The 232,082-nt window shown below is 35.1% G+C and overlaps 2 long non-coding RNA genes and 1 pseudogene across 3 annotated transcripts in view; 1 reads left to right on the forward strand and 2 right to left on the reverse strand.

The window, feature by feature from the left end:
- LOC141511159 (uncharacterized) overlaps positions 1–3,886 on the forward strand; it is a 14,132-nt gene extending 10,246 nt beyond the window's left edge. Inside the window, exons 2-3 of the long non-coding RNA XR_012475271.1 lie at positions 3,070–3,167; positions 3,775–3,886. This is a non-coding gene — a long non-coding RNA (uncharacterized LOC141511159). The remainder of the gene's footprint in view (positions 1–3,069; positions 3,168–3,774) is intronic.
- A 28,862-nt stretch (positions 3,887–32,748) lies between these two features.
- LOC141511160 (uncharacterized) lies at positions 32,749–149,278 on the reverse strand. 2 transcript variants are annotated; one of them, XR_012475273.1, is made up of 4 exons: positions 149,141–149,278; positions 105,869–105,976; positions 55,266–55,358; positions 32,749–32,881 (listed from the first exon to the last, which is right to left on the reverse strand). It is a non-coding gene; the product is annotated as an uncharacterized LOC141511160 (long non-coding RNA). The 2 variants fall into 2 exon arrangements; XR_012475272.1 differs by lacking the exons at positions 32,749–32,881; positions 55,266–55,358; positions 105,869–105,976 and adding exons at positions 127,448–128,767; positions 132,718–132,798.
- LOC141510845 (ubiquitin-related modifier 1 pseudogene) lies at positions 117,068–121,304 on the reverse strand (annotated as a pseudogene).
- Positions 149,279–232,082: the final 82,804 nt, after the last annotated feature.

A 232,082-nucleotide genomic window follows, 5' to 3' on the forward strand; every position in this document is an offset into this window, starting at 1 on the left:
TACTAAGTTACCTTCTGATTCCTTCCCTCATTTCAAGGTACAATTTTGAATGAAGCTTTATCAGAGTCCATCTTGGAGATGTCCTTTGCCTGATCTCTGACTTTAAAATGACCTAGGCCTTGTGACTAATTTGGATTTTAAATGTTGGGTGATTACATGTGAACATCTTAAAACAAAAGTCCTATTTTCTTTTCCAGATTTGATGAATGGAATATTTTAGATTTTGTAAGCCATAATCTTCTTTCCAATGTTTTTCAAATAAACAAAAATGTGAGAGGAAGGACTCCAAATTTAATTTTTTCAGACATCCATATTATTTTTCTTTTTTTTTTTTAGTCATAAAGTTGGAAAAGTTAAGTGACTTGGAAATTTACAAAATAGTCATAGGTCTATGTCCTACTTGGTTCCTTTCCCAGGAGAATATACTGAAAAAACTTCTTCTATCATTTATTTTCTTGCTTTTCTAGCAGTTAAGAGGGTTCTTTGGATTTGATCACTGAACAAAGGAGGTTAAAAATGTTTTTATTAATGCCTCTCATTTTTTATACCACAGTAATTTCTTAATAAACTTCTTCCTTAGTACTCTCACTTATAACAAAGAAAAAGTTTAATAAAACTGAACAAATTATTTATTTGATGCTTACTATGTGCTAAACAATATTATTCATTTATGATATATGATTTGAAAACTGAGGCAGTTTCAGTTTTTTGAGAATGCTCTCAAAAATCTCACATTTTAATTGGGAGAGATCACACATCAGCAAGATTCAGCCCAGAGCAGATGGATAGACCTGGAGGTCCTAAGGAGGGAGATGGGGAGGATAGTTAAACCCCAGTGATCCTTAAGGTTTATTGGCAGGTCAGATAGTAATGCCTGGGAGTCTGGAAGTGCTAGAGGCACAGTAGATGCTAAGGATGAGGGTTCCTCTATTTTACTTTAAATATTGTAATTGGTGATACCTGGTCATTCAGATATACTGACTAGTACTGTGGGTGTGGGAGGCAAAGAAAGGAGGGTAGAGGAGTCTGGCCCAACATTTTTTTTTGGATTTTTCAAGGTAATGGGGTTAAGTGGCTTGCCCAAGGCCACAGGGCTAGGTATTTATTAAGTGTCTGAGGCTGGATTTGAACTCAGGTACTCCTGACTCCAAGGCAAGTGCTCTATCCACTGTGCCACCTAGCCGTTCCCAGCCCACCATTTTTAATTAGGGAGAAGTATATTTATGGATTGGAGCTGGGATTATGAATTCCCTTCATTGGGCAAAGAAAGTATAATCGATCAATGTCTCAAGCAGGAGGGGGAAAGCTGGAGGGGATGCTGGATAGGGGTAGCTGGGTGGGTGGAAGGGGCTTCTGGCATGGCCTATTCCTGTTATTCCTTAAGAAGGAAACTGGGTCTGATACAACGACTGGACGGTGGGGAAGGGGTTGTGGGGGTACCCTAGTAGTGTTGGCTCTTGTTGGGTCCTTTGAATGGAATCTGAACCAGGTAAGCCCCCTGACAGTGATTTTCTTTGAAATTATGTGTAACTTTTTATTACTGTAGTCTACTGCCTTTTTATATGGAGAAGAAGAGCATATGTCTCATCACTGGTCCATGTAAATCATTATTAGTCATTCTGTTTCATCTGAATTCTGATATCTTTTGGGACTAATTGTTCAGAATATATTTTAAATGTGACAGGACTTCAGAAAAAAGGTAGGTATTATTGTTTGTTAAATTGTATTTGGGGAATGTTTCATGCAAGAGTTGGTTCTTGAATTGGGTTTAAAGAATGGATATAACCTAATTAAGCAATGAAAGAAGAGGCAAGGACTTAAAGGTTTGGGTAGGTGAATTACTGGGGAACAGCATAAGCTTTCATTGATGATCTCACCAATTCCATGGACTTTAATTACTATTTGCCAATAGTAATTTGTTAACTACTATTTGTCAATGACTAGCCTTAGTCTATTTTCAGAGTTTTAATCCCATATCACCAACCCATACACTGGACATTTCAAACTGGGAGTCCAATAGAAATTAAAAATTTTGAATTTATAAAATAAGAAGTCATTGTTCCCTTTGACTTTCTTTATTCATGCCTTAGTTCATGCATCTTCTAAACTTTCATATTTCTATTCAGGACACCACCTTCCTGTTAGTCCCTAGGTGACTACCTCTTTCCCACCTACTAGTGAACTGCTTTTCCAAACTGAATTGTATTTATTTTGTCTGTATTTTGTATATATTTTAATGTATATGTATATATATATGTATATATATATAAATGTGTATATATACACATATGTTACTTCTTTCTAAATGTAAATCTTTGAAGATAGGGACTATTTTTTCCTTTCTTTTTTCTTTTGGTATCCCAAGTAGCTCAGTGCTTAATATATATAGTAGGAGATTTGTTGATCAGTTCCAAAGTCGGGAATGTATAATAGACTGAAATACCATGAAAGGAAATTAATTATACTATGTGGTTTATGCATTTCCTTTTCTCCTTTAATAGCAAGTCTAAGGTTCTTTAAATTATCTTATGGACTTTTCATGTATTATCTGTTACTCCCTATATGCCCATTATTCTCTCCTACTCTGTAATATATAATATTCACCCCTCACCCCTTTGTCTTCCTAGCCATCATAAACTAAACTCATTCCAATTCTTCGTTCATATTGGTCCCTTAATCTACAGTGATATCATCTTCACACTAGCTATCCAACTGTTATTCCTCTTTTAAGGCTTAGATTTAAATTTATCTCCATTAAAATCTTCCTATTTCCTCGGACACCTAATGATAATTTTTTCTTTTGAACTCTCTGACAATTTAACCTATATTATGTATGGCATATAAGATTTCAATTATTTCATTTTTTGTTAGGTTTCCTAACTTGACTTTATATATATTTGAGAAGCACAATGGCGCATTGTCCTTTTTCTATATCTTCCCTTATGCTTCAAGTAATGGTGAACAGAGAGTAGACATCAATTTTTGTTGATTTATGCTTGTAGGTTTTTAGTTTGGACTGCTCTGACCTTTCCTGACAAATTATTGCATTTGTTGTTTTTTTTTAACCAGACCATGAATTCGTCCATGTAGGGAGCTCATGATCAATTTGATCACACCACCAACATGTGTCAGAAAGAAGACTGGACCCAGGTTTTCCTGCCTCTCTGGTTAGTATTTTTTTTATCCACTATACCATGCTTCTTTATTTTGATATCTAAACATTTGGAAGAGAGACTGATCTATAACCATGTCACGACCACCATGCTTCTTCAGAGGTCAAGATGACTCACAGAAAAACTAAGGCAGAGTTGAATTTTTATAAAAACAGAAAGCAGGGGAAAGATATATTACCTAAAAACTCCTTAGCAAGATACATAGCAATCAAATCCACTTTTGGAATTTCTTCTTATAGTTTCCCTATTGAACACATTTAGAATTTTAAATACATTCTATATTTGTTTAATACTTCATTTTTCCCCCGAAAATTGTCTCTAATACATTTTCAGTAGTGGGTTCCTTGAATCATATTTTAAATTGATATTATTTCAATTTAGTTTTTTATGTTTCTTTATATGCTAAGCACTGAATCAGGACACATTAAATCCATTTTCTTCATGGCCCTTATTAAAAAATCAAATTACCACCATCAGAAAATTATCATCATTATTTAATGAATGTGTCTATTTAATGAATGTGTCTAATTCCTACAGCTGCCCACTTCTGAGTTTTCAGGACTAATCTTATCTTATGCATCAACTTTCATCTTCCCTCCAGCCCCATACACTTGAGTCCATTGGAGTAAGAGGAATTACTGAAGGATCTATCATGGATGGCACCCACAGAATTTTGCCCCTGTGAATATTGATGCCATATACTTTCCTGCCAACTGGAAAGCCCTTAATTGTAAGCCAGGGTAGGATAATCAGTATCACTTTGCAGATATGAGTTCTCTCAAGAGCTGCAAGATTAAAAGAAGGTAACTGAACAAAAACAATTTTGCCATTTTATATGATTTGCTAGATTCATCTTAAGATGCTATTGAAATGAGTGGTGCAAAATTATATGTAATTTAATTTTTAGTGTTAGTTTAGCAACAGACTTAATGGATCTATTTTCTTTCATGCAATATTTTACCTGCCCTTTTTTGTTTGCTGGTGAAAGTTTCCCCTGATCTAAGTACTGAACTGCATGAGGGAAATGCTCTTCTTCTATCCATAAGATCCTAAATTATTATATATGTATATAATTATGTATGTATATTATCACATATGTCTATATATATTAATTATATGGATATTATATATGGATATATTATATTTATATATCTGTAGGTCGGTAGGTAGGTAGGTAGGTAGATAGATAGATAGATAGATGGAGAGATAGAGAGATAGAGTCAGAGCTAGAACCAGAGTCAGAGAGGGAGAAAGATTTACTTGATGACCCCAGAATCTGTGAGGTCAAAGATTGACCAGTCGGAATGTGTTTGTTTTGAGAAAGTCACCACTCCTTAGAGGATCTTGGACAGTGCCTTTTTTGGGCCTGATCAAATCTTTTTCAATTGTGGCTGGTCTGTTAAATTTGGTGTCTTGGGACTGGGGCAACATGAAGCTGAACGGTAATGGAGACAGATGTCTACTGATCCCAGGAATGGATGACAGGAGGATGACTTCTGAAGAGATAGTGAAATACTTGAATCACTTAGACTTTCTAACAAGTGCAAGGGGTTTTATGTCTTTCCAGGAACTTCTGTTTAGAGGAAAAGAAAAAAAGTCCAGAATTTTATTTTATTTTATTTTTTTAAAGATTTTATTTGAGTTTTGAGTTTTACATTTTTTCTCCCAATCTTACTCCCCCCCCCCCCCCCAAGGAAAGCAATCTGTCAGTCTTTAATTTGTTTTCATGTTGTACATTGATCCAAATTGAGTGTGATGAGAGAAAAATCACACATCCTTAAGGAAGAAACAAAAAGTATAAGAGATAACAACATCAGACAATAAGATATCTGTTTTTTTTCTAAATTAAAGGGAATAGTCCTTGAAATTTGTTCAAACTCCACGGCTCTTTATCTGGATACAGATGGTATTCTCCATTGCAGAAAGCCCAAAATTGTCCCTAGTTGTTGCACTGATGGAATGAGCGAGTCTATCAAGATTGATCATCACCCCCATGTTGCTGTTAGGGTGTACAGTGTTATTCTGGTTCTGCTCATCTCACTCAGCATCAGTCAGAATTTTCTTTTTTCTTTTTATAAATTTTTTTAGGGTTTTTTTTTGCAAGGCAAATGGGGTTAAGTGGCTTGCCCAAGGCCACACAACTAGGCAATTATTAAGTGTCTGAGACCAGATTTGAACCCAAGGTACTCCTGACTCCAAAGGCCGGTGCTTTATCCACTATGCCACTATGCCACCCTACACCACCTAGCCACCCTATGCCACCTAGCCACCCTCATGCCACCTAGCCACCCTAGAATTTTATTTTTTCAAAAAAATTTTTGATTCATACCTACACGTTTAATCAATCACACTGTTCAGTTAACATAACCCAGGGTTTGAGGTAGAAGATGCAGAAATGAGAAGCAACATAGTTTATTGGTCAGGTCCTCCTCCTCATCCAAAATCCATTTGAGGAAAGAAAAGAAGGCAAGGCAAGATCAAAGTGTCATAGAATCATGGACTAAAGGCAGGAAGGAACCTTGAGATAGACTTTGCCAGAGTCATTAGTTTGTATCTCTTTAGAATTAGAGAGCAGAAATTGAGCTATGAAAAAGAAAACAAGTTTTTTTTTTTTATAAAGGAATTGAGTTAAACTATGACCCCAATCCTCACTCCTCCACAATGTATAAGGAAGTACAAAGTAGAGAATAATGTTCCTCATGTATATTTGTATATTATCGTTATGTATTTGAAATAAGAATTTGAAATAAATATTCGTTTTAAAAGCAAATCCTTTTAAAAGCTAAATGGAATTGCGGTACAGGGGCTCCCACTCCCTACAACTGGGAGAACACCATTAAGGTTGGCTGGAGCCATTGTCAGATAGCCTAGATACACTCCAAGACTCCTTCAGGGTGCAGGACCATCGTTGGAGAAGAATGAAATGTAACATTCCTAGTCTTTCAGGCAGTGAGGAATAGGTAGCAATTTATAGTTGTACAGTGGGTAGTGCAATCATTATTAGCACCATTTTGTTATGGAAGACATTGAGTCTCAGATAGCTGAAATCTTACTCAAGATCATTTGATTAGTAAATATCAGAGTCAGGATTTGAACCCAAATCTTTTGATTCTAATGTTGGGACTCTTTCCTAATTTATCCTGTTGTCTCTCCACCAAAATTCAGAAATCTTTGCAATTGTCTATCAACACACATACTTGCACCTAGTGTACATCCTTGGGCACTTGAAGGAGAGAAAGTTAGATATAATTGTAAATTGAACAATATGTCTGTTCACATAGTATTAGAATGAACAAAAGCATAGATAGGGCCCTAAACTGAGAACAATATGTTTAGTTCTGGACATCACATTTTCAGAGTGACTAGATTATGTCTGGAAGACAGATATTAAGGATCTAGAAATCAAATCATATGAGGAACATTTTCTAAGAATGAGGAATTTTTAACTAGCAGAAAAACAGATTTGGATATGGGGTGAGGATTTTATGGCTGGTCAAAACATTTGAAAAGGAGCAAATGGAATGAAATCAAATCAATTTTTTAGTACAAATTCAATCAGAGAGTAGATGTAGATACCTTTAAATCCAAGGCTCCATGAAAGGTAGAAACTGAGGGGTACAACTGCAAGGAGACAAGGGCATTCTTGGAACATAGACCTTTATGGAATGAGATCCCAGGACCCCCTTTCCTGACCTGAGACTGAGGCAACAGACTGATTTTATAACCTCCAATTTTCTTTATTAAGGCTACCCTAGGGTGGTTTTCCCTTCTTAATAGCCATTTAGGTAGCTTACATAGAAGACTAGATGAAGGTGGGAGATGATGTGTGAAGTGGGAAAGAATGTTGTTAGGGAAGAAGCAGAGGAAGGCAAGGTAGGGAGGAGCTCATCAGAGATGTGGAAGCTTCCTATTTTGTTTCATAATTTCTTGCTAATTAGATCCCAGTTGTTTATATCTGCTAAAGGAAATACTATTTTAAAGTACTTTCTGCAACCCTTACATTTCATTATCCTAGGGAAAAAACCATAATCACACCTGAAAACACTTAGAAAAAGTAGTGATCATTACAGATTGATCAAGAACAGATTATGCCAGACTGAATCACTCAAGCTCAATTTCATTTTCATTTTTGTTAAGGTTGTGATCTATGTTTTCCTACAAAGTTTTGGTAAAAGTGTGATTGAGAACAGGACCAATGACAGAATCCTGAGGTATACTCATTAATGATACTTCTTTATTAATTAATGTTCTTTTGCATAGTAGTGAATTTAATTTTGAATCCATTCAACTATGCTCTCATCTGGCCTATGACTCTCCACATTTTACAAAAGAGTGGCATGAAAGACTGTCAAATGCAAAAATCAATGTATATGTTTGCAAGATTTCTAAGCTTATAAAAATCCATGATTTCATCACTAATACAGATCCTAGCTCTTTTGTGACAGTGATTTCCTGAGTTGTGACCCCCCAAAAAGCCCCAACTCCATCACATGGTGTCAAACTTCTGGATATGAGGCTATTAAATAGACTGTCCTTGGGCAACTAAATGCCTATTATTGTGTCTTTGCCCCATGCTTCATGCTAAGTAGTACCTCACAGAGAATGATTGTATTCTGTTGGCATAGTTTTCATACCCTTCCCAAGGCAACCGATTTTGTTTTTTTAACCTCTAATTTTCTTTATTAAGCCTACCCTAAGGTGGTTTTCCCTACTTGAGAGGCAATTAGGTAGCTTACATGGAAGACTAGATGAAGGTGAGAGATGATGTGTGATGGGTCAAACTAGTTTGTCAGTCTTGGTGTAAATATATCTACTTGGAAAGCTATTCTTTTCATTTCTTCTTAAGTGATTTCACTTTTCTTGCATAGTAAATTGGGGATCAAATTGTCAAAATCCAAATCTGTTAATCTGCATATCCTTGATGATGAAAATAGATTATTTCAGGAATGCAAAAAATGCAAAAAAGTCCTATTTTGCATCTGTTTATTGTTGTTGTCCTGCCTTATCAGAGTCATTTACTTTCTTTTTTGTTACTACTTTTCTTCTAGGAAATATGCAGTCAAATAAAATAATACCTCCATGTTTATTTCATCATCTCTCAGTCAGAAGGTGAACAGAAGGCTGCATCATGGTTTCTCTGCGATCATCACTGACTATCGTGTTGGTCAGAAATCTTAAGTCTTTACAAATAACCTCCTACCCATGCGTTATCTATGAATAGGACTGATGATCTGTCAAAGTAGTGAGCATTTCATCTTCCAAGTGTCTAGTCAGATAGCTAATAAAATTTTATTAAATGTTCACTGTGACCTAGGCACTGAGGTAGGAAAGGCTTTCAAAGAGCTCATGCTGTAATGGAGAAGACAACTTGAGACAACATCTCTAGGGGGAAGGGAGAGAATAAAATGAGGAAAAAAAGAAATTTACATGGTAGCTTTGTTGTGTCTTTAAAAGGAAATAGCAAGTTGTACATAATGAATTTGTGGATTCATGTACAATCATCTTTATATTAAATGATCTTATGGAAATTGTGTTTTATTCAATAAATACATAAATAAATATGAATTAAAAATGGAGATAACTTGAAAGCAGCTATCCAGAATAAATGGTAAGTAGTTTCAGAAAGAGGGACAAAAAGGTTGAGGTGAGGAGGGGAGAATGTTTCCTGGTGGGGGAGACAGCTAGAGCAAAGGGACAGAGTTTGAGATGAAACATCCCATATGAGGAATAGCCAGTGGGCTAGATCATAGAGCATGAGGAGGAAAGTAAAAGTAAAAGAACATTAGAAAGATCAGAAGAGACCAGTTTGTGAAGGGCTTTATAAGCCAGAGCATTTTATATGTGCCCCAGTCAGGAGATGGACCATCTGTTGGAGATGTTCATAAAGAGGATGGAGAGTGGGATTAATGGTCTCTAAAAGTCCTTCCAGCTCTGAAGACTTGGTGATTCCAGGCAGCTGGAGTAGAAGATTGTTTAGAGTCCTTGCCAGCTCAAAAATTCTGTGATTCAATAATTATAATGCAATAACTATGTCTGCCCTAAATGATCAGCCTTTCCTCATTTGAGAAACACCATCTTAATTACTTGAGTCTAGTAGATTGGAGTGAAATCAAAGACTGCTTTTGAGTTCATTCATATTCTAATGTTCAAATTAGAAGGTTCTTGGGGAACATCTCTAGCCATGTCGAGGGGGAGTGATCTATTCTAGGGAATCGCTATGTTATGCCTGTCAATTGCTTGGATCATTTATTTTCTTTACTGATTCCTGTTTGTACAACTTGGAAAATAGAAAAGACTATGACATGTAATAATGTTCATGACAATCCAGAATCAAAGATTTTATTTTTTTTCATATGTCATAGCTACAGCTAACATATTCTACAGAGCCTTGTCTTGTGAGCCTCTAAGGCAGACTATTTCTTTTTTCTTTTAATAAATTTATTTATTCATTTTTCCAAATACATTTAAAGATAATATTCAACAATCATTTTTTGTTAGATTTTGAGTTCCACATTTTCCACCCTCCCTTTCCTCGCCCTCCCTCTTCCTGATAGAGAGCAATCTTGAATAGATTATGTATGCATAACTATGTTAAACATATTTCATATTATTTATGTTGTGAAAGAAGAATCAGAACAAAGGAAAAAATGAGAGGGAATAAAACCATAAAACAAAAAACAAATTTTAAAAATTGAAAATTGTAAGCTTTGGTCTGCATTCATACTCCATAGTTTCTTCTTTGGATGTGGATGGTAGTTTTCATCACAAGTCCTTTAGAACTGCCTTTGATTATTTTACCTAGAAGAGCAAGTTCATCATAGTTAGTCATCATACAATATTGCTATTTTCTCATTTTTTTTGTTTTAGGTAATTATTAAGTGCCTGAGGTCAAATTTGAACTCAGGTCCTCCTGACTCTATGGCCAGCACTCTATTCACTGTGCCACCTAGCCACCCCACAATATTGCTATTAATGTGTACAATGTTCTTCTGGTTCTGCTCACGTCACTTGTTATTAGTTCATGCAAGTCTTTCTAGGCTTTTCTATGGTACAGCTGCTCATGGATTTTTGTTTTTATGTTTTTGCAAGACAATTAAGTCTCTTGCCCAAGTCTCACACAGCTAGGTAATTATTAAATGTATAAGGTCAGATTTGAACTCAAGTTTTGATTCCAGGGTTGATGCTCTATTCATTGTGCCACCTAGATGCCCCAGGCTCATGATTTTTTGCAGATCAGTAATACTCTATTACATTCATATACCACAGTTTGTTCAGCCATTCCTCAATTGATATGCATCCCCTCAATTTCCAATCTTTGCCACTACAAAAAGAGCTGCCATAAACATTTTTGTTCATATGAGCTTTTTATCCTTTTTATGATCTTTTTTGGGATACAGACTTAGTAATGGTATTGCTGGATCAAAGGGTATACACAGTTTTGTTGCCATTTGGATCAGTTCACAACCCCATCAATAATATATTAGTGTCCCAGGTTTCCCATATCCTCTCCAACACTGATCCCTTTCCTTTTTTAAAATCATATTGGTCAGTCTGATAGGTATGAGGTGGTAACTCAGTAGTTTTTATTTCTCTAATCAATATTGATTTAGAAACATTTTATATGACTATAGATAGCTTTATTTTCTTCATCTGAAAACTGCCTGCTGATAATCTTTGACCAGTTATCAATTGGGGAATGACTTGTATTTTTATAAATTTAACTCAGTTTTCTATATATTTTAGAAATGAATCAGTAAGGCCTTTTCTTATAAAATGAAGAAAGCAATTTGTAATCTTGTAATCCCCCATCTCCACAAAAAATACAAAATTATACCTTTGAAGAAGTCATATTTATAATATAATAGTTAAAGTTTCAAGTTCTATTTTTTTCCTCCTTTTTTACCATTGGGAAGATGTTGGGATTAAAGTTTAAATATTAACTTTAAATGTCAACTTTGCTAGTTATTACCTGTGCAAACTGGGAAAACATCTTCATTTCCATTTCTGAACACGACAAGGGCCTAGATGACCTCTAAGATATCTTTCAGTCCCCATTCTATGTTCTTCCAATTTCCTCTTCCAGCGTAGAGAGTAAACTATGATTTGGCAAATACACACACAAATACACAAGATTTTAAGCTGGACCCCAAACCAATCCAGTGTTTACAATCTCCTAGATTGCCTAGCTCTTACTTTGTTGTTCTTCAGTTATTTTTCAATTGTGCTCAACTCTTTGTTAGTAGATTGTCTTGACAAAGACACTGGAGTGGTTTGCCATTTCCTTCTCCAGTTCATTTCACAGATGAGGAAACTGAGGCAGACAGGGTGAACTGATTTGCCCAGGATCACACTGCTATTAATCCGAGTCAGATTTGAATTCCTAATTACAGGCCCTGCCCTCTATCTTCTTTACCACCTACCTGCCCTAACTCTTGCTAAGCAAGAATACTTATTTAAAACAAGGAGCTACAAGAGCTTCCTTTCTGCAGGGTCAAGCATTTGCCAGGTGAATACTGCCCAAATCCTGACCAAGCCTGAAGTCTCCAACTGTTCCACGTTCTTCCCTTTCCCCTCAGCATTTTTTGTTCCTTGTGGAACACAAGTGGAAAAGTGTCCCTGACAGATAACAACCCTGATTAAGCCTTTTACTAGAACACCTGACAAGTAGCAAAATGGAATATTTTATTTTACTACCTCTCTCTGACCTTGTCCAAAGAAGAAAAAATGTCCAGGAACTGTCTAGATAATTGGTTTTCAAGCTGGCTGAATCCATTCCTTTTCTTGAGGTCAAGTGTTTGTTATTTATACTTTGTTTTCAAAGAGGACCAATACTATCAGCCTCACTTTATATTTTAGAGTCATTGGAGTCCAGTAGCAGGACAACTGTAAATATGACTGGCTATGGCCCAGGTTAGAGTGGATGATTTTGGTGTATTCCTTGTCTGACCAAACTCTATAAAATCTGCTTTAGTTGCCTTCAAGGCTGTTGTAATAAATTGTTCCTATCTACTCTCTCCACTGGGGGAAATCATAGGGGGAAAACTTCATCTTTCCTTAACTCAATGAGTTTAGATTATCTTCAACTTGGTTTAGCCATCTGACAAAATGGGGTATGGCTGCTGTTCCTGCTACAGCTTCTTGGAACCACAGGTGAGAGCTGAGTGATAGGTGGGTGAGTAGTCCTGAGAAGGGCTCAGCAAGCCCTTACACCAGAGATGCTAATTCTTTATGGTAGGACCCACTCATAGGAGGTAGAACATGGAGATACTTCAGATAATCTATTGACTGATCTTAAAAGTCAAGACGAGAGATTTTACTGTCTAGGTGAGAGTGCAGGGAGAAGAGTAAAGGGTGCAATTTAAGCTGAAAGCTGGGAACTCACTAAAGTAAAACATTATTCCCCTAACCTCAGTAACCATTTGATTTTGACATTACTTTTGTCGACTTATTATTGAATCCCCTCATCTGCTCTTGTCTTTGCAAGTCCAGGGAAAGAGGAAAGAGAAGAGAACGAGAGAGAGAGAGAGAGAGAGAGAGAGAGAGAGAGAGAGAGAGAGAGAGAGAGAGAGAGAGAGAGAGATTGACTTATCACCAAATCTGATTTATTATTTTCTCTTCTCACTTCTCAAATTACCCATATTTATGACCTGACATCCCTATCCTTACCTGTATACCTTAATTTCTTTCCTCTAATATGAAATGACAAAGATTAGACAGTTTAAAGTGGAAAGTTTCAAGAGATACTGTGCTTGAGGGAAGTTAGTTTTGTAGTGTCTATTCTTATCAATGAATAAGGCTTTTACTCCTATAAATCAAAAAGTATAGAAATTTCTATATTTGGTATTTGTTAATTTTCAAGTTCAGTTGATGTGGGACTTGAAATTTCAATATGAAATGCCAATATTTATGGTCCAGAGGACTTTTTTTCATTTCTCCCTCCCCCCTTTTAAGCAATGTATTATGTTAATGTCTACAAGATCTCAGTTCAACCGAGATATAAGTCTCAATCTCAACTAAGGGGAAAAACTCCTTGAAGTTTTAAAGAGGCAAGATGGTAAAGTCAACACCTAGTATGGGCTGGGCTCTATGCTAAGCTTTGGAATCAGGGACATGAGGAGAATTTCTTTCCTCTATTTGTTTGCTACTTCCCAAGTCTGCCTTTTTTTTTTGGTATGTTTGGAGTTGGTACCTTGAAAGCCTGGTACTATGCCATCTTCTTGAAGAAGAAAAAGCCAATTTCTCATATCAACTCTGCTCCTTATGTATAACGTTGTGCTCAACACACTTTTTGCCAAACTGGAATCATGATACACATCACATGAAGCAACACAGTCTTGTCTTGAAATCTGGCTTACATATAAAACAAATTTCATAGTTCTCAATCACAGCATCTCAGAGTTGGAAAGATCTAAGAAGTATCTAGTCTCTCTTTATACCTAAACAACTTCATCTCTACAATTTAAAAAAATTATTTTCAATTTCAAATTCTATCTATCCATCCCTAACCAATTGAGAAGGCAAGGAATATTATACCCATCATTCATTCATATATATGAAGTCATCCAAAACATATTCCTCCTTAACAATGTTACCAAAACCCCAAATCTAAACAAAACAAAGGAAGAAAAATAAAAAAGAAGGTAGGCTTCAAGTCTTTTTGGAGGTGGACAGTATTTTTTTTTATCATGGCTCTACAATATTTGAAGTATTCTAGGGAATAATAGTGCTTTGGAACTCTGCCATCAGGTCAACTCATTCTACTTTTGAATAGCTCTAATTGTTGGTATCAAGCTCTAATCCTTGATATCAAGACCGAATTTGCCTTGGCAGAACTTTTTCCCATGGTCATCCTATTGCTCCACTCTTGAGTTACCCTCTCTCTCCTCTCTCAAAATCTTATCTATTCTTTAAGGCTCAATTCTCGCTCTTTGTTAATTACGACACAGCTCTCTCAGTCATTAAGGTTCTAAATGGTAGCTATGCTAAAATAAAAATCAGAAGGAGATGAACAAATAATAACAACTTAAATTTATGATGTATTTTACACTTTCAAAATAATTTATATACATTTTTTTATTTGATCCTCATGACAAATCTGTCAGATAGGTCCTGTTTTTATCCCATTTTATAGATGAGCAAACTGAGGCAAACAGATGTTAAGTGTCTTACCTAGAACCACATATTCTTTCTTTGGAATGTCTTATATCCATCCTTATTTCCCACATGTTGGCCAGTGCTTTATCATTTCACAGGTGGACTATTGTAGTAGACTATTGACTAGTTTCCATGATTCCAATTTCTTCCTAATTCTAAGCTCCTTAGCTTGATATCCATTTTGTAGTCTTTACAAATTTTGTTCAGGTTTACTCATTATTTTTCAAACACATCTGCCTTTGTTCACACCATTCCTCTTGTGAAGAACTCCCCCCTCTTTTCTCCCTCTTTTAAAATTTTATGTATCTTACAAGGTTCAGTTTAAGTTCCATTTTTATGAAGTCTTCCTAGCCCACTCTCTATCATAGAGTGAGCTTTACTCTTTCCTCTCAGCTCGTGTATTTATAATCTATACCATTCATTTGACAAATAAACACATAATGCCACATATTTTTGTCATATGTTCAATTCAATGAACACTTATTTAGGTAGTAGATATCATCATTAATATAGGTGTTGTGGGAGCTACAAAGATACTACTGGTATTGAATGAAAAAATAATTTGAAAAGACTTTATTGCTCATGTTCTGTAGCACCACGGTTTAAAGTGAGGGGCTCCACCATTGAAAACAATCTTAGAATCATTGTGATTTCATTGTGTGAAATCATCAGTGATTTCCAAAAAAAGGAGAGAGTAACTTTATTCTAGAAAGTAGTTGATTAATCAGAAATGGGAAGATGGATCACACTCCACTCCCTGCTCTCCCCCTCCCCCCCAAAGCTAATGATAGACTTGTTTCTATTACAACTATGTGATCCCTTTTAAAAAACTCTAGCTTAACCAAATGGTGTTTGGGGGTGTGAAGGGTGGACCTTTCAAAGCAGGAAGGATATTCTCTAACCAAGTCTAGGTATTGTTCATAGCAATTCTCTAGGCCCATTGTCATCCTCGTAGCTTCTCCACATCTTGTATTCATTACATATTCTGTCAAAATCAATATCCTTCAAATTTCTCTATTTCACTCAACTTTTCAACTTTGAAATTATTGTCTCTGCACTTTCCCTTACCCTACACATCAAATAAGTTGCTGAGTATGGTCTTCTACCTGGACAAGATTTCTTCCACTTCCTCCTTTTCTCTACATACAAATTACCCTCTTAAGAGCCTCACAAACTCTCATCTAGACACCAGGGAGTCAAACCTGTTATGAGCAGATCATCCTGATTTGTGGCAGGCAACACTCTTGAGTGGGGTCTAAACCAGAAGTTTATTGGGCAATGTAATTGGATAAATTAAATAAACTAGATAAAGGTGCAATACAACATAGATAATTCTAATACATGATTTTCTAAATCAATATGCATTCACCAGAAATCTTTATTTACATTTAATTGTCTCATTTCTATTTGAATTTTTCACCACTTGTCTAGGCTATTAACAATAGCCTTTCATTTGGTCTACCTCAGGCTTCTCCTCCAATTCATTCTCTACACAGCTGACAAAGTAATTTTCCTGAAATCCAGGATTGACAATATCATACTCCTACTCAATAAATTCAGTGGCTCCCTGTTTCAGTGTTTCATCTTTATCTCATTCTTTTTAAATTATATTTTTATATGTTTCATAATGTATATAATCAATAATGTAGTCCTAGAAGTACACAATAAATAAACAAACATTCATGTATTAGGGGTATCAGGACAAAATTTTTTTTCTCATAGAAGCATGTTATACAAAAAGTATGAAGATTGCTGGTTGAGATTCCAAGGCAAGTAGAGTTATTTTTTTCTAAATGTTCCCATCACCTGCACCATCGTTACCCCTTCAGTTTCACAGCAAAATCTTCCTTTAAGTGGGGAGACTTAAATTAGCTCTCAAGAGAGAAACTGAAAAGCTTGTTTTTATTTTCAATGCCTGTTAGAGAAGAAATTCTGGAGTGTTATGATGCCAGGAGAAATCAACTTTCAGATGAAGTAAATCTAAATAAATCAGAGCCATGGTGATGCTTATGGAAATGCTTTGAAGCTTTTGGATTTTTTATATGGGGCAGGAGAAGACAAAAACTATGACTGTGGTGCTTGTATGATCTTACCTGTCTCTAGGTGGAAGGACAGAGAGCTGGCATGGTTCTTGTCCTTTGTTAATGGAAAAAGACCAAATGATATCTCTATATTTGAGGGAGATCTCAGTGTGTCTGATTGTGGCTGATCAGATCAATATAAGCTTGGAATGCTCTCCCACAGGTCGGGCAGAATAGTGCATGTGAACACCTAGGGTGCTTACTATAAATTTCTCTATGCCATGTTTCCTCTGAGCTGCTTCAATTCTGCCTTGCTCACAGAGTGCAACACCCTCTCTGATGAGGGCATGCCAGGCTGGGCATTCCAGTGCCAGGGTCTCCCATGTGGTATAATCAATTCTAAAGTTATTAAGAGAGATTTTCAAAGTATCCCAGTATCACTTTTTCTGATTCCCCTTATGAGTACTTGCCCTATATAAATTCTCCATAAAATAGTCTTTTTTTGGCAGGCATACTTCTGGCATTCTAATAGTAAGATGAAATACTGGACCAAGAATCAGGAAGACCTGAGTTCAAATCCAGTCCCAGATACTTACTAGTTGTATGATCCTGGGCTCATGTAACTATCCTTTCTCATTATTGTACCTCAGATCCTACAATGAGTTTTAGCTTTTCACATGTTCCTCCACCACTGTTTTTTTCCCTTTGAGCAACAATCCAAAAGTGGAGATAGTTGATTCCACAGTTCTTTGTCTGGATATTGATGGCATTTTCTATCACATATTTTTCTATCACGTATTTTTTAGAATTGACTTTTATTGTTGTATTTCTGAGAGGAGCTAGGTCTTTCAGAGTTGATCATTGTATAATAATGTTGTCAAGGTATATAATGCTCTTCTGGTTCTGCTCATTTCACTTAGCATCAGTTCATGTAAATTTTTCCAGGGTTTTTTTTTTTTTTGAAATTTGACTGTCCATCCTTTCTTATAAAGCAAGTATATTTCATTCTGAGAGTACACATGAGGAATGTTATTTTGCAACAAAAGATGGTTCACATGTGAGGAATTCTGAGAAGCATGGAAAGATTTGTAAGAACTCATGTAAAATAAAAAGACTAAAACCCGAAACACAATGTATATTGACTACAATATAAATGAAAAAATCATTAAAAAAGTTGAATTCTAATTAACTAGAAAATTATGTTCCTAGAAAAAAATGAAACATGATTGACTGCCTGGAAGTGACTACAGGAGCAGAAGGGAAGTGTCTACAAGAATAGAATGTTGTATACATTGTATATGTTGCCTGATGGCATCAGCAAGTGCTACCCCACCCCTTGTTTTCGTTATAACGAAGTGTGAAATTAGAGGAGTATGGGGTATATCTGTCCCCCAAATGACTTGACTATAAAGACAAAAAAATAATAAAACATATTTAGAGAAACAAAAATGGAACAATGGTAAAGTTACTGTGTTTACTATTCCTCAAATAGGTAGATATATGGAAAATAATGAAATAAACTGGATTGTATGTGTAGACATAATGAGAAACTTTTCCGGTGACTCTAATAGGGTTAAGTGGATTGCCCAATGCCACATGGCTAGGTAATTATTAAGTGTCTGAGGCCAGATTTGAACTCAGGTACTCCTGATGCCAGGGCTGGTGCTCTATCCACTGTACCACCTAGCCGCCCCCGAGATTCTTTTTTTAAAAAATTTTGTTCATTTAAGGCAATGGGGTTAAATGATATGCCCAAGGCCACACAGCTAGGCAATTATTAAGTATCTGAGGTCACATTTGAACTCAGGTCCTCCTGACTCCAGGGCCCATGCTCTATCTACTGCGCCACCTAGGTGCCTCCCATCCACTGAGATTCTTAATCAGGGAGTCTGATGTTTATTTTCCCTTTGGACCAAGAAATAGTTCATACTTCAAAACAGGTATATGAAAAAGAATTCCTCTGTGTTATATTAATGTTCAATGGGATAAAATTATCCAAACTATTACAAACTTCTTAAATATATTTCAATTCTTTGTTCATGGATATTTTTGATAAAGATTCTACTTCTGAATGAAAGGGTTGAAATATGCCTACTTTTTTTTGGGGGGGGTGGGTGTTCAACCTGTAACTTCATTGGTGTAGGGAATTTCTGGTGAGGAAACCTACTTTATTATTGCAACTTCTCTACAATTTATAGAAAGTTTCCTAGAGTCATTGAGAAGTTAAATGACTTATCTAAAAAAATGTAGTTAACTGATAGCCTGATTCAGATCATGGCAACTAACTTTTTTTGGTATATATACAAAAAGGAGTGGTGTATAATAGAGTAATCATTGGTTTGGGAATCAGAAGACCTAGGTTTGAGTCCAAACTCCAATACTTATTTAACTAAAGGATGTTTGAGACAAGTCTTTAAATTCCTTGAACCATCATTTTCTCCTTTGTAAAATGGGGATGATAATACTTGAACTACCTACCTGCCAAAATTTTCATGATGAAAGTGTTTTATAAACTTCTTCATGTGTTAGAAATGATATTTTTTGTTGTGAATCCTGAAAGTTGGGGGTGATGTTTCTTTAATGGTGATGATAAGTATTCCAGTATATCTCAAAAAGCTTGAAGGACAACTCTGTGTAGTTAGGTTGGTTTCCTTCCTGTGTTTGACTCATAGGCTTCTTTTTGATTCTTATCATTTCACCAGGTTGGCATCTCCATTCTGTCTCCTCTACCTTTGTGGAGACTATCCATGCCCAAGGGTTCAGCTGGCATCCTACCTCCTTTGTGAAATGTTCCCTCATGACTCCAGATCTTCATAATCATTGTCTTTATCACTGTCATTGAGGTCATCTTCCTATCATTATCATTATCATCATCGGCCCATCTGTGATTTGCAAAGTGCTTTAAATAATTTGATCTTCACAACAACACTATATAGTAAGTATTGTGGGTGCCCACCTATTTAACCAATGAAGAAACAGCCTCACAGAACTGGAGTAACTTGATCATGGTTACACAAACAGTAAATATCAAAAACAGGGATTTGAATCCTAGTCTTTTTTGGCTCCAAGTTCAACCCTTTTCACAACACTTCACTGCATCCCTTCTCTAAATTTTTTTGAATTTATTGTCTCTGATGCATTAAATAATACTTTGTTAAGTCACTACTTATATATGCATATATATATATGTATGTGTATACACACACACATATATAGACTGACAAACCTTCTAATAACTTGAGATGTTAAAAGAGAAATAGCAGGCCTCGTTAGGCAGTGAGTTCCTTGGCCTGGGACATCTCCTAGTGGAAACAAAAGACCATTTGCCTGATGCCACAGAAAGACCACATGATTTATAACTAGAAAATCTTACAAAAATACTGGCTCTGCCTTCCTGGGCAAGTTGCTTCATCTGTAAAAGGAGGTGGAGAAAGAAATGACAAGCCATTCTAGTATTTTTCACTAAGAAAACCCCAAAGGGGATCTCAAAAAGTTGGATATGACTGAAAAATGATTGAACTGACTGAAAATGAAATTACTTTAAATGGAAGAAAATGTAGATTTATGCCGTGAAACAATTATTCTCTATACTACCTCAGTGGAGCTGAGAATTTTAATAGTCTATCTAGAGTTTGAATCTAAGAAGGAGGTTAACATTTCTGGGCCACAGTGCATGCTCATATACTCCCCCTCCCTTTACCTCTCTATTCTTTGGGTAATCTCTTCTCCAAGGGGATTCCTACTCATACCACCTTGTTGTACTTACTTCTTCACTCAATGATCCCACAACACTTTGTGGGGATGTATATGACTAGGAATCTTCACTCACCTTCTCTCTAGTGTATGTGATGAAGGAATTTGAGGGCAAGTCAATGAATGTCTCAGTGAGATCCCTATCCCAAGGAACTCTGGATGAAGGATTATAGGCAGCCAGTTTGGGGAAACATGTGCCTCAACTATCTCTCCTCATCAATATGTCAGTAATTTATGTCAGTAATTATAATATATATGTGCACATATATAAATATAAATACACACACACACACACACACACACACACACACATACAGGATTATGTAATGCTAGTGTGGATTTGTGGAGGGAGTAGTTGCTATTGCATTTGCTGGGGATACCAAGGCTAGTATCAAGAGTTAGATTACTGATTGTACTCCTCTTTTTTAAAGTCAAATTTTACTCTTCCTTAGTATGAGTCCTTCTTCTAGCTACATAGAAGACAACTTTTCTTTATGATAAATCATGAGTTGTTTTGGCAAAAGGAGATAATAATCCATCATCCATATACATGTGGTATATATGTGATAAAAAATTTCTGATGAACATATTTATGTATACTCTTGTCTATGAATCATTCCAGATATATGCTAATGTGGCAGGAGGAAATCAAAATCAGGCCTTGACCCTATGAAGTTTAATATTTTTTGTATATTGGACTTAGAAGAAAGCATGGATGGTATATTCATCTCATTCACTGATAACAACATGCAGGAAGAGAGGGATAACACACTAGATAGCAAAATCAGCATCTGAAAGGATCTTGTCACACTGAGGCACAGGGGTGGTGATGAGTCTAATAAGATAAAATTCTTTAGAGATAAATGTAAAGTCTTACATTTGAGTACAAAAAATCAAAATCCCAAATACAGGATAGGAGAAGCATAGATAGTTTATAGTTTTTTTTTCTAAAATGATGTAGGGTTTTTATTGAATTGCAAGTTCAAAATGAATTAGCCACCTGCTATGGCATCTAAAAAAAACTAATGTTGTCTTGAGCTATGTTAGAAGGAAACATAACTTCCAGGAATAGGGAGATGATAATTTCATTGAACTCTTCCCTTTCAGATCTCAACCGGGGTGAAATCTGTTCAGTTCTAAACATTATAGATTAAGAAGGGAATTGATAAACTAGAGAATATCCATTAAAGGGTAACCAGGATGGTGAAGGATTATAGGTTTGGCTCTTGAAAAGATCTTTAACATCTTCTAGGTCATGGGTGTCCTAAAGCAGAACACTCTATTTGGACTCAAAATACCTGGGTTGTATTTATTCCCATTTAGCCATTTATTGACTGTGCTATCTTGGTCAAATCATTTAACTGTATGGGCCTTTATATCTTCACCTGTAAAATGGGAGATAGTCTGGTTGACCTCTCAGGTCCTGCTCTAAATCTTTGATTAATTGAATCTTCTCATTTTACAGAAAAGACAACTGGGCCCAAAGATGTTAAGTGACCGGTATAAGGTCATATGGCTAGTAAATAGTTGAACCAGAATTTCAAACTAGGTTTAAAATTTTTTTTACTTATTTAAGGCAATAGGGTTAAGTGATTTGCCCAAGGTCATGCAGCTAGACAATTATTAAGTGTCTGAGGCCAAATTTGAACTCAGGTTCTTCTGACTTCAGGGCCAGTGCTCTATCTACTGCACCACCTAGCTACCCCCTGAACCCAGGTTTCTTATCTCCAAATCCAGTGTTCTTTTTTTCTACATCATGTTTCCTCTATTTAGGTTATCATTAGCAAAGGGAGGCAAGCGTAGGCAATAAGATCATAGTACATTTTAGTCCTTTTCATAATGATCAGTGCCTCAAATGAGAGGAAACCTATCATAGTAGAGAAAGAATGGACCTCAAAGCCAGGAAGGCTGGGTTCAGGTTCTGTCTCTAGCACATGCTGGTTGTGTGACCCTGGGGGAAACAATTGTTCTTTCAATATTCGAAACACTAGAACTCTAACACTAATGCTAATCTGCTTTGGTAGAGGGGAATTTCCCAAATTTAAGGCCTAAACCACCAAAATAACAGGTTTAAAACCTATCCTAAAGAATTTAACATTCAACATGGGATTTATTTTAGAGTATCATTTGATATCACATATAATACTTAAGAAAGTTATAATTTCAAATTCAGTAAAATATTATAGAATAGAGAAGCAACTTTGTATCATATGATAAGAGTAGTCAAAATAGTTTATCAGCATAGACAGTATTGATAATTATTGGAGTAATGAAAGGAGCTTTTGAGTCAATTCAAATATGGTCATTTATTACCTTTGAGACTATGGGTAAATCACTTAATCTCTTTAGGCTTCAGTTTACCCATTTGTAAAATAAAGAGTTTGCACTAGGAGAGGCAGCTGATGGAGTACTAGATTTGGAGCTAAGCTGAATATCCTTCAGATAATTAGTTAACTCAGAGATCTTGGGAAAACAATTTAACCTTTCTGGGTCTTCAGTTTCCAAAGATATAAAACGAAATGTTGGACTTGATGATCTCTAATGTTTCTTCCATTTCTAAATTTATGATCCTATAACTGGATGCTCTCTTAGGGATCTTAGAGCTCTAAATCTACTTTGATTACAACTTTGTTTTTGAATCCTTGAAAATAATCCTCTGAAAATAATACTCATCTTATGTGTGTACCTCTTTCCATTACACCATATCTAATAATGAAATTAAATAATAAATCCTGTGCTCAATGCCATTTATCATTATGTATCATGGTGGTGAAAGATCTCAAGTTGGTTTTTTTGCAGTGCCCTTTGTTTTCATGGCTCACCTATCCATATTTAAGTTGCAAATATCCCTCTCCACCTCTGAACTTTCCCCTTTGGTTAGTTCCCACACAACTCTGTCATTTTGCGTGTTTTGACAGCATTATACATTGTTGAGTAGTTGGTTAATTTAATCAAATCAGTTGTATATGTAGTCAAAGCCAAGAAGAGAACTTGAACTCTGAATGTCTTGTGGCCAACTCAATGAACTCAAACATAATATGTCAAAGATATTACACTCCCAACTCTGAGCCTCTCCAAAATGCACATTATCTATGGAATGTCTTTGTCCCAGTTCACCCAGTCCTCTCATTAATCAAACAACTTTGTATAGCTTCTTTCTTTCCCAGAATTTCTGGCTAAATGGAAGAGAGATTTGTAATTTCCAAAACTTCTTTTTTAGTTATCATAGAATGTGCTAAGCAAATTTCTTAATGAATTTTGAAGATGCAAAGCTCTTGGGTAATATAGAACACAGATGATCATCACAGAAGGGATGTAAATGGAGGCAGTAGGATCACATCAGTAAGTTATAATATTGTAAATTTTATTTGTCCTTAATTAGTAATTACTAACTCTTTTTATGTACCACATAGGATTTATTTTAAAAAATCCACCAGTATTGGTTAACCATAAACTTCATATGAAACTGCTTGCTCATAATGTATATAATTTGTTTCTTAGCTTATTAAAATTTTTTTCTTTTCTATTTGTCCCTAATATTGTCTCTGTATTTTTTAAATTGTCCCAAGACAGGATCTCTGTGACTCTTATCCTAGAGATATAAATTTGTGCAAATAGGTAATTTAAATGCTTTTTGATGAAAGTGGTGTCATCTAGGGTATATTTGCTTTGTCCTTTCCAGAAATAAAACAATGGTTCTTTTCAATGTTGGAAAATTAAAAATATTTAGAAACATGAGAGGAAGTGGACAGAGTGAGTAGAATATTAGAATTGGAAACCGAAAGCATTGAGTAAATGATGTGTAAATTATTGTGTGATTATAGACTAGTCTCTTTAGATAAATGAGCCTTAGTTTTTTCACCTGTAAAAAGCATTGGACTTGAAATCAGTAAAATAAGGTTAATATTTCAGCTCCATCACTTAATTAACTACTTGTGTGATCTTGGATAAATCAGTTCCCATCTCTGATCTCAGTTTCCACACCTGCAAAATGAAAGGGTTAGTTTAGGTAATTTTTAGGAAACTTAAGGTCCCCTTTATTCTACAATCCTATCATTACCTACCTACTTAAGATTGTGATGACCATCAAATTTTATTATTATTGAAAAGTCCCTTTTCATTTTTAAGCATGTTGGGTATTAATGTTATTGTTTGAGTAGGTAGACAGAATTCTCACTCTGAGAATTCCTATATAGATGAAGTCATTGATCCTTTTTGTATATAAAATATTTTAAAATGTCTCACTTAGATAATTTGTTTTGAATTGCAATTATCTCAGAGAGGTGTGGAATACAGAATTCAAGGTAATTTTTATAAAAGATCCTAAAAATGGATTTTTGACTTTTTTTTTTCAAAAACTGAGACATGATGTACTCTCAGTAATTTCTATTTTTAAAGTTTACTGTTCATGTTGAAAGTGTAGCTCTTAATTGTGTGATCTGAATTAGTTATCTTTTTGAGGTCAATATGTGAAACTAGATACCTGGCCAATGAAGACAATTCAGAACTGCAGCACACGGCCCTACAAGATATTTGTTGACTTTAAAGCGCTTTCCCAGGCTATGAGTATAGTCTATTGCAAAAAATACTAGACTTGAAGTGAGGTGATTTGGATTTGAGTAATAAAATCTAGGAATTAGAGCTGTCAGAAAGTGGAATGCATTGCTTCAGAAAGTAGTGGGTTCTCCTTCCCTGGAGTTCTTTGAACAGAGGCTGAATGGCCAGAGATATTTTAAAAGGGATATTAAGTATAGTTTTGATGACTCTTTCTGTCACTGACCCCAAGTAAGATGTTTCTCTGTGTCACTTACTTCACAGGGTTGCTATGAGAAAAGTGCTTTGTAAAATACTATATAAATATGAACTATTATTTTAAGACTTCTTGAGATCAAAGACTAGATTTTCCTGGCTAAGAATCAGATTGAAAAAATTTCTAGCATAAAAAATCAAAACACCAATGGTTTCATCAAGACCTTGCCTTAAATCTTACAGTTCTTAGGATCAACTGTCCCTTGAACCTGAGCTCTTTGTAAACCTAGTTTTGTTTTTTCTTCATTAAAGTATCAGTACTTCCCAAGGAGTTTCAGATGAACATAGTTTTTGTGGATATATATAAGATGACCAAATCTCTCAGCTGGAAGTTATTTTACAGGATACTAAACTCAACCCATACTACAATAAACATTCCTTCCACAATATACCTGAAAGAATGCTATATTTTGGAATCAGAGGACCTGTGTTCAAATTCTAGGTCTTTCACATACTATCTTTGAAACCTCTGGAAGGAAATCTCTCTAGGCCTCAGTTTCCTCATTTACAAATTGAGTAGGTTGTATTAGATGACTATGATACTAAGAGGTTGATTATTATTATTTTTGGCCAAGCATAGGAATTTATAATTATTCTTATTCAAATTTTATTTTGCTGATTAGCCTGGGGCTCTAGCCTGATGATCCTTCTGGATCCCATCTCTGGTATTCACTATGTTTTAGATACCACTCTTGACTTATTATTTTTGAATTTGAGAAAAAATGTTTAGGATTTCATCTAAGTTATACGCAATTTTAAAATAGCATGGCATTAAGAAGAGATTTCTGGAAGAGGGGAAGAGCAGTCAAAAGTCTCATAGGACCCCAAAAAAGAGTGCATTCCAAGTTGATCTGAAGCATGATTAACTTCAACCATTAAACCAGTTCTGAACTCACCTAATTGTATTACTGTTTTCATCCCTTTTTTCCTCTTTCTTACAGGAATGACAATGTCTTGATTAAAAACTGGGCAGCTAGGTGACCCCAGTGGATAGACCATTGACCTTGGAGTCAGGAGAATGGGAGTTTGAATCAGACATTTGATACTAAGTAGTAGTCAGACCTTGGACAAGTCACTTAACCCTGATTGCCTTGCATCTGGGACCATCTCCAGTCATCCTGATTTATTCAAAACTGGCCACTGGACCCAGATGACTCTGGAGGAGAAAATGAGGGCTGGTGGCTTAGCATAGAACTCTCTCACTCAGATCCAATTCACATGCTTGCCATGGCATTACCTCCCTGATGTCATGGTCTTCTTTGAGAATGAAGGAAAAACATCATCATCATTAAAAGCTAGGTTAACTATGCCTGCAACATTCAGGTAACCTACTGATCTATCAAAAAGGGAAATAAGACTAGTTTGCAATGACTTGTTTTTATTGGGGTTAAATGACTTGCTCAGGATCACACAACTAGTATCTGAGACTGGATTTGAATTCAGGCCATCCTAACTACAGCACCGGGGCCCTATCTAATGATCTATTTTTGATGGAAAGATGCTGGTTTTGGGATCACTATTTTTCCTGATGTGCAACATCTAGGCCTTTAATAATATATTCTAGAATTTTGTCTGGATTTGAAGTCAAATTTAAAAATGTGCCTCGCCATTATATGATGAATTTAAGCAAGAATTTGATTATTTTCTCCTTTGATTTTACAAATATACAAAGTTCTTCACAGATTGACTTGAATAAGTGTAGAGTTAAATACATCATTTGAAAGATTTAAGATGCTTATGTAATTTATCATTGGTTTTCTTGTTCTTCCTTCCTGAGCATTTATATTTACCAATAAAGTTTAATGAAATGGTCTTAGCCCCAGTCTAACAGTTTAGCTATCTCTGTTTTCCTGTGTTACCTCCCTCAAGATTCAGCTCTATCAGTGCCATTGGCAAGAATTTTTGTCTTCCTATCCTCACAGAATCAATTTCCCTGCTTATCTGAATGTGGTAATACTTATTTTCTTCTCACTTAGCTCCCTTTGCTAAGATAATAATATACTGGATAGTTTAATGATCTCTGCTTTCAAAAATTTGGCATTTCTCCATAACTTCCCAAGTTCTTTTTTGGGTGAATCAACATGCATGCTCTCCTGACTCTACCATGAAAAAATGTAATTGGGGACAACTCATTATACCTCCTTGGGTTTAATTTTTATTATCTGTATGTGGGTCAGTAGGCAGAGTACTGACCCTGGAATGAGGAAGACATAAAATAAAATCTAATCTTAGACACTTATGAGTTATGTGATCTTGTGCAAATCACTTAACCACTGCATGTCTCAGTTTCCTCATCTAATAAAATGGAGATCATAATAACACTTTTCTCCCAGCATTTTTGTGGGGATAAAAATGAGACATTTGTAAAAGAGCTTACCAAGTACTATATAAATATTAGCTACCATGTAATATTAGCTATTGCTTCAGCTGTGGCAGTTGCTCCTGCCTCTACTAACTACTAACTACTACTACTACTACTACTACTATTACTACTATTACTACTTCCTTACTACAAATACCACTACTATTAATACTACTTTTACTACTTCTACTACTGCTATTACTATTCTAAAATGAAGGGATAAGACTTAACTTAATAACTTGTGTGCTTTCCTCTAACTCTTAATCTATCCATGACCCATGTCTCCAATAGTGCAACACTCAATTCAGAGAATATGCAAGATTCATTGAAAAAGAGCTCTTAGCCAGGGTGCATAGAAACTGTAGCCCAATTCTTATATCTTCCCAGAGATATTCAAAATATTTGTAATGAAAAAATTCTTCTTCTTCAAGCATTCTAAGGAAAGCTACAGCTCTATTATTTTTTTTGGGAGAAATGAAGAAAAACCTTAAGTTTCTCTGGGAACCATGAATGGATAATCCAAATATGAGTTCCCTCTTATTTTCACAGTCATGGTGGGTTTCTGAAGAAAATTATTATCCTTGACATTTGATCAGATTTACTTAGTAAGAGTGTATATAATACATACTGGATCATTCTCCAAGTATTATTTTCAACTGCAGTACTGAATTATAGATGAGTTCCTAGTGGATATAAATATTTCCCTCTGCTTGGTGTTTTGCCCACAGGTGGTATAATACCATAAATATCAATGAAAACTCGTAACAGGCTCAATATACTCAAGGTATATGAAAAAGCACATGAGCTCTCTTTTTTTGTTGCTAACATAATTTTATTTCTTATCTGTATTTAAAAGTGAGACAGGTAAGCAAGATGACAGCCACTCTGTAATGAAGTATTTTCTCGAAGCCCAATTTCATAGTTGCAGTGTTTGGTTTAAAATGAGTCTCTATTTATGGAGTCTGTCTGGTACATTGTAATTTGTGCAGCATGCTGAGCCCATCTAATTTAAGTACTAATCCCCATTTCATGATCTTTAGGGGAGTTTCCAGCACAGTGTGTGGGAAATGAGGTGCTCAACTCATGTTCTTGAGTTCCTACTATACTTCTATAAAGCTAGACAAAGATAAACACAAAACAGCCGAGCAGTTAGGGAAAAATCATAATCTTGGATGTCTAAGGAAATGTCATGGAAAGTTTTCATCTATGGATTTCAAATATTTCTTCAGCAATATAGACTTGAAAGGCATCAACATTCTTCTGGTACCTTAGGAGAATAGCTATGAGATATGGCTGCCATTTCTTAATCTTTTGTATATTGTAGTTTATTTTCTAAAATATTTTCATAATATGATCACAGAATAATTTCACTTCAAACCTGTGAAGTTGTAGGTCAGGTTACAAAATTATAAAATGTTAGAGGAAAGAGAGATTTTTAAATAATAATAGTTGTCTTTCATGTCCAAAGAGGACTATGCCATCATATACATGATGGCATGACTTGCACATTATATTTATTATAGTGAGGGGAGTGTTGTGCAAAGACATTCTTCTCACTGACTTTTCTGAAACTGTTTCATCCTTTGGTCTGATTGATAGGAAACAAGACTTCTGGTGATGTCTGGATGTTGTGGGAGTCCTTAGTTTTATGGATGTGGTTTCCTGCCCCTATTTGCAAGGCACCATGATGCTCCAAGAACACTGGGAATAACACCAATATGGTGAGTTTTGGCAACAACTATATGACAAAACATAGTTAATCGTTCTTGATAGTTTAGCTAACTTGCCTTTGATGGTCTAATTATCAGCAAAATGATTGACACTAGTCTTTTGCCAGTAAAGTAAAACCAATCTGTCACATGTTGGACTACTCAATATGTTGGTACAATTGGTGAAAAGCTTACAGCAATTTGCAAAGTCATGTTGTCATTTAAGGGTCTATGCTGCTCTACACTGTTCTCCTCTGCAAGTACACCCACCTGGGCTGGAGGTCATTGGATGCTGCCAGAATTGGGATCTTAAAAGTCATCTAATATTACTACATTTTGCTGATGGGTAACTCAGGCTAAGAAATATTAAATGATTAATTCTAAGTCACATTACAGTGAGTAGCAGAATCAAGATTTGAACCCAAGTCCAACATCACCCCAGTGCAAAAATTCCTCTACAGTATCTTTGACAATTGTTTTATCTAGCTTCTGTTTGAACAGTAGCTTGTTACCTTTCAAGGTATCTTTGAATAGTTATAATTATTATATTCAGTCAAAATCCAATCTACCATTGATGTAATTCTACTGGAATTACAGCATCCAAATTCTTTATTATTATTATTATTATTATTATTGATTTTTGCATGACAATGGGTTTAAGTGACTTGCCCAAAGTCACACAGCTAGGCAATTATTAAGTATCTGAGGCCAAGTTTGAACTCAGATTCTCCTGACTTCAGGGCTGGTGCTCTATCCACTGCGTCATCCAGCTGTCCTGGAATTACATCTGGAACCAAACAGAATATGGTTAACATTTCTTTTACACCATGGCCCTTAAATGCAGGGTGTTCCAAAAGCCTTGGTATAGTTTTAAGCATTGTCATATTATGATCATTTCTATTTTAAGTCTTCTTTTCACTGGGTTAACCTTTCATGTTTCCTTCAAACATTTTCATATGCTATTTCTAGTTACATCTGTATCTTGGTCTCTCTTCTAGATATGCTTCAGTTTTTTAGTACCCCTCTTAAAATGTGGCACCTCACCACAATACTTAGTGTGATTTGAATCTGCAAAGAATATAACAGGATTGTCAGTTCTCTTGCTTTACTATGTCTTTTGGCTAGACTTATAAGAAGTACAATAGCTAGAAGATGGAAATCGTTTCATCCAAAGGACTGGATCTAGTTTAGGCAAGGCATGCGTATTTCGAGATTGAATATGAGACTGAACTTGATTCAGTTGAAAAAAAATCAAACACCTGTGATATATAAATCTGTTGAGACAGTGGTGTAGTGGATAGATGATTGGCTTTTGAGGCAGAAAGACTGAGGTTCAAATCTTATCTCTTGCACAAATTATCTGTGACTGAACAAGTCAATTAAATTCTCAGTGCCTCAGTGCCTCAAACTCTCTTCAACTATTAATACCAGAGAAGGGACTGGCCTATTTTGGTAAAAGGAAATTGTTCATTTGAATGTACCCTCTAACAATGAAATAAAATCTAGTTCCTATACCCCTAAATACAGATCATTGCCCTATATGCTCAAGATTAAAAAAATAAATGAAGTAAGACATAGTCTCTGACCTTAAGGAGCTTACCATCCAGTAGAGAGGATAAGATGTGCATAAATTAATAAGATTCAAAGTTTGGAGTGACAAAGGTAAAAGAAAAATCTAGAGGAAGTATAAGAAAAGTTGATGAAGATTTTGTCTTAAATAATCCACCTTTAAAAGGCTATTATCAAACTGTGTGAATGCATTTCCTAAAATACCTCCTTGATGAAAGGGGCACCATTGATTAGTGGATAGTTTTCTGGATCTAAAATTAGGAAGAATTGAACTTAATTCTGTCTCTAATGCTTACCATGTGATGATGGGCCAAATGACTATCTAGGCATTCTATGAAATGAATTTTTGGGGTGCTTTGTATACTTGATAAAACCATTTTTGCCCACTTTATCTGCCTCTCTAAAGAATCCTTCTGAATTGTGCCTTTGTTTTGTCATAAGTTTCATTTATAGTGAGAATGTTAAAATTGATAAGATTTGATTTTACATGTATAATTAATATACAATTGCTTGCCTTCTCAATGGATAGAGGAGAGACTAGAGGGAGGGAGAGAATTTGGAACTTAAAATTTAAAAAGTATTAAAATAAACATGATACATTTCTTTTAAAAAAGAGATTACTATGATTCAGGTTCTTGAGTTGTCTGACTACTTGCTGGCAATTGGACAAGGAGGTTATGTTTAGAGTTAAGTTAGTATTTAATAGTCTAAAAATATTGTAAATTTTAGAGCTTTTTGCAATTTCTTATCACTCTCCCACAATCATTGAAGAAAAATCAATTGGCCTCATGCTGTTGAAGATAATTTTGTATTTAACCCTGTGTCATTATTTGCCATGATCCATTTTCATTCCTTAGTGGTCGATCTATTAGTGATGAGTTTCTCAATATGGAAATCAACTGATTTTCGGAAAATCCTATCAGTGAGACCACATTTGAAGCTTTCTAGTCCTGTTAAACTTTCCAGTGCTTGCACTCAGATAGCATAGCTTTCCAGAATCTAGGACCACCTCCAATACCACAGTGAGACATTGAAATAAGTTTCTGGATATCATCGATCTCATCATCTTAACAAAACAAAGAATGAGTTTCACATGACTTATATTTCATGAAACAGTATTAGCTCCTACTGGTCACTTCTTTTCTAAATACTCACAAACCATCTGTTTAATAAATGTTTGATGTTGTTTCCAGAATATTCTACTTCACTTCTGTTTGAAATAAATCAAGATGACATTTGTCCAACTTTAGTTTTCTGTCAACTCTCCCTTTCTTTATTCCTCTTTAAAATGTACTAAATGGCACTACAATCATATAAGGTAATTTCACTTCCTTGAAGTATAATTCACTTGAGTATGGAAATATGAGCTCATCTAAAACTGTTAAGACATAGCACCATATAAATTATGCTTCTTCTAACCATTCCTATTTGAAGATAAGATAAAGGGAAGATAGATAAAGGGAAGCAAAGTAGGAGTTAACTAATGCTATTTTCTCTTTATCATCTGTTTATATTTCACTGTATTTTTCAGACAATAGACCTATCTGTTCCTTTTTCTTTCTTTTTTTTCTTTTCTGTTCTAGAGTTAGCTTAAAAGGTTCAAAGAAGGTTTCTTAGCAATTTTTTTTGGCTACCTCCTAGGTCAATCTAAGACATTTGTGCTATTCTTTATTTTTCTTTTATCACATGTCCCTTCTATCTTTTGCTTGTGCCCCTTTAAAAATCTGAGTGCAGAGAATTTCTTTTGTAGACTTATTCTTTCTTTAGAGCCTGCTCTTTTTTACCCTCCCTCACTGTAATAGTTTGTCACGATAGTATCAAAATTACATTTTTTCTGTGAAGTTTTTAAAGTCTGTTTTTCTAAAACCTATAATACACATTTGACCCTACTGAGCATACACTTTCTTGGCTGTACATATATATATATATATATATATATATATATATATATATATATATATATATATATATATGTAATACAGGGTAATTCTTTAAGGAATTTAAATTTAAGGAATTTTAAAATGATATATAGTCACTTTCTTACAAGGTCCTTTTTATTTTCATTTCATGACCTGATTCTTTCTTTTTTGGTTATGTAATTCCTTTCTTCTCAACAGTTTGAGAAATTAAATTTCCAGTAAGGCTGGTCAATGATTTATTTTAGATTCATATTTTATTAGAATAATAGTTCTGGCAGATAAATAGTTGGGAGTTTCTCATTACTACTTCCTCTTGCTTCTGTGTCAGTTTTCTAAGATATATCGAACTTCTGGTGAAGGGCATGAAGTAAATGGTCAGCAGCCATGGATGAAGTTTGTTTCTTGGATGTCCCTTTGAGAATTAAGAATGGGTTAGAAATATCAAAAGTATATCAGAAAGGGCAAGTGGAGAATCAGAGAGGATGCCAGAAATGCCAAAGGGAAGGGAACAGGAGGAAGAAAGAATGAAACACAGTCTAAGTTGCCCAGGGTTACATTCTAATGGATAAGATCATCTTGAACTGAACAGATAAATGTGGAAAAGAGGAACCGAAAAGTCAAGGAACAAAATCATGGAGAATTCAGATGAAAAAAATGAATCTAAGTAATTGCAGTATTTTCATAGTTATTGAGTGATGAAGATTGCTGATAATGAGCTTCTTTTGATGAATTTTTAGGTCTTAGTTTTCATATCTAATCTAACATCTTAAAGGGATGATCAAAATACAGGGAACAGCATCTATACCCTCTATCTGGTTGGAAAGTTCTTAGGATACTTCCATAGCAATATAATTTTCCATTTCTCTCTTTTAAAATCCTCCTCTAAATATCCATCATAAGCCTACTAATTCATGTACTTCCATAAATGTACATAACTTCTTGACCTCAGCACAATTTTATACACTTTCCATTAGGTCTATTCCTTTTTTGACAAAGTATGCCAGAACCACAGAATCATAGTACTTGAGTGTGAAAAAGGATCTTAGAACAAACTAGTCCAATTCATAAAAGGAATCTCTGCTATTACATACTGGACAAGTGCTCGTCCAGTCCCTGTTTGAAGGAAAAGGGAAGAAGAAGCTCTAGAAGCAGCCTATTATTGCATTTTAGAGTAATCTTAACTGTTAGGAAGTTTTTTTGACCTCAAACCTAAGTTGGTCCTTTTGCTATTTCCACCTATCATGCCTGGTTTTGCCCTTCTGGGTTTAAAAAGAAGTCTAACCCTCCCCCCCCAACACACACACACACACACACACACACACACACACACAAACACACAATGATTCTTCAGATGTTTGGATAGAGCTATCATGTTTCCCCTGATTTCTCTTTTCACCAGGCAAAACATGTCCAATTCCTTGAACTGATGCTTATGGCATGAGCTCAAGACCCTTCATCATCCTGATTATCCTCCCAAGGAAAGTCTCAGGCTTATATTTTAAACCATAGTTTCTAAAAATTTCAGATGAGATCTGATGATGGCCAAGACATTAAGAAATAGAGAGGGATTATTATCTCCCTAATTTTGGAAGATTGTCCCTGTTAATTTAGCTCAAGATCACATTGACTCTTTTGACTGCTATACTATACTATTGACATACTGAGTTTGCAGTCTAGTAAAACCATAAGCTTGAAAAAAAAGCTTTTGAGCATAATTCTGTCTGATCATGTCTCAAACATAGTATATTTATTGATTTTTTAATACCTAAGGGCCAAACTTTACATTTACCTTTTTTGAATTTCATTATTACATTCAGTCCAGTGCATCATTTTGTTGAGATCCTTTTGAATCCTGACTCTTTGATAATCTTGTGGTAGCTTTCCCTCCTAGATAGGTGATACTTGCACATTTGATGGACAACACCATCTTAGCACCAATCTAAGCATAGAATTCTGTACTACTGAATGGAAGTCCTGACATGTTGACATTGGTCCATTAACAACTACTCTCTAATTCTACCCAAACATCCCTCTCTGAATCCAACTGACTGTATTATTTTCTAATCCATATCTCTCTATTTTCTCTATAAGAATAGAAGATCCTTCAACAGAGAGCTTTCTTAAAATCTTAGTAACCTATATGCACAGTATTCCCTTTACTAGTTGGATTACTGTACTTAAAAAGGAAATAAGATTAGTCTGGAATGGCATGCTTTTACCCTTCCATTTATATATTCTAGTACTATAGCACCAGGTCTTTCTGACTACCATGAGATTATGTTTATCTTTGTGATAAAATACTTTGTTAATTACTCATATTCTGTGCATTGGTATATAAATATCTAAAGTCATAGGTATTAATACTTATTAACATCTACATAGTTCCTTACAGTTTATAATTGATTTTCTAATAATATTGATGTGATATAGACAAAATATAAATATTATTCCTATTTTATAGATGAGGAAACTGAGATTACATTGGTTTAAAGTAACTTGCTGTGATTAGAACACAGATTTTCTGATTTTAAGACTGTTAACATTCATGATCATCTTTGTACTTATTTTTTTTTTTTTTTAGTTTTTTTGCAAGGCAATGGGGTTAAGTGACTTGCCCAAGGCCACACAGCCAGGCAATTATTAAATGTCTGAGGTTGGATTTGAACTCAGGTACTCCTGACTCCAGGGCCGGTGTTCTATCCACTGCGCCACCTAGCTGCCCTGTGCTTATTTTCCTCCTGAAAAATACCAAGTACTGCCAGTGAAATGCTCAGCATTATATTGTAACCACTAGATACTGGCTTCAAACTCAGGTCCCTTTCAACTGAAGGTCCAGCACTCATTTCAACATACTATCTCTCAAAATATATGAGATTCTGCAATGAAGATCCAACAACACTTTTGTGAACAAAGTTAAAGATGAGATGAGAAAACAAACTGAGTGAGGTTAAATGAATAGGAGATTGAAATATCACATGGGCATTTAAATCCTTCTTTCATGAAACATTAAAGTTGTTAGAGAGATACAGGGAGAAAAGGGTCTTTCTACCATCTTTAAATTTCACTGCTAATTAACTTAGAGCATTATGGGTCCACTGATATAAGCATTGATATAACCCTAATTTTCCTTTGATTATACATATAAGAAAGAGTTATAATGAGAACAATGGCATCCTGAGAACAAAATATAAATTCTTCTATCAGCATCAATTATTTTGTATTTTTTTCTTATTTGCTATAAGAAAATAAAGTCAGAATGTGGGAATATATGGCAATCCTTTGAGATAAATAGCATCAAGAAATGAATCCTGTGATTGTTTTTATTCTTAATGATTATGTGCATGAGAGCCAGGAGACATTATACATAGTAAAAGCAATATTGTAAAATAATCAATTGAATGATTTAGTTATTTTCAGCCACAACATTATCTAAGACAATTCTGAAGGATTTAAGTTTAAAAAAATGCACCTCCAGAGAAAGAATTGATGGAATCTGGATGCAGATCAAGGAACACTTTTGAAAAACTTTCCTTTTCTCTTTTTTGTCTATATTTCTTTTACAACATGACTAATATGGGGATTTATTTTGCACGACTGCACATGTATAACCTATATCAAATTTCCTGCCTTCTCAGTAGTGGGGGGGAAGGTTGAAGGGAGAGAGTTTGGAATTCAAAATTTAAAAAACAAGAGTGTTATAAGTTGTTCTTATGTGTAATTAGAGAAAATATTAAAAAAAGAAAGTGAAATTAAATTTAAAGAAAAGGAAAATGAGAAAATGATATTCATGTTTATTTAGCTTATAATTTTCATTGTTACAATAAACAATCCCTATACAACATATAGTAATAAAAAACAAAATCATTGATTTAGAATTGAAAAGATCTTTAGAATTTAACTCCAACCTCTCATTTTATAGATGAGGAAACTGAGGCTTAGAGAGGCTAAGTCCTTAATTTTGGTATGAAAGACAGCTATACATCTACTAAAATCATTATTTTAATGCTTATATTTTTAGTTTAATTAATATGAACTTTACTTATGACTAAAGAGCTAGTTCCCTTCTGTGAATAAAGCATCTTTAAATTGAAAGACCATTGATTTTTTGGAATTAGAATACTTGGACTTCCTTTGACTACCTGAGTTTAGGCAAAATATTTCATTCTCAGGGCCTCAGTTTCTTCATCTGCAAAATGAGGAAGTTGTACTAAATGACCTCTGACAACCCATTCTGCTCTAACTTCTAGATTCTACAATATTTGTTGTTGTCATGGACCTCTTGGGCAGCCTAGTGAAGCCCACATGTTTCTTCTCAACAATGTTTTTATGTGGTTTTTTTTTTTGGCAAATAAATGGGTTTAAGTGGCTTGCTGAAGGCCACACATCTAGGCAATTATTAAGCATCTGAGGCTGGATTTGAACTCAGGTACTCCTGACTCCAGGGCCGGTGCTCTATCCACTGTGCCACCTCAACAATATTTTTAATGGAATAAAATATAATTCATAAAATTACAAAGGAAACCAATTACATTTAAATGTATTTATCAAAATATTTAAAAACCTCACAAGTCCATAGGACTCCAGATTAAGGCCTCCTCTCTAAGAAAAAGGAGATCTGGCTTCTAGAGGCTGTAGTTATACTCATTGGTGAGATTTGATCATGGCTATGGAAGGGGAAAGGTCAGCTGAATCACACAATCACTACTGGAGAGAAACTCATTTTGGTTTAAAATTCTAAGATTGTGTATCTATGGTTGGCTAATTCTTTGGGGATGAAGGATAACTCATTTGCAGAGGTATTCATAGGTTGACCAATAGATGGCAGTAGGTCTCAGTGCAAAGTTATTCTTAAAGACACTTGGACGTCACTTTCTTGTTCTATTCTACCTGACCTGGTTAAATTAACCAACTCTGATGCTTCTGGGGATATTCAGTCTAATTTTGCTTTTGTATTTCGTGTTGATTAGCAAGGACTTAAAAAACAAAAAACTTCTTTGTGTCCCAAAGAGGTACACGTGCAAATAACCACTTTAGAAATAATTATCCGACAAATAAGTCCCATGCCCTGTCATCTGGCAGTATGTTACAATACATTCCATCCTATTCTTGCAACTTGGACATATGACAGATAATTCCTTTGTCAGCTGTGGATAAGTTCCTTTGGAATTATCATGTGGGCTGAAGGACATTTCAAATGTCAGTCAATAAGCATTTATTAGATACCTTCTCCACCCCAGATACTGGAGATATAAAGAAATAAAGGTAACTTCTTCACCCTGAAGTTTTTAAAATCAAGTCCCTCATTTGATGAGTTCACCATCTTTGGGAGAGACCAACATACAAACAACCATGTGAAAATATGGTATTGACAAGATAAATTGGAGAGGAAGAGAAATTACATAAAGGGAGGCTCTAGAAGTCTTCTCATTGAAGATTGAATTTTAGGTAGAAGGAAGGAAGCTGGCAGAACAAAGATGAGGAAGGATAGAATTCTAGCCAGGAGGGATAGTCTGAATCAGGGGACAGGACATCATGTTTGAGGAACAATAAAGAGGCATTCTGGGTCACAGAATGCATGGGAAGGGTAAAGGATTTTATATGTTTCTGGAGGTGATAAATAATGCTAAATAAATAAATAAAATAAAAATAAATAAAAATTCCAGTACTATCACTTGAATTTATTGAATAGAAGGATGGTGAAACATATTCATACCTGTGCTTTAGAATGATTACTTTTATAGCTTAAATGGAGAATAACCTGGAATAGGGATAGATTTTTAACATAGAGAATAGCTAGACATATATTACAATAGTCAAGGTGTGAGTAATGAGGGTCTGAGATGTGAACAAATATTAATGATAATATTAATTGAATAAACTTAAAATTGCAATTTACATACATTTATTATCTTTTTTGTCTAAGCAAATTCTCCCTCTTCTGGGAGACATAGTGTAATTATGATAACTATCATTTTATAGACAATTTGAGACTCAGAAATATTAATAAATGATTTTCTCAAGGTCATATTAGTATATAAATGTGAGAATCAGTATTCCAATCCAACGACCTATGATTCCAAATACAAGGTTTTTTCTATTGTATCATGGTTCCTATCACAAAATGAAAGAAAGAATATATTAAATGTTTGTTGAATTGAATGGACTAGATGAGAGGCTACAATGAAATCTCAAATCTCTGAGAAGAGCTGAGTAATGTATTACCAATCTCTATTATATACTTAGGGTTGAACAAGAATATTATCCTCAAGAAGTTTAGAATTTAGTTGAGAAGATAGATATGTACATAAAATATAGATAACTTGCATGGTAGTGTAGAAGACTGAGAACTGTACTTGAGGTTAGGAAGACCTGACTTCAAACTGGTCTGATACTTTATAGCTATGTGACTCTGTCTACCTCAGTTTCCTTATTAAATGAGAATAATAATAGAACTTACCTTCTATGGTTATTGAGAAGATCAAATGAAATAATATAGCAAGTGGTAAACCTTAAAGTGCTGTATTCATGCTATTTATAATTAATAATTGGATTCTTGCTATAGTCATTGTTATTGTTCACTCATTTCAAAGATACTGAAGTGGTTTGCCACTTCCTTCTCTAGTTCATTTTATAGATGAGGAAATTGAGGCAAACATGGTTAAATGACTTCCTGGGTAACATAGCTGGTAAGTATCTGAGGTCAGATTTAAATTCAGGAAGACAAGTCTTTCCAACTCCATGGCCTAGATTCTTTCCACTGTGCCACCTAAATGATGTATTGATAATTTCTTTTATCTATCTTTCCTAGGGAAATAATGCATTTGTTTTGTGGAGTTTAACCTAGAAATGCAATGCCTAGAAACTCCTAAGAGTATTGATCCCAACAGATTTTGGGTGTAAACCTAATAGGATGGTGAAAGAGATAGGAAGTATTTTCCTCAAGTTTTGTCAGCATTTAAATGGAGTAGTAAAGTAATCTAAAAAGCCCCTTTCAACTTTGAAATCTTAATCTTAATCCAGTTCCTTCATTCATAGTAGGAGACATTTTATATGAGTATCAAGTGCAACAAACTTGCATAGTTTATGAATAAGAAGAAATTTCTTAGAATCAGAAGTCATATTTTGGGGTACTATTGAGGCTCAGGAATCATGTGTCCCACAGATTATAAGCTCCTTGACAATAGGTGTGGCCTGCTACAACTCAGGTATGTGTTTGAACATTTACTTGAGAGCCAGGTTGAAGAGGTATACCATGAACATTTTTTTTTTTCAGGTTTTTGCAAGGCAAATGGGGTTAAGTGGCTTGCCCAAGGCCACACAGCTAGGTAATTAAGTGTCTGAGACCAGATTTGAACCCAGGTACTCCTGACTCCAAGGCCGGTGCTTTATCCACTACGCTACCTAGCCGCCCCACCCATGAACATTTTGATGTCATGAAAGTACCAACACTTAAAGTCATGAAAACAATCTCTTGACTTTATTGTTGAATACCCAGACTTTTACAACAAAACTTATCTCAGCCATGACAAGTCAGATGGAACCCAGCTGTGTAGCTTCCCTGATTAAATTTACAATATTTATCCTTCGAAGTCTGTAGACTTCTTATCAGAAAGCTTCCCACACACCTCTAGCACCACAGATGTTTTAGGTCAGGGTTTACTGGTGAACCAACAAATCCATTTAATGATCAAGAATACATGCATATCTCAGGTGACAAAGGTCACCAAAGATGACTGAGGGTGGCTCTTAACAAATAGGGACTATTTTATTTTGAATTTGTATTCCCCAGTCCCTAGCACAGAGTCTGACAGTTGGGGCTTAATTAATACTTGTTGATTGACTGATTTTATACAGAACATCTATGCATTTTTTTTCCTTTTTGAGAGATAGCCTGGCAAAATGACTGGAACTGAAGTTGGGAAAACCTGGGCTCAAAACCTTCTTGTGACACTGAAAAGATTCATGATTATACTTGGGTCTTTTTATCTCTCGAAGTATTAGTTATCTTCTCTATAATGTGTAATAACATGTAGAAAATAACTTATCTTACAAAATTGTTATATAATTATTCCTCCCACATTAGGACTTTCCCATCACAGTTTTCATACATAGTGGGTTGGCATGAGAAATTACTGTAAATGGGAATTTGGGGGGGGGAGATTTACAGAAGCCCTATATGACACACAAAGACTAGCAGATGACACAGAGCCTATGAACAAATACTATTCCCAATTTTAAAATAAGGTCATGGAAACATCCCAAAAAAGAAAAAGAAAAAAAAATCAGACTTCTCTGATATGAAGGGAGGATCAAAAATTTTATGTGGATTTTCCAGATTGTGGGAATACCCCTAATCTTTTCATTGTGGAAGTGATAACTGATTATTTCAAAAGAGAAACAAGTCTATACATGCAAAATATTATTCATAAAGCTTTCCTTGAGTCTATCATTTCTGTTGACTTTCAGCAACATTTATTGATGTATTTTGACATCATAGACTAGATTTCATTATTCTCTAATTTCAGTTTGCACACAATGTCTTACTTTATTGGTGCAATGTCATCTTTGTATTTTGTTATCCCTAGCATAGGGCAAGATTCCTAGATGGTGCTCGGTATAGAATTTCTAATTGAATTAAATGAATTATTATAAACACTTCCTATGAGGTATGTTAAAGAGAATGGGAAAAGTGGCTTAATTCCAAGTAGAGGCATGGATTTGATCAAAGACAGAGCCATACCTATCATAGTTAACAAGTGTATTTTTAAGCTGCTGCCATGTTTCAGGTATTGAATATTGGTATATTTGACTCTCTACTTAGCTACAACATGTATATTTATCTCTACCTCCTCTATTTCTGCCTCTCTCTAAATATATACATATATATTTAAATGTATACAAAATAATTACAAAATTTTTAGGAGAGCATTAACATCTCTGTTGTACCCTATTTGAATGCTCTTTCATCATATACATATATATATATATACACAATCAACATATATGACACATGGTTCCATTAATATATGCATACATAACCACCCAAAATACACATGTTAATTTTTAACATAACTCATTCTCAAAGTCTTAATGTAGTTATATATATATATATATATATATATATATATATATATATAATCTATATATATATCTATATACCAAGGAGCCTATGAGTTCCTTGAGAATAGGGCCTGTTTTTTTAAAATCTGTAGAATTTAGCATACTTCTTGGTCCTTTGAAGATGATTAATAAATGCAAGTTAACTGACTGTATTTTTCCCGTACATAAAGTCTTATCAAGAGAGAGCAAGAAGCAATGGTAAAGCTATTGAACAGAGCTGTGATAATTTTACTACCTAGCCACAAGTTACTTCTAATGAAGAGAAAACTACCTATTACATTGAAGAGAATATAGATCTGGCCGTGTTGGCAACTTATATTTACATAGGCAAGGCAGTATGCAGACATTTTTTTTTAACTAACTGGAATTCACAAATACTTCTGGGAGATGTCAAAATAAATAATGTAAATTTAAGTAATAGGGAAGTGGTAGAAGGAGGAGGAGGAGGAGGAGGAGGAAGAAGAATTTCTACCTGGGACCTACCAAATTGTTCAGTCCTCCAATATGTCCTTTTGTGTGGTTATTGTCATGTATCTAGGTATTCTTTGCTAACCAAATTAGGTTTTATCCAAGGTAAGGAATGATGAGCAGTTTAACTTTGTCAGCAGTGACAGTATGTCTTAAGGATTGGGCAAATGAAGAGGCTGGAATATGATGAGGATATTTAAAACCTCTGATTTTCCTTCCAGATCATTCAAATGACCTTAGATAGAACTTCTAGCCCCTCTGTACCAATTTGAAACATATAACCTCTGGGGAATGGTGGGAGGTGAGGAATGAGAAATTCTGAGATCTTTGAATGAGAAACATTGTATCTATTACAACAGCTTTTATGTCACCTTGAAAGGCCTTGAAAATATGCCAAATGTAGAGACATCTCCACTCCAAATATTCACAAGAACTATTTGTATCCAATCTGTGGCAAAAATTTCTTCATATTTTAGATTTATGTATTTTATTTTTTCTAGTTACAAGGAAATAGTGTTTTCAACATTGAATTTTGTAAGAAACTGAGTTCCAAATTTTCCTTCCTCCTCCCCCTTTTCTCCCCACTTCCCAAGACAGCAAGTACAATGATGTTAAACATGTTTCCTTATTAGTCATGTTGTGAAAGAATAATGAGAATAAAATAGAAAAATGATGAGAAAGAATAAACAAAAACAAATTTGTGATAATTTTGTGATAATATTATGCTTTGTTCCGCATTCAAACTCCATAGTTCTTTCTCTGGATGTGGATGGCATTTTCTATAACAAGTCTTTTGATATTGTCTTTGATCCCTGTACTGTTGGGGAAAACTAAGTCTGTCATAGATGATCATCATACAATATTACTGTTAATGTGTACAGTGTTCTGCTGGTTCTGCTCACTTAACCCAGCATTAGTTCATATAAGTGTTTTCAGGTTTTTTATGAAACAATTTCTTACAGAACAATAGTATTTCATCACATTCATAATACACAACTTGTTCAACTATTCCCCAATTGATGGGCATCCCTCAATTTCCAATTCTTTTCCTGCATTCATTTTGACCTGATCAACCACATCAGATACACTGCCTTTGACTCCAACATAGGGATATTATTTTGGTTCACTTTGGAAACAAAGATCAACAATAAACCAACCTATCAGTCTTTTCACCTTGATAGCAGAGTATGTTAGGGAAACATCCAAAGTCCTTGTGCCTTTTCCAAATACTGTGTATAAGAGAAAATAAATCAATCTGGTCCAAGAAAAATATTTCCCGGTAAAAGAAATAAAGGAAAAGAAAACCCAAAATATTTTTGAAATCAAAGTAAAGCTATACTAACATTTAATACTCATACACTGACTTGGGTGCAGATAAGTCAGTGATTACTAGATTGATAGATAAAATATACTTGGTATCTGCTGCTTTAATATTTCATTAAAAGGTACAACTCCAAAACACTAATCATCTCCCCTAAAAGTAATTTAATTTGAAAAAATATCATTGCTATCTAAAATAGCATAAAGTTTTCTCATTTTTATTAATATTACACATGGTCTCCATGACAAACCTCCACAAATCAAGGAAAAGAAATCTCTCTCCCACCCCAGGCTTATCATTTCATTTTTATCTAAAGATATATCAAGTAACTTCCTGATATAGCCAATGTCAGTCATATTTCATTCTGAGCTAAGCTCCAAGGACCTGAAGTTAAGGGTCATTGTTTTTGTATGAACTTCCAACTCTAGTTGTCCCTTTTATTATACCAAAGCTGATTGTTAGCTTCAGTGAGTGAGTTTCCATCTCTGATCTCTTTGCAAGCCTGATCTGTATATATGAAGGGTCTGGGAAATTTTGGGGAATGTAATGTTGCTAAGTCACATAGTACTGTGGTTCTCGGTGTCCTCATCTTTAAGGTGATGGGGTTGTCCTTGATGGTCTATGAGGTTCCTTCCAGGTCAAAATCTCTGGTGTTAAGTACTACATATGTGCTATGAGTTCAGAGACTCTCATTGCCCTTCTCCCCTAATATCCCTTTAACTATCTAAATGACATTTGAAATTTCTCTGGCTTAAGACTATTAAAATGTTACAGTCTTTGGGAGAGTGTTATATTAAATCTTATAAAGTTTTACACTTTAGCATGGATGTCACTGAATATTTGAGACATCCTGGTGGGGCTTTGTTTTGTGTCCATCATTCTCCTGTCTGAAGTGTCAGGTCTGCTTTTTTGTAAGTGATCTTTATTCATTATCAATCAGTAGGTATTTTGAGGTTATGCTATAGAATTTGAGAGTTGGAATGTACCCTAGAGGCCAACTACCTATAACCATAAGTAAATAATTATTTGCTCCTTAAAACACACCTAATAAATAATTTTCTGGATTGTATCTCCTCCTGGATCACTGCCTTGGTAGAGGGCAGTGTATAGCTCACTGAAACTATGAGCTATGCCATTTAGAGTAACTCAAGATGAACAGGTTATAGTAAAGAGTTCTGACAAAAGGTGATCCACCAGAGAAGGAAATGGAAAACAACTCCAGGTTCCTTGCCAAGAAAACATCATGACCAGATTTTGAGAGACAGTGGAGGGCAGAAGGTCCTGGAAAACCATGATCCATGGGGTCACCAGGAGTCAAACATAACTGAATGACAATATAGAAGTTGATTCATAATTTTTAAAACTGACCAATTTGACTGCAAAATTCTATTGCCTTTAGAACTGTTCTGTATCTTTTTTTTCAGTGAACTTAAATGAAGGTATCAGTGGTGGCATGTGTAATGTTCACAACATGAGTCACAAAATGACACAATTGGGATCCCCAAAAGAATGTGACATGACAGTCAAAAGAGCCAGTGCCATTTTAGGCTATATTAATAGAAGCAAGATATCCAAAACAAAGGAGGGAGTAGATCCTTCTACACTGTTCTTGCTGTTCTTTTTATACCATACATAGACTACTGTGTTTACTTCAGGGGGATGCATTTAGGAAGGATATTGACAAGTTACATCGAATTTAGAGGAAGGCAATCCAGAGAATAAGAGGATTTGAAAAATATTGCCATATGAGGATTAAATGAAAGATCTAGGGCTGCAGAGGCTGGAATAAGCTACCTTTAAGAATTTGAAAGATTTGTCCTATTGATCTCAGAAAGAAAAATTAAGAGTAGTGGGTAAAAGTTTCAGAGAAATAGATTATGCTTTGATCTAAGGAAAAACCTTATAAGCTTATTGATCCATCACGTCCAATTCTTCATTATCCCATTTGGGATTTCCTTGGAAAAGATACTAGAGTGGTTTGTCCTTTCCTTCTCCAGTTCATATTACAGATGAGGAAACTGAGGGAAACAGAGCTAAGTGACTTGCTTAGGATCACAGAGCAAGTAACTGTCTGAGATTGAACTTGAACTAATGAAGATGAATCTTCCTGATTCTGAGCTAAGTGCTCTATCCATTTTATCACCTAGTTAAAATAACAGCAATATCAACAACAGTAATAATAGCTAGCATTTCTATAGTACCTACTGTGACCAGTCACAGTGCTATGGTGCTAAGTGTTCTATAGATATTATCAATTTTGCCCTCACAACAACCCTGAGAGGCAGGTGCTATTATGATTCCCAATCACAGCTAAAAGAAACCTGAGGCAATCAAAATTTAAATGACAGAGTGACTAAGCTATTATGCAACCAAAGCAGATTTTATGGTAAAATTTAAATCTTTAAATGTATATATCATTAAAAAAGAGAAAAAGTAGATCAATAAATTGGGCGTGCAATTTAAAAAATGCTAGGAAAAGAATAAATATTATATCTCTAATTAGATGCCAAAATAGAAATACTGAAAAGCAAAGGAGAGATGAACAAAAGTGAAAGTTAAAAAATCATTGAACTAATAAAACTCAAAGCTGCCTTTATAAAAAAATAGATAAACCTTTGGTTAATTTGATTTTTTAAAAAGAGAACCAAATTATCACTATAAAAATTAAAAAAGCAACTGTATCACCAATGGAGATGAAATTAAAATAATCATTGGGAGTTATCATGCTAAATTATATACCTGTAAAGAAATTCAAGTGAAATTTATGAATATTTACAAAAATGGAAGCTTCTTAGATAAACAAACGAGGAAAAATATACTTAAATAAGCTTCACAACAACAACTCACATCATGTACCAAGATAAGGGCAAAATGGATAACTGATTTGGACCTAAAGTAGTAAATTAGAGAAGTCTGGAAAACTGTCTTTGTCAGATCTCTGGATAAAGGAAGAGCTTATAATGAAAAAGGAGATAGAAAAGATTACAGGGAATAAAATAGATAATTTTGATTACATGAAATTAAAAATTTTACATAAGGAAAACATAAAAGAATCAAAATTAGAAGGGAAATGAGAAACCAGGGGCAAAATTTTTACAGTAAGTTTAGTTTCTCTAATAAAATTTTCAAACATCATTGATAGCAACACAACCATCATATCTACATGTTTTACCAGCACCCAAGGATGGAGTTTGACCATGCCTTGTGACTCAAATTTATTGAGGACAGTTCTCATTATCTTCATTCTTGCCTAGTTTTCATTTTATTTTCAGTTTATCATTTTAAGAGTGGTATGCTTTATTGGATAGAGACCTGGTCAAATAGCCAAAATGTAAAGCATTCTATCCTGCCTTTGACACATATTGGACATTTCCTCCCCAGGCAAGTCACTTCATCTCTGTCTTCCAGACTAAAACTTAAGTTGCAAAAAGGTGAAATTTTACACCAATCTCTTTTGATAGTTTTCCTCAACTTAATTTTTCTTTCTTATAATAAATTTTTACATTATAGGATTTCATTTTTTATAAGCCCCCAATTTTACTTGAGTTGACTTCTACAGAGCTCTAGACCATGGGATCCTGTTTATCCTTTCTCTGAACTCTTTGAAAGTATACTTTTCAAAAATTTAGAGTGCACATCAGCCTGCCTCATAGTTGGCAGTTAAATGGGTGTTGACTGAATGATTGATTTGGCAAATAGTTTCTTTTCTTTCATCAGAGTCTGAACCAGAGTGATAATTCTTCCCATAGCTTTTTGAAGAATGAAATTATCATCAAGGTAAGTTATATGCTTGATGTAACTTGGATCAGTCTCCTAGTTCAATTCAAATTCAGGACAAGAATGAAATGATAAACTTGTAGAACTGACAGTTAAAAGAGAGTTCATCAAGCCATACTCAAGAAAGACATAGAAATGCATCAGAATGATGTGATTGCTTCTTCTCCATATAGAAATGCAGATGATCAGCAAAGTATGTTGAGTCTGTTGGTGTAATGATTCACATAGTGGTAGGACATGAGTCAAATATGGGGGACACTAACTGTCCTTTTAATGTTCCAGGCAATTATGAATTCAAGTCAATGACTTGAGCCTTAATCTATTGGACTAAACAAGTCTAGAGGATATCATTCTTGTCATTTTTGGATAAACTAGCCTACATGCCCGAATTTTAGGAGAAGCTGACTTAGCCTGTGTGACAGGGTTTTAGTAGATATTGCTTCTATCAAATAAGAATTTATCAGTTGGCATCTTTCCTTTTCCTTATTTCCTTTTCTCTCTCTTTCTTCTTATTTCTTTTTTAGCACAGAGAGATGCTTGGCATGTATCTATCTGGATAACTAGTCACTAGTCACTACACTACCATGTCAGGTTTATGATATGTTTTTAGGATTCATTATCCATCTCCTCTTATTGTCAGGTTGGTTTTCATGCTCCCATTAAAAGTTTCTCCCTTGATTAGTCTCTAGCCATATGCTCTTCAATGCTTTCTCTTTTCCAAAGTTTATGACTACTTGGAGAAGAAAGTCATCTTTCATTTTATTTTATTTTATTTTCACCTGGTTACATGTAAAAACAAGTTTCAACATTCATTTTTAAAACTTGAAGTTTTAATTTCTCTCCCTTCTTCCTGCCCTCCCCCTCATTGAGAAAGAAAGTTATGGGGCAGCTAAAGCACAGCGGATAGAGCACTGGTCCTGGATTCAGGAGTACCTGAGTTCAAATCCAGCCTCAAACACTTAATCCCATTGTTTTGCAAAAAAAAAAAAACAAAAACCCACCCAAACAAAACCAAAAACAAGAAAAGGAGAAAGCAAGTTATTTCATTTAGGATAAAAATGTGTAGTCATTCAAAACATTTTCATAATAGTCATGCTGTAAAAGTAAACATAGTCCTCCCAACAAAAAAAGAGAAACTTCCAGAAAAATAAAGTTAAAAAAAGTTTGCTTCAATCTATATTAAAACACTATCAACTTTGTCTTTGGGGATGGGTAGTATTCTTTATCATGAGCCTTTCAGAATTGTCTTGGGTACCACAGTATTGCTGAGAAAAGGTGACTCATTCACATCTATCATCCTACAATATTGTTGTTACTTTGTATAGAATTAATTTTCTATTGCATCTGTTCATTTAAGTCTTTCCAGGTTTTACTGAGAGCAACCTGCTCATCATTTCCTTTAGCAGAATAGCAGTATATCATAATTAAATAACATAATTTGTTCTGTCATTTCCCAACTGATGGGCATCCCCTCAATTTCCAATTCCTTGTCACCATAAAAGAATCGCTATTAATATTCTTATGCATACAGGTCCTTTCCCTTGTTGTTTTTCATTTCTTCTGGAATATAGACCTAGAAGTGGCATTGATAGGCCAAAAGTTAGGCATGGTTTTAAATCCCTTTGGCCATCATTCGCAATTGCTCTGAATTGATGAATCATTTCACCACTCCTCCAACAGTACCTTAATGGCTCATTTTTCCTACATTCCCTCCAAACTTTGTCATTTTCTTTCTCTGTACTATTAGTTAATTCAATTGGTTATAGGGCAGTACCTCAGAATTGTTCTAATTTGCATTTCTCCAATCAATAGTGATTCAGGGTATTTAAAAAATATGGCCATAATTCGCATCAATAACCTTATCAGACAAGTCTTCATATTTTTGATCATTTATCAATTGAGGTATGGCTCTTATTTTTCATAAATTTGACTCACTTCTCTATTTGAGAAATGAGATCTTTATCAGAGAAACTTCGGGAATATTTCCCCCTTGCAGTTACTATTGCTAACTCCACCCCATTTATTCTATTCTCTCTCCTTCCACCCTGACCCTCCTCAATCTTCCCTCCCTTCTATCACTTCCCCCTCCCCACTTCTCCCATCCCCTCCTCTTCCTCTGGGGAAAGATAGATTTCTATACCCAATTGAATGTGTATGTTGTTCCCTTTCTGAGCCAATTGTGATTTTCCTCAGTGAGCTTTTGTATTTCCTTTTCCATTCGTTCAATTCTGCTTTTTAAAGTATTCTTCCCCTTACTGGATTTTGGACTTCTTTTTTTTCTATTTGACCCAACTGTAAAATGTTAATTTCTTCAGTAATTTTTGTGTTTCCACTAAGCTGCTCTCATGGTTTTTATGATTTTCCTACATCACTCTCATTTCTCTCCCCAATTTTTCCTCTACCTCCTTTACTTGATTTTCAAAATTCCTTTTGAGCTCTTCAATAACCTGAGACCAATTCATATTTTTCTTGGAGGCTTCGGATGTAGAAGCTTTGATTTTGCTTCTTCTTCTTCTGAATATGTGTTTTGATTGTCCTTATCACCACAGTAACTTTCTGTAGTCAGATATTTTTCTTTGCTTATTTTACTAGCCTGATGATTTTAATTCTTTGTTAAAGTGGGGCTCTCCTTCCAACATGGAGGGCACACTGTCCCAAACTTCTGGGGTTTTGTGCAGCTGATTTCAGAGATACTTTTAGGGACCTGAACATTTTCATTTCTTCCAAGGTGTTATGACCTAAGGAGATGTGTTTACTACTACTCTCTTAATCTGTGCTCTGGTCTGTGGATGAACACATTCTTTCTGTGAGGATGGCAGCAAGATCTGTTGTATTAATGTTCCTCTTTGTGGGACTGTGACCTGGGACTGTTACCTAGGTCAGAGAATGGGCAAAATAATAGAGTCCTGCCTCAGTGATAGTAAAGAGACTCCTCTAATCTCCTTCTGACCCTTTACTCTCTGTGGACTGAGAGCAGCTGCCTCTTCTGATTTAGTGACTCCATGGACTATTCCTTGTCAGCTGGGGTCTGTTCTACACTGCTGAGGTCTGAGGATTCTACTTTTACCCTGGTACAGCAGACTTTTCCTTCTGACCTTTCAAGTTATCCTTGGCAATCTCTAGGTTGAGATGCCTGAAAACCACCACCACTGCCATTGACTTGACCCAGTCACCCTGCTGCCTGTTTCTGGATTACTAGGGCCAGTTTACTCTGATGTGATCTGCATTGCTCTGTGCTTCTCTCTCACTCTGGTACAACGGACTCTTCCAGTCAATCTTCCAGGTTGTCTTGGAGTGGAAAATGGTTCCACTTAGTCTTTTTGTGGGTTCTACTACTCTCAAAGTTAGCTTCTTTATTTAAAGGTATTTGGAGAGGTCTGGGGGAGAGGTCGAGTGAGTCCCTGCCTTTACTTTACCATCTTGGCTCTGCCTCTGAGAAGCAGGTCATCTTAATATACATTACTATGTTTCTGTTACTCCCTCTAATTTATTTCTTTTGCATGAGTTATATACCCTCTCATTAGTTAAAAGAAACTATTTGTTTGAAAGAGTCATTGAGAGTCAGTGAACCTGACAATTTGATCTTAGATGTCTATGATTAAAAACTCTTGAAGAGGACCAGAATTGTCAATGACATAAAAAAAGAAACACTTTCAGACATGTAGATGTTAATGCACCAAATGATTCTAAAATATACAATGATGATAAATCATAGAAGGAATCATTCATTTCCAGGAAGAAGATCTCTCTCTCTCTCTCTCTCTCTCTCTCTCTCTCTCTCTCTCTTTTATTTATTACTTTTTAATCTATCATTTATCTATGACTATTTGATCTCTCAGTGTTAGCTATATCTATCATATTTATTTCTTCCTATTCTATCACTTATCCTTTATTATCTTTTTATATCTATTTATCTCTCCACTATCATGTATCCATTTGTGTTTATCATTCATCTGACATCTATCCTTGATCTATTTCAATCTGTTTGACTGTAGCTTCTGTTTTCTATCAAATATTTCAATTTCTCTATCATCTATACCTATTAGATATCTATTTCTATTATCTGTCATCTCTCTGCTTATCTCTTTCTACCATCAGTCATTTATCTTCTATTTCTATCTGTGTCTATCACATATCCCTATTTCTATTTATCTGTCTATCTAAAATCTTTCATCTATGTCATCTATTATATTTCTCTGTATCTGTCATGTATCTTTTCTATTTTTATCTATCAATACCTGTCATTTATCATTCATCTATCCAATTATTTGTCTATCTTTAAATTTACTTATTAATAGAATTCCTTTCTATCTCGAGGCATAAGAAAAAAGGTTTTATATTAAAACAGAATAGAATTGCTCAGATATTTCTTAATAGAAATAAAAGGCATTGTAGAAGAATTAATTTAGGGCATAGGAATAACATAAGACAGCTGAAATTTTAGAAAGGATGAACAGCAGTAGCATTTGAACTCAATAAAAACTGCAATCTGCTTAGATTCCCAGATGGAGAAGTCTATAGCCACTTTGTCTGTCTGCAACTTTTTCTGTCTGCAATTACTCCTAACAAAGTTCCCAGAGACATACTAAGAAAGCCCCATAATAGCATCTCAGAGAGAAAATTCTCAAATCATTTCTCCTCTTTGTTCTTCATCTTCCCCTCATCAGAAACCTGATCAAATTTAGTTACCATTCAGGGAATTTCCCAAGTGCAAACCAGGCTGAATAGTCTTTTTTTTTTTTATTCTCATGTGGTGAAAGAATTTATGTATGTGATTTACTAAGAAAGAGGGGGCATTTTCAAAATCTTGGTAGAGCTTCAGAAAAATAGATATTGTGGTGAGCTACTATTACATTTTAAAGGAATATCATCATTACTGCATTGCTTTTCAAATTTAGTTAAAAGAGAAGTCTTCTGGTATTGGGTCCAAAAGGTAGACATAATGCCAGTTAAAAAGAATTGTCTGCATATAGCAAGTATTTGACTCAGATTGCATTTAACTGCAATAACAAATAGGGAGAGAAGACTATCCCTGAGGGATAAGGAATGCTTTGTAAATTCCCCAAATGGGAATGTTTGGAATAGTTGTATTCTCTTTCAAGAATTCCATCATATTGAAATATGAGATCATATCATTATAATTGGACATGCTTGTCAAAATAGAGCAAGTGTGATGCAGTGGATAGAGTGCTGACTCAAGATCCAGGAATGCCTGGGTTCTAATTCCACCTCTGACATATACTGGCTATGTGATCCTGAACAAGTCACTTTTTTGAGACTATCTATAGGCAACTATTTTGGACTATAAAATGTAGAGAAAGTGCTTGACCTACATTGGAAGAGGGGGTTTTCTCCTGTGAGGGTTCCTCATCCCAATGAAAATTTAGGTCTTGTTGAGATCCCTAGTTGTTTCTTTTTAATATAAACTTGATGTGTAATAAAAGTCAGTTAGTCTAATAGTCATCATTTATTAAGCTCTTGACAAATGTCAGACGCTATAATAATTGCTGAAAATACAAAGAAAAGTAAAAGATATTCCTTGTCCTTGAAAAACTCACAATCTAATGGGGGAGACAACATGTAAATAACTATGTATAAGCAAGCTATATAACAAAAATAATTAAGGAAAGCCCTAGAATTAAGAGGTAAGGAGGAAAATAGATTTTCTTTTGGTAGAGTGTATGACCTATGGAAAGTGCAATTCTTCTGGTACCTAGCATCATGAATCTAGATATTGAAGACTCAAATTTGAAAGTCATATGATCATAAATTTAAGCTGGAAGGAACCTTAGAGACTATTGGATCTAATCCCATTATTTTACAGATAAAAGTTAGTGATTTGCTCAGTAGAAAGAGTCAGGATAATAGCATAGGACCCAAGATTCCATTTTTAGTGTTTTGTTATATTCCACATTGTCTCAAGAAAATAATTCTGTAAAATAGAACTAAAGATATTTGTTAAAAGGTTATTTGACTCAAATTCCAAAGATTCCAAATGAGTTGTTGAGGATGAGCAGTGAAATGAAAACATAAGTAAGAAATGTCAGTTATTCTTTTCCAACCATTCCATTCTCACTCCAGAGTGTCATCGGAAATGGTTTAGGTATAGTTTTTACTTTTTATTGTAAAAGTTGGCATTGTAAGGATGGAGAATGACATCCTTGGACACACTTTGACTTGTCTATCTTTGGTTGCCATCTTGTCTTTTTCAACACAAGTTGAGAACAAGAATTCCCTCAATAAGATAGCTGATAAGTGAGCCTCAGGCCCCTATTTTGTAAGAATGGAGATAACAAATGTGGCACTTAACCTCACAGGTTTTGTGAGAATCAATTTAGATTTTATTTGCGAAGTGTTTTTATAAGTCTTAGAACTTTATACCTATCATTTATTATTAAACCAGGTTTTCAAATTGTCTTCCTAAGTTCAGCTTCTACAACTTAACAAAGCAGAGGCTCAATTCCTTAAAAAACAAACAAACCCTCAAATATGCAAACTAAACTTGTGATTTTATTTACATAGAGCAGAGGGGTCACACACTTGGTGCATTAATTCTTACTAGGATCTGAACCAGATAAAAATGTAATTGTGAAATATTTAACAAAATAGATAAAATAGAATATAGATAATGCTAATATGTGGTTTTCTAAGTCAAGATGGGGTCTCCAATGATCATCTCATATCTACTTGAGTTTGGAATTACCGAAATGGAGAATTCCTAGGAAGTGAAATTTCCTCTAATAAATATAGATTTTAAGTGGTTTACTATTTATTGTCTTAGTTGCCTGAAAGTTAGTTAATTAAGTTAATTAATATTTGACTCTGAGTCCATTTCTGTTCACTACACTGTATTGCCTTTCAACTAATCTAAAAATATTAAGCCTCTTGGCAGATCACCAAGACATCATAGTCTAAAATGGCAAAAGCTGAAGGTTTGAGTAATAATTAGCAGTTATTCCCTTTCAGCAGACTCAAGGGAAACAATGATGAACTTGGCATCAGTCACAGAACCTGAATTCAAACCTAGCTTCCCAATTTAACTATAAGGATGTCTTTGGGCAAATCACTTAACCTTTTGAATCACAATTTGCTCATTTGTAAAAGGAAGGGGTTGGATTTTTATGACCTCTTGTGCCCCTTCCAACTCAAATCTGGAATCTTATCATCCCTGAACTCAGTTCATATAATTTAAGAATAGGAAGTCAGGATATACAATTAAGTCCAACACTTTTATTATATGGATAAGGAAACTAAGACTCAGTGAGGTCATTAAGGCAAAAGGTCACAACAGAAATAGAAGAGGTAGGATTTGAGGTTAGGGTCAATGATCCAATCTGATTGTATTATATTGTGTTATATTGCCTTTGTTTTCATGACTGGATTTCCCTTCTGCTGATAACATCAGGGGAAAATCATGATCAGTTTTGATTTTTGGGATGTTATAGACAGAATTCCTGTTTAGGAAGAGCTGGACCAGATGGTCTCCAAGGACTTTTCCAGACCCTTGATTTTGGAAGTCTAGGATTTTCCAGAGAGGTATGAGTCCATTGTCATTATCTTCTCCCCACCTTCCCTCACTTCCTAGTTGTTCACTACAAGAATCTGAAGTTTTGACAGCTCACTATGCTGCAGCATTCAGAATCACCGAATTTCACTTGTCAGGGGAATTGCCAAAATTAGAATCAGATCTAAGAGAAAGAAAAATATAGCTGTAACCTTGACCTCTGTTCCCTATCCAGATCTCTCCTTGGCATTCTCAGTTTGACTAACTTTGCCATAGAAACTAGTAACATCTTGCCAAGATGCTATACCTGTTTAGACTTCTACAACTGGAAGCTGCAAATGCAAACAAAAAAACCGTACAAACCAACTTCTTTTTCTTCTCTCACTTTCTCATACTTGGTATTGCTTATGCAAATAGGAGAGAATAATCCTCATTTGGTCTGATTTGGAATTCTAGCAAATACAGTACATCTGTTAAGTGCATGTGAGGAAAGAAAAAAAAATCTCAGTCAACTAAGCATATGGGTAAGCAGCAGACTTTTAACTTTATGGCATTGCTTTAACTATCTGCTTGACAGATATAGTAATCATTACAGATTGGAAATACCTTTGGTAGACAGCAATTTCCTGTGATGGGTAGCCATGTGATCCTGAATGATATATTGAGTTGACAGCTTGCAGGAAGGTCCAGGAAAAAAAGCTGTGAGAGGGGAAAAGCTTATTTTAGCCAACAGGCTTGGAAATTTCACAGACGTTATAAGATTCTTTTAGTGCTACGCATGATTTCTCCTCATCAGCTGCTAATTAAGGGCATTTATTTATTTATCTACTTATTTATTTGATACTGGAAATGTGAGACTCAATTTAGTGTGAATTATAATTTATCACAGTTTAAAAATCTTTTGAGTAATTCAAAATCATGGTTTGTAATAAATGACTTATGAGGAGTTTATAAGTATTCTTATTAAATCAGCATTTTTTATGTATTATTCTTTGGCATTACGTACCTCTGGAGACTATTAAAGTTTATTACTCAGTGTTCACTTTAATAAAAACCTTCTGACATTCCCTAGGGTCTGGGATGAGCCATCCATGTGTTTCTGTCTAATATTGAATGGAGCTATTGCTTATAAGGGATGACTTTATCAATACATTAAAGAAAAAGCTAGTGAATTGTCCACTTCTCATTTTTTTATGTAGTGCCTGATACTAGAACTTCCCAATAATTTTTCACCTTGTGACTCATTTCCATACTTCTAAGTGGGTTGCAGCACAAATTACTTGTAGTAAAATGGAAAACAGCAGCCATGGGAGTGACCTAGGGAATGTTTCCATTAGATGCCACATCTCACCTATACCTGAGGCAAGCTCTGTATGCAGTTCCATTTATGGAAATTTAGAAGAGGAACTTTTTCCCATACAAAAAAGAACTAGTCCTGATACCACATTCATTCCAACATTAATCTGGAGGCTTCTCACTCTATATATTACAGACCACAGGTGGAGACTTGACCAACAGCATTTTCAGTAACTGGATTTGGAGTCAGAAAACTTAGGCTGTGCTACTTTTGGGGAAGCCACATTATATTTTTCCTTTTCTATAACATGAGAGGTTTAGAATAGGAACTTTCTAAGGTGTCTTCTAGTTCTAAAATTCTATGAAATAGACAGCTCGGTCTTACCTACCAAAGAGAACACCTTGATGCTGGGAAAATTACATTTCCATAATAATTGAGTAATGTTAATACAACAACAATAACAACAAAAACTTATTAGAATCCTTCAATAGCATATCTTTGTGTATGTGAACACATATATATTCACACATGTATATGCATCTATGTTTTTATATATTACACAGAAATATCTATCTATATCCAGATATAGATATATATGTTTTACGAATTTCTCTTTGATGATTTTGGAAGCCTGAGCTCATATTTCTTAGCTAGTTGGACAGTATCTTTTTTCCCCCCTTAATGTTCTACCTAAATAAGCATTAACAAAAATTTATAGAGTGTCTGCTCTATGCCTGGAGCTGATAGAGATACACAGTTTCAGTAAGATAAGAGTCCTAGTCCTCCTGGAGTTTCTAGTTCAGGGTTTTTTACAAGTAAGCTGACTTTTTATATTACTTCCCTTCTTTGAAAGTGACAGTGGAATGAATACTGGGCTGAGAGTCAGGTAGTTTGGATTTAGATTTGGGTTTAGATTGCAGCTTGCTGAGTTGACTTCTCTATTCAAAATTAATTCCCATCCATTGACAAATGCCAACTTTTTTTTTATAAGGTAAAAAGAGTTGTCCTTTTCTCCTCTTCTCCTTTCAGGCTTTTTCTCACTATCCATTCTTTGCATCATTCCTGGCTGCCACATTTCTATTAAGAGTCATTCTTCTTTCAGATTTCACTCCAATTAAAAAAATTATCCATAATGCCTATCTCCTATATTATGCAGTATAAGATATGTTAAAGAAATATGTTAGTTTATCACTTTCCAATACAAACATGTTACAGTTATCACTTTATGAAGTGTTTGCTTGCAGTTAATCCATATAAACAATCCCATATTTTAGGTAAAGTTACTAAAAGGTTAAATGAGAGAGATAAAATGACTTGCCTGACAGTTATTAGCTGAAAAATGGCAAAGACAAGACAAATTTTTGCCTATGAGCTCAGGGCCCTTTTCACTCCAATCTCTCAGATAGCCTTGAGCAAATCTCTATGTCATAAATAATTGAGAGAGAGAGAGAGAGAGAGAGAGAGAGAGAGAGAGAGAGAGAGAGAGAGAGAGAGAGAGAGAGAGAGAGAGAGAAAGGGAGGAGAGATTTTAATTTGTCTTCCATAAATACATAAAGACACCAAGAAAACTATAGTAAGAGAAGCATTTTCTGTAAAAGGATGAGTATTTTAAAAGCTTAAAGACCATTAATGGTGATGGCAAAACCTATGAGGATAATCGATCATGCTTTGAGAATAAGAGACAGGAACTGTGGTCCGAAAAATAGACCAGAACTTCAATTAATGACTATTTGAGGTGAAGAGAAACACCACATTTTCCCATCACTGTGAATCATAAAAGTAGTGCTCCTTTCTGTATACGTAATTACACTTTTCAGAAGGGACTTTATAATTTCCTAGATCACATAGTCAGAATGCTGGCAAAAAAAAAAAGTTGAATCTAAACGCTGCATTACAGGCATTTCTATTCCCCATACTTTTCCATTTCCTTAAAATAGACTAAGAACTCCTGCCAAATAATCTATCTTATTTTAATTTTGCAAAAATGTTACTGTTACCTTTTTTAATGGTAGGAAGAATAACATAATGCTGAATTTAATATGTTAGAATCTTATGGTGTAGTGGGAAAGTCACTAGACTCAGATTCAAAAGACCTGAGTTTAGATCCTGATTCTCTAATGTTCTTCCTGTGTGACTTAAAAAATATGTTGAATGTTAATAAGTTTATACTCATAATAAATATTAAGGAAAAGGGAAAAAGGGGAACTTTTGATTATTTTAAGTTAAAAAGGAAGATCAAAAAATGGAAAGGACTACTCAGAGTAAATAAGACAATGAGAGCTGGTAAAGGAAAGAAGACAGAACAACTCAACTTATTTTCTCTTTTTCATATTGAAGAGAATCTTTATCCAGTCAAAAAATAAGAAGTTAGCCACTAGTCTGAGATAAATAAGGACCATAGATTATATGGTCATTGATTTAGAGGTAGAAGAGATGATGGAAGTATATATTCTAAGTCACTTACTTTATAGATAAAGAAATTGAGGCACAGAAACTTTAAAAGACTTGTCCAGGGTCATACTGCTAGTGAATGTCTGAGATGGGATGTGAACTCAGTTCTTCCTGACTCTAGGCTCCTATCCACCTAAGTTGCTAAAAATGATTAATAATTGATATTTAGAGGAAGCTAGGTGGTGCAATGGATAGGCCTGGGGCCTCTGGAGTCAGGAAGACCTGAGTTCAAATCTAGGGTCAGATACTTAGAAACCTGGGTTAAGATGCTTTTTGCCTTATAGAGTTTCCAGGATTGTGAATGAAATAAAATGAAAGACAATTTGTTAAATACGTAACACAGGATGTGGCATATACTTAATAGATTCTTGTTTTCCCCTACACTTCCCTCATCCCTTGCCTCTTTCCTTCATCCCAATACCAGGAATAACAAAAAGTACCCACCTCCTAAGATTATTGTGAAAATAAAATGAGATATTTACAGTGCATATGGCAAGCCTAAAAACACTACAGAAATAGATCCACATCTCACACCCTATAACAAGATAAGGTTAAAATGATTTGATTATGGGTAGCATGGTAGCTTGGTAGATAGACTGCCAGATCTGGAGTCATGAAGACTCATCTTCCTGGGTTCAAATTACCATATTCATTTCTGGGTGCCATATTTTAGGAAGTACATTGATAAATTGAAGAGAATCCAGAGGAAGACAACTAGAATTACTGAATCAAAGAAGTTTAGTTTGGAAAATAAAATATTAGGGATGGTGTTGGTAGTGATAAGTATTTGACAGGGATGTTATAGGTATGAATTAGGTTAAATAGTCTCTGAGGTCCCTTTCAACTATAATATTCTATGATGAAATTTTTACTCTCTGTCCCTCAGTTTCATTATTTCAAAAAATGAGAAAAAAGTTATTCTTATTACTTAACCTAAGAAAACATTTTGTATACTTTAAAGTCTTATAAACATACAAATGATTATAATTATTTAGGGGTAGAATAAGTAACAATTTCACAAAACAGAATCTGGTATAAAAAAGATTTGTTAGGGATTCTGTTAAAGGAAATTGATTACTACAATATATTTGTCAAATGTTTTAGGAGAAAAAGAAGCTCATTTATTCACCATTGGTGGAGTTGTGAATTGGCATTGCCATTCTGGAAAGTAGTTTGAGACTATGAGCAAAAAGAGTTATTAAATTGTTCATTTCCTTTGTTCTAACAATAGGCCTACACTCCAAAGAGATCAAAGAAAGAGAAAAAGAACTCATTTGTAAAAAAAAAAGCAACTAAAAACTTATAGTAGCTTTTTTGGTAGTAGAAAAGAACTGGAAACTAAAGGAATGCTCATCAGTTGGGGAATGGCTGAACAAATTATGGTATGTAACTGAAATGAAATACTACTGGCCTATCTGAAATAATTGAAAACTTATATGAACTGATGCAGAGTGAAGAGAGCAGAACCAGGAGAATAATTTATTTAATAGCAACATTGTAAAAATAATCAAATTTGAAATCTATAAGAATTCTGATCAATTAGATGACTATGATTCCAAAGGAAACACTGATGAAGAATGCTACATACTTCCTGACAGTGAGATGGACTCAGTATGAAGATAGAGAATGTGCTTTTTGGACATGACCATTTTGAGATTATATTTGTTTGTTATGCATATTTGTTATAAAGATTTTCTTTTTTTCCTTTTTTAATGGTGGGGGTGGGGCAAGGGAAGAAAATAGATTTTCATTCATTTAAAAAACCACAAAATTTAATTTAAAAAATGCCTACATACTAGAAGGACTTTTTTCATTGTAATACCTCATCAATTCTGTTTACATTTGTATGATGAGATTCTAGAAGTATATAGTATATATAGATTTTAGTAGTATATATATATATAGTATAATATATAGATTCTAGTAGTATATATATATATATATACATACCTGTATGAATACATACATAGACATGTATGTATATAGTGAAAAAACAGAACTTATCAGCTGCCCTCAGGTATCTATCAAAGTTAGAGCTTTAATGAACATATGGTGATTGGGATTTCACCCTAGGATGATGACATAAGGGTGTGTTTTATTTTTCATCTTAGCCTTTTATCTAGCTGTCCTCTATGATCCATGCATGCTTATGATACAGTGATCCTTGGCCATTATCTTCATACTCATTCATCTTGATTTTGCTTTCCTTCTGACTCTTCATCGCTATAACTTGTAAAATAAAGGTTAGAAACTTTTGAGAACAGGCTGCTCTTCTTCTGGTAAGATTTTTTTTCCCATTGTTGTACTCTCTGTTGCTTCAGCAGTTTTGCCTTTCCCAAGTGAATTTGGCCCTGGTTCTGGGATTATTGCTGAAGCCTCTGATTTTGAAAATATCCATTTATATTTCAATTAAATGCATTACAGTTGGTTATCTTCTTACCTGGTATGGCTAAGGCCATAGAATGACATATTTTATAAATTTATAGGATCATAGATGTAGAGTTAGAAAGGAGATTGCTGATGATGTTTGTCCTTTGTTCTTTTTTTTTTTTTAGGTTTTTGCAAGGCAAACAGTGTTAAGTGGCTTGCCCAAGGCCACACAGCTAGGTAATTATTAAGTGTCTGAGGTTGGATTTGAACCCAGGTACTCCTGACTCCAGGGCCGGTGCTTTATCCACTGCGCCACCTAGCCGCCCCTTGTCCTTTGTTCTTAAAGAGGACCATGACAAAAGGGAGGTGATGCCATGACAAGCACATGAATTGGAATGGAGTGAGGAGGGGATGGGCTAAGTCACCAGCCTCAATTTCTTCTCTGGTGCTATCCAGTGGCCTGATATGAATCGGAATGACTGGAGATGTCCCCAGATGTGAGGCAATCAGGATTAAGAGACTTGTCCAAGGTTACACAGCTAGTAAATCATCCATATCAAGGATATGAGGTCACATTTGAACTCAGTTCTTTTTGACTCCAAGGTGTTCCATTGTACTACCTAGCTGCCCCACTAAAAGAAAAGGGTTAGAAATATGAAAACTGAGGTTAAATGACTTTTCCTGGGTCACACAGCTATTACAAATTAGGCTAGAAAACATTTTGGAAATTGCTATACTTTCAGTTATTGCATCCTATCATAAAAATCCATCCCTTTAATACCAATTATACCATTATTTTCCCAGATATTTCCTACCTCCTCTATCACTACTATATTAAAAATGATTAACAGCCTTGTAACTTTAAGCATTAATGTTACTGCTTAGGGATAGTTAAAAAATGGAACAATGTCTTTTAGGATAAAATTCTCGTGAAACAAAATGATCTTGGTTATTCCCTAGAAAGTAGCTCTCTAATGGAATAGATTCATAACCTAACTGAAATATAGCTAAGCTTTTGGGCACTAAGCATTTCATCCTTAACTTTGAAGAAGCTATAACCTTCTGTAACTGGAAAAGAAAAATATTCATGGAAATCCCCAAAATGTACCATATTGGAGAACAGCAGAGTATGATTGCGCACTTTTTTTCTTGAGTTTTTGCTTTTATGCATAAGTATGGTAAGATGTTTAGATTCACCATTCAGTATAAGAAAGAGGATTAAAAAGTGTGTCAAATCTGGTGATCCCCGCCCCCCTCATTCTAATTCTTTTTAATCCATGTGCTGCATTTGACTCTGTTGTCCAGTCCTTGGTCCTTGGATACTCACTCTCTCCTCTGGGTTTTCTTTTTCACTCTTCTCTCCTGGTTCACCTGTAACCTTTTCCTCAGTCTTTTTTTCTGATTTATCATCCATATAATGCCCCCTTATCATTGAGTATTCCCCAAGGTTCTATTCTGGACCCTCTTCTGTTCTTCCTCTATAGTGTATTTTCATAACCTCACCAGTGTCCATGAGTTTAATTATTATTTCTCTGCAGATGACTCACACATTTCAATTTCCAGTCCCACTCTCTCCCCTGAGCTTAAGTCTTTTTGTATCTCTAATAATCTATTGAATTTTTCAAGCTAGATGTCTCTGAGACATCTAAAACTCAACATGTCAAAAACTGAATTCATTTTCTTTCCCCAAATATTCTCTTTTCTTAAGCTTCCTTATTTCTGTTTGAAGCCATCATAGTCACAGATTTGTAACCTTAGCATTCTTTTTAACTCTTCTTTCTCCCTCACCCGCTATCTAATTGCCAAATCTTAGGATTTTTCACTACATTTTCATTACGTTGAGCCTGAGTCTCTCTTCTCACTCAGTGAGATTCTAGTTCAGTTCAGGTCTCATCATCTCTCTGACCTAGATTATTTCAGCAATGTCCTATTTGTTCTCCATTCCATGCTGTACACCACTGCCTTGAGTTCAAATCAAATGATGGTCCAATTGAATCGATTCCAATGGTTTCCCATCACTTTTAGAATAAAATAGAAATTCTTCTGTTTAATTTTTAAAGTTCTATATTATCTAGTCCCAACCTACCTTTCCATCTTCTTTGTATGTTAGTTCCCTTCCCAAATATTTGTACAGTATCTGATACATGTAAATTCTCATTGCCTTTTCACACTTTGAGATAAGCCAAGTTCTCCTTTCTTTTCCTTACCCTTAACATTTTGTCTTCTATCTTCTTGCCTATCTGACTGTCCCACATGCCTGAATTTGTTCTTAAATTTGTCTCACAAAGTCATTCTTTTCTTTTAAAGAAACAGTTTGCTCACCATTTTCTGTATAGTTTTTCATGTTACTCTGCAAATTAACAATCTCCCTTTAATTTAACAATTTTCAGTTCAGCATATACATATATATATGCATGCATGTAAACAAACATATAAATACTCATATCTCTGTACACTCACACACATATACATACACTCATACATGTGTGAATATACACACAAATGTATGCACATATGTATCTTTATGCTGTATATATTTTTCTATGGATTATATTATCGTTCCTTATTAGAATGGGAAAACTTATATGTTGTCTTTCCAATTAAAATATAAACTCAATGAGGGTAAAGGATCCTTTCATTCTTGGTACTTATAGTTGCAATGTCTTACATAATCCTGACACATAATTACTTAATAAATACTTGGTGATTTCTCTAATTCTCTGTCACTTCTGTCGTTCTCCATCACTGCTGTGAAATGCAAATGGTCTAGGCTAGGAGATAATTCATTTGAAGAAATTAGGGGCTATCTTAGTGAGCAATTATAGAGTAATTTAATTATAGAGCAGTTTATCCTCACAATGACCCTGAGAAGTGCATTATTACTCCATTTTTAGATAAGGAAACTGAGGCAGGCTGAGGTTAGTCGACTTACCCAGAATCACACAGTTAATAAGAATCTGAGACTAGATTTTATCATAGATCTTCTTGATTCTAGACCTAATTCTATTCTCTGAGTCATCAACTGGCTCTGGTTATGTCGAGTTTCACTCCTTGGTAAGGATAGTCTTTATGTCATGAAGATCTTTTTCCTTTATCTAGAAGATAAAAATATAATAGAAGTTGAATAATTTTGATTTGTCTCTGTTGACTGCTAACATATTTTCTATCCCTTACAGTGGACTAAGTGCAGGCATTCTTTTTTTTTTTTTTAGGTTTTTTGCAAGGCAAATGGGGTTAAGTGGCTTGCCCAAGGCCACACAGCTAGGTCATTATCAAGTGTCTGAGACCAGATTTGAACCCAGGGACTCCTGACTCCAGGGCCGGTGCTTTATCCACTGCACCACCTAGCCACCCCAGTGCAAGCATTCTTAACCATTTTTTTTGTATCACAGGCACCTCTGGCAGTTTAGTAAAGCCCAAGGATTCCCTGCAATGATGCTTATACATAATTGAAGGAACTATCAAATATAAATAAGAAGTTAGTGAAAGTAAATATAATTATTTTAAAAACCAAGTTCTCAAAACTCCTAAAAATCTATGAACTACAAGTTAGGAATGCCTGATCTAGATATACTGGTAATTTTTCCAAATTCTAAATTGTAAAATTTTCTAAATTCTAAAAAAATATCTAACATTTTCACCCTTGAATTGCTGAATATCAAGTTTCAGAATGGCCCTTAACATGTTACCTAATCAACCTCATCTCTACTTTCTCACTTCCCTGACTTTTTAAAATTCCAGCTTAAAAACTGCAATTTCTAAAGGAAACCTTTCATAACCCCTCTTGATTAGTGCCTTCTTTCTATTTCTTATTGCATATTAATCCTGATATAGCTTGTTTTTTTAGTTTTGATAGTTTTTCTTTTTTTAATTTTTAATTTTTTTGGAGCAGCTAGGTGGCGTAGTGGATAAAGCACCAGCCCTGGAGTCAGGACTACCTGGGTTCAAATCTGGTCTCAGACCCTTAATAATGACCTAGCTGTGTGGCCTTGGGCAAGCCACTTAACCCCATTGCCTTACAAAAACCCTTAAAAAATTTTTTTTAATTTTTTTTACATTACTACAATAGTCATGTTGTAAAAGTAAACATACCCCCCTTCCCTACAAAGAAAAAAAAACCTCAAGAAAAATAAAGAGAGGGGCAGCTAGGTGGCATAGTGGATAAAGTACCAGCCTTGGAGTCAGGAGTACCTGGGTTCAAATCCGGTCTCAGACACTTAATAATTACCTAGCTGTGTGGCCTTGGGCAAGCCACTTAACCCCATTTGCCTTGCAAAAACCGAAAAAAATAAAAAAAATAAAGAGAGCAGAAAAAAAATGTGTTTCACTCTATATTCAGATACCATCATCTCTGTCTTTGGGATGGATAGAATTCTTTGTCAAAATTCCATCAGAGAAATTACTACAATATTTTTTCCCCATAGCTGTTATTGCTAGCTTTATTTCCCTCCATCTTATTCTTCCCTTTTCCCATTCTTCCTCACTCTCCTTTCACCTTATCCTCAAAACTGTATTGTATCTGACTTCCCTTACCCATGATCTTCCCTCTCTTATATTCCTTACACCCCTTCCCCTATCCCCTTTCTCCCCTCCCTTTCCTCTCCTATTTTCCTCTAGGGTAAGATAGATTTCTATATTCAATTGAGTGTGTATGTTATTTCTTCTCTGAGTTACTTCCAATGAGAGTAAAGGCTCACTCACTCCCCTTCTCTTCCCCCTTTCTACCCCTTTGAAAAGTTTTTTCTTACATCTATTAAATGAAATAACAGCCCATTCTACCTCTCCTTTCCCTTTCTCCTAGTATTTTCCTTTTCTGCCTACTAACTCCTTCTTTATATTATACCTTCACATTCAGGTCCCTCTTGTGCCTTGTGTGTATATGCTCCTTCTAACTGCCCTAATAAATGAGAAGGTTCATATGAGTTAACAGTCTAATATAGCTTGTTTGCCCATAGTTCTTTGTTATCTCTCCTCAAGAACAGAGACTGTTTTTTACCTTCTTATTTCACCTCCCCTCTATCTTTCCAGGCCTAGAACATAATTTATTATAAGCACTTTTGTGCTTACTAAATATTTGTTGATTAGACTAACTCTTTTATTTAAAAGTTAAGTAAAGAGACCAGAGACTTAAAAATCAAAAGTAGGATTTGATCCTAGATAGATCTTTTTGAATCTCAAACCAATACTCTTTGGCATTATGCCATGTTATCTTAATTAAATTCTGCTCACTGACTATTATTATTATTATTATTATTCTGTGAGGCAATGGGGTTAAGTGACTTGCCTAAGGTCACCCACCTAATAAATATCAAGTGTCTGAGACTGGATTTAAACTCAGGTCCTACTGACTCCAGGACTGGTGTTCTATCTACTATGCCACCTAACTGCCCCAATAATTTATTAAATACCGACTGTGTTACCAGCATTGTATTAGGCACCAAAGATACAATTATGAAAGCAGAACAATCCTTGACCTAAAGAGCTTTTTTTCTGCTGGTAGTGAGGTGGGGCAGAAACTTAGAAACATGAAGAAACTTTGGGTCAGGAAAATCTTTATAATTTCCATTTTTTAAATAAAGAGATTGGGGTAGAGTTATAGGATTTAATTTCTTTCCTTGAGGAAAAAAAGAGACTAAAAAAAGCTAAAAAATTCTACAGCCAATATTACCAATTTCCCTCTTAGTAAGAGATAATTTTAATTTCCCCCAAATGTCAGAAGGCGTGCAGAGAGTTAAATCTGATTTAGAAGTGTAATGGAAGTACTTGATGCTGACATGACAATCCATAATCCTTTAGATATAACCATGACCCTACAGAGAATCTCAACTCATACAGAGTTAGGAAATGTACTCAAGAAGATCAATTTTACTCTTTGGTTTGTGATTTCTACTTGGGAGTTCTTCCAGGAAAATCTAGAATGCTCATAGTCCATGTTTAAATCACCCTGAATGTGGCTACTAGCTACCAAGGTAGCAAATGCCTATCATTTATAAGACATCTTTTATTTCAACTCACAGAAAATTTACAGGATGATAAAGTTATGCAGAAACCCATGAAGAAATACAAAATCATATAAAGCACCCAAATAGCTTATAAGTTCCTGCTACAAGGGAACTGAACTGCTGGGGGGGAGGGGTTGGTAGGTTAACTCTTTGATATTCTGGTTTTTCTCTTCTTCATACTTCCCTTCCAGGTAATGCTAATCTTTTCTTCTTGGCTAAGACTCTGTAAATGGTCAGGGTGGAGGTTGGGGTGAAAGATCTGGATGATGAGCTCAGTCTTAACCTATTTGACTGATGTAATCTCCATGTGGACCTTGAAACATTCATAGACATGTTGTAACTGGTCCTGGTCTGTTAACCATGTGGTGAAGATGAGTCTTTTCGATTAGCTATGGAGCTGAAACTTGGGAAGGGAGGTCATTCAAAGGTATTAATCAGCCAAAGTGAGGATCTTGCTCTTGTTTCTCCCCCCCCCCCCAGGAGAGAGACACTTGCTATAAAACTTTGGATACATAAAGGCCTTGAACCCTTCTTATTAGAACTGGACACATGTGAATGTGGGCTTCTGTTCTTTATCATTTTGTGTTTAAGGAGTTTGGGAGTTTATAGTCTATAGTTTGAGTTTGAGAGAGAGGCAGAAACTTGTGAATGTAGGAAGGTCAGAATGTAACCCATAAGGAGGTAGAATCTATGCTGAGTTTAAATCAACCAATCCAGTAGTTAAGGTTTCAAGGAACAGCAGTACCTGCATTGAGGATTCCTCTAGCAACTGTGCTGCATTTGGAACTGAAGTTACTTGGGACACTCTATGGACACTGAATTAAGTTTGAGCTTACTATCCCCAAGGATGAAAGGGCACAAGGAAAAATTATTTGTGCTTCTGTTCTTGTTATATCTTCAAAGTAAATGGCCCTGTACAAAATTTTGATGTTAGTTGGTTAACTGATGATAGTGGTGGAAATTGGGGATGGGGGCTTGAGCGGGTAATACAGAAAGACTCCTATAATTTTTAGGGGGGAAATCTGACCTTCCTCTTGAAGAACAATGGATTCCTTCAGATTCTGTCCCTCTGTCATTCTAATAGAGGTCATTGTTAAAACTTCATGTAGTAGCTGCACCCTGGACTGAGAGCAAGCTTAAAGAAGGCATTCTCATAAGTGGGATTTAAAATAAGCATTTAAAATAAGCAGTCTACCTACAAAATACCGAGGGTCAGTTAATGATGGAAAAAGTTTTAGAGATGAGTGATGTAAAAAATCAGCTAAGCTGAAAAAAATCAAAGTGATAATAATAATAATTTTAATATAGTGCTTTACAGTTTACAAATGTTACTCAGCTATGAGTAATTGAGTTCACTCAGCTATGCAAGCATTTATGTTTTCCTCTCTCTAGTTACTTGGGCAGAGTTATAAGAGAAACAAAGGCAGTTTATATCCTGTAAGACAAAACTCCTCTTTCTTCAATACTTACTTGTGTGAAAGGGGCAGAGTGAAAATTAAGTGAATACATTTGAATGGTGATAGACATTGAGTTTCAGAGACTATGGTTTCTGGAATCACACTCCAGCCTTGCATACAGTCTGGTTGCAGAGTCAGGTCCTTGCAAAAAAGAAGGATTTGAACCCAGGTTTTCAGACTCCAAATCCAATGCTCTTTCAATTACATTAGACTGTCATTTGTTGGACTAGGTAGAACAAATTTTAAAAAAATTGTTAATAAGGAAAAGATAGGGGATGAGTTTGTATGAGAAGGAACTGCCCTTTGTAAGTTAAAGTCACCGGACTCAATTTATATCTGAGGTTACTGAAAGAATTGGCAGGAATGATCACTACTCTGCTTAATGTGATTTTTAAACTATTGTAGAAATATAAAAAAGAATAGCTTTGGAGGATGGTAACTATTCTGATTTTCAAAAAAAGGGAAAGAGAAGGAAAGCCATATACTATAAGCTAATAAACTTCACTCATGTCTAACACATGTTATTAAGGAGATGGTTATCAAAAAGCCAGAATGGTTTCATCATAAATAGTTTTCACCAGAATTTATCATCATCATTTCCTTTTCTATCAAAAAGTTTATCATAGTTATCAACAAAGCATTTGAAAAATTTCTTTATTCAGTTTGATGTTAACTTAGAAAGAGTTCACTAAGGATTGATGTCCTATGTAGTTTATACTCCTGTTTTTTTCAGTGATTTAGATAAAGGACTAAATAACATACTAATAAAATTTGTAAAAAGTGCAAAAGTTGGAAGCAAAGCTAAATGATAAAATAAGGGAACTCATATCTTGACAAGTTAATTCAAAATGTGAAATTTAAAATCATGAAATTGAAGAGGGAGAAATATAAAGTCATACTTATGCAAGGTCTGCTTAAAATGTAGAAAGACTTTGAGAGAAATTATTTCTCACTTATATTAATAACCAATTATTGAATTAGGACTAAGATTACCCCCTTCTATTTCCTCATTCAGCAAGCAATCCCTGTATGCTATTTAAGAAACCTTCCTTAAAACACTGGACAAGGTAAAAAAGTAAAAATTTCTAGTCCAAGTGAATTGATGGATTCTAGCCCCTTGCACTTTAATCAAACAGGTCTGGATGAAAGTGAACTCCTACTTTTGTTTAGATTACCCTAAATGTAGTGATATGGGATAATCTCTAAGACTGTGTGATCAAGGGTCACACCCCCCAGGCCTCATTAAAATAAGCCCACCTCTCAATATATTTTTAAAATTTCTTAAGTTGATTTCCTCCTTCAAAGAACACCCACTCTTCCAAGGGCATGTAAGTGTTGAGTGGGTTCCATTTGGGATTTTTTGATTCATGAGAGATGACCAAATAACCAATCCTTTTGTTAATTGTTCACTAGCCACAATTAATAAAATGATTTTTAATTAACCAGAAACTTTTCTCTCAACTTTTTATGCATCACAACTTACTAGTCAACTATACAAAGGAAATAAGTAGGGAAAAAAGACAATGGTCTTGTTTTCTGGGCTTAATTTTGTTCTAATATCTTTTATTTACATAAGAGAGCAAAAAGGTTTTGGAGATAAGAAATAAAATAAAACTTTGGGGGAGAGGCTGAAACCTTGAGAACTTGCTGCAGTTTTCTGCCAGGATAGTTTATAAGTGAATGTTGACTGAGTAGAGTTGATCAATTTGAAATTAAGCATAGAGTTACATGGACTTACTCCTTTCTATTAAAGATTTTATTTATTTCGAGTTTTACAATTTCCCCCCCAATCTTACTTCCCCCCCCCCGACCCCGACTTGCTCCTTTCACATAGCAGGTACTTTATAAATGTTTGTGACATTGAACCCCTTGAAAATATTGTCTTGTATTTGTAACATTATGAGCACTTGCCCAATTTCCAAAATGTTTTCTGACTCAGTCTTTTCCTATTACTCCATGGAATCATTGTGATGTTCATCTGTGGCATTGTTTAATATATTTGTGTTGATAGACTCATTTTATGGTTTGCACCCATTCAATTACATATAGCAGTTTGAAAAATAAGAATTTTTCTTCTAATTTGATTTTCCATCATGTGGTGGTTTTTGTGATGTTGTAGATTCCACTGAAGAGGCCTTGTAATATTCTAGAGCTGGCTGTAATTAGTTCTATGTTAAAGTCTTATTCTATTATCTTCAGTAATGTATTAAGCAATGTCTCATCATGATGTGCAGGCAAACTGGGGTTCTTAAAGACTACTCCAGTAAAACTCAAGCTTTTTCATTTTCTACTGAATTGGAAAGGGTTAAAGTTCAGACTCATCAATTGACTCTTTTCTAAGGATGAGCTAAATATGAAGAGGTTCATTGCCAGAATGTTGGCCACTAAATAATTTCTTTTTTTGACCATCGATGAGGTCACATATTGACCTCATTGTGTTGAAATTTTGAGTAAATTTTATTATTTATATTTTGTACAAATTTATTTAGACATTTAAATCTATAAATTTTGATCCTGACATTATTTCCATTTGGCATCTATTTAAAGAATACATTTAATAAATACAAAACCTCTATGAACGTCTATGAATAAGGGTTACTCTGGACTTTTGAAGACTATCCTAGGGAAATGCAAATTCTAGTAAGTTCAATCATGTTGTTAAAGTATTGAGAATGATCCAATGACTATCTGTGTCTGCTTTCTGAAAATCATCAACAGGCTAGCCAGTTGGATGAATTCTTTGACTGTGTCAACTATTATACTGGCCTCCAATCCTGTGTGGCCCCTTTCTATTTCTGCAGGGCTAAAGGGAAAGCCAGAAAAGAGGACAAAGAGCAGTAGAAATAACATAGGTTTAGACCATTTATAAGCATTAACTTAGTTGTGGGTACTCTAAAAGTGAGATCTTTGTCCAGTGACCAATGAGTATAGGAAGTGAATCACATCGATTGTAACATTCTTGTTATAAATGATACCAGAAGACAAAAGGAAGTTGCAACAGATTATAAGGATGATTCATGATTCTCCTTAGAGAGACAAAGAAAGGATTTGGTGGAATGATTTTATCATGAATCCAAAGGCAATAAAAACATCATTTCAAAGGATATTTGGTTAATTCATATTTCTGTGCTCATTACTAGGATTTGTGAAAAGACCACCATGGAAATAATTACAACTTAAATGCCAATCTTAACTGGAGAGAGCTTTGAGGAGGTAGAAAAATTCTACAAAGAAATAGAAAAGATCCTCCAAGTTAACCCAATTTATACTTTAATTCCAAGAGATTTCAGGGCAAAGGTGGATTAAGGATTATGGAGAAAAAAGACATGTTTCAAAACAGCCCAGGAGTGAAAAATGAGGGAATGAAGTAATACACATAAACATAGACTTCCTAAGGAAGTCTAGTCAATATAAATCAGTTTTCATAAGGAAGAAACCAAGAGCTTTAAAAACTTCATTAGCTGGACATCATCGACCTCCTTGATAAAGAAGCATGGCAGAAAGGTAGCACTGGTTTAGAATATAAATTAATTTATATAAAAACTCTTAGAAGGATATAAAGAAAGCTTATGAGGACCATGACCTCAAAAACTATGAATAGTGAGGGAGGAAAACATTTAGAGAAAGTCTGGCAAGATATCCAGCTAAACCAGATCATCTTGAGAGCATTTAAGTATGAAACTAGAAGGAGGACACCAAACAAATGAAAAATGTTTGTTCTCCATTGATGATATTGGAGTCATTAATTTGGACCCAATTCTACAGTTCCACATGTACCACATGAGGAATTAAAAATGTCACTGAAGAAAAATAGAAGGCATCAATAGCTAGACTCAATGGAATCTTAACTAAGGGTGAATGTTCTAGTGGCACCACAATTTTGAAAGTGTTAAGGGATAGGTATTCAGGATATCTGAAAGAGTAAAGGATACTTAAAGCTTTCATTGCCCTTATTATTACCAAAAAAACTAGTCTAGAAAAATAACAGAATCTAATGACATATATATATATGCATATATATGCATATATATGTCTATCTATCTATCTATCTATCTATCTATCTATCTATCTATCTATCTATCTGTCTGTCTATCTATCCTCTCACATATCTGTAATATTTTTTATGAGATGATCGTTTTATTTATCCAGTATTTTCTTGATTAATGTTGTTTCTGAGAGTAGCCTCGGAGAGCTTAAGGAAGTTCCTGGCTTCTCTCTGCTATCTTGACTCCATCTCCTTATCTAGGATTTTCTTAAGGAAGTTTTGAGATGGTAACAAGCAGTCACAAATAATATTTTATTATGCCTTAAATCACACAATTAACCCCAAAAGTTTAAGAGTATGGAATTGCCCTGTACTTATTTTCTGGGTAAACCTCTCCAATATGGGCATATGTCATTTGTGAGACCTTTTTGCATCAACATAACCATAAACTCACTACAACTTCGTATGTTAATTATAATTCAGACATTAGGAGAGTGTTAAAATTGAACCAGATCTCTTAGTAGATAATGGTGGAGTAGATAACACATTGGTAGACCAGGGTAGCTATTTTGCTAGATGATAACTATGTTTTTTGGTAGATCTGGGCACTATAGAATACAACCCCAAGGGACCCTTTTTGCCGTTAGCAATTTGAGGTACATCTTCACATGCTGATTCTTTTGTGTGAATTTTATGCATCTCCCTAGGATCTGTAGTACTAGAACAATTGTTTCTGAGAAGAGTCGCATTTCTCTGGCTGAATGTGTTCCTCTGGGTAAAGTGAGAACCAGGAAACCTGCCAGAGACTTAGCCAAATTTCTTCAAGTAGAGGTAGTGTGGGAGAGGGACATAGATTCTGCTCGGGAGCTGATAATGCACCTCTCTCCCTGCTTCAACTTTTGAAGTTCAGCTTAGGGAAAAGAAAATTCTTTCATATATTCACTTAACATTTAATATGAATTTATTGTCAGCTGACTAGAATGCAAGGTACAGTTCTAGGTGCTGTGGGAAATATAAGGATGAATAATTTATAGTACATCTTCCTCAAGGAGCATAGACTCTGGTGAGATGACACATATATAAGATATGAAAACCTGAAGGATTGTGAACAAAAAACTGTATAAATCTAATGTTCTATCGATGAATGTGGACTATTAATTATCACTACTATTAAAATAAAATAACCTAAGTGGTATAAAGTGGTATGAATGAAGTTTTAAGGTAAATTTGAAGAGGAAATCTTTATTTCTGGTTAGAAGCATTAGGGAAGAGATCATGAAGACAACATGAATTGAACCTTCTTAACTTGGGTAAGATTATAGTAGTAGAAAAAGAAGACAAGGTAGGACAAGGTCCTAGGAAGAAGGAAGGAACAGTGTGAGCAAAGTGTCAGTGGGAGGAAAGATGGGGTATGTTTGGGGATTGCTTAATATAATGATTTGGTTAGTACATGAAAGAGATTGCAATTATACCTTCCATGTTGTGGGGAAATCTCTTCTACGTTCAAATCTGGAATATCTGGGTAAATTTTTTTGGTCCTTGCTTTGCACCCGAGAATTATGGTATCAAGGGATAAAATATATTGATTTCCTGGGCTGTCTGTTGGTCTTTGTGTGTCATCTGGGGCTTCCACAAAACTTTTTCAAAATTCCTTCTTATGCTAACCCACAATATATTGAAATTGGGATGGACTAAGTCACAATGTGGAGGGGGTTAAATGTAGGGTGAAATAAAGCTGGAAAGGAAAATTGAGATATGATCATGTAAAGCTTTAAATGTTAAGATTAAGAAGTTTGGATTTTATCACAGACAGTAAAAGTCAATGGGAAAAATTTGAAATTATGCCTAATTCACAAGGTGCATGAAACTTCACTTGATACTCAAACTAGATTATCAGTAATTCTGAGTTTGAATAGAGATTAATGAATTTTTGAATCTGTTAGGTTGTTGGATCTAATTACTTCTTTGGTTAAGACCTATGTGTAGTTCTATGGTTGTAGATTACTTTGAGATTTTAATCAAATAAATTGCAACAACAACAACAACAATAATAATAATAATAATTACATTCTTTTCCCTTTGTATATTTTCCTTGTTCTGTCTTTTTTTTTTGGCCCTATTACCTCTTCTATTTATACATCATTAGGGAAAAAATATTCTTCTCTATTCTGTCTATGGCCTAGTCTATCTCTTCTGGGGAATTGGATGGAAAAATACACAGAGTTTGACATTCATTTCATATCAACTGCATAAAAATAAGGGCAGTTTTTCCAAACAACCCAAGCTTCCAACTCCCTTTGGAAATTTTATGAATGGGAGAAGTATATAAAAGGTGATCACCCTTGAGATAGCCCTATTATCACTTATTATTACTTCCTTCCTCCCTCATCCCCAAATAAATAATAGAACATTTTAGTTAAGCAATAGTGAACTAGATTCAATCATTAACATTCCACAATCATTTATCAAATATCTATTATATGCAAAGCATGGCTTAGTAGATAGAAGACTCAGCTTGGAGTCAAGAAGATTAGAGTTCAAGTCTTGTCACTAACATAATGGCAGTGAGGAAATAAGTATTCATATATCTGTCTATCTTTAACTTTAAAGTTTACTTAGCATTTTTTAAATGTGTTGCTTTATTTGATTCTCACAACCTTGTGATGAAGGTTTTATTATTATCCCCCTTTTAATGACAAGGAAATTAAAACTTAGAGAAGTTAATTGACTTGTTCATTATCACACAGCTATTAAATGTCTGTAGCAGGACTTGAACTCAGCCCTCAGTCCAGCTTTCTATCAATTACTCCATCTAGCTCTGCCTAGCTTTTGAGTGGTTCAGATTAATAACATAAGAAAAATTATACATATATTACTGTTCTGTTTCTTTATTGTATTTTTCCCCAGTTACATTTAAACAAATTTTAACGTTCATTTTTAAAACTTTGAGTTCTGAGTTCTTTTCCCTCTTCCCAGTCCAAGCCCTCTCATTAAGAAAGCAGGTTATTTGACACAGGTTAAAAATGTGTAGACATGATTATTACCATAATAATCATATTGTGAAAGTAAACATAATCCCCAACAAAAAAAGAGAAACCTCAAGAAAACTAAAGTTAAAAAAACTCCATGCTTCAATGTGTATTCAGACACTTATCAGCTTTTTCTTTGAGGAGGGATAGTATTCTTTATCATGAGTCCTTTAGAGTTGTCTTGGGTCACAGTATTGCTGAGAAAAGGTAAGTCATTCACATATGATCAACCTTCAGTATTGCTGCTACTTTGTAGAGTTCATTTCTCATTGCATCTGTTCATGTCTTTCTAGGTTTTACTCACTTCCACCAACTTCCCCTGTCCACTAAACTGCAATAGCTTTTTCTTGCCTCTTTTATGTGACATCGCTTACCCAATTCTACCTCCCCCTTTCCCTTTCTCCCAGTACATTCCTCTCTCACCCCTTAACTCCATCTTTTTTAATGTATTATTTCATATTCAACTCTACTTGTGCCTTGTTTCTGTATCCTTTAACTACTCTAATAAATAAGTTCATATGACTTATAAGTATCATTTTAGGAATATAAACATTCAACATCATTAAGTCCCTTATGATTTGCCTTTCCTGTTTTGCTTTACATGCTTCCTATATATATCCTCAAAGATAAAGCTGATAGTGTCTGAATACTGAATCTCATATTTGTAGAGTCCCTATTTCATTGAACGTCTATCTTTTCCCTTGTAAGAGTTCAATTTTTCTGGGTAGTTGATTCTTGGTTGTAATCTAAACTCTTTTCCTTTTTGGAATATCATATTCCAAGCACTATGATCCCTTAAGGTAGAAGCTGCTAAATTTTGGGCTATCTTGACTTTCTTCATAATAATTGAAATGTTTCTTTCTGGCTGCTATGAAATTTGGCTATAATTTTTCTGGCAGTTTCCATTTTGGAATCTCTTTCAGGAAGTGGTTGGCAGTTCTTTTAATTTCTATTTTACCTTCTCTTTCTAAAATTCCAGAGTAGTTTCCCTTGATAATTTTTTGAAAGATTGTCATGACCTTCAGGTTGTCCAATAATTTTTAAGTTATCTCTTTTGGATCTGTTTTCCAGGTCAGTTGTTTTTCCAATGAGATATTTCATATTTTCCTTCTAGTTTTTCATTCTTTTGGTTTTATTTTTATTATTTTTTTTGATTTTTCATATAGTCAACAACTTCCCTTTGTTCAGTTCTGTATTTTAAGGAATTATTTTCTTCAGTGAGCTTTTGTATCTCTTCTAGCATTTAGTCAGTTCTACTTTTTTAAAGGCATTCTTCTCATTAGCTTTCTTTGGACCTCTTTTTTTTCATTTGACCCAGGCTGATTTTTAAAATGTTAATTGCTTCAGTATTTTTTTTATGTCTCCTTCACTAGAGCTGCTGATTCAGTTTTCATGATTTTCCTGCATCACTGTAGTTTCTTTTCTCAAATTTTCCCTCTACCTCCCTGACTTGATTTTCAAAATCCTTTTTTGAGCTCTTTCATACCTTGAGACCAATTTATATTTTTCTTGAAAACTTTGATTTTATCTTCTTTTTTTTAGATTTTTGAAGGCAATGGGTTTAAGTAGCTTGCCCAAGGCCACACAGCTAGGTAATTATTAAGTGTCTGAGCCCAGATTTGAACCCAGGTACTCCTGACTCCAGGGCCATGCTTTATCCACTGTGGCAGCTAGCCGCCCCTCTCTGACTTGATTTTTAACTCTTTAAGGTAGGATTCTGCTTCCAGAGTTGAGAGTACATTTTCCCAAGTTTTGGGGGGTTTTTGCATCTTTTTTCAGAGATACTTTTAGGGACCTATAATTTTCAGTTCTTTCAAGATTCTTACTAACCTCCTGGCCTGTTCTCTGGTCTGTGGGTGACCATAAATACTTCTTTCTGTCCTGGAACTGTGAGTAGAATCCCTACCCCACAGTGTGCTTCAGAATGGGGCCCCAGACTGCAACTCAAATCTGAGTAGGGCAAAGGAACAGAGGCCTGCCTCAGGTGTAGCAAAGAGACCCCTGTAATCTCCTTCAGACACCCTTACATCCCTGGGTTGAGAGCTACAGAAGCAGATGCTACTTCTGAGGTGTGCTCCTGGTCTGCTGGAGTTGGGTCTGAGCAGCTGGAGCCTGCTCTGAACTGGGCTCCAATCTCACTCTAGTGTGGCAGACTTTTCCTGCTGACCTTCCAAGTTGTACTTGGCAATATCTGGGCTGAAAGGTCTGGAAACCACCACCACTGCCACTGCTCCAGTTGCCCTGGAGCTGCTTCCCTCTGGAACAGCCAACACTGCCCTGTACTCCTCTCTCACCCTGATGCAACAGACCCTTCCCCCAGATCTTTCAAATTGTTTTGGGATGGACAATTGTTTCAAGTGGACTTTTTGCAGAATCTGTCACTCTAGAATTTGTTTAGAGTTATTATTTAGAGGTATTTGGAGTGGTTTGGGAGAAAGGTTGGGTGAGTCCCTCCCTGCTTTTATTCTGCCATCTTGGCTTTGTAGCCAATACTGGTCTGTTTCAAAGGGAAGACATCCTGTCCTGATAAAATCAGACATACAACTTACCCCCCCTACTCTCTTGCAAACAAGTAACAGGGCTGAAGATGAAAAATAAAATTAAAGGATAGTACCTGCTACCAAGGAGCTTCCTGCCTTTTTTTTTGGTGAGGGGGGAGAAGGAGAAATGAAGTGGATTGGAGATAGAACAATCTAAGAACAAATTTAATAGTTAAGAGACTATTTAATACCTTATTTACTAATGCATAACTGTTATAAATTTATTTTAATCTCTCAGTCTTAGCCTGTGTACCAGCTTCAACAAGAAGCCTCATTACCCTCAAATTATTTTACGTACATATTTATTTAATTGTTTATATATTGGATCTACTTCTTTCACCCCAAATATTTAATGAACTCTTTTGTCTTTTTGTTTCTAGTACTTAGCAAATTGGTTTGCATGTGACATGTGCATAATAAGCACTTATAAGTGCTTGTTTGATTGGATTAAATGGATTTTATTCACCTCCCTCAAAGCACATCTATAGAATAGGGTTAAAAATCACATACTATGAAAGATGGAAGGAATCTCAGTAGTCATTCCTATACCAAGCAGGAATCTCAAGCACTAGCCCCAGCATTCTTAACAAGTGGTCCAGCTCAATCAATTTTTAATCACCATGTCAATAGGAAACTTAAGATTGAAAAACAGAAATTCAACAGTTTAATCAATATCCTATGAATACTCAATAAAGCAGAACATACTCAGAATCTATGATGTGCAGAGGGGAATGACCATTGGACTTGGAATTAGGAGAAACCTGGGTTTGAATCCTCTCCAACTTATTATTTGTGTGACTATGCTCTAGTCCCACATTAAATTTCCTCATCTATATGACAGTACACACACTCTTAAGATTCAATAAAATATATATTGCATTTTGCAATTCTTAATAACATCAGTCAGTATTTTCACCCTTGCTTCAATCCTTTCATTAATGAGTTTTGCCCTACAGGGCAACTTGGTGTTATCTAAAGGTCCTTGCGGGAGGTTTTTCTCATTTGCTTTTTCTCTGGTTACAGTATCCTTCTCTGACATTAAGTAGTGCTTTGAGGCTTGTAAAGTACTTTACAAATATCATCTCATTTTTATCCTTACAAAAATCCTGGGAGATAGGTGCTATTATTATCTGTTTTACAGATGAGGGAACTGAGGCAGACAGAAATTATGTGACTTTCCCCAGGGCTCACACAGCTAGTAAATATCTGAGATAGAATTTGAACTCAAGTCTTTTTTCCCACTAGATCTAGCAGCCTGTTCACTGGATCAGTTAACTTGTCTTCTATCTTCCTTGCTTTTCTTTTCCTTACAACTGATAAAGTGGAGAGAGATGAACCATCTCATTTCTATTTGATTTTCTACATAAATTTTTTTATTTGGTTCGATCAACTGTGAAGTGAAATTTGAATACTGAATTTGCTCTCATAAACAATTAACTTTATGATTAGAGATGTAGAGTTAAACCAGTTCATATTAAAAAATAATTTATTAAAAAATCCAGAACAAAATAGTTTATAAATTGTTTAAACAGAAAACTTAACAAAAGTTAAAAACAGATTACAAAATAGCTTAACTGCAATCCTAAACAGCAGTTCTAAGTGAAAATAATTCTAAAGCAACAAAATAATTCCATACTATTTTGTCTTTGAAATTCTGGGTACCTATGACTTGTGGAAACACTTTATTCCATGAATCAGCACCTTCTTCAACCATGACCATTATCACTAGAATATGGTGAATGAAGAAGGTATATGTAGGGAAGGAAATAAAAAGAAAGGAGAAAATAAACAAATGGGAGAGGAGACAAGAGGAAGGCAGGGAGCAGTGCTGTGGAAAAGACAATAAAGAGAAAAGGAAGAATTAGAAATGAGGAAACAGTTTATGAAAAAAGAGTAGAATTGTGCTAGAACTAGCTTGAACTGACATATACAAACATTTATATTTTAGAAAATAAGTAAAAACTACAAATCAGGTCTTGGTTTATTGTTTTGTTAACTGTCTAATCACAAGAAGTGAAAAATATCAATAATGCAGGTTAAGCTTAAAAATATGTCATGTGTACAGTTTTTCCCCAAAGAGTTGGATGTTCAACATTTACCAACATTTCTCTAAGTACCTCCCACACTTTCTGTGGGTGCTCCTCAGTGATTTTCTTTCCTATGTCTATCTGGTCCTATTTTAGGCCATTCATAGTGTGCTAAGTATATCAAGAAAGCAAGGCATAAGAAGAGTAGGAAAATCAGTTTTGGGAACAGTTTGCTGACTGGGATCCTAAAATAGATATTTGGTTTCTACCAGGAACTGCTTGTCTAATCTGTGGAATAAAAGGTAACTCTAACCCCAAAGGGTTCTTGTTAAACTTTAAAATGGGAAAAAAGAACTTTACTTGGAACTATTTATAATATATTATTCTATCCAACAAAGATGCTGATACTTGAGTCTGTTCATTTTATATTCAAACTGGTGACTAAAGAGATTTTCTCCAAATGGTGGTTGGAGTTTTTCTCACTCAGATTCAACAAGCTGCCCTAAAGTTAATCATATTCACTGTTCAAAGCCCACTGTCTGATTCATTTTAATTTTATTCTCAAAGTACTTTTCCACTAAGGTGTCACTCTCTTATTTGATTGTTTTTCTCTTGATTCAACAACAAGAGTAGACTGTGAAATGCTTATGGAAGATTCAGAAGCGAAGTTCAAAGTTAATTTTATAATGCTCTGGAGAGATGAAGTGATGGTAGTGATTTCCACTGATTACAGAACAAGAGGAAACTCACATTTTCTGATCATAGGGGACCATAAAATTCTCTTGACAGTTTTCCTAAATTCAAGGTTATAAAGAGACCTAGCAGGAAAGGGTAATCCCTTGCGAATTGGAGTCAAGGGCCAATTGCAGAGTTCACTGCATATTGTTTTAATGTCTCATGGATATTTGAGTTCACTGGTTTAGATACAGCCTCTACCAGTGAAACTCTCTGAGCTTTAGTAGATACATTTCAACAGTGGTTGTGATCAAATCCCCTGCCCCCAAACCCATCCTGCCCTCAGCCCAACCCAAAATACCCCTGAAAAACTAACCCCAAACAAACTATCATTTGTTGACCAACTATCTGTGGAGAAAGCCTCTCTGAAAAGTAGTTAGCCTAGCTGTCAGATGGCAGATGAATACTCTACCCTAGGGCCAATTCTCTAATCTTTTCCAGTTTGGTATAACCAGAAGGGGTTTCTTAATGTTGCTTTTGAGAACTCAGGATCATCACTATGGCACAATAAAGAATCACAATAACATTTTAATGTTTTCTATATATATTTGGATATTGTATAGATATATTCATGTTTTCCCCCCAGAGTTGGATGTTCAACATTTACCAACATTCCACTAAGTACCTCCCACATATTTTATATGTGTGAATATATATATATATGTGTGTGTGTGTGTGTGTGTGTGTGTGTGTGTATATAAATGTATGAATAAACCCATAAGAAGCTAACCTTGACAGAGTTAAGCTAGGGTGATAAAACATATATAGAAATATGTCTAATGCACATTAGATTGTGATAAATGCATAAAGAGGATTAGAAATAGCTAGGAGATCAAAGGAGAGAAAGATCATTTCCAGGTGTGTCTGAGAACACTCAGAGAAATTGTGTGAGGCATCCTTTCTAACTTTGGGTAATGGGGAAGTGTGAGAAGCATATCTTTCCTGTCTTCAATCAAGTCACAGATAAAAATAGAGACTACATCCCACTTTTGGAGTGATATAGGTTCATTAATCAATACTTTCAATAGTATTGTTCAATCACTTAGGAATGTACCTAAGCATTCTATAAGTCAGTCTACCTTTCTTCATCTTGTGCAAAAGTAATTCATAAGACTCTAACATGTTTTGTTGGAGTCCATTGTGGTTGTCTAGCTTAGGCCTAGTTACTGTATTGAAAAAATAAGTGAAATTAGCCTGGAATGACTTAATATTCAGTTCAGTTTTATTGATCAAAATCTATTAAATTTTTGGAATCTCTAATTAAGGTTCTTCCTTATATCAAAAAGGTTGTACATTATTACATTAGTGTAACTTCCACCCATTCCATCCTTCAAATCAGTTCTTCCTGGGTTCAAGCAGATCAAATCTAACCCTTCTTTTCTGGGACAGCCTCAAAACAATCCTATCTTTTTGTGTTCTGCTTCCTGCCCCCAAAGTCTTCTCTTCTTTTTTCTGAGTCTCCAGTTCTTCCAACATATTCTCATATGGCATAATTTTCACCATCCTGATTTGCTCTACTCCTAAAATATTATAGGATCCTAGACAGAGCTGAAAGGAACTTTATAGGTAGTCCATCTATAATATTCCTCCACTCTAAGTCTATCGAAAAAGAAATCCCCTTATTTTATAAAGGAGGAAATTCTGACCTGGAGAGCTGAAATCACTTGCCTAAGGTGATAAGGAAGAGGCAGGAAGACTGTAGATTAAAATCCAACTCCTCTGACTTGAAATTTTGAGTCCTTTCCATTGTGATTACTATTTATCAATGAATTTTGTAAAACAAATTACCCAGAACAGATCACAATGCTTGAAATGTAGTCTGACCATGGCTGAGTATGACCAAACATTTCTTTCATTCAGGAGAATATATCTTTTTGAATGTAGCCCACAGTTGCATTAACTTTTTTGACTACTATATCATACATTTTCAACCATCTCTATCCTTAGTTATTTTCAGACAAACTTTTTTTTTTTGGTTGTTTTTTGTTTTAGGTTTTTGCAAGGCAAATGCGGTTAAGTGGCTTGCCCAAGGCCATACAGCTAGGTAATTATTAAGTGTCTGAGACCACATTTGAACCCAGGTACTCCTGACTCCAGGGCTGGTGCTTTATCCACTGTGCCACCTAGCCATCCCAAACTTTTCTTTAGATAACTCTGTCTCATATATCTCAGGTTGATTTTTTGATCCTAACTGCAATACTTTAAATGAATCAATATTAAAATTCATCTGATTAGATCTGACCCAATCTTCATTTTTTAAAAAATTTATTTACTTTAGAATTTCACAGTTTTCCCCTTAATCTCACTTCCCTCCCCGCCCCCACTCCCCAAAGTCGGCTATCTGTTAGTCTTTACATTGTTTCCATGCTATACATTGATCTAAATTGAATGTGTTGAGAGAGAAATCATATCCTTAAGGAAAAAAATAAAATATGAGAGATAACAAAATTACATAATAAGATAACTTTTTTTAAAATTAAAGATAATAGTCTTTGGTCTTTGTTCAAACTCCACAATTCTTTCTCTGGATACAGATTGTATTGTTCATCACAGATAGCCCCAAATTGTCCCTGATTGTTGCACTGATGGAATGGGCAAGTCCATTAAGGTTGATCACCAACCCCATGGTGCTGTTATGGTATACAATGTTCTTCTGGTTCTGCTCCTCTCATTCAGCATCAGTTCATGCAAATTCCTCCAGGCTTCCCCGAATTCCCATCCCTCCTGGTTTCTAATAGAACAATAGTGTTCCATAATGTACATCTACCACAATTTATTCAGTCATTCCCCAATTGATGCACATTCACTTGATTTCTAATTCTTTGTTACCACAAGTGATGTTTTTATCCTCTTTCATGATCTCTTCAGGGTCTATACCCAGTAATAGTATTGCTGGATCAAAGGGCATACACATTTTTGTTGTTCTTTGGGCATAATTCCAAATTGTTCTCCAGAAAGGCTGGATGAGTTCATAGCTCCACCAACAATGCATTGGTGTCCCAGACTTCTCACATTCCTTCCAACATTGATCATTTTCTTTTCTGGTCATATTGACCAGTCTGATAGGTGTGAGGTGGTATCTCAGAGATGCTTTAATTTGCATTTCTCTAATAAATAATGATTTAGAGCAATTTTTCACATGACTATGGATCACTTTGATTTCCTCATCTGTAAATTCTGGCCCAATATTCAAACTTGTCAAGGCATTTTTGGATCCTGATTCTGGTTTTTGGTATTTTACCTGATTTCCCTAGTTTTGTGTCATATACAAATTTCATAGACCCCTTATTTAAGCTATTGATAAAATTTTAAACAGTACCAGTCTAGAAATCTGTAGACAATCATTGCATTCACCCTGGGATCCCCATGCATACTGGTATTTTGCCATCTGGTTTATTAGCTTAGACACTGATATTTTTCATTCCATTGCCTTTGCCTGTAAAAAAAGTTGAGACTGACATCATGAACCAGAAATCATACCACAAGAAGGACAGATTGGTGAATTATCACATGACTTGTACTCCTACCTCCAAAGTGGAATCTTGAAATCTGTGGGAAGCTTCTTCACCCACTTCATTGACTATGCAGAGCAGGGATTCAACCCTGACCAATTCATTTGCTTATAACCATCAAGGGAAAAGATTAATATGAATGACCTTTAAGTCAGCTATGGATAAGAATGGACAAGATACCAGCAGAAGTAGTGGGAATGGATTGAATATATGGTATACTTTGTTGCAGTCATTGTTCAGCAAACAGCATATATAATCATCAGCAAAAACATGGATAAATTCAATTTTTCAGCAAGATCTCTTCAGAAATAAATTCATCTGGGTTGAGATTATATGTCAAGTTATCATAGCACTAATCTTCTATGGATTTGGAAGTATTACAGTCTTGAATTTCACCATCTTTCAGGTTCAGTATTGGTTTGTGCTAGTACCATATGCCATTGTCATCTGGCTATATGATGAGTTCTGAAAATTCTTAATCAGGTACTATCCAGGAAGCTGGTGGGATAAGAACATGTATTACTGAAATTGCTATTAGTTCCTAAGTTTTTTTTTTTTTAAATTCTTACTGGTGATGTTCAGTATAGTCTAGTCAACTCTGCTAGAAATCTCTTCTGCAATAAGGGTATCATCAAAATCCACACACTAGAGGAAATCTGTCTGAATGAAACTCAGATGATCATTAGGAAATAAAGATTTGACTTTCTGTATAGGCTATTTTTGCTCTATACCTTTTCCTCTTTCCCCCTTGTTTGTTTAAAATGTATAAATTTTTAAAGAGGTAGAGAAGAAAAACCATCTGTTTTATTTGTACATAAGTCTTCATGATGTTTAGTATAATTGTAAAGCAAACACCGGGAACTGGGTAGCACAAAGAATGGAGTGCTAGGCATGGAGTTAGGAAGATTTGTCTTCATGAGTTTAAATCCAGTTTCAGACATTTACAATCTATGTGACCCTGGGCAAGTCATTTAACCCTCTTTGTCTCAGTTTTTTGTTCTGTAAAATGATCTGGGAAAGGAAATAGCAAATCACTCTAATATCTTTGCCAAGAAACCACAAATGGGGCATGAAGAATTGGACACAACTGAAATATCAACAAAGCATGAACTTGCACTGGGTTTGAGATTCTTGAGTTTTTTCAACTCAACCTGGGTATATTCATATGTAGCACAAGCCCTAGTGAACTGGCCTAGAGAAATCACATTTTAAAATGTCTTTAAAAATCAAGTTGTTTTTGGACAAAATCCAACCAAAACAAAACAATATAGGTCTAGGATTGGGATACTTTGTTAGAGGCTTCCTTCAAGTTTATCTCACTTTACTATTCTCTAGCCTGAATCACATCTTGTTCATGTGGATAGTATGAAAGACTGCCAAGTGTTTTGCTAAAATCTAGAAAAAGTCTGTCTATAATATTCCTATGTCAAAAATGATCTAAGTCAAAAAAGTAAATTATAATAAGATACCAGTATTAAAGAAATGAAGTTCAACTTGTTCTTGATGGAGCCATGCTAGCCTTTAGCAATTTAGCCTAATATGTATCAGGCACTAATATACATATACACATACATGCATATATACACAGATAAATAGAAGTGAAACAGTAGTTACCCTCAAGGAGCTATTATTCTCCTTGAGAGTGCATGTTCAATCAATGGTAAATATAGGATATATATATATATATATATATATATATATATATATATAAATGCAAAGTGATTTTGACAGTAGAGAAATTGAAGGAATCAGAAAAGACCTCTTGGAGATGCCAACTAGAGATGCACAGAGATAAGTTTGACTTCAAAGATTTCAGCTGGTCAATGAGCATTTATTAAACATCAACTATATGTGAAGTACTGTACACTGGAGTATTACTGAAATTGGTGACTGGGAGGATAAATTTGATTCCATAGAATCAGATTGGTAAAATGGGTATGGTAGAGTATGTTCAAAAGACACTGAAAGTTGAGGAAATTCAAGAAATGGAGGGAGAAAAAGATGGCAGCTGAAAATGGAATCTAGATTTCTTCATCATAACTTAAAATATAGGGATGATATGTTCCTATCAGGGATAGGGTGCATCTAAGAACAACTGGTAAGCATTTTTTTTTGCCTTGAGTCTTGCAAAAACCCCAAAAGGCCTTTAAACTGCAAAGGAAGAAAATCACAAATATGTATCCACCAAGATAGTTAAGACTGTGGTTAACACTGTAAGGAATAGACTAATAAAGAAATGCCAAAAGTTCAATAATGCCCAAATCTAAGAAAGTAACAATTAATAAAATTCATGATTTCAGATGTCTATACTCAAATGCACACAATATGGGAATGAGTAAGATGTGATAAATAACCTAAGGTAAGGAGAAAAATTTGATTAAATAGATTCCATTAAATTTGGTGACTGAAATATTGCCCTAGAAGAGTAAATCTTATTCAGAAGAAACAGGATGGGTAAAATAAAGGCGATATAATAGTACTCTATATTAAGAAGGTACAATGATCATAGTGGGGAAAAGTGTGAGGTGAGCATTTGAGTGAAGATCAAAAGCTCTTCTCTTTAGAATATACTTATAAAGCATCTAGAAAGAAAAAATAAAAGATAAATCTGGCAAGCACATCAGAAGTCCAATCCAGAGATATAATATAGTTGTCATATATGACTTCAGTTATCTAGACATTTTCTGGAACTCTTTTCTTGCAAAAAGCAGATCAGATAAGATATTTTCTTTTCTTTTTTCCCTTTTTTCCTTTTTTTTCTTAAGCAAATACATTTTATTTATTTATTTTTATTCTTAACAAATACATTTTAAACTTCATGATAATTTCCTCCTGCTAAAGGTAGAGGAAATCAAAAATAGAAATTCTATTAAGAATTTTCTATTCTATTGATGCTTACCAGCATTGAGGAATAAAGTAATTTAAAAATAATATAATACTAGAGACCTTAATAGAAATCTTAAAATTCATGAAAGCAGAGAAGAAAGTCATGCTTGATTTGACATGCACTCTAAATTTTGAGGATGCTGATTTAAAGTAGTGTAGAGATAAAAATGGTAACATTTCATGGCCATGTAAGGCCATGAAAGTCATATAAGGAAAGTCATTCCAATAGGGATGCATAATTCTCAATAATGGAATTCTGAAGACTTTAAAGAGAAACAATTTTGATGGTGTGGAAAAGGGTATGTGGATGAGCAATACCAGTGTGGAAGCACAAGTAACTCATTGGCCAATTTAGATTTTAGTGAATTGGGGATTGTGTGTGGGCCCTGCATTTTGAGTCATTTCCTCCCCAAAAAGTTTTGGCTGATATGAAGAGAGCGGAAGGTGTTCTAGCATCAGAACACTAAGTCAGCCAACTTTGGGGAAGGAAGGGGCAAAGGAAAAGACAAAATGGCATTGGCACAGATCTGGCATTTGGCTTTACAGTCCTTTTCATCATGAGACTAGGAGAGTGACTCATAGCAGCATTATAAACCCAGTGGAAAACAGGAGAGAGACTGTAGATCTGGACAATGCCAAAAACTGAACCCCTAGCAATGAGGAAAAGTGACTTGAGGAGGAATTAACAGCCACAGGAGTTACTTTAAATAACTTTTCCTTTTCTTCCTTACTATAAAATTACAAAATGGGGCTTATAATAGCAGTTACCTCTCAGAGCTACTGTGAATTCAAAATAATATGTCTGGTATATAATAGGTGCTTAATAAATGCTCGCTTCCTTTCCTCTTTCCTTCCTTCCTCCCTCTCTTCCTTCCCTCTTCTCTCTTTCCTTCCTTCCTTTGCTCCTTCCTTCCTTTCCTCTCTCCTTTCTTCCCTCCTCCCCCTCTTCCTTCCTCCTCCCTCCCCCCTCCCTCCCTTCCTTCTTCCCTCCCTCTCTATCCTTTTTCTGATTTTTTAATTCTAGGCCTACGGTAAGCATTGATAATCTTCTTCAAAACACTATTGAAAAATATGTGACCAATAGCTTGAGATGACAGTTCTGACTTTTATTAAAGCTTAGATTCTAAGAAAATCCATTAACTTTTTAAAAGACTTATATAGATCTGAAATATTAAGATTATTATGCAGTACATGGGAACTCAAGATATACAATAACATGATTTAGTAAGTATAAAATTTGCATGAAAATCCAAATTGCTTCAATACAAAAAAGGAAATCAAAGTAAATCAAAACTGAATATTTCATTTAATTCACAACAGCAAAAAACAGTTCACTTAAGTTCACAGAAGCACAAGATACTAATGCCAACATAAATATGTGATGAATGTGGCAAATGCAAAAAAATGGCTTAATAGTACTAAGAAATTTTCATGGGAGTGTCTTTTTTTACCCACAAAATTGCAATGTTTATTTTTCATGCATTAGTGCCTTTTGAAAAATACATTGCTAAGAGGATAGTAAGAAGGTCTATGACTTTATAAGGTCACAGAAGGCTGGCACAATCATTTGAATGTGTCATGGCTCAAGATTTATTTTTAGCATTCTTTGTTTTATTTATTAATTCAAAACAATAAATACAGTCAGATTTGAACAAAATCAGCATGCTACTGAGAACTCATGAGTGAGTTAGTTCATTTCTTGTTCTATCTTAGCTGAACTTTGTGAAAATTCTAATTTTCATATCTCCAAAGTTCATGAGTAGAAGTTGAGTACTTTTACAGATTTTTTTTTGACATCCACATTTTAAATGACCAAAAAGTTTGATTATAAGAGACAAAGCAATGGCAAGACTCATACACTTGGAATCTGAGGATCTGGGTTCGAATCCTGTATCTGCCATTGACTACTTGGATGATATTAAGCAAATCATTTAACTTTTTTAGGTCTCAGTTTCTTCAACTGTAAAATAAAGGCATTAGACTAGATGATCTCAAGGGGTCCTTTCAAACACTAAATCTACAGATTTAGGAGAAAAATTCAAATAGGTTTTGTTACTTACTAAAACTGTGCAAAGCACTTTACAAATATTATTTAGTATGATGAAAGAGGAAGTAGAGTCAAAATATCTTATTAATTGCCCATGTATATGGATGACATCAAATTATATAATTCCATTGAAAACCATTAAATAGCTCCTTCAATTGTGGGATCCTGTTCCAAAGAAATCAAAATGTCAATTGACTGATAACTAAAATTCTTAACACACTAAATAAAGATGAAAATTGAAGAATTTGAGCTATGAAAACTTCCTTTCTAGGCAAAACATTTGAAATATAGAGTCATCAAGGCAAGGTTATGACTAAATACATTAAAAGATCTTTTGGAATCCTGAAAGCAGAGTTGAATGGTAGGAACATATTTAAAAAAATAACACCTGTATAGTACCAGTCCTCATGTTCACTTTCAGGATGGTGGATTGTACCAGAAAAGATTTGGAAAGTATCGCAAAATGTGCACCGCCCAAACCTCGCATACAATATTACAAAAACACAGGATTCATCAGCCTCAGAAAGATGAACGCTTTTTACTAAAAAGGAGGAAGGGGATTGTAGGCATTCTTAGAGCACATAATAAACAGACCTGCAGAAATATTTTTGGAACAAACTGACATTGAAATGTTGAATTTGGTGATTATTGTATAAATTTGTTTACCTCTGGATGATGAAATATATAATATCCAAAAGTGAAATAAAAAGTGTTTCATGGGTTACATCCATGTAAACTCAGTCAATTATATGTTGACAATGAAATATTGAAAAATTGACTTAGTCAAGTGGATCTTTTTGTAAAAACAGGTTTGTGATGACAATTTATGATGAGGTTGTTGCCACTAGAAATTATTAAAGGAACCTATGCTTAGTGATCGGCATAGGTTATGTAAGAGGATAGAAGAAACTGGGTAATACTTCACTGCAAAAATTCATACCTGTTGAATATATATCAAGTTTTGACCTTTGGTTACATTTAACTGAAATTTTTTGCCTTTCATAGATAACAAATTCTCATGCTACAAATGCAGATCTTCTCAGAATACTTTGGAGAATGCAACCATAAAATTGTAATGAATTGAATCCTTGTCACAGATCAAATTGTTATAATTACATAATCTTGTTCTATGTAATGTTTTTTCTTTTAAGCTGATAATGCCATACTAAATACTCAGAAATTCTAAGCCAAGTTGAACGAAAAACCTAAGCTACAAAGACCTAGCCAAAGAAATAAAAAAATCATTTGGAAATATAATGAAGTGAATATTGTATATGTTGTCTTGTCTAACACTGGAATTGTATCAAAGATGTTTTCAGTGAACCTTCAAAAATAAACTTTTTTCATTAAGAAAACATTTATTTTTATCCACCTGCATATTAGTCTATTGAACACTAAATAGAAAATATTAATGGCAGGATATTGACTTGCCCAAGATTAGTTTCTGAATCCCATGAAAAAGATAAGAGGCTTAGTAAACTGGAAGTGAAGGTCTCAACTCCATCTTGCAAGGCAAAGTTCAAGTTCAATAACATTGGTCTGGCAGGTAGGACTTGTTGGATTACCCTAATGCAGGGAACAAATTGCAATAACTTGAGATGCCAGACTACACCCCCCTTGTGCTCCAGGAGTAGAGTTCAACCATCAAAATGAACAAAAGACCAAAAAGAGCACTACTCTTGGTAGAAAGCTACTCCTCTAATAGGGATGATTAAAAAAAATTATCTCAGAAAAGGAAAGCAGTGACAAAATGCTTGCTTGTGAAACATAAAAGGGGTTTATGAATTGGTTTCAAATCCAAAAAGATCTCTTGGAAGAGCTCAGAAAGAATTTTAAAAACCAAAGAAGAAAGAAAGAAGAAAAACTGAGAAAAGAAATGCGAGTGATGCAGAAAAATTATGAAAAACTGACTAAAGAAAACAATACCTTTAAAAATAAAATTCATCAAATGGAAAGAGAAATCAACTTTAAAAGTAAAATTGACCAACTAGAAAAGGAAAAACCCCCCACCAAAAAGCAAAATTGAGGGGGTGGCTAGGTGGCACAATGGATAGAGCACTGGCCCTGGAGTCAGGAGTACCTGAGTTCAAATCCAGCCTCAGACACTTAATAATTACCTAGCTGTGTGGCCTTGGGCAAGCCACTTAACCCCATTTGCCTTACAAAAATCCTAAAAAAAAAAAAAAAGCAAAATTGACCAACTGAAAAGGGAAACACAAAAGTTATTTGAAGAAAATAAAACCCTAAAAATTAGAATTGGACAAATGGAAACTAATGAATCAAAAAGAAACCAAAATTCCATCAAATAAAATGAAAAAGTTGAAAAAATAGAAAAATATATAAAGTACCTCTTAGAAAAATGGTCAACCTGGAAAACAGATCAGAAAGAGACAATTTATGAATTATTGAACTACCTGAAAGCCTCAATCAACAAAAAACCTGGAAAATATCTTTCAGTAAACTATCATGAGTAACTGCCCTAATATCCTAGAAAAAAGAGTCAAAATAATCCTTGAAAAAAATTCTCCAATCACCTCCAGAAAGAGATCCCAGAATAAAAACTCCAAGGAAGATATATTATAGCCAAATTTCAAAATTCTCAACTAAAAGAAAAAATATTGGAAGCATCCAAAAAGAAGCAATTAGATACCAAGGATCCCCAGTCATGATTGCTCATCAACTTCAACATTAAAAATCAGAGAGCCTAAAAATATGAGATTGTCAAGGGCGAAGGAGCTTAGATTACAACCAAGAATCAACTACCCTACAAAATTCATCATTTCCTTTTAGGGGGAAAAGATGAACTTTCAACAAAATAGACATTTGGTCTTAGTTGTTAAAAAGACCAAAACTGTATAGGAAATTTGATATTCAAATACAAGATTCAAGAGATGCACAAAAAAGGCTAAATATAAAAAATTAGTTAATGACATTAAACTGTATACATTCCTACATGGGAATGCTTATGACTCTTGAGAATTATATTTCTCCCAGGACAGTTTAAAGGAGTGCTATTAGGGAGTATGGGTATAAATTGATCATGATCTGATGCTTGCTAGCTCATGAGGATTGTATTTCTTTTAGGATGCCTGGAGATACAGAAGGTGTGGGTATAAATTGATTATGATGTGATGATGTTTATGGATCTTGAGAATTGAGCTTCTCTCAGGGCAGTCAAAAGGAACATACTTTGGCAGAGGATGTGGGTACCAGACAGGTGTAAAACAATTAAGACTTTAGAAAAAGGATTATACTGGGAGAAGAAGGTGAAGACTTTAGAGGATAACACCACATGAAGAGGCACAAAGGACTTATTATAATAGAGAGAAAATGAGGGGTGAACACTGAGTAAATCTTACTCTTAATTGATTTGACTTGAAGAGAGAATAACATATATTCCAAATTGGGTTGAGAAATTTATCTTATCCTAAAGGGAAGTAGGAAGGGAAAAATGAAAGGAAAATTAAGGGAAGAAGCAGTCAAAAACAAAACATTGGTAAGGAGGGATAAATGGAGGGAGAAAAGTACAACAGGGGGAAGATAGGTTGGAGAAAAATATAGAATTGGTAGTCATAACTATGAATGTGAATGGGATGAACTCTCCCGTAACATGGAAGCATATAGCAGATTGGATTAAAAACCAGAATCCTATAATATGATGTTTACGATAAACATTTGAAGCAGAGAGATGTTTATTCTTTATTCTCAAAGAAGACAATGACGTCAGGGATGACAAAGACAAGAACATACATTTGAGTGAGGTAGTTCTGCGCTAAATCGCCAGCCTCACTCTCTTTCAGGACCAGGTGAGTTCAGTGGCCAGATATGAATCAGGAGACTGTAGATGACCCCAGATGTGAGGCAATCAAGGTAAGGTGACTTGCCCAAGGTCACATATCTAGTAAGAGTCAAATGTCTGTGGCCAGAATTGAACAGGTCCTCTTGACTACAGAATTGTGCTCTATTCACTTAGCTGCAGGGAATACCAGAACAAAGAATGAAATAATCCCTACACAATCTCTAAATCCTTATAGTTGAGTAAGTAGTGGGGTAGAAACTGATATAAAAATGTTTGTGTTTATGTATGTATATGTATATGCATATATATATATATATATATATATATATATGTAATTTCAGCCTTACCATAAAGGTAATACATCTGTATTTGATAAATATAGATTGTTTAGATTTAAGTGGTAGAGAAAATGTTAAAGCAGATTGAATTTGAAAGTCTGTTCAATTCTTCCCTGCTTCAGGTTTGCTGTTGAACATCAACTTGAATACCATCTAATCTGGGGGTCAGAATATCTTGGATGAAGGGCAGAAAGAAAAGTCTAGTGTGGTCTGTGGTCTCCTCAGCTAAACTAAAAACTTCTTGAGGGCAGAAATTGAATTTTTCCCCTTCTTTGTACCCACAGCTCTTCATTACTATGATAGCTCCTGGTGGGTCTGCTTGCCTCCAGTCACCAAAGATTCTCCTAAACTGAGATCTGATCATGCTACCTCCCTACTCAATTAAACTCCAGTGACTTCCTATTGCCTCTAGAGAAAATACAAAATGCTCTTTTTGGCATTCAAAGTCCTTTATAACTTAGCCCCTCCTACTCATCTCTTCCTCCCCTACACATACTCTTCCATCCAGAGCACTGGTCCCTCTTGCTGGCACTCCTCTCAGCTCTGGTCATTCTCTCTGCCTGTCCCCCATGCCCAGACCATCTTCCTCTTCACTTTGACCTGGCTTCCTTCTATAGAAACTCCCCCCCCTTCTATAGGAAGCCTTCCCCAAGTCCTGGGGATCCCAGAACCTTCTCCTTCCTTCTCTTAATCTATTTATCATTTATAGCTTGCTTTGTTGCTTGTATAATACTTTAAACTCCATGACTTAGTTCATATCTGGCATATAGTACAAGGTTAATAAATGTTTATTGATAATTGAGTATTTGATCATCATTGGACTGAAGACTATGAGCTTGTGAGACTGGAAGAGGGTGGGGAAGGGTTCTCCTTCCACAAATATAAGTAGATTGTCTACTACACCTTAGGGAGCTGTTTGGGGCTCTGGGAGGTCAAGTGTTTTGTCTAAACTAATATAGTCGGGGTGGCTAGGTGGCGCAGTGGATAGAGCACTGGCCCTGGAGTCAGGAGAACCTGGGTTCAAATCCCTCAGACACTTAATAATTACCTAGCTGTGTGGCCTTGGGCAAGCCATTTAACCCCCTTTGCCTTGCAAAAAAAAAAAGCTAAACTCATATAGTCATTCTTTGTGAATGGTGGTACTCAGAATTCTTCTTGATACCCAAGCAGAAAGAGATATATAGGATAAAGGTGAAAGACTGGAGCAGAAAAAGATGAGAGTCACAATATAATAGCAATAATTTTTAGTTATATGCTTAGTATTACTTTTAGTTGTAGGCTGCAAAACTTTCAACATCTAATGAATAACTACTGATTAACTGGTGGCTAGAATTGTGTATCAGAAGTTTATTTCTTCCACAAATGGACAAAACAAATCCCTATACTTCAAATAATCCTCAAAATATCCCTGGGAATTTAACAGATAAAGTGATCTGCAACTAAATCCCCCAAACAGCTTCCCACAATTGACTGGATCCTTAAAAACTTAAGGAGAATGATTTTTTAAAAATAATATTTTATTTGTTTTTCAATTATACACAATAGTTTTTGCTTTTTGTAAGGTTTTGAATTTTACAATTTTCCCCCATCCTCCCTCCCCTATCCCCCCACAGAAGGCAATCTGATAATCTTTACATTGTTTCCATGCTATGCATTGATCAAAATTGAATGTGTCAAGAGAAATCATATCCTTGAGGAGAAAATAAAATATTAGAGATAACAAAATTATGTAGTACATAAGACACTTTTTTTTAAAAAAAAATGAAGGAAATAGACTTTGGTCTTTGTTTAAACTCCACAGTTCTTTCTCTGGATACCGATAGTATTTCTGATGCAGTTACTCTAAAATTGTCCCTAATTATTGCATTGTGGAATGAACAAGTCCATTGATTGATCATCACCCCATATTGCTGTTAGGCTATACAATGTTCTTCTGGTTCTGCTCATCTTGCCCAGCATCAGTTCATGCAAGTCTTCTCTGAAATCCCATCCTTCCTGGTTTCTAATAGAACAATAGTGTTCCATAATGTACTTATACCACAATTTGTTCAGCTATTCCCCATTTGATGGACATTCACTCAATTTCTAATTCTTTGCCATCACAAACAGAGCTGCTATGAATATTTTTGTAGAAGTGATGTTTTTACCCTTTTTCATGATCTCTTCAGGGTATAGACCCAGTAGTGGTATTGCTGGATCAAAGGGTATGTACATTTTTATTGCCCTTTTGGCATAATTCCAAACTGCTCTTCTGAAAGGTTGAATGAGTTCACAGCTCTACCAATAATGCATCAGTGTTCCAGATTTCCCACATTCTTTCCAATATTGAACATTGTCCTTTCTGGTCATATTGGCCAATCTGATGGTAGCTCAGAGCTGCTTTAGTTTGTATTTCTCTAATCAGTATTGATTTAGAGCAAATTTCCATATGACTATGGATAGCTTTCCAATGTTTTAAAGAGATATTATCATACCAAATATTCATAATTTCCAGATTATTTGGCCTAAAAATCTTTTACAATATATAGTTCTAGTATTAAAAATAAAGAAATAAAAAAATTGATGCCTGCGATTAATGGGACAAACAAAATGAAGTTCTGCCACTGGAGTAATCTTTTTTTTTTTTTTTTTTAGGTTTTTTGTTAAGGCAAATGGGGTTAAGCGGCTTGCTCAAGGCCACATAGCTAGGTAATTATTAAGTGTCTGAGACCGGGTTTGAACCAGGTACTCCTGACTCCAAGGCTGGTGCTTTATCCACTAAACCACCTAGCTGCCCTGCCACTGGAGTAATCTTGAAGACAACAGTGAACCTACAAGTGACTTTTAATCAATTACAAATTATAGCTATTTCTATCTACCTTGCAAGAGCTGATAGAATTTAAATATGATATAATTATTGTAGGCCAGTGATTTGATCAATGACCCATTTCTATTTGAACTCATTGAAAAAAGATGAGAAAAATTAAATGATAATTTACTTTTTGAGACTTTTCTGTTTTACAAATCCCTCTCAAATCCATTATTTCTCCTTATTCAACAAACCTATTAATTTCAGGACAGGCATAAGGAACTTTATTTTTCAAATGAAAAAAATAATGATTTAAAGGGTATGAGTGACATTTCTAAAGTCATATCTAACAGAGGGATATTATAGTAGAATTTCTCAACTTTTCTGAGTCTATGTCATTTTTTTAAAAAACAAGAATGAATATTTATGAGCATTATATTGTTTCTTCCAATTAAAATTATTTTAAGAATGATTACTGTTTATAATTAACAAGTAGTTTTCTATCATTTCTACCATCTAGATTAAGAATTTTCCAAAATGGGAAAAAGTTGATTTTTATATATTGAATTCTTTGATATTTACTATAAAAAATAAGCTCTCATTGGAAAGTGGTTGTTTGTTCAAACTTTTGTATTTATCAGTTGATTTTGTTACATTAAATAATAGGAAGGGTACATTTTTCCACTTTCATAGCTAATAAATCATGACAGGACTTTTCCTCAAATTTTCCAAAAGGGAAAAAATAACACTACTTGGGTGGAGATTAAACACAGAATGGAAAGCTTCAACTCAAAAGCAAATTTTTTACAAATTTATGAACATTTATAACCAGGGGGTTATAATTGAAACCATTTTGCTTCCTTATCCATCAAATTAATCGATGGAAGGAAATTATTCAGATATGGGGAAACTCTAAATATTCCATGAGCATACATTCAACAAACATCATGTACCTAACACCCCTGTTACTAGTCTCTGAAGGGGATACAAAATAAACAAATGTGGTTTTGGACTTACAAGGACTTTAGGGCACAGGAGGATAGCATAGATAAATAATAAATAACTGACGTTTAGACAGTAGTTTCAAATGTTTTCCCCTCAGAGCTTCTGATAAAAACAAACATCTGAATTTTAACTCCTGATCTTTCATTGTCCTCGATGATGGAAGAACTATAAACAGAGAAGCCACAGAAAACTGGGCTTCGAAATAACAAAAGAGGAGTGAGATGAATCAGAAAATTTAATGAATGTTAGAGTGGAAAGGTACTTTGAGGTCAACTAGTCCCATCTCATTTTAGAAAAGAGGAAGCTGAGGATCAGGTTAGACTCAAGGTCACATAGCTCTTTATGGACAAAGGGGAAAATAGAACTCAGTTCTTCTGACTTGCAGTGCCACAGTCTTTGCATGATACCATTTGCTTCTATGATCCAAATGATAGAGAGGAATTGTATTATAGTGAACAGGAGTATTAGATTTTTGAAAATATTAGATTTAAGACAGCTGGGGTTCAAAATCCATCTCTGTCATAAATCATTCTTTATTCCTTAATTTCTCATCTGTAAAACAAAGGCATTGTATTAGATGGCCTCAAAAGTCTAAAGTTATGTTTCTATGAGAGTTGATTTTTATATAAATACAAATAGTATGTTGAGAGATTAAGTCCTATATTCTGAAAGGATTAGTATAAAAGAATCTTTTTGTCTTGAAAATTGAGAATCTTAGCTACCTTTCCCCACTATATTTTATTATCCAGTATGTAGGTTTATTAGAAAAACAAACAAGCAAAAAAAATTAAAATCATCTATCTTACTTCAATTTGAATGAGACAGGCCATTCCCAGAAAGCTGTTTTCATTTACAAAGATCAGGACATTACTTTCTTTGCCCAATTCCAAAGCTTGAGATTTATGGAGAAATGAGGCTACATTATCTTGAGTTATACCCAGATTGAGGCCACCACGAGGGTACCATTGTGTTTTTTATAGTTAGGAGAAAAATATGGCAACTGAAGTGAAGGTGATGACAGTGGAAGCTGAATTATTCAGTTTTTGGTCAGTCCAAGAGCCACCCATGCTGATCTGGCTTAGTTAAAAAGCCCTAACAAGTTGCCAGAGGCAGATAGAGGATCAGTGACTTGTCCAGGGTCACAAAATTCGTGTTTAGAGAGAAATTAAACTCAGACCTTACTGATTCAGTTCTATCTCCTTCTCCAAATATGCTCCAATCCCCAAAGCCCCAAGAAGTTATGTGACTTTCTTAAGGTCTCACTATGGGTAGTAACTATCAAAGACAGGATTTGAAACTGGATCCTTTGCAGTGCAGAGCAAGGTAGAGGATGCATGTACAGAGCTGGGACAGGGCAAGACTGGAGAAGTAATGAGAGTGATGCCTACAGTCCAGGTGGCAGTGTGTGGAGATGGATGGGAAGTGCCATGGAAGCCTCATTCTTGGAAAGATGTTGAAAACTCAAGTATCAGAATCTGCTATCCCAGGGGATAGAGTTCAAATTTCAGAATTAGGGAGATGAGAGGGAATGGACAGAAGACAGACAAAATGGTGTGAAGGGAGATTTGTGTTGTTATCTGCTCACAAAAAGAAGTCTACTTAAAACTCGGGCAAAGGGCAAACAGTCCCTCTCTGACTTTTTGTTTTTTGTTTTTTTGCAAGGCAATGAGGGTTAAGTGACTTTGCCCAAGGTCACACAACTAGGTAAATATTAAGTGTCTGAGGTCGGATTTAAACTCAATCCTCCTAACTCTGGGCTGGACTCTATCCATTGTACCACCTAGCCAGCCCCCTACCCCTAACATTTAATTGTCAAGTTTAAATTATATTGCTGTGTGGAGACATAAGCCTCTTCAGGACTCTGATGTACTGTTTTTTTGTTTCCTGGTTGGAATTTCATTATCTACTTGATCACTTGTGCCTGTTTTGAGTACTAAGTCTCTACCTGTGCCTGAAGTTCACAGGGATTCTCCAAGTATATTTGTGGCCACCAAACAATTCAAGGTCAATAAAGCCTTGAATTAGGTTAGGGATTCTAGTTGTTTTGATCGCAAGTCTCTCCAAAGTAGGCAGGAGGTCTCAGAGTAATATAGTTGATATTTAATAAAGATGAGAAAAACTTCTTGTTCTGTCTTTTATCATTATTAATTTCTAAAAGGAAAGGAAAATTAGACTAAATCTGTTAGAATGCTATTCTTAAGGAAAAGGATTTATCATGCTTTTATTATAGCAACAGAGATGTGCCATGAATTAATAGGCTCATGGGGAATACAATCTGACCATTATCAAACTATTTTTACTGTGTCATTTATTTTATGATAAAACAATCTCTAACTCAGTTATATTCATATTGATTTTTAATATTTTATAAAACTCAGTGTGGTTATTATTACTTAGGACTACTTTTGATGCTCATATGCCTTCTTGAATCATCCTAGCAACCAACATTTAGGAATGATGAAAAACTGGGACTCTGAACAATGGAAAAAAAGAATCAATTAAGATGAACAAATTTCCAGACATTCTTACTGGGGAAAAGACTCTAAAATTTAAATGTATAAAAAAGTTCTAAGGTAGAGAGTGGTAAACAAGAAGATAAACTTTGGATTTACACATATTGTAATATATTATCAATCAATAAATATTTATTAAGTACCTACTTTATGCCTTACTTTGCTAAAGGATGGGGATACAAAAAGAGACAAAAGATAGTCTCTGCCCTCAAGAAGCTTACAATCCAATGAGGGGAGATAATATGCAAATAAATATATACAAAATAAGTTATATAAAAAATAAATAGGAAATAACTATCAGAAGGAAGACACTAGAATTAAAAGGGTTTGGAGAAGGATTCCTGTAGAAACTGGGATTTTAGTTGGGACTGAAAGTCAGGGAAGTCAGTATTGGTGTGGAGGAAAGAGAGAGCAATTCTGGCCATCAGGGATAACTAGAGAAAATATCTGAAGCCAAAACATAGTGTTTTCATGGAACAATCAGCAGGCCAGTATCACTGGGAGTGTAAGATTTGAAAGGTAGGAGGGACTAGGTTATAAATATTATGTAACCTATATTTGAATACCATTTGCTTTGCTACTAGAGTCAATCGGAAGCCATTGGAGTTTATTGATCAGGGAGATTATGTAAGTTTTAGAAAAACCCCTTTAGTGGTTAAATGAGGAATGGATTAGAGTGGGAAGAGACTTGAGACTGGCAGTTCCATCAGAAGGCCATTGCAGTAATCCAAGTGGGAAATGATTAGAGTCTATACCAGTAGGGTGGCAGTAACAGAGGAGAGAAGAGGACATATTGATATTGGAGAGATGTTGCCAAGATGTTGCCAAGGGATGTTGGCAATAGTTTGGATACAGGAAGTGAGAAATAGTCAGGAATTCAGAATGACTCCAAAGTTGTGAACTTGAGGGAGTGGGAGGATAGTTTCCTCCTCGATAGTAATAGGAAAGGAGTGGAGGGAGAGGGTTTAAGGGAAAAAATAATGGATTTTAGACACATTGATCTTCTGATGTCTACTGGACATTCAATTGAGATTTCTGAAAGGCACTTAAAGATGTGATATTGGGAGTTATCAGATAGGTTTGGGAAGTTAACTTTGAGAATTATCAGCAAAGAAATAGTAATTAAATCCATGAGAACTGAAAAGATCATCAAATGAAGTAATACAGAGGGGGAAGAAGAGGGCCCAGGACAGAACCCTGAAAGATACCAGAGGGCATGACCTACTTAAAGATCCAGCAAAAGCAAAAGAGATATCGCATTCAGATAGGTGGGAGAAAAATAAGGAATGAATGGTGTCCTGAAAATCCAGAGAGGAGAGTATCAAAAAGGTCATTAAATTTGGCAACTAAGAGATCATTAGTAACTTAGAATGATAAGATGAGAACTTGGATTATAGGGAATTATGGAAAAAGTGAGAGGAGAAGAAGTGGAAACACCTATGGCATACAGCCTTTGTGAGAAGTGTAACTGCAAAGAACAGGAGAGAGATATAAGACAAGTTAGTGGGAATGGGAGGATCAAGTGAGGATTCATTTTTGAGAATAGAGAAGACATGGATATGTTTCTAGTCAGTTATGATGATGATGCTTGTCCTTATGACAAGCATATGAATTGGATTTGAGTGAGGGGATTCTGTGCTAGGTCATCAGCCTCACTTTCTCCTCTAGAACCATTTGGGTTCAGTAGCCAGATATGGATCAGAATGATGGGAGATGGCCCTGGATGTGAGATAATCAGGTTTAAATGATTTGACCTGGGTCACACAGCAAGTGTCTGAGGCTGGATTCGAACTCCTATCTTCCTGACTCCAAGGTCAGTGCTCTATTCATTCATTGCATTACCTAGTTACCAGTAGAGCGGGAGAGATTGAAAATTAGTGAAATAGTGATGATGAAAGAAGACAATCTCTTGGAAAAAAGCATGGGATCACTTGTACAAATAAAGAGGCTAATTTTGGCAATGTGTTAGATGACTCTATTATGTGAAACAGGGACAAAGGAAGAGAAAATGGTAGAAAGGAACTGAGTGATAAATGACCTCTTTTGGGGCAGCTAGGTGGTGTAGTGGATAAAGCACCGGCCCTGGAGTCAGGAGTACCTGGGTTCAAATCCATTCTAAGACCCTTAATAATTACCTAGCTGTGTGGCCTTGGGCAAGCCACTTAACCCCGTTTGCCTTGCAAAAACCTAAAAAAATGACCTCTTTTTTTGGTAAAATATGAGGCAAGATTATTAACTGAGACAATGAAAGAGAGAGAGAGAGATAAAGGAGGTATGAGGAGAAAAGGAAAGATTTGGAAGAGTCACTGTGGAGAATGGGATCAGTTGGTAAAGAAAGTCTAGTAGGATTTCCTAGCAGCAGGGAAGACTCATAAATTTGTAGTGGATGCAATTGGAACACTTGCCTTATTCTATTCCCTTCATTTATCAGTACATATAAATAAATGAAAGTATGAATGATGGCAGTGATTAATGCAATAGTTTGTGACTCAGTCTCAAGTCTTTCCCTATTGCAATCCAGCCATCACTCAGCTGTCAAAGAGATCTTTCTAAAGTATAGGACTGATCTTGTTACCCTCCTACTCAGTAAATTCCTGTGTTTCCTTATCTCAGATAAAATATAAAATCCCATTTGGCCTTCAAAGATTTTCATCATTGCCTCCTATCCCACCTTTCCAGTTTTCTTACATCTTATATACTGCTCTCCCCAGTCCCATCACTTACTCTGTGATACAGTGAGATTTACCTCTTGCTATTTCCTCAGCCAAAATATCCCATCTCCCTGCTTCAGCCATTTTCCCTGACTTTCCCCATTCCTGGAATTCACTTCCTTCTTTCTTCTCTTGCTTCCCTCAAGTCTCAGCTAAAAATCTTATCTTCTACAGATGCCTTTCCTAATCTAGTTTTCCCTCCATTGATTATCTCCAATTTATCTTGTATGACTTGTTTTTAAGTAGTTGTTTGCACATTATCTCCCTCTTTGTGGATATGACTGTCTTTTTGTCTCTTTGTATTCCCAGTATTTAACTCAGTATGTGGCATGTGATAGATATGTTGGCCAAGGCTGACTGATGAAGTGGTTCAACAGTCATATTCAGTTACTATTTTGGATGGATGGCAAATAGATATCATAGCAGAGTTTTGTGATATTATGGAGTTTGGTTATAATAATAATTATTAATATTATTAAAATGCTGTTACACTGGAACAATGTTTTGTTGAAGTTTACCCAAATTTATGTGCTCACTATAGGCTTTACTAATTATTGAAATGGGGTTTCTAATATTTCTTAATGATTAAGAAAATATGTACTTTAAAATAGTACTTTGCTGACATTTTCATTATTTGACATCAAATATAAGCATACTATGAGTACATTAATTGTGGGCAAATTTTTGACATGAGACAAAACAGCAAGGCAGAGAGGAAAATGAACCATGCTGAAGTAGTAAAAATGGTATTTAATATTACTTTCATCCCAATGGATTTCTAAAAACACTTTTTAAAAAATATGCATCAACAGCAGGGCAGCCGAGTATAATATTTGGAATTGTTTTGAGTCTGTATAATAGAGTTGGTATGTCTGAATTCTTTCTTAATATAAAGGGCTTAAAACACAAACCTCTCTGGTTTGTGTTAAGATTAACTTGATAATATTGAAACAACCCAATTTGGACTTTTGGGGTAATATATACTTCATGGCTAATGCTCAAGCACCAGTTAATAATGACAACCTCATGTTTCACATGTCAGAACTCTGGATTTCCTTGTAGTGGTTAATTTAAGATGTACCATTACAAAAGGCAGTTGAACAAGTATTTTTTTCTCATTCAACAATTGGTTTCCATAGTGACCTTATATTTTTGTCCAGTTTTTCAATGCTTTTGAGTCCTGGCTTCTTTCTTCCAATTTTCTTGATGCCTCTTTTCTATTTAACTCTGTTCTTTCCTTTTTTTTCAAATCCATTCCAGGTGACTCAGCTTATTCGTTCCTTTTGCTTCAGCTTACTTCCTTCAAATCTGATTTTTCTAGCTGCTTCATCAGCTTTGTGTTCATTTCTGCCACTGGCTTCTTTATTCTTTGAATTTTCATAGTGTAAGGATGGGGAAGGGTCATTAAGTTATTCAACAAATTCTCCCAGCAATAATATGCCATATGTTGATACTTTTATCAGGTGAGATTACAAGATGATCACCCAGACATGATGCACTCATCAGGCAAAGACTATATCTCAATTGTCTACTGGCTGTGAATAAGGCTTTGATACCTCCAACCTGTTACAGAATCTATTCAGATTAGTTACTTCCTGGGATCTGTATAAAATCAAAAAAAATTTGGTTGTTGCTACTTTGGGAAGCTGTCCTTCGTTTGTCTTTCATTCTTGAGGAAGACCATGGTATCAGGAAAGTGATGTCATGTCATGCATGTGAATTGGATTTGAGGGAGGCAGTGCTGTGGAAAGTCATCAGCCTTCACTTTCTTCTCCAAAACCATCTGGGTCAAGTGGTCTGATATGGATCAGGATGACTGAAGGTGGCCCTGGATGCAAGGCAATCAGGGTGAAATGACTTGCTGAAGGTTACACAGTTAGTAATTACAGATCTTTTCCAAGAGATTTTGTAATGTGCTGAGTAATGCATCTGCAGATAGAAGAATCACTTATATTTCTCTGATAAAAATGCAAGCTGCTTCTTCAGGGCTGAAATTGTTTTTTTTTTTAACATTTATATTCCCCAGCTCCTAGGAGTACTTTGTACATAATAGGTGAAAAATAACTACTTGTTGAATTAATAAAACCCTCTTGTATAATCTTAATCAATCAGTGAGCATTTATTAAATATTCCAAATTCTAGGAATACACCCCCCCCCCCAAATCAAAACACTTCCAGGTCTCAAGGAACTTACATTTTATTGTAGAAGTCAATGTATATACTAGTAAGTGTATATGCATGTATATACATACATACATACATAAAATATAAAGTGTGTGTATATATATATATATTAATATATATATATTAAAATATGTACACACATATATGCAAAGCTTTTTTTCTTTTTATTGTCAAGGTCCTAGCAATAATTGGGGACCAAAAATGGTTTTTTGTAGAAAGTGGCACCTGAATTCAACTTCTAAGTGAATTAAGGATTTCAATCCCTGGAAATATATTTATAAAGGTAGGTTCAGTCAGGTTATGAATGGTGTTTACATGTCAAACAAAGGAATTTGTATTTTGTCGTAGGGATAATAGGATGTAACTGAAGTTTATTGAGTAGGAGAGTAGCCTGAGCTGACCTATGTTTATGGAAGATTATTTTGGCAACTATATAAAGGCTGAATTGGAGAAGGGAGAAAATTAGTGGCTATTGGATTAGATTAAGTAAGAGATGAGTAGGAGTTGAACTGGTGTGGTAGCTAGAGAAGAACACATAGAACATATTTTGTGGAGGTAGAATTGATAAGAATTGGCAGTCACCTGGATATTGGAGGTAGGGAGAAATGAAGATTTGTTTGACATAACTAGTATTTTATGGATATTTTTGACAGCTGTGTTTAAAATGAGAAGAAATAAGAAAATAAAAAAGATGAAAGCCTGTGCTAGAATGGTAACTGTATGAACCGAATGAAAGGGGTAGGAAAATAAGTGATATCAAATTATTGAAAATCAGAACTGAAGTGACCTCAGAGGACTTTTGGTTCAATCTATACTTTTATTAGTAATGCTTTCTATCACATCTCTAAACTGTGGCTATCAAGTCTCCAAAAACAACCAGTGGCAGGGAACTCAATACTACTTAAGGCAACTCACTTAATTCTAATTCTAATTAACTATTTTGTTTTATGTGGAGATGGAGGACTCTGGACCCCTGATCCTGATATCTGAAACATCTTGGTCTGTCCACTATCAATGCCACTAAAATTGAAGATGCTTCTAAATTCTGTTTTTCAATTAGCTAATATTGCACAAACAATCACTCTTAAAGTAAGCACAGTGGGAGAAAAGTTAATGCCATTACCATTCAATGTCTGTTGCTGTAAACTATTCATTATAGCTAAGTTTCAGACTGTAGGTCAGTATAATCCAATAAATCTTTTTTTTTTTAGGTTTTTGCTAGGCAATGGGATTAAGTGGCTTGCCTAAGGCCACACAGCTAGGCAATTATTAAGTGTCTGAGGCTAGATTTGAACTCAGGTACTCCTGACTCCAGGGCCAATGCTCTATCCCCTGCACCACCTAGTTGCCTCCAATCCAATAAATCTTAACAAAAACCAATGAAGTCTAGGTACTTCTAAATCTTAGGAATTTCAACGTCTTGGGAGTGATACCATTTGCAAAATGACTCCTTGTAGATCTATAGTGATTTAGGTATGAACTTTGATTTTCTTTTCTCTCTCCCTTGTGCTGCCAACTCCTGAGAAATATTACCTCACAGATGTATATCTCTCTGTCATGACTCTTTTCCTTCTTCTTCTTCTCCATCCTCCTCCAGGATCTCCTTCAATTTAGGAATACTGAGTTTTGCCAGAAGCATCGCTGAATCCAGAGATGTGAAAAAAGATTTCATTAAACATATTCCCTGGAAGAAGTCGAATATAATGACTAAGTAATGTACTTCTCTTCTTTGCCCTTGTTATTTTGTAGATCATTACTCAAACACTAATATTCCTTACCTGGTGGACCCACACTCTGAAAGCTGTTGTGGTGTGATGTAGTAGATATAGTACTATCTTGAAATTAGAAAAAGTTAGGTTTGAATCCTATTTCACTCACTTTTTGGTTGTATGTCCTTGGACAAATCACTTAAAACTCTCTGAGCCTCAGTTTTTTCATGTGTAAAATAAGGAATTGAACTTTATGACCTTTAAAGTCTCTTTCAGTTATATACAGTCCTTGAATCTTCTGATTTTCCATTGTGCCCAAAACCCTTTGGGAATATTGGTATAAATTTAGGGTGTGCAAACTAATTTTAACAGACTATAGAAGACATAATTAGAAACCAGGCAGAGAATAAAGTTATTTGTGGATGAGCCATATAAAGAACAAAATATTTATTGGATTCAATGCTCCCATGACTGATGAAAGAGAGTATCAGTTTTATTATATAGGCTTCCTTTCCCTGCCCTCCTTTTTTGCTCTCCTTCAGTCAAGACTATATTTGATTGAAGGCATACTGTGTAATGACCATTGAGTGGCTAGGTGGGTAATAGGGGAAGGGAAAAGACAAACCTAAAACATATGTTCTCTTCTTTGGAGTATATTTAGAAAACAGATATCAGATAGTGTTCTTTGTTCATTTAAACTAGCAATATGGAACTTAAAAAGGGGGCGGAGCCAAGATGGCCACAAGAAGGGAGTCTTAGGAGCTCTCTGATAAAACTCATAAACTAAGGACTCTAACTAAAATTTCGAGAGACAGAACCCACAAAGGGACCCAGTGAGGCAGTTCTCCTACTCAAGGTAACCTGGAAAAGAGCAGAAAGGCTCTGCTCCCCGGGGTTGGAGGGGCGGCCCTCCGGAGGGGTAGCCCCCCAGAGCCAAAGAACTTCAGCTTCCTGGAAGCAGCCCCAGGGCACTGGGACTCTCAGCTCACAGCAGCGGGGGAGTCTCCTGAGCTGCACCCTGAGGAGCACCGGGCACAAAGTGGGGGAACAGCGGGAGACCTCTGCCAGAGGGGGCACTGGAGCCCAGCCCTCAGGGCACACAGCTAGCAGCTTGGTCTTTCCCCAGCCCTGATCCAGGAAACAGAAGCAGGAGGAGCCCCCAGGGCATAAGCCCATTGAGCTGAGGGAGGGGAGTGAAGAGAGACTGTGAGCCTGGTCCTCTGCCCCTGGAACAAGACTCTGGGGTTCTGACCACATTCAGATCCTGATCGCAGTCTAGCCCCCCAATAGAACATCAGGGCCCCCCCTCCCACCTCAGCCCTGTGGCAGAGGGAGGTGCTTATGGTCATTCACAGACCAGGAGGGAGGATAGAGCCTCACACACTGAGACCCTTGTGGGAGTGTCCCAAAAGCTCAGGAAGCACCCCAAACCAGGCCCAGGCTGGGAAAATGAGCAAGCAAAGAAACAAAAGGAATACTATTGAGAAATATTTTGCAAATGAGCCCAAGAAGGATCAAAATACTCAGTCTGAAGATGAGGAAGCACAAGCTCCTGCATCTAAAGACTCAAAGGAAAACAGAAATTGGGCTCAGGCTATGACAGAGCTCAAAAAAGACTTTGAAAATCAAATGAGGGAGTTGGAAGAAAAACTGGGAAAAGAAAGGAGAGAGAGATGCAGGAAAAACATGAAAAGGAAGTCAGCAGCTTAGTCAAGGAAATCCAAAAAAATGCTGAAGAAAATAGCATGCTAAAAACCAGCTTAGGTCAAATGGATAAAACAGTTCAAAAAGTTATTGAGGAGAAAAATGCTTTAAAAAGCAAAATTGGCCAGATGGAAAAAGAGATAAGAAAACTCTCTGAGAACAAATCTTTCAGACAAAGAATAGAATTCAGGGAGATTGATGAATTTAACAGAAATCAGGAATCAATACTTCAAAACAAAAAAAATGAAAAATTAGAAGAAAATGTGAAATATCTCATTGAAAAAACAACTGATATGAAAAAGAGACTTAGGAAAGATAATTTAAAAATTATTGGAATACCTGAAAGTCATGATCAGGAAAAGAGCCTTGACATCATTTTCAAAGAATTACTTCAGGAAAATGCCCTGATATTCTAGAAGCAGAGGGCAAAATAGAAATGGAGAGAATCCACCAATCCCCTCCAAGAAAGAGATCCCAAAAAACCAACCCATAGGAATATTATAGCCAAGTTCCAGAACTCCCAAGTCAAAGAGAAAATATTACAAGCAGCCAGAAGGACACAGTTCAAATATCGTGGAGCTGCAGTCAGGATCACACAGGACTTAGCAGCAGCTACATTGGAAGCTCGTAGGGCTTGGAATACAATACACCAGAAGGCAAAAGAGCTTAGAATGCAGCCAAGAATGAACTACCCAGAAAGGCTGAATGTCCTCTTCCAGGGAAAAAGATGGACTTTCAATGAACCAGGGGAATTTCAAATGTTCCTTTTGGAATGGCCAGAGCTGAACAGAAGGTTTGATCTTCAGATACAGGACTCAGGTGAAGCATGGAGATTGGAGGAGAGGGGGGAAATATGAGGGACTTAATGAGGATGAACTGCATGTATTCCTGCATAGAAAAATGACACTGATAATTCTCATATGAACCTTGTCAGTTAATAGAGCAGGTAGAGAGAGCTTTTATAGTTGAAGCACAGGAGAAAGCTAAATTCGAAGATAAAATATGGTGTAAAAATGGAGTCAATAGAAAAAAAGGGAAATGGAATGGGAGAAAGAAAAAGGAGAGGGGGAATAGTCCAAGATATTTCACATAAGATTTTTTTTTTTTATTACAATGAGCTATTGCAATGATAGGGAAGTGGGGAGGCAAGGGGGAATGAGGGAACCTTTGCTCTCATCAGAGATGGCTAGGAGAGGAAACAGCATATATACTCAGTGAGGTATAGACATCTGGAGTAAGAAGGAGCGGGGAGCAGGGGGAAGGGGTGGGGATGTGAATAAAGGAGGAGAGGATGGACCATATAACACATTTTCTTTCTTACTTCTTGCAAGGGACTGGGATTGGAAGGCCTGCCCAGGACCACAGGGCAAGGTGGATTCTGGACCTAAGGGGTAGTATGGGGGCTCAGGGCTTCTTGGCCCCAGGACCAGGGATCTGTCTGCTGTGCCACTCAACGAACCTACAGCAGAGTCAGAGTGAAAGGAGAGAGAAAATAGAGTACATGGTAGTGGAGAAATAAGAAAGGAGGGAGTTGCGATCAGCAATGGCAACAGTGGAAAAATATGGAAGTAACTTTTGTGATGGACTTATCATAAAGAATGAGATCCACCCATGACAGAGTTGTTGTTGTTGGAACAAAGAGTCAAGCACATTTTTTGTTATTATTATTTGGGGGAGGGTGCAGGGCAAGTGGGGCTGAGTGGCCTGCCTGGGGTTACATAGCAGGGTGATCTTTGGGTGTCTGGGGCCGGATTTGGAACCAGGTGCTCCTGGCTCAAGGGCCAATGCTCTGTCTGCCACCCAGCCACCCCTACTATTACTACTATTTTATTTTATTTTGGGTCTTTTTTTTCTTTCTTTTTTTTTTGTTGTTTTTTGCAGGGCAGTGGGGATCGGGTGGCTTGCATGTCACACGGCTGGGTGATTGTTGGGTTTACGAGGCTGGATATGGACTTGGGTGCTCTTGGCTCCAGGGCTGGTGCTTCATCCATTGTGCCACCTGGCCATATATACAATTATTACTATTATTTTTTTATTTTAATTTTTTTCTCTCCCCTTTACTTTTTTTGCCCAAGCAAGTCTATCTATATTCATAGGGGAGGAGGGGCATTTTGTTTACTTGTAAAGAAGAGTATTTTATTAATGTAAAAAAACATTTGTACAAAATGAACATAAAAATAAATTTAAATGTAAAAAAAATAAATGACAAAAAATAAAAAAAATAAACTAGCAATATGAAAGCACTGTGAAATTAGTAAATTTAAAACTTACAAATTGATTTGCAAGACATTAGTAGAAGAAATTGAAAAAATTCTTCTCATACCATTTAAGTCTTGAAGGAGAGAAGATTCTAAGATACAATCATTGCAAATATTCACATCTAGTGAATTGTCATTACTGAACATAGATACTTTAAGAAACAGAACTGATATAAATTAATCTAGCTAAAAATTTCCAAGTCGTTTTAAAAGGGGAAAGTTACTGAAGTTTTATAATGGATAAAAATCTTAGAAGACAAAGGACTATTACCCAATTGATAAATCATGAAATGATATCAATAGACGGTTTTTAGAGGAAGATTCCAAGTTGTAATACTGATATGAAAAAATACCTCTTACCAACAAAATAAAATAAAACTTAAAACATCTCTAAGGTTCCATCTCATACACATCAAATGGCAAAAGCTGACAGAAAAGGAAAATGACAAATACTTGAAATCAGGTACAATAATGCACTATGGGTAAAACTGTGAACTGGTGCAGTCATTCTGGAAAGCAGTTTGGAATTATGCCTCTGAAGCTATTTAAGCATAGGAGAAAGCTAAATTCAAAGATAAAATATGGTGTAAAAAATGGAGTCAATAGAAAAAAGGGAAATGGAACGGGAGAAAGAAAAAGGAGAGAGGGAATAGTCCGAGATATTTCACATAAGATTTTTTTTTATTACAATGAGCTATTGCAATGATATGGAAGTGGGGAGGCAAGGGGGAATGAGGGAACCTTTGCTCTCATCAGAGATGGCTAGGCATTTGTTTTGATTCAATGATATGAATTCCAGGTCTATACCACTAAAGAAATCAAAGATATATAAAAAGGATCACATGGCCAAAAATATTTGTAACAGTTCTTTTTGTGATGACAAAGAATTGGAAGCAAAGGGGTACTCATCAAATGGAAAATGATTGAACAAATTGTGACATATGAGTGAAATGGAAGACTATTATCCTTTAAGAAATTATAAAAGGGGTGGTTTCAAAAAAATCTGGGCAGACTTGCCTGAACTGATATGAAATGAAGTATGAACATCCTGGAGAATAATTTATACAGTAACATCAATATTGTGAAGACAAATTCTTTGAAAGACTTAGGAACTCTGATCAGTATAATGATTATCCAGAATTCCAGATCACTGACATTGAAGCATAATCCTACCTTCAGAAAGAGAGATGAAATACTCAGAATATGGACTGAAATATATAGTTTTTGACATAGCCATTGAAGCTATTATTATTATTATTGTTATTATTATTTGCTTGACTTTACATAGTTGTCATTGGGAGGGGGTTGTGTTTATTGTCCTCAGAATGGCAGGAGCAGTGGGTTGAGGTTGGAGGGAAAGGGGATCTTTGTGAAACTAAATGAAAATATAAATTACAAAAGACAGTGAAAAAATAATATGGATCTATAAAGCCTAAAAGTACTGAAAACTTTGTAAATAGGAAAGTAGATAATTAATAATGCTAAATTAATTTTACTACTTTCATTTTTATATATACGTTTAAACATATACCAGTTTATATATACTAGTTTTATATCTATATAAACCAGTTCTACATATTTTATATATACACACTAGTTTTTTTTAAGTACAATATCTTCCTGTGTGTAGAAGTGGCAGATTCTAACTCAGACACTTAATTAAAAATGAATGATAGTTGAGATGCCATGGTAACTCTCTATAATGTTTTTATGGCTCCAATACTGTCATTTATTATTCAGAGTAAACTCCAACCAAGTTCCACAAATTGAGACATTGTAGCATGAAGACTACAAATCTAGATCTGAGAGAGTTCAATGATGGCAGCTATTTTTCCTAAGAGGAGTTTATTTTGTGTTTTCTTTTTCATTCCCCCATTAGAGATATTCTCTCACTATAGACCCCTCTCATCCTCTAATTCACAAATTCTAAGTGGAGGAAAGGACATATGACAGAAGCTAAAGTAATTCTGTAATAAGTATCATATATTGATTTCCACTGTCCTGGAAATGAGGGGATCTAGAAAAAAGAGAAGGGAATAGCTATGATCTGCTCCACCAAAAACTAGCTATATGACCCTGGGCAAGACATTATGTCTCAGTTTTCATGAACCTTTTCCCATAAAGTGGTGATAATCATACTTATATCCCCTTCCTGACAGAGTTGTAGTGAGATTCATATGAGATAATATCTTAAAAAGTCCTTTGCAAATCTTAAAGCGTTATTTGAATGTTGATTTTTTGACCTGGACCTGTGATTTATCTGCAAAATACTCCTAGTGAGGAACTTTCCACGGTCACTGCAAAGATGCAACTGCTTGGCAACATATGGACGTAGAGAATTGTTAAGGTAAAAGAGGTCAAGTGATTTGCCCAGTGCCACTAAACTAATACAAGATTTGAACCTTCATTTTTCTGACTCTGACTGGTTCTTATCTGCTATGCCATGCTACCTTTTGAAGGCATCTTTTCTTAATGATCTTGATTTTATGCCATACCCATGATATAGGTCATATGTCATAAATAGCAGAGTGTGTATATATATATATATATATATATATATATATATATATGTGTGTGTGTGTGTGTGTGTGTGTGTGTGTATCATACCTTCTTTTTCAGAGAAACTAAAAGAAGGAAGAAAGGAAAGAAGGAAAGGACAGAACAAAGAAAATAGAAAGGGAGAAATCTATCTTTCTTTAAAATATTCTTCTTCATAAAGCAGTTGTACATGGCCCATTTCATGCATAGAAATCTGGCCAATAAATAATATATTAGTTTGCTATTTTTTAAAAAAGTACTTTCTTTTTAAGCCATAGGAAACTTCTCATGTATTTTAAGTGGTTTACAGTCCCACTATTTGGTATTGTGAAGAGATGGGGCACACAGGACATCAAGGTGGTTCGTGGTGAACAAGAAGACTAGGACTCCGCTTGCCTCCAGAGATGCCCTATAAAGAACTGGGTTGTACACAGTTCATTGATCAGGCTAATATCTGGAAAGTAATCCACATGAAAAACCTTAAATAATTTTGTAAGAGTTAAGCATCAATTATTGGTATGTATATATATATATATATATTTTTTTTTTTTTTCTAGAGTACCTGACCACTTAAATGTTAAATAAGAGCTCTCTATCCATTTCTTAGGAAACAAGAGATTTGCTGACATCAACATGGAGACAGATGGTGATGTTCATACCTGGTATTTTTTTAATACAAACATTAGCTTCAGAAGCTCAGTGCTAAAATCACACAAAACTCATATTAAGTGAGATAGAATCCAGGGATGATTGTTTTAACGATTTTCAGGGTTTAAAAAAATCAAATACAATCTCCAAAATGTACCTGCCAATTATTTTCAACAAAGATTGGTAAATTCTGTGATGGGAAAATAAAGTATTTTCTAAGTCAGTTGAGAAGAAGACAAAGCTCTCTGCAGGGAATCCCATGTAAAGTTCTCAAAAAAGACAGCAGAATTGGGAAGCTGTAGGTATTCCTGAGCCATGTAAAATAGAAGCTTTCAGATATAGGATAAGTTTGGTTCTATTATGCACATGGTTCTATTACACCATACATGAATTTGGTGTTATTACATATTCTATGCAAAAGTGGCATCGAATCTTGGTAATTATCTATTCTAAAGCCAAGAACAGATATATTATAACAAAATGAAGGGAAAAAAGATAAAATGAGGAATAAAAAAACTTTGTGATAATTAAAATTTTTTTTGTTTCTCCTTCAACTTCTTCAAACAGTGCTATTATTGCCAACCTATATCACCTTTGCATTTAAAAAAATATGACTAGTAAAGATTTCTAATCCTTTGAAATTATGAGAAGGATAATAATGACCATCCTCCAGCTCATCTTTTGAAAGGAAAAACTAAAGATGTAAAGGAAAGGGAAGGAAGAAGAATGGAGATGAGTATGGACTGGGCAAAGTATCAATATGTAATGAGCTGGAGAGTGCCCTGGTGGCTGGTGGGAAGATATTAATCTTACCTTTCCTGATCTTTCCCCCATCCTCCTACTCTAGGAAGCGTGTACAGCCCCTTCAGGTCAAAGCCATATTTTCTCCCACCACATTCCCCCTCCACTTTGAGAATCACTGGCATAAAAACCTTCACAGAAGGCCATACAAGGACAAGGGCAAATTCCAAAGGAACATTCTTTTAACATCTGTCATTTCTTTTATGCCAGCAAATGAAGTTTCCTTGTATAAAATTAATATATACTTTAAAAAACAGGTTTAGGAAGCTGTACTGTAGCTCCATTTGGATTATAGGAGGTTTCTAGTGTTAAGTTAATGGAAGTGCTACATAGGAAAGTGAAGTGACCTGTGTTTCATCAGAAATCAAAAGAGAATTACAGTTTTTAAAAAAACCCTTCTTAGCCTATTTAGACAAAAGAATTAAATGTGGAGAGATCTTTGTTGCTCTAGAACATCTATAGAAAAAAGAATTTATATTACAGCTTATGAGAATGCTTTTCAACTTGAAAATTTAAAAACTGAGTTTTAAGAAGGCAGGATTAGTGTTTTACTGACACATTGAAAACACATCAGATGATATACTTTGGTGATATACAAGTCATTTTTCCTCCTCCATCCCTCCATCTTACCCCAGTTGAATGTAAGCTTCTTTTAGGTCAGGGATTGTCATTTTGTATTACCAATATCTGGTACTGTACTTTCCATATAGTAATCAGATTCTCTGACTTTTCTCTCCCTTCTTCAATCCATTCACTATAGACCTGCCAAACTGCTATTTCTAAAGCATCGTTTCTGGGTATGATACTCCCCTCTTCAAACCTTCAATGTCTTACTATTGTCATTAGAATAAAATATTTTGTTGGACATTTAATTCTTTTGTTGGACATTTAAAGTATTTCATAACTTACAATATTTTTATCTCTGTATTCCTGCCCCATTGACCAACTCCAATTTATTGCTCTAACACAGTACTTTTCCATAAAAACTACAGATATCTAAGGGAGCACAGTGGATCGAGCACAAGTCTGCTCTGTGATCTTAGGTAAGTCTCAACTTCTCTGAGTCTTGAGTTTCCTCATCTTAAATATATAATTTGTAGATAACAGCACTATCTCTCAGGGTTGTTGTAAGGATGAAATGTCCTTAGTACAGTGTCTGAGGCATAGTAAGAGCTATATAACTAATAGCTATTATAATCAGTATTTTTATTATTGTTAAAGAATCTTTGCAATCGAATCCTATATTATTCCCTTCTCCCATTCTATGGTTCAGAAAGACCTTGTTGTACTTAATGTAACACTAGGTGTCATTGTGGAGCAGCTATGGGACATAGTTTAGCCATTTGGACCTGCATTCACTAAGACCTTCTTCAAGTAGTGATCTATGTTTTAGCAAATCATTTTTCTAGCGGAAATTTAAGTAATTTCTGAGTTCAAGTTTAAGGTGCTGCTTGGGAGATTTATAGAATCATTCATAAGACTAAACTGAATCAATAGCTCTCAAGTGTAGATATTTTGTGAAATACAATGACAATGAAAATAAATTAATTTATCAAAAGAGAATCATATTTACAAAATGCCATCAGCAATGGTGGGTAGCAAGATGGGATGTCAATGGATGCTTTCAGCTCCATCTAAACAGATAGAGAGGAGAGAGAGGAAAAGGGGAGGAGAAAGATGACCTGCTCCTCAGCTAATACAACTTAGCAATGAGGTCTGGGGGGTAATTACAGTATTGACCAAGCTAGTCTACAGTTGTTCCTCTAATAGAGAGTTCTTGACAGACTGCCTGCTCTGGAGGAGGAAGTTAGCCAAGAGCTGGGCAAGTTGGGTTGGTTGTTTTCCTGCTCCTTCAGTCTCTAACCCGCTTTCTCCTTTCTTCCCTACTTCTCTCAGTGTCTTGACTCAAATCCTACAGTTCCCCCTAGGAGTTATATCCTTAGCTAATTTTTTTTTTTTAGGCATGAAAGCCTTTATTTGCCCAATGCCGGCTGTTACAGGCACTGCCATGTTGACTTCCAGATGGGTCTGTATGCTGTGGGGAAAGAATCTGGAAGGTCCCAAATATGTCATAAAGCAGCTTCTTGGGCCTTGGTTTTTGGGTAACTCTTAAGTTCATGATGGTAAAATCCTAGGCATTGGAGAGGAAACTGAGGCACAGTGAAGAGGTCTATAACCCTCCCTAGGGAGACACAAAGCCCAGGTGTCTTCAGACAGTATATGACAGATGACAGTTTTTTTTTTATCTCTGGGGGGTGGGATATCCATCTGGGGGGTAGGCCTAGGTCAAGGGCTAGGGGAGTCAGAGGCACAAGGCTGGAGCAGCTGGGGGCATCCAGGCAGAAGGAGGAGGAAGAGGCAGCACTGAATAGGGGCCCCCAGCTGAGGCTCAGTAATGACATTGGAAGAGGCAGGTGAAGCCTTGGCTTCTGAGATGAAGAAACTGAGGCAAGGAATCTCAGTCTTGGAATTCTAGAATTTGAAAGAGTTCTTAAAGATCATCAAAAGATAATTGCACAGACAAGCAAACTGAAACCTAGGGTGATGAATGACTTGCCCAAGGTGACACAGTTTAGAGTATTGGAAGATAGGGATTCAGAGCTCAAAAAGATGACTGCAGAGTAGTGGGGGCAGAAGTACCACAACCTCCCTTTGAGGCACATCTTATTGGAGGGTGCAATCTATGGCAGGTTTCTTGGCAGAGCTACCCCTACTCCCCATTTTGGGGAAGGAGGTGGTAGTAGCTTCTTCCATTAGTGCACAAGCAGTAAGCAGCACATTTTTAGTACCTGGCCTCATTTCTCTTCCCATAGGGAAAGCTGCTAAGGCTGGAGAGGGAGTGGTAAGGATGTAGCAAGGGGAAGTGTCGAGAGAGCAGGACTATCTGGTTCTTCTGCTCCTGGTTCTTCCCCATGAAGACAAAGTCATGGGAGGCTTGGTGTCCCACATGCTCCGGCTGTGGGGGAAGGGGGAGGGGTAGAATTTCTGTCTCTTTTGTTCCCCCATTTTGGATGTTTTCTGCCCTGAAGGTCCCTGGGAGCCGCAGGAACTAAAGGAAGGGGAGTACAGATGCTCTAACCACCATGTAGTGTGGCGATGAAGAGGATGCTGTCTTGGTCCTGTAATTGGTAGTCCAATTCACCCTGTAGCTACCAATCAGCATCATTGATTAGTACCAGAATCCCAGGCTGTATGCTATCTCCCTGGATGAATAGCTCTGGTCGCTCCTTCAGCAGGTTCTTCTTTATCCAGATGAAAAGGTTTCAGATATCCCAGGGCTCCTCTTGACTGGGTAAAGTGACCTGGTGCTTCTTTACACCATCAAATAAGAGCTCTGCCCCACCTCTGAACTCCACCTGCACTGACACGGGGGCTGCCACCTTGGGAGAGATGCAGGTAGTGGCTGTTCTTCCTTCTTGAAGAAGACCATGACATCAGGAATGCCATGACAAGCACATGAATTGTGTTTGAGTGAAGGGTGCTATGTTAAGTCACTAGTCTCACTGGAGAAAGTAGTCAGATATAGATCAGGATGACTGAAGATAGACCTGGATGTGAGGCAATAAGGGTGACAACTGTCTGAGGTCATATTAGAACTCAGATCTAATTCTAGGGCTGGTGATCTATCCCTGTACCACCTAGCTGCCCGTTAACTAGTGGAAGCTTTTAGGAGAGATTACACTCATAAATGATATTACTTCCTTTCTTCTTTTCTTTGTACCAGCTCTCTCTGTTGTCTAGGATATATTTTTTACTTTTTCTAGGTAATAAGGTTAAGTGACTTGCCCAGAGTCACAAAGCTAGTATATAAGGCTGGATTTAAACTCAGAAAGATGTCCTCCCTGTTCCAAGTTGAATACTCTATCTACTGCACTACCTAATTGCCACAAATCTCTAATAGTTAAAACCATTGACTTTCTAGCCCTAAAGTATGGGGCAGTCTCTGTGTTCAGTAAGTAGCATTGTTTTTTTCTGTCTTTCCAACTATAGTCAGCCTACATATTACTAATGATAAACTGCAGGTCTATCTGTTGAATATGGAAGACAATTACTAGTATGGACAAGTAATAAGGAGATCTATCTCCTATTTATAATCTTTCCCAGTCTCCATCCCCTGGTTGGTAATATCTCCTCTTGAAATGATCTTATATATTCTTTGTATATGTTTTGTACATGCTTAAAATGCATAGTAAATATTTTATAAATGTTTATTGATAGAATGATTGAAATAAGATCAGAGAATAAAAGACAGATGGTGATGGTTATGAGTTCACTGCAATGGTGCCAATGGATTGAAAAATGTTAAAATAAGGACCATAAAAGAGATAGAAGGGACCTTAGAAATAATTTAAGATACCATCACCTATTTTTTTCAAAAGGAGGAAACTAGCTCTAGAGTTAAGTCATTTGCATAAGAAAATTAAGAGTCAGGGCTAGAATTCTGAGACCACAGCCAGAGATCTTTCCATGGCACTGTATTAAAATTAATTCTTCCCTTTATGACTTATGGCTTTCTAACACTGTGGCAAGACAGATGAAGGGTGGATGTGGTAATGATAAAACAACATCAACATAACTATCACAAAATTAAATGTCACTGTAATGCAATTAAATTGAAATTGTTTTGAATAGTTCATATAAAGTATATTTTTTGCATTAAAGGTCAATGTTAAGCTACCCATTGGGGAGTATGATGACTATTAAACATAGGACTATAAAGGTTAGGACAAAATGTATTAAAAACTCATGCATTTTTGAAATAACATTGTAAGATTTATAGATACTGATGCTTTGATTGTTGTTTCACTTTCTCACTCTTTCCTTCAAGAAAACTCTTAAAAATTTTATTGATGGGGGAAAAAAAGCAACCGTTGGAGAAAATGCCACTCTTTGGGAAAGGAACTGAAGAGTAAAGGAAGAGAGGACATGCAGACATAAAATATCACAGAATCAGCTCCACCTGGATTGGAAAAATACTAGTGAAAGATTATCTGAGATAGTTGCAGCAAAGCAGGAGATATATTAAAAATAATGTTCTTGTTTACAGGAAAACCAAACTACTACAATTGTCAAGAAGCTAATAAGAGGTATTCTTTATTCTCAACCCTCAAAAAGGATATTAATTGTCTACTTAAAGTTAGGAAGAGCTGGATTTAAATTCTGTCATTGTGAAATCTGGGCACAGTTAATTAATTTGTCTCTAAGTATCCTAAGCAATTCCTTAGAATTTATCTACTAAATCACAGAAGAGTCCCAATCAAAGCTCTATTTTCATGTAATGGTAGAAAAAATAAAATGGAATTTGAATCATTTAGAATTTTTAATCTTCTAGGATTTTTTTTTAACCATTGGGCCAAAATACCTAGGAATCTATGGAAAGATTTTATAAGATCCAGGAACTTGGGGAAGAAAAATAGTTTTATTCATTTTATTGGTTTCCTTTTTAATTCTTTGGATTTTGTTTTGTGCATTTAAGAACATTAATTTGAGAAGGGGTCTATGGGCTTCATCAAACTTTCAAGGAGGACTATGAAACAAAAATATTAAATATTCCTTAAATTTTAGAGATGAAGAAAGGGTAGCCCAGTGAGCTTACAATAATTTATGTTAAAGTCAAGCAGCAAAGTAATGATGGAATCTGGAGAAAGTCTGTTACCTAGTTCCTATACCTTTAGCACTTCTCTCTCTACTCTTCTATCAATAGCTAATGAATTTTAACTATCTAGGCTACAAGGATACTGTTAGAGATAAATTGCAACAAAAAAGGAATAATGTGGTTCAAAGTAAATCAACTGAAGAAAAATTGTATCTCCCCAATGGATGAAAACAATATTGAATTTTCTCAGTTTGAATTTTATTATTCAGATTTTCATTACTAACAAGTAAAAATCAAATAAGATATTGTTCAAACATAAAAGTGATGGTGTTTTCTAAAAAAATCATTTGTTTTGTACCAGACCCACAGATTTTTTTAAAAAACAGTATCTGCACTGTATTTTAAACTGTATCAAAAGAAGAAATAACCCAACTTTATGGAAACAAGGCAGTGTCTGTTGGATGTCTAATACAGAGTCTTCCTGTGTGCCTGAAGATTCTTTTGGCCATTAATTTCAGATAGATTTTTTTATGACATTATAAAATGTGAACATTCACAGATGAAAAATTCAAGATTCAAATACCACAGCACCATTAAAAAAACCTCAACAATCCTGTTAAGTAATGAAATAAGAATACACTGAATTCAGGCTGCTTTTGGATATATCCCATAGTAATACTTATTTGTGCCTTGAAGGTGAATATGTTCTTTGAGGACTGCCCAATGAGAAAATAGTAGCTATTTTTACATTCCTGAAACTCTAAAAATTACAGAAGTAGATGCCTTGATGTATTTTTAAATTTTTTTTCGAAACCTCTCTTGAACAAGACTTAAGATATCCATTGAAAGAAGGGGGGGGGGAGATCTTGAGCAATACAGTTGCACTTCTTGAATGAACTCCTGTCTTTTCCACAGCCGTTGTCTCTGATTTGGACTTTGCCTTTGCCTTTCTCCCTCTTATCTCTTTCCCTTCCTGCTCTCCCTCTCTTTCTTCTTCTTCTTCTTCCTCTCAAGGGGATTACATATGGAAAACCATGGAGTCAGGAGACAGAGTAATCTGAATAGGGAATAGGGCCATAGGTAGTTTGAATGAAATGGTGAGAGGGGAGTGATATGAAAATACTGGAAATGTGACTGTGAGGCAGACTGGAGGTTTTTATTGTATCCTAGAGATAATAAGGAGCCACATAAGATTTTTTAATGGGGGAATGCAATGATAGGACTTGTATTTAGGGTAGTTGTGTGTTTGTGTCCAGAACTAGGGAGTAACTCTTATTTGCAAGAAGGCTAGGGATATATAAGAAATATGTAAAAGTATATTTGAGGTTTTCTTGGCTAAGATACTAGAGTGGTTTCCCATTTCCTTTACCAGCTCATTTTACAGATGAGCATACTGAGGCAAACAGAGTGAAGTGACTTGCCCAGGCTCACATAGCTAGTAAGTGTGAGGTCAGATTTCAACTCAGGAAGATGAATCTTCCTGATTTCAGGACCACTATTTCTCCACTATTGGTTGCTATATTGATAAGACCTAACAACTAATTGAATGCGGGAGGTAAGAAAGAAGAAAAAATTAAGGATGACTTTAAAATTGTGAACTGGATGCTTATTGCAATTGTGGGTATGGTACTTGGCTTGAATTTGCCATTATGGGTGGGCTGAGTTGTGCATAGATATTCTCTGCCTGCTTTCAGTCTATCATACAGAAGTCTCATGGTTGGATCTATATATGTGTCCCACTTTTGACCATATATGACATCCCTGAGGGAATCTGAGCTAGTAAATGACTCAAGGGACTGCTATGGGAACTGATGAAGAGACTCCTAACTGGAGGAAGCACTGGAACCCAGTGGATATACAAAAGCAGCGACTTACCTCTTTACCTCTCTTTTTTTTACTTTATGACTTTGAAGTATGTGGAAGTATGTTTTTGGGCTGTAGGGGAGGGGGCAGAGCTCTTGTATCCCTCTCTGCCTCTATATAGCCATTAGCACATGGTCTCCTGTCTCTAAATTTATTCTTTCCTGTTCTTAGGTAAGTAAGTACTGAGAAGATCTTCAAAATTTTGAAAGGTTCTGATGAAAATTAATATTATACTATATCATTTAATGATTAGTATTATTCTGTTATTCTTTTCCCTGTTTTGTACAAGAAACCCCCTCTCTTAACCTAATTGAAGACTTCTTCCGGTCTAAACTAAGGCATGGTCAAAGAAAGTGAGCATTTCAAGCCCCTGGGGGCATCTTCTGGTTAACCAATTGAAAGTGGGATCCTACTTTCTATTTAGCCCTTGAAAAGAGAACCAACCTGGATGAGGCTCTTCCCCAGGGATGATTTTACTGTCCTTGCTTCCTTTTTTTTTTTTCAAAGTTAGGGGTGATTGGGTCTCCAAGGGAAGCCTAAATAAGGGAGATCCTGCCTGGGTTGGTTTTGTATTGTAGTCAAGATTACCAGAAGCATTTAACAACCATCAAAGAATTAACATTTCTTAACCTACCTACCAATTGTGGTTTTTAAAAGGTTAATTTAAGAAGTCCAAATGATGTATTGTAAGGTCAACCAGAAGGAAGGCACACCTTGGTTTAGGAGACATGTTGGCCCTTACTCTAGATCTTTGGTTATAGAGAGAGGCTATTGATCCCACTTCTTAATTACTGCTAGTCTAACCAATAAATTGATCAGGTCCCTGGTTTTTTTGAGTTGTTAGCATGACAACAGTGTAATAGTATTTGTATCAGTTACTAAAAATAGTATCTCACCCAGGAGAAAGTTGTGTCTTTGTTGGAATTTTATTTGCCTTAATCCAAATATTTTGGAATGCTTGCAAGGTGGTATAGAGGCAATAATTGATGAGGAAGCATCTTTATCAGGAAGAAACCACTTAAAACAACTGACAGATGAGGAAAGATGGTTAGGAAGGAGCTTCTGCGACCATAACTTCTCCTGGCCAAGAGAAGTGTCAACTATGAACTCAACTATGAACTCAAATGAATAAAGCTCTTCTAATACTAGGAGCATTAAGTTATCAATATCCTATAAGTGTTCTCTACATAGATGCCTTAATCTCTGAATGCTGCTCTCTGTCTTTAAATTGTATCACACTTTTACTGTTAATATCATGTGTATTTTCTAGGTTATCTATTGAATATTGCTAATTGAAAGCACAAATTGGGATGGGTAGGGACCTAAGTGTTAAAGTTAAGTCAATAAGCATTTACTTTGTACATGCACTGGACTCTGTGTGGTCCCACAGGATTATCTCTAGATCCCTGAGAGTTGCAATCACTAGGGAATAAATCTAGGAATCCTTGCAAGTTGGGGGAGTAGATCCAGAGGGAATCAAATATGTATATACATACATAATTTTTGTGGTTGCCTCTAAATATCATATTAAAAACCGTCTACACTGACAAGTCAGACAGTATGCTTTTTGTTTCATTGTATATTTATTTTGTCAAACATTTACAATTACATTTTTGCTTTAAATGTTTTATTTTTTCCAAATTGTATGCAAAGTAAATTTTAAAGTCATTTTTGAAAAATTTGATTTGCAAATTTTCTCCCTTTCTTCTCCTCTCCCCAACTCCTTTCTGAGACAGTAAACAATTAGATATAGATTATATATATTCATATATATGTGATCATACAAAACATATTTCCATATAAATTATGTTATGAAAGAAAACAGAGAGACCAAAAAACCCCCATGAAAAAAGAGTGGAAAGTGTTATTGCTTCGATCTGCGTTCAAACTTCATCAGCTCTATCCAGATGTAGATAGTATTTTTCATCATTGGTCTTTGGAAGTGCTTGGATTTTTGTATGCTGAGAAAAGCTAAATCAGTCACAGTTTTTCATTGTACAGTATTGCTGTTATTGTATATAATTTTCTCCTGGTTTTGTTTTTTTTCAGTTTGCATTGGTTTATCTAAGTCTTCCCAGGTTTTTTTGAAATCATTCTGCTCATTATTTCTTATAGAACAATAATATTGTTAGAATCATATATATTTGAATTTATTTATTTAGCCATTACCCAATTGTTGGGCAACCCCTTATTTCTGATTTTTTTTGGCACCAAAAAACAAGTTGCTATTAATATTTTTGTACAAATAGGTCTTTTTTCTTTATTTTTTCAGTCCTTTTGGCACACAGACCTAGAAGCATTGCTTGATATAGAAAATTTTATTGCTATTTGGGAAGAATTCCAAATTGCTTTCCAGAATGGCTAGGTTAGTTCACAATTCCATCAACATTGCATTACTGCACCAATTGTTCCATATGTCTTCCAACATTTATCATTTTCTTTTTCTATAATATTAATTAATTTGTAGATATGAAATGGTACTTCAGAGTTATTTTAATTTGCATTTTTCTTTTTCATATTACTATATATTGATTTCTTCATCTGAAAACTGCATGTTCATTTATCAATTGGGAAATGACTGGCATTTTTAAAAAAAATGACAAAGTTCTCTATGTATTTAAGAAACATGCTGTAAACATCCTTCCCCAGTTTTTTGTTTTCCTTCTAATCTTGGTTATATTAGTTTGATTTGTATAAACCCTTTCAAATTTAATGTAATTAAAATTATCCATTTTACATCTTATAATACTTTCTATTTCTTTTTTGGTTATATAGTCTTCCCCTTTCCATAATTATTTCCATAAATTATTCCTTCATTTATAATTTGTTCATGGTATAACACTATGTTTAAATCATGCTCCCATTTTGACCTTATCTTGGCATATGGTATAAGGTTTTGGTCTATATCTAATTTCTGTCATATTATTTTTTAGTTTTCCCAGAAGCTGTTATCAAAAAGTGAGTTTTTGTCCTGAAAACTTGGATCATTGTGTTTATCAAAACAAGATAACTATGGCCATTTATTATATCATCTATATACAACATATTCCATTGATCTACTGATCTATTTCTTAGGCAGTATCAGATTGTTTTGATGATTAGTGCTTTATAATACAGTTTGAACTCCAGTATGGCTAGGTCACATTCCTTTCCATTCTTTCATTAATTCCCTTGATATTCTTGACTTTTTGTTCTTCCAGATGATTTTTGATATTATTTTTTCTAATTCCACATAAATAATTTTTGGTGGTTTGATTGGTATAGCACAATGTAATAAGTAACTTAATTTATAGTTGTCATTTTTATTATATTAGCTTGGTCTACCCATGAACAATAATCAATATTTTTACAATTGTATAGATCTGACTGTGTTGAAAAGTTTTTGTAATTGTTTCTGGATCAGGCTTGGCAGGTAGACTCTCTACTATTTTATATTGCCTATAATTATTTTAAATGGAATTTATCTTACTATTTCCTGCTACTGAATTTTGTTGGTAATATATAGAAATGCTGATGATCTATGTAGGCTTATTTTATATTTGCAAATTTGCTAGTTTTTTGGTTGATTCTCTAGGATTCTCCAGTTATACCCTAATATCATCTGCAAAGAGTGATTGTTTTATTTCCTCATTGCCTATTCTAATTCCTTCAATTTCTTTTTCTTATTGCTATAGCTAACATTTCTGTAAAGTACTAAATAGTAGTGGTAATAATGGGTATCTTTGCTTCATCCGTTATCTTATTGGGAAATTTTCTAGCTTTACAACTAGCATTACAGTTAATGTTTGCTGATGGTTTTAGATAGATACTATTATCATTTTAAGGATGGCTCCATTTATTATTATACTTTCTAGTATAATTTTTTATATATTATATATATTCTAATATAAGTTTTTAATATTATGTTTAATATATATTTAATAATATATTATGTTATATATTTATTCTAGTATAAGCTTTTAATAGGAATTGGTGTTGTACTTTTGTCAAAAGCTTTTTATAAAACTATTGAGAAAATAATATGACTTGTTGGTTTTGTTATTGATACAGTCAATTATACTGATAGCTTTTCTATTATTGAGTCAATCTTGCTTTCCTAGTATAAATCCTACTTGGATTTATTTATAAGGTATGATCCTTGTGAAACATCATTGTAATCACATTGCTACTATTTTATTTAAAAATTTTGCATCAAAAATCATTAGGAAAATTATAGTATTCAGATCTTCCTGGTTTAGGTATCCATCCCATAATTGTGTCATAAAAGGAATTTTAGTAGAACTCCTTTGCTTATTTTTTCCAAATAGTTTATACATATATAGTATCAATTAATTGTTCTTTAAATTCATTCCTTGATGACTTGTTCAATTTCTTTTTCTAAAATGGGATCATAAACATTATTTCTTCTGTTATCTAGGTATTATACTTTTGTAAATATTTATCCATTGTGCTTAAATTTTCAGACTTAATGATATAGAATCGGGCAAAATAGCTCCCAATGCTTTTTCTTTTCATTAGTGGTAAATTTACTTTTTTTTTTTTCATTTTTGATGCTAGTAATTTAGCTTCTTTTTTAAATCAAATGATGTGGTTTATCTATTTTATTTTTGTTGTTATTTTAAAAATAAAAACCAGTTCCTAGCTTTATTGATTAGGTCATTGGTTTTCTTATTTTTAAATTTATAAATCTCTTTTATTATCCAGAATTTCCAATATGATGTTTAATTGGAGATTTAAAATTCTTCTTTTTTTACTTGGAGGTCCATTTTATTGATCTATAACTGTAAGCATCTATAGATAATAGTTTCCCTTACTGCTTTTGTTGCATCCCATGAAATTTTGATAGTCTGTCTCATAATATTCTTTGTAATTTAATTATTGCTTGTGTGATCTTTTCTTTGACTCACTCATTCTTTTTAATGTATTTTTATTTTAAACTTAAATAAAAAATAATAAATAAAATCTTATGTTCAGCACAACATAAGAGAAATTTTCTAATTTAAAGCAATACATTTCCATTTCAAGAAATGTTATATACTAAATACTGTACATTATATTCAAAATTGTCCATCTTTTCTTTGTTTCCTTGTAGGCGTTCTTCTGTTCTCTGCTCTGTGTGTGTGTGTGTGTGTGTGTGTGTGTGTGTGTGTGTGTATATATATATATATATACCATAAATATGCATTTAAGTATATACATTTATATATATATACATACTAATACAATACATACCCTATATATACCTATATAAAGACATTTGATATATGTATATATATTATACAAACATACATGCATATATAAACATAGCTTCATAGAGGCATATACAGTCATAGATAGCTATATATTTGGTTTGCTTTAGCTTTCATTTTTATAACCTTTTCTGAAAGCAACAATCCCTCCTCACTCTTCTACTTTACTTCTACTTGCTATCTTGCCCTATTTTTTAACCTATCACTCTTCATTTTATTTCCAAGAATCCCTCCCTAACCCAACCTTCTATACTATAACCCCTCCTCCCCATATCTGCACACCCTTCTATATACCTTATCCTATTCCTTCACCCTCTTAATTCAATACCCTCCCTATGCCCCTCCTTATTTCTTTCTGATTTTAAAAGGTTCAAAAGTTCTCTTTTATCAATTCTTCCTCCATTTTTCTAAGATAGCTCTTCTTTTTTACCTTTCCCTGAACCATTTTACTTTTAAGAATCCCATTCTAGGGGGCGGCTAGGTGGTGCAGTGGATAGAGCACTGGCCCTGGAGTCAGGAGTTCCTGAGTTCAAATTCGGCCTCAGACATTTAATAATTACCTAGCTGTGTGGCCTTGGGCAAGCCACGTAACCCCATTTGCCTTGCAAAAACCTAAAAAAAAAAAAAAAAGAATCCTATTCTCCTGGATTCTACCCCAATCTTTCCTTTGAACTACCCAATTATTAAAAACACTCTTGGACATATAATTTACATTTCCACACAGAGAGAGCAAACAATTTGTCCTTATTGAGTACCTTGTAATTAGTCTTTGATGTTTAGATTATGTCAAATTTTCTATTAAATTCACATATTTTTATACAAAATCCTGTAAATTTGGCAATTCATTGAATATCCTTTTTTTTTTCTCATTCAGAATTATGCTTAACTTTGTTGGATACAAGTCCAGTTCTTTTGTTCTTCAATACGTAGTATTCTAGGATCTGTGGTATTTTAAAGTAGCCATTGCTAGATCTTGTGTAATTCTAATTGAGACTTGGTCATATTGAATTGCCTTTTTCTTGTTGCTCTTATTATCTTCTCCTTAATCTGAAAGTTTTGAAATTTGACTATGTCACTTTTCATCCTAGGATACTTTTCAGGAGGTGATGGGTGAATTTTATTTTCTTTTTTCTACTCTTGTTCTAACACTTCAGGGCAATTTTCTTTAATAATTTCTTGTATTACTGTATTGAGATTCTTTTTTTATTGTAGCTTTCAGGCAGTCTGGTTATTCTTATGCTTTTTCTTCTTGATCTGTTCTGATTGGTTGTTTTTATTATGAGGTGTTTCACATTCTCTTTTATTTTTTCATTCATTTTATTTTATTATTATTCTTTGTTTCCTGTAACTTCACTGGCCTCCCCCGTTCAATTCTAATTTTCAAAATGAATTTCTTCCTTAATATTCTTTTTTTTGTTTTTGTTTTTAGGTTTTTTCAGGGCAATGGGGTTAAGTGGCTTGTCCATTCCTTAATATTCTTAATCTATTTTTCAGTAAGTTTACTTTCTCTTCTATTCTTGTTTTTCTTGGATTATTCTTATTTCTTTTGCCTTCAATATCTCTTATTTGCTTTTTTAAAGTCTTTTTTGAGTTCTTTGAATTCTTTTTGAGCAGGTAGCCATCTGACATGGTTTTGACAAAGACAAGTATCTATGATTAAGTTATTTTTCGTTTGCCTCATTAAAAAAAATTAGCAGCTTATTTAGTAACCTCTAGTCTTGCTGCCACCTTGGAATAGGTTTACCCCAACAGAGGGCTCACACCTTGGAAAGCATCTCAGTTCTATAGGCGTCTAGTGATCTGGAGCTTGAGTTGTGCAGAATAGCATAGACCTGTGAGTGGCGAGCTAACATTGTCCTAATGCTAAAGTTATTGCCAAATGTATCATATTGATGAGTAGCTCAAAGCTGGAAGGTTTGGGAGGAAAGGCTGAACTGACGAGTAGTCCATTGAGAGACAAATTAGGAGAGGTCCAGTTATCATTCTGTTGCCAGATATCACATGCTCTTTTTTGGCCAGATGTCATATTTGTTCACTGCTCATGATGCACCATAGCCTCGCTGATACTGAAGAGAGAGAGAGAGAGAGAGACCAATTCAAGACCAAGAGACTTCTACATAAGTCAGATCATCTTTGATAGTCCCGTTTCCCCTCAATCAGAACATGTTCTAGTAAAGGCAAGTGAGAAGGATGCCTTGAACAGCATATCCTTCACTATAATAAACATAATTGTGCAACTCATGCACCAATCACTTTGTTGGTTGGTGTGATCCTCTTTGATATGGAAGGATGACTAGTAGTAGTAATGGTGGTAGTAGTAGTAGTAAGTAGTGTAGTAGTAGTAGTAGTAGTAATAGTAGTAGTAGTAGTGGTGGTAGTAGTAGCAGTGGAAGTGGTGGTGGTGGTAGTAGTAGTAGTAGTAGTAGCAGAAGAAGAAGAACTAGCAGTAGTAACTGCCATTGCCACCACCATCTCTGGACATAGGAACTTTGTTCTGGACCAACCACTTCACTCCTTAACCCCTCCAAGTCACGATTTGACTTTCTCTGCATACTGTGCTAGAAATGATCTTACTCTCTGAAAATACTCCAGTGGCTATAAACATTCAATTCTTCCCTCTGGCCTGGAACCAAGCTCAAGAACTGAGTTCTCTAAGTGTCCACAGCCAGCAAAGTCCCTGTGCCACATTTTTCTACAGTCACCCAGCCTGTGCTGGTTCCTTCTTGCCCAGGATCCTGTCTTGCAGCACAGCTGAGTCTGGTATCCCTTATCATCAAAGGTTCCCTAACTTCTGCTCAGATGCCTGACTCCCTACTCTGGGAGATGAGAATTCCTGTGCCTGAGAGGCAGCTACCTCTCTAATGGTCTCTTGCTGTTTCAGGGAGTTAACCTGGAGGTGTTTACACTTCACAGGATGGAATCTCTGTTCTGAAATGTTTCTTTGGATCTACTCTAAGACTATTTGTCCGAGGAAGATCACTGTTCTGTCCCAGCTCTTGCTTATTTTTGCCACTACATTTATGCTGAGGTTTTTTTTTTTTTTTGTTTGTTTGTTTGATTTGTTTGTGGAGACAATCTAGAGTTTTTAGTTTTCTGGCCAACTCTTTCATCTTTCCAGAATCCTCTTCCCCCCACTTATTCATTAGGATTACAATGTTTAATTATCAAATAATTTTAAATCTGTGCATCCACACTCCTTTATTCAATGTAATTATTATTATTATTATTATTAATTTTTATCATAGAAGGAAACATTTAGTGTTTCTGCCTTTCTGCATTTGTGAGGTTTTATGCCCTATATATTGACAGTTTTCTGTGTAAATGCCATTTATCACTGAGTATACGATATATTCCCTTTTTTCCCATTCAGTTTTCTCTGGAGGCCTATCATATCTAACTTTCTAAAATTCTATTTATCTCAACTTCTTTGTGTTTTATTTTGTTATCCAGTTCTGAGAAGCTTAAGTTGGAGTCCCCCACCAGTATAGTTTTACTATCAATTTCTTCCTGAAATTCCTTTTATTTCTTCCCTTAAAAATTCAAATGCTATAGCATTTGGTGAATATGTGTTTAATGTTGATATTACTTCACTCTCTATGGTATTTTTAAGTAAGATGTAGTTTCCTTCCTTTTTTTTTTTAAAGTTTTTTTTGCAAGGCGATGGGATTAAGTGGCTTGCCCCAGGCTGCACAGCTAGGTAATAATTAAGTGTCTGAGGCCGAATTTGAACTCAAGTACTCCTGACTTCAGGAACTGTGCTCTATCTACTGTGCCACTTAGCTGCCTCTTTTTAAATTAGGTCTATTTTTGCTTTTGCTTTATCTGAGATTATAATTCTTAGTTTTTTTCCCACTTCAGCAGAAGCAGAATAGAATCTGCTTTGCCCCTTACCTTTACTTTGTGAATCTCTTCACTTCAAATGTGTTTCTTGGAAAGAACATATGGTAAGATTATGCTTTTTAATCCACTCTAGCTGTTTCCATTTTTTTTATGGGTGAATACACCTCATTCACATTCAGAGTTATGATCATTTGCTGTGTATTTCTCTCCATCCTATTTCTCCTTCCCCCATATATTTTTCTCTCTCCTTTCACTCTGTTCCTTCTCAAAACTGGTTTGTTTCTGACCATTGTTTCTTGCAATCCAGCCTTCCTTTTATCACTCCCCCTCCTTTGTCTTTCTTCGCTCCTACTTCTATTAGGGTAAGAAAGATTTCTACACCCAACTTTAGTTTGTTATTCCATCTTTTACCTTCCAGTAAAAAAGCTCTTTTGTAATTCTTTTATATGACATAATCTACCCTATTCTACCTCTCCCTTCTTCCAATACATCCCTCTTTCTCATCCATTCATTTTATTTTTTAAGATGACATTCCATCACAGATCACTCACATCTGTCCTCTCTGCCTGTGTATACTCCTTTTAACTGTCCTAATAATGATAACTTAGGAATTTCAAGTATCATCTTCCTATGTAGGTATATAAACAGTTTAACCTTATTGGGCTCATTAGGTTTTTCTTTCCTGTTTTCTTTACACATTTCTCTTGATTCTTGTAAGTCAAATTTTCTATTCAGTACTGATCTTTTAATTAAGAATGCCTGAAAGTTCTTAATTTCATCAAACAATAATTTTTCCCCTGAAGGATTATGCTCAATTTCACTGACTAGGTGTTTCTTAGTTGTAATGCTAGCTCCTATACTTTCCAGAATAACATATTCTAAATCCTTCTATCTTTTAATATAGAAGTTCTACATCATGTGTAGCTTGATGGTGCCTCCATAATATTCAAATTACTTCTGCCTCCTTCAATATTTTCTCTTTAACCTGGGAGTTGAGTTTGAATATTGAATTCCTGGGACTTATCATTTGGGGATTTCTTTCAGGAGAGATTCAGTGAATTGTTTTAGTTTCTTTTTTATCCTCTAGTTCTAGGTTATCAGGGCAGTTTTCCTTGATAATTCCTTGAAATAAGATGACCAGGCTCTTTTTGATCAAAGTTTTCAAGTAGTTCAATAATTCTTTTTTTTTTTAAGGTTTTTTTTTTTTTGCAAGGCAGTGGAGTAAAGTGGCTTGCCCAAGGCCACATGGCTAGGCAATTATTAAGTGTCTGAGGTCAGATTTGAACTCAGGTACTCCTGACTCCAGGGCTGGTGCTCTATCCATTGCACCACCTAGCTGTCCCTCAATAATTCTTAAGTTCCTATTTTTTTAGTCTTTTGATTTCATTTAATTGATTCTTGATATCTTATGGAATTATTAGCTTCCACTTGCTCAATTGTAATTTTTTTTAAGGCAGTGGGGTTAAGTGGTTGCCCAAGGCCACAATAGCTAGATAATTATTAAGTGTCTGAGGCCAGATTTGAACTCAGGTACTCCTGACTCCAGGGCTGGTGTTCTATCTACTGTGCCCTAGCTGCCCCCTCAATTGTAATTTTTAAGAAATTATTTTCTTCTTGATCATTTGTAACTCCTTTTCCATTTGACCAGTTCTGCTTTTTAAGGAGTTGTTTACTTCAGTAAATTTTTGTACAACTTTTTCCATTTTTTTGTGTTTCCTTTAGTGAGTTGTTGACCCTTTTTTCATGATTCTCTTACATGCCTGTCCTTTCTTTCCCCAATTTTTCCCTTCTCTTTTATTTGACTTTTAAAATCCATTTTGAATCCTTCAAAGAATTCTTTTTTTCCCTCAGGGTTTTTTTTTTTTTTTTGCAAGGCAAATGGGGTTAAGTGGTTTGCCCAAGGCCACACAGCTAGGTAATTATTAAGTGTCTGAGACTGGATTTGAACCCAGGTACTCCTGACTCCAGGGCCGGTGCTTTATCCACTGTGCCACCTAGCTGCCCCAAAGAGTTCTTTTTGAACCTGAGACCAATTTACATATTTTTTTGAGGCTTTGCATGTAGGTATTTTAACATTATTTTCATCTTCTGACTTTATGTTTTGATCTTCTTGGTCATCATAATATCTTTCTATTGTCAGGTTTCCCTCCCTCCCTCCCTACCCTTTCCTACCTACCTTGAGACACTTAATAGGGGTGTGATCCTGGCAAAGTCACTTATCTCCTGTTTGCCTCAGTTTCTTCATCTGCAAAATAAGCTAGAAAAGGAAATGGCAAACCATTCTACTAACTTGCTAATGATGCAGAGATGAATATAGGAAATTTGTAATTAGACAATTTTGTAATTCTTTATAGTGTTAAATTTTGTAAAAAATATAAAATGTTATCTGCTTCTGGGATGTAAATTGACTCCTATTTTTCCATTGTTAAATGTAAAATTTGTACCCGGTTCATCATTCCCAAGGAGGGGGAGGGATTTCCCCTTTGCCCTCAGTAATCAGATAATGGGAAAGACTATAAAACCCTGAACTAAACTCCCATTAAGCTCTCTCTCTCTCTCTCTCTCTCTCTCTCTCTCTCTCTCTCTCTCTCTCCATACTTTGTAAGTCTTCTACATAATAAATCCTGGGCAGTTTAAAATCCCAGGTAGTAAGTGAATTCATTCACTTTTCACTAGCCTTCAATCTCTATTGGGGGGTTCTATTTCTCTCCCACTATACTAAGAAAATCCCAAATGGATTCATATAAATTTAGACATGATTGAATAAAGTACCTGAACAGTAAAATTATAAGGAGCAACTAATATAATAATCATTTGTTAGTAATGATGGGAAGCAGGGTGGAACAGTATAAGGAATTATTAATCTGGATTTAGGTGAGACTTCATTCAAATCTAGCCTCTGATAGTTTATAGCTAAGTGATATATAAGTCACTTAACATCTCTAAACAAACCTCTATTTCCTAACTTTAAAATGGATATAAAAATACCTTCAGTACATATCTTAAAGGATTTCAGAAAATAAAATCATAAAATAGATAAAAAGTGCTTTATGAAATTTTTAATGTCAAAGGGAGTGGGGGGGTGGTGATGGCTCTGACTCCCCAGGAGCAGGCATCTCTGAAGGATGCCTCTCCCAGAGCCAAGAGAAGGCAGACACTTCATTAAGGGCTGCCTGTGTCTCCTCAAAAATAATGTGAAATAAACCTCTTAACAGAAACTTGATCAACAAAACCCAGAAAAAGAAGCTAGGAGAAGAACACCTACTAACAAGGTCTGTCTCAGGGGACTGTGGGTGAACTGGGAGAAGAGACCAGAGGATCAGTGCAGGGACAGCAAGGAGGGGGGAAGCCAAAGGACAGGTGTTAGCCTCAGAGGGGCATTAGTCTCAGAGACTTTGGTGAGAGGTGTTAGCCTCAGAGATTCTAGTGAGAGGCAGGTCGAGAACCAATTTTAGCTGTGTAGTTTTTGGCTGGGGGAGAGGAGGTCTTCAGCTGGGAAATTGTCCAGCTTGGTGTGGGACCTGAACTCCATGCTTTTAGAGCATTCCTCTAGGAACAAAGGGTAGATGCTCTGCCTCCCCCTCCCCCCATCCCCTCAAGCAAAGGTGTGGACTAAGGAGTCCATTCAACTGAAAGCCCATTGTTCAAGGTCAACTCAGACCCTGCTACCCTTCCTCCCCTTCCTCCAGGATTGGGAGAGGGCTTCAATCACTCCAGAGAAAGCAACCACCACTCCCTATTGGCTGCCCCTTGGAATTACTAAGCCAAGTGAACAAAACCTCTAGGATCTTCAAAAGCAAACCTCTGAGAGCCACCCCCCCTCCCCCCCAACACAAGATCCTAGAAAAATGAAGAAAAACCAGCAAAAAGGGGGAATCATGGAAAAATACTTAGAAGGACCAGATTCTAACCCAGAGAGATCAAACACTTCTGAGAAGACGTGCAAGCAGGTCCAAGCTGGTTCCAGCACACCCCTGCTTGTGACTAGCAATTCCAGTTTCACTTAACCTCTTAACACCAATTAATTTTTACAAAAGGATATTTTACCTCAAAGATATGGCAAGAAAAAGATAAACAAAATTTCTCTCCCCAGCATCTCAGCGGCATAAACTTTCCCTACTTCAATGGTATCAAATTCAACTAAGAAAAGTTGACAAAACCATTTGTAAGAATATTTGAATGGATCATACTGATTTACCTTTAAAATATAAAATTATCTATGTTTTGCTATAATTTTATTTGTCTTGTTAAATATTTCCCAATTCCATTTTGTTTTAGGTTTTTGCAAGGCAAACAGGGTTAAGTGGCTTGCCCAAGGCCACACAGCTAAGAAATTATTAAGTGTCTGAGACTGGATTTGAACCCAGGTAGTCCTGACTCCAGGGCCAGTGCTTTATCCACTACACCACCTAGCTGCCCCCCCAACTGCATTTTAATCTGGTTCTAGGGCACCCTGGAGAGTGTTGCTAGTGGGCAGTGTTTGACATCTCTGTCATATATCATCCTAGTTTGTGGGGGCTAAGGAAACAGATTGGCCTCATAAAATACTTCAGTTCCTGCATGATAATGGTCTCTCCAACTTTATGTGTCCAAATTCATCATGACTGCCATGAATCCTGCCACTGGACTGGAGTCCTGAAGATGTTTCTGTGTTCCTCAGAGCATTGATGTTGTTCTGGCTGTAAAATACAACTGAGTTCCAATTCCCAGATTCCTCTAATTGTTCTTCTGACCTTTAAAACTTTCAGGTTTAGAGACTCCACTTATCTGAAGTGGAAAATTATAAATAAAAAAGTCAAGAACTGAATCTGTTTTACAGGGCCATATATCTATAGAGGAGAGACAATGTTAAGGCTTCCTGCTCTGCTATGTGAGCTCTTAATGATTTGGGAAGGATAAATGCCATTAAATGAAACAAAGAGATGATCAAACTTGACACAGAAATTTTTTTGAAATACTAGTTTTGAAGTCAGAAGATCTGGGCTGAATTCTGCTTCAAACTTCTATTAGCTGTGTGACCATGGACAAGTATATTAGCTACCTAAAATGATCCACATGAGGAAAATACTTTGAAAAAATATTAAAAATACATTTGAACTGCTGTGTAAATAGGTAAGTGAATTCATATATGTTCTGGCTACACACTCAATTGAAAAAGACTCTTTGCAATCACATGGTAGTCAGAACCAGTCACAGAGTATCTATATAATCTCCATACTCTATCCCTTATGGATCATCACAATTAAACTAGGAGCATGCTCTCTTGTGTCCTTCATGTTGAAAAGTTGCATCAGCCAAGCAATGGGATCAGCCTATTATAAGCTCTAATCACCTCATAGTATCATATAGTTAGAAGTGATTTTCTTTTCTTTCTTTTTTTAGTTTTTGTGACTTGCCCAAGGCCACACAACTAGGTAATTATTAAGTGTCTGAGACTGGATTTGAACCCAGGTACTCCTGACTCCAGGGCTGATACTCTATCCACTGTACCACCTAGCTGCCCCTCAGAAGTGATTTTCAAGGTGAAAAAAAGCCCAAAGATTGTAATTTATGTCTTGTTATCCTTATAATAGTCCTGTGAAATGCATAAAGTGCCATACCCTTTGTACATATGAGAAACTGAGACTCAGAAGTTAAATATCTAGTAACCAAGACAATTTTAATTCTAATTTTCAAATTCTTGTCAGTTATTTTTCTATACTACATTTTCCTTTCTGTTTCTCAGGTTATACATACAGACCCACAAATACACTCACCATGAATAAGAGACTTTTGTTAGTAATATTCAGTGATTAAAAACTCCAAAACTCTGAACATTTTTCCCAAGTACTATCTGGATATTTTTGCCATTATTTTGCTTGTGTTACAATTGTAACTCACCTTTATATAATGTTCTAAGCTATGATCCACATGCATTGTCTCATTTATCTCTTGCACCAACCCTATCAGAAAGGTGCTAATATTATCTAAATATAAAAGTTTAACTAACATTTATATAGTGTCTACCAAGTTATCAGGGATTGAACTAAGCACTTTGAAATATATCATTTGATCATCACAGCAACTCTGGTATGTAGGGGGCTATTATTATCCCCATTTTGTCCCCAGTTAAGAAAACTAAGGCAAGTACAGGTTAAGTGACTTGTTCAAGATCACAAGCTAGGAGGCATCTGAAGTGGGATTTGAAATTGGGTCATCCTTTCTGCAGGACCAACACTCTATCCATTGAGACTTGTAGCTTTAATTCAGGCTTTCTTCCTTCCTCCCTCCTCCTCCTTCTCTTTTTGATTGAGATTTTCAGGTAATCTCAGAATTCTTATATCAATTGTTTTTGATGTCTCATGAAACTATTAACTTTTTCTTTTTTAGGTTTTTGCAAGGCAAACAGGGCTTTGTCCACTACGCCACCTAGCTGCCCCTAAGCTATTAACTTTCAATTGCAATTTCTAATTTTTTTAGGAATTATTTTCTTCATTGAACTTTTGTTATTCCTTTCCATTTTTCCAATTGAACTTCTTTTTCAGTAGTTCTTTTCTTCTTTGATCTTCTACCTTGATCTACTTTAATTTTTTAGGAGTTCTTTTCAGGGAAGTTTTGAAAAGAATTTTTTTTCCATTTGGGTAATTGTTTTTTTAAAAAAATTTAAATTTTATTTAAGGCAATGGGGTTAAGTGACTTGCCCAAGGTCATACAGCTAGGCAATTATTATTATTAAGTGTGTGAAGGTAGATTTGAACTCAGGTACTCTTGACTCCAGGGCCAATGCTCTATTTACTGCATCACTTAGCTTTTTAAGGCACCTTTTTTTTCTTCATTAGATTTTTTGCCTCCTTTTTCCATTTGGTCTATTCTGTTTTTTTAAGGTATCATTTTCTTCAGTATATTTTGTGCATTAACTGTTTTTCTGTTAACTATTTTTTCTCCATGAATTTTTATATCACTGTCTTCCTTTCCTCAATTTTTCTTCTATCTCTCTTATTTGATTTTGGAAATGTTTTTTGGAATTCTTCTAGTAATTTTTTTTGAACCTGAGACCAATTCACATTTTTCTTTCAGGCTTTGTATGTAATTAGTTTATTAGTTATCTCTCTTGAGTTTGTGTTTTGATCTTCCCTGTCACTCTAATAATCTTCTATGGTCAGCTTTTGTTGCTTTTTGATCATTTTTTCCCCAATTTCTTGACTTTTAACTTTATGTTAAAGTTGGGCTTTCTTCCCAGAGTGTAGGGGAGTATTTTCTCAAACTTCAGGTTTTTTTGTGCTGCTATTTTCAGAACTAGTCTGGGAGTCTACAAGTTTTCAATTTTTTCATGTTGGTGTGATCTAAGGAGAAGTGTGTTCACTGTTCTCCTGGACTGTGCAGTGGTATTTGAGTGACATTTGAGTGGTATTCTGCCCTGGAAATGTAGCCAGGGGAGCTTCTGCTAGTGATCAATTCATCTTTCCCGGGTGTACCTTTATGACCAATCAATGTGGCTTCATCAATGTTGAGTAGTCAAGATGAACCTTGGGTCTTTGGCCCATAAATTGCCATCAGAGCATCAAAAAAGCACTTTAGATTATTACTATAAGCATAAAAACTTAATTTCATCTGCCTTTTCACTGAGGGACATATCCTGCCTCTCTCTAAGCATAACTGTACTTTACTTTTGATGGCATTAAATGCTTCCTCCTTAGAAATTAAAGAGGATTCCTGCTAGTAACCCCTATAGAGTTCACATTTATTTTTTATTATTTATTTAGATTTTTTTTTCAAGGCAGTGGGGTTAAGTGGCTTGCCCAAGGCCACACAGCTAGGTAATTATTAAGTGTCTGAGGTCAGATTTGAACCCAGGTACTCCTGACTCCAAGGCTGGTCACTGAGCCACCTAGCTGCCCGTTCTCATTTATTTTTACCAGCTTCTGAATTTTCCCCACATTTTCCCTAAACAAGTCTTGATGTTTGTAAGTGTTCTGATCCAGATAAGCAAATCTCTTAAAGCTATGCATTCCTTTTCTGCTCCACAGTTGGCATCTACATTTTGGCTCAGCTTTCCCCTCCAAATTAGCAACAAGCTGTTTATTCCAGGAAAAACACTAATCTGTTGGCATAAAGTCTTCTGTTAGTTTCCTTGCCTTGAGGCTGCCATTTTTATTGAATGTGAATGCTTAGCTTGGAGAGGATAAGTCTCTGATCAGTTCAGCACCCAGTGCCATACATAACTTTCATCACACTCACATCCTGTATCTTCTCCTCACAATAATTTAGTCTATTAAATGCCAATATTTGCTGCAACCAAGAAGTTTTACTGTATTTAGGTAAATGGAAGATAACATTGGTGATGACATAATGAGTTGTGACTACTACTTTTGCTGTTTTTGACTCTATTCCTTCTAAGGACTTTCTGCCATATCTGATAGTCCATACCTTCTCTGGTATTAAAGTCACACAGCATTATAAGCTTGTCTTGTTTTAGCATGTTGCTGATGATGGTCTCTAGATCTTCCTAAAATTTTTAACATCATCAGAATTTGCCTTGGAGGGAACATATGCACTGATGATAGTGATATGAAGCTTTCCTGCAAATAGCAATTAAATGCCTTATTACAAGCCTCTCATTCACTCCTTTTGGGAGGTATACATGCTTGTTGACTAGAATAGTTTTAACTGCAAAACCTATGCCAGCTTCATGACCTTCCTCATCACTAGAAAAAAATGTATGTTCAACCTTCAATAACCTGGCCTTCAGTTGCTAACTTTTTTTTTCACTCAGGGCTGCTTTTTTGGATGTGATACTTGCTGTATTCTCTCATAATAAGAGCAGTTCATCTTTCATGCAACTTGATTTCATGTTGTCTTTAAGTGTGTGCACATTTCATGTTCCAATGGTGAATGAAAACATCTTTCTAAGATACATTGTGGGGCAGCTAGGTGGCGCAGTGGATAGAGCACCAGCCCTGGAGTCAGGAGGACCTGAGTTCAAATCCGGCCTCAGACATTTAATAATGACCTAGTTATGTGGCCTTGGGCAAGCCACTTAACCCTATTGCCTTGCAAAAAACCTAAAAAAAATACACTGTGTGTGTGTGTGTGTGTGTGTGTGTGTGTGTGTGTATCTTCTGATCATTGGGTAGTATCCCAATCTACCATAGTAAGTAGGCTAGGGTTAGGGTGGGAGAAGTCAACAATTTTTAAGGTATTTATCATGCCAGGAGCTGAGTGGTACAGTCCTTAGAAAAGTCTATTCAGACATCCAGGGGATGGCCAAATCCCACTGCTTCTTGAGTTCAATAAAAAGAAAACCTTTTGGCCTGAGCCTAATGTGTGCAGGATTATGCTTATAGCTCCCAATTTATCCACACTTTCTGCTTTCATTACTTGTCTATCACCATAGGATTTTGAGGGGACAAAATGGTGAAAAGGTGCAGGTGATATCTTTTGACTCATGCATAAATTGGATTTAAGTGAGTCAGTCAGGTGAAGTCATCTGTCTTTCTCTTCCAGAGACATTAGTGTCTAGTGGCAAGACAAAAGTAAAGATGACTGGTGATAGCTTAGGATATAGTAGGTCATTAGTGCTTAGGTATCTAATCAAGGTCTAAGCACTCCACATGGTCCTTAGAACAAATTGTTCTCATCTTCCCATTCCAACAGGGAAGTGTTCACATACCTAGGGGGTAAACACTTCCTTAATTCATTGATGGGCTTGAGGTCCATCAATTACCCACAACCTTTTAGCCTAATTTCCAAAATGGTTTACCCAGGTGTGGCTACTGTGCATACTAAGGTTTCTTGGAGCCACAAATTGAACATTGGTTGACCGGGTGCATGCCAAAAGTTTAATTAAGAAGTTCTAGTCTTGCTTGAAGAGCCCAGTGATAAATACAAATACAAAGAATGAAATTACTCACAAGGAGCTTATATTAATTCTAATGGGGAACATATATGTGTGTATATATATATATTACATTTATAATGAATATGCAACATAGATGAATGATATATAATGAATAAATAATATATATGAAGAATATGTAACACATATAATGAAAGAAAGTTTTTAGCAAAGTGATATATGAATAAATAAAAGTAGAACCAAAGCAATTTGTGAGGCAGTAGTAGTAGTTTCTTTCAAGGATAATAGAACTCATACTTTTCTTATTTGGTATGAGGCCATTCTTTATTCATTTGCAACATTTTTTGCCTACATATAAGGTGGATCAGTTTTATGGTTTATTGATCCATGTGGTATATCATTCATTTATTCAGACTGTGATAGATGACATCACTTGGCGTTTATTTTCCCAGTGTGAATATTTAGACTAAACTCTTTCAAGTTGTTATGGAGTTTATTTATCAATGTTTAGCACCAAATGCACAAATAGAAGAATTTTGAGAAATTTACCACCTATGAGAACTCCTTTTTTCCATCTAGTCACTGCACAGGATATTTTCCATTCAGTGGCAAACACCTTTGGCAAATATATATCTCCCTGTTTTATGCCTCACTTAATATTAAAAATCAAAAGCTGATTGAACAAAATCATTTCTGTAGCAACATTTTTTCAAGGAATCTTGCATGATTTTAACATGTATAGAAGGCACTGGATTGGAAGATAGCCTTTAGGACCATATGACTATTCTCCAACATTGTACTTTCCATATATGCCTATAAACACACACACACACACACACACATGAGTTATCTAGGTTAACTCAAATGTTTTTTAAAAATCAATCAATAAGTGAGATATTATACCTCTATACTTTTCAAACAACTTATTTGAGTACAAACTGCCAAGATAAAATCTACTATAGAATATCATTTGAGAGGCCCTGCCTGTTTCCTTCCCAGACCTTCATCAAGGATGCCATCCATTTATGTATTATGTTCTCATAAAGATTTTGTAGTTAAAAACTGGATACATGGATTGGGAATTCATTTTTTCTTGATTGCCTTTTTGTTGTTGGTAGTAACAAGGTCTGTGGATTTTCTAAATATTGGCAACCTTCCTTCCTTCCTTTAGCTGTGTTGTGAATTCATCCCTCAATGACCTCAAATTTATTTCATATCCAGCATAGACATCTTCTGTGTACACTTGATGTATTTCAGCTGCTATTCCCATGTTTTTCTTAATGTCGTTTCAACTTCCTCAAGTAACTCATCAGGGTCTGTGATATTTCCCTGAAACAAATGGGGTGGCTCCACAATGAATGATGGAGAAAAGTTTTCTACAAAAGTATTTACAGATCTTTTCTATTTTTTCCAATCTGTTTATTGTATTTCCAGTTCCACCTTGAGTTGCTTCAGAATGACCTACGTTAGTTTTCTGAAAACTTGTTTTGCCTCCATTACTTCTCCCTGTTTTATGAGAAACTATTATTATCCTCTGTTATCCTTCCCCATAAGACTTCATAAACTATTGATTGAATAATCTGAATTATTGTGGTTCTTATATATCTTTTTTTCCTACTTGTCAAGGAGATTGTTGAGGTGGGGGTCTAGGATCTTTAGTTCATCTTGCTATGGCAAGCTGATTTAGATTGATCAGACTTTTTTTTTAGGACATGGTGATAGTATATAGTTATGTCTGTTTTCTTATATATTTTCTATTTCTTAGAGTTAATAACTAGTTTAAATGTTAGGTTTGAGTTGACTTGATTATGTGCTACTCCTTTTTCTAATTTTTATTTTTTCTTTTAATTTGGTAATTATTATTGTTATTATGATTATGATTTATTTTTAGTTTTTGCTAGGCATTGGGGTTAAGTGGCTTGCCCAATGCCACACAGCTACTTAATTATTAAGTATCTGAGGCCGGATTTGGACTCAGGTACTCCTGACTCAAGGGCCAGTGCTCTATCCACTTAGCCACCTAGCCACCCCAATTTGTTAATTATTTTGATCTTTTCCTCTAAGTCCACTGATAGGTGATCCAAAAGAACCATATCATTTGCTATAATTTCAAGTATAATCAATTTATTGTTTTGGAGTTAAATTTGGTGTGTGCTAAGTATTCAGGCAGCTAGGTGGTATAGTGGAATCAGGAGGGCCTGAGTTCAAAACTGACCTCAGACACTTGACACTTACTAGTTATGTGACCTTGGGTAAGTCACTTAATCTGATTGAGAGCCAGGGTCATCTCCAGTACTGGAAGAGTGGAATCATAACATTTTTGAAATTTTCATTTTAAATCAAACAATAAATTTGAAGTTAAATGAGAAGAAAAAAAACACAAGGAAAAATTGGTTAGAGAAGTACTCTGTAAGGTTCCATAATCTGAGGGATAATTTTCATTGAAGAAACAAGTCTAGATACAGAAGAAATTCATTGCACAGAAAAGTTGAAATTTTTAATTCTTTATATTGATAAACACTTTTGGGTAAAATTTCTTACTTCACACATAGTATGAATGTTTCAATGATAAATATAGAATGTAGGTGTTTGTGGGGGTGAATTGGGGAGAGGAATAACTTTCAGATTTGTAGATATGTAGATTTCATAAAAGAAATATACAATAATATATACAATGTACATATACAATAACAAATGTGGTATTCGGAATAGATTTTGTGGGAATCTTGGGAAGAAGAAATAAGATTGTAAATAGCCAAAAAACAAACCATGAAGACAAATACAGAGAATTCTTCTATGGCCATAAAATCTTGAAGGATATTTATTTAGATTTGATGGAAGAGAGTCTGGAGACATTAGTTGTAGTACAGGTACTAAATAGTTGTCACCTTCATCCAGTTTTATACACACACACACACACACACACACACACACACACATATATATATATATAATTTTTTTGTAAAATGAATGAGTTGGCCTAAATGATTCTAAAATTCCTTCCAACTCTAACATTATAGGTGTGTGTGTAATAAGCTTTGGCAGGCTTGTCCAATACACATTCAGTTCACGTTTATGTCTGATTGCATGAAAATCTAATAGACTATATCCACAAAAAAGAAAACTGCACCAATGGAATTGATATAGTATTTAAGTATAAAAAGTGTGAAATTTGTCATCATGCCAAAATAACGGATTAAATTAATTTCACAAAAAACAGGGAAGTTTGGCAGAGATTTGAGTTGATAAAGGATTTGCCAATTTCTTTAGAACAGTGAGAAATTAAAAAAACAAACCACAAAGCATTCCAGAAATGACCAGGGGGAAGAAAGCCTTGTTCTCCTTTCAATATGACCTTTACTTACAAGAAGAAAGTAAGAGAAGTCTCAAGAAGGAGAAAAATAAAAAAAAAATCTTTAAAGAATAACCGCTCCTCTACAAGGGAAAAAATAGAAGATAAAGTAATAAAAAGGTCATTAGTTATAAACATCTTAAGAGTAGCTAACAGAAGAATCTCTTTCAGAACTGTTAACAATAATATGGATGTTTGAAAATTAAATATTATGTAATAATCATTACACCCTTCCTCTCTTTCAAGGTTTTAGAATATCTTTTCCTATATTTAATTACCTTAGTACGTTGTTTTTGGTTTGGGGGGGGGTAACTAATAATCCAGGACATCTGTAGATATTTCTATATTATAGATCTCTATTTCAGTGGGAAAGATTTCTTACAGTAAAGAAAGTGCTTTTTGATGGATTTTTACTAATCTGGAAAGACTTCAAGTAAAGGTTCAGTAGATGGATTTTCATGTCTATTTTTAGAGGTGGGGATCCAAGGACTATAACAATGTGGATGTAAAGAACAAAAAAGTAACTAAGTACTTTCTAATTAAAATGACCAAGCCTGACCCAGGGGAAGAATTAAGAAAATAGTTCCCCACCAGTGGGGAACTAGGGGTACTGAATAATTTATTTGTTGAGTTAGTTTTGCCTTTTATCCCTTTTCATTTTTACTTTTCAAGAAATCTTTCAGTGATTGGGGGATATATTTGTAAATAATGGAAATAATAAAAATAAAATATACAAATACAAATGGAAAAAAGATTAAAGGTTTAAGTACCGAATAATGATTAAAATGTATAGATAGGGTCAACTTTAGGTATGTGATGAGAGTATTAAAAACCAAGCATTAAGGCAGTGTGTTAAGTCAGACTGTCCTATATAACCATGCCAAGAAATTAGGGAATTAGATCAACTCCCTTATGCCATCAGGGAACTATTTAATACCACAAAATGGTAAGCTATCTGAAAGATTTCATGCAGCTACTAATGACTAATATTTAGCTAGGGAGTATCTAAATATCTGGGAAAGATCAAGGACAGCTGACCCAGGAACTTGGCCACCCTGCTTCAGGCTTTCTCAGGGCTCTCGGTCATGTCAATTGATTCATGGTGTGCATGAAATAAATAACATTTGAAGCACCCATAGGCTTATCTTTATCCCACAGATTTATGTCCGATACCCTTTCACAATATCTACTTGCAGGTAAGAAGTAGGCCATTAATGTAAGTCTATAGGTAGAGTCATGAAAATAAGATCAATTTGAATAAGAGTTGGGAATAGGTTGAATTCCTAACTCTAGCCTTGGTTTAATTCATTCTCTCCCTCCTTCCCTCCTCAAAAAAAGACAGGGGGAAAATACTATCACCTCTCCATGAAATTTCTTTTTTTGGGGGGATGGGGTTTACAAGGCAATGGGATTAAGTGACTTGTCCAATGTCACACAGCTAAGTGAATATTACTTTGATTTGAACTCAGGTCCTTCTGACTCCAGGGCTGGTGCCACCTCTCTCCATGCCCTCTTTCCATGAAATTTCAAAGATGAAATGAGCCCAAGGTTCCTATCTTCAAGAAAATTATAATCTAACAGGAAAGTAAGCCAATAACACAAATTACTATTATATTCTTTCCTGTTAACATCTAGGTGGATTGTCAGTTCCCAAAGCCAAGTATGGCAATTTCAAAGAAGGACTGAATGGATGATCACTTCTCAGAGGACAAGTTTTTTTTTTTTTTTTTTAGGTATGGGTTAGATTAAATGGCCAACAAAGATACATTCCAAATATAAGTACATAATCAATAAATTCTCTTTTCATTTTAGATCCTTTAATGATGGTTTTTTTCTTTTAGGTCTTTGCAAGGCAAATGGGGTTAAATGGCTTGCCCCAGGCCGCACAGCTAGGTAATTATTAAGTGTCTGAGACCGGATTTGAACCTAGGTACTCCTGACTCCAGGGCCGGTGCTTTATCCACTGTGCCACCTAGCTGCCCCAATGATTGTTTTTTAAAATATCTTTCTAAAATGATAAGTAGAAGACCACCTTTTATTTTAATTTTTGGTCTGGATTTTTGATTTCAATATTTAAGGAACTCCTGGTAAAGCAACTGCCTTTACAAAAGCACACACACACACACACACACACACACACACACACACACACACACACACACACATATATATGTATAACTTTTCTGTGACTTAGTCTTACTTTTTATAGGGCATTAAGAGGGAGCAAGCAATATTAGTTAATTGGAAAGCCAGTCACCTAGCCAGTATATATATCAGAGGTTAAGACTTAAGCTAGGAAGATCTTAAGTGGTACTCTTGTCTCACCTTTGATCTATTATCCAGGATCTTGCTTTCTCTTGTTCTCTTGACATCTCTTGTCTATTGTTCCAGTTATATCCGTTTGCTCATATTATGCACCAGTGACTAACAACCCATTTTAATTTATCCAGTTAACATCAATTAGCTTTTATAATAGAATACTTATTTTGAAGACACAATAATAATAAAAAAAATATTTTAACAGTTACCCCTTCTGCCCCTCTCTCTACCATCACCTTGGGAGTATACTGTTCTCTATACCATTTTGGTCTGTATGGCTATTTTATGTTATTTTATGTCTGACTGTAATCTCATTTTAGATTTTCTTGGCAAAGATCCTGTGGTGGTTTACCATATTCTTCTCCAGCTCATTTTTGTAGTTGAGAACTGAGGATCAGAGTCACATAGCTGGGTAAGTGTCTCAGGCTGGATTTGAACTCATGAAGATGAATCTTCCTTATTCCAAGCCCAATACTCTACCAGTTGAGCCACTTAAATACCTGATCTCTAGTGAGAGAATACTAAAACTTAGCATGGTTTCCACATAGCATTAGGTCCATCAAGTTCATATCCAAATGCAGTATCATTCAGGGCCCAGAGAAGTCTTTGTTTCAACTACATGAGCTACATCCCAAAGATAGCTTCTGAAATTCACTTCTTGTTCCTTGAGCATCATTGATGGTGAATTGACTATACAATCTGGCATGGATACTGAACTGCCAAGATATGGATTTTAACCCAAGTTCTCTGATTACAAAAGCTTCCCCCAGCTTATCCACAATGCCCATCTGCCTTTGTCTTATATATTTTTGTTCAATTAAATAATATCAGAGCGTTTTGCCATTTCCTTCTCCAGCTCATTTCACAGATGAGGAAAGTGAGACAACAGGGTTATGTCACTTGCCCATAGTCACACAATAATATCTGAAGCCAGATTTGAACTAATGAAGATGAGTCTTCCTGATTCTAGACTGGTTGCCCTATTCACCCATGATCTAGCCACTCCATCTTACATTTGGGGGTGATTAATAAATATTAACTAAATTGAATGACCGAAGAGTATAGAGTATAGAGAGGGAGAGACCATTTTCATCCTAGGTAGGGATGTTCATTTTCAGTGAAGGGAAATAAGGGAATGTTTCCTTGGAAAGGAGGTTCCTGAGTGTTTTTGAAAGAAAAGAGGCAATTTAAAGGGATGAGTCAATGGGAGTGGGACATGATGATGATGTTTGTCCTTTGTTCTTGAAGAATACCATGACATGCACATGAATTGGATTTGAGTGGGGGGTGCTGTCCCTAAGTCGATAACCTCACTTTCTCTTCTGAGCCATCTGGGTCCAGTGGCCAAGATATGAATTAGGACGAATGGAGATGGCTCAGTATGGGAAGCAATCAGGGTTATGTGACTTGCCCAAGGTCATACAGCCAAGAAGTGTCTGAGTCTGGATTTGAACTCAGGCCCCCCTGACTTCAGGACTGGTGCTCTATTCACTGTGCCACCAAGGCAAGGTGGGAGTCTAGGGAGGGATGAAAACAATGCTGCCTTTATAATTATGTCTTCTTGAATCAGGAAAGTTTCTGGTTTCCTTGTTAGGACTTTTCAGTTTTTCAGAGCCCCCTGTGTATGTAGGAATTGTTTGAGTAACAGCTCCATCTTGGCCTGTGTTCTTATTTGGAACTTGAAAGAAGAAAACTAATCACCCAAAGTAGAACAATATAAACTTATGCACATTAGCATGTCACTGGGCTCTAACAGGAGCATTTTCTTCTTCACATTAGTTGTCTTCTGCCTGCTTCGCATTTTTCAAGCTCCCATTTCACACAAGTTGATTCTGAGGTCGAGCCATCACTGAGATAATAACCTCTGTCCACAACACTGAGGAGCAGCTTCATAAAGATATATCTGGTTGGTGATTAAATCCTTCACTTGGGGAGGCCAGACTACTTAATAGGGATTTCTGCAAGAGGAGTATTAGTTCTGTTTTGTTTTTGCTTTTAAGTTTGCTTTAATCCATTAACAAGTCTTAACTATTTAAGAGAGAAGCAAACCACCTGGTTCTAACATTGCCTTTTCTTGCAGTGACAATAGCAGTTGAGGACCACACCTTTGTTAACAAATATATTTTTGCCAACAGGATGGAAGCTTCTTTAGATCAGGGATCATTTCATTTCTGTCTCTGTATTCTTACTTGCACATTGTTGCTGCATTTATTTTTGTTCAGTACAGTCTGACTCTCCATAAACCTATTTGGGATTTTCTTGGTGAAGATAATGTAATGGTTTGCCATTTTTTCCAGTTCAATTGACAGATGGGGGGAACAGAGGCAAATAGGGTTAAATGATTTGCCAGTCTCATATTTCTAGGAAGTTTCTAAGGTCACATTTAAACTCAGAAAGGTGAGTCTTTCTGACTCCAGGGCCTACCACCTAGCTGTCTTTGCCTTGAGTTGTACAGATCTAGAAAACCCACCCCAAGTATTCAAATGGATTATGGGTGCTCTATATGTAGAAGAACTTTGTGAGATCCTATTGGTTTGATTAGCCATTCATTGTCAGACACACTGTAACTCATCTCTAACATGCTGATGTCATTTTGTTTTTCTTTGATAATGGAGAAGAACCACCACCATATAGTAGATTTTTCCTCAATGTATGTTGCTTAATATAAACCTCTTGTCTTGAAGTTTTGAGCATTTAAACAAAAACCAGCAAGCTTCTTGTATTTTCCAAAACATCTCTTTTCCATTCTTTAGAGGAAAAGGGATTCTTAGTTCTTTTTTTCCTGGGGATATCCTCTACAGATAAGTGTTCTCTTTCTCTCTTACCCTTCCCCCCACCTCCTTTCCTTTCCCCACCCCTCTCTCCCTTTCCCTTTCTCCTTGCTTCTCATATTTTCCTATACCCTTGACTCCTTCCCCACATCGAAGCCAAGGGCCAGTGACTAGAGGCAACAACATCAGTCAAACTGAAAAGCTAAGCTTGGCAAGCCTCACATGGTTAAGTTCCCTTGGTCTCTAGAGCAGTGCTACAGAAAGTCTTTTAGAGAACTTTGGAGCCCAGGGGATAACTTTGGGCTGGAAACTCAATCCTTACCTTTTGGAGAAGAGATAGTCCTAGTCCTGAGGTCAGCACATTTTCCCTTGCAGTGATTCTGTCTAAAGACCTTGACCTTCAGGCTCTTACAGGTTGAAAGTGGGTGAAGGAGAGGGAGCAAGAGATGCAGAAGCCCAGGGGTCAGTGAAGATGAGACAGCTGAATGGGCAGCAGTACCTACTATGGCAACAGTCTCCATGGGAACATGGAACATAAAGGGATCCAACCCTACCCCACAAGGCTCTGACCCTCATTGTGTCCCCAGGTGCTTTGCTTTTTGACACCTGCTTCATGTCTTAGGCTACAATTTCTATGTGACTTTACCAGGATAAGGTGTTCTTCCTTTTCTCCCATCCTTTCTCTTTTTTTCCTTTGTTAAGTCTCCTCTTACTCAATTCTTTATTTCCCCCGACTTTTTATCCCTTGCCTTTATTTCACCCACCCTTCCTTCCTCTTCATTGCCCATTTTCTAGGCATTGTTTTCCTTTCTTCTGCCATCCTTTCCAATGGTCCCCCTTTCATTTTCATCTCTTTCTCTCTCCTCACATTCCTAGAACCATTTCATACACCTGAAAACCTTATTTCCCCAGAGGGGCACATTTTCAAAAGTATGTATTAATTCCCCTCATTCCTCTTGTAAGCAAAATCTTCCTTTCCTATTATCCATCCAGCAGCTTTCTATTATCTGACACAGTGGGAGTTCTTGTGGATTCAGTGCATAGTATCTGGGGAACAGAGCTGCACAAGGCAGGAAATGAAAGTGCATGATGACACTGGGGCTTAAAAGGTGTTATCATACCATCCATGCCTTTACCCATGAAGCCCTTCTTTTGCATGTCCTCAGTGCGTGGGGCTCTGAAAGTACTTCATCTCTTTTGTTCTCTTAAGTGAAGATCAGAAATTTCTTTAATACTTTTCCAAAAGTAGCTTTTCATAGCATGTTGTAAGACTTAACAAAAATGCTTTCACAGCAGGATCTTATATTATCTACACAGTTGTATGACTAGAGTCTTATCTTTATAAAGATATGGTCTCCTGTAGAAAATATCTATAAAGATTTGCCAGCTCTCAGGGCATGTCCCCCCCTTTAAAATAATTTAATCTTTTCTTGGCTAATAAAATAAAAAAAATTGTTGCATGTTTCATTTGCACCCTATCATCTTAGTGACTGATTTGCTATATGAGGAAATGAAATGGAATGCTAGGGAAAAAAATCAGGAAAAGCAATTGGCTTTGACCAAATATGTTCAGCTAAAGAAAAATCTCTTGTGAGAGTTACATGCACTTAAAGGGACTTAACAGATTTATTTTCAAGATGTCACAAAGAGGGGACAATAAAAGAATGTGGAAAAAAATCAAAGACAGTGTAAAACCAAAAGGCAACTAAGGAAATATTACTAACTACTATTTATTTTCTCATCTCTATAAAAATTTTATGAGAAAGGTCAATGCATATGTCTTGGGTATCATCTTGGAAGTATGGGAAATAAACAGGCTTTTGTAGAGACTTCTCTACAATGGATCACATTTTTACAATTACACAATTGGCTGCAAAGTAAAAAGAAGATAGAATCCCACTGTGTTCATGATTTGTTATTTGCAAAAAACATAATGAATAAAGCAAACACAATCTTAAAAGTCTAGATTAAGATTATATTTGAAATTTCCTTGATAGATTCAATCACAGAGAAAATTTTCTTCGGTGAAATTTTGAAATTAAGTGAGGCATAAAACAAAGAGACATTTGTTTGCTATAATCATAGAACATTTAACTGTAAGAGGATATTGAGTATTCAGTATATTAAACTGGAGGGGGACCACATCCAGGTAGTCCAGACTAGCCCCTTCATTTTATGGTGGCAGAAACTGTGACCCAGAGAGGAATTAAGGTCACTTGTCCAAGGTCACTGATGTCAAGTAGAAGGGGCAGAGTAAAAATTTGAATCTAGATCCTCTGATTCCAAAGTTGGCATTTTTTCACTCTGCAATACTACCTCTTTAAAAACCTTATTTTACAGATGGGGAAACTGAGAATTCAAGAAGCCTCAAAGACCTGGGTCAAGAACTTAGTGTTTGTGTTCTTTCTCTATGTTATATAAAAATAATCAAATTAATTATAATTATTTTCTCAGTGACAGAGAAACATAGTTCTAATGATATAAGAAGATGAAATAGTTAAAATAATTATTTGGAAAATGATGATTTTTGCTTTGATTAATCAGTTGACTCCCTGACCCTATTTCTGAAATGTTAAACCTAGTTCAGAAATCATGTTCAAACTAATACTATATTGTATTGAGCCTATAAAACACATGGAAAATGCCATAAATCAAATTCTTGATGACCTACCTTCATTTTTCCACTTTTCCTATTATAATGTCATTCCTGTATTTGAAAGATTGACAATGATTCTTGAAAATCTGGGAAATTCTTAAGCATCTTAAGTAAATGATGGCATGTTAAAATTCGAAACATGCTTCTCTTCCCTCCATCTCCCTCTACCTTATTATATGGTATTTAATGCATTAAACAACTAACAAACATATTTTGTTTTTTACTTAATGTTATATGGGCAATCCCCCCCCCCCCAGTTACTCTTTGATGGCAGGGATTATTATTTTATTTTTTTCCTTTGCATTACCAACATATATGAGCTTAGTGACTCATTTATAATAAATGCTTGTTGGATTCAATGGAATAAAGTATTTTTGGACTGAAATAGTGCATACCATACTTCCATTTCAGTATGAATAAAATCCTACTTTATTATTTAAAGATACCATGAAAACAAAAATATTAACCAGTTCTTAATTCTACTAGCTACTGCACTGAATTAAATTCTCATCTGTAAATGAAGGGTTAGGGTTTTCATTTAGAAATGCCACTTCTTAATGCCACTTTCATGATGTTCATTCTACAGTATTGAATCTGAGACATGGTTCTCCTCATCAAGGGAGACTTAAGAGGAAAAAGGTTCATCTTGGCCTTAATGCTTTAATCCTGAAAGATCTTACCTGCCCAGAGAAGACAGAAACTACAAGAATTCTGAAAAAAAATCACATTCAAGACACAGATAAGGACAATTTTGCTCCTCCTTCAGGAATATCTGTTGGAGTAGCTGTGGATGACAATATCTTCTTTTTGAAGAAAAGTGGTGGTTTTAGAAGGTCCTCAGGGAATGTAATACTATAAAATAGAGATGTGTTCTCATTATGCAAATTTGGTATTGAAAATAACTGAGAAAACACAGCTTTTTTAAAAAGTCAAGTAGCTCAATCTATAATAAAGTGAGAGAAAAGAAAACAGAAATCCTTGAAACCCTTGGCCTTGTTATTTCTTCCATTTTTGCTCATGTTCTCTTGTTATTGTTATAAAAAGTTTACCAAATGGCATAGTCTCATTGCTCTAGTGAAGAAATACAACTCCTATTTATTGTTGTTAGAGTATCTCACCCAAGCCTTTATTTTTAATTTTTATTTATTTTTTTACTTTTTTGCAAGGCAATGGGATTAAGTGGCTTGCCCAAGGCAACACAGCTAGGTAATTATTAAGTGTCTGAGGCTGGATTTGAACTCGGGTACTCCTGACTCCAGGGTCAGTACTCTATCCACTGTGCCACCTAGCCCCCCCCCCCCCAGCCTTTATTTTGAAGGTAAAAAGTCACTCACTGAAATTCTTTGGATCTCTAACAAGTTTGCAGTTTACTTCTTTTTACTGGAAAAACTAAAAAGACTTGCACCATGATTTCTTCCCATTCTTTTACAGGATCAATAGAGTGTCCTTCAATTTATAAGTTTTTGATCATTCCTGCAAGGTATGGGTAGAAATTTCACAGGGTGATAGATAAAGATGGATTGCAGTATGCATTGCTAGAGGGAATGTCTAATCTGATAAGATCATAGGTTAGGTGATGTATCAAAGCCACAAATCTACTCCAGTTAGGGACAAGGGCTTAATTTATTTCTTATGGAAATCTACTCTTCTATAAGGATCACAAAAGATGAAGAGGTACTGAAGGATTGCAATCTGTACCACTAGAGAGATTTCACTTCAAATTAGGTCCAAGATCCATGGAAGTATCACTACTATTTTAGAAAACAATATTGTTACCTAAAGGTTGATAGCATATGTCCCTTAAATGTTGGAAACATAGTTTGTTTATGGCATTTGGGAAAATGAGACATAATGCTGGTTCTGGATGTTTTGTGTATCTCTCCACAGAAATTAGACTACTCTTCTTTGGCTGCTACTTTCTAGTCTATAAAGGACTGGGGGGAAAGCCAATGACCCCACTCTTGCTCTGCCCCTCCTATGATCTGTCCTTTAATTCAGTATGTCTGAGACTTTGGATTTCTCATTTTTCATAGTACATTCACATATGTTTCTGAATTACTCTTCTAGGAACCTCCCCCCCCCCACAAAAAACAGCAAACCATGCTTGAATTTAAATGAAGAATTGGGGAAATTAACTATCTATATAAGAATATCAAGTCATGGAATGAAGTGAAGAATGGGTATCAGATAGTCAGACTCTGGATTGGCAACCCAGTTAGCTTGGCGGGGGGGGGCAATGTGACATTATATTCTAGGTTTACCAACATGAAAGTCTGAGATGCTCTTAATACTAACTATGTGTCCTTGGGAAAGTCACTTATGTTCTCTGAGCCTCAGTTTCTTCACTTGTAAAATGTAGATAATATTACCAACCACATGGGGTTGTGAGAATCAAATTACCCAGATGGGAAAACTGTGTATGAAAATTGTTTTGAAAATCTCAAATGCTATATAATTGCGAGCTGCTGTTTCCAATACTGCTTAAATATTGATATTAATTTTAAATTTCATACTGCTAATCAAGTGGCCTGAGAGGTATGTTATTGTGAGCCAGTTTCAGAGGAAAGAAGACCTGGATTAAGGTACTACTTCTTCTACATACTAGCTCTTTGTGACCCTGGAGAGGAAGACCACTTAATTACTCAGTTCCCCTAGGTAATTTTCTAAGACTGTAAATTTGAGAACTTTTTTTGGTAGAGTTCCCTATACCTGTGAGATCACAGGTGTAGATCCAGACCACCACTCTTCTCCAAATAGACAAACAAAAATGAAGCCAAGAACAAATGCCAAGTTACCAGAAAGTCTAGGGGGTTGGTCTTAGATTGAGAAAGACTTCAGTTCTAATCCTGGCATCCATCCATACTAGGCAAATCACCTAAGATTATTAGTTGAAGATAAATTGTTGATATGAATTAGTGAAATAAATTTTCATACCAAGAAGTCACTCTCCAGAAGAAGTCACAAGTCAGGACCAAACAAGTAAACAAACCCACAGGTTACTTAGAGTTTTGGACTTTTTTTTCCTTTCCAAGGTCTCCTGCTGAAAGGAAATAAGGAAGAATCAGGGTCACAGTTTCTCACTAACTATGGAGACATGCTTCTTGTATTTTCTTAAGCAATTATTCTACCACTGCTCCTAGGAAGAATTAATAAGGAAAGCATAATTCTAAAACACAAGTGTTTTTTAAAAAAGAATGAACAACTTCAAATGTATTTCCAAAAGACTGAGAAAAGCCTGGGGAAATTTTTGCCTCCAGCTTTATAAGAATAATCATCAAACAAACAGATGAAAAATTTTGAGGCAGCAGGGGCTTCATTTATGTAAATACTGAACTCTGAGACTTAACAAAACAACCCCAAAAGTGAACTTCCAAATGTTAGGAAAAACAATGTTTGAGTTTTTTCCCCTTTCTTCTCTTAATATTCTCAAAGATCTAGCAGAGTAGCATGAAAAAAATGTTTTCAACTGGAACAATGAGCAAAATCACAGCTTGTTGTTTTCTCTAACACAGCTGTTCAAAAAATGACTCAGGTTTTCTCTTTGACTACATTTTGAGACATTAGATACATGAAAGGATGGACGTTTTGAGATATTAGATATTACATGAGGGGAATGGAGAGATGGGCAACAAAGTGCTGTAATGTTTACTATAGACAAAGAGCAATAGTCATGGAGTCAGAAAATCAGACCCCGGTCTCCATTCCTCACCACTCACACCGGCTTTGTCACTCGGAGAGTGGCATTCTACTTGGAACCAGTTTTCTTATCTGGATTATTGTTGCTGTTGTTCAATTGTTTCGGTCATGTCTGATGCTTTTTGATCCCATTTGATGTATTCTTGGCAAAGATACTAGAATAGTTTACCATTTCATTCTCTAGCTCATTTTATAGATGAAGCAACTGAGGCAAATAGGGTGAAATGACCAGTCTCAGTAACATATCTAGTAAGTTTTAAGGTCAGATTTGAACTCAGGTCTTCCGGTCTCCAGGTATGGTACCTTTCTCTTCTGTACCATGGGAATAATATTGCGGTTGCCTTTCTCATGGAGTTTTCAGGAAAGCATTCTATAGGTCTAACGATACTAGAAAAGTGAGCTATAATAAATTATTTTTTTTTGCTCAAGATGTTTCTACTTTTCTAAAAGGCAAGTAAACATTTAAGTTACTCCTTATAAATTGAACAAAATGATAAATATCTAGAATTACATAGATATAATTTAATATAAATTATAAAAACAGCATAAATTATACTTATTTTATTATTATATAATATATCTTATATATGATTTGAATATCTGTTGTCTAGAGTGAAGTATACAGTTCGATGACTAGCCTAAAGAGTTGGTACAATAGTACAGATATATTGGATAGTCACTGAGAATGGACAGTGTACTGACTTTGTAGTTAAACTGGAAGAAAAGAGAAGGATGGATATTCTCTGGGAAACTATAATGCTCTTGAACTAAACTTCTCAAAAAAGAGGTTTATCATTAAATAGCCAGTATCTAAGTTAGGATTCTATAAGCTGAGTTTTTTTTTAAGTTGAATTTTTCAAGTACAAATCCAATACCCTATTCACCATACCAAAATTTTGTTATATTAAATAAAAAAAAATTTGTGAAGTTTTGTGGAATCATAATCTCACTCTCCTAAAAGTAGTCCTGCTGATGATTCCACCCCCTTGCCTACAAATCCTTAGTTTTTTTAAAATGTCTTAGATTTTGACTTTTTTTTGATAATTTACTCTCCCCCCTGAATCCTTGGGTGGTACAAAAGCATTTTTCTAGGGATCATTGAATTTAAAAAAATGTGCTTTTACACATCAATTTCCATTTTGATTAGCATGGAGGTTCCTAATAAACATATTTTAGCTTATGAAATTTTACTTGAGGGCAAATAATTCAAGACTTTTTTTGCAAATTTACTGACTACTATATTGTTGGAGCAGTTATCTCAAATGTCTAGAATAATGTGTTAATGAGGTAAGGGGTTATTCCACATAAAGAAAAATTCTGTCTAATGGTCACAGACATCCCTTATGTCAGCCATCTGTTTAACATAAAGGTGAGAGAATACAGATATTTTAGCTCAAATTCATCATCACTGCTGGGAAAACAGTCAGAATGTAGTGGTTGGCTCCCTTGAGCCACTAGTTTATTTAAACACACACACACACACACACACACACACACACACACACACACACACACATACACACACACACATACACATACATATAAAAATAAATATGACTGCTTCTGAAATGGGATGCTTGTGGCAATTCTGCTACTTCTCAAAGAACTATTTCTGTTTGGGGTCTGGGCTATATAGCTAGTGGAGAGATCATTTGAATTGAAGAGATCACAGAAGTGGAGAATTAAGCACAGGGAAGGACTTTAAAGATAATCTAGTGCATAGCTTCATGTTACAGTTTTCTTTGTGTTTTGCCTTAGAAGTTTTAAAAGTCATTTTATCCAGAGATGAGAGAAAGATAGCACTTCCAAAGGTCATTCAGACTTTAGATTACCAGAAAAAGTACTCTAGAAAACAAAAATATTTGTGATATATGACTAATAAATGTGTTATTGAGAAACCACTGTTTCCTTATCTATTTAACATCTTTTTTGCTCAACCCATGTCCTTTCAGAGGAATACTCAATTGATTGATTTAGGACTAATTGAGACTCACTTGAGATTGGGTAAGAAGGGAGAGAATGGGAAAGAAATAAGCATTTATAAAACATTTAGTATATGCCAGGGGTTTTATAAATATCATCTCATTTGGTCCTTACAATAACTCTGGGTTGCAGGTTCTGTCATTATTCCCATTTTACACTTGAAGAAATTGAGGAAGAATAGATTAAATGACTCATCCAGGATTACATAGTTGAGAATCAACTAACGTAATTAAAGTCAGATCTTCCTGATTCTAGGACTGATATCTACTTTGTCAGGCCTTCAGTTCCAGCTATCAGTTATGACTATTTGGTTTTTTGTCTTGATTGGATCATTTCCTTAAAGTTCTGATGGAACCTTTGGGACCTTTATTTGTTCCCAAGTGAATCCCAAGATACAGTTCCTCCAACATAGCATCTTCATTCTTTTGAGTAAAGCCAGCAGCAAGAACTCTTCTCTTTGCTTTTGATATTTCCATATTATCATGTGTCTCATATATTAATTTCTCCACTTCTCCTATGAATTTGGCCTAATACGTTTTATTCAGAAACTACTGCCAAACTTCAAGCATTCATCACTTTCATTTATTTCTATCAGGGTACACATTCAGTATTCTGCAAATTTCCAGTTTGGAGATTTGGTGTTCTACTTTATCCACTGTTCCTGGCAACATTCCTTCTTACGTAATTACTTTGACCTTTTCATCCTAGAGAAATTGTCTGGAAACTCCCCTTTATCCTTTTAAATTATTGGGTTTTAATCTGATTTTTAAAATTATTGGATTCTCTTCTGGTACTGCTTCAATTTAACCTGTTTTTTTTTTTTTTTTCAAACGCGGTGTGACTTTGGCTCCATAATCTTGCTCTGTTTCGTTAATGAGATAATGGTGGCCAAGGTGCTCTTCCTTGGCCTCTTCTGGTCAATTCAGTCTACTTCCTAACCCTGGCTGCCACTATTTATCTAGTTCTGCCTTAGAAACCAAGACTTTACTTTAAAGTTAAGGAAATAGAGACTCCAGGAGATTAAATAATTTGCCCAAAAGTTCATTGATGATAAGTGGCACTTTTTGTTGTCCTTTTAGCCTAATTTTCAGCATGCCCTGTGATTCCTAAATTATTTATCCTTGACTTGTTTTTCAGTTGGTTTTGATAGTATATATCTCACATTCTTCTAATTATTCATTTTTAAAATTTTGTTCTAATATTTTTTTATTATGTCATTGAATTATGGGGTTCTATTCATGTTTTAGACATTTTGTTTCAAGTCATTTCTATTACTTCTACTTTTCTCTCTGAGTCTAATTTTATTTTTATCTATTGTTTCATTTTTATACACTTTTTAAATTCTTCTGGATAAACCATCTTTTTCTTAAGTCCTTCTTGTACTTATGGAAGAGTTAGTGTCTTCTTCTAGGTTTACCTCTTGGATGTCTCTTAACTTAAAATATTTCTTATTTTTGTCTAGTGCTTTCCTTCATTTATACTTGTCTTTAGCTTCAGTTCCATTTTTTCTCTTTTTATTAACATTTTATTTGTTATCCAATTTTATACAATAGTAGTTTCTACCTATCATTTTTATAAGGTTTTGAATTTTAAAATTCCCCCTTCCCCCCATAGAAGGCAGTCTGATAGTCTTTACATTGTTTCCATGATATACATTGATCAAAATTGAATGTATTCTAAGAGTAAACATACCCCCCCCCCAAGAAGATGAGAAACCTCAAGAACAGTGAGAGAGAGGGGAAAAAAAAGCCTATTCCAATGGCTCTGTCTCTGGGGGAAGTTGCTTTCTTTATCATAAGTCCACCAGAGAAGTTGCTTCAATATTTTTCCCACAGTTGCTATTACTAGCTGTATTTCCCTCCACTCCATTCCTCCCCACTCTCATTTATTCTATTCTTTTTCTCCTTTCATCCTGGCCCTGCTGAAAAGTGTGTTGTATCTGAATACCCTCTCCCTTGATCTTCCCTCTCATCTATCACCTATTCCCCCCTTCCCTCCCCCCATTCCCCCTTATCCCATCCCTTTTTTCTCATTTTTCTCTAGGGTAAGATAGATTTCTTCACCCTATTAAGTGTGTATGTTATTTCCTCTCTGAGCCATTTCTGATGAGAATGAAGGCTCACTCATTCTCCCTTGCTTTCTCCCTTTCCACTTCATTGAAAAAGTTTTTCTTGACTCTTATGTGAAATTTCTTAGCTTCTTATTCATCTCCTTTCCCTTCCTCCCAGTATGTTCCTTTAACATCCATTGACTCCATCTTTTTACTATATTATACCATTATATTCAGCTCCTTCCTATGTCCTGTCTATATATATGTTCCTTCTAACAGCTCTTATAAATGAGAAAATTCATGAGTTATCAATATCTTCTTCTCATGCATGAATGCAAACAGTTCAACATCAAGTTCCTCATAGTTAGTCCTTCTCTTCCACCCCCTCTATGGTTCACCAGAGTCCTGTACTTGGAGATCAAACTTTCTGTTCAGCTTTGGTTGTTTCAATAGGAAAGTTTGAAAGTCCCCTGTTTCATTGAAAGTCCATCTTTTCCCCTGAAAGAGTATGTTCAGTTTGCTGGGGAGTTGATTCTCAGTTGTAAACCAAGATCTTTTGCCTTCCAGAATATGATATTTGATTCCCTATGAGCCCTTAATGTAGATGCTGCCAGATCCTGTGTTATCCTGACTATGGAGCCTTGGTAGTTGAATTGTTTGTTTCTGGCAGCTTTTAGAACATTCTATTTGATTTGGGACTTTTTGAATTTGGTTATAATATTCCTGGAAGTTTTTCTTTTGGGATCTCTTTTAGGAGATGACTGGTGAATTCCCTCAGTTTCTATTTTACCCCCAGCTTCTAGGATCTCAGGGCAATTTTGATGTATTATTTCTGGAAAAATGAAGTCTAGGCTCTTTTCCTGATTGTGGCTTTCAGGTAGCCCAATAATGTTTAAATTACTTCTTCTGGATGTATTCTTGAGGTTGATTGTTTTTCCAATGAGATATTTCACATTTTCTTCTAATTTTTGACTTTTTGGAAGAGTTTTATTTGTTCCTGATTTCTTGTAAAGTCATCGGCTTTCTTTAGTTCCATTCTGCATTTGAAGGAGTTGTTTTCTTCAGAGAGCTTTTTTATCTCCTTTTCCATCTGTCCAATTCTGCATTCTTCTCCTCATTTGCCTATAGTTTTGCTTTTTCCATTAGGCCTAAAATGGTTTTTAACATTATTTTCTTCAGAATTATTTTGTATTTCTTTTATCAAGCTGTTGATATGGTTTTCATGATTTTGTTGCATCACTCTCATTTCTCCTCCTTTTATCCCCCTCCACCTCCCTTAATTGCTTTTCAAAGTCTTTTTTAAGCTCATCCATAGTGGGAGTCCATTTTCTATTTCTCTTGGAGGTTTTGGATACAGAAGCTTTGATTTTGTCATCCTCTGAGTACGTGTTTTGATCTTCCATAGGAATAAATTAATTTTCTATGGTCAGATTCTTCTTTTTCTGTTGTTTACTCATTTCTTCAGCCCCAGACTAATTTGCAGCACTTTTAAGGCTTTGGTTTTTTGTTCTGGGGTAGGTATACCCCACTGGGACCTTTATTCTTCCAAGGTCTTATGCTTTCTTGTCTGTGCTTTGAAATGTAGATGACTACCTCACTTCCCTCTTCCCTGGAGCTGTAAGTGGGGTCCTGCTTGGCTCTCTTAGTATGGAAGCCCAAACTGCAACCTGGATCTGAGTGTAGGCAAACAGCAGTGTCCTGTCCCCAGGGAGAGCAGAGAAATTTCTGCAGTCTTCCATGTCCCTCTTACCATCTATGGATTTTGCTCTGGGGGTGCAGGCTGCTTTCTCCAGATTCTCACTGCACCTGTGGCTGGTGTTCCCTCACTCCACACTCATTCTGGTTTAGCAGAATTCTCTCCCTGCTCCTTCAAGCTGTTCCAGGGCTGGGCTGGGACTGGGGCTTTTTCTGACTCCCATGCCTGGTGAAACACACCTTTCCCATGGAACTTCTAAGTTATCTTGAACTGGGAAAATGTGTATCATTCAGTCTTTCTGTGGATTCTGACCCCTCTAAATTTTGTCTAAAGTCATAATTTGTTGTCTTTTGAGTTTTGAGGGGAACGAGTTCTAGGGAAATGCTGCCTTCATGCCGCCATCTTGGTTCTGCCCCTAGCCTCAGTTCTTGATATGAGACTGTGCAAGGACCATGTTATGCTTCCATTCATACTTAGGGATGAAGCATCTGAGTCTTGGTCTTGTCCTCTTTTTAGTGTGGATACTGTTGACATTTCTGCTCTGAATGGGATAGCTCAACCAGGATTTGCTTACTATCCAATTTTTCTTTACTAATTTTTTAAATTTTATTTTAAAACAAGCATTTTTCATAACAGTACAAGAAAAAGATGATTATATATGAAAGTTTAAATCTACTATTCACAACTTGTTCTTCCTTTCAAATATACAAGAAAATTATGCAAATTTTTTCTTTTTTATCTTCCCCATCTCCACCCCCCTTCCAATGGCTACCATTAGACTACATATATATATATAATATATATGCATTTACATATATATAGAATATAAAATTATTCTATATAAACTTCTATTTATCATTTCTTTTTCTGGATTCAAATAGTGTCTTTCTTCATGTGTCCTTTATAGTTAATTTGGGCATTTGTAACAGAAAAAATAATTTATTTACTCAAAGTCTTTTTTTTGGCAAGGCAATGGGGTTAAGTGACTTGCCCAAGGTCATACAGCTAAGTAAGTATTTAGTATTTGAGGACAGTTTGAACTCAGGTCCTCCTGATTCCAGGACCAGTACTCTATCCACTGTGCCACCTAGCTGTCCCTCAAAATCATTCTTTAGACAATATGCTGTTACAGCATATAATGTTCTCTTGGTTATGCTCATCTTGCTCCTCATTATTTCTGTAAATCTTTCCATTTTTTTAAACTGAGTTCATTTTTATAGCATTGTAGTATTCCATTACAATCATATATCACAACTTAGTCATTCCCCAGTTGTTGAGCATCCCTGTTATTTCCAGTTCTTTGTCAAGTTTTAACAAAGCAATCCTGAGGCAGGGATTTGGGGTTCTTTATCTTCTGGTGGTCCAGTGGCTACTGGCTTCAGTTCTATCTCCATCTCTTAGGGCAAACACACCAAGAATGATTCCCCGCCCCACCCCCCTTTCTTCTGTTGTGGTCATGAAAGACTAACCAGATGTCAGAGATTGTATTGGATTCAAGTCACCTGTAGGACCCCAGAAAACCTCTGACTCATCAACTTGATCCCTTCTTGCAATCACAAAATGTCTAATGTCTCACTGATTTCAGTTCTAGAGAGACTTCAGGAATGAATTTTCTAGGCACTGAATCTTCTTCATCTTTCTGGGTAGAAGCTGAAAATTGCATTTATTCTCTGTGCACCAATAGAATACTAAAAATTGGACAAAGTCCATATCTCATGGAGAGCTCTGAGTTATGCATGTACTTGGGTGCCTCTACTTTTCTCTTTTTGTTCCCTTCTGGAGTTTCAAGGGACCAGGAAATAAGATTCCATTGTCTTCAGGTCTCATTTCATAGACATCAAGCAGATTTCTCTCCTGTAGCTTATTTGTGTTTCCCTTTGTTTTTGTTTTTCAATGAGTTACCTGATTTTTTAAAAAAAATTTGCAAGAATATCTTAGTAGAACTAGGTTGAGCTAGTCTTTCATTTTATCATCTTTACATATGACTTTTAATCATATTTTCCCATTTTTTAGGGTGAAATGATTATCAAACCAAGTAGAGAAATTATTAGCTATTTTGTTTTTGGCAGAGAAAAGAGCTCTAGCTTATATCTGGAAAACTGAAGTTCTATGTCATTTGCTATATTATGCCTCCATGCTAGACTTATTTATTTTCCAAGATGCTCATCTATTTTCTCTTATCATTCAGGTAGTCTGTAGCGTAGTTCAGTGATATTATTTCTTTTGTGTCTGTCTCTGTTGATTTTCATACAAATATGCTCCACTGTTACCCTTTCTACATGTCTATGTCTAGAATTGGTTTGAACCTTTCTTGCAGCCTATTTTATATAATCACAAAGCCTAAGAAGGCAGAGAATAGAGATAATGAGTTGTTAATGTAATAAATGAATTTCATTTATTTATCTACTAGTTTCTTTATTTACTTTTTGGCTTTTATAAGGCAATGGGGTTGGGTGACTTGCCCAAGGTCACATAGCTAAGTAATTAAAGCATCTGAGTCAGATTTGACCTCCAGGTCTTCCTGACTCCAGGGTTGGTGCTCTATCTACTGCGCCACCTAGATGCCTCATTAAAATGAATTTTAAAGATATGTATACACACTTTTAACCCTTTACAAAGTGTGAAGTTTTCCAGATGGAATTGGAAGGTCATCTTGCCATTGGCTGGTCCAAAATGACCAAGCCCTTGTCTGCCTTTACAAGCATAATCTTGCCAGGTGTGAAAGCAGGTCAGTCAATTAAGAAGAAATTTTCCAAAGAAAATGTAGGGAGATGAAGGAGGAAAGGTTGCAAGAAACTAGATTTGTGGATGGAGGCAGCTACCATGCTAAGCAGGCAATAGGACTCTCAGAGAATGGCTGTGTGGCCTGATCAGTGATGAGATGTGTTGGGATGGATGCTATGTCACTGTAATTAATTCTCTTATGGTGCATATCCCTTGCTTTTCTTTATTTTCTTGACCTCCCTCATGGAACCTAAATATAATCTTGTACTCTAGAAAAATCTGTTTCTGAAAATTTTGTTTGTCTTTGTTCTAAATCTTTGTTCTGACTTAAAAGGTGTTACCCTCAGACATTTCCTAATTTGAATGCACTTCTTGGAAATGTTACTGGGAGGAGGTGTTTGATGGATATTTCCTGGGAGAAGAAAAAGAAAAATTTTAAATGGCATTGTGCCAGATTGGTGGTTTTTGACTGGGGTAAGAAATAGAGAGAATCATATATTTATTTTTCACAACCTCTCAGAGTAGAGAGACGATGTTTGTATCAGCAAACCCCATCTAGGCAACAAGTAAAGTAGGGGTGAAAATGAATGGCTGAACAATGATACTTGGCATCCCACAGTGGATATTCTCAGAATATATCTCCTCATTCTACTTTACTTTTATTTATTCTGTTTCTTTTGTATAAGGTATACCTTTTCAGAATCCTATTCTAGTCAAGAATCTCATCCAAAAAAGATTGTAATATCTAAGAGGCCAACATTAGGATCTTTTGCTTGTTACTCCTGCTTTGTACATTTTTAATCTTAGTTAAGGGATTATGTTCAATAGTAGGTACTGTGATAAGAATTAATGGTGCTCTCTCTCTCTCTCTCTCTCTCTCTCTGTCTCATAGAGTTACAATTGTTGGAATGGCAGTTCTTTATACTGGCTTACACAGGAATTCAGAATTCAGTTCAGACACATGGAAACTCTACTGACTCTGGGTTTACCTGCAACCAAAATTTCTGCCATCATATTCATCACAACTGACATTGTTTCTATTACTGTTACTGTTACTTTACCTGAGAAAGTCACCCAGGAAAGATGTTCATTGGAATCATGCTTCTATGCTCTGCCACAAAGAGGTTACAGCTTGTTCTACTTTTTTCCAACACACCACACACACACACACACACACACACACACACACACACACACTCATTTCTCTACTTACTACCTAAAATATAATGGACTAAACTCTAGTACAGAGTTTCAGATTATCTTTACTTTCTGTAGGCAGCCTCAAAATGGAGAGATTGGATGCAGTTACTTCCTATTCCTACAACTCAATTGTCTTCCCTTTGGTTGATCTGATGGGACTAATCAACAATTAAAGCATCTACCCCCACCACAAGAAGGACAAGAATGGCTTTGTGGATGGTTAGAAAAATGCCAAGGTTTAATCTCTAAGTCTATAACTGGCTCTGCTAATTTTTATTGAGACTGTGAGTTAAGCCTCTTATGACTAACACCTGTTGTAGTCATTATGTGGATTAGCATGCTATTTTAATTCTTTATTGAGACTGTTGGACTTAAGTAATTAAATATTTTATTTCTTCTTTTCCACTTGTTATGAGTTTGGAAATGATAGAAGAGCTAGCTTGCCAGACAGGTAGGTCAGCTGATACCACTCAACTACCTGGAGGAAACTGCTATGACATCATTTATACATGGGGAAAGGGTTTCATGTTTCATTGGCTATTCTGAAATTTCTTCCAGCAGTTCTGAAGAGATAGGATATTATAAGATCTAGATTGACTTGCTAGTGCCCTGATGCTTATTTTAATATGACAGTCATTTCTGGATGCTGTTTTCCTTCTGTCTAATCACCTTTTCACCCTCCCCAACCAAATCCCACTTCATTGAAGTTTTCTTTGGAAAAGAACAACTAATCAAAACTACCTGATATTTGATACTTTTTAACATGTCAATAAGAGCTTACATTCTAATAGGAAGACATGCATATTGATACATATATAAAATATATGTAAACCAAATACAAAGGGAAGAAGTGTAAAGGGAGAGTATTGACAAGTGTGGGGGCAGGAATAGAATATAAGTCATTAACAGATGAACAGTAGAAATATAGGAAGGAACAATATGTGAAAAAGTAGGAAGGGGCCAGGTGGTGAACTACTTTGAATTCCAAGATAAACATTTTACATTTGGTTCTAGATGTGATATATTATAGCTCAACATTAACACTCAAGACACCTCTGCTGTTACACTAGAGAATACAATGCTCAGGGAAAAATCACCCAGGAAGCCAACCATCTGATTCATACCACCAAGCCCTATCATGAAGAGGTCACACCTTGTTCTCTTTCTTTTCAATGACATACATTCTCTACTATCTAAAATATAATGGGTTAGCTTAACCTTTAGGGATTCAGACTTTCTCTACTTTTATCTACTTTCTATGGGCAGTCTTAAAGTTGGGAAGAGACTTGTGTACTCATGAGGACTATCATCAATTAGAAATAATATCTGTAAAATACAGTATAAAATGTCTGGCACTTTATTAGGTACTTCCTTCACCCCCCCCCCCCCCCCACATCCCCTTTACTAGTTAGCAACTACTACCTTCAATGCCAGTAAATTCAATTATCTTCCCTTTGGTTTATCTGATGGGATTTCTCAACAATGAAGTTTAGTTTTAACTTAGGAAATTTTAGCCTAAATACTAACCAAAGAAGACTAAGAAAAGACAGAGCCAGGTTGAGGGGGTGATCAAATTAGGCAGATGCCTAAAATAAAATGCAGGGCAGCAACACAAATTTTTTTTGGCAACTTATTTTTATAAATACATATTAAAAGTTTTACTATAGCCTTCCTTCTCAGTTAGTTCCTCTGAATTTCTTTCATTCTGTAGAGAAACCTTTTTTGGTAAAAAAGAAAAGCATTAAAGTAAAACTAACCAAAATGTAAGTTTGTCAGTGTATACCACATTCTTTATCAGCATTCTAGTTCCATGATTGTTCATTATAACCAATCAGATTCTACTGAATGTCACTGTTATCACTTAGGTTATTATACATTTTGGACAGATTATTGTTTTGCTTCTGCTTTCTTTACTCTGTAACCCTGTACAAGTCTTCAACATTACTTATACTGGATTTCATGGATTCACATCCCACAGCATATTTAGCATTCTGAATTATGGGCTCCTATTTTGTTTCCTGTTTTTATTTTTGCTAACACATCTTCTTCTCTCTCCCCTATATTTTTATTAACATAAAATCCTAAAGATCATCACCTCTAGGCATATATTTTGTGTTAAATCAAATTACCCTATAGTGAAGGCTCCAAGTGTCCAAGAAAGCTTCATGGAGAACAGAATTATCCTACTTAGACTGGGGAGTTCAAATGCCTTTCCATAGTTCTGATAAGAGGAACCTAGTCAAAATAGCCTTAGGGTCAGGTCTGATGTGTTCATAGGAAAAATGGTAAAATAATCACAGTCTTGAAACAACAAAAACCACTTTTGACTTTTCTGAAGAAAAGGACTGGTAATGAGGAATTCAAACAACATCATTAGTGAACTTCTCCCTTATTGCTTTCTTCTTCACACCTAATCTCTACTACTCTTTCACTAGTGAAAGTTCAGGCTCTCACTAGTGAAAGGTTAGGCTCAGGGACCTATAGTGATTGGTGGCAGGTGAGGCAGAACTGAACTCACCTCAGATTGGGAAGGGTTCAGATCATACACCTGGCAGCATGTCTTAAGCCCAATCAGAGGTGGGGTTCAACTCTGCCTCACCTATTGCCCTTTCACCACCCATCCTTGCTTAGCAATAATTAATTTTTAATTAGAAATGTACCATTGGGGGTGGCTAGGTGGCTTAGTGGATAGAGCACCAGCCCTGGAGTCAGGAGTACCTGAGTTCAAATCCGGCCTCAGACAAATAATAATTACCTATAATTACCTAGCTGTGTGGCCTTGGGCAAGCCACTTAACTCCATTGCCTTGCAAAAAAAAAATATACCATTGTTTAGAAAGTTAATTCACTTCTCTGCCTAGTGCCCAGTGGTGTGGATTCCTCTATGACTAATTTCTGCTTAGTTATTTTAAATTTTAGAGTCTTAATCAAGTGATTAGTCATGTTTTATCAAAAATATATCAGAATCATTTTTTACTATTTACATTTTACTATTAGCTTCTCCTCACTTGTTTTCATGTTCTAAATTATTTAGTGTCTTTCAAAAAATCTTTAAAAATATATAGACTGTGGAATAATGTGACTTTAATTGTGAAAGTTACATTATATGGAACATATTTTTAAATATGATTATGCAAAAAATTTCAACTTTCTGGGAAAGGGGAATAGATTTATGAACCTGGGGTGAGAGAGCTCCTGGGAAAGACAGTTTTCCAAATAACCTGTTAAATTGAATAACTTGTTAAATAACAAAAATATTAATTGGATCAAGGGACATCACACTGTATTATGAAAAATGAAATAGTAAAAGAAAGAAAGAAAGGACAGACAAAGAAACAAGTCCAGAAAATACTAATTAGATGGGAGAAAGGCATTAATACTCAAGACAAGAATTTTATATTGAAATATGGCTGAAGTACATTAATTACTATAGTAAGGTATGTCAAAGGAAGATAAAAATGCTTCAATGAATAATCACTCAATCTGCCTGTTACAAAGATAGGTCTGGCACCCACAGGCAACACTAGTTCATAATATAGTTTATTTGCAAAACTTTATGGAGAAGAAGAGTAGAAAATTATGAGTATCATTGCCACATAAAAGTGAAGTAAACAAGCATTTTGTCAGACACTTGTGATATAAAGACAATCCTTGTTCTCAAGATGCTTATATAGTCTAAAGGGGAGGAAAACATGCAAATACTTTTATATTTGTGTATATATATATATCCCATATATAAATACACATATTTGTACACATACAATTTTTTTTTACATTTATAATAAATTGGAATAATTGTAAAGGGAAGAGAGTATGGTTAAGAAAAACTGGGAAAATCTTCCTAAAGAAGGTAGAATTTAATTTAGACTTGAAGAAAGTCAGGGAAGAGTGAAAAGTAGCAACAAAAGAAGCAAGTTTAGAGAAAGCCATTCCAAGAATGTTTAAAAAGAAGCCAGCTTGAGAGGAACTGGCAGTTTCCATTATGTTCCTATCCACAGCCTGCTACACAAGAGGCTTTGAGGAATTTCATTTGTGTTCCCAATAGGAAAGTTGTTTCACTCTGTATTGTCTGATGTGTATGTATACACACATACACATAAATTCACTCTGTATTGTCTGATTGGCATGTATATTCTCATATGCATACTTCCTCTTATTTCTATTTTGCTATCCACTGGGATTAATGGGTTTCTTCGCTAAATATAAAAATGATACTGGAATATAATAGATGAAAGATAGAAAAGATTAAATTTTTTTATTTTTTATTTTTTTAAATGTTTTTAAAACAAGTTTTTTAACCATTGACTTCTGAGGATATACCACTTTTGAATCCAACATCAAAAATGTTCTTCATAAAGATCTGTAAATCACAGGAACTAAACAAATATGTCAGAATTTGCTAGACTAGATACTAGATATACATGGAAAAAGTTCTTGCTAGAGCTAATATTATTTTGAGTGCATAGAGATATTAATTTTCAAGGTGCTGAGGACAGGGGAGATAACATGAAAAACAATCTTGAACCTAATTATTACCAATAATTCTTAACCAGTAGATGTGCTTTCACATTTATACAATTTTTTAAAATGAAAATGATTAATATCCATCAAGGTCATCTTTGGTGGACATGAAACTGAAGATGTTAAAAAATTCAAGACATAATTTTACAAATACATTTGGTTATCGATAGTACAGTTCAAAAAAGTAAGAGTAGTTCATCTGTTTTGATTAGTGATATCAGAGGAAAATATTTTGAAACCTTATGTTTTGTTCTTTTTAGTACAGTGATCATTTGAATTGAACATTTTTGCTTATAATTGGAATGACTGTGGAAATTAATGCCAAGATGACAGTCCATTTAAAACTTTGTCTTTTTACTTTATACGTTTGTCATCACTCTTTCCATTAATTTCACAACTGTGCAATATTCTTTACAATTAGACATAGATTCAATTTACTCTGCTTCTCAAATGAAAATCTTAATCTGAACAAAAAAAATCCATTCTAATGGACTACAGAAATGGATTTTAGATTGCAGAAAACACTTCTCATACTTGTTATACAGTCCTTCTTCCTATTCATACTTATTCAAACCAGTCCATTTCTTCCTTAGTCTATTCCCACTCAGTTCACTCATATCTAGCCCAAGGTTTCTCAAATTGTTTCTTGTTCATTTTCCTGTATTAGTCTTTGCCATCAGAAGTTATGGCATACTATGGAGGAGTTGGGGGGGGGGAGGCTTGTGTTTAAGCATGCAATTGCAAATTTAACTTCTATATAAAATAGGAGTGAATGAATGAATGAATGAATGAATAAGAATAAGTACTTACTAAGTACTTATTGGATCAATGATCAGGGAAATGTCTGGGACAAATCAATGGCTAGGACAGTTCTTTGCTCCAGCCATTACAGGAATGGTTAATGGAACCATGGGGAAGAGTTGGATTCATCATGGTCCCAAAACTGGAGGGGAGGGAGAGAAAGTAGAAAGGAAGGAAAAAATACCAAACTTTGAAGAGAAGGAAGGGAAGTGAAATATGACTGAGGCTTTCTTGAAATAGTATTCCAAGATAGAAGTTATGGGGATGTCAATGTGTCTTTGCCTTTTCAAGTTGACCAAGTGCTCTTCAAAAGACCTATGAAAAAGTCACATTCCATAATCCCTGTTACACATATAATTTGAACTACACCTACATGAATTGTATCTTGAGAGCATTTTTTGGGAATCACTGCTCTAGTTTCAACAAAATCTTATAGATCCTTCAATTTTTCCTAACCACTGTACTTTTACTTGGTCTTTGTGCTCCCCTCAGGAAACCATATTCCTTATAACCCTTTTCACTAGAGGACATTATTTCTAACACTACCCCCAACTCAAAAGTTCAGGAAGAGGATTGGTTTAATATCTTACTTCCTTATGCCACACCATTTTCATGCAATAAATTTCATACCACCTTCTCCCCATATTTTTTCCTTTTGGTGTGATCACTAGACCACTCTCCAAACTTTCTACATTACTTTAGTATATGGCTGCTTGCTATCCTTTTCTAGACCCACATAACATTAATAGTATGTTGATATACTTGGTAAAAAGCTGAGAACACTATTTTTCTGCCTATGTCTAATCTTCTCTTCTATCCCAAATCAGGTAGATGTCAGCATAACCATACCTTTGATTTCACTTTTCCCTTAGAATTATGCCACATACAAGATTCATAACTTTGAAATTCTTACTCTTTGACCCAGATCTCATCAGCAAATTATAAATTATTAACGGTAATATGACACAGATAGCTATATTGTGTAATTCCCCCAGACTTTCATGAGTTTTCAATTTCTCCTCTCTATAAACACACTCATTTGCCCCAATTGAAAGCAGTTTTCATTCTATGCCACCCAACTATTATCCCATGTATCTCCTCCCCTTGGCCATTAAATTTGTTGGAAATGTTTGTTCATCATGATCACTCTTTACAAACTCTGCAACTGAACTTCTATCACTCTTATTCTCCTTACTTTCTGTAGCATCACTCATGATTGATTAAATCACTAATTGCTAAATTCAATGATCATTTCCTTTTCTCATATTTCTTTTATCTCTATACACAATTTGGCATTGTTGCCTGCTTCCTAAATCCTTTCTCCCCTCCTCTCAATATTGTTTCATCTTTCAGATTCAGAGCTATCATACTTCCTGTTCTTTTCTTTCCTATTTGATCCTTTATTCTTTCTTCACTTCTCGATCCTTCACTTTTCTCTTTTCTTTTTATTGATATTTTATTTTTCCAATTACATGTGATAAAAATTTTGCAACATTCATCCACATTGCACAATTTTCTTCCACCCTTTCTTCCCACTCATCTCCCCTCAGTTTGAAACAGTTTAGTGAACATTGCACATGTACATTTGTGTTTAACATGTTTATATATAAGTCATTTTCTGTCTGAAGAATTAGAACTAAGGGAAAAAAGAAAGAACATCATGGAATAGGAAGGAAAAACAGAAATTTTAAAGAAGTAAACACAGTGTTCATTCAGATTCTGTAAGTTTTTTTTTTTTGTTTGTTTTGTTTTCTTCTTCTTCTGGAAATGGATGGTGTTGTCCATAACAGGTCTCCCAGGGTTGACCTAGTACTCTGAATGGCTGAGATTCAAAGTTGCTCAATTCACAATGCTATTGTTAATGTGTACGATATTCTCTTGATTTTGCTCCCTTCACTCAGCATCAATTCCTGTAATTCTTTCCAAGTTTCTCTAGAGTTCAACCATTCATGGTTTTTCATAGACCAATAGTACTCCATAATAGTCATATACCATAACTTGTTCAGTCATTCCCCAATTGCTGGGCATCACTTCTATTTCCAATTCTTTGCCACCACAAAAAGGGTTGCTATGAATATTTTGGAACATGTGGGACTTTTCCTATTTTTTATTATTTCTTCTGGCTATAAGCCTACTACTGGTATTGATGGTTCAAAGGGTATGATCAGTTTATTGCTCTTTGGGTATAGTTCCATATTGCTCTCCAGAATGTTTGGATCAGCTCACAACTCCATCGACAATGTATCAATGTCCCAATCTTCCCATAAACTCTCCAACATTGATTGTTTTCTCTTTTTATCATATTAGCCAATCTGATAAGTGTGAGGTAGTACCTCATAGTTATTTTAATTTGAATTTCTCTAATCAGAAATGATTTGGAGCATATTTATATATGTTTACATATAGCTCCAATTTCATCATTTGAAAACTGCCTTTTCATATCCTTTGATCATTTATTAATTGGGGAATAACTTGTAACCTTATAAATTTTATTTTAGTTCTCTATATTTTAGAAATGAAATTTTTATCAGAACCCCTAGTTGTGAAAATTGTTCCCAGCTTTCTGTTTTCCTTCTAATCTTGGCTTTGCTGCTTTTATTACTGAAAAACTTTTAAAAATTTGATATAGACAATATCATCTATTTTGCAATTTATAATTCATAATGTACTCTATTTCTTATTTTATCTTAAATTTCTCCCCTTTCTATAGATCTGATAGAATATTTCTTGATCTGTTTATTGGTTTATGTATCGCTTTTTATGTCTAAATTCTGTCTCCATTTTGATCTTATTTTGATATAGGATGTGAGATGTGGATCTATGCCTAGTTTTTAACCATACTATTTTCCAGTTTTCTCAACAATTTTTGTCGAATAGAAGCTAATGTCTTTGGGCTTGTCAAATTATAGATTACTATAGTCATTTGCTACTGTTTCTTTTGTATCTATCCCAATTCACTAGTCCATTACTGTATTTCTTATCTAGTAATAGGAAGTGTTGATGACTGTTGCTTTATAATATAGTTTTCTTCTCTTATTGCTAAAGTTAACATTTCTTTTTTAGGTTTTTGCAAGGCAAATGGGGTTAAGTGGCTTGCCCAAAGCCACACAGCTAGGTAATTATTAAGTGTCTGAGACTGCATTTGAACTCAGGTACTTCTGACTCCAGGGCTGGTGCTCTATCCACTGTGCTACCTAGCTGCCCCTAAAGTTAACATTTCTAATACTTTATTGAATAGTAATAGTGATAATGTGTATTTTTATTTTGCCCTGATCTTCTTAGAAATACTCTTAGTTTATTCCCATTACATAAAATATTTGTTGAAGTTTTAGATAGATACTGCTTCTTATTTTAAGAAAAACTCAATTTATTCCTATATTATCTAGTTTTTGTATATATTTTAAAATTTTATATTATTGCAATAATCTTATTATAAGAGTAAACATAAACCTCCCTCCCCCCAAAACATGAGAAACCCCAAGAATAGTGAGAGAGAAAAAAATGAAATTCAGTCTGTGTTCAGATTCCAATGGCTTTGTCTCTGAGATGAACTGCCTTCTTTATAAGTCCACCAGAGAAGTTGCTTCAATACCTTTCCCACAGTTGTTGTTATTATTAGCTGTATTTCCCTCCACTCCATTCCTTTCCACCCTCATCCACTTCACTTTCTCTCTCCTTTTATCCTGGCCCCGTTCAAAAGTGTGTTGTATCTGAGTAACCTCTCCAACAATCTTCCCTCTCTTCTATCACCTATTCCCCCCTCCCCCCCCATTTCCCCTTATCTCATTCATTTCTTCTCATTTTTCTCTAGGGTAAGAGAGATTTCCTCACCCTATTAAGTGTGTTTATGATTTCCTCTCAGCCATTTCTGATGAGAATGAAGGCTCACTCATTCACCCTTGCCTTCCCCCTTTCCACTCCATTCTTTTTCTCCTTTCTCTTCCTCCCAGTACTTTCCTTTATCACCCATTGACTCCATCTTTTTACTATATTATACCATTATATTCAGCTCCTTCCTGTTCCTTGTATATATGTGCTCATTCCAACTGTTCTTATAAATGAGAAAGTTCATATAAGTTAACAGTAACTTCTTCCCATGCAAGAATGCAAAGAGGTCAACATCATTAAGTTCGTCATAATTAGTCCTTCTTATCCATTCTCTATATGGTTCACTTGAGTCCTGTACTTGGAGATCAAACTTTCTGTTTGACTCTAGTTTCAATAGGAAAGATTGAAAGTCCCTTGTTTCACTGAAAGTCCATCTTTTCCCCTGAATGAGGAGTTGAGAGTTTTGCTGGGTAGTTGATTCTCAGTTGTAAATCAAAATATTTTGCCTTCCAGAATATCATATTGCAAGCCCTACAAGCCCTTAATGTAGATGCTGCCAGATCCTGTGTAATCCTGACTATAGAGCCATGATAGCTGAATTGTTTGTTTTTTGTGGCTTTTAGTATTTTCTCTTTGACTTGGGAGTTTTTGAATTTGGCCATAATATTCCTGGAAGTTTTTTTGGGGGGGGTTTTCAGAGGTGACTGGGGAATTCTCTCAATTTCTATTTTACCCCCTGCTTCTAGGATCTCAGGGCAATTTTGCTGTATTATTTCTTGAAAAATGAAGTCTAGACTCTTTCCCTGGTTGTGACTTTCAGGGAGCCCAATAATTTTTAAATTATCTCCTCTAGATCTGTTTTCAAGGTTGGTTGTTTTTCCAATGAAGTATTTCACATTTTCTTCTAATTTTTTTAGAATAGTTTTATTTCTTATATAGTCTTATATAGTCATTTATAAAGTCATCAGATTCCTTTAGTTCCATTCTGCATTTGAAGGAGTTATTTTCTTCAGAGAGCTTTTTTAGATCCTTTTCCAGCTGATCAATGCTCTTTATAAGGCATTCTTCTTCTCATTTGCCTTTTGTGTCACTTTATCCATTTGGCTTAAACTAGTTTTTAATGTGTTATTTTCTTCAGGATTTTTTTTTGTATTTCTTTCACCAAGCTGCTGATTTGGTCTTCATGATTTCCCTTCATGACTCTCAGTTCTCCTCCCAATTTTTCCTCTACCTTCCTTAATTGCTTTTCAAAGTGTTTTTTGAGCTCATCCATAGCCTAAGCCCATTTTCTATTTCTATTGGAGGTTTTGGGTATAGAAGCTTTGATTTTATCATTTTCTGAATCTTCCATGGGACCAAAGTAATTTTCTATGGTCAGATTTTTCTTTTTCTTTTGTTTGCTCATTTCTTCAGCCTATGATTGATTTAGCACATTTCCAAAGTTTTGGGTTTTTTTTGAGCAACCCACAGGGTCCTTAATTCCACCAAGGTCTTATTATAGAATCTGAGCCCAAACTGCAACCTGAATTTGAGTGTGGTCAAACACTGAGTCCTGCCCCAAGAAGAGCAGAGAGACCTCTGCAATCTCCCAGGATCCCCTTCCATCTGTGGGCTTCACTCTGGAGGTGCAAGCTGGCTTCCCTGATTCCCACTACAGGACTATATTGAGGCCAGCACTTGCTCCACACACTCTGGGGCAGCAGAGTTCTCTTACCACCCCTTCAAGCTGTTTCTGGTGATCCCTGGGCCAGGAGATCTGGAAACTGCCCCCTCTGCCATGTACCCAGGAGCCCCCAAGGATCTAGGCACTTGGCCCAGCTGTACTGTGGCTGCGGCTGTGCTTGCAGTGGTGAAACAGACCTTTCCTGTGGAACTTCTAAGTTGTCTTGGACTGGGAAATTATATCACTCAGTCTTTCTGTGGGTTCTGCCCCTCTAAATTTTTCCTAGAGTCATTATGTGACAGCTTTTGGCATTTTTTGGGGAATGAGTTTCCATGAATTCCTGCCTTCATGCTGTCATCTTTGCTCCACTCCCCTAATCCTCTCTAGTCTTTTTAATAGGAATCGATGTTGTATTTTGTCAAAGCTTTTTTCAGGGTCTAATGAGATAATTATTTATGATTTATGTTGATTTTCTTACTGTTAAGTTCAATTATGTTGATTGTTTCCTAATATTGGACCATACTTACCTACCTGGTATAAATTTTACCTGATCAAAGTATATTATTCTAGAAAATATTTGCTATAATCGCTTAACTAAAATTTTATTTAATATTTTTGTAGCAGTATTCATTAGGGAGATTGGTCTATGATTTTATTTGTCTGTTTTGACTCTTCATGGTGTATCAGCACTATATTGGTGTCATAAAGGACTTTGACAGAACTTCTTATCCTATTTTTAAAAATAGTTTATATAGAATTGGAATTAATTGTTCCTTAACTGTTTGGTCTAATTCACTTTTAAATTCATCTGGATTTACATCTTGACCTGGAGACTTTTTCTTAGGGAGTTTATTGATGGTTTCTCCAAATTATTTTTCTGAAATGGGGTTATTTAAATATTTTATTTCTTCTGTTAATCTGGAGAGTTTGTATTTTTGCAAATATTCATCCATTTCACTTAGGTTATCAAATTTCTTGGTATACAGTTGACCAAAATAGCTCTGAATTGTTTCTATAATTTCCTTCTCAGTGGTGTGAGTTCACCTTTTTCATTTTTGATACTGAAAACTTGGTATTCTTTCATTTTTTAAATCAGATTAACCAAAGGATTATTTATTTTATTGTTTTTTTCCCCCCATAAAATTAGTTTTATTTATTAGTTCAATGGTTTACTTGCTTTAAGTTTTATTAATCTCTTCTTTGATTTTCAGAATTTCTAATTTGGTATTTAATTGGGGATCTCTAATTTGTTCTTTTTCTAAATTTTTTATTGCATACCCAGTTCATTCTTTTTTCTATTTTATTCATAAACTCATTCATAAAATTTCTCTTAGAAATTGCTTTGTCATCCCATAAATTTTGTTTTGACATCTCATTGTTATTATTTCCTTGGATGAAATGATTGCTTATTTCTGATTTGTTGTTTGATCCACTCATTCTTTAAAATAGTCATTTAGTTTCAAATTAATTTTTGGTTTGTTTTTCCATTGTTCTTTATTACATATATAAAATTATTGCATCATGATCTGATTTATTATTATGCATTTGATTATAAGGTTTTTATGTCCTAGTAAATGATCAGACTTTGTGTAGGTGCCATGCATTGCAGAGAAAAAGGTATATTTTTTTCTCTGTCCCCATTCAGTTTTCTCCAGAGATCTACCATATCTAAATTTTCTAAGATTTTATTCATCTAAATTTTCTTCTTGTTTATTTTGTGGTTAGATTTTTCTAGTTCTGAGAGAGGGAGGTTGAGGTCCCCCACTATTATAATACATTATTAAACATATATGTACCTAGTAATATAGTGTTCAAATTCTTATAGGTGAAATTGAATTTGAACACTCAGGTGCATATATATTTAATAATGATATAGCTTCATTGCCAATGGTGTGTTTTAAGAAGTTGTAGTTTCTTTCTTTAAATCTTTGAATGAGATTTATTTTGCTTTTGCTTTGACTGAGATCAGGATTGCTATCCCTGATTTTTTTTTACTTCTATTGAAGAATGATATATTATGCTCCAGCCTTTTACCTTTACCTCTTTTGTATCTCTCTGCTTCAAATGTGTTTTTTTTTTTATTAACAACTCATTTTAGGATTCTGGTTTTTAATCCATTCTACTAACTGCTTCCATTTTATGGGAGAGTTCATTTTATTCATATTTACAGTTAAGTTTACTGATTGTGTATTTCCCTCCAAGCTGTCATTCCCCATTTGTACTTTTCTCTTTCCTTTCCTCTTATTCCTCCTCACCAATGATTTGTTGCCTTTCCCCTTTAACTTTTCTTTTTAAATTTTAAGTTTGCTTTCACTTATACCTTCACCTTCCCTTTCATCAATCCCTTCTTCCCTTTTCTTTCCCTTCCCCTTCCCCCCCCCCCTCCCCACTCCCCTGTAGGGTAGGATAGATTTTTAAACTCAATTGGGAATGTATATTATTCCCTCTCTGGATCAATTCTCCTGAGTAGGATTTACTCAGTGTTCACACTCTCCCTTCTTCTCTTTACTATAATAGGTCTTTGTGTTTCCTCAAGTAGTGTTATTTATCCACTAATGTTTCTTTTTAAGTTTGAATTGTTTTAATCCTGTTTTGTACTTGCATCCCTTTAGTCAAAATATACTCCTTTTATCTTTATATTATTTTAAATATACTCCTTTTGTCTTTTATATTATTTTAAAGATTGATTGATTGATTGACTAATTAGCAGCATTATCTCATAGTCACTAAGTACCTTCTCTTCTTCTGTCTTGGTTCAGTTCTCTCTCTCTCTCTCTCTCTCTCTCTCTCTCTCTCTCTCTCTCACTCACTGATATCTTGCTTTAATGTCTATGTAGCAGTTTCATTTAATGTTATGAATGGAAAAGCTCTGGGAGAGTGCTAGTGCTATGCCCCCTTTCAATCTCTTAATGGAGGTGTTTTTTCTCAAGACTCAGTTCTTGGTCCTCTTCTTTGCTCCCTTGTGACTCATTTCTGAGGTTTCAGAGCTACATCATTTTCTTGACCATTTCCATTATTCGAATAGTTCAGTATCATCTCAGACTCATCTTGTCCCAAGCTAAGCTATGATGATTACTTTTTATTTTAGATATTCTCTTTCCCCTTATATCTAGCTGTGGTATAACTGTGGTACAACATATTTTCATATTTTCCCATATTCATACCCAACATTGCAGTGTAGACTCTCAATAGTCTGTTCTTTTGGACTACTGAGATAATCTCCTTTTGGGTATTTCTGACTCTGCTCTTTCTGTCTTCAGTCCATATTTACCCAAACATTTTAACTTGTACATATGCCAGATCATATCACTTCTGCTGAAAAATCTTCAGTGGCTCACAATTGAGGACTGAGTGAATTTTAAATTACTTTATCTGGCAGATAGAAAAGCTCAGTGATTCAATTGTTGGAATGCCAGGATTAATGTCAGGAAAACTCATCTTTCTGTGTTCAAATCTGGACTCAAACTGTGTTACTCTGGGTTGTTCCTGTTTACCTCAGTTTCCTCATCTGGTAAACAAGTTGGAGAAGGAAATGGCAAAACACTTCATTATCTTTTCCCCAAAACATCCCAAATAGGGTCCCAAAGAACTGGACATGCCTGAAAATAACAACAACATCTGACACTTAAAGACTTTTAATACTTGTGTCCCTCGATCTATCATGTAATATTTTATATAATTTCCCTCTTGTTCTTCAACTAAACTTTGCATCCTAATTGTTCCTTATATTTCCTTGCTCCTTTCTTAGTTCACGCTCTGCCTGTTTACCTTTTTCCAGTTGTCTCTCCATTCACATAAACCAGCTTCTTCTCATCTTTCTTCTCCATAACTGCAAAAATCTTCTAGTTTGTTTCTTTGACTTATCTTTCTTCTATCCCTACCTTTTCTTCAATATAACTGAAAATGATTCCTCTGCTTAAAAGAAATTCCAGTGAATCTGGTTATCTTACCAAATGCAAATCCCTCTGTTTGGTATTTAACATTCATCATAATCTAATTCTGTCCTTTCTTATCAGAGCAATTACATATTCTTCCCCTTTATGCATCAAAATAGTCTTTTAATAAGATCTGGCACTTATGGCAGCTAGGTAGTTGTGAGGAATGTAGGATGTTGGTCTTCACGGGGTGTGGAGGGGAGCCCTTAGGGAATCCATTACAAAGGGGGAATGGGTCAGCCAATCACAAGACTGGAAGAGTTTTCCTAATCCCATTCCAGGGAATAGCAAACCCCAAACTGGTTCTCAACTGGTCAGGAGTGACCTAGAGATCTTGACCTAATGCAACTGAGTTTGCACAATTAGGTAATTGAATATTAACCCCCGCCCATGAGGATTGGGGTGCATTAGCATATCATGCACTGTATGATGTGTGGGGAGGATCATATTAGGGGTATGTCATGGAATGGATGGACCTCTTAGATTGTAACTCAAACTCTGAGAGCTTATGAACATCCAAGAGGGAGGGGAAAGAGTTTCTGAAGACCATAAATTACTGAGGTTCCAAGACTAATTTGTGCTTCACGCCTAGGTGAGGTAAGGTGTGTCTTGCAAGATTCGTGAATAAAATGCACAATTTTCTCTCACTCTAGCAGGTTTTTCTTTTCATTCATTTATAACAGTAGCACAATGGATAGAGTGCTAGGTTTAAAGTTAGGAAGACTCAGCTTCCTGAGTTCAAATCTAGCCTCAGACACTATCTGTGTGACTCTGGACCTAGTTTTACTCATCTGTAAAATGTGCTGGACCTCTTATAGCTCCTCACAAATGATATTCCATCTCTTTTCTCTTTCTACCTTTTCCTAGGATTCATTCCCTTCTAACATCCCTTCCTTAGAATCTGTAATATCCTTCAAAGCATAATTAAGAACCATCTCCTCCCTGGTTTCTTCCAGTTTCCCAGCTGCTACTACATATTCTTCTTTCCTCATCACTCAGTATGTTTTGTATTGTTGTGTGTATATATGTGTGTGTGTGTGTGTGTGTGTGTGTGTGTGTGTGTGTGTGTGTGTGTGTGTATTTTGATTTTTGTGTTTTTATCTTCAGGACTTTCAGAAGTGCGGGGAATATAATAAGTGTTTAATTAATGCTTGTTAGTTGAATGAGTGAATGAAATACAATGACCTGAAGCCTTGAGCCTTCAAATCTCTGCTGCTGGTCACAATGTTTTCTCCTTTGAATCTCATATAATACTTTGTTAATGAATGGTACTTATCCTATAGCATTGTGTCTTTTAGCTATCCCTGTTGATTGGCTTATTTCCTTTCTAAACTGCAAACTCCACTGTACATTGGCATAGCATATGCTAAATAAAATGTTTCTTGAGTTGAATGATAGTAAAGACCAAACCTTAATCTTAGTACTTCCACTAACACTTAATGGTGCTGTATACTCTGTAAATATAATTTTTTAAACTGAGAGATTGAAGTCTATTTAATAGCACATTTAACAGAAAGTCTAATTCTAGAGATTAGCAAGTATCTGATAATTTGAATGCTTCAGGATTAAAAAATTCAAGCCCCAAATCTCCTCTTTTCCTCTTTTTATCTGGCTAAAGAAAATGCTGTTTGGAAATGTATTTTGAACTGGAGAGATCTGATGACTACTGTTCAGATAATATAACACCTTGTTGGGAAAAATTGTATTTTTATCCCAAATTTAATGTAGTAATCCTCTACCCTCTATCTTTATTTTTTTTATAGAAATGGAAATCAAGCAGTATTAGACAATTACATCTGCAAAATAATAGCAGCTGGAATGAAGTACCTCAGGAACATAACAGGAAAAACCAGGGAAATTAGATGAAAGAAATGAAACTAGTCATGAAGAAATATACAAAAGCATTAATACATGAGTTAGGAGAGGAAAAACAACAGAGCAGAGGAGACATGTCAAAAAAGAATTAGGAAACAAAGGGAAGATGAATTTTGCAAACCTCCTTAGAATTTTAGAAACCAAAATGAGGACTGCAATTAAAATTGAATATAACTTTTTGTGCCAAACTTTTCAAAACTACATTTTATTAGGTAGTTCTAAATTTTTTCTACAAGGTGCCTGAGAAAAATGTCTAAAAGCTATAGAAGTATCTATACTGATGATTATCTGTGTCTATCACATTTTTGAAATGGAAAATTCATCTTAGTAGTGTGGAAACAAAGAATCTATAACAACCACTCACACAATGACAGGTACCCTTTTCCCTCAATGTAGGTTTGCTGTCATATAAGCATGGCACCAAAGGTTAAATTAAAAAGATACAAAAAAGAAAAGAAGATCAAGGAAGAGATGAAAATGATTAAGTGGAAGAGAGGAAAGGAGATGATGCCAATATTGTGTAATACAAGACAAGTATATAAAAAAAATATCCAGATGACTGTCTGCAAGCTTTATATTTACCGGATAAGACCTCAACTTTCCCCTTTGCCTTGTCTCCATAGAAATATTCTGCTTTGTTTGGATCTAGGCCAATTACTTTTTTTTTTCCAGAAGCTACTGGAATTTCTATTTGGATCTATCTATTCAAGTGGAATAATCCATGTATGTAATTTCTCTCTCTCTCTCTCTCTCTCTCTCTGTACATATGTATACTTATATAGATTTAACAAATAATGAATAAATGAATATTTAAGTACATATATTATGTGTATGTATGTAGTCAACATTTTCCTCTCTCAGGGATTTTTATTTGGATGAAATTACCTCGATAATGACCTCAATTCTATATTTCATTCTGTTTGGTAAATGTAGATGCAGTTCATGGCATTAGTGTTTAAGATAAAAAAAAGATGAACATTACATAACTATAGCATTCACAGACAGATCTCTGTACCTCTGACTTAGGAAGGTTGAATGGCAATGAAGACACTCAATATTCCACCCACATGTGGGAAGGGGATCATTATAAGATTGGAAAACTTGACATATTTTTGATGTGGTAAGTTCTAATGAAAAAATTGTTACACAAAAGGAAAATTTGTTGGAAACCCACAAGCATACATCTTTTTACATGTGTCTCAATCTAAATCTATACCACACATAGCCTATTATTGATTGTGATATATTTCTTTTAGAGGTGAAAGCAAGGTTAGAGGAAAAAGATCCAGGTTAACTATGTTTTTCTTTTACTTTCAAGAAAGGAATCTATGAATGTGACCTTAAGATTATGAAAGGCAGAAGTAATTATTTTAATCAGAATTTCAGTTGGTATATGATATTGGTGAAAAAAAGCAATTCAGGCTTTATAGTATAATTTGTCAAAAAGTCTGGCAATGTGGCATATTGGTAATTGCAACAGATGCAATTATATTTCAATTCTAATTAAGAAACAGCTAACATGATTCCTTCTGGATAATCAACAAAATAATGAAAGGCCTCAGGTTAAACGTGCCTGTTCATGCACACAAAATAATGTGGGGAGCAAGGTCTGTGCTGGGCTACACTGTCCTCTCATCCCAGTGCGACAGATATTTCCTGCCAATCTACTAATGATCGGAAAATTTTTTTTCATCATGACCTTTTGTTGGATTTATCACTCCAAAATTCAATTTGAGGAGTTATTTTAAAGTTGTTTGGAGGGGATTTTGGGAGAGCTTAGGTGAATCCCTCCCTTTATTCTATCATCTTCACTCTTCTACTTAAAATATTTCATCTTCAATGTATGTGAGTTTTGCACTGGATTTCACTTTTACTTTTTAGTAGTACATATGTAAAGTTTATCACATGGTGTGGAGGTAATTAATACCATAAGACTATTCATTTTGAGAGCATTAGATGCTATATTGGGGAATAAATGGGCAAAAGAAATCTTATATCATCTCCAATCCTTGAAATTAGATATCAAAACAAATTCCTACTAAACCTAACAAACAATTTCCACTGGATCTACCATGATTTCATTAGTCTTGAGTTTATTTTCATTCACAAAATCTAACAGTCAATTAAAATCCAGCACAGTATGAAACACAATGATAAGTGTTGTAGTAAGAAATACAAGGATGTAAAGACAAGGTTAATGTTCTCAAAGACCTTAAATTCTAATGGGAGAAATGACATGCTCACCAATAAGGATGATACAAATTAGAATTCATCTCAATCCAACAGTCATTTATCAAACAACTATTTAAGTGTCAGACATTGAATTAGGTGAGAAGAATACAAAAGCAACATAAAAAATAATTCCCATACTCAAATAAGCTATATTCTACTGGAACATATTAAGTGAAAAGGAATAGAGCAAAGTTTTATGAAATTCCAAGAGACTTTACTTCTGATTTGGGGTAGGGAGATAGGTTTTTTGGATTAAGTGGTAAAATCTGAATAATAGATTCATTTTTAAATTTTTAATTGATTATTTTTAAAATTATTTTTTATTTTGAGGTTCAAACTCTTTCTTTTTCTAACCCCATTTGAGAAGCCTGACAATATAATACTTTTTATATATGTGAAGTTATGCAAAACTTATTAGAAACATATTAGAAAAGACTTCAAAAAATAGATTGTTGTGTTGTACATAAGTAGGGTCACATAAATAGAGTAAGGAGGCTAGAAAAGGGATACTGTTTCAGGGAATGATGAATAATCTAGTTTGACAGAATGTGTGAAGAATATATGCAAAAGTAGAAATGGAGATAGATTGGAGTCAAGAATATTAAGTCTGTTTCAGATACTAACTTTGTGATTCTGGGCAAGTCACGTAAACTTTTTCTGACTTAATTTCTTCATCTGTAAAATAAGGAATAGTAATAGTAACTACCTCCCAGAGTCATTTTAAGGAAAAAATGGGATAATACATGTAAAGTGCTTTGGAAATCTTAAAGTGTTCTAAAAATGTACATTAAGAAGATTATATGCTAGAGTGATGCAAGGAGAAGTTTATATAAATATAGCTATCTATTTACACACATATATACATATCTATCTATCTATCTATCTATCTATCTATCTATCTATCTATCTATCTATCATCTATCTAGTTTCTTCTGAAAGGACATAATTTACCTGAGGGAAGAGGCAATGATATTTTTTTGTCTTTGAGAAGTGAAAGCTGGACTTAGTGTTGGAAAGAACAGTTTAAATTACACCTCAGACACTTGTTAGTTGTGTGATTTTGAGTGAGTCACTTAATCTCTCTGGACCTCAATTTCCTTATCTGTGAAACATTTTCCTATTTAATGGCCATTAAGGACATTTCACATTGTAAATCTATGATTTTATGATCCTTTGATATGTACTCAATATATATAAAGACTATTATATTAGGATTCTAATTAGGAATGAATTACATTAGAAATCACATGCTTTTTAAAAAAGATTGCATTGATATCACAAACAATATCCATTCCAGGGATGAGCAGCTCTGCCTCATCTGCCACCCCTCCACTTCATGTCCCTGAATTCCACATATGTATTCATCTATAGTTCATTCCATGAACTTTTTGTCCATTACATGGTGGTTGAAAGATGAAATTATAAGAAAATAAAGGTTTGATATCAGAGCATATTGATTTATTAAGCAATGGATATTAATTGCTCAGTAAACTGGGACTATAACTTCTCAGCTTAGACCTGGAACCCAAATACATTATCAATAATCAATCAAATAAGTCAATCAATTAAAAAACCAATAAAATATTAGATAATCTCTTTTTTAATTGCATCTAAGATTAGGAACTTTTCAAATTGTGAGGGAGGTGACCAAAAAGGTGCAATTGCCAGAATTGAGAAAAAGTAGTGTTCTACTCCTTTTGGGTGTCTTTGAATAGTCAAAGAAATACTGAAACAATAATTGATTGCTCAAAAATGGTCACTTTTCACATAGGACATATGGATTGTTTGAGATGTACAATTGTGAGAAAACTTACATCAGTATTTGTATGTAACCAGGTTTCTGGTCAGTATAACCTAGGTTCTGGTTAAAGGATCTTAAATCAACAGGGAGAAGTAATCTATTTTTCAGCCATACATCTATTTTCAAACAATGCAGTAAGGTCTCCTCCCAATTTCCACAACTGAATAAAGTTTTTATCATAAGACAGCAGTTAGACTAGACCCATAATTGAATAGAAAGGGAACTGAGTTAGCTCCAGGATAGAGTCACAAGATGGAGGCAGTGTAGTTGACTGAATTCCCATAGTTAACCACTTGCTCTCCTAATCCCTTCAGTCTCCTCAGTTGACATTTAAATAAATGAAATAAAATAAATGAAATATATATTTGTCTTAAATATTGAGAATTCTAGGAGAATGTTATGAAACATGATACTCTTTCTGACAAAAATACTGCTGGAGTAACACATACATTAATAAATATGAATTTGGAACAAAATAATTATGTTAAAAAAAGGAATCATTACCAGTGCATTTTCTTTTCAGAAACACAAATGGGGATTAAGAGGTCAGATTGAAGATACCGCTAGGCAAACCACATCCTTATTCATGCCACCTAAATTCTGTGCTGCAATTAGGATGTTTATCCACCCCCCCCCTACATATCACAGCAGAAAAATGTGAAGGCTGATTGGTACAATTGGAATTTGGAGGATATATAAAAAGTTAGATAATATTTTCCTAGTTTTACAGTTGAGAAAATCCCGTTTGTTGGAGAATCTGAGATGATTGTTCTTGGAAAATTTAATTAAATAAACATTTACAAAATCACCTTCTTTGTTAGTCTCTGAGATGGAATCTAATTACTCAATTACACTTACTATATGGCAGGTACCAGGAAGGGTATAGGATACAAGGGTAAGAGCAGAGCAGCTTCTTAACTCAAGAAATTTATAGTGTATCCGGATATAACATGTATATATATATATATATATATATATATATATATATATATATATATATATGTATACATATACATATTTATATATAGACATATTTATATTTATACATAGACATATTTAAAAATAGTAAATACAAGGTAGTTTCTGGGGGGTGGTACTTAGCTCAGAAGGTTCACATTTTTATGTCTGAGCATATTTCAACAGCATAATAACTGTCCTAATTGGGCCTGATTGACCTAAATAGTTTAGTTCCTGGAATTCTGAATTTATATGTGTTTCATCTGTAACTGGGATCCTTTTTCCCAGACTGACTTAATTTTTTAAAAAATTTTTGCAAGGCAATGGAGTTAAGTGACTTACCCAAGGTCATATAGCTAAGTATTAAGTATCTAAGCCTGAATTTGAACTCAGTTCCTCCTGATTCCATTTCATGTACTCTATTCACTGTCACCTAGCTGCCCACAGACTGACTTTTCAAGGTGCCCCAGAAGGGGTTGTTTATCTTGGCTCATATCTTTACAATGAATTTCATACTTTTTAAGCTTCTTTTCTATAATTAGCATCTGGAGTTTTGAGGAACAACTTCTTTACAATTCATAGACTAAAGTTTGTTGAATTATTCCCTGACTGATATTAATATAAATTATTTTCATTTTTTTGCTACTATTTTACTAGTATTACTATTTGGATATATAAATTGCAATTCTTGTCTTTGATCTCATTAGATCGTATTTTAATAGTGATACATTAGATTTTGAGATATGAACAGTTTAGTCACTTTTATTGGATACTTTCAAATTATTTGCCCCAAATATGAAAATAATTTACAACTCAAAGATGTACTAGTGTTTCTAAATTACTACAGACAAATTGACAATGACCATTTTTGTCTTTTGTCATCTTTTGTCAATGTGATGGAGTATGAGGTCAAAATTCCGAGTTATTTTAAATTTCTCTCATAGTGATTTGACTGTTGGTGATTTGAATTCTTTCCATTTAAAACCATCCATAGGGGTGTCTAGGTGATGCAGTGAATAGAGCACCAGCCTTGGAGTCAGGAGTACCTGGCTTCAAATCTGACCTCAGACACTAATTACCTAGCCGTGTGGCCTTGGGCAAGCCACTTAGCCCCATTGCCTTGAAAAATCTAAAAAAAAAATCTAAAAAAAAATCCTTTTAGTACTTATTTATTATTGAATGGTAATTTTTATGAGTGGGAATTTTATCAGAGAAATTTGGTACAAAGTTTTTTTTTCCCATTTAATGGCTTCTCTTATTATTCTGTCTTCATTGACTTTATTCAGCAAAGGTGTTTCAATTTTTATATCATAGAAGTGGCCTATTCTGTCTTTTATGAGTCTCCCTAGCCCTTATTTAGTCATAAATTTCCCCTTCCACTATATTTGGGAATGGTGTTTCTGCATAACTCTAATTTTCTAAGATGTGTTCATTTGCATTTATTTTGCTTATCCATTTAGAACTCATTTAAATATTTGGTGTAAGATATTGGTCTAAATCTATTTTCTAGCCAACTACTTTTCTGTTTTCCCAATAGTACATACCAAATAGAAAGTCTTTCCCCCAGGGGTTCATAAAACACTGGACTATTGTGCTGTCTTGCTTTTAGGATTTTGTTTATCTATTCCATTGCTATAATTTTCTATTTTTAAAATAAGTTTCAAAGAATTTTGACCATTATTCAAAAATTTAAGTTGATCTATGAATTTACTTATCAACTCACTCTGATGATTTATATCTCAACCTGTCTACATTTGCCTGTTCTGAGGGGTGGCATATAAGTTTTGAGTCAGGGGACTTATGTATCTATAAGTCTGTTTTCATACTTGTATACATGCATATCTATACAAATATACTTATATTTTATATATATATGCATGTATATATACATATATATATACACAAATACATTCACATGTGTATATGTAAATAATCTGAATTATTGTCTCACTTTTCCACTGTGATTGCCTCTAGTAGCAGAGTCTGGGAATATCATACCTAAGTTTTTCCCATTTAAAAATAACATTGACTATCTTCTTTCTATTTCTCTTAAAGAGATGACATGTTTTTAACTAAGGTAGTGACAATTGAAGTCCTGGAAGGTAACTTAGAGATCACCTATTCCAACTTCTCATTTTAAATTTAAATAACCAAGACTCAGAAGTGTTAAATAATTATTTTGTTAAATAATAAGATTATTTAAGTAGTAAATGATGGAGCTATGACAACCACGATATAGCCTTCTTATCCAGTGGTGGGATTCAAGTAAATTAACAACTGGCTCTCTGACTTAATTACCATTTCAAGTATATCAAAAGATATACTGAAAAGTAGTTTAGCATTTCACGCATGTAATAGTCAAATAAGAACAATTAAAAGAGGCACATAAAAGTAGATTATGTAGTATTACTCACAGTAATATAGCAGGCAATGTTAGAACATATGCAGAACCAAAACCCAAAACCAAAACTAACTGGGCTATAAGACAACCCTTGAAATCTATATTCCTATTGGTTCATTGTGTCCCACCTTCCCATTGGTTTCACCTTCAGGTAACACCAGTGTGCTCATAATATCTTAGGGAAATTTTGAGTGTAACACAAAGAGGAAACAACAGCTTGTTACCTCCTGGTGATTTGGCACTTTTTCTCTTTATGTTATATGATTGTTTACTGAAGTAACAAAAATGAGGAAATTAAAATGTAGTATTTCATCAAAGGTATAATGACTTTTAAGAATGAATAAATAGGGGCAGATAGGTGGTGCAGTGGATAAAGTGCCGGCCCTGGAGTCAGGCGTACCTGGGTTCAAATCCAGTCTCAGACACTTAATAATTACCTAGCTGTGCGGCCTTGGGCAAGCCAGTTAACCTCATTTGCCTTGCAACCCCCCCCCCCAAAAAAAAAAAGAATGAATAAATATACATTACAAGCATAGTTCTGACAATTATTTTTTCACCTATGGGTGGAATGAACATTACTATGAGTGTTTAGAAAATACTGTTGCACAGATAAACATTAAAAAAGAGTAAAGAAAGTAAATTTGTGATTTCCACCTTAGTTGGCTGCCAAGATGCCCACTTTAGAGAGTCCTCTGATTACAAGTGCCATTTTAACAACCAGTTCACTGAACTCAACATAAAATTAGATATTGGTTCTGATGAACCTGTGCAAACCAACTGAATCCCATCACTGTTGTTATCTATCTAGCCATCCATCTATTTCTCTATCTGAAGAAAATCATACTTGATTCGGCTTCAGAGAGAAGCAAGTTTTGGACAAACTTGCATCAAATGATGATATTTATTTCTCCAAATTATTTTCCTTAGGGCAATGTAGTCTTTATAGATCATTTAGAAAAAGAAAATATTTTTTGGTGATTGAGGTCAGTAGAGGGCCATCAGTTTAATTATGATATAGTGGAAAGAGCACAGGATTTAGTAACAGAGTTGAAATCTTGACTCTGCATATACAACTCTAGACAAGTCATTTAATCTCATTGTGCTTCATGTCCTCATCATCTTTGACTACGTGATTGATAAAGTACCTCTGAAATTGATTCCATGAATTAATCAGATTTTTATACATCATGAAATAACTTACATATTTGGTTCAATTTTAATAATCTAATAGTGTTAGATGGAATAAAAGGAGTAATCATTTTCAAATAATTCGCCCTTCTGTTCTGCATCAACCATTGGTTACCTAATTGAATCTAGGTAAAATACTAAAGATATGTCAGGGCAGGGAACCATTGAAAGGAAATCAGGAGCAGAAATAAGTTTACTTTAGGTTGAAATCCCACCTGTGACATTTACTGTTGTGTTACCGTGGGCAAGTTACTTAAAGTTGTTTTAATTTCCTCCTCTCTAAAATGAATGTATAGATATTTGTACTACCTAATTCTCTTGTTGTGAGGAAAGTGTTTTGTAGTCCTCAGATTGCTATATATTTGTGAGTAATTCTTATATCTTTTGGCGAACTCCATTGAAAAAAAAAATCCACATTAATTAGTTAACATTATTTTTTTTGCTTCTCTAACTAGAGATACAATCTTATTGTTTGTCATAATGTTGCACTGAAAGAGCCCCTGACACTATGTTAAACTGTGCCTCCGCTTTTTTCAAAATCCATAAATGAAAGCATATTTCCTTGTTTACTTTACTTGAATAATTATCTATCCCTGCTTTTGCAAAGTGCATTCAATATCATCAACCCAGGTAGAAAAGAAAGTCCCTGGGCTGCCATCCCATTGCACTCATAGGGGTCTTTGATTTCATTGCCAGATGGTCAATTTAGTTTTATAAACCAAAAATTCAACCATAGAGCTAAGCTAAATACATCTAATAGTCTGATAATATCCCTTTCCCTTTCTAGCGGGATTTATACAATAGAGATATCACTTGGAGACAGATTATTTTCTAATTGAAAAACCAGTTTAGGGGAGATTGGGGAAAGAATGAATGCGGAACCTTTAGAATGTTATTAAACAAAAATAAGTGATCTTCCTTGAAGAAGAATATTTATTTAAACTGTTTTTTTGAGAGAATATTAGACTTAAAGTCAGAAGATCAAGGTTCAAATTTGGATTCCACCTTTTACTGTATGTGTTAACCTTTGCTATATAGCTTCATATTGCTGGGACTCAGTTTCTTTATTTGTAAAATGCAACATTTGACTAGATGATCTGGAGCAGTGATTCTCACAATGTAGTCTAGGGACTTTTGCAGGTTTCAGAATCTTCCAGAGTGGTCTCTGAGGTCAAAACCAATTTCATATTAATACTGAGACATTTCAATTTTGAATGCTATAAATTTTGATAGATATAAACCACATAAGAAAGTTCTTTGAAGAAGGGTACTTAATAATTTTTAAGATTGTAAAGAGGTCCTGAGACCTAAAAGTTTAAGGACTGTTGATGCAGATAGTTTCTTTTAGATTTAACTCTTTTTTCCCTTTTTTTTTCAGGGAAGGATCTAGATTTATTTATTTTATATTATTACAATAATTTTGTCATAAGAGTAAATTTAAACCCTCCTTCCCCCCCAAGAAGATGAGAAAGCTAAAGAATAGTGAGAGAAAGAGAAGAAAAATGTACTTCTTTCTGTGTTCAGATTCCAACAGCTCTGTCTCTGGGGTGAGTTACTTTCTTTATCATAAGTCCACCAGAGAAGTTGCTTCAATACCTTTCCCACAGTTGCTATTATTAGCTGTATTTCCCTCCACTTCATTGTTCACACCCATCGACTCCACTCTCTCTCTCCTTTCATCCTGGCCCGGGCCAAAAGTATGTTGTATTTGAGTACCCTCTCCCACAATCTTCTCTTTTCTATCACCTATTCCTCCCTTCCTTTCCCCCGTTCCCCCTTATCCCATCCCTTTCTTCTCATTTTTCTCTAGGGCCAGACAGGTATTTCCTCTCTGAGCCATTTCTGATGAGAATGAAGGCTCACTCATTCTCCCTTGCCTTCTCCCATTCCACTCCATTGAAAAAGCTTTTTCTTGACTCTTATGTGAAATTTCTTAGCTTCTTCTCCTTTCCCTTCCTCCCAGTACTTCCCTTTATCACCTATGACTCCATCTTTTTACTATATTATACCATTATATTCAGCTCCTTCCTGTGCCCTGTCTATATATGCTCCTTCTAACAGCTCTTATAAATGAGAAAGTTCATATGAGTTATCAATATCTTCTTCCCATTCAGGAATAAAAAACAGTTCAATATCATTCAGTTCCTCATAGTTAATCCTTTTCATCCACCCCCCTCTATGGTTCACCAGAGTCCTGGACTTGGTGATCAAACTTTCTGTTTGACTCTGGTACTTTCAATAGGAAAGTTTGAAAGTCCCCTGTTTCATTGAAAGTCCATCTTTTCCCCTGAAAAAGGATGTTCAGTCTTGCTGGGTAGTTGATTCTCAGTTGTAAACCAAGATCTTTTGCCTTCCAGAATATCAATATTCCAATCCCTATGAACCCTTAATGTAGATGCTGCCAAATTCTGTGTAATCCTGACTATGGAGCCTTGGTAGTTGAATTGTTTGTTTCTGGAAGCTTTTAGAATTTTCTATTTGATTTGGGAGTTTTTAAATTTGGCTATAATATTACTGGAGGTTTTTCTTTTGGGATTTCTTTCAGGAGGTGACTGGTGAATTGCCTCAATTTCTGTTTTGCCCTCTGCTTCTAGGATCTCGGGGCAGTTTTGCTGTATTATTTCTTGAAAAAATGAAGTCTAGGCTCTTTTCCTGGATGTGACTTTCAGGTAGCCCAATAATTTTTAAATTATTTCTTCTGGATCTGTTTTTGAGGTTGGTTGTTTTCCCAATGAGATATTTCACATTTTCCCCTAATTTTTGGCTTTTTTTTGGAAGAGTTTTATTTCTTCCTGTTTTGTTGCAAAGTCATCAGTTTTCATTAGTTCCATTCTGCATTTGAAGGAGTTATTTTCTTCAGAGAGTTTTTTAATCTCCTTTTCCAGCTGGCTAATTCTGCTTTTTAAGGCATTCTTCTCCTCATTTGCCTTTTGTTTTGCTTTTTTCTATTTGGCCTAAACTTGTTTTTAACATATTATTTTCTTCAGTATTTTTTTGTATTTCTTTCACCAAACTCCTGATTTGTTTTTCATGATTTTTCTGCATCACTCTCATTTCTCCTCCTTTTTTCCCCCTTCTACCTCCTTTAATTGCTTTTCAAATTGACATCATAGTTCCTTGATCACTATCTCCACTCTATTTTTGAGCTCATCCATAGTCTGAGCCCATTTTCTATTTCTCTTGGAGGTTTTGGATATGGAAGCTTCAACTTTGTCATCATCTGAGTATGTGTTTTGATCTTCCATGGGACTAAATTAATTTTCTATGGTCAGATTCTTCTTTTTCTGTTGTTTACTCATTTCCTCAGCCCAAGACTAATTTGCAGTACTTCCAAGTCTTTGGATTTTTGTTTGGGGGGTGGGGAATACCCCACTGGGACCTTTTTCCTTCCAAGGTCTTATGCTTTCTTGCCTGTGCTTTGATATGTTGATGACCAACTCACTGCCCTCTGCCATGGAGTTGTAAGGTAGGGCCCTGCTTGGCTATTTTAATATGGATGCCCAAACTGCAACCTGGATGAGTGTAGGCAAAAATCAGAGTACTGTCCCTGGGGAGAGCAGAGAAATTTCTACAATCTCCCCTGATCCTGTTACCATCTATGAACTGTGCTCTGGAGGTACAGGTTGGTTTCTCCCAATTCTTGCTACAGGTTCTATGTCCAGTGCTCCTCACTCCACATTCATTCTGGTGTATCCGAATTCTCTCACCACCTCTTCAAGCTGTTCTTGGGCTGCACTGTGATGGGGCCTTTTTCCACCTCCTGGTCCTGGTGAAGCACACATTTCCCACAGAACTTCCAAGTTATCTCTCACTGGGAAAATATATCACTCAGTCTTTCTGTGGGTTCTGTCCTTATACATTTTGTCTAGAGTCATAATTTGATGACTTTTGGAGTTTTGGGGGGGAAGGAGTGCCTGGAAAATGCTGCCTTCATGTGGCCATATTGGTTCTGCTCCCGGGTTAGCTTTAACTCTTAAGGATATTATTCTATATTATTGACATCATAGTTCCTTGATCACTATCTCCACTCTATTTTAGCCTTATCTTAGTCCTAACTGCAAGTTGCTCTACATCTAATGCTTAGAACTCTGAAAGTCTACAATCTGATCCCATTCCTTTCTTTGTGTTCTCTTACCATATTAATCTGACCTTTTTCCTGACTTCTAGATTACTGACCTTTTCTGACTCTCCCTATGTATGATTCCTGCTCACTTGTCTCACTGTTAAATATATACTCCATCAGCAGCTGCCATTTTAATGATACTTTTATAAGTGTTCTACTGAGTTGCCAGTCATATTCCTCATCTACTATTTATGTCCCTGATAATTACTAACCTGTGGTATCCCTCAATGAGTGCTTTTCACCTAGTTAGTAATGAATAAATGTTTATTGATTTGAATAATATTTTATGATTTTCCACTATTCTCAGGTAGATGGTACTGGATTTGGAATCAAAGATCAGGTTTTTGATCTTTGCCACTGGCAAAAATATTGTGTATTGTATTGCACTGTAAAATGTTTGAGGACTTAGTCATATGATACTGGAAGAAGATGACTTTGTATCACAAGATCAGAACCTTAAGTGAATTCCTAGTGGAGATTTACTGGAATATTATGTAGGACAAGATGGTGTGAATGCATTGTGATTCTAAAGAACTGGAGAGAGTGATATATCAATTGAAACATAGCAAAATTAGAGAGTTAGAAACTTTTCCATTAGGTTCCATAGCTAATGCATTAGAGTCTGAGAAATTCCTGCCTTTGAAATTTTCAATTTTGTAAAATAAGTTGATTGTCTAACTTATACATTTTATGAATTCAAAATTCTATATGTTAAATTCACTTCAAAGAAATATCCATCATAATCCTTGAAAATTATACAACTTCAGTCCTGGGGGTAAACTCTTCAGAGAAGACAATGTTTGATTTTCTACCTTCGAAAGAAATTCTTTGATCAGTGCTATCAGGGACTGGAGGACTCCTTTAGCTTTATGTTCTTCTTTCACAGATGAAAAAGTGAAATGAATTATTAAGAAGCCCTTTTACATTAATGCAAGTTCTTCACACCTAGAAGAGACACTCACTGATGATACCCTCAGTCTTTATGAATTGGTCATTATCTTGTCTTTTTTTTTTGTAATTGCTATTATATTTTCATTCAGCATTCCCATTTGTCATATGGACAGCTTAACTCTCTAGGTCTGGACTTGATTAAATAAGAAGGCCAGGGGGAGTAAAAGGGATGCAATGAATAATTTTGGAGAAGATGAGAGGGTATTACTTAAAGAGAAGTCCTATCATGATAAATGAAGTGCTCATGGTTCCTGGGTAACAACTACAAATCTCAAAGAAAGATGGCATTGGTTTTACTACTTTTAATTTTGAATAAAAAAAATCTTCTTTTGCTCCTCTTAGGTATGACAAAAGATAAAATATGTCTAAGAGTTGACATTTATCTCCACATGCCTCCATTCCAATGAAGTCAACTTGTTGATCAGGCAACCTTATTGTACTTCCTCTGGAACTGTATCTCTAGGGCATGTTTTCTGATTCTTCTCTCATACTTAAGGCCCAGCATGGTAGATAGTTTATTTTTATACAAGGCCATGAGTTGGTGATTTTTTTTTTTTTAGATTTTTGCAAGGCAAATGGGGTTAAGTGGCTTGCCCAAGGCCACACAGCTAGGTAATTATTAAGTGTGTTGAGACCAGATTTGAACCCAGGTACTCCTGACTCCAAGGCCGGTTGCTTTATCCACTACGCCACCTAGCCGCCCCTACTACGCCACCTAGCCACCCCGAGTTGGTGATTTTCTTAGAGATTCATTATAACTAGATTTTTTTATGCATGTGGTGAGTTCAAATTGTACTTTTTTTGTTTTTTGTAAGGCAATGGGGTTAATTGATTTGCCCAAGGTGACACTGCTAGGTATTTGCTAAGTGTCTTAGGCTGGATTTGAACTCAGGTTCTCCTTACTCCAGGACTGGTGCTCTATTCACTGTGCCACATAGCTGCCCCTCAAATTGCACTTGTTAAGAAGTAGGACTCTAGTGGCAAGGAGAAGAAAATCCAGATTCTCCCAGCACAAGACTTGTGTAAAGAATAAAAGGAAGAATTCCATTCTAGCCTTCCTTTGTCAGCTATGATAATTAAGTCTAGCCAAGTTCTAAGCTCCAATATTTTATGCTAAAAATGGATTTCAAATGCTATCAGTGGCTTCTAGGTAAGTGACATTTTGCAAAACCATCCATTCACTTTTCTAGTTATGACTTTTTTTTTAGAGTTATAAACATAGGAACTTCTGTTGGGTCACTAGTGTTGTTTTTTTAATAACATATAGGTATGATATATTTCTAGTCAAGGAGAGAATACATTGAACAAAGGATGCTAGTAATGTGGTAGCTAGGTGCCATGGTGGATAGCGCACTGGTCTGGAAGTCAGGAAGTCTTGAGTTCAAATCCAATTTCATATATTTACTAGATACTTGGGAAAGTCATCTAATCTGTTTGCCTCAATTTTCTGAAGTGTAAAATGAGCATAAGAGCACTGAACTCACAAGTTTTTGTGGGAATCAAATGAGATTATACTTGTAAAGCACTTTACTTATGCACTCTAGGTGCCTAAGTAATGCTATCATCATCATCATCATCATCATCCTCATCATCATCATCATCATGCCAGTACTTTTTGTGGTAATGAAAATTTGGAAACAAAGTAGATGCTCATAGATTGGATAATGACTGAAGACATTATAATACCTGAATTACTGTGCCATAAAATGATGAATGAGGAATATAGAGAAGCATATGAGATGATCTGGTTACATAAGCCAAATCAGAAAAAATCATGATGACTGTAACCATATCAATAGAGAGAAAAACAACAAAAAACAACTGAACATTCTGTAACTAGAATTACTGTTTGGCCCTTGGGGAAAATTTTTAGAAGCAAATCCAGTAAAATATATTTGTAATTTCTATTTGAATTGACTGTATTTTGAAATAAATTATAGGACTTTAGAGGTAGAAGGAATATAGTGAGCATTCTTAACCAGAAATTTACTGATGATTTCTAGATAATTTAAACCACTTATGCAAGTTGTGATGTTTGGACTGTGGGTATGTAAAGATCAGAAAAGAAAATAGAAACCCAAACCATAACATAGTGCCTGATCATAGTCTACTAGATACAGTCTGGTAGAGGTAATAAGACAGAGACATACAAGTTAGGAAAAATAATTAAGTGCATAGGAGACTTCAAGCAATATTATGAGATATTATGCTGAAATTATTATTATGAGGTATTATTAGGATTATTATAAGAGATTATGCTAAGTTTATAACTGAGGAGATGAGGAAAAGCTTCATGGAGAAGATAAATACCTGCCTGAGCTGGGTCTCTAAACAAGGGAAAGAGGACAATAAATGTAAATAAGAGAGACATCAAGGTTAAATGATGACAAGGCAGTAGGAGAGGACAGAATGAAATCAGAACAGTGATTAGTTTGTTTGCATTATACAGTGCAGGAACATACCATGAGGTACCATGGAAAGAAGACTGGAAAGGAAAACTAGTGACAGACTAAAGGATATATTGAATGCCAGACAAAGGAAAATATTTAGAAGATGATGAGGATGCAACAGAGAATTACAGCAGGAGAATACCCTGATTAAATCTGTATATTAATTAAGATTATTTAAATGGTGGTATGGAGGGCACTTCCAGGTGAGAGATGATAAGGATTTAAACTGGAATGGTAGATGCATTAGTGGAAAAGATAGTATAATCTATTGGACTACACAATTGATTTCAAGTCAGTAGTAAGGGTGAAGGATGAATTAAGAATGATTACAAGATTTTAAACACAAATCACTGAAAAGATAGCCTTGTAAATAATAGAGAAATATGGAAATAAAGATGAGGATAGGGGTTTTGGTTTTGTGTTGCTGGGTGAAAGATACCAAGTTCAGTTTTGTGTATTAAATTTTAGGTGTCAGAAAGTTATCCAGATAGAGATTTCCAGCAGGAAGTTAGAAATATTGGTCTGTAGCACAGGATATTGAAATAAGAAATGTGGGAGTCATCTATATAGAAGGGATGACAATTAAAGCCAAGGGTGTCCTGGTAAATGTTTAACACACAGTTCATTCCCTCATTCAATAAACATTTATTAAGCTCATACCATGTTTTAGTTTTCTTAAAAAAGTAGGAAGGATGTTTTAAATTTAATTTGTGTTAATAACAGTTTCTCCATCACTTTGTGAAGCCTACACAACCAATTTTTGTAGTATTTTGATTTGTAGTATTTGCAATTTTGAAGGTATAAATGATTTTGCTGAAAATTTTATAATTGACTATGGAAAGCTGTTTGAGTTAGTTCTGTGAAAAGCTTTGGGACTAGATGAGTTTTTTTATGTCTACCTTAAAATCTTTGTTTTATTTTGTTAATTTCGTTTTTATTTTTAGTTTCATTTTGCCTCCTTCCAGCCCACCCTATTGAGAAGGTAAGAAATATGATAGCCATTATACATATGAAATCATATCAAACATATCTTTATGTTAACCATATTCTAAAAAAGTAAGAAAAATAAAGGAAAATATACTTTAATCTGAGCCCATTTTCTATCTAGAGGTGGATAGTATTTTATATCATTATGTAGTGGATCACTGATTGATCAGTTACTAGGGCAGCAAGGTGGCACAATGGATAGAGTGTAGGACTGAAGCCAAGAAGACTCAAGTCACTTAACCCTGCTTGCCTTAGTTCCACATCTGTAAAATGTACTGGTAAAGGAAATGACAAACCACTCCAATATCTTTGCCAAGGAAAGCCCAAATGGGATTATGAAGAGTCAGACGAGATTTTACACTTTATGAGCTTTATGCTATTGCTAAGTTCTCCTGGTTCTTTTCACTGAATTTTACATGAATTCATGTAAGTTTTCCCAGAGTTTTCTGAAATTTTCCCCTTTATCATTTCTTATAGCACAATAATATATTCCATTACATTTATATACCATTAAGTTGTCTACCCCATTTCCCAATTGCCAGTCCCTCAGTTTCCAATTCTTTGCCACCACAAAAAGAATTGCTATAAATATTTTTGAACCTATGTGTCATTTTCCTTTGCCTTTACTTAGTAATAGTATTATTGTTGGGTTACAATTTTATAACTCTTTAGACTTAGTTCCAAATTGTTTTCTAGAACTAGTAAGACTAGTTCACAGCTCCATTGACTGCATTACTGTACCTATTTTTCCACAATCCTTCCCTCAGTTGTCATTTTCTTTCTTTCTCTGTCATCTTAGCCAATCTGATGGATGTGAGGTGGCACCTCATAGTTATTTTAATTTGCATTTTCTAATTATTAGCATTTTAGAACATTTTTCATATAACTATTGATAGCTTTGATTTCTTCCTTTTCTTCCTCTGAAGACTGCCTCTTATATCCTTTGACAATTTATCAATTGGGGAATCTAGGGGAAAAAGCATAGAGCAAAAAATGAAGAGGGTAGAGAGAGCTTTATACTTAAATGGTAGAAATAGGAAAAGGAACCAGGAAAAAAGTCAAAGATAGATCCATTGGAAAATTTGAGTTGAGAACTAGGAGTGTCATAGAAACTAAAGAAATAAGATTATATAGGAAGTAGAGGTCAATACAATTAGATGATCAGTCCTGTAATTGGTAATAGTGAACTCATTTTTCAACATAACTATCCCCTGCCTTCTAGCCCCAGAGGTGTAAAGAAAAAAATGTGTGAAATATGCTGCAATTATTATAACCAATATTGATCACAGAAAGGAGATGAAGAAATACATTTCCATTTTTTCCTTGGAGAGTTTCTGATTCATGATCTACTAAACAAACTAGTTTTTACAAAATAGCTGATTGTGTTTCCAAACTAATAATATAACTTCATATCAAGGAAATTTCAAGGAAAGGAAAATTGTTATATCTAAAATTATATACATATATTATTTTAGAATAAATAAATAAATATATAAATATAACATTTAAAATTTTCTTTTTGTTAAGGAGAAAAAGGATGGTTTTTTTCCTTCTGCTCAACTTCTTATTTGAAATCTCTTAACTCTTACATATTTTGATGGACACCAGCTTTCTAGAGATTTTTGCTAAATGGCAATCGAGCAATGTCTATTTTTTAAAAATTAAATTCTTCTCTAGGAATTTGTTTCATTCTTCAAGTAAATTTTTACCTCCTAAAATTCTTTTTTTTGTTTTTTGTTTTTTTTGCAAAGCAATGGGATTAAATGGCTTGCCCAAGGCCACACAACTAGGTAATTATTAAGTGTCTGAGACAGGATTTGAACCCAGCTACTCCTGACTCCAGGGCTAGTGCTTTATCCACTGCACCACCTAGCCACCCCCCCCTCCTAGAACTCATAATCAATTTGTCTGCCACACTATACATTTATGTATAATGGGAGTTTGAATCCTGTTGTGTCCTTCTTGATTAAATGAAATCTTTAGATTAAATTCAAAGTGAGCTTCAGAGAATACAGAGGTGCACAGTTCACTTCAGTGGGAGTTTGTATGATCTTGATGTCAAATTGGAAAATTTTAATAGAAATTAACCATAGTAAAAATAAACATATGACTAAAGGTTCCTCAGAGATAATATGGGAAATGAGATAACGTTAGTTTTAGAGACAGGAATAGCTGAGTCCAAATCCTATTTCTGACACATTTTAGCTGTGTGACACTCTAAGAGACTTACATTCTGTTCAACTTAGGCAATTTTCTGGGTTATTAATTCAGAGGTGGCATTCTAAAGGAATGTCCTTCAATTTCTGTGTAAAGGTCTCTAGTTGGTGGAAACTGGTGATCTTTGAAACTAGTATATGTTACTATACTATTTATATCACAGGAATATTGTAAGGGTTTTTAAGAGACAATATTTTAAATACTTCAAAAACCACAAATGCCAGTTATGATTATATCACTTAATCACAAAATTTTCTTGGCGGCAGGGACCTCAATGTCCATTCTGTTCAATCCACAGTTCTATAAGACTCAATCAACTTTTGCTGAAAACTCATTACATTTCAAGGAAGTTCATTTATTTTAGATAAGTTATTAAAATTAATTTACTTCACACAATGCCAGGAATTGATTTAATGAGCTCACTTATCTGACTTCCAGGTACAAGATTAGGCATTCAGAAAGTCATGTACAATTCCCTCTGTGGGAAATGGTGGACAAAGTTGTCATAGGTGTTAGAGCTAGAAGTGTCTTTGGTGAATAGTCTACATTCCTAACTTCATACATGAGAAAACTGAGGCCCAGAGAGATGCAGTAGTTTATCAAGGTCAGGATTTGAAATCACATAATCTGATCCCTAAACCAATTACCTCAATTATGAGTACCAGAACAACAGAAACAGTCAAGATCCCATAGTTTCTAGGCTTTACCAATGTCAGCAATTTTGAGGAGCAAACAATTAGCTAGGATACAAATACTAAACTTTTGCTTTGGCTATTCTTCTGTGTAGAGAATAATAGATATACAAGTAGACATGCAAACTTCTGGTAAGGAGGAGATATAAAGAGCTTTTGTTACATATAGGGATTCTTCATTCCTCACTGTGGAGAAAAGGAATGAACAATCTAACAATTTCTGATGATGATAACTACAATAAATGGTAGAAATGAATATGTGGATCCTGATTTGGACAGTAGCTCTAATTTCATTTAGAACAGATTCCTTCCCTCCACCTGCCCCTCAGGTTTACCTCAACTGTGAAAAAGGAGCTATGTAAACTCATTCAAATGAAATAAATTTAGAAAGTAAAGTGTTGTTATTTCTGGTAGGTTACCTTTACAGGCTATATTTATAACCAAATAGGTTATTCTTGAAATATAAAATAAAACATCTTCCTAGCCCAACCCTCTAAATTTCTTGGTTTCTTTTTAGTAGTATTATAGGAAATATATTCTAGACCTTAATCACTTTGTTTTTAATAATTTAATTTCAATTGAGCAGTTAGAAAGCAGAAATTCAGAGTAATTTATTAAATCCTCAGCCTATAGAGAAACCCCATGGAGACTTTAAAACTATGGACTGAAGAAAGTCCAGTTATGTGAAGTATGGAGAAGGGTGGTGGTGGAATGGAACCTTATAAGAACTCTGATCTGTGGAATTTGAGATATATTAGGTGGCAAAGTCTTTAGGCCAAGAACATGAGTTAATTATCTTTATGTCCCTTCCAGCATTTAGCAACTAGCAAGATCTATTATACATCACCGGCATGTAATGAATGGAGGTGGTTGAATAAGTGAATGAATAAAAGTCACAGATGAATTAATAAAAGTCAATAAAATGATTAGAATGACAAGGAGAGGTTAAAGGGTTGAACTCAGTGGCCATTTCCCCCCACAACCTTTATTGCTGCCTCCTCATATCTGATCATAAGACATTCTATGGTGGTTAAGATACATTTCTATTTGTTTCACTTTCAGATGAAAAAATAGCTATTCCTTATCTTCCCTATTTTGGTTCTTCAGAAATCTGATTGTATTTAGACTCTCTTCTCATGATTATTTGTTTTATCTTTGTATCATTTGGTGCCTAGAACATAGTATATAATTTTGATTACCTTTTCTATTTATATGGGATGTAACCACGACACAATGAGATTCAATGACTTATTTATGATTTTTAAACTAATCTCAGAGGCAGAATTTGAACCCAAGTTTCTTTTGCATCAAGTTGAGAACTATATCTATAATGCCATACTTTTGTCATGATAATAATAATAATGCTACTAGAAATAATAGAGGCAACATGATAATGTTTGGCTTAAGTAAAGAAGACAGGCTTAAATCCCATCTTTGGCATGTAACCCCTTGGAGAAACAAGTTGGATGACCCTGTATTTCTCCTCTTTGTGCCTCTGGCAACTGTGTAGGACTCATCTACTGAGTCCGAAATGGATCATCAACTACATCAATTGAATGAGCTCTAGGAATGGGAGATTCTTAAGTTGATACAAGCTTGGATCCTTCAAGTCTAAGAGACCTATGAATGCCATTAAACTTGTGCCAATCAATACTAAATAAGGTGCTAAGGGACTTCCAAGGAAGTCAAAAATCACTTCTGGCTATGGGAATCAGGGAAAGCTCTACAGAGAATCTAATGTTTGAACTGTATGGGCTTTCCTGTGTTGGGGAATAGGATAAACATTTCATTTGTTGGTCAGGGGTATTATGTGTTTAGATGTAGACCTGCTATGAGACTGGAACCTGGGACATCTTGAATGCTTTCTTTGGATTATATGCCTTTAATTTTAGAAAGAGGGCTTTATTTATTTATTTATTTATTTATTTTTGATCAAGATGCTTTGTTTTTGCAATGCTGGATATTTAAGGACTAGAGAAGGAAAACTTTACCCTCTCAGTGCTACATTCAAAGGTTGATTAACAATAAAGAGCAACTAGTGGTCATCCAACATACAGTACAAAGCACAGCAAACAATCTCATGTTGCATAAAATTTTCCTTTGTGATTACTTTTTAAATGTAGAGCAGTATAATATTTGGAGGAAGGGGTGAAATGGCAGATGTATTGAAGACATGTTTCTTTAAGTTGTTTCTTGAATTTTACAATTTTTTCCCCCACCAATCTTACTTCCCTCCCCTGACCCCTCACAGAAAGTAGTCTGATAGTCTTTACATTGTTTCCATGCTATACATTGATCAACATTGAATGTAATTGAGAAAAATTCATATCCTTAAGGAAAAATAAAATATAAGACATAGTAAAATTATGTAATAAGGCAACTTTTTTTTAAATTAAAGGTAATAGTCTTTGGTCTTGTTTAAACTCCACAATTCTTTCTTTGGATACTGATGGTATTCTCCATCACAGATACTCCAAAATTGTCGCTGAATTTTGCACTGATGAAATGAGCAAGTCCTTTAAGATTCATCATCAAACCCATGTTGCTGTTAGAGTGTACAATATTCTTCTGGTTCTGCTCATCTCACTTAGCATCAGTTCATGCAAATCCCTCAAGGCTTCTCTGAATTCCTATCCCTCCTGGTTTCTAATAGAACAATAGTGTTCCATTACATACATATACTACAATTTGTTCAGCCATTCCCCAAATGATGGAAATTCACTCAATTTCCAATTCTTTGTCATCACAAATAGAGTTGCTATGAATATTTTTGTACAAATGATGTTTTTACCCTTTTCCATGTTCACTTCAGGATGTAGACCCAGTAGTGGTATTGCTGGATCAAAGGGTATGCACATTTTTATTACACTTTGGGCTTAATTCCAAATTGCTCTCCAGAAAGGTTGGATGAGCTCACAGCTCCACCAACAATGTATTAGTGTCCCAGATTTCTCATATCCCTTCCAAAATCGATCATTGTCTTTTCTGGTCATATTGGCCAGTCTTAGAGGTGTGAGGTAGTACCTGAGAAATGCTTTAATTTGCAATTCTCTAATAAGTAATGATTTAGAGCAATTTTTCATATGACTTGGATTATTTTGATCTCCTCATCTGTAAATTGCCTTTGCATATCCTTTGACTATTTGCCAATTGGAGAATGGCTTGGTTTTTTTTTTTTTATAAATTTGACTCAGGCATTTATATATATTTTAGAAATGAGTCCTTTATCAGAAATACTAGTTGTAAAAATGTTTCCCAATTTATTACATTTCTTCTGATCTTGGTAACAGTGGTTTTGTCTTTGTAAAAGCTTTTCAAATTTAATATAATAAAAGTTATCTAGTTTGTTTTTAATGATGTTCTCCATCTCTTCCTTGGTCATAAATTGCTTCCCTTTCCATGGATCTGAGAGGTAAGCTATTCCTTGATCTCTTAGTTTACTTATAATATTGTCTTTTATGTCTAACTCCTTTACCCATTTTGATCTTAGTATAGGGTGTGAGATGTTGGTCTAATCCAAATTTCTGCCATACTAACTTCCAATTTTCTCAACAGTTTTTATTGAAGAGAGAGTTTTATCCCAGCAGTTGAACTCTTTGGGATTATCAAACATCAAATTACTATAATTATTTCCTGCTATCTCTTTTGCACCTAGCCTATTTTACTGATCCACCATTCTATTTCTTAGCCAATACCAGACAATTTTGATGACTGATGCTTTATAATATAATTTTAAATCTGGTAGGACTAAGCCACCTTCTTTTGTACTTTTTTCATTAAATCCCTGGAAACTCTTGACTTTTTATTTCTCCATATGAAGTTACTTATATATTTTTCTAACTCATTAAAGTAATTTTTTTGAATTTTGATTGGTAGGGCACTAAACAAGTAGTTTAATTCAGGTAGAATTGTCATTTTTACTATATTAGCTCAGCCTATCCATGAGCAATTGATATTTGCCCAGTTATTTAAATCTGATTTTATTTGTGTGGGAAGTGTTTTGTAATTGTTTTCATAAAGTTTCTGAGTCTGCCTTGGCAGGTAGACTCCCAAGTATTTTATATTGCCTGTAGTTACTTTGAATGGGATTTCTCTTTCTAGCTCTTTCTGCTATATCTTGCTAGACATATATAGATATGTTGAGGATTTATGAGGGTTTATTTTAAATCCTGAGACTGCTAAAGTTGCTAGTTGTTTCTAGTAGTTTTTAAGATGATTATTTAGGATTCTCTAGGTATACTATCATGTCATCTTCAAAGAGTGAGAGTTTTGTTTCTTCTTTCTCAATTCTAATTCCTTCAATTTCTTTTTCTTCTCTTATTGCTGAAGCTAACATTTCCAACACAATATTGAATAGTAGTGGTGATAACAGGCATCCTTGTTTCACCCTTGATCTTATTGGGAATTCCTCTAGCTTATCCCCATTGCATATAATGATTGTTGATGGTTTCAGAGAGATACTGTTATCATTTGAAGGAACGATCCATTTATTTGTTTGGTTTCTAGTATTTTTAGTAGGAGTGGGTACTATATTTTGTCAAAGGCCTTTTCAGCATCTATTGATATAATCGTATGATTTCTGATAGGTATGTTTTTTATGTAGTTAATTAAACTAACAGTTTTCCTAATATTGAATCAACCCTTCATTCCTGGGATAAATCCTGCTTGGTCATAGTGTATAATCCTAGTGATAACTTGCTGTAATCACTTCATTAAGATTTTATTTAAGATATTTACATCTATATACATTTGGAATATAGGTCTATAATTTTCTTTCTCTGTTCTGACTCTTCCTGGTTTTGGTATCAGCATCATATTGGTGTCAGAGAAAGAGTTAGGCAGAGTTCTGTCTTCACCTATTTTTCCAAAGAGTTTATATAGAATTGGAACCAATAGTTCCTTAAATATTTGATAAAATTCACTTGTGAATCCATCTGGCACTGGAGATTTTTTCTTAGGGAGTTCAATAATGGCTTGTTGAATTTTGTTTTCTGTGATATGGTTAGTTAGGTATTTAATTTCCTCTTCATTTAATCTGAGCAACTTATATTTTTGTAAATATTCATCCATTTCACTTATATTATCAAATCATTGCCATACTGTTGGGCAAAATAATTCTGAATTGTTACTTTAATTTCCTCCTCATCATGTGAATTTACCTTTTTCATTTATGAAAATAGCAATTTGGTTTTCTACAAATTAACCAGGGCTTTATGAATTTTATTTTTTCTATTTTTTTTATCTTTGATTAGGTTTTTGCTAGGCAATGGTGTTAAGTGGATTGCCCAAGGCCACACAGCTAGGTAATTATTAAGTGTCTGAGACCGGATCTGAACCCAGGTACTCCTGACTCCAGGGTTGGTGCTCCATCCACTGTGCCACCTAGCTGCCCCCAATTTTATTTTTTTATAAAACTAATTCTTAAATATATTTATTAGTTCAATGGTTTTCTTACTTTCAATTTTATTAATTTCTCCTTAATTTTTAGAATTTCTAATTTGGTATTTACTTGGGGGTTTTTAATTTGTTCTTCCTCTAATTTTTTTAGTTGCATGTTTAGTTCATTGATTTTCTCTTTCTCCAATTTATTCATGTAAGTATTTAAAGACATAATATATCTCCTGACAACTGCCTTGGCTGTATCCCATAAGTTTTGGTATGTTGTCTTGTTATTATCATTTTCTAGGATAAAATCATTAATTCTTTCTATAATTTGTTGTTTGACCCAGTCATTCTTTAAAATGAGGTTATTTAGTTTCCAATTAGTTTTAGATCTATCTCTCCCTGGCCAATTATTGCATGTGATTTTTATTGTATTATGATCTGAGAAGGATGTATTCACTATTTCTGCCTTTCTGCATCTGACTATTAGGTTTTTATGCCCTAGTACATGGTCAATTTTTATGCAAGTGCCATGTACAGGAGGAAAAAAAAGTATATTCCTTTCTATCCCCATTCAACTTTCTCCACAGGTCTATCATGTCTAGGTTTTCTAATATTCTATTTACCTCCTTAACTTTCTTCTTGTTTATTTTATGATTATATTCATCTAAATCTGAGACCGGGAGGTTGAGGTCCCTCACCAGTAGAGTTTTGTTGTCTATGTCTTCCTGTAACTCATTCAATTTCTCCTCTAAGAATTTGGATGCCATACCACTTGATGAATACATATTTAGTATTGAAATTGCTTCATTGTCTATGGTACCTTTTAGGAGGATATAGTTTTCTTCCTTATTCTTTTAATGCTATCTATTTTTGCAGCCGCATTATCTGAGATAAGGATTGCTACCCCTGCTTTTTTTTCTCCCCTTCAACTGAAACAAAATATATTTTGCTCCAACCTTTTACCTTTACTCTATATGTATCTCTCTGCTTCAAATGATTTTCTTGTAAGCAGTGTATTGTAGGATTCTGGTTTTTAATCTAGTCTGCTATTCACTTATGTTTTCTTGGAGAGTTCATCCCATTCACATTCAGAGTTATAATGAAGTTAGTACTCTTCATTGCCCTCTATGCTATCTTCCCTATATTTATATTTTTCACTTTATGCATATTCCTCACTATCTTGTTTCTGAATGCCACTACCTTCAATGTGGTTGCCTCCTTGTATCTATGTTCTTTCCCCTTTCCCTTTGTTCCTTCTGCCTTCTGCTAGTTCTTCTTTTCCTTTTCCTTCCCCGTCTCTCTTTTAATACTTGAAAGGGAAGATAAGTTTCTTAACTGAGTGTGTTATGTTACTTTAGGCCTAGTCTGTTGAGAGTAAGATTCAGGCAGTTCTCATCTCCTTGCTTCTTCCTCTCTATTGCAATAGGTCCTTTGTACCTCTTTATGTAATGTGATTTACCCCATCCTATCTCCTCCATTCTCCCATATCTTTACTGTCCACCACTTTTAAAGGAGATATTGTTTTTTAAGTCATTCTATCAGTTGTGGAAAAGTCATGAGTGTCCATTGCGTCTGGCTAAGTATATTCTCTCTAATAGATTTACAATTCTCAAGAGTTATGAGAATCTTTCTACCAGGTGAGGTTATAGCCAGTTTCATCTTATTGGATAGCAGTTTTTTTCTTTACCCTTTTTAACCTTTTCAAGGCTGGAAGGCCTGTCTCCTGTTTGAAGTCCAAATTTTCAGTTTAGCTCTTTTCATCATGGAAAGCTGGAAGTGTCCTATTTTGTTAAATGTCTATCTTCTACCCTGAAAGAGAAGGCTCAGTTTTGGTGGATAGTGAATTCTTGGCAGCATTCCAAGCTCTCTTGCTCTTCAGAATATGGCTTTCCAGATCCTTTGATTCCTTAATGTTGATGCAGCCAGCTCCTGTGTAATCCTTACTATGGCTCCTTGGTATCTAAATTGTTTCTTTCTTACTGCTTGCAGGATTTTCTCTTATATCTGATAGTTCTGGAATTTGACCCCAATATTCCTTGGTGTTTTCATTTTAATATCCCTTTTCAAGGGGGGGATTGATGTATTTTTTTCAATAACTATTTTGCCCTCTGGTTCCATGATATCAGGGCAACTGTCCATCACGAAATACTGTAATATTGAGTCTAGGCTTTTTACCCCCCCACCTCTTCAATGCTTTCATGAAGCCCAATGATTTTTGAGTTGTCTCTTCTGGATCTATTCTTGAAGTCAGTGGTTTTGCTGCTGTGGTATTTTACATTTTCTTCTATTTTTTTCATTTTTTTTTAACAGATTCTTGTTGTCTCATGAATTCATTTGTTTCCACAGATTCCATTCTTTTTTGTTAAGAGACGAATTTTCTTCATTTACTTTTGCAACTCCTTTTCCAGTTAGTCAATTGTATTTTTGAAAGAGTTTTCCATTTGACCAATTGAGGTTTTGATGGAATTACTTTCTTTTTGCATTTTCCCAGTTGAACTTTTGAGAATTACTTTCTTTTTGCAATTAATTGTTCAATTGCATTTTCCAAAAATTTGTTTTCTCGTTGTGAGATTTTAATTTTCTCTTGCAAGGTGTTAATTTTCTCTTGAGTTTCTTTTTTCCAATTCTTCTAATTGATTTTTAAATTCCTTCCTGATTTCATCTAGGGTCTTTCTGGGCTGGAGACCAATTCATATTCTTCTCAGAAGGTCTAGATCTCTCTCTGGGTTAGAATCTTTTTTCTTCAAGGAAATTTTCAATGGATCACCTTTCTGCTGGCCTTTCTTCATTTTCCTAATATCTTGTGTTAGGGGTGGCTGATTCACAGATCTTTGGTGTTGAAAATCCTAGAAACTGGGTTTACTAACTCCAAGTGGGCCAGCCAATATGGGATGCTGGTTGCTTTCTCTGGAGTGTCTGTGACCTTCATTTGAGGCCCTCCCCCTTGGCCTGGAGGGGGTGGGGGCACACCTGGATACTGTTATCCTAGAACAATGTGTGCTGTGCCCTGGGGTGAGGTAGTTAATCTTCCTATACAGCTGAGGGAGCTCTGCAGCCCACACCTGAGCCTGGGTGGGGTGGGGTGTGTGGGAGGGCTGTTACTGTGTTTGTTCTGGGAAGAGGGCTTGACTGAAAATAAAATAGGAAGCTCACAGCTGGAGCTGAATGGATTGATGTCCAGCCACACTCTGCAACTCTCTGTGCTGGAACTTGCCCTCCAACCCTGCTGGAGCACCCCATATTGCTGCTCCCACAGCCAAAGCCTCCGTGGTTTAGGTTGGCCATCTAGCTTCACCCCACCACCCCTGGACTGGTTCTCTTCTCTCTGCCCCTGGCTTACCCACACACCCCCAAGACAGACTTTGTTGGCAGATATTCTTCTAGCTTCTTTTGCTGGTTTTTGTTGATTGAATTTCTGTTAGGAGGTTTCTTGCATATTATTTCTGAGGGAAAGCCAGGAGACCTTAGCATAGTGCCTGGCTTCTCTCCGCTATTTTGGCCGGAAGCTCTGGAGACATGTTTTTACTTGGATATACTGGGTAGGTTGCACTGAAAGAACAACTGATGGATCACCTGGATTTGAATCCATGGGATCATAAATAAATTTCTGGGAGGGTTTAAGGAAAAGTATGTCAAAATTTGGTTACACAGAGTTAACAGATGATTGTGCACTCAATGAAGTCTCCACAAAATATGCAACAAAATATGGATCGATTCTCTGCTTTTTGTGCTAATTTTGGACTAACATTGAATATCAAGAAAATACAGGTGCTCCATCAGCCAGTACCACATGGTCCATATGTGGAACCATTGGTTATAGCAAATGGAGAAGTTTTGAGTTCTGTGGATAACTTCACTTACCTTGGCAATGTACTTTCCAGGGTGATACACATTGATAATGAGGTTCACACTCACATTATCAGAGATAACTCAGTATTTTGGATTCTCCAAAAGAAAGTGTCCAAGTGGCTCTCTATTCTTGTTCTTTTCCCTCCTTGCCCCTTCTGAATAGGTCAAGGTCTGTCTCAGGAGAATGTGCTTGAGCCAGGGGTAGAGAGCAGAGAACCAGCTCAGGGATGGTGGGGTGAAGGCAAAGGACCAACCTAAGCCAGAGAAGCTTTGGCTATGGGAGCAGTGATCTGGGCATCCCCAGCAGGGTTGGAGGGTGAGTTCTAGCACAGAGAGTTGCAGAGTGTGGCTGAACATTGATCCGCTTGGTTCAGACCATGAGCTCCATATTTTATTTTCAGCCAACAGTTTTCCCTTTTGACATCCTTAGGTTTGAGGGTGGAGATTTTTTCTTCCTCTCTTCCGAGCAACCATGGCATCTGCTTTCCTATAGCAAGGAGATTATGCCCTCATCTAGATGAGCCTGAGATTAACTCTCAAGTCTTTGTAGATGCTCCTGCTTTGTGTTTCTCTGTAAGCAAGAGTGACCAGTGATCCCAAGAGTTAGACTATTTGATTCCAATGTCTATCTTGGGAGTTCTAGAGCTCCTGGGCTCCTCAGTTAGTTTGGGTGCCTTGGGAGTGATTGTCCCTGTAGCTACTACGATACTTCTCTGAAGAGAAATGATCACCAACAGGATGATGAACCCAATGCTCTAATTTGCTGGAAGATATGGAATTTTGAAAAAGATCTATCTTTTTTTTCTAGTTCTCAGGGAAATATGCTTTGTTGACAAGGCACCATTATTTACTCTAAAAATTAGGAAGGATGTTTTCAGTTCTTGATTTTTATGCTTTAGAGGAAAAATCACTTCATGAAACAGGATGAATTTTTCCCTCTATGAAGGATTCAGGGTGGCATGAGAGGCCAATGAGGGTGAAAGAGCAATTTAAGACCAGCTGCAACATCTGAGATTGCAGCTCAGGTTGCTGAAGGCAATGTGAGGGGCTCTTTCTATTCCTCATGGAGTCATTCAGCCAGCTCTGGTTGCAGAAGAACCTTCTGAAGCTCCCTCCCCTATTTTCTAGGGGAAACACACAAGCTCTATTGTTTAGCCTTATATGTAAAGCCCTCCACAACCTGACTCCAATCCATCTTTCTAGACTGATCACAAGACTCATCAAAATGCACTCTGCATTCCAGGCAAACTGACTTCTGTAGTATTTCCTGTACATTATATTTCATCTCTACCCCTAGGTCTTTGATCAGACTCTTCCAGATGCTTAGAATATTCTCTCTTCTTACCTTGAAGTTCTTCTTCTTCTTTTTTATTATAGAAATATTTTATTTGTTTTCCAATTACATACAATAGTAGTTTCTACCCATCATTTTTGGGAAGGTTTTGAATTTTAACTCCCCCCCCCCACCTTCCCTATACTTCCTCCTCCCCCACTGAAGGCAATCTGAAAATTTTTGCATTGTTTCCATGTTATGCATTGATCAAAATTGAATGTGTTGAGAGACCTATCATTTTTACAAAGAGTTTGTAATTATTATATTATATATTACAAGTACAACTGCTTGGGAAAGTATAGTAGGAGTTATGGGTTACTGTTTCATAATTTAAACAATGGTCAAAATGCTCTTATGAATCTTTTATATACAGTATAAGCATTCCTTTTGTTGGGGAGGAAATACTCAACTGCTTTTTATATTGAGTACCTTTATAAAAGGAACCCTATTATTTCTTTAGAGGCTGGGCTTCCCCAGGACTGAATCTAATCAACCTGAGTTCAGAGCTCAAGTCTCTTAGTAGAGGGGCCCCTAAGATAGACCTATATCACATAGGTATCTGCCTACCCTATCTAGATGTTGTCTTGGTCTCCTTTTTCTTTACCAGGTCTCTCCACAATGCAATATCTCTATTTCCAGAATAAAACAAGAACAATGGCTTCAAAATATTTAGTTCTCTTCAGATGGAAGGAACTACTTAGGGCTTGTTTTGACACATGCTTATGGAAGTGAAAGGAACAAATCTTGGGGGAGGAGGAAGCAAGTTCTTTTTCCAGATCATGATAAACTTTGAACTGTAAATAGGCTATTTTGAATCAGACATTTCCCTTGATTCTAGAATAATCTTAGCAACTCTTTAAAAAATTAGCATTCTTCATTTCAAATGGTTAGCACTGGACATATTCCCTTGAATTGACATATGATTCCATTTGTCAGTGATTATAGCAGCTGTGACTGGTGAGGAGTGTCTAGAATTGAAGACTGTCACCTTTGTTTTATTGTTCTGGTTTCTCCCATATTGACTGGCAGTATTGCAGAATGTATGATGGTACTTGATAAGAAATGGCAAGAATCATGCCTTTAATTTGGAAATGGGGGTCATATTTTAGAAATGCATAATGTACTTGGCTTCCCATTATCATGAGTTGTCACAACCTTTACAGAGGGAACTGATGATATTGCAAACAGACAAAAGTGACTGTCAAGGACCAGACAATTAACAAAAATGTTTTCAATTAAGTGAAAATAAATTTAAAAAAAATATGGCATAGTGGTCTTCAGCTGCTATCCAATTTGCCCAAAGACTAATGGATTTGAAGAATGTGAGTAACTTGTTGGAAAGATTCAGAGGATTTATAGAGATGGAGTTAGAAGGGGCTTTAGAAATCATTAAGTTCAACTCTCTTTTTATAGGTAAGGAAACAAACACTAAGAGGGCAGGTGACTTGACCAGGGTCACACAGCTAATAAGTCCTGGAGGCAAGATTAGAACATAGGTTCTCCTGACTCCAGATTTATGATGCAATCTGACATACCACTTACTTAGACTAGGTTATTTGCGTGCTCACAATTTTCCATTGAAAAGTTATTTAACCATCATGTTCATAAATCACAAACTCATGAAAATAGGTAATATCCCCCCCTTCCTCCTTCCCATATAATCTGATGCCCCCCCAATCTCTTTAATCAAACTAGTCTTCTTCCCCATCTCTGCATGTGTTCAGTTGATATCAGTGCTATGTCTGTTTTCCCCATCCTAAAATACCCTTCCTTGTTCAATCCCTTACCCGGCTACCCCAGTTCAAAGACGTGCTTTACCTAAGCCCTTACTGAGGTGTAGCCAGACAAAGTCCAAGAATGGGTTACCTCATAGGCAGTTTGGGACAGTAGAAAGTGTACTAGATTTGGTATTAGATGACCTGGATTCATATCTCACTTCTGATACTCACTACCTATGTGACTTTGGACAAGCCACTTAAACCTACTGGGCTTCAATTTTCTTATTTTATTTATTTATTTATTTTATTTTATTTTTTTTATCAAAGATATTATTTGAGTTTTACAATTTCCCCCCAATCTTACTCCCCCCCCCCCACGGAAAGCAATCTGTCAGTCTTTACTTTGTTTCCATGTTATTTTATTTATTTTTAAAAAAAAATATGTATTTGTTTTTCCAATTACATGTAGTGGTAGATTTTAGCAATCATCTTTTTCCATAAGGTTTTTTTTAGTTGTTTCTTTTGCAAGGCAAATGGGGTTAAGTGGCTTCTTGCCCAAGGCCACACATTTAGGTAATTATTAAGTGTCTGAGATCAGATTTGAACCCAGGTACTCCTGGTTCCAGGGCCGGTGCTTTATCCACTGCACCACCTAGCTGCCCCTTTCCATAAGGTTTTGAGTTTCACAATTTCCTTATTTTTTCAAAGGTGGAGGATTGAACTAGAGAACTTCTGATCCAACAATCTAAATGTGAATTCTCACATTACCTCTCAATAAGACTTTAGCTAAGAAAGGTGGTCTCCCAATGAATAGAGTACTGGACCTGGATTCAGGAAGATCTGAGTTTAATTCTACTTCACTTACCAGCTGTGTGATTTTGCAGTAATCTCCATCTGTCTTAGTTTCCTTATTTGCAATTTGGGATAGCAATAGCATCATCTCCCTCCTGAGAGTGTTGTGAGGTAAAATGAGATGGCATTTGTAATATTTGGAATCCTTAAAGTACTGTGTAATGCAAAAAATGTTAATTTACCTATCTGGGTCTTGGTTTCTTTTTCTATAAAATGTGGTGGTTGAATTAGATAACTTCTCAGGTTCTTTCTAGCTCTAAATCTATAATTCTATCATTCTGATACTATGGAATATTTGGCCTTTTTCCTATCCTCCACAAAGCAAAACATATATCTTTATTGGAACTCAGATGATCTGTGTTATACTTGTTCTTTGACAATCTGGTATTGGCCAGGATCCCTGGTCTATTTCTTTACTATTCCTCTTTCCTTTACCCCAAAGAAGCATTTAAGGAATTTTGGGAATTTCTCCCTTCTTGGATTCTGTGGAAGTCCCTGTCCTACTTGAAAATTCACACTGTTTCTGCTGACTGCCTGGAGAATTCCAGGCAAGACTACAAAGGATCACTGCATCTTCCCATCTCTGTGCCTTTGCCCAAACTATCAATCACCTCTGGGTGGCACTCCCTCCTCACCTCAGATTCCTTAGAATCTTTCTTCTTTCAAAGTTCACCCATGGTTCACCTCCTGTGGGAAGTCTTGCTGGATACTCCTCTTGCTTAATTATTTCTCTCAATCTTAAAATTTCATCCTCTTTTAGTATTCTACTAATACTACAAATTTACCCAAAGTAAAATGATAAACTCAAAGGCAGTGGATTTTTGTTTGTTTGCTTGTTTTTGTTGCTTTTTATTTTATATTCTCAGTAGCAGGCACAACATATTCATATCATAGGAATGGAAGCATCAGTCCTATTGGGTTTGATTGGGGATATTTCAAATTTCTGCAAACTGACTCCCTAGGGCAAGATTGTCTGGAAAGACCAGAACTGTCCACTAAAAAGCAGAAATCACTGGATAATCTCTGTTAGCAAAATTTACTTTTTGGGGATATATCCTGGTTCTTGCTTCTAACCTTGGCCTAGCCTGTGCCTTGCCACTAATTTATACTGACTTGGTTTACTGACTATGTATCTCCTTAATCCTTTTGATCCCTGGTTTTAATTCCCCCCACCCATCTCCCCTCAGCTCTTTCCAATCTGCCTTCTGTGGTGAAGGGTCTTAGTTCCAACTCTATTTCTATCTTTTCTAGTGCTTGACCTCCTATACACATCATGAACTTGAATCAGATCAGATTTTATCCTCTAGCACATCTTTACATTCACCTGCTCAGGTTTTTTTCCAAAGAACCAAAACAAAACCTTGACTAGAGACTACTGTTTAATTTTCAAATACTAATTACCAGATATCCACTTTTTTAAAGAAAGATTTTATTTATTTTTGAATTTTACAATTTCCCCCCTTATCTTCCATCCCTTCATGCCCCACAGAAGGCATTCTGTTAGTCTTTACATTGTTTCCATGGTATATATATATATATATATATATATATATATATATATGTGTATATATGTTGAATGTGATGAAAGAGAAATCATATCCTTAAGGAAGAAAAATAAAGTATGAGAGATAGCAAAATTACATAATAAGATAATGGTTTTTTCCCCCGTAAATTGAAGGTAATAGTCTTTGGTCTTTGTACAAACTCCACAATTCTTTCTCTAGATACAGATAGTGTTCTCCATCTTAGATAGCCCAAAATTGTGCCTGATTGTTGCACTGATGGAATGAGCAAGTCCATTAAGGTTGAACATCACCCCCATGTTGCTGTTAGGGTGTACAATGTTTTTCTAGTCCTGCTCATCTTGCTCAGCATCAGTTCATGCAAATCCTTCCAGGCTTCCCTGAATTTCCATCCCTCCTGTTTTTTAATAGCACAATAGTGTTCCATTACATACATATACACAGATTGTTAAGCCATTTTCCCAAATGAAGGACATTCACTTAATTTCCAATTCTTTGCCACCACAAACAGGGCTGCTATGAATATTTTTGTACAAGTGATGTTTTTACCCTTTTTCATACTCTCTTCAGGGTATAGACCCAGTAGTGGTATTGCTGGATCAAAGGGTATGCACATTTTTGTTGTCTTTTGGGCTTAATTCCAAATTGCTCTCCAGAAAGATTGGATGAGTTCACAGTTCCAACCAGTTCGTATTAGTGTCCCAGATTTCCCACACCCCTTCCAACATTGATCATTTTCCTTTCTGGTCATATTGGCCAGTCTGACAGATATGAGGTGGTACCTCAGAGATGCTTTAATTTGCATTTCTCTTGTAAGTAGTTATTTAGAGCAATTTTTCATATGACTTGGATTACTTTGATTTCCTCATCTGTAAATGGCTTTTTTTTATAAATTTGAATTAGTTATTTGTATTTTAGAAATGAGTCCTTTGTCAGAAATATTAGTTGAAAAAATTGTTTCCCAATTTACTACATTTCTTTTGATCTTGGTTACAGTGGTTTTGTTTGTACAAAAGCTTTTTAATTTAATGTAATCAAAATTGTCTAGTTTGTTTTTAATGATGTTCTCCATCTCTTCCTTGGTCATAAACTGCTTCACTTTCCAAAGAACTGACAGGTAAACTATTCCTTGATCTCCTAGTTTGCTTATAATATTTTTTTTTAATGTCTAAGTCCTGTATCCATTTTGATCTTATTTTGGTATAGGGTGTGAGGTGTTGGTCTAATCCAAATTTTTGTCATACTAACTCCCAATTTTCCCAACAGCTTTTATTGAAGAGAGAGTTTTTATCCCAATAGTTGGACTCTTTGGGTTTATCAAACAGCAGATTACTATAATCATTTTCTCCTATTGCACCTAGTCTATTCCACCGATCTACCACTCTATTTCTTAGTCAATACCAGACAGCTTTGATGACTGATGATTTATAATATAATTTTAGATCTGGTAGAGCTAAGCCACCTTCTTTTGAACTTTTTCCCCATTAAATCTCTGGAAAGTCTTGAATTTTTATTTCTTCATATGAGTTTACTTACAATTTTTTCTAAATCATTAAAGTAATTTTATAGAATTTTGATTGGTAGGGCACTAAACAAGTAGTTTAGTTTTGGTAGAATTGTCATTTTTATTATATTAGCTCAGCCTATCCATGAGCATTTGATATTTGCCCAGTTATTTAAATCTGATTTTATTTGTGTGAGAAGTGTTTTGTAAAGTTTCTGAGTCTTCCTTGGCAGGTAGACTCCCAGGTATTTTATATTGTCTGTACTTACTTTGAATGGGATTTCTCTTTCTAGCTCTTTCTGCTGTTTCTTGTTAGTCATATATAGAAAAGTTGAGGATTTGTGAGGGTTTATTTTATATCCTGTGACTTTACTAAAGTTGTTAATTATTTCCAGTAGCTTTTTAGATGATTTTTTAGGATTCTCTAGGTATAACATCATGTCATCTGCAAAGAGTGAGCATTTTGTCTCTTTCTTCCCAATTCTAATTCCTTCAATTTCTTTTTTCTTCTCAAAAATGAGCAGGGACTATTTTTGCATGGGGGGGCAGGTTCCACAGCCTTTAGTATAGTACTATGTACATTTAAAAATATATGCATGTTGACTTTCTATTGACTGGCTGACTGCCTTTCTCTTTAGTAGGAAAGTCTAGGGTTCACCCAGGTTATCCAAACTGAACCCTAACAATATTCCTTAGTAATAAGAAACAATATTTTATTTAAGGGAATATTTTATTGGGAATATTCTTATTGACTATATGTAAAGTAAATTTGATTTAACATTAGAAATCTATTTTACTGGGTTTAGACAGCTTTTGAGGATAGCTAAGTGTCACAGTGATTAGAACATTGGACCTGAAGTCAGGAAGACTCACCTTCCTTTGTTCAAATACACCCTCAGACACTTACTAGCTATGTGACCCTGGGCCATTCACTTAATCCTTAATCCTGTTTGCCTCAGTTTCCTCATGTATAAAATTAGTGAGAGAATAAAATGGCAAACCACTCCAGCATTTTTGCCAAGAAAACCCCAAATGGGATCAGGACATGACCAAACAACTAAACAACAAACCAAGTGAAAGAGGGTCACCTGGAAATAATAAGTGTGAGGCTTAACCCTATTATACATCAGTACATTGTAATGTAGTACTTGGGGCATCTTGTCCCTCTCAGTTCAAATGGTGAGCCTCCCCAGACAAATCTCACATTCTAAAACTTTGGGCTTATCTAATCATTCATATAGACAATTCTCAATTCCCCTTAACAGAATTCACTATGTGTTTTTCTTTTAGAAAACCAGAGGACTCAATTAGCTCAAAATAGAGATATTTAATAAGAATAGCATTTAATAAAAGTAGCATGAAAACATTTATCCTTTAAGGTATACTTTCCCATAAAGAAAATAAGGCACACAAATCAATTATTAAACATTTATTAGGCCCCTACTATATATGAAAGGCACTGTATTAAGGGAAACCAATTGTAATCAGTTTTCATATGCTGAGGGGCAATTCATAATTTTGATGCTATCATTTGGAGACATCATACTGCTCCCATTTCCCTTGTTCCTTTCTAGTCTCATGTACTCTAGACATGTAACTTTTGCCTGGTGTGGGGTATGATGCAGTCTCTATTGTGAATTGCTCCTTTTTGGGATCCTGTGCTCAATGTTTCATGAAAATATTCTTTTGGTCCTGAGGTCACTTTCATCTTGCCCTTATAGAACTTATCCAAGCAAGAATGCCTCAATGAAACAGGACTCCCTCCTGAGAACTACATCCCATGGCTAGTGTTTCTAGTAATGGATGCATAATTTCTCTGATCCACTTCACTAAATATCCTCTTTTCCTTAATATTCACAATATCCAAATCCTAATGGGTTTTTATCTATCTATTCCCAGGACATTTTCCTTTCTTCCTCAATGAGTTCAGTGACTTACTCAGAGCTCCAATCTCTTCCTCTCACACTAGTGAAATCATATAACAATGAGCACGTCCTTAACCCTTCATCTCCCACAACTTTTCCATTTCCATGTTCATGAATTCTAAAATTTCTTTATCTGCTGTTACATATCATTCCATTTTCTCCTATCCCTTAGGACTGTTTACCCTGTTTTTTTCATTTTATTGTGAACTCCATTCCATTCATTCTTCTGTGTTGCCTACATTCTCTTTCCTTGAACCATTGGTGAGCCATATGAATTCTACATTATCTTCAACTCTCTCTCCTTCCTCCTTTTCCCTTCCCCTGCCAATCTGATCAAGACGATCAAAGTTTGTCAACCCCCATCCCTGGATTATTTCCCCAGGTTCCTACTTCACCCCCATTTATGAACTTTTGAATAGAACTGGAAGAATTCATGAAATTATGCTGAATGAACCCAACCCATTTCCAAAATTATGTTATCTAACCTCAACTAGCATTGCTGCCTACATTGCAACAAGGAATTCTCTTCCTTTCTAATTGATTCACAATTCCATCTTTTAGATTCTGTTCTGAACCTTCTCATCTTTCCTCAGTAATAATACTCCTTCCTTTCATACTCTTGACCAAAGACCTTGATTCATAATTCACTTAAAAATTTTGAGACTGTTTACTATTTTTTCTTCTCATTTCCCATCACTAATACATTTCTGAACTATCTCCTTCACTCTGATCTCAGATGAAGAAGTGCTCTTTTTCCTTGATGAGGCAAAATCCTCTACATAAATCCTCCCCTTCTGACTTCTCCCTAAAATTGCCCCTTATCTTCCCCAACCTTTCTTCTATCTTCAGTTTTCCCCTCTATTTCCTTTCCCTGTTGCCTATAAACATCCTCACATCTTTCCCATTCTCAAAAAAATCCCACTTGTTCCAACCATCCAGATGGCTATCATGCTATATCTCTCCTCTCTTTCATGTCTAGACATTTTGAGAAAGCAATCCAAAATTATTGCCTCCACTTTCTCTCCTCTCATTCTATTCTTAATCCTCTGTAATCTATTGCTTGACTTCACGTGAAAATGCCTTCTTTTAAGTTACCAATAATTTTTTAATTAACAAATCAAAATATTCCATATAATTACATATTGGTAAAATTGAGAATCTCTTTCTTAATTATGATTTTCTATAATTTCTTAGTACTATTCAAAATTATTAATTTCCTTTTCCTGGAACTCTCTCCTCTCTGAGGCTTTGTGACATTGACCTCTTCAGGATCCCTTCCCATATGTCTGACCACTCCTGGGTCTTTATTGCTGGCTCTTTATCTCACATTGTGTTCACTAATCATATTCTGGTCCCTATTCTCTATTTTCATTCATACAATAAAAATTCTGTATAGGTGAAATCTGAACTTAAATATATAGGTGAAATAGAACTTAAAGAAATGATCAATAGAACAGAAAACAGAAACATCAGGAATAACAGTCAGTTAGTAGGTGGAAGTGGGGGAAGGAGGTTTCATGAGCATACTGACACTAATTATATTTTAGTTTTCAGCTACCTCTTTCTCTTGCTCCTTGGGAGCACTCCTTGGGAAGATGCCTTGGGAGACATCTGCTCTCTCCAGCAGGGCAGAGCTGAAATGATCACCTCACTTCATTATGCCATAATAACAGTTCTGCATTCTATCATTTTATTCTGTACATATCTGGTTCAGGAGAATTATGTTAGGTTGTATTCAGGGTAACAGCAATAATATACAGTTGAATTTTGGTTAATCAGAATCCCTACTTAACTAGAATTATTTTCCATCATGCATTTAGGGAAAAAAGAAGTTGATGACAAGAAAACAAGGTTGATTTCTCTGATTTTAAAGAAATATGCAATTTTCAGATTATTTTCTGGTGCTTAGAAAATATTTAATCCAACCTTCTATCTCTGCTATGTCTATGACTGATACCATATTATTCTTAGCCACTAAAAATGATTAAATTATTCTCTGTAGACTCTTATTTCAAAGACAGTATATTATTAATCAGTAAACCTTTGCTAAGTATTCATGTGTGCCTACAACTTTGCTAAGTGCTCAGAATACAAAGACAAAAGTGGAAACATCCCTAAAGTGTCATAAATCCCTTAGTTCAAACTCTACCCCTTAAACATACTAACTCTGTGACTATGGTCTAAAGTTCAAATTTCTTTACCTAGAATTTTACTCTACAATCTAGTGTCAGTTTGTCTTTCCAACCTTATCTAAAGTGTTTTCTTTCCACAAACTCTATACTGTGCCTTATACTTGTCTTTAAACTTGTTTTCTGTACTCTCTCACTCCCATAACTTTGTTCAAGCTATTACTTTTGTCTACAGTCTATCTATTAAATCTCTATCAGTTCTTTAAAACTCAACTTAAATACTGTTAAGAAAGCTTCCTTGATTCACCTATACCTTTGCAACTGTGATTTGCTTGTCCATGTATTATGCTCTTCTGTACTTGAACTATTTCCATGACTAGACTTAGGGTTGAAAGGAATAGGGAGAATTTAGAACTGAAAAACTTTTATTATTTTCCGAATAGTAAAATTAAAAATATATGTATTTCTCAGCACTACAATGTATTTTAATAAAACCTGATTATGTGCCAGGGCATAAAAAAATCAACAGACCTAAAAGTACAAAAATATTAAGCATATTCTGAATATATATATGTGATGTTTTATATGTAAATATTTTATTCTTTATATATTGCACATTTCATGTATGTATTACATGTTATACTTTGCATAGTATTATATAATAAAGAAGAAATAACTACCAGGAGCATAAGTAGAGATACAGACTTAAAATAATGCATAAGTAGCTACATGCTGAATAATGAATGAGTAAAAGGAAAAAAAATCACAGAAACAAGTAATCACTTGAAAAAGAACAATAATAGTAGATAGCATACCAAAAAAATAGGGATAAAGCTGAAGCAGATGTTAGAGAAAAAAATCAGACCTCTGAGCGCATACAACAACTGAAAAAGAGAGGACTGATGAATTAAGCAGGGAATTTAAAAAAACCGTAGAAAACCAAGTTAATTAACTCCACCTATTCACAAAGGAAATAATTTTTAATATTAAAAGATAAATGGGTAAAACTGAAAACAATAAACAGATTGTTTTTAAGAAAGACAAACCAAATTGATAAATCATTATTTGGCTAGGCTAAAAAAAGAAAAACAATTTGATGATCATAATTGATCAACGTAAAAAATGATAAAAGTGAACTTACAGAAGGGAAATAAAGGTGGTCAGAAAATATTCCATACAATTACATATTGGTGCAATTGAGAATGCAAAAGTTTTATAAAAAGTACGCACAAAAAATAGAGCACTGATAAATACAAAAACAAAACACTCTGGACCAGATTTCAAACTTATTATAAGATAATAAACATCAAAATTATTTGTTGTTGGTGAAAACAAAAGAGAAAAATAAACGAAGATCCAGAATTAATCTAGTAGTTCAAGGTCACTAAATTCAAGAACACAAACTATTTATGAATTTGGCAGAAAACTAGGTTTAGATAAGAACCTTAAACCATAAAACAGGATAAACTGCAAATAAAGGTGAAATCTAACAAAAATAATTTAAAAATTGAATTGAATTGAATTGAAAGGAATAATTTTCACAACATTGACTGGGGAGAAATGATATATGATTGGAATCATAATAAACAAAAAGACAATTTCAATTATAGAAATTAAAAAACCCTTTTTCATAAACAAAATTGTTGAGTAAAATAAGAGGAGAAATGGTTGGAAAATTGCACAAATATCTTGGATAGAAATCTGATAAATAAGGTATCAGAAAATCTATACAAATATATTATCATGTTAGTCCACAGTGGATATGTATTTAAAGAAAACAAATTTTAAAAGAATATTAGTAATCAATCAATAATTGTATTCATAATTATAATTTAATTAAATTATAATTATAAATCACAAATGTGAAGAGAAATTAAAACAATTTTAAATATCATTTCATTTTTGCCAAAATGACAAAGATGATAAAACACCAAAGCTATTAGTGTTGGTGGAGTGGTGGAGAAATGTCTACTGGTAAAGCTACACATTCCAAATGTTCTGGAAAAAACTGGGAATTTTAGAAGAAAAGTGCCCTGTTGATATACTTTACAGAGAGGGAAAAAGACTAGGTTTTTTTGGTTTGCTTTTGCAAGTCAATAGAATTAAGTGACTTGCCCAAGGTCACACAGGCAATTATTAAGTATCTGAGAATGGATTTGAACTCAGGTCTTCCTGACTCCAGGGCTGATGCTCTAGCCACTGCACCACCTAGCTGCCTGAGAAAAAGTCTAGTATTAAAAACAAAAAAAATAAATAATAATATAAGAAAAGCAAAAAAAGTAAACTTGATAACTTACAGTTAATGCTTAATAAATGTTGAATGAATGAAGAAAGCAGGAGGTATGTGTACAACAGTATTCCTGACAAGGCTTTAGGTTTATTTTATTTCTGTAGACCATCACCTTAGGGTTTAGGAGTGTTAGTGTAAGCTGGGATACCCATTATTTCATCTAGAAAACTATGAAGATCAATTGCCAGCAGAGGACACCAAGACACTTTGTTCTAATACTTCTGTATTTACTGTTGAAAGTATCTTACTTGAAATGGTTTATATTGGGGTTAACTTATAAGATATTTGGAAGCTACTAATCAAAGAAATCTAACTATATTTAAGAGTCTTACAGAATCTTTTACCTTATTGTTAAAGGTTCTTCTCTAAAGTTCAGATAAAAAACATTAAATATGTGGTAATAAGAATAAGTTTTGTTTTTAAAAGAGTGGAGAAAAGTTAATTGAACATTAACTTTATGGTGTTTATATCATCAGTTTGGTGCTAGATTTTCATGGATGCATTAATATACTATTTAATTTCTGAGTGAAACAATCTTCAATTTTTATTCATAAATTACACCTAGAAGCCTGAAATCTTCTTGGACTTGGGAATTTTCACCAAGGATGTATGTCTAATATTTTCAGGTGAGTTGTTAGTCATAAGAAAACACACAGTTTAAACACATCTAGGAACAATTAATGCTTCAAGGACCCATTTTGGTAAATAGTTGTTGGTGCAAATCTCCTTTATTGCAATGATAAAGTTAGATAATGACAAAGGCAACTTATTGTGGTGGACAGAACAAAGCTTGGAGGCAGATAGACCTAAATTCTATTTCTATCTTTGAAACTTAGTAGACATTCTGAGTTACTTTTATTTTCTTAAACTTTTAGTTTTTTACAGAAGCTCAAAAAGCAAAATCACTTTTAAAGTGGATACATCATTACTATTAAAGTTTAAACTTTATATGCCTCAGGAACCCTCCCTGGGGTTGCATCTATTAAGTCTTGGAAGGATAATAGAAACTGCATTGATGGAAGGAATTCTCACATCAGAAATTCCTCAAGATCACTTGTTTATTTGTATAATGTAGGACCTAATCAATCAACAAGCCTTAATAAGTGTTTTTGTTATCTGCCAGGGCATTGTCTGCATACAAAGAAAAGCCAAAAAAAAGGTCTGTTTTTAAGTAGATTACATTCTAATAGCTGTGAATTTGAAGTGAAGCAAATCAAAAAAAAGTTTCATATAGAACATGGTTCCTGATGTATCTTGAAGGAAAGCAGGAATTCCTAGAAGCAAATGGCGAGGATGGGGTGAAATTCTGGACATGGATGCAAATCTATATAAAGGCAAAGAAGTGGAAGATCTTAAAATATTGACTAATCATTTATTTTTTTTACTGGCTGAATATGAGGGAGACAATAATTGTGCCATTGAAATTCTTTATTCCAGAAATATTTAGCACCAATCTTAATTTCTGAATTTTATATACCACCTTAAGGTTTGCAATTTAAATGCTTCGATATGCATTATCTCATTTGAATTCTCACAATATTTGAAGAAGGCACCATTATCATCCCTGTTTTCAGATAAGGACACACAGTATATCACTTGTCTCCCACCCTAAATTGCTTCCTCTTCACAATTAATCCACTTCTCCAGGGATATAAAATGTTACTCCCCTTCACATATTTTATGATTTGTTCAAATTGGTCTTTTCTCTATTCCTCACACAAAAATCCATCTCTTAGTTCTTTGTTCTTCACTTGCTGTTCTTCATGCCTGGAATGGACTCAATCACTTCTGCTGAGAATCTTCAGTTTCCTCTGAAGCTCAAATCAGGTATTACCCCCTTGCTTCATGAAGCCTCCTCTCACCTCCTAGATGCTGGTGTCTTCCTTCATTATCTTGTGCTTATTTTCTATGTACTTATATGTGTACATGTTATCTCTCATATAAAGTAAGCTCCTATTTTTAAATCATCTTTTCATTTTCATTTGTTGAATTCTCAGTGTTAGTACCAGACCTGGAATGCAGTAGGCACTTAATAAATGCTTATAAATTTATTAATTAGGAGAATGTGGAGCTTCATGATTCTTAATTTTATGTTATCACCAGAAAAATGTTGATATTAAAGCAAATAATTTTATGACAAATAATAGTTTGAAATTTTTTTTCTTTTTTTTTGGAATTTTTGAAAACTTGTTTCTCAGATACAATTCAAACTATTCTTTACACTGTTCAATTCCTGGGTCAAACTCTATGTCTTTCTGTAGTTTTCCCCTGAAGTTGCACTAATTCATACAGAATTAAATAGCAAATAGACATTTAGAATCGGTTTGTTCCTCTAGATTGTTGGGGTGATCTCTAGACTGATTCAATACAGAAGAAATTGATGGAAGGAGCACCATAAAGATCATGTTATTATGGCAGTTCTACTTTAAATGAATTTAAATGAAATAAAAATATCCCATAAGACAAGATTGTCAGGTCCTCTAGATGCTTCAATTTGTTAAATGACATTTTGAACCCTGTAAAATTAGTGCTTAATAATTTTTTTTAAAGTCAAGTATTTTTTATGAAACACTATATTCAGAGCACTGTACTAGATGAAGTCCTAATTATAATTTCTTCTATCAAATATTTAATCCAAATTATTAAAAGATAAAATTATAGAAGAGTTCTTCTGGTAGTCAGGCAAATAATAGGTACTTAATAAATACTGTATTGTTTTTAAATCCATATTTATTTCCATACTTCTATCCTCTTTCTATCTTTTGGTGATATAACTGGGCTTAAATGACTTGCCTAATGTGACTCAAGTAGTGAAGATAATAGGGTATTTCTGACTTTAGAATCAGTGCTCTGAATTTTGCACCATACTACTAATGGGTACCCATATAGTGATCACAAGAAGCTCTGCTATGAGCATTTTGAAATATGTGACTTATGATTCTGTCTTTGACTTGGGGTATAAGAGCACGTACAATTTCATAACACTTAAGACATGATTCCAAACTGTTTCTCGGTGTCAGTTAAGTACTTCATAGTTCTACCAATAGTAGTTCATTTTGCCTCTCCCTTCCCCTGCCATAGCCCTTCCAATTTTGACTATTTCTTAAGTATGTGATGTGGAATCTCAGAGTTGTTTCAAATTGCTTTTTGCTTATAATTAGTGATTTGGATCAGTCATTGATAGCTTGTAATTCTTTTCCTAATAACATTCTTTTAGCTTTTGACTATCTATTGGGGAACCAGACACATAATTTAATCAGATGTTCACTCCTTTCTTTATGGTGTTGAAGAATAAAATGAAGACTCGTCTCATCCCAATATGGACAGTAAATAAAAAGAAGCAGAAATCCTTAATGAGAAAGAGAAACCTGGAAAGCTAGAAAGGTGACTCTGGTGGTAATGGGCCACAAATTAAATCTGAGTTGGAAAAAGCAACAGGGGCCTAGAATGCAAAGAAATTTAAAAAAAGGTTAATGCCAATTCAGCTTCAATTAAAGACCTATGATATCATGACATGGAGCCAAGAAGTGAGGTAACCTTTTATTTGTCTTTGCAGAGACAATACAGAATTGAATTTTAGCCACATTGGATGAATCATGAAATGCTAAGAGATGAACAATGAAAAGATGATGGATGAGCTAGGCAGGAAAATTTATGAGGGGAAATTAAAAGAACTGAACTTAGTTTGACCAAAAATACCATATAGTTATTGATTAATAGTTATATATTCTTTAAGGACATAAGTATCAAAGAAAATTAGTAATGGGGGTTAGAAAGAGAAAAATGAAATACAATCAAGAAGAGGAAAACTTGAACTGAATAGGAAATGTTAAAAGTCTCAGTAGTTTGCAAATTTTGCAGTTTTTTGTTCCCAACATTTTCTAAATTTGAGTCTGGAGTGGGGAAAGCAGGAAAATTGAGGTCATTTTCCCTTTCCAACCCTCAACCTTACTGATTTTTCTGGTGCTTATGTTCTTCAGGAATGTGTAGCTATTAATCAATAACTCTGTGATCTTTTTTTTAGTCAAACAGAGCTCAGCTCAGTTAGGGCAGAAACTTAAAAATGTATTGAAAGTCACCAGCAAGAGCAGTGGTAATTCCATCCCTAACATTTATGATTTTCAAGTAGATGATGATACCCTTTGGCATAATAGGAGTATTATTCTGGGACAACCTTAGCCAAAAAAGACACTAGTTTCTCTCTATTTAGCATATAATAGAGGCCTAATAAATGTTTGTTGATTCATTCATATTTGTTTATACAAGCATATGTCAAATGCATTGAATTCTTTAAACAAAATTCTATAGAAGTTCAAAGAAGGAAGTGTTTGCTTGAACCTAGGGCAATCAAAGAAGGCTCAGTATTGAAGAAAGGAGCTTTGAGCTGGATGTTGAGAAAAATCTCCAATAGGTGGAGATTGGTCAAGAAGAATGCATTCTAGACATAGGGATTTGCTTGACTGTGTTATTTATAACAAGAGAGTTTTCATTGTGATTTTTGTGCAGAATTAAAGATTTTTAATTCAAGAGATGATGATAATAATGATAACTAATACTTCCATACTTTTTCAAGATGACTTCAATTTATTCTATAAAGGTCACCATTTTACCTTCTCTTAATCTCATCTTAATTCACCTCTATTTATGCTTTTTATATTCCATTCAGACAAAACTATTACCTGTCATTCTCAAAAACATTCTGTAGTTTCCTCTGTATTTACTTTGTTGTTGAGAGATATGGGTGATGAGGCAGCTAGATGATATGGACTTAGAAGACTTGAGTTCAAATCCTCCCTCAGACAGTTCCTAGCTTTATGATCTTGGACAAATCATTTATATTTTTCCAATGTCAGTTATCTAATATCATAAAAGTAAGATAATAATAGCATCTACCTCCTAAGATTTTTTGTTTGGATGAAATAAGATAATATTTGAAAAATGATTTATAAAACTTAAAGCACTATATAGATCTTCACATTATTGTTAGGTATTCTCTCTTTCTGGAAGGCCTTCACTTTCTTTAACAGTGTTTGGAACAGTGCCTGGCATACAATGAACACTTAATAAATGCTTATTGATGCAACGATTCTTTGTTGATTGACAGCTTATGAGCAATGTGATGGATGCAACTCCTCTCAGCAGTTCAGAGTTCTAAGACAGTTCTGGCAGACCTGTTTTGGACAATGCCATCCACATCTAGAGGAAAACAAAATGCAACAAAACCAAAAAACCCCATAGAATCTGAATGGATACTATGTTCACTTAAAAAAAATTCTCATGTTTTTCCTTCCTATCCCATGACTTTCTTTTCTCTTAGTCTTTAACTCCACATACACAAAATACAAATACAAAATACAAAAAGCACATTAAATACAACTATACATGTACAACATTTACTAGATTGTCTGCCACTGAGGGGGAGGGAGTGGGAAGGGAGGGTGGTAGAAAAATGCATAACTTATAAATGTGCTAGTGAATGAATGCTGAAAAATTTCATAACATGTAATTGGAAAAATAAAATAAAATATAAAAAATAAACCCCAACTTAAATGCTGCCTCCTGTAAGGACTTTTAAAATATAACCTATGATGTTTCCTTCAAATCTTCCCTTCCCTTTAATTCTTTATCTCTTAGTGGCATGACACAAGCCTTGGAGGACCCAAGTTCCAAACCTCAGAGGTATCTTTGACTCTTCCCTCCCAGTTCTCATATTTAAGTAGCAAGCCAGTGCTACTTGCCTAGACTATTATTGTAGCATCCCAATTATTTGGACCTTCTGTCTCTGGTCTATGTTCTGTCAAATCAATCTTCCACAGAATTGCTAAATTATATTAGTAACGTACTGCTCCAGTGATATTACTCTACTAAAAAAATTCAATCGATTCTCATTGCTGACTGTATAAAGTTTAAACTTCTGGCCTTGGCATTCAAAGCCCTCAAGGGTTTGACTCCAATCTAATAGAAATTATCTCACACTTATGTTTTTTATCATCTAGTCTAATGAGATTATCATTGTGTCATGCTTTTTGTATTTCCATACATTTGCTCATGCCACTCCCCCATATTTAAAATAGACTTCCCTTCCTTCAAATACCAACTTAGATACTTCCTATTCTTTGAAGCCACCTTCCACCCAATCTCCACTGGAAAATAAATGCTTGCTGAATTGAATTGATTCTCTAGGTCAGTAAAGATTTTTAGCAAATATAGTAGAAAGATCATAAGCATGGAGGGCAGAAGACCTGGATTCCAATTTGACCTCTGACTTGGCTTTTTCTTTTTCTTTATATCTCAAGTATTTGGCAGGTAAGCATTTAATAAATACATATGGAAAGAGAATAAAGCATTCATATGGCTCCAACTGCATCAAGCACTTTTTAAAATATTACCTTATTTGATCCTCATGACAGCCCCATGTGGTAGGTGCTATTATTATCCTTATTTGAGGAAACTGAGGCATAGAAAACTTAAGTGAGTTGCTCAGGATAGCACAATTAGTAAGTGTTTGAATCTGGATTTAAACTCAAACCCAGAGCTCTATCCACTATGCAATCTTGCCCATTATTTGACTTCTGTCTCCCTTTCTCTATATCTTCCTTCCCTTTCTCATCTGATCATTATTTTTTAAGTTTCCTCTTTAATGTTTGTAAATTATGAAGCACTATACAGTGTCTCAAAAATTGTAGTGCAACTATTAAGGCTTTAAAATGCACTAAGAGAGGGACATTCTGTGTTTAAATGAACAATATGCTTAAGGAGTTAAGTAACATAACCAAGAGTTTGAGCCAAGGCTTTTGACTCCAAATCCAGGGTCCTTGCTACTATATCACATTGAACTATGTTTTGTCTAAACTTTGTCCTTCCAGGCTATGCCAAATCCCACCTGTGCTAGTGTTTTGCATACAGCAAGGATTTAATAAATTTTTGTTGAATGAATAAAGCAATGAAGATTGAATAATTTCATCAGTATAGGTATTTCTGTTCCCAAACCCTTGCATCTCTCTCTCCTCTCTTTCAGCTCTAATAGTTAAATAATGATATCTGAATAGTTGAGAATATCAAAACAATGAGCAATTAATATTGGAGGTCATGGCTTAGGGTGGTGATTATTGGAATGAAGGAAAAAGGATAAATGGGAGAAAGATTTTGGACATGGACTAATCAGATATTGGCAAAATTAAGTGCTTGGGGTAAAGGAGAGGGAGAAGTAAAATCTGATTATTAGTTTGGAACTTTAATGATAAGGATGATGGAGTACCTTTAAGAGAAGTAGAATGTTTTAAATTAAATTAACAATTTAGAAAGATAATATGCTAAAGTATCAATGGAATTAACTGAGAAGAGCTATCTGCTGTTTGGTACAGTGGAATGAGAAATGTATATGGAGTCAGAAGACCTGGGTTAAAATCCCACCTTTAATGTTCACCACTTGTGAGATATGGGGAAATCATTTCATTTCCCTGGGCAATAATTGCCACATTAAAAATAATGATGATGATGATAACAATAACTAGCGAAATTGATTTCCATATGTTATCTCATCAATTCTGGGAGATAGGCATTATTAATATCCCCATTTTACAGATGAAGGACCTGAGGCAGACAGGTTAAATGAGCTGTTCAGAACTATGCCTCAAGTAAGTGTCTGAGGCTAGATTTGAATTCAGGTCTTAGCTGTCACCTATTTCTATAATGTGGGAGTTGGACTCGATGGCTTCAGAAATCATTTCCAAGTCAAGACCTATGATTCTTCAAGATAGCTTCTAGGACTCAGTAGCCAAGTAAGGTTTGAATACACATCATTGCTCTTTATAAGGCATCTGGTTTCATTCAGATCTTCCAAGATTCTGGTAGAGCAATAATAAAAGGAGCAGACCCATTAAAAGGGAGAACATTGGCCATGCTGAGGTTATCAGGGAACTACCAAAGAAAAGGGGAAATACATTCACTTGGATCTTGAGTTCAGAACTTTTCTTCTAATCCAACTGATCCAACTTATGGTTCACTAGCCACCTTGGTAACTTCTGACCTGACCCAAGGGAGGGTCTGAGATTGAGTTATTCTCAAAGGAGGAACCATGGAAAATAGAGAAAAATTAAGCTCAGGGAAGTTAATGGTTTCTTCAAGGTG

The sequence above is a fragment of the Macrotis lagotis genome, chromosome 2, assembly GCF_037893015.1.
Source record: "Macrotis lagotis isolate mMagLag1 chromosome 2, bilby.v1.9.chrom.fasta, whole genome shotgun sequence".
Classification (NCBI taxonomy): domain Eukaryota; kingdom Metazoa; phylum Chordata; class Mammalia; order Peramelemorphia; family Peramelidae; genus Macrotis; species Macrotis lagotis.